Raw genomic sequence first — 288,358 nt, 5'->3', positions numbered from 1 at the left:
TAGCCAGTGGGGCTGTGACAGCAATGAGTCTGACAAGAGGAAATAATCTCCGTCTGTTGGTGGGAGGAAAATAATGAGTCCTCAAATTATTAAAGCATTCTAAAGCCAAGGACTGCTTACGCCTTCACGGATACCAGCAATTACAATGAGGGTGTACAAGAGAACATTGTGGCTAACAAATGGTTGGTTCAGCTTGGGTTGTTCCTCCAACGCACCAGAGATGTGTTTTTTTGTGTTATGAGGGAAATGCAGTGCGAGTCCTTAGAGAGAGAGAGACTGCATGCAGCTGCTGTGGAGGCAATAGTTACGGGTCGAGTGGAGCAGTGTCTGTTTATTTGATTAAACCCATCCAGTCTGCAGCCTGACCAGACAATAACACAGTCAACACCCTGCACTATGACAGACGCACCTCCCCCACCTCAACACACCACCACCGCCTCATCGTCATCATCATTACCGAGCTCGTCTTCCTCCCACTTTATCTGAATCACAGTAACATCCTCTTGACCTCGTCATCGTTATTAATGCCATTTTTGTTTTACCATGGACAGTGTGAGAGCATGCATTTCAATTCAAAGCTACAACCAGAACAAAACTAACTTAGACTGTGCAGTTAGCTTCGTCCCTCCTGCACAATTTGTTAGTCAAGTTCCTCCTCCGATATTTAAATTCTAGGCCAGTAGTTCCCTATCTGGGGAGTCGGCACAGGTGGAAGAAGTATTCACATCATTTACTCAAGTAAAAGTAACAAAACAACAATTCAAAAATGTGTATTTAACTATCACAAGTAGAAGCACTTGTTATGCAGAAAATTGGTCCTTGACTATATCATGAAATATCACATTAATAAATTGTTGATACTGCTTACGCATCAATAAGTAATAGGGTTGTATATTTGCAAAAATACGATACACATCATGATACAGGGGTTAAGATTCAATCTATTGCAATACTGTAGCAAAGAACATATGGTGAATTTTTTACATCTTATTTTAGGAAAATGTTCTCAGTATAAAGAACACACAGCATTATGCATTACATCTTGATAAAAAAGTTTTCTATGTAATTATACGCAAGTTAAATGTGCAATCTGAGCCACTGTCTGCCAAAAACCTTTGCATGTGAACTATTACCTAAGAATCGAGGATCGATGATCCATGAAACACCAAAGGAACGGGGTTTAACTATATTAAATGCTTCAGTATTTATTGCTGGTGCAGGTTCATGATCCTTTTCTCTCTATCTCTCTCTGTATCTCTTTTAAGACAGACAGGCTACTAAATAAGTGATCATGGAATAAATGGTCTATGCCAAGCTAGCTGGCAGGCAGGATGGATGCCTATCCAACTGACTGTTAGGTTTTGTGATCTGAATAGACTTCTGGTCCGTAGTCCTGGAACACATGACACTTTCCCTCCTTCACAAAGGCACAGAGAGGAATGATGGAGCCTGCATGCAACTTCCAATTGTACCCGATATGTGGTTTACTGTTTCATTAGAGCTGCATTTATATGCACTATAATATTTCCAGCATCACAAACGTACAAACAGATGGAAAAGGATAAATGGGGAGATTTCGACAGAACATAGAGAGAAGCTGAATGAGACAGTGCAAAATGAGTTGAAATAGAAACAATGAAAGCAAGCTCCAATTGAGGATGATTGGAGGATAGAGAAAGGAAATAAAAGGCAATAGAGGAAGAGGAGGTCATTTCAATGAGTCAACAGCACAAGAAAAATGCAGAAGAGATGGAGAAAGAGAGTGGGGGCTGTGGATGGTATCGACTGTGTCATTCGTTCGTCGGGGGAGGGAGGGGTGGAGCCCATATCGCTGCATGGAGAGAGGGAGAGATGGGTAGAGAGGCACCAGGGTAGAGAGAGAGAGTGAGCGAGAGAGAGAGAGAGAGAGAGAGAAAGAGAGAGTGAGGGCATTACACTATCAAGGGAGGCATAGCCAGGCAGAAGGAAAGAGGTCAGGAGGGGGGTGGTAGGAGGAGGTGGAGGAGAGGCGAGGGAGAGGGTCATGGCTCGGGGTGGGGGCAGCAGGAGGAGAGAGAGGAAAGGATGAGGGAGGATTGAGATGGGGGATGGGACGGGGAAGGGTGAAGAGAGATTAAGTCAAAGGGATCGGCACATGGGAGAGATTTTTAGATTTTTTTGATTGTATCTTTTCTTTTTTGGTTCTCGTCATTATCATACATATCTTACTTTATCATTTATCTATTTGGATTAGTATATAGTACTATGTTGTCTAGTAAAGAGTATTTCCATCAGTGTCGTAACGTGCAGACTAGATTTGTTGTCTTCCATTCTTTAATATTACACTTCATCTTCAACCCGGCCTGATTTGGCTGTATTAATGATTAATCATGTTCGTGCTAATGAAGCATGAATTTGAAATCGAGAGATAGAGAGTGGAGTACGAACAAAAAGGGAAATGAGAGGTAGTGAGCTATGGGACCTGGAAGTAGCAAAGCATGGCTTGTATTTAAGAGTGTGTAAGGACTATTCATGCGTGGTGGTGAAGGCCAACCTAATTCCTGCCGCATTGACACAAATCCCCCCCCCTCAGCAGCAAGACCGATGTCAATGCTTCTGCATCCCTCAATCCCTCCATGACAGAACCGTGAGGGATCCCTGCTCTCCTCCTCAGCTTCTCTCACCGTCTAGTCTTTCTGTTTTTCTCCTCTCTCTGTACACACCTGCTAAACAGGGAGCCGCCTCTCTCTCTCTCTCTCTCTCTCTCTCTCTCTTTTCATAGTCTCTCTTGCAGCCTTCCTCATCCTTTACCTCTATTCCCCATGGTATTGTTTCCTGCCTCTCTTTCTTTTCTACTCTCACCTATTCTGCCGCTATCACACTACATGATAGCAAAGACACAACAGTCTGATTTGACAGAAGCGGGGTGTTGAGAACGAAAGGCACACCAATTTGTTGTTTAATCCTGTGCAGTGTGTGTTAGTGGAGGACCACTAAATCCTGCACCTGTATGTCCCTTTATGTACCTATATTTTGGTTATTGCACAATCTTGACCTATGAACATAATCTCTGTCCTATCAGCATTTAGCTGAAGGAGATTTTGTGACATGCATTTGCGGATTTGTTTAGCAGGTTGACAGTATTCTAATGGTTGGTTGCAGGTTGAGTGTAGTCTGCGTTGATACTAATACTGAGTAGAAAGTGGTCAAGAGGGAGCACGTAAATGGAAACAAGAACTGGACCGAGCACCGATCCTTGGGGCAGCCCTCAGTGAACACCTGTTGCAGCTGACATGGAATCAGCGATACAAGCGCAGAAACAACTGTCTTTCAGGGAGGAGCTAAACCATTGCAGAGCGGTGCCACTGATACTCACCCAGGTCACAGGACAGTCCGAGAGGATATTTCTATCAATGGTATCAAATGGCATGCGCTTAAATCCAGGTGAATGAATAGTTACGAGCAGCATCAGCTGACATCAATAAGTCATTTGAGACCTTAAGAAGAGCACTTTCAGTACGATGGAATTATCTAAAACCAGATTGGAATTTCTCAAAAATACAGTTTTTTCTGCGACAACCCTTCTTAAAACCTTTGCTAAAGGAGGGAGCTAAGAAATAGGTCTAAAAGCATTAAGATCAGAGGAATCAAGAGATGCTCTTTCTAAAAGTGGTTTAACAAGAAGATTCAGGAAAAGAGCCTGTCGACAGAGAGCCTTTTAACATGGAATAATATCTAAGGACAGGTTGGGAGTTACATTTGCATTACCATATCAGTCCGTGTAGATTTAGAAATTGGATTAAATGAGCAGACGGAAACTGCACAGGGAAAGACGAGAAATGAGATCCTGAAAGTCTGCCTGTTATTCCTCTGCACGTCATGATAATTCTGAAAAACTACAAGCATGATGAGGTTCACGTGTTAACTTCCGAATGTCACAGTTAAATGCTTGCAGTCTACGTTCTCCTCCACTCCACATCTCTATCTGATATTGGAGACAAAAATGTAATACTTTTCTCATTCTTTCTACTTTTATCACATGCTGTCCCCTTCCTCTCCTCTTTTACCGTCATCTCACAAACAACAGTATTGTGTCCTCCTCCCGTGCCTTTCATAATACAGGTAACTGTGGATATCGTTAAAGATTTCCAATTCAGAGTTAATAGTTATTAAATTAGCAATCTAGAAAACAACTACTGATGCATGAATTTAGCTTTGTCAGCTATCTTCATAGCCAGGTAGCTACTAAATATGTTGTGATGAATTGATTTCTTGTGTTACTAAGGTTACAACCAACGCTTACTTTCATTATAAGTATGCATAACAATTTTTTTAATGAACCGCTTTGTCTATAAAATATTTGTGAAAATTGTGAAAAGGTCCATAAACTGTCCTACTATGTCTTGTCTTGTTGTGACCATCAAATCCAAATCCAAAAAACTAAACAAATTCAGTTTGGTTTGAAACAAAAGTAGAAAAGCTGCAGATCCTCACATTTTAGAAGCTGGAACCTGGAAATGTTTGGGGTTTATGCTTAAAACACAACTTAATGATAACCGATTCCCAAAACATTTGCTAATTAATAATTAATAATCTTTTCAGTTCTAGCTATGTGATTTGATGATTAAAAAAATGATTGGTGTTCCAAACACTTCTCCACAACATCGCTTAATATGTTACTTCCATGTTATTCTATTGTCTTTTCAAAGCTCCACTGCTCTGACAGAAGTTGCATCTACTTTAATCTCTACAAGCAGATCCTGCATGTCAATGCAACAATATTTTGGTATCTAAAACGTTCTGGTTTTCATTTGTTGTCCGAGGAGTTTGTGGGCTTTGGTTGCACGGCAATTTATTGGTGAAGCCAATTTCATACATTCTGATCATATGGATCGAGAGTGGTAAAGTGGATTTAGCTGCTGCAATGGCCTGGCATTTTTTTTTTTATGGACATTTTGACACGTCTATGTTGTAATTCTCCTTTAATTGACTACAGCTGCTGTCCTCCTCAAAGGAACAAACTACATCATTTTCATAGCAGCCTTTCAAGCCTTCAGAGTATACTTGGTGGAGTGTTCCTTTTAGTGTGAAGCTTTTACTTTCAGTCTTTCATGACTCAGCAGTTGATGACAAGGATCATTTGTCAAGGACACACCGGAGCAAAGCTAAAGTGGGACCTTTCACTCTCTATACATGACCACCTGTCCCTCTTCACCTGCTGCCATCTTTCCTTCCCCTTCTCTCCCTCCTCTTTTCCAGCGTGTTCATCTCTGTCCTTCTCCACCTCCTTGTCACACCCTTCCTTCACTCCCTCTCTCCTCTCTCACCACTCCCTCATGTCCAGGTCTCTGGGTAGGAGTGCAGTGACTGTGATGCATGGCAGTGTTCAGTGTTTTCCCTGCAGTCTTGACGGATACCAGGTGTGTTTAAGAGGTCAAATGTCTGCTTGCGTCAAGGACACACACACACACACACACACACACACACACACACACACACACACACACACACACACACACACACACACACACACACACACACACACACACACACACACACACACACACACACACACACACAGGGCTAAAAGATGGTGTGTCCCCAAAGAGAAGCAGGACAAGTGGACCACGACTTTGACAGTCAGTCATTGTTCAATCCACAATCCACTGGGAGGAGGATGCTGCATCAGCTAACATGGCAACACACATCTACATCAATGTGTGTGTGTATAAGTCATTGAACGTGGAATATGAGTGTGTGTCCAAGAGCAGGTGTGTCTCTGCATGTTGTGTGTCTCTGTGTTTACGGCGTGCAAACTGTTGTATTAACTATCAAGCTGTTAGCTCAAAGTGGCGCGGGGTGCGTGTAACTGTGCGGGGCCCTTCAGATGTTGTAAATCACGCTTGTCTCTGCCTTTTCAATTCACTTCCCTCTTGCTTTGTCACTCAAGGGTGAAAAAAAACACATCAAGGTTGAAAAGGTACAAAAGTTATCAGCCTGCTGGCATTTAGTTAATTATGTGAACGTGAGGGATGAAGACTAAGCTGCAACCTAGTATATAGCTGGACCGTGTTTGGTCAGTGTGCTGACTGAGGCTGCACCCCATGACAATTATTATTAACATGCCAGCAGTTGGGTACCAAGACAAAGGAACCTTTGGGTCGGGTCTTAAAACGTACACTTTATATTCACTACCACTTAAAAGCTTTACTGCTAATTTCTCTTCTGCTCAGATCCCCAACAGCTGTCTGCTCTGAGCGCATCCACAGTGACTCACATGCACTCGCTCCTACATTACTCTTATAACACACTGGTTCCCAACCTTGGGTCCCAATTTTGAATCCCAACCTTGGGTCCCGAGCCCCACTAGAGGTTGCCGAAGCTTTGAAAAAGACTCCAAAACAAATTGAAGGGTTGGAAAAAAAATTTGGGGAAAAAACAGCATTTCATTCCTTTATGTGGATTATTATTTCAGATATAAATTAAAAAAAGGTCAGAGTTAAAACAACCAAAGAGCTGATCTGCTGCTCGACCTCATTCTGTTCATGCAGGATCTTTGTAAAACGCCGATGTGCGTCCCTGTGTGACTGGTGGCGGCTGCGCAGCCATCGGACACTATCTGAGCCCAGTTCCACTGCTAACGATAGTTTGTAAAATGTCTTATCTGCGGCCTAAATATCGGAAAATATCCAAAATGCACTGATGATACTTTGTCCTTTGGAGCAAAGCATCCACCAAATGGCACATGTAATGTCAACTCGCAGTCATTTCTAATCAGACAGAAGATATACGTCCTTGTGAACTTGAGAGCAACGGCCCTTTAATTAAAAAAGGAGACATATATCACCTGAGTGTAGCTCTGAATGGGAGCAAAGCAGCACATTTCGATCGATGTGATTTAATAATCGTCGCAAGATATTTTACATTTCAGCCATACACAGGGGGGAGAGCAACAAATCAATGTCTCTATTGTAGTGATGGGGGCACTTGTGCATTGATTTACATAGGATAGATTAAAAACCTTGGCATTAATTAAGCAGATTGTTTCTTCAATGCGCTGGCTGTGTAAACAGAAGCCCGGGGGGGGGGGGGGGGTCCTCTGCATTTATTTCTCCTCATCACTTCTCTAACTGAGTTCTTTCACTTCTTTTTTACGCTCAAACTCCTCTTCTTCACTCAGCGGCTTTCTTTATCGCCCTTTTAAAGTCAACCCAAGAAATCACATGGGAGCAAATATGTTTTCCATCAGCACAAGAATCGTAAATAATAACTGAAGGACACAGACCCTCCTTGACTCAGTAGACAGAAGTTTGCCCTGTAGCGAACATTTCATACATTAGCTTTGTGTGCACTTGATTTATTATTGCAAATGTAAAAATTCTTGCCCTCAATACACAACATGACCGTGTGTGTGTTTGCTCCTATTGTGCATGTGAATAGAAAGGTTTGTCTGATTCTGCGTCCGTCACACACGGTCACATTTTATGACCCTGCCGTTTGCTCTGTGGGTATGTGTGTTCGTGTGGGTGTCTGTATGCAATCTGTGCATCACACAGTCACATGGACGAATGGTATAGGATGTAGCAATGACCTCGGGGGGAAGAGATCACCCTGACCTTCGTGAGCTGTGGAACATTGTACTGGACTTGTGTCCTGGATGAAGCCCCAGTCTTTACAGTGTGAAATGTGTTTTTAATCGAATTTCTCTCCGATACCATTACTGCACTGGAGAATTATCTATTTCAGGTTTCACGGTGTTCAATGATAAGTGTCAAACTAACTATTCACACAAATAAATCTAAACATGTGGCTGAAATTTGAAGTTTTTCATTTCACTGTGTATTGATAAGGTCACACCGGGCATCTACGGCTCTCAGGGAGCCAATACGGATAGGTTTCAGGTGAGCGTTGTGGCAGCAGAGATAGCGTGTAACATAACTCAATCATTTTCCTATCTTCACATATTAAAAGATCTGTCGCTGTTTGGAGCCCCTTTAGTTGGGCTCCCAGGACCAGGTTGCCTACCTTGCCTTAAGTCTACCCCTGGTGTTTTATCCCATGAACCAGAGTGTGTTTCACATGTGTTTCTGATCGTGAAAAGCCACGACTTGGGTGTGTAACGCAACTTCTGTATGTCACCGGTATATTGCTGAGGACCAAAGGAGGCACAGAGCGATTATCGACAAAGCACCGTAGGCAAAATACATTTGGCCCGTTCTGACATTTCAACGGGCACTGCACTTGTATCTATAAGTAAGCAGACTGGTAATTATACGTGTATGCTCACAAAAACACTTCTCAACTACACACATCATCACTTGGAAATCAGAGAAATTTTTTTTTTCTGTTATCTGAAGACAACAGGATACCAAAACAAACATACAACTCACCAAATGCCTGATATCGAGAAAAAAACAACAACAGACCTGTGGTGCTTTTTACATTTCTACAATTATCTGTCAGCTATTAAGAGCACTGAATCAATTTCTGTGTCATTAGCAGGCTGGGCATTGCTGAGTAGACTGCAGATGAAGAGGAGGAGGAGAAGGTAGAGGAGAAGCAGGAATGAGAGGAAGAGGAAAGAGACAAGTAAAACTAAGAGGAAGAGGAGGAGAAGGTAGAGGAGAAGCAGGAATGAGAGGAAGAGGAAAGAGACAAGTAAAACTAAGAGGATGAGTAGAGAAGGGCTGCAGGGGAAAGAAGCGGATGGATCTGGGACTGAAGAGAAGTAAACAGGAGAAGAGGAGAGTGGAAACCTGAGGAAGGATGAAAGGGGAGAAATACAAATAAATGAGATGAACATGGCAGAGAGGACAGTAAGAGGGGAAAGACAAAAAGAAAGTATCAACAGAGAAAGAGAAGGGAGAGAAACATTGATTCAGAGAGAGAAGAGGCAGAGAAGTCTGCAGACTGGAGGGTTAGAGGGAAGTACAAGGGGCAGGGAGGAGTGGAGAGGGAGAGATGGAAGGATGGATGGAGGGATATAAAGGGAGGGTTGAGGCTCTAATGGGTCATCCCCTGTCGTTTTTCATTTGTGGCTTCACTATGCAGTGACAGCTAGAGGCTCCCCCACCCCTCTCCTCAAAGGAGCTAACCTGAGCGAGAGTGGTAACAGATGCTAATTCCTTCACTCCCCCTCCTCCCTAACCCCCTATCCCAAGGGATGGAGAGCCAAGGGGAGGTTGTGGCAGAGAAAGAGGGAAGAAGGAGGGGCGGTGGTGGTGGGGAGGAGAAACAAGCCGGTGACTCCCCCATGTGGGATTATAATGGATTATCCCGCTAAGACGCGGCACGAGCTCAGTGCCTGCATGTCGCACCGCCGCCGCATGGTCCGGCCCTGCATCCTCATAGCAACGACCCACCTCTCACACACACAAACACACACACACACACACACACACACACACACACACACACACACACACACACACACACACACACACCATCTTTCCTCTGAAAAAGGCCACTCTGAGCTCTTTTTGTCTCCCTCCTCCACATGGTGGCGACTCCCTCACTGACGGGACCAGCTGGTACTCACATGAACACAAACACACAATCTGGTTCATTGTCACAAGTATTCCTTTCCAAGATTTGTTTTATGAATCTGTATTGTATCTTAAATACATAAAGTGACTTTACCCACTCTCAGAACAACCAGTTTTGATCATTGATTATTCATTCAAACACCAAATATTCTCTGAAGCATCTTAATATGATTATTGGATGTATTTTGTTTTTTATTTTATGATAGTAAACTTAAAAAATGTCTTTGAGTTTTGGACTGTTAGAGGAAGTTAAACTGAAAACAGCCTTGCATTATAAAAATCAGTATTACCACCGCAGATTGTATGCCTCCACCAACCAGTCATCACTCCATCATTGTATCCTATTAAGCATTTGTGTGGAATGGTCATATTGAGCATATGCATTATTGAGTTAAGGCCAAAATTGTGTTTTGTGAGGTCACAGTGACCTTGACCTGTTGATCAACAAATATTCATCAGTTCCTCCTTGAGTCCAGGTGGACGTTGGTGCCAGATTTTAAGAATTCCCCCCCAGACGTTCCTGAGATATCGTATTTACGAGAATAGGAAGAAAGAACAACACACATGCATGAAGATGCTTGTGTTGTGCAGAAGATGCTCCTGAGGATCTCTATAGACAAAACAAGCTATTCGAAGACATCACCTTGGGCTCTGAGAGAGTGCGATGCATATGAGATTTACAGATGATTAATGCAATATTATTGTGAAAGAGAGGAGAAGAGGATGGACATGAAGAGCAGGAGGAAGAGGTGTTATAAGTTGATCTATAAGCATTGTATGCGGGGGGGGCGAGAGAGAAGAAGAGAGGGAGAGTAAAGCTGCCTCCTGCAGTGTGTGTGTGTGTGTCCTCTAATGTCTTTGAGGTGTCCTGCCATCTCCAATGAGTCTCTGTGTTGATAGTCCACCAGCATGGAGCCTACAGAGGGCCATCTGGACAACACACACACACACACACACACACACACACACACACACACGCACGCACACACACACACACACCCGAACCAACCACTAGATTTCACTGGACACACACTTGAAGTGTCGGTAAATCCGACAGATAATCATATATCTATATGGTATATCATATATGGTATAAAGTCGGGTCGTGAAGAACAGACACAACCACAGACACAAAATATCTCCTTCTCTAGAAGCGCCTGCATTAGAAACCCTGGCTCTGTAGCAGATCGATGATATCTCTGCAGAGAGGGCAAGTTTGCAAAGTGATAGCTAAAAGCCTGATCAATTTGAGAGAGCAAGATAGATAGTGAGAGATAAAGACAGAGGCCCGCTCTGATTGCTGTTTTCAAGGCAGCTGTAAACTGCAGCAGAGAACCAGATGTGACAACATATCCTAGAGTGAGAGCAGTAAGTCAGCCAATGCTGCGCCTCGTGTAGCTCATGTGGTGAATTACAGGAAGTGACACCGTCTCCTTTGCCCCTGGAGCATAGATGTATGCATTAGAAAAGTTGCGGAGGCAGAGACAGCGGTGGAAAATGCAAAGGCAAAGGTTTACAGGTTCTAATATAAAAACAACGGTAACAGAGAGAAATACGCTCCATCTGTTGTCCCTCCGTTCTGTATTTGATAATAATAAACTTTTTTTGTAGAGCACGTTCTATATAAGAGATGTAGCACAAAGTGCTTTACAAAAAAAGCAACATATTTAAAGAAATAGACAATAAAATCAAACAATAAAAAACAGTAGATGCTAAAATATGAGAGAAATAAAACAGCAAGAACAATAAAAATGAGTTCCCTCAATTTAACTTCTATATATGTATAACGTCCTCTATTTTTTCATTTTTTTTAATAACTATATTTTTTAGGATATGAGGCACCACTGGACATATAACCCAAGTAAAAAAGAGAAGTAAAGGCATTATACAAGAAGACGAGGAATACATTTTCTTTAAAAAAAAAATCAAATAAATCTGAAACCCCCACATTTTTTACAACAACAGATCATTTGATTATTATCAATACATCACAGAAGGTAAGATGAGGATCAGATAAAGAATGGAGAAGGCGAGCACTACAGATGACCATCCATGACTCTGTCTGGTAGAGCCTGGTACTGTGTGTGTGTGTGTCTGTTACAGCTGGAGCTAACACTGGTGAGGAGGAGGAGCAGGGTGGAGGGGTTCACACCGGGTTGTTACCATCTGCCACTGGCACAAACCACAAATTCTGCAACTCCACTGTTTCCTGAAGTTTCTCAGCTTGTCATTTATACAGAAATAAGCCAGTGTTACTGCAGTTAAACGATGCTGAGGTAGTTTGACAGAAGATCTAACATTGACTGAACTACTTTCTGCTTGACCTGCCCGTCACTGACCCCTTTTAAAGCATACAATTTCCTGCAGCATTATATACCAATCTGTCTAAAAGCGACATGATAGGTGAAGAAATATCACACTTTACCGTATTTCAACAGACGGAGTGAGTCAACACTTTGCTGCTATAAGCTTACTGCAGAAAAAGTCAGAAATTCTCCTTTTTGATAATCTGGGGTGAGCTAAACATTGGCTTGGTGCTTGTGTGTGTGTGTGTGTGTGTGTGTGTGTGTGTGTGTGTGTGTGTGTGTGTAGGAGGGCTCCTCAGTATACAGGGCAGAATACGAGGATGGTACAGTCAGCAGAGGAGCAACAAAGACACTGTTGTCACAGCCTGGTACTGCTTACGCACACGCACACGCACACACACACACGCACACACTGAAACTAAAAAGTTTAAGAATTGACATTCTGCATTGAAGTAGCTGACGTATGCCTGGTGTTAAGTATGTCTGAGTTAGACTGTTTTCTTCTGTGTAAAGCTTCTTAAAGTGAGACGACCACCCACTTTAAGAAACATTGTTCTCTACAAATACATTTCAGCATAGCATCTAGTATTCAAACGCTTGGCAGGTATCCAAAGTTACGTTAAAAACATGTGGATGTACCACCACTGCACTGAGTCAATTACACAAACCCAATGAGCCAAGTGCTACGCTGCGCAACTTGCAGGGGAAGCCCGCGTCAGTGTTTTACGCGATGATGAAATTCATCATCTCAGGTGAGGAGGATAATGAGGTGAGATAATAGCTGTCATGCTGTAATCCAGAGTCAGCGCTCTGTGCAGCAGAGTAATGCAGGATCCGGGCAGTCAGTCAACCAGCTAATAGGATGGGATGAGCACAACGCCAGCCAGCCACGATGCCAACGTGAGACACAGGCTGCCCACAGGGAACACAAACACACACACACACTGCTTGTTTTCTCCTCTGTCATCCCTCTCTCAGAAACCACACTCTCAATTCCCCTCTCTCTCTCTCTCTCTCTCTCTCTCTCTCTCTCTCTCTCTCTCTCCATCCCTGCATGCCCTTTCACCCACTTCTCTCTCTAATTCACTGCTGTCCATCATCCTTGGTGGCTCTGGGCGAGCGGGCTGATGCAGCTCTAAGAGGCTGATGGACGAGGAAGCAGCTCGTGGGTCAGATGGCGAGCAGGCCGGGACGGAAGGATGCCTCTCTCCCAGGACAGAGGGGACAGTGTTTCCCTGTAATCTAAAATATCGTGTTGTTTTTTTCCTGACCCTAATGGACAGCTGACCTCATCTTCAGGCTGGGAAACTACCACCAGCCATGTGCTGGTGAAATACTGGTAGTACACATGCTCACTTCCAGCTCATCAAATAACACAGCTTGGTCAATGGCCCTACGCTTCAAACTATGACGCTCTGGGTAAAACTCTAGAGTCAGTTTTAGAAGTTTCAGGGATGGTGTGTCACTCTCCGCTCGTTTCTTTTCAAAATAAAGTTCTGTTTTCACAGAAACTGTACAATTTCTGCTTGTTACAAGCATTCAGGGTCTTCGAAAAATAAACTTCCAACATAAATTTGCTTAAATTTTAGGTTTACGTGTGCAAAATAAGTTTCAAATAAGACAAAAAGACCTTTAGTAGGACACTTTTAAGGTGATTTTTCATTTAATTTGCCAACCCTCTTTGTATAAGTCTTACATGCCCTGGTTGGATTGTAAAGGGGTAGAGAACTTTTGATCCTATTCATCCGCTTATCCGGGGCCGGGTCATGTAGGCAGCAGGCTAAGTGAAGTATTCTAGACGTCCCTCTCCCCAGCAACGTTTTCTTGTGAGACCCCGAGGCGTTCCCAGGCCAGACGAGATATCATCCCTCCACCGTGTTCTGGGTCTACCCCGTCTGCGCTCCTGTCCCTCACTGAGCCCAGCCACCCTACAACGGAAGCTCATTTCGGCCACTTGTGTCTGCATTCTCATTATTTCAGTCACTACTCAAAGCTCCTGACCATATCTGGGGGATCAGAACTGGAAACAGACTGGTAAATGGAGAGCTTTGTTTCCCGGTTCAGCTTCCTCTTCCGTACAACGGTCCGGTGCAACGCCTGCATCATTGCTAACGCCGCACCAAAACCGCCTGTCCATCTCACGCTCCACTTTACCCTCACCCATGAACAAGACCCCCCCAGATACAAGAACTCCCTCGCTGAGGGCGGTAACTCACTCCCAACTCGGAGAACCATGGCCTCGGACTCGGAGGCACCGACTCTCATATCGACCGCTTCACACTCAGCTGTAAATCGCCCCAGTGCATGCTGGAGGTCACAGTCTGTCACCACCCAAATAAAACATTTGAAGCACTTCTATATACTAATATACAGTCAACATCAAATACACCACCAGTTCTGACATGCCAAAAATCAGTCCCTTCAGACCTGTTTATGGACTGAATTACAGAGTGGACTTACTATGCAGACAAAGAGTGCTATTCAAATTTCCTACAAATGTATTCATTTATTATCATCATTTATTATAGAGCAACAGAAAAGAAAGGGGAGTGGATGAGTCAGGACAAAAGAAAAGAGCTTTACCCTTCTTGAATGGACATTATTGTTTAAGGTTTAATAGGCAGAGACAAAAGCCTATTTAATGGTCTGATGAGAAGAATAATGGATAGAAGGGAGAGAGGAGACAAATATAGAGTCATAGAGAGGAGGAACAGTAAACAAGAGGAATGGAGGAGAGAATCGCAAGCCGTAAAGCCCCCTCACACTGAGAGGGAAGGGACGACAGCAGCAGGAGAAAGAGAGGAAAACGGAACGAGGAAAGGACGGAGAGAGAGACACGATGAACTGAACTGAATGACTTGAATGGCTTGTTTACTCTCAATTGCTCTAAAATCATTCTACTGATTTCAGCCTCGTCAACAAAACACATATGCAAATGTGGAAAGTGCAAAGACTGTAATTATCTATATTAACAGCATCAATTTTCAGCAATTATGATAATGATTAGCATACACATTCCGAGCTGCATTTGTTATTTAAATGTAGGCCTGCGGTTCTCAACACCGTCCTGTTTTCTCCATATCATTCACTGCTGTGGAGTCAGGATGGAAATCCATCAGATATAAGGACAGTACAATGAGTAACATAAGTAAACTCCACAGGATGCCTTTAAACTGTGCTATTACTGTTCTATTATAAAAATGAAATGGACCTGACTATATTTAATACTTGTTTAACAACAATATATGAAATTGCAATGAAAAAAACAATGTGCTAATATGAGAGGTGCCTCTGGTAGTGATGAATTATCAGCTGAATCTGCAGCTCCTCTCGGCTTCACAGAGCTTCATCGTGAGTTTCAGCTCATTGTTTAGTTGTTCGGCCCAAACCTTTACCGTTCTGTTCACTCTCTCTCGGTGCAGGCTCCAAGCCGATTCTAGAAGGTGGAGTTAAAACACTGCAGACCACTGTTTAGTCAATCATCACTAGCGCGACATGGGACATCCTGCACAATCCCGCCATTTTTAAATAGCCAAGCTACCGTCAATAGCGGCCGCAATTTATAATTTGCTCAACCCGGATTTGAGAAATCCGCCGACACTGAGGAGGTACTATCCACATTCAAAACACTGCATAGAGAAAAGGACCTGCTGCCAAATATGAGTCGAGTTGAGCCGCAGGGACGGATTCATTGTCACTCATTATCAGCAGCAGAATTAATCTTGCTGATGGCAATCTCAAGCTGAACAGATCAATCTCATTGCTTAATGATATGTAATCCTCTCCACCAATTCCCTCCTGTCAATCAGAGAAACTGAAAGCAAGACCACACACACAAAAATCCTGTAACACACACACACACACACCCTGCCAGCGGAGGAAAACTTTGCAAAAGAGAGACGGAGACATCTATATTTAAGATTTATTTACATTCGACATAATATTCAGCTTTTCCACAAGTTTTAAGGTAAAATTAAAAAAATCTAAATCGAAACTGTTTGGAGTTTGAAACAACCTCAGCCGGATTTAGATCATCATAAAGGCTCAAAGTGTTGTTGAGGCATACGATCCTGGTCAAATCTAAATGATCAGAGAGAGAGAGATCCTGAGAGCCGAGACATACTGATTTATTTAAAGCAATGATCTGCTGTGGACGGCGTCAGCAGCAAAACATATTTTAGACACCTAAAAAAATCCATATCAATTAAAGTGTAGGTTATATGTAGAATATTTCCACCACTTTACCTTGCTGTCAGACAGCCCTTTCCGACAGGGAACTGAAGCCATTATCTATGCTCTCTTCAAAGCCAGCATACTCCTTTGACAACAACAGTCATTTTACCTGGCAGACCATGGGAACGGCTGGTCGATCGGTTAGTTTGTTTGTGTTTTCGTGTGACTTTTGTGAATCCGAACTAACCCTTTAAAATAAAAAAGGATACAAACGATGTTCGTAAATTGTTATAAGATAGCTGAGGAAATAACATAAAAAAACGAGTTTAATGACCACATGAGTATGACTGAACTCATCTTAATACAGTGCATCTAATTGAATAAATTACACGCATACGAGATAAAACAAAAAACTACAAAAGATCATCATTCTGTCTCCCAGGACAGGAGGAAGAGGCGGGAAGTAAAAGAAAGAATATATGATGAATTGGATATGAGCTCTTTCTTTGTAACACACACACACACACGCACGCACGCACGCACGCACGCACACACACACACACACACACACACACACACACACACACACACACACACACACACACACACACACACACACACACACAGGCAAACACACACACACACACACACACGCACGCACACACACGCACACGGCACTTTCCCTCAATTAATATTGCATCCTGTGGGCAGGAGGGGAGAAGATAGTGTGGGAAATAATCTCAGCCAACACGGCAATACAGCAGCTGGCTTTTCACCTGAAGGCTCTTATCGTTATGTATTGAATGTACTGTAAATCACCAGCTACGGCTCCTTCAGCTGTCACACATATGTTTGTGGTAGAAATGTGGAAATATGGCACAAAAATAAAAATCCGAATTAGCCTGAAGGGATAGGAGAGGCTAAAATATATAGGAATAATAAACTGACTTCCTGAATGTCTAAAAAAACGAGAAGGGTCGAGCTGCAGAGCTCCAGGCTAGGGCCCCCCTCGAAGAGATCGCTAGAAGATCTGGATATTTTCATCTGAATGGTTCATGTGCCACAGAGCAACTTCTGATAGTGATGTATGGTGTGGCGCCTCCAACGCTGTATCCAGTTCTTTTCATACATCCATTGCTTGGATATGTGTATGCTAGTGATTAGCATTAGCGATTCACAGGCTAATTGTAAGGTTAACGGCTAATTAATACTACTCTCTTGCAGTCTGCAGAGTTGGGAGACGTTGGGTTTATAAGAGGGTGCGGGGGGGGGGGGGGGGGGGAAGGGTTCGTGGGAAAGCTGCCTCCATCTACGTCACCTGCCTCCAGATCAGCAAATAGTTCAATTCAGTTGCAATAGCCGGTCTCAACCAGTAGAGGGCAGTTTCTACGCATAATTATAACACAAATTAAGTTAAATAGTAATACTTTGCACTAAAATATCAAGATTAGTACCTGAATCCATCAACAACACTACTAAATACATATATATATATCTATATATATACAGATATATATATTGGTTTTCATTGTTTACAAAAAAAGTTACTGTTTAATTAATAGTTTTTGGACAATGGAGCTCTTGGAGGTCCTTTAATGGGATTTGTTGAAAATATAGAATATCACATGACTTATCCTTTAAATAGCAATACTGTGTACTTTTTGCAGGAGATACTATCACCAGTTAAGTGTTTGGTAACATGTTTTACTACTTCAGCACATACAGCACAGACAGAAACAACTTTTGGAACCACAACAAATGAACAATGCTTCTGATGGGCTGCACCATCTACTAACACACATAAACACGCATTGTGACATGAAGCTGAGCGCAGGGAGAGAGAGAGAGAGAGAGAGAGAGAGAGAGAGAGAGAATCATCTCTGATTCCCTCGCTGCAGAAGTGAAAGAACAGAAGACAAAGAAAAAGAAACAAGACGTATGAGAGATGAGGGAGAGAAAGAGAGAGAGCATGAATGTGAGTGTGTGGGTGAAAGAGATAGAGGCTGGACAAAGGAGGAACTGACAAAATGAAAGCATGCAGGAAAGAGAGAGGGGGGATGGTTGGAGGGGATGAAGCGATGTATGAAGTGATGCAGGCTCAGTGTGTCTGTGTGTGGAGGTATACATTTTCTTTTTCCCAGCTAAAAGCCTTGACTGGTTGTTGTGCACATGGAAACATACTGCCTATTCTCCACTGGCACTCAACACACACACACACACACACACACACACACACACACACACACCATTATGTCTGAGTGGGAGGGACACAAACACATTTAGCAGCATACAGACACAAATATAACAAAAGTATTTGTAGGGGAGGGGTGTCAATTGCTGCTGTTCTCTTCAAAGGTTCTTAATTGGACCCTGATTAGTTTCTATTTTAGTTGGATGAGAGACGACAAAGAGAAAAAGATACAGACTCAAACCCACAATCTGGAAGACAATCAGTGGAGCCCATGTCTCTTAGCCTGCAGGTGTAACACATATAAATAATTCTTCTTTTCGTTATCAAAGCACTGCTACACTAATGTTCAAGGTAATTCTGCATTATGCAGAATGAATGTGAAGGTAACGGAGCAGTTCAGGGTTTTTCCAGATATACTTAGGGTAGGAGCAAGCGTGTAAAACTCCCTTTCCTCTTGCAACATTCCCATTTGTTATGCTTCTCCTGTTTGTGTTTCCTCTGCCCTCTGGCTCTGCTCTTCATTTTCTTCCTCTCTTTCACCCACACTCTCCCTTCTCATTTACTCTCCCTCTTCTTTGCTCTGCCTCGCCCTTCCTCAAGCTCTTCCTTTTTCTACCCCTCCTTCTTTTTTACTGCCTCTCTTCTTCCCTCTCCCTATTTCTGACTCCAGCTCTGCACTCCATCTGTTTCATTCTCATTTCCCACATCCCCTCTTCCCGCTCCATCTCTCTCATCATTTTTATTTTGGCTTCCCTTCAGCTCTGCTCTTTTCTCTCCCAATTTCCTCTCTCGCCCCATCCTCCTCGTTTTCTCTCTCCTCTCACTCTGCCCTCTCTTCTTCTTCTTCTGCACCTGTGCAACCTTGAAGAAAATGGATTATAGATGGAGGGATGAAGCTGAATGCTTTTGTGTTGAAACGCTCTTCCACAATGAGTAAACTGCAAACACGTGCACTCATTTCCATCCTCTAACTTGTGCTGGCCAAAACATGAATATGCTAGCCACTTAGACAGCAGAGGAACAGGCTCTGTGTCAGAAAACCTTTTTACACCAGCGATTAATCACAGGTCAATATTTATTTTAGAAATATTGAAAAAGCGCCGCACATTATTCTTGAGAACAAGGTTGTTTTTTCAACTTTTTCAGCTTTCGCACCGCAAATAAAGGCATCAACCAATGAAGCTGTAAAACAAGAGCAAGGAGGCTCCGTAATCCAGAGCAAGACGAGCAAACCTGAACAAAGGCAGAGCAGACCGGATCCACTCCATTTCTTTCATGCTAATCTGTGATTGGGCAAAACATGTAAAATGATTCTCCCAGGGAGGAGGTACTTCCTTGGTGTCGTTACCAATCAACATTCAGAATACAATATTGTAAATTGAATGTAAAATGATGATTTCCAAATGTCATCTTTAAACCTCTGCCAGATTGTACAAGAGAAACTGCCAATAAAGCGATAGTATCATAAAAGAAAATAAATTGTAACGTACCATACATACCATCAACATTTGAATTACTTATTTTAAGTGGACTCTAGTAAGGCCTTTACAACAGAATCCAATTTTCCTTTTTTCAGATATACGTTACCCTATTTTTATCGAGCAGTAGCTAGCTTCTTCAGTTAGCCAACGCAAAACTTAATGTAGCAGTCCTGCTGAAATCCAGTCCCAGGTGAGCGTAGTGCAGTGGCATGTTGGGCTCAGCTGTCCGGGTTGGATCTACGGCAGGACTACGGCAGGACTACGGCAGGACTACAAGGGATGCGGCAGTCCAACCTGCGGCTGCACTTCGCTCACCCGGGAATGGATCCCATTTTGGCCGACAGACTGCAGCACTGGCAGCAGTTCACTGACAGGTTTCTAGTGATACATTACACACACACACACACACACACACACACACACACACACACACACACACACACCCAGAAGCCGCAGTGATTGTTTTTAAAAGATCTTGTAAACTAAGCTGAACTAAATAAAATATTATGACACTGTGGGTTGGTTTTCCTCCTGTCCTCCTCAATTATTTGATGACCAGCCACCACTGATGCAAACATACAGTACATATATGTCAGCACTAATGTTGTGTTAAGTTATGCATCCTTTGTGATCTCCTGCCTGCTTGACATATGTGTGTGTCTGTGTGTGTGTGTGTGTGTGTGTGTGTGTGTGTCTATTAATAGGGAGTGAGGTAAGCTGCTTGCCAGAGTCAGAGGCTGTAATGGTCAACACCGCCCTCATGACCTACTTTAAACAAACTAGCACCCCACACACGTGTGTGTGAGTGTAGGTGTGAGAGAGAAGGTGAGAGATATTCAGATAAAGTACCATCTGCAGGTCACATCTCAGGTGTCACACTTTGTAAACTCAACTGTTGGTATAACAACACAGACGACACAGGACTGTATTTGCTCTGCTGCAGAAAGTCGCTATAGACGGCGTAGAAAAAACAGCGATGTCTATTTTCTGGTGAGGAAAGCCTCGTCACAGTGTGGCACACTGCAGCATGTTGCACACACATCAAGGCCGGTTTCCTGTACTGAAAAAGGCTGCAATGACCAAAGAGGTTGAATGGCTGATTTTATAGTCGTACTTCGCGGTTTGATTTCATACTTTCTGAATCATCTTGCAAATATGAAACCAAAACACTTTGACCGGATGATAAACTTTATTTCAGACGTTTACTATATTGCTTGAATATAATAAGCATGAACACCGTTTTTTCTGTTGCTTGACAAGAGAAAGTAATTAATTTAAAAAAACCTGGCTCTAAATATCAATACTAGAAACAGTCTATATACTATTAAAAAACACAGCCCGATCACACCACAACAGTGCAGGGACAAAACTAGGGCCTGGGTACGTCGAAAGGTATCGACCAAGTGGTATCAAAACTTCTCCCGTGCCCACTAAACACGTCCTGTAGACGTGAAACGGCTATAACCAACATTATCTTACATTAATTATGTATGGTTTGATAAGAAAATGATATCCACATATCTGTTTATTCGTGTGTACAGTGAAAACACTCACATATATGCACACAATATGGAGAACCTGAAGATATTTCCACGCTTTAATATACTTAATGTGTCTGCATGTGCAAAGTAAATAGTTCCATGTTTGATGCCTCAGGAGGCAACACATGACATTAGTGCGGTGCGTCACTGTTTTTTCTCATCTTTCATGTTGTAGCGACATGAATGAATGAATGCAGCGCTAGTAGGAACAGGAAGTGGTTTGACATTACAAGATCTCCCTTGTTATCAGGTTCAGAGAGGTCAAAAGAAAATCTCAGTGAACAAATTGGGAAAACACTTGGAAATGCTCCAACAGTGTTTCATTGTGCCGTGTTTGTTTGCAGCACCGTCACATTTGGTTGGGTTTGAGATCGAAACAAGTTCTCTGTAACAACCTTTTCTCTCCGACTGCTTGTGGTTGTATTCTCAGTGAAATACTACAGAATCTGTGTCTCCTCACACCAACATTCTGGGTTCATAGTTGGAATCACATTCATATAGGGCAGTGTTTCCCAAACTATTTTTCTGGGGACTCTTTATAAAAAAATGACCATCACAATAGGCCTGATCTATCAATCGTGAGAAGAGCAAATTCCGCATCACCTTAGATTATCTTCTCTTAAAAAAAGTCATCAGAACATCTCTACTTTGTTCTTGCATGCTTAATCTATAATATTACATTTTACATCATTTATTATTAGATTATATTTTGTTTTAATGAACTAAATCTGTAAAGTAACTAAAGTTGTCAAATAAATGTCAAATTTTTGCCGAACAAATGTACTGCAGTAGAAGTATAAAGCAGCAGAAAAAAATTAATGGGAGCGCTTCAAACGTGTACTTAAGTACTGTATTTGTGTAAATGTACCTTGTTATATTACATTCCTGACTGAGAAAAACACTGACTGCTAAACTAGATGAGAACATATTTGTATTTAGTTTGTATCTTGGGAGAAACATGCAACGATAGAGCAGGTCTAAATTACCTCACAAGCTTCTGTTTTGTAGAAACATTCACAGAAACATGGAAACACACCATCTCATTTCTGCACCCAGGGAGGGTGTGTGTGTGTGTGTGTGTGTGTGTGTTAACTCACGGTAAATTAGGTTTGCTCTATATTTTTGGGGGGTTAGCCTTGAAAGATTGATGGGGAGGTGAAGTGTATGTGGGCCAGAGAGAGGGAGCTGCAGTTTTAATGTACTTTAATGTTCTGTACTCTGCTCTGCTGGGGGACAGCAGGGATCCTAGCAGGGATGGAAGATGGTGACATATAGGTTAGCAGTCTTTGTTTTCTCTTTGCTCTCCTACTTCCTCTCTAATTGGGCTTTCTTGTAGCTCAATGATGCACTTGTTTTGTTTTTTTGGAGAGAGGCACAGATCCACTCGGGTGAAATTATTCTCCCTACGGCTTCACTTCTTTTGCTTTCTCTTTGCTCCTCCGCACGTTCATCTGCCCTCTCCCTTGGTATTCAATACATGAGGCTGTACAGTGAGTTTGTATCAATGCTTTATGAAACTTCTGCAATGCAAGACAATTGCTTGCTTACTGACAAGACATGGTCTTGACTCCACAATGAGGCCTTTGTCATCACGATTCTCATTGTCTTTGCGGGGAGTCGTAACTTGCTTGTTTAAGATGGATTCTCTTTACAAAGCAGCAGGAAATACACTGGGCTATGTGAGATTGCACAGATTGTTCATGGTTACAACATGCAAGCCGATTTGCCTTTCTGAAGATTTATTTTTCTTTGTCGTAGCAACAAATGAGAAAAGTTCCAATTAGTGGGGTTGAGTTGTTGGTCTCAAGGCTCCTGCAGCCGCCCTGATGTAAAATCAGAGTAATTCTACATGCTTCAAATGACATTCCTTCATTCCAAGGAAACATACTTCGTACTATACGCCAAAATACCCATGTCTGATCAAAGTCCAAAAACCAAAGATATGCAATTCATATTGAACTGAGGAATGCAGCAGATCTTTACATTAAAGAATCAGAAACCAGTGAATGAACTGATTAAGCTGCCCGTATCTGTAGAGACACACACGTTGAATCCAAAACTGAGCACACTCCTCAAACAAGAGAGGACAGAACCAGAAAACAGAACTGCTGAAATAAAGGAATAGCTGTTCCAGAGGTCAAACAACAAGCTTCACATTACATGATGCAGCAGATCCTGCATGCTTGTATTCATTTCACTACACGCTGACGCCTTGGCATTTGATTTGTCTTTGGTGTACAGTACAGGCTTTCTGTGAGGAAACATGCCACGATGCACATTTTGTCATAAAAAAAAAAAAAGAGTTGAAACTGCTACTTCTTATTCAGATCAGTATGTAAATCAATGGTTTTTCAGCCAGCGGTGGGTGTATTCTTTTCACATCTCTCCCCCTTTTCTCCCCCATTCATCTTCTCTCATCATCATTCTGTCTGTGTTTCTATTCTTCATCCTTGCTGCTTTCACCCTCCCACAATCACGCTTTCTTCTTCTCATCCCGACAAGAGGTCTGTTGTCTATACAGTGGACAGAGTTTGTTAGCATTTAATCTGAGTTTGAATGATGGTTTGGTGCTGAGTGCAGATCTCTTAGTTAAACCACAGAGATGCTTCTGCGCTGAAAGGCTGTAGGGCTCTGTGACATTCGTTAACCCTGTCCTGCAGAAGTAGAAACAACCATGTACAAATTGGTATTCATTGTATTTTGTTAATCAGAAAATATCACCATCATATGTGTACTTAACATAAGGCTAACTTGTTGTTGCACCACAACAGGTAACATAGTAGGACGTAACACCAGCAGTAGGCTGAGAACTTTTCTTTCTCAAATCATCAAAAGTTCTTACTTTAACATTATTGACGGTATTTAAATATATAAGCAAGGGACTTTTTATTCCCTCCTTTCTCATTAGAACTCCTGCAAATATTGCATTTGTTTTGTTGACTTTGGTGAAGTGTATCCACACTGTGGGACATTTAGGTTATGTTCCGACGGTCCACATTGTTAGCATCTGGGTCGCTGAGTTAACGTGTGTTTTTTTCGAGACTGTCCACCCCGTCTGTAAAACAACTCTATGGGTTGTTTGTACAAGCAGCCCATAATGACCCATATTTATATTTATCATAAGGCAGCAACCTTTAGTGGCAGCCGCAAAGGAGGAAGTCAGGTGACGAAGTATAAAGAGCAACAAAGTCTAAGTATGGAGGGGCCGGAGTGGACTGATGGGTCAAACAAACACAGGAGTTTCACCCAGAAGACTCCTTTTGGTGTCCCATGTGGCACCAAAAGTCAAATATTGACATATTTTAACTGACATAACGTCATTGTACAAGTTTAGATTGTAGTCCCAATTTGCTACATAGGAAAGAAAACAAACAAGAAAAATATATATATTAAGGTTAATTAACTAATTTTAACCCAAATCATGATCTTGACCTTAACCTAACCAAGTAGTGTTGTTGCCTAAACCTAAACAAACATTTCACCATTGAAATTGTCACTGAAAGATTAAATGAGGGAACCAGCTATCGGTACCCATCCCTACAGGCGACACTGGATTGCGACAAACACTGTAAAGAACCATCTTATGAAGAATGTTCTCCCCCAGGATTGATCTTGGATTTGAACTTGTTGTCTCTTTCACCCACAATTCTTTGCTCTGCATATTTCTCCCAAAGCCCCAGGAAGAGCGCCGGGCTTCAAAGCTCATTTTTCGTGGCAGCCAAGCAATTTTCCGGGCCCACCACATGATGCCATAAGACCGATAGACTAACATTAAGAAAGAGACGTCCGTAAATGTGTTCAGTAAATCAACTTCCTTGTATGAACCATTGAATATATCTTATTTAAATCATTAAGTCCTAAAAGATGTAAAATGCACTAATAACCGAATTTTCCTTCCTTCGTTTATGTGAATAGGTCCGAGAAAGAGGCTGGACCGAGGCTGGGAGGCAGGTTCAAAGGAAACGCTGGCGCACATTTATATCTGAATTTTATACTCACTAACTAACTTTTTTGCTTCATGTGAGCAACTTTCACAGTCAAGAACACCGTTTAAACATCCATCATTTCTGTGAATCATTTGCTATCCTCCTTTCCGTTTCTTTTCACTCACTCCACCGTGTTTCTCTGTACACCATCTGATCTTTCTCCAAGTCCTCCCCAGCCATGCTAATCATGTATTTTTCCCTCAATCACTTATTTTCATCTTCTCCCCTTTCCATAATCAGACGCCTCAAATTTCCTCCTTCCATCCGTCTTATCACTCCGTCTCACACCTACTCTTCGCCTCCGTCCATCGACTATCCTCTACTTCTCTCACTTATCTCTTTTCAGTCACTTGCTGCAGTGTGTGTGTGTGTGTGTGTGTGTGTGCATCCTGCAGCTTGCGGCTGTGTCTGTGGCCTTGAGAGGTGAAAGACAATGCTAGGAGCCCCTCCCTCGCTTTACTACCTCCCACACACACAGTACATGTGGAACACAAAGACCCAGACTATAATGCTACTCTCCTCCTAGACCTCGCTCTCTGCACCACTCCCACACTTACTAACACCACGATGATCCCTAATCCCCCCCCAACACCGGAAAAGCTCAAAATCAACTCTCGTGTTTCCTCAAGGGTGCAGTATCTACCCCTTACTACCACCCAGAGCCCAATATGTAGCCACGCCTACCCCCCAAGCTCGAGATTACCTGATGTGTTTAGCCCAAAACTCAACCACATTTTATTTTCTTCCCCCATGAGCCTGTATCTATCACTAATGTCCTGTAACCCTGACTGACATATCTGTCACCAACCACCCCACAGTACTCTATATCTATCCATATCTCACCTCAAGGTCCTATATCTCCCCCTGACACCCCTGCACACCCCCAATATCTATAGAGAACTCGCCCTCAAGAGTCCTCAGTATGTTCACTATCAATGCTACAGTGTATCTACCACCTTCCCCAAAACGTCCTGTATCGTTTAAACAGTAAGTTAACTGACAAAAAAATGACTGGCAGCAATTTTCACAAACAAGGAATCATTGATTGCATATTTTTAAGTTTTATAGACTCAACATTTAATAGGGGAAATAAAGGTCCTAGAAATTGATAATAAAATGAATTATTTGCAGGCTTATTTTTTGTTGACCCCGATTAGATAAAGATGAGTAGTTTTAACTTTTAAATGTATCAAGCTCTACATTTTCACAATTTCCAATGTTCAACTTTTCACATGTGTTCAGTGTGTGAAACACAAGATTGAAACAGAGAGACAATCTCTAGTCCCCAATTCTCTCAAATGATCAAATCAACACCCAAATAGTTACTGAACTCTGATGTGTTGGTGTCTTATTAAGTTTTTATTAGGTACATTGATACTGAATATGTAGCAGATGATGTATTGTTAATACAAATCGGATATGGTTGAGTCAGGGCTGTCCACCTCCATTATAATGATGATGATACATTACACATTTACTATTCACCAGATCAATACGAGCAGCAATGTGAAGCCTTTGGCTTCATCACATTTAATGCATGAATCTTTTATTGTAATTATTACACAATAGTCTAAATGCTGCTTCAAAAGCGTTCACATCCTGTGAATAATAAAATCTTGATATATAAGATATGGACAACACAAAATATCAAGCTTCAGCGTACATTATCCGACACACGGTCACAGCGTTGTTACCTGATGGAGTCACTCAGCGGAGAGGGAGGGAGAGGTTTCCCTGACAACCATGGAGAGGCTATAGAGTACATTGTACAGAGTAGTATAAGACATTATATACGGTTTATGTTCTGCCTGGGGAAAAACATCCTTATAGACCTGCTGTATTCATATGTAGTGGTACTGGATCAATACTGTCAATGCTGACGCAAAGAGATTCATCAGAAATACTAGACTGACTTTCTTTCTACCTGTGGATGAAAAATTCTAAATAACTATTCTATACAAATACAAGGAAGATGAATTCAGAAGGACTTCATCCAAACGTTTTCGACAGGAGCCATAAAAACATCACATTTATGAGATATGCAGGCGGCAACCTCCCGTGTTGAAAAGTGAAGCCAAAGCGGAAGTGCCTTAAACTTGCGTTCTTTCTAAGAGCCAGCAGGGGGCGACTCCTCTGAAGTCTGATCGTATAGAAGTCTATGAGAAAATGACCCTACTTCTCACTTCTCACTGGTATTACATCAGTAAACATTGTAAATATGAGTTTATGTTTTCAATCACTAGTTTCAAGTCTTCTTCAACACAGCATTCTGTAAACCATGTGCACGGCTACCTTGTTATAGACGGGTCTTTACCGCGGCGTTGTCCGGTCTGGGAGTTGACGGTGCTTTACTTCTAAGAACTCTTTAACCCTTTCACAGCGTGTTTTCAGTCCATGAAGGTTAATTGGACCATTTTGGTCGCCTAAAAATGTCCTTTACATTGTTCGGTTGTACTTCACTCCACCCTCTTGTGTCACTTCTGGTTGCAAAAAACAAGATAGTGACGACCACTTCTTACCTCTATCTGCTAGTTTTGCATAAACCTCCAAATTTAATCCTAAATAAGAAAATATTCTGAAATGTGATTGGGTGGATTACATCGTTGGAATGTGTTGTATTTATTTACAATAAGTGATGCACTGTTCTGTGGTTTATAACTGACCAGGATTACTTTTGTTGTGAGTCCCGTTACATTGTTAAATGCCACTCTCACAAACCATTAATGGTGGTGCATATTTCCGGGGTAAGTAAGGTAAAGTAACAGTTGAATTATTTTCCTCCCTGACTGTCTGTCTCGTATCGTAGACAAAACGTTTTGGAAACTTATGATGGCTATTTAAAACCTGCAGCCACCCACAACAGTTAGCAAAAGCGTTATATGCTTACAGGCCATTCTTTTGTGTTTGGTTCAGAAGGTTTTGAAAACAGGACGAAACAATTACTTCCAATTCTGAACTATACAAGCAGGTCTGCTCTCTCTGTGTGGGAGAGAGGAGGACGACTTAAGAACTGCACTTACTTTTTCCAAAGATGTATAGATCCGGCACTGAACAAACAACCAGACATTAAAGCAGAAGAGAAAGAGGGTGAAGATCATAAAAATGTGTTTTCTGTCTTGCATTCAGAAAATGACACCGCAGCTCTGTGCAAGACGACGAGCTCTTCTAATTCTCTCTCTTCTCTCAGATATTGAAAGCTCGCCAAGTAAAAAACTAAAGGGAAGAGCAGAGAAAGGGAGAGAAAGGAGGACCCGGATAGAGCGCTGCCTCGGAGAGGGAGGAAGACAAAGATTATTAGAATCTGTGGGCGTGACAGTGACTAAATGCAGAGTCTAATAACGTTTTGTCATTCATCAGCAGGGCTGTGAATCTTTCAGTATCTCACCATTTGTTTCAAAATCGACTGTCGATTCAACACGATTCCCGATTGAAAATCATTTCTCGAGTCAGAACATGAGGGTGCTAATTTCAGGATCTACTCCAGTCCGCTGTGCCCTAATAGAGGCATTGTAGCACATTATGGCATGAAAGCAGAGTCAAGTGTCAAGTTTACACTGTAAAATCATAACTGTGTTATTTTTTAACAAATCACACAATAAAGCTTGACGGAACTCTAACTTGGTTTGTAGGATTACTTTCCATCCGTTTGTTTGTAATAAAAAAAACTTTTCGAATGTTATGAATCATTCAGAATCTTAGAAAATAAGAATCTCTATTCTTATATCAGTCTATTTGTCCCCCAGCCCTATTCATCAGTACCAATCATTCAGAATTAGGACTGAGAAAAAATGAGAAAGCAACCGCTGTGAAGAAGGAAGGAAAGGAAGCTGATAGCAGGGAGAAAATAAACATGCACAAATCAGAGAAAGTCAAATCCCCCACAGCTCTGATTTAAATCAGAGTGAAGACTCACCACAGGAGGCTCATTAAAATATAATCATCTGGTCATTAATAAGAATCAGATTGTTTCAAAAAAATATATATATTTGTAGATATTCATTCAAACTGGATCTTAGTCTGCAGTCTGATGATCGACTACTGCCTTACATTTTACTCCAGAGAATGCTCAACTAAATACTATTTTGTTCTCACTATAATTAAAAAATATATAAATTTATTTCTACTTGTATATGTTTCCCCTTTAGTCTGGTGAAAATGCTAAGATTTACTTCTTAATATGGAATATAATATACATTTGTTTATATTATTGATTAATCTGTTGATTATCTCTGTCTATGTGCACATTACTTGTACAACAGTTTGAAACCAATAATTGTTATCATAAACTTTTAAAGCTAAATTTGAGGATTGGAATCAGTTGTCTTTTATGATTACTTTCATATTCATCACTTTAGAAGTGCATCTGATACCAGAAATCTCAGAATAAGATTGCCACCTAGATACAAACAGAGTGATCCTACAGCATCACACTGAGGTGATTCTGATTGCACACACCTGTTATCCTCTAACGTCCACTGGTTCTCCTCTCAGTGATTGACAGCCGACTCTCTCTGCGTCCTGTGGAGAGTGATTTATAGCCCGGAGGCCAGGCTTTACTGTGGATAATGGAGCGCAAAAGGTCAAGAAAAATTGATTCCCATCCTCTTTTTCAAATTTGAAAAGTTAGCTTTTGGGAGATGAGAAGTTCCCGTGGACATACTGTAAATTGCAACATTCAAGGGATAGTTTCGATTTTTTGAAGTGGCATTTTATGAGGTACTTATTCATAGTCAAGTGTACGGCGGTCAGCATACAAGCATGGGAGCAAATCAATGTACAGCTGTGAACGGGGGCCGCAGCAAACGCTATTTTAGACACTTAAAAAAATCAGTTTCAGTGTACGCTATATTTAGAATATTCTTATAGCTTTCACAATAACACTAACAAACTAACCAATCACGAAAGTGGTAGACCAGCAAACTCCTGTGTTCTGCTAGTTAAAATTACAGCTTCTGGCAATGGAGACTTTGGCGAGAACATAGATAACAGCTTCAGCTCCCTGTGAGAAAGGGCTGTCTGACTGTAAGGTAAAGTGGGGGAAATATTCTAAATAGAGCGTACACTTAAACTGATACCGATTTATTTAAGTGGCTAAAATACGTTTTGCTGCTGCCCCGTCCACAGCAGTACATCGCTTTGCTCCCGTGCTTGTACTCCTGTTTGTTTTTCCAAACTGGGGGCGTGCCGACCGCCTGATCTACTGTAGCAATACACCGACTATGGATAAGTACGTCACACAACCCCACTTCAAAAAAACCTAAACTACAGTATCTCTCTAAAAGATATAATAAAAAAGAACACACTGCATTACACAGTTTACACGTTTGAGTCTGGATAAAGCTAATATCATTAGACAAGGATTTGTCTACTGATGCTGCTAAAACGAACAGATGACGACTGTGTAGGAGGTTTGTGTGTGTGTGTGTGTGTGTGTATGTGTGTGTGCGTGTGATGCAGGGGTAGCTACAGTATCTAAAATGCAGCATGTGCGGATGGTAATACTTCATAAATCTGCATGTGTGTTTGAGTGTTTGTATGTCTGTATTGTACGTCAACATGTATAAAGGATGAAGCGCTTAAATCTGCCCTTAAATCTGTGTGTGTGTGTGTGTGTGTGTAGAATAGCAATGACGATGATGATTATATTCAGGGCTGAATGGGTTTAGCTTGTGTGTGTGTGTGTGTGCGCGCGCGTATACAGTATATTATGTGTGTGTTTAATATTGAGGATTGGGGAAAGGAGGGATCAACGGACGGAGGAGGAGGAGAGAGAGGGGTGGATGGGGCTGAATAGAGAGGGAAAAGAGGAGGAGAACAGATGCTTAAGTTCAGGATGGTAAGGGCTATGATGGATGGATGAATGGAGGGAAAGATGTTGATGTTCAGCGGGCCACAGTCATTTCTAGCTTAAACATCTGGGTGGTTTGGATCGGAGGGTTAGAGCCCCATCAGTCCTCTCTTCTCTGTAACATCTGTCTCATCTCGTCCACCTCAAGGGCAAGCTTCCACTCCTAACCTCCACCCCGTCTCCTCTCACTCTCTCTGTTCGGCCTCTTGGTCTTTAGGCTCACTGCTTTTTCTCCATCATCATTCTCTGTGTACATCTCCGGCAGTATCTCATCACGTCTGCGACTGATTCGGTGTGTATATGTTGTGCGATGGATTGCCATGCTAAGTGACAGTGATCACCAGTGAAGGCACATTCGTTGACTTTGGACTGCTGTCTTCACATCTAACATTAAATACTGCTTTTTCACTTAAAAAGGTATGTGTAACTTTGCATTATAATGTCTAAAAACAACCAGACCCAGAAGAATACATCATTTTTATCAAGATATCGGCCCGTTTAATTTGGCCACTTGTCAAACGTGTTCCTGTTCTTTTGAACACTTCTATGAGGCAGTAATGTTTTCAACAATATGAACACTAAGAATCATTTTCATCCCATTAGAAAGCACCATAAGTTCCAAGTTAATTGCGTCCTAATGGAAGCCCAATGCGTCTTTATCTGCAGTTGAGTGTATACACAGAACAAGTTGTGTAGATGTGTGCTTGTTAGAATCCTCGAAGGTCCGGATTTCCTCTCATGTTAAGCTATTTTTAAGTTATTAACGGAAACATTGATCCCTCTCTGTTCCTCATGCTATCAGCTCTAAGTTGGTTAGGTCCAACTGCAGCTGTCCTGCTGCTGGAGAGTGAGGTAGTCCCTCAGGTGCGTATCTGTCTCTTTATGTTACTGCACTGACTCACAAAGGCACTGCTCATGTGTGTGCATGTCTGAGCGTGTGCGTGGTGCTTTATGTTCCTGCGGAGGGGCCCAGCTGATAACCACAGGTACAAATTTCAGATTGGGACATATTTTATTGAGCCAACCTTTGGCCATCCTCAACCTTGTAAACCATAAAACAATAAGAAAACGCACACCGATACTGTCAAGGCCTTAAAAACACCCCCAACCACACCAACACACACATACACACCTTGAACCTTACAGCGTTTGGTGAACTGGGTGGGGGTGGTTGGCAGGACAAGGGAGGAGAGTGGAGGATATTGGGTGTGTGACATTCTGACACTGTGAAAGCTAAAAACAAGGAACGAGGAGAGGGCCAGTGTTCAGGTTTAGGGAGTCAAAGTGATAGGAAGTGGTTGAGGACATTTCAACTGCTGCTGTAAATTGGCATCAGGTCAAAATACAGTAAAATTGATACAGTTACATTGTAGCCAATTGGCTGATGATATGATGACCAAAAATTGTGGTCCACTTTTTTCTGTGTACTTGCACTACACCAGTGAGCATCTGATGTGCAGTAAAAGGCAGCGTCTGTGTTGATTTGAGAGCTTTTTGAGTTCAGTCAGACACTTGTGTAAAAGGCTGTAGAGGTTTCAGTCTCTCACAGCTCCAGATCTCATTACAGCCAGGCGGGAGGCTACTGCACTCCGCTCCAAGTCGACCGGCTAATTGCACTTACCAGTGGAACACACACACACACACACACACACACACACACACACACACACACACACGCACTCGCACACAGGAGAACGTGAAAGATACACGATACTGCACATCATGGTGCGTGGACAAACAAACACACAAGAGAACCAACACACATGCACGCTGCACAAACATACCAGGACATAAGAGCAGAGGTGTGTGCACGTAAACACACACACACACACGATACAGACAATATAAATATGTCAACAGGTTGTGCTCAATCCCAGCTGGTGCTCACCCCTGTAAGCAAAAATAATTGTTAGGCCAGTTATCAGCCTCACTCCCTCTGTGCGTGTGTGTGTGTGTGTGTGTGTGTGTGTGTGTGTGTGTGTGTAGCCGTTGAGGAGCAGTATAGTGGGTTTGTAATATTAATTGCATAGCTTCTTATTTGAGTTTCAGTCTTGGAGGGGGGTTGTAAATAATTAAACAGCTACTGTACCCCGCTCAGTAGAGAGGACCCCTCGCCAACACACACACACACGCACAGTTGCATAATGTGATGAGAGACTTAAGAGCATATATAAACATACAATGGGCATTCATATGCAGCTGGATGAGATGTAGCCTTGTGTAAAAACAAATGCAAAGAAATGCAAATAATAAGGAATGTGCATAATATCAAACACAGAAATAACAACATCCAGAAGCATTTGGTCCAAACAAGCCCCGAGGAAGAGCGCTGGGGTCAAAGCAAATATTACATCGAGGCCGAGCCGTGGAATTACAACTTCCAGGTCCATCATGTGATGCTATTGGAGCAAAAAATACTTTTTCTCATTGATTTACATTGGGAAAGAGACGTCTGTAACTCAGCAGATCATTTTCTTTTTAGGTAAATCAGCTCCCAAGTGCGAACACATGAATAGCCCGTGTTCAAATCATTCGGTCCTACAAGCTTTAACATGCACTTATAGCTAAATCCAGAGTTATTTTCCTACCTTCGAGGCTGGACCGAGGGCGGGGAGGCAGGGTTAAAAAAAAAATGCTAGCATGTTCAATCCATGGATGTGGAAGGGGTAATTTCATCAAAATGTTATGCTTGGAAGTCAAACGTTTTTTGATTTATGTGCCACTGATCAGCTTTGTTACGAAGAGAAATATCACATGTTAATGCTTCTGTGCATTTTTAATGGTATTTCCATTAAGTTGGCCACTGGCTGACACCACAATGCCCTCAAACCTTGTGTGTGTGTTTGCTTGAGAAACGATGCATCAGGAATTTACATGGGAAATATTCATTATACATACTGCTGTAAATTCACTGGCATGCAGATGCTTTAATCCAAAGAGTCTTGCAAGAGTGTCTCTTTCTGTTCAATGTGTCTCGAAAAAACTCACAAAGACCCTAAAAAATGGATTTAGTCGTGAGTCAATCATACATTGTGCCAAACTCAACACTTTTGCACAATATGCATGTAAGAACAATCAGATTTCACTGACAGTTTCATGAAAGGTGTAAAATACGAGAGTGTGAGTTTTTTTAATTGACTCTCAACTGCTCTCTACATGTCGAAGCCCAAGCCGGTGGCTTGTAACTAACGGTGCTAACAGTACAAACTATGGCAAACGTGCTGACAGAGGTAATAGTGTTTAACTGAAGGGGAACTGGAGGTTGGGTGCTACACTTCCGAGACGTTGTCGGTCAGGGCGGTGTTTTCAGCTGTCCAAAAACTGTTGCCGAGTGGAAAATCCAGGCTAAAACTGTTTTGTGTGAACTCTGGATTAATCAGGTGAGGTCACAGATCCAGATAGCTGCCAACTCAGAGACTGAATATTTTTACTCTTCAATGTACACTGAAGTGACATAACTACAGCATCTGTTTACGTTTCCTTTTCATTTTGTCATTTTCTTAATACTGAAACACAAAAAATAATTGTACCCCTTCAGGCCTGTAAAAAGCTATTCCTATGAAACTATCTGAGAAGAGAACATCACTCTGAGAATCCAAAAAACATGCTGTTTAACAGGCGACAAGAGGTTGTGATTAAAAAGGTTTTGGATCCATTGAACCGGAGGATTAGTATTTTTCTGAACAAATAAACTGACTTTTACTTAAATAACACCACCCAGTTACTATTGACCTACAGTGAGAGGATGATATAAATCAACGCTGCCTCTTTTCTTCTCTTTCTAATTCAGCCTGACCTCTATTCCTCCATCCATCCTGCAGTTCAGACCCTCTCCCTCCTTGATGCCCCTCTTCATCCCATCCTTTCCCCAATCCCCACACACACACACAAACACACACTGCTTTGGGTAGCAGAGGTGAGCGGGGGTTGGGGGAGGATGAGGAAGGGAGGAGGAGGATCAAAGTCATCCTGTCGTTTGTTTCCCATTGCTCTACTTTCCTCTATGCGCCGCTTCAACACATTAGACCATGTGGGCCACTGGCCTACAGCACCAACATACATGTGTGTGTTTACTGTGTATACATGCTGTATAGACACACAGAGTACACATGCATGTGTGTATATGTAGCTGAGAAAGATTTCTAGATGTACAGCTTTCTAGTATGTATGTATGTATGTGTGTGTGTGTGTGTGTGTGTGTGTGTGTGTGTGTGTGTGTGTGTGTGTGTGTGTGTGTGTGTGTGTGGCAGTGGCTCTGTCCCTGAGGGGAGGGTGTTGCATGCTGGGAGGTAAACTCTGCTCTCTCTCTCTGTCTGTCTGTCTGTCTGTCTCTCTCAGCCCTTATTGACTTCAGCCTGGCTTTATTCGCGGCTGTTTGACTGACTGTTCACCTGACGGCATCTCTGCATCGAGCGACAGCAGTGGCAACTGGTGACTTTCAATTAAAAGTGTCCGTGATTGCTGTTATAAATGATGTGGCGCAGTAAATAAACACAGATGGGTATTTGAAAAATAAAAATAATAAAATTAGAGGCTTTTAAGAGGACACTGCTGCTGTCACTACGAGCAACCACAACACATTCGGCTGAGAGTCACCAGTTAAACATGGTGAGCAGGCTCTACGAAACATCCATATCGGCTGCGTATTATCTGCACTGGGATGAAAATGAAATTATTTGTAAAATAATGCTGGTTAAAAGATGTGTATAGAAAATCGAAGGCCCCAAAACTGAGCCTTGAGGAACACCTCACAATGAGCCCGCCTTCTTAATAAAGTGCCTGCTTGACTTTCTTGAGATGGATTCCTGATCATGTTATTCCTGATGAAAGATATGGGGATCAAACATAAAGTGACAGTGTTCCTTTCTTGTGCCGAGTGCATTCATCCTTACAGTGTGGACACCTACGATCCCGGTTTAGGTTTTATTAGGGATTAGATGTGTGCATGTCTCAGTATTCCAGATAATACCTCCAAAGAGAGACATGTGTTGAAAGCTAGCTTGATACATGATGGATGGAGGGAAGGGAATATAGGAGACGAGAGGCAAGCAAAGATGTCAGGAAGAGTCCACTAATATGTTTGACCCACGGTCTCTTTCTCCTTTCATCTCCCCCGTCACTCCTCCATTAGAAAGAAGGAAGTTTTACTGGAACATCTGTAATATCAGTAGTTGCAGACAATGTCGAGCTCAGTATGTCAGCTGATCAATATATTGGCCCATCTATCACCCACCGTTCTGTTCTCGTTTCCATGCACTTCTCTCCTCTCCTCTGTCTCCTTCCTAGACAACATCATCCTTCCGCCCTCTCGTCCTCCCTCTCGTTCTTTTTTCATTTCCCTTCGCCTCTCCACTCGGTTTTCCCTCTCTCTCTTCAGTTTATCCCCTGTGGAGAGGACCTGTAATGTCAGTTCCATCATCTGACAAGCCCTCTCCATCGCGCCCCATTGTCTTCAGAAGGAGAGGCTCCAGGAAAGGAGGTCCGAGACGGAGTGATGTGGAGAAGCGTGGAGTGCACACTCACACACACTTTCTCACACGTAGACCTCTCAGAAAGCTGAAGAACATAAGTGTCGTGAAATGAGTCTATTGAAAGTGCAAGCAGATCTAGAGGCCCGGCTCACCGGCAGGCCAGTATGAGCTTTGTCCAAGGTTGGATCTTATAGCATTTGTGAAATAAATTCAGGGTGACAGCTCGAGTCAAGGTTAGTCTTGCTGCAGCGCACTGGTTTCCAACTAGCACATCATTTTGTAGCTGTCGGATGAAAACCACATATCTTCCAGAGGAGAGGCTTTTAGTAACAAAGAGGGGATGGATCCTTTTCCCAGTAATGCTAAACAACCAGGGCGTCACAAAACTGACCCATCAATCACAATGCAAAAAAAAAAAAACAGGAATCAGAATCGTTTGTAATTCAAAGGTTAAGCTGAATCATTTCTGCCTAGTTCAGGAGCAGATTTATAATTTGGTTTACTCTGACAGAATTCCCTTGAACATCCATTAATCTTCTGCTCACCAGACTGTGAGGCCACGAGCTTCTTTCATGCAACTTTCAACTAAAATTGTTTCCTGGCCGCAAGTCACAAGTTTTCAAACTGCCAGTCACACGTTAGGAGCTTTTGGCTTGAACAATCACTCCTAAGTGGAGGGGAGCAGAGAAGAAGAAAAGTGAGGTGGTGGTCAGGAGCTCATAAATGTGATTGACTACAATCGCTGCTTCTGAGCTGGACATAGGCATGTGTGTGTGTGTGTGTGTGTGTGTGTGTGTGTGTGTGTGTGTGTGTGTGTGTGTGTGTGTGTGTACCATCCGCTCTGTTGAAATTAGCTGCCTATTCAAGTTAAATGCTTTGACAGCTTGCTGGTTGGAAAAACACCCACCTGATATTAACCGTGGGAGTCCTGTCCACCACAAGCTCTTTGGCTGTGTGTTCAAAGCCGAAGCAGCTCCTCGTTGACAGAGGAAAGAGCTGCTGCTGGGGCTGCAAGTTCCCCACAGCGTAAGGGTTTAGTGGGCTTTCAGCAGTTAGTTTTAGAACTAACTGAATACTTGTTTCTTGTTAAATGAATGCAGAACACAGAAGGGCAATGAGGCACGGCTTTCCTCAGGGTGTGAGCTACTTTCAAGGATGTGTTTTCATTTTTTTTTTTTAAATAGCCTTGTTTTAATTCTCACAAATCCACACACACATTTCAAGACCCCTAGAAACACAACACGTTTCCCCCTTTCCTGATAGATCCATCTATCTGGCCAGGCAACCCAAGTGTTGGGTTGGTAATACATTACTAACACTCCTTTACATTAGAGAATAAGTGGAGGCTTTGCTGCCTGCCTTTTTCCTTGGATTGGAGTCTAATTGATCAGGGAAGGCACTCTCAGCTCCTCTGAGTGTTGGCATTTGGACACCTACAACCCTCTTCTGGCTTCCATATGAGGTGTAGGGAACAGAGTGACAAGGCCTTATACACTCTGCCACCTACTGTAGCCTCACACACACACTGAGCTCACTCCCTCAACTTTCCCATGATGCAATCCCCTCAAACTATCTCATGCCACTTAATTTCATTCAATCTGTATCAGTATTATCTCCCCCCCCCCCCCAACGTCATCACCCCCTTTCCTCCCGTTCCTTCTAAACCTCATTAATATGGTTTTTGCATCCGTCATTAAATTTAGCTTCTCTGGAAAGACCAAATTCACCTGATAACCTAACCCTAACCTATTAGTAGTAATCAGCATATTCATTGATATTGAATATAATCGTTAGTTGCAGCTAGGGATGCTGATTTGGACTTTTATTTTCTGACAAATAGATGACCCTCTTTAACGGAGCATTAACCGTTAACTGATGAGATTAGTGCTTTTTATGCTGTGGTTAGTGCCTAATAAGCCGCCCAGCTGCAACGATACATGAAAACACGTGATTCAACAAGCCAATCAGATGTGCTCCCCTTCCTATGTCACTGACAGGCTCATTATATTATATTTTTTTTTTTCTTGTTTATTGTAAATTTGTGTATGTACATCGAGAGCGAAGTGGAAACCGGAGTCAAATTCCATGTATGCATGGCCAATAAATCTGATTCTGATTCTGATTAGAATATAATACTCACAGCTTGAGATGCATCATATTGTTTTCGCAAGCCAATCAGAAGAGGCTGATCTTTTTCTGGAGGGGGACTTAAAGAAACTGAAATGGAGCGTTTCAGACAGAGAGTGAATACAGGTATATTCAGACAGAAAGTATGAGGGAAAAATACTTGTTTTTTAACATTGAAGCTGATCATTTTTGAAAATCTTTTACTACACTCCTGCCGTAATGTCTTTGGTCACAACAAACAAAATTACATGCACACTCAGCACTGGCTAACGTGCATTGCAGTACCATTCAAATATGCATGGGCAAAGTCTCACGTACACACAAATATACACACAGCCCACTTGTTAAAGTAGAAGGTAATTGCTGTATTCTTGCAGCATTATGAACCAATAAGGGTGTCTTCAAAGTGAGCACTCCTCACCATAGGATGCCTTTCAGTGCAGAGAGAGCTGAGTAGTGTGACAGGCAGCAAGAAGCAGAAAGAGGAAAGTAAAAGAGAGGTAATAATAATATTAATGTGTATGTGTGTGTGTGTGTGTGTGTGTGTGTGTGTGTGTGTGTGAGAGTGTGAGTGAGAGAGAGAGACGAAAACAGAGTGGCAGAGAGAAGAAGAGTGGCAGTTCAGTATGAGGCAACAAAAAGAAAGAAGGAAAGAAAGACGTCTCCACCCCGACCTTCCAAAACTACCTCCAACCAGAGATCTTCCATAACAAGAATATTTCAGTCTCTCTTCTGGCTTATTATTGTTGTTTCCTCAAGACTCAAACTTTCTGGTTTCCAGTGCAAAAGGGCTGACAAAACATGTGATAAACTGAATGTGCATACGAATAAGACACATATAATCTACTGCTTGTAATGTATGTTTGTGAAATACAGTGATAATCCAGGAATAGCCTATCAAGTGTGGGCTTGAAACACCGACAGACTAACAATGACGGACTAACAATGACGGAGAGAGAGACAAACTGACAGAAAAGAGAATAAAAGAGAAATGGAAAGCAAAGGAGCAGACAGTTAAAAGATTGTTGTATCCTCATACGATAGTTTGTATGATATCTCACAAAAAGGTATTTCTCATTAGATATGTTCCGATACCATTTTCCACACACACACACACACACACACACACACACACACACACACACACACACACACACACACACACACACACACACACACCATTTTGTAGATATGGCTTGGAAGTCTTATCTCCAAAACAGAACAAAGTTGTTCTAGACTCCGGAAGAACAATGAGCAGCAAAATGAAATCAGCAGATCCTTGCGGAGTTAAAGAGCAACTAAATCCCAGATTTTTGGCTTAAGTGCTTCTACCCAGGAAATGCCTCTCGTATCAACATGTGCAGGGCTGGGAGGGGGGCTGAAGACACGCCCAGTCGATTCTATCTTCGGCTCATTTCCCTGAACCAGTGTAGCACTACAATCTCAGTACAGCACAAGCCTTTTCTCTCTTTGAGACTTGAAAATAAGCACATACATTCACTACATTCGAAAAGCTGGTGAATCAGTGTTAATGCTTCACCCACACACTCTTCTTGTCACAGCTTGGGAAAGCATCACTAAGTTGTTCAATTTTACTAATTTAGCCGCCGGCTAGTTAGCTATCGAACAAGCTAATTCCGCCATGCATCTCATGAACTGCAGTTGGGGGTTCGTTGGTGACGAAACTAACCCCATATACGTCACCCGGCCCCGGATCAGTTTCAACCAGTAGAGGGCAGTCACTATAGATATTATAACACAATATGCACTAAAACGTTAAGATTTGGACCGGAATCCAACAACAACACGACCTTACCGTCGTCCTCCTTGCTGTGTGTGTTCTGGGGACTATGGCGCATCCTCTCTCCTCGGCTGGGCGGGCTCAGGTCAGACGCTGCTCCCAAATCAGCTGCTAGCCACGTGGGCTCGCTCATCTCTGCCTCCTCCTCGCTGCTCAGTGAACCGTCATCCTGACCAGAAGTGGGGGAACAGGAACATTAGACACACATGTTCCCATACTAACCTAGTAATAGTGTAGTATTAGACTGAAGCTGCACAATTAATCAAAATGTTATCGACATAGCAACATGGCCGACTGCAAATTTCAAACCATAGTGGCCCAATATTTGTTAAAGGCAAAATGTGTTTTAAATAAATGAGATGTCTTGTCCTCCACATCTTATTCTACAGAAATCTTTGTTTGGTACAAAATCCCACCACAGTCATTTTAATGTGTTTTTCAATGAAAATGACAATAATGTAAGAACTATCATTCCCTCTAACACCGCAAATAATACAATACAAATGCAATATTATTCAAAATCATCACATTTAGTGATCATTTTGTGATCATCATCATAGGGGTGAAGTATTTTCAAAATACTTCACCCTTATATTAGACAAGCCACATGTGTATAGATTGAGACGTAAAAATAAAATGAGTCCAACAGCATTTCATATTTCAAGCATTGAGCTATTGATCGACAGAGAGATGCTCTCTGTGAAACAGTGAAAGGATCTTTAATCACCAGAATAACACTATGTGGCTCATTAAGTGGCTAAATGAGACTACTAAACATCATCATATCGAAATAGTGTGTGTTTATCCTCCTGGTAGTGACGCGAAGTCATGTGACCTAACAACATTTTCATTTACGCATCAAACAGCAACCTAAAAAGTGGTAAAAAAAAACTGTAAGTATCATAAACGTTTGTTTGCCACAGGGCTCATTTTCTGTGATAATCCAAAAGTCCCATTGATGTTTTGTGTGTAGATGATGACAGAGGAATTCTTTCCTCACTAGGGGTCTATAAAATATACAACAATATCAAACACTAAGAAGAAATCCACATGAGTGGAAGATACCCAAAGAAGAATTCATAGAAAAGGAGGGAAAGCCTAACTTACCAATACTCTCTTTTCTAATAGAAGGTATCTTCTGTAAAGCCACCTAAACTCAGATTATCATGAATGAAGCTGTTTCGAGCCATATTTAATCTCTCTTTTCTCTGCTTTGTCAGAGTCAGCATCCATGGGAGCAGGCATGACAGCTGCTGCGGTTTAACCCAAACATCAGAGGAAACAAGAAACACGAGGCAGAGAAACGGCAGGCAGGCAAATCAAACATTACATGCTGCTCAGTGTGCAGCACCTGCAGGCCGTGCCGGTAGCAGGAACATCACACGGAGTGTTTTTTTCCCCCCACAAAACTCCGTCTTCCTCCCCCCTCACACACTTTTTCATCTGTTCAAAAAATACAACACTACCTTTTTTTTTGCCAGTCACAAGCTACCAAAAGCTGAGCATGAAAGCGGTCATGAAATAGATTTAACCACTGTTTGATCAGCTGGTGACTGACGGAAGGAGAGCAAAGTGAAAAAGCGGTAGACCTTACACATCTCTAAGTGGTGTTTAGACTGTACATGAAGTTAATTTTAGAGGTGATATAAGACAATGGAAAGACCAGGCGACAATGTGGAAGTGCCTTAAACCGGCCTCTTTCTAATGGCCATCCCATTTCAATGAGAAAATGACTCTACTTCTCACTTGATTTATTCCTTAAGGAAACATTAGAAACATGCGTTTATGGTCTCAACTGCTAGTTTCAAGTCTTCTTCAATACAGCATGACATTAATTTCGTAAATTTTGGTCCCATTTAGAGTAAAATAGCTTGACAGGTCACTATCACAGGGATGGGAGTTGTCCATGATTTCGTCTTTACCCTTTAACCCTTTCACAGTCAGTTTTCAATTCATGAAAAATAACTGGAGTTCCTGTAAAGGTCTGAAATCTGACACAACAATAATACTGTGACCTCCAGAAGCTAACAGCTAGGGCAAACATACGTACAGCTGTTCCATTAGTTGTTTGTGGCGAATAAACATGGAGGGATAAAAACACTCCAGTGGTAAAATTTGTCAAATTAAAGCTTCATGTTCAGAACAAGAACAAGAATATTGGATGATTCGGAAGAAGCCTGGATTACATTTAGTTTTTAAATGTCTTTTTTAATATTTTAATCTCTGCCCTCTCATTTGTGCATGCCAACTATGGTATTATCATGGATAGAGAAAGATCATAATTACAGCAAATAAACTATGGTTAAGGCTGACTTGATCTTTTATTATTTATTTCCGTGTCATGCACACTAAGTAGACGTAAAATATGAGACACAGGATTGCCTAATACTGACATAACTCCTGGAATACTTGACCATCAGAACAAACCATGAACACATACAATATATTAGTCAGTAACACGTCGTCAAACTGTCTTCACAAAAATTCAGGAGTTTTCAGTCTTCTTAGAAGACAAAAAAGACTGGATGTCCCCTAACTTTTTAAAATTGAACTTAGACAAGACACAAGTTCTTATCATTGTCCCTGAACACACCTCAAAACAAATACAGACTCCATAACCCTTTCACTCCCAACATGAATCAACAACAACAAAAAATCTGCATGTTATCTTGGACTGTGGCTTGAACCTGAAGTAGCAGTATATGAAAGCACAGACACAGACACACACACACACACACACACACACACACACACACACACACACACACACACACACACACACACACACACACACACACACACACACACACACACACACACACACACACACACACACACACACACACACACCTCTATAGCTGCTATCAGCATCGAAGGAGACCTGCACTCTCAGTAATGAGGTCCTGAGTGCTACAACCGCCTTTTATTACACACACATGTATGCACACAAACAATGAAAAGATTAATGAATGAGCAAAGACCTCTCTGACACTGGAGCTAAGATGCAGTAAAATGCTCTTTTTTTGTTGTTGCTCTAAAAACTCTCAAATAAAATGACAGTTTTACAGACAGGTGGACTGACGGCCTTATTTTAAATACATGCGATGCATAATTCATGTGACAGTGAGATAAATGTTGCAACTAATGAGTGGCTGAGAAACAGAGGTAATGTTAAAGCTAAATAAGAATGTTCCACTTGTCTTTCAGATATAGTCCACATTTATATATACGTATTTACATAGTCTATATACATTTTTACCCATATACTATATAATACCTAATACATTACACAAAGGTTTTGGGTGGTCATTTACATACAAGACAGAGGTGTGTGCTTAACTCTAACTTTCTACTTATGCAAGGTTTTTCCTGTATAGAGACCGACAAGGTGGCCACCTGCGTCAAATTTCGTCCCGCCTCCAACGCGTGACAAAATACTATTTTCTACCAAGCTGGCGCTGTGTGGTAATCAGCACAGTGCACCGGGATAGCCGCTGCCAAAACTGCCAAAGAGGAAGAAAAGAGCAGTCTGTTTTTGACTGAACCCCAACAAAGCAGGAGCCAGCCACTTAAAATCAAAAGTCTGTCGCTGACACTGACCGAGTGAGGGACGAAGCTACACCGTCGGTCTTTGAGTTTTTAAAGCGAAAATGCGCCACAGTGTTTCCGATGGTAGCGTCTTTGCCACGACAACAAAAGAATAAATAAAAAAATCACGAAAGAAAACAAAATATTCTGCAATCAATCATATGAAACATGGAATGCAGATGAGGTCATTGTTGGTCTCCTATCCCAATGTTTGGCATTTGTGAACATGTGTGCCTGATTGTCGTATTGTACTGCAACTACAACACCAGTGGGCATCTGTTTACAAAGGTGAAAAGTAGAGAAATAAAGTAGTTAAAGCCTGTTTAATCCCCCCACACACACACTTAAAACAAATACAATATTTCAAACACACCTATATAAAACAGGATAGTAGTTATATTACAAAACAATTCATCTGAGAACATAGCTGCCACAGTACTGAAAAATGCAAACAATTTAAGTAAGGAAGTGAAATGATAAAAATAAATGAGCAACAGCAGCATCTCTACTCATGTAGCAGTGGGGGTCATGGGAGCAGAGTTTGGTAGGAAGGTGTGCAAGGGACCTCTGGGAGGTCATTAGGTTCATGTAGAGGTTTGGGCTGCGTTAGATAATCTTTTCTCCTTAATACGGCCAGCTTTAAAATAAGAAGCTTTTTTACAATTAAGGTTAGGCATGCAGAGTAGCAACAGTGAGTTGCATTATTTTAACACATAAATTGTTAGCTTTTAAAAATTGCCGATGTGTAAAGACGACATTTCCTAATATTTTTCATTTTTTCTCCTGATCAAGACAAAAGTATTCAGATGATTTTGCAGCCGCCGTATTTTAGTTGTTTAGATGTTTGGTGACACTTTTGTTCAAGTGCAGTTTTTGTCATTTGAACCAGAGTAAAGACACACATCTTATATATTTTCTTTTTATAACATGGAACAGACTCACGATTGAGAGAGTCACAGAAAATAAACATTTCTGCATCTGAATTGATGATAAACTCTCATTCAAAGCTCATATAGATAATCTTGTGTGCCGACTCAGGCAAAAGGTTGGCTGTACAGAAATAAAACCATCTTCCCCACGTTTTGTAGAAGAGGGCTGTTGAGGCAGTTTTCGTGTCAGTCTCGGACAACAATGCCGGGATTTATAGGCACGCATCCTTTCCAGCTCTTACATTTCTGGACTCAGTCTATCACTCTGCCTTGAGATTTACTACCAGTGATGTCTATGGTACTCATCATTATATTATATATCAAAGGGTAGAAGACGAGAGACGTGGAACTCACTCGTATCTTTTTGTTAATAAAAACTACGATATTACCTTTCAGACTTGCTTCATCCTCAGATGGGTTTTACCAGACACGCTCCACTGACTGGCTCTTACTTCAAAATTCTACAAGCTAAGTCTGACAAAAAAGCTTCTCATTTTTAGTGCAACAAAATACAGCACCTAACCCAGCTACGACCTCAGGCGGCTCATTCCTTTCCTTTGTTTTTTGTAATTGCCTTGACGTCATTGTAAATCAGTGCCGCCCCTAAAAGATCTCTCGAGTAAAAATAAAGGGAATGTATGAAAGTTACTGTAAACATCAAAGCCACCCCTCCATGTGCAGCTAAAGAAGACAGGAAGTCAGCTGTCCCAAACTGAAAATGGAAAACAATTCAGTAACTGGAATAACAATCTCTGATGTCTAAATAATAGCTTCATGCTATATCTTCTCTTTAAGCAACATAACCAGCCGCAATGGGATGTTTCTCTTTAAATCAACAGAAAGCCTTTATCCGTGTTCTTATTGTAAGCACATGAAATAAAAAACCTGTCCAACTGCCAGGGATTCCACAGCTTCCTGAAGACAGTTGTGTACATACAGCTCTTGCTGTATCTCCTGTAGTCCATGTGGCAGCACTGACCCATATCTGTCCATTAAAGAGGGCTCTCAGAGGAGGAGTTTCCCTGGGCTCGTCACACTGGATTAGCTTCCTCGTTGCATTCAGGCAGTAAGAGACTACCCACACTGACAATACCTGGTAGGTCTGGGAACAGCCAAGCGATCCAGAGAGCTGTCGTTTGCTCAGAAAGGCTTCAATCCATATTGAACGTCACTGTGTCACCCACCTATTTGTGCATCATCCTGTATTAATGTGAAAAAACCTTCAGCTGCAGGTTCTAATGTGTTATTAGAATGCTTCCATTGAATCAGCCGATATTTAGAGGACACGGAAATTAGAAAAGCTTCCAACAGTTCAGAGTATTTTTCTCTGAAACAACGTTCAGGGACCTAATGTGCCCAAGAAGCAAAGCCGCTCCAGGCAGTCAGACAGTCGCTAATACTTCCTCACAGCTAAATGTAATTCTAGGATGGAAAAAAAAGGGCTCACATTCCGGGCCTATTACAAATGTGCAAGTTTGTGAGCGACTCCGTGAACTTACAGCTCGGCATGTTAATCAGCTTGGAGACTATACTGAGGCTGTTAATTCACCACAGCCGAGCACATGAATCAACTCTGACAAATGATCAAATGAGACCTTATTTTAAACTACTCTTAATTCCTTTTCAATTACTATCATCACCAGCTCACATTACCTAATTTTCAATTACCATATAATCTCAATGCTGTAATCACTGGTTAGCCCTCATCTCTTTGTCGTGGTGCTGGAAGACTGAAGAACAGAAGATTCATATTAGACCCGTGGGCGCTATCTAATGGTAAATCTGTCTGACTTCACTTTTTATAATGACCTTTGGAAAACGAGCGCTGATGAAGTCTTGAGGAGGCTCATCTCCTTCGGTGCGGTGAAAGAGAAAGTGAACTTTTTCTCAGCTCATTTGCTGTGGCCAGAATCCAGCAGGAGATTTCTTTAAGTATAGCAAGCATAACTACTGGAAAATTGTGACAATAGCTGGTAACTAAGTGTAATATAACAATATCAATACCCAGAAGAATGCGCCAAAATGGATAATTCTTATCTATTATAAAAGTCATACACTACAATCAAAAGCTCAAAGTGAAGCATACATATCTATACACATATAAAACACAGAAAATTGCATTACAAAAAGGCACATGCAAGTTTACTGTATGCCTTCATCCTCTCTCTCGCTCACACATAATGCATGCATTTGCACGCTTACACATAGAGAGGGAGAAAGAGAGGGAAAGAAAGTCTATGTAACCAGTGTCAAAGCAGAACCTCCATCTCTTGTGTCAGTTGCCTCTCACTCTTCACTTAGTCAGGAGAAACACATCAAAAAAAAAAAAAAAACACTGTGTGTTCTATTTAGACTTTTTAAGCAAATGACAAATCAGCATTACAACTAAAATATTTAGCAGAATATCACCTATTCAATAAGGCATTACTCTAATATTTTGATTGGTTATCTGCTCTTCCGACCCCCCCCCCCCTCCCCCTCCCTCTCTTTCTTCTCCTCTTCTGCATTTTACCTCAGTCAGCTAAAGTCTCTTTGTGTGTGTGTGTGTGTGTGTGTGTGTGTGTGTGTGTGTGTGTGTGTTGTTTATTAATGGTCTCAGTAATGAGCTGTCCTAATCTGCATACAGATGAACAGCAGTGTTCCTGCCTGACAGATTAACAGGGTTTGGAGCGATCAGACCAACTCAATAACACACGTTTACCTCTGTTTCTCTGCCTCTCAACATTTGTCTGTATCTTAAGAGAATCAATTACAAAACACACTGTATGCACTTCATGTATACAGAGGCCCACTCCTCAAACAGATATCTGGCTTCGTGTAGCACCTGGTGTTCATTTTCTGGTTTTATTTTCATTTTAGTGGTTACCAACATGGCTACCGCTAGCAGACCGGCAGCTGGTTATGTCAAGATGGTTGCAAAATCGTGTGCAAACTATTTTGACTTGCTGTCCCACGACCTATCCTAACCCGAACCATTCGAGGTCAGTGCCTGACGTTGACCATTTGATGTCAATACCGAACATTACCCATTTTAGGTCATTGACTAAAATCAACCATTCCATTCCTTAACTATTCAAGGTCAATGCCTACCATCAACTATCTGGCGAGAGTTTCACAACGTGTGGGTTACCTTCTTGGCACAACCGTGGCTCCTGTCCACTTTGAACTAGAAACCCAAATCTCAGTGCTATAATAAAGCCAGAGTAAAACTAGTAAATAAAATGTAGCCTTCATTCTCCTGGGAGATCGTGATGGACTTGTACTTCTTGTGCTTCTCCTAGTCCTCCGACCATTTATAGCGCCTTAACACTACATGTCATTCAACGCGACCTTATGAAACCATATTACTAGGAATTCCTCGTTCGTGGGAAATAATTGCAATATCCAATCCGTATCACGAGTGGGGTTCAGCGGCGAAGGGTAGACACACGCTGATCCACTCAGTGTGGCGCGCGTGCAGCCCCGGACATCTGCGGGCATCACAGACCTGTTATTGCTCAATCTCGTGTGCCTGAACGTCGCTTGTCCCTCTAAGACGTTGGACGCCGACCGCACGGGGCCGCGTAACTAGTTAGCATGCCGGAGTCTCGTTCGTTATCGGAATTAACCAGACAATATATATATATATATATATATATATATATATATATATATATATGTATATATAGGGAACAGGTCTAAACACTGATGGTCACTATTCTACAGCCATTATATTGTGCAATCAACATTAACATTAACATAATTATAAACGTGTTGCCACTTGTGTAATTCTATAACTGCCACTTAAAGATGACAATTGTAGAAGTACACATACATCTGGTTGGAAATCATTGCTCTACATTATTTACAAAGAGAGAGAGAGCAGTTCAGCTCACTGTAAGGCAGTGCATGTGCATTTTGTACATGTCTGTAACTGAGTATATAGAAGTGCATCGATTGTTGTTTGTGTTTCCAGAGCAGCCGGATCTGGTCCAGTAGCGTTGCTAAGCTAATCAGGTTAGCCACCGGACGGACGGAAGGAAACCGCTCATTCCCTCTTCCATTGACACCTGTACTTCTCCTGACTCCTTCCATCGGTCCTCCATCACCTCCTCTACAGTCACATCCTTCCACCTACTTCTTCTCTCCAAACTCCCATCTTTCCTTTGTTCCACTACTTCTTTTATGCTCTCCTCCCTGATTACCTCCACCTTCTGCTGATTCATTCTCTCTCTGATGTCGTCAACACATTACTAGGAGGATAATTAGGAGAAGAGTGCAGAAGATGAAAAACATAAGGGTCACCCACACACTAAATAGGATATATTCTTAGGCCTACAAGAGCCTCACACTAAGGCATTATGGTAAAGTATCTGCGTCAAACTTTTGTGATATTTTCTTCTATTTTCTGTCAAAAGTAATAAGCTCTCCAACTTGTTCCACCCACTCCTTCAACTCCTGCATCCCCACAGATGGAGCCACTGGAGGGCCATGAAGCCTCTTTGCCAATACAAATTACACACCGAGAGATGATGTTTTAATAGAGAAGCTCAGAGCAGCAGAGAATCACTGTAACGCAACAAATCAGCCAACCGTGGTTATTGGGTATGTGGGGAAACGCAATTATGGAACAAAGGTTCTAAGCTGATGATTAAATACAGTACAGGCTGTTTTCGGTTGTCACTTAAATTAACTTAACTTTATACTCTGGGGACTAATAAAGGTGTTTTTTTTAAATGTTTTTTTGATGTATCGTCTGTAGAATGTGCGAAAGTAGTGAAAAATCACATTTTCTAAGAGCTAAAGGGAATGTTTTGTCCAACAAACAGTCCAAAAAAAAATTCAAATTACAATTGTTTGTCACTTCTGCTAAGCAAATGAGTTTAAAAACAAGTATTAGGTGTCTATTAATTTCTGTTGACTGAAGAATCAACTCATTGTTTCAGCACAAATGTATTTTACGAACAGTGCCATTTACTATAAAAATGACTTACAAAGCAGGAGTGTAATGCATGCTGATACTGAGAATGCTGGAATTTTGATTCATTGTTCACTAAATATTATTATTTTATTTATTCTCAATATATTAGACATTTTGGTGCCAAACTGCTGGGGTGGAGCAGTAGACTATCATTCCTCAAATGGAAAATGTTTGCACCTGAATATTAACTTTGGACTTTCTTTTATTAAAATAGGGAAGCACCTGACTTTCAGACTAATTTCTCTCCTGTAAGAATATAGACATGCGTCACATATTGGTTTTGGTGCCACTTTAGTATTCAAACTCATCTCGATCCTAGTGTGTCCTCAGTGTAAAATGAATATCATTAAGAAAATCAATTAAGGTGGGCATCCCCCCCCCCCCCCCCACACATGAAGGAGTTGGGGGGTTGGTGGTGGTTCTTCCTCTGCTCAGCCTCTTTGTTCTCTTTGTTTTACAGGCCGTGGTGGTGCAGAGCCGGACCCTGAAGCCTCCCTATAGCTGTGAAATTGGCATCCTTCCACCTACCTACCTCCCCCCACCCATCACTCTCCCACACCACCCCACCTCCATATTTATCTCCCTTTATTTCTGCCTCCCTCCCCCCCCCATCCCTTTACCCTGCCAACTACATCCCCGTCTTCTGCTGCCCATTCCTCACTCCATCATCAGCCTGCCACCTCTTCCTCCCCCCCACCCCCCCCCCCCCCCCCCCAAAAACGCCCCCTCCTCTCAGCTCCTCCCCCACCAACGCCTTCTCCCCGCTCCACCCTGCCAGCTCCCTCGCTGCAGCACTCGCAGATGTTTTTATTCTTCACCCAACAGAAATAAGACCCGCTCCCTCCATCCGCCTTTCTTTGATTTTCGCAATCATGTTTGTTGGTTTCCAAGGAAACTCATCCCGGTTGGATGTTCATTATAATGATGTCGTTTCGGTGGAATTCGGATTCCTCGTTTAGATGGAGAAAAAAAAAAAAGACTGGGACTACCGGTCACCATCATCAACCCCATCATCATCACATTCTTCACCATTATCACCATCACACCACGTCTACCCAGAGTGACTCCCTCTGTGAGGTGCTGTGATTGACCAATGTGTGTGTGTGTGTGTGCACGTGTGTGTGTGTGTTGAGAGACCTCATGTGTCTCATACAACAGTCCTGCAATTTTACGTGTTTTGTTTGAAACCTAGAAGTATGTGTGAAGCATAAAACACAGTTTTGACTTGTGAATGAAATGACATATTCACAAATACAGAAATGTATACACTAAATAAATAAACATATATAATACATATATTATGACATCCCTTCCAAACTGGTTTGTCAACCCTTAAAATGTGAGTTGTTGGGAGCAGTTAAACTAAAGAGTAAATTGATCTTCTTAGATTAGAATTTGAAGGATGGCCTTGGGAGGCGACAGTATCCAGTATATACTGTAAAAAAAAGTAAAAAACAAAAGGAACTTGAATTACCTCCTTGCGCCTTAAAGGAAATCGCTCAAAGCATTCCTGAGATATTGCTTTCACGAGAATGGGTCGGACGGAGGACAGACAATCTGAAAACACAATAACTTCAGCCACGGCGTTTGCCGGCCCGGAAAAAAAGACAGAATTTTGTGTGATAGAAATATCTATGTTATTTGTTATCAGATTCATCTTCTGTCTCAAGTGATGTCAGGAGAAATACAATAAACAAACAATAAATATGACTCTATCATCAGATATTTAGTCATCCTTTATACATATTTATCCCTTTACTGTCTCTCTATGTTTTATGCCATTGTGTGCAATATTGCAAATCAATAGGCAGAACTGCTTTATGCCAACAATTTTATGTTTTATTGAAACCATTTTTTTTTGTATTTAATCCATCAAATGTTTCTCAATAAAAATGACATAGAATGGAGGATTTCTTCTATTTTCACCCACTCCTTACAGGCAACCGGTCACACTCACACCTATGTGGTGTCCAATTAACCAAACATACATGTCTATGGTCTGTGGGAGGAAACTGAAACCCACACACACACCAGTAGAACATACAAACCACTAGCACATCAACAAGTCAGTTCAAATGCAGCTTTGTAGTGAGTCACTTGCATGTGTCTGCACTGTGAAAATCCGTTTACCGTGACGACACCATCACTGTTTGGCCACAATTATCACGGGTCAGCACTGTAATCTCCTGCTGTGAGGCAGCAATGAAAATGCAATTGAGCGTAAAGAGGCTAAAGTGGGCTGTGCTGAGCTGCAACATACAACTGGTGACATTCTTGAAACATACATCAATCTGACCTACACACGTTATCCCTGCAGGAAAATTTAAGACGCTAGCTGCCAGTCTGTCCACATGACAAGCCACTCGGCCTTCAGTCCAACAACGTCTTATATCTGATTGCATCCATCTCTCACAGAGATCAATGAGGGCTGGAGGGAAGAGGAGAAGATCATTTCTGAATGGAGAGAGAGGTGAAGATATTGACAAGCAAGCGGGCCAGGGAACACACACACACACACACACACACACACACACACACACACACACACACACACACACACACACATGCTGCAAGGATTAACAGGGTGCAGGCTGAGGAGCTCCACTGCAGAATATCGATCGCTGAGACAACCAGCCATGAGGAGGAGGTCTGTGTCTGTTAAAGGGTGGAGGGTATCGCCACTGAAACACACATATACTAATAATAAGTGATGCTGCACCATCAGTAGGGTACAGACAAAGGCAATGAATCGACAAGAGGATTCGGTTGACTGACAGACACAGGGAGAGTACAAAATGGTGAACGAATACGAAGAAAGAGAACCTGTGCATGCAGGCAGCTATAAAGACTGTCTGTCAGCGTCAGCAGGCTGTGGTCCTGTCTGTCTGTCAGGTTATAAAAAGCCTTGTACAGTATGCAGCACAGAGGAGACGGCTGGCCGCAATCAATAAGCTGCCACTGACCTTCATTGAACAGAGACACGGAGAGGAAGAGCGTTTAGGAGGATAGCCATGACTGGTCACATGACCGGAGGAGTTTTATAAACACTGTTGGTTCCCGTCTCCCTGCTCCACTTCCTGCCTTGTTACCACTCTTCTGGCGATTGAAATGTGCTTTCCTACATTATGACAAGAGTGTATGGATGAAGCATTAACTTGTGAAATTTTACTCATTTACTCTGTTTCTCTGTGCTTCGTAACGTTACTTCTCCACTGCTCATTTTAGTTGGTACTGTAAAACCTCACTTTTGTGAGTCTGCGACTTGTCCTAAGTTGGTTTAGTTTATACGTAAGAAAGCCCGCTACAATGGTCGCAATGGCAACGCTACACATACAAATAGCTGCCGCGTTGAACACCTGCTATGTTGATTTCAATGGCAATGTCCATTCTACTCCGATCCTACCCTCTATGGTTCCCATCGTCAAACAGAACTGATATCATGTCAGTTAGCCAGCCTGCTGCTGACTGTGTGTTATCCTGTACGCACTTTTATTACTCTTCAAATGGTGATTCATGCAAAACCGAGTTCTCCTTCGATTTTGTCTGCATCTGCGGTGTTGGGCTCTCACTGCTGAGGAGTTTTATCACGGCGTTACCCCATGGCAGAGTATGATCAGCTGAATCCACAGCTCCCCTCTGCTTCATAGAGGTTTATAGTCAGTTTCAGATCTTTGTTCATCTGTACGGCTCAAAAATGTACTGTTCTGGTTCACAGTCTTCAACAGAAAGCTGTAAAAAGATATTTCCTACAGAGCTAAAAGAGAGAGAATTTAAGACTAACACTCATCAGGTGGACACAAACACTCCAAATGACGAGACTCCAAATGAACGATCATGTTGCTCTGTAACTGCTGGTTAAGTGTTGGCTAAAAATCACATTGTTTGTTTGTTTGTTTCACAGTAATTAATCAGAGTAGCATGTTAGGATGAAATGGACAAATCGATATCTGAAAACGGATCCAAACGTTAATGACTCAGCAAGATTTACAGGATTCAGCTCCATCTACCACCGACCTGACACAGATTCTGCATGAAATGTGAAAAAGGGAGACCTTTGTTAACCATGTATGTAGGGGAAACCTGGGAAGGAAAACATTTGGTAGCAACGCAAATGATAATAAAAATGAAAATGTGAGTCTCTGTCCTTATTGACAAATAAGGACAGAGACTTTACAAGAAACAACGTAGTTCATGATATCAGGAGATGGATGTTGAAAAGACAATGTGAACAAAATGAACCAAAGTCAAACTAGAGTCTGCACTGAGACGCATGTGTTCATTTCTTCATGTGTTTGGTGTGAACACTACAGAAGAAGAGGACAGACAAGTCCATCATGCTCAGGGTAGGGATCGGATTAATCTTGATTTGATTTAAACTCAACCTGACCAAAACTCTGTCCAATAAACAAGCTACTTAAGTCTCTGGGACTTCAGTCAATACACTGTATCAACCTCAATAAACCACACAATTAAATTCAACAAAGTTAAACTATAGCTCTACACTCTGGATCAGATTAAAGTAAAGCAAAATCCAAACATTCAGATAATCCAATCATTTTAGTGCACTAAATAATAAATGTCTCATTGTAAATTAAATCTCAACTCTAAAGCTACAGAACATCTTATCTGTCCAGACTACTAGGAAGTGCAGGCCAGAAATACAACCACAGACAGCAGGGCACCACTACAGCTACACACAAATATGTACACAGCATAAACAGTCCACCTCTTCTTCTTGTGGTTTCGAATAATCTGCATACGTTCAACCGACTGAGTGTGTGTGTGTGTGTGTGTGTGTGTGTGTGTGTGTGGTCAGTGCTGAGCAGCCAGAAACAAAATGAGCAGGAGGAAAGAAAGCTGATCCATAAATGTCGTGACACCATGTGTATAATCCTGAAACAGAGAGAGAGAGAGAGAGAGAGAGAGAGAGAGAGAGAGAGAGACCCATCTTCCACTAAAATGAATGCGTAATAGCAGGTTTTTTAAACACGCTAATAGATAGAGACAGACTCCTTTCCCATTGCCGGTATACAAGTAGACTTTCTGTATTTTTACTAGTATGTAATGTTGGACGTCATGAACGTGCCAGAAAACAGCGTGAGTAAAACAGTGAAAAGTTGTATTTGTTTTTTTATATCTGTTAATTATTTCAGTCTTACTTTCAAACTCTCAAAACAGAGTTGGTGATTGTTGCAACAGTGGAAAGACTAACAAAGAAAGTGGTGATGAGTTTTATTTTATTTCCGTCGAGTTTAATTGAATATGTTTTAAAATGATCAGCAAGGTAGGTTGAAAGGAGTAATAAAGTCCGTCATCTTGGTTTAGACTACGGAGCCTCTGTGTTGTTGCTTCATGAATATAGGCCCAATTCAAACCTGTTCCACACAATGTGCTGCAAATGGGGCATAAAATAGCGCGTCCACCCTGGGCTCAAGTTTCCATCACTGCCGATTGGAGCTGGAGTACTGTGACTACTGCAGAGAAATTCATCCCGGGAATGAATGCCGGTTGTAACCTTCCCCACTGAGGACAAAAAGCAGATGTTAGTGGGTTTTTGTCCAGTGTGAGACGGGCTTTAGAGAGAGTGTCACGTAGAGAGAAGGATCACTGTTCTATTCATCATACACAGACAGATCCTGACCTTGTCCTGATATTAGATAAGCACTTTGTATTGTGTGTGAGTGCATGTGTGTAGCCGTGGCATCCTAACAATGTACAAGTATATACAAAGACTCTGTGTGTGTGTGTGTGTGTGTGTGTGTGTGTGTGTGTGTGTGTGTGTTGTGATATCTACTGTTAGTCATTGTTTTGTATTGTATTGCAAGAAACTATTTAATAAAGCTGATATTTTGTAAAATGTTGCATACAATTTCAGTATATTCAGGGGGGCAACTTTCTGTGTTAGCATTGAGTCAGACAGAAAATGATTAATTTATACATTTAAATCATGTTTATTATGACAACAGATTGCACAGATTTATGCTGTTCTGCATGAATATTCATTTCACCAGAATCGCAACAACGGAAGTGACAAGTGCAAAGCCACATTTATACGCCAGGCTGAAATATATACGTTATTTTCAACAAAAATTCTTAGTAGTAAAGAAAAAAGAGAGTACACGGACATGTGACTTCCTGTTGATGGCAGTCTGAGTTCACCGATAATCAGAAACAAGACTTTAACAAAAATCTGTTTACATGATTTGATATATTGAGAGCCATATGATCACCGGTAAAAAAGTCCCAGACCCGAGGACATGGAGCTATAAATATCTCTCTCTGTCCTTGCCTTCCTCTTTCTGCTTATTAGCGTGAAATCAAATATCCCCTTGAAGTAACCAAAATCTAATTTTACAGGTCAAACAGTTCATCAGGATGTCAGAGTTTGCGGAGGAGGAGCTAAACATCTATTCAGCCCTGTACAATGTTTCATTGTCAGCCACTAGGATCATGTTCTTTGCTGCTAATACCCATCAATCCATTTACTACTGTATCGGAAGCCTGAGGATTATACACCTTGCTAAAAGGCTCTTGTGCAGCAGTTGAGAGTTGACCTTGTATCTAAGTAAGTAGAGTAAGTATGAAAAGTAGAAGTACTAATTGTACAGTAAAATCTTCTGTGTCAATGTTTCGGCTTTAATATCGATGCTGTATAACAGCGACCCTGTGCAAACCCGCCTAGGAATATGAACGTCTTCCTGCAATACATGTGAGAGCTCAGTTACTCATCTCACAGCCTGTGAGTCTGTGTGTGTGTCCAACAGAGGAAGTGTCTTAAGCATGCATGTGGATCTACGCGCCTGCTGGTCTCTGTCCGTGTGTGTGTTTGTGTATGTTGCTGCAGGCTATGAGTACGCTATCTCTCCACAGAGCTCATTTGGTCAGATCCTGGATGCTCTGTGAGTGAACTCTACTTTTAAAGATCTGACGGTTAGACAGGTGTAACTCCCTCATCGTCCAGCAGCACGAAGATACACACACACACTTTCTCCTAGGTTGGTTGTAGTGTGTTGGTATCCAATACAGCATTGCAAGCCAAGTGCTTGTCTGCACGTCACTTTGTTTCATCGCATCAACAACAAGATGGAAGAGCTTGTTAGCAGCAGAGTGAGAGACAACTAAACATCCGACCGAAAGATGCTGCTGATCGTTTTCCAGGAAGCAGTGAGGTGTTGGTGAGAAGAAGAACAACAGATCTGGCTCGTGAGACTGTGATCGCTGGAGAAATTGAAGCCAAACGTGGCAGTTCTTCGTATTCGCAAACCCACTTATGAGAATCTGCCCAAACTGGGGAAGAGCCAACAGAAGACAAAGCCAACATAATGCTGGAACAAAAGAGTATTTTGAAGCAGACACTTTAGAAAAAGAAAAACGTTTAATCATTGCATGCTGACAAATTATAGTAGGTTACATTTAGGGATGCGCAATATTGGATTTTTGCCAACATCTGCTATGGCGATATCCGCGATATCTGCTATGCTATGCTATGTTGAACAGGTGTATTGATAAAGCGGTGGCTTTTTACTCACAAAGGTATTATTGCACTCACACTAACCAGCATAGTTGTCTTCAACTTGAGTTATCTTCCCTTCACTGTCTCCACCGCGGCCTTTCTGCAGTGCAGCTCGCTGATTTTGCTCCGTGTGTGTGTGTGTGTATGTGTGTGTGTGTGTGTGTGTATTTGAAGGAGGTGAGCCCCGACACGGTCACTGTGTCATTGTAATTTAAATATTGTTGGCTACTGAGCCACCGATCGGGCTCTGGGAAACTGCGCTGGTAATTTTTCACTATCTTCAGACACCACATAGACTTCGGTGTTGGAACAATGCTTGTGTTTAGCCGACTGGCTCATAGTTTGACTCTCTGGCTGCTCAACGGCCTGTTTTTCCATCTGGTTGATGGGATGACACATGCTGAAGTGTTAAGTTGCACTAAAAAACAGAAAACCAAGAGTGAGTGACAGTTAACACAGAGCTGGATTTTATGCAGGCAGACAAACGGCACAAAAAAACTGATGTGCGGCTGTAGAGGAAGCACTGTGAGGTGTGTGTGTGCGAGTGCGTGTGTGTGTCTACCTGGATCGACAACATATTCTGAATTATCACCATGGAAACTGAACTCTCACAGACCAGACAATGTATAGCATAATCCATACAGTGGCAGAGGTCAGATCATTGTGTTACTTCTTAATACTGTGAAAAGAGATTTCTCAGAGTAACTGTTAATAACGACCAATGGGTACATGAACCAACGAGCTGCCATTTTTAAAACAGGAACATAAAGTGTACTATTTTAGATATCAGGGCTCATTTCTCTTCTTAGGAAAAACATAAATTGTTCACAGATTGAGACTATCCAAATCAAGCTGTGTTTTTTGGATCAGTGTTGTAATATAATATACTGTACTTCCTGTCAAAGGACATAATCCTACAGAAAATGTTGTTTCATGTTGTTTTGTTTATGTGACTGAGCTGGGTTGCAATTAATTTAAAGCTAAATAAACACCATGTACATTACATGTAGTACAAAGATAACTAAAGGCTCAATGAGTAGGATTTTCCTAAAAACAATGTAAAGACAAAAACTAGAAAGGTGCACTGAGCAGAGTGCAGATGTCTGTCAGGTCTGTCTGCAAAGACCACTGCTGTATCGTGTGATTGAACTGAACACAACCCTTAATTGACTGGGCGGTGCTATCACTAGTGGCCCCTACTGGCTGGGGTCCAAGTTAAGAGAAGTGAGTGAGGATTCTGTAGGCCGTCAGCAATAATAGGTGTTTTGATAAAGCGTGAATCACTGCAATAACGAGGGGTAATTGAGCATGCAGCCATAACCGGCCAGCCAAAGCATTATGCATCATGCTGCAGGAGAATCAGGAGGAGCTGGAGATCATCTGTCAAAAAGACACAGAGGTGCACACTCAGTCACGGATGCCGGCATGGACACACGCACAAACGCGTGTGATTGCATGATTCTCCTGGAGACAATAATCCCTCTAAACCATCACCTATGATCCACTAGAAGTGTGTACCTGCAGACACCATGCCGGCTAGAGTTGTTCCGAGACCAGTAGTATAAAGATACAGATACTGCCTAAAATACTCTACACGCATCTGATATCATCTTATCATATCATATCATTTATCAGCTAACTTATGCTACACAGGAGCAACAACATGTGGAAACTAGTACCAAACACCTGTGGTTAAATATCGATTTTTGAGCATTGTGTCCATGAAATGTTGTGTTTATAAACTGCAATCGACATATCCTACTCATTGTGCTATTACAACTCCACTGAACAATATTTATAAACTGACATCACATGACTCCGATGGAGGTTGCTGGTACTGCCGATACCACTGAGAACGAGCTGCACTGCCACACAAAAAGCTACTGAGCGGTCTCAGCTAATCATTGACTTACAAAGTGGGACAAGGGAGCGGGAACTGCTGTCAAGTGTTAAATCAACACTAAGCCAACGGTTTCTTCATAAAAAGGCAAGTGTGGAGAACAGAGTGCAACTCCACGCAAAGATTCTATGCTTTCTAATTTGACAGAGTGGGTCAGCTGTCCGTCAGCTGGACATTCCACCACTCCATCATCGTTGGATCAGTCGTTTGCTTGAGCAGTCAGAAAATAAGTCCGTCAGCCAAAGAATAAGTCAGCCAGTCCGGTCTGTCCTTCCCAAGAAGCCAGCAGGGGCATGGATACCAGAGATTAGTGGAGTGTCCAACACTCTGAGCCCCATTTAATCCAGTCAGTCACAAATCTGCCCCAAGCATGACGATTAACCCCTTTCCCCCTCCAGGAAGCAATCCTAGCGATACACAGCCTGGATTAGTACCGGCAAAGGTCATTGCTGGACCAAGCTAGTTTCACCCTGCAAACAGATATGCAACACCGCAGAGCTGCTGTCAGTCACCACAACCTGAAACACTACTTTGAAACCAACAACAACAAGTCAACATGTGCACTAATGTACAGCAATGCTTGATAAAATGGGAACTGGCAAAAAAATTATAATGAAATCTGCATCAAATCGGTGTCCTCACTGCTGTATATTCCCAACATGTTACTGCAGTTTATTAAAACACTTTCTCTTCTCATTACTCGCTCCACACTCGTGTTTCTCAATCTGGCTTTATTTCGACGGTTGAGAGCGTCAGGAGACGTGGCGAGAGAGAAGGGCGTGACATATGACAACGGTCCCCCTGCAGAGAGTGGAACAGTGGATGTTTGACATCTGTAACACTTCAAATAAGTCTGTCTTTATTTTTGAGAAACTGTCTCTAACTTGCATTAAACTAATCTAAGGGCAGAATTTAGTGTGTTGCCCTATTGTGTGTAAATAGGGCAACTGCACTGTTTGCTAACACATTAGCCGTAACAACTTTAGTAAGTGATCAAATGTGAGGCTCGTGTGGCCATCAGCTTGTTTTGGAGTTCCTCTGCACCCCTAAAGTTAATTCATTACATTTAACCAAAAATGTTTTTGTGCTTAATTTGCTTAAAGCACATACAAAACCTGGCCACTGCTTTAGATCATGAAAGTATCAGAGTTCTCTAACTTAAAGGTGCATTCACACGAGGGATGCTTCTCAATCATTTTGACTACTCCTTCAGCTGAAATAATCCTGTTAGTGGCCTGATCCACTTCAGCATGAACAGTTCAAGAGCTCTAGAGGGCAAAACTCTACAAACCTTAAAAGGTTGTTATTGTATCATCACTTTACCAAATCCTCTAGTAAATATTCAACCCATCTCTCTCTGTTGCTGGAGCATCTACCACTCACTTCCACTGTGTGTCGTTTATTGTCCAGGCAACTAGACTGCTTCCAGACTTCAAGATCGGCAATAATCAGCACTCACCAGATTGCGTTGTCCATCTCTACTACAGCCAGGCTCCCTCGTGACCAAGGCGGGCTATCACTTTATACTATTAGAAGGCGGAAGAGGAGAGGGTGAGGAGAGGGTGAGGAGCGGCGGTTCGGAGTTCAGATCCAGCTGTATTGTATATCTGATCTCTGCAGGGACCCTCTGGTTCCAGTGGTTGAGCACTGAGCACACACAGCAGCATGGCCGCCAGGCAGCACGAGTCCACCACAGACAGCCGAGGTAATTACATGGAAATGCTGCATGTGTAACCCACTATAAAATAACATACGCAACGCTGTATGATTGTTGTATGCTGAGGATGTTGTAGTTGGAGAGCTTTAGTTTGGGTTCTCTGGCGGTAGGTGAACACTATCAGGCCGTGAAAAGCAGTTTTCTCTGTCAGCTCTTGACTATGAATGATGTGGCCCAACATGAACACACTGTTTTCTACCAAAGTTCAAACAGTTTTAGTTATTGCACTTTATAGTTTACGCGTTTGTGTTTGGTTTGAGATGGGCGGGGCTTAGCTGGGAAGAACGCGATGCCACGAATAGGGATGTCACGAGAACCGATGCGTCGGCACCAGGACGATGCCGCTATTCTAGAAACAGGACAGAACTATATTCTACCGTACCGCAGGAACCATGGGTACCGGGGATGCGGTTCCGGACCTGATGCAGGAAGCATATATGCCTGCAAGCGTTCCAGTCAGTCATTAAATGACAAAGGTCGAAGGAGAACGCCTACCAGCACAGAGGAACAACAACACAATGAAAATGGCGACAAGTGCAACTGCAGCGACAGAGACATGAAACACTGAAACACTGAAGTCAGTTGAGCAGCGAAATATTCTTCACAGGTTCTTCACACAGAGCTGCTGAATGGTTTTATCCTCTGAGAGTTTGCTGTGAACTCTTAAAATACTTTAACCCTTTGAACACTTAAACAAAACCCCACCTCTTTCAACCCAGCCACCCACGTCTGCCTGAAGGTTCAGGTTTTGTTGAGCGGGGATATAACAAAAATATATAGAAATAAAGTCCTTTGATCCATAACATTTCATTCACAATAGTGATCAAATCCTAACACAAAGTGGATTCGAGCTCTGTTGATCTGCAATCAAGCTAAAAAAGGGTTCACATTCACAAGTGTTTATCTTGACCTCTCCTAGTTTTATGGTTCCAATATAAAAGGTACAGAGAGCTACACATTGCCACAGGCAACACTAATCAAACACTGAGTCTGCACACAACAGGCTGAGCTCATCAAGCACGGAGTACAAGTGAACCACCCGGCAGGCAAAGGCAGACTTTCACAGCAGAAAGGTGTCAAACGTCGTGACATTCTCACCATGATTTATCAAACACAGACTGATAATAACGGTCATAGCGACGACAGGAAGCATTAATGTAAAAATACCTTTGAGAACGAGTTTCAAGAAAATGAGTTTGTCTCATTAATAGCCCAATGTATGCAGCAAGGTAGTCCAACATTTAGAGCACTTCATATCATCTACAATCGCTTTGTATGGTGGACCGTTTCGGATCCACTCTTCTCCGTCATGAGGCTCAATATGCAGTGTTTGTGGCTGAATAGTCAACGATAATATTTAGATTGAGAATAAGGGTCGTCAAGCAGCAATGCAGCTATTAGCTTGACCAAGGGGAAAACTAGTACAATGCTGCATTTTAGTTCTGCTTCGATACAGACTTGTTACAAACAAACCAAGAGGAGTAAACATGAAGGTATGCAGACTGACGGGTAACTCGTTATTTGGACAGTTTTGGCGATTGTCATCCTGCATCATCAGGACAGAAGTTTATGCAGCACTTTAATGGGTCTGATTTATGTTCTTATATATAACTGACTTATGCATTATTAGACTGCAAATCGAGGGCACGTTATGCAGGTAGAGACAGGACTGTACAAAGGCTCCCAGATGACTGGTGAGAATGTCTGCGTCTTGTACAGTAATGATTCGGGGCTTATTACCGTTTGATCGCCATCACACACTTTTTATGGAATTAAATAACTGACAGAGTACACAGAGCTGTATACAAGCACAGATGTTTTAACAGCTTTTGGCCTATTAATCAGGGGAAATACCTGTGCTGACATGCTGATGTGCTGATTTGCATAAATAGTTTATATACATGGCCTTCTACAGATTCTAAGATCGCTTCCTTCCGGATCATCAATGGATTTATTAGTAGTTTAGCTTGTGATATCACGCTTAAATCACATATCTGCTATCATAAAAACCTGCGGTTGGTTTATTTGCTTTCACACCACAAAGGAACAAACCACAGACTCACCTTTTCAGGAGGTCTCGGTTCGGATGTCCGGTCCACACCAGGGTTCAATTGACAGCTTTCACACCAGCCCAAACCAACTATACTAACCTAGCAAACGGACCCAAACCAAACCGGTGAGGTGCTTTTACACCGAACCCTTAGACTGATCAGGATGCTTCAAATGAGACTCGAGACATACCAAACCAAACCAACAACCAAAGCAATGGACAACAGAAACTACACAGCTGTTTTTGGTATCTTAAAGACCACGATAAAGATGAATTCAGCGCTCTGCTCCTGCTTCGTGTGCTGCCATCAGCTCCTGTATAATTACCACCTAAAGAGAGCTCAGGTGAAGTCTGTCGTTTTGCTGGTGACTCATCTGCAGGGGAGTAAAAATATCAACTTTTGATCTTTAGTCTTTATTTGCCTCTTACACACCAGCTTTAGCTTCTACATCGTTGGCCTCTCTGATAAAAAATAAATAAACTGCTCAAATGTGCAGAGGATAAAAAAAATGGGAAATTGAGATAAATGTTGGCATTTATCTCGTCTGATGTTTTTTTTTTTAAGTGTCGAACACACATCAATAGTCTGAAACCAGATAAGAAGCAGTGTGAAATGTACATGCTGTATATATGCAGAGTGACATGTAGAGTCGACCATCTCCCTGTACCGTCTGACAGAACCACTCATTTATCCCTCTACGATGTGCGTCACCATGCACTAATGTCATCATATTAGTCATGAATGTCCCTCTGACAATTTGACAGAGAAGAAGTCTTCCTGCATTTAAAGGTCTTGGAAAGTAGAGTGTTTCTGCTTGTGATCCCATCGTCGCAGGGAAATGTTGACAGAGTGGATTTAAGATGGATATCATACAAATGTCACGTAGTTCAAATGCAAATGCGACAATACTGCAGCCGTCAGTTTTCTGCGGAGGCATTTCACAAAAGGCTACATCAGGAGATATGCTGCCTCTGGAAGCACATCGAGGTGTTTGAATTGAGTGAAAGACAGCATGAACAGACATAGAGAACTACATAAGTGAGAGAAAAAGAAAACACTACGGGTTTATCCAGAAAGAGGCTGAGAGGGCAGAAAGGTAATGATAAAGGCTCACTTCTCATCTAGATATACGCTACTTAAAAGCCAGGCTATTTCTATGGACTAAATGATTCCTCCAATATTCAGAAAAGAAACGGATAGAACTATAGGGCTGAGAATTAGCTGAAGAAACAATGTGTTCAAGTAATCAATGATTCATTAAGGATTCTTTATGCCAAACATCCTTTTGTTTCTGCCTCTCCGAGGTCAGGATGCGCTTCTCATCATTTCTTTATTATTTTTTTCCGCTGTTTGGACAAAACAAGATATTTGAAGACATCACCGTGACTTGGGGAAACTGTGACAGGTTTGCAGAGTTGATAATGTTTGAGAATTAAATAATTGTTAGTTGCAGCCCTAGGTCAAAGGCAGCTGTCTGACCCTCATGAAGTCTGACAAACACACAAACAAAACAGGGATGATATCAACCAAATGGAAATACACAATACAGGAAAAGACGGAACATCTACAGAGAGCCTTCCCAAGGTCCGGCGGACAGAGACTCAAGTAACAGGAGAGACCCAACCCACCCAGAAGGGAGATGAAGAGGTTGAAGAGGGTTAGGGGGATTAGAAGGAAGGCTAACCTTCCTCCTCTGCGCTCCTGTCGTGCTCATGGCCAGGTCAGGGGGAAAACTGGAGTTATTTCGGATCAGAGAGGAGCACGGAGAGGCTCTTATAGTCCTACTGTCCTAGGGGGGGGGGGGAATCTGTGAATACCTTAACCGTTGAGACGCTAGACAATAACAGCAAATGCCTGTCAATATGAGGCCTGTTGAAGCTTCCGATTTCTGTGGTACAATACAAATACAATACGGCTGCGACTAACAATTCATTTCAAAGTCTTTTAATCTATTTTATAATCTACAGCACGCAGAAGAGAAATCCCAATCAATTCAAATCTGATCAATATGTACTGCACATTAAACTGATTCAAAAACTTGAAAACCTGTCAACAAACTGCCACAAGAAAAACTATACTCTTCTTCTGACGGTGACAAATTGTACAGCAACTTTTGAAAACAACCAGGAGCAACTTTTGAAAAACTGCCAGTTTGCCACGGAAACATGAGCTCTGAATAGTGTACTTGATGCTGGAAGCAGATCTGTGCGGTGCTTAAAGAGTCTGTCCTTCAGCTGGAGGACCTCGGCTCGAGCCCCTCCGTTAGAAAGCCTCTGCCCCTGCTGAAGGGCCCTTGTGCAAGGCACTGTATTCTTAGACGCTCCAAGGCTGCTGTTCAGAATCCAGACTCCATCTCTGACCGCTGACCTTCCTGTGGAGGGTCTCTCATTGACATCAGCAGACAATCATGAAACACATTAAGCCGTGTGGACTTCATATTTTCAGCTGTGTGGTGCAGTGCTATGAAAGCAACTGTACTTATCACACAGTGAGAGAAATCTTCATCATGTGCACCAGGATGAGTCCCACGCTGCTGCCTTCTCATTACCTCCAAAATCTGATGCTTTCAGCACAGCTGGGACCCATAAAAACGCTTCCATATCAAACGAACAATACAAAGGGCAACAAACACACGCATGTTTAGTAGCAGCGTGTCAGAACTGTGATCAATTAATAATACTAGAAATGTAATTTAACTGGTTTCACAATCCACTAAAATACACAATGACAGGTTTAGAAATAATCGTGTAATCATGTTAACATGCCCTTGATTTTCTGCCCCTTTAAGTCGATTCGCCAAGTTGGGTTATTTTATTATTTGGTATTCTGTCTTTATGATGAAGGGGCTATTAGGTCCATACTGGACAATAACACACATAAGCACTATGTTACGAGAACCTGAGCCAGACTGCATTCATGGAAGGACAAAAACAGATGATTGGATTCAATCCGAAAAGTTATAAATATAAAGAAATTAAATTAATCAATTGTATTCTTGTTTATCAAAATCTCTGTTTAATAATGTTTTTGTCTCTGATGTGCCATATGCTGCCCTCCACCACCACACGTCATAATGGTCCATTCAAAGAAGAGGCCACTGTTACAATGCTTGGCACGTGCTACCGATTGTTCCTCACTGTGGGCGGGTGCTTGGTCATTCCGCATCAACCACCCACCAACTCCTCCATCCACACACACACACACACACACACACACACACACACAATTAGACGTAAACACACGCGCACGCTCTTTACTCAATCACGCACATCCATACACCGCGCGCGCAGCAACTGAACAATGTGCGTCTGTCAAGAGCACGCTGGCCTACTGCACTCTGCATTACACCAGGAACACGGCCATGAATGATAATGATAATCACATACGTGTCGCAGGACGGACCGACTCACAGCAGCACGAGTGTGAGGAGCAGGTTCGGTGTTTGAACGGAGCCGCATGCGGTGTGGCACGGAGCCCACTGCCCCCCACTAACAGCCGGTGCGAGAGGCAGAGCAATGACAACAACACAATACAACTTACTGACGCGCTCCAGCCGGCGACTAACCGAATGCAAAGTGTGTGACCGAGGCAAAAATAAACAGTTTTTTTGTATTACTGTTATTTCGCTCGCATCGACAGTTGATCAGCGCGCATGTCAATAGAGCATCAAGCAGCTCGATGTGATATGACCGCAGAGCTCTGCAGGCAGCCTCTCACCAGCATACATGAACAACAAAATAAATAATAAAAAACACGCAGAAAACGCCTTCTTACCTTCACTTCTGCAAGATTACAAACATGAAAGTCGACCCACGTCTTGTTTTCGCTGTTTGGTTTAATTGTTTATTCACTCGCCTCCAGTTTTTTTTTCTTTAGTGTTTATGTGACACGGACAATATAACCTGCTATTCGTATGAAGGGAGGGAGTGAGAGCAGAGCACACAACTGGACCCTGAAGACTCGACCGGAGGGGGGCGGTGCCACGGCTGCTTACATCACACACACACACACACACACACAAAGAGAGAGAGAGTCAGAGAGACAGAGATAGACAGCGAGAGAGAGAGAGAGAGACAGAAAGAGAGAGAGGATTACTACTCACCAAGATGCCAATTTATTAGGTACACCTAGTTAAAAGTAATGCAGTCAATAAGCATTAGATATTAGAATAGCATCATTGCACAAATAGTTGAAGTATAACTCTGGCCGTGATACTGCTTGCATTGTAATTTTGATTTATACTTGTATACTCAAACATGTTTTCATGCTTTAATGTTCAATAGGCAGCATTCTTACTCATACTGGCTGTCTGTGTTCACCATAAAATATGGACATCGTCTCCGTGACGTCAACCATAGGTTTCTGAAGAAGCACAAAGTGGGTGGCTATGGCCGTCGCCATCTTGGTTACAATTAACTTCCGTGAGCTAAAAACACACCATGCAAGGGTTAAAATTCTAAATGGATTGAGACCATAAACTCATGTTGACAATGTTTCCTGATAAATCAGGTGAGAAGTAGGGTCATTTTCTCATCGACTTCTGCGTAATCTGACTTATTTTTGCAACCAGAGGAGTCGCCCCCTGCTGGCCATTTGAAAGATGGCTAATTTCAGGCACTTTCGCATTGGCTTCACTTTTCAGACCTGGAGGGGGCTCCCTGGTGTGCCCTCATCCATAAAGTAGCAACAAGCAATGGGAGGCAATCACAAGACCCGGTTAATAACATGACAGATGAAACATATTGAAAATATTGAAAACACGAGATGAGATTGCACCAAAAGGTTTTAGCAACCGGTCATCTCTTTATCCACTTCTAATTATATATTTATTACATTTTTACCTTTCACTGTGTACTTATTTCTTTCCTTGAGCTGCTACAACACCCACATTTACCTTATGACGATCAATAAATGCTTATCTTATTATACTGAGAGATGTTTCTGCTATTTTGTCCACCCTTTATATCAATGACAGTAGGCTAAATAACAGAAAAACCTCTCTGTATATCGCAAGATGATCACACAGTTGAGGCAAAACTCTATAACAGTTTAAACACAACTGAACATAATAACCTTCAGGACTGTTTTATTAGACTGCATTAGTTTTAGGTACAGTAGGTGCATCAAATACATTGGCTGCCATGTTGCTGTTCTATCTATTTAAAACAATAGAAATGGATTCCATCTGCTCCCCTCCCTTAAGTTGTCCGTCATCAGAGAATTCGGGGCAGATTTCATTATTACCCACAATACAAATTAGTCAACTGGATGATTTCAATTCAAATACATAATTGGTAATTAAGTACTGCTGATACTTAATTAACTTAATTCGCTTTAGATCATTTCTAGTTATCTCTCCGACATTTTCAGTGGCCTTGCAGTCAAAAATCCAACGTGTTGCATAAATACAATTACTTTGGTTGAAGACGAGTCAAAACAGAGAGTCTCCAGAACAAACTACGGGGTATTTTTCAGCTGTGACAGATGCTCTCGTCTGTGGTGTTTCTACATTATGTGGAAGTATTACTTTTTTGCAGAGATAATAAAATCCTGGCGGATGTGCACAAAGGTGGCAATTGCGCTGAAACAAAAGCTTTACTGACTCAAAACCAACTTGCAAAAACCGACTAGCAGCCTTGACTTCCGACTAAAATAAAAGCCTCAGTGCATCTCAAATATGAATTCAGTATATTGACTGCTGGAGATGTTGCTGGAGATGTTGCTTTAATATGTTTCTTAAACAAACACAAAGCTGTCACAGACACTTCAGGAACAGACTGGGTATTACATTTTTTTGCACACTGACCTGGATCACTCATATAAAAAGTGTTTAAATACACACCAACCACTATACTCATGAAGCTGCTGGTGTGTGTGTGTGTGTGTGTGTGTGTGTGTGTGTGTGTGTGTGTGTGTGTGTGTGCGTGTGCCAGAGCAGCCCTCTCATACATCTCCATGACGAACCTGCCACCTGTAGGCAGAGAGTGAAACTGCAGCGTAATTAGTCATGCATGCCCATGCACAGGAGGGGGTGCTGAGGGAATTGCAGCGCTGCGTGTGTGTTGATAAGGATGCTCATCACTTCCCGCAACACGGAAAACACTGAGAAGGACGCGCGGCCCGAAAAGAGACTGAAAACTCTCTAAAAGAGCTGAATTTCAACTGGTTTCAACTTTCAATGGACATGTCAAGCTGTCATTAGTTTGTTTGGTAATGCGTTATAATAACCATCATAAAAAATGTTTTACTATTTATTACTAATGCTATAGTTTACATTAGTTTATAACTAGTTTGTGTAATATGAAATAATTCGTTTATAAACGATATATTGTATGTAGACGATAAGAGAAACAATCACATTCCGATTAAATTAGTAAACTATTAATAAACAGTTTGTTGTTTCACACATTGTAACATTTAATATACTATATTGAGTATTTGTTAATGATTACCAAATGATTTGTAAAACTTTAGGAAACAGTTTGTAAAACATCTAAAAATATTTTGTAGAGCATTACTGATGTTTGTTGAAAGATTTAACTCAGTGAAAGTGGGAAATAATATCAATATATAGTAGATTTACAGTATTTTTAAGGGGACCTTTTATCCTCTGAGGTGACAAAAAATTTAAAATCCCCTAGCATTTAATGTATCGTAAATAATTCTGTACTCCACTGTGACATAATGTTAAGAAACAGGGATTTAAAGGGATTTGACAAATGAAATTAAGGCATAATTGGTCGTTGATCAGGAGCGACGGTGGTTAAAAGATTTAACTAAGTGGACAATAATGCGAATACATCATTTTATTTTATCAGTTTTATTTTTTATTTTGACAAGGACATTTTTGTTCTCTTGTTTCAACAGAGATCATTTGAGATTATGTCCCTAGTATAGTTGTCAGTGTTTAAGTTTCAAGGGGCTTTCCATCCCTCTGTACGGTTAGCTCTGTGTTGGTTTCAGTGCACTTTCACCCTCATCCAACAGTTTCGGGGGAAGATTTAAGTCTTATTTAGTCTCCCCTGTGCTGTCTCAGGGGTGCGAGGGAAACCGTGCTGTGATCTTGAGGCTTTCACCATACTTCACATACAATGTGCTGTGCACTTAAAAACCATCAAGGGGATTTTGCTTTCAGGTCTGTTTCCATGGCATTTCTACTTTATTGGACAGTATACACTGGAGAGGGTCGGGGCAGATGGTGAGAGGATAAGACCTGATAAAGGTCATGCCCCTGGTGCAAACCCACTCAGAGGGCTTCAAGACCCACCAGCACTTTGTGTGTGATCTTTGTATCAGCTAAAACCCAATGTATTTAGGGTCTTTAGAATGTATTCATGCAATCACACCGTCATCGTGAGGAACCAACTGTCAAACTCTCACCTGCTTGAAACATTTATCTTTTTGAGCAAGTTTAGACTAGTGTCTATACAGTACTTTAGATTAGGTTCATCATTTACACCCATTGCTAAAACATAATATTTTTGCAATTAAGTATTTCAGTTTAAACCCCTTCTCCTAGAAATTATGTTAATATAGTACAGAAAAATTGCAAGGTTTAGATTAAACATTAATAAACATGTTGTGTCCTAAAGGTGTAAGATCTCGCCAGAATTTTACATTAATAACATTATCTACAGTATGTGAAGAGGTCATGTTAGAGAGCATGCTAACCAGCTGGCCCTAGCCCCTCCTGTCTTGTAATACTACTTGAGAGGCAATACTGAGTCCCTGTAGTGTCCAACATGAGAGGACGAAGAAGTAGAGCTTCCCGTGGACTTGTCAATAATTCACCCATGGTTCGTGTGCGTTTTGATAGTTTGTTTATTCAATTAAATCCAAAGTAATAGAAAGAAAAAGCAACTTGTGTTTTTTCGTTTTGTCCTCCGCCATGGGACTACTTTGCTAGAGGAGAGTGGGCGGCGGCCCCGGGAGATTGGTCTTAAGCAGTAAACTACAGCAAGTAGCATCTAGCGCAAACCAAACAAAAATGGCCAGGAGTCACAGTGGGCTGTGGCAAGCGGCAGCATTGGGTCTCACCTGTGCAACGGCTGCAACAAAAAGTTTTCTGATCCGGAGGGAGTCAGGGCTGTCCCCTGACACTGGGGTTTGCAACGGTTGACTTTGTGTTACTACCGTTAACTCGAGGTCCGTCTCCCAGGTGCTGCAGAACACTCTCAGCAGAGGACGAAATGAAATAATGTACACGTTTCTGTCACTTTGGATGTAATCCAATAATCAAACAATTAAAAACAGTACACTGACCGTGCAGCCCCAGGTAAGTGGCACAGTAAACACAAAGATGGCGAACGCAACCTATAGGCCGACGCCCATGGGAGAATTACCAAGCAGGCCAACCGGACTCATGGGGCCCCCAAAGACAGAGCTTCTGTGTGAAGTCACTGTTATTAACTTTGCATGTCTTGTTGCATCGCCAAAGGGATGCATTTGTTGCCTGTATCTGCCTCTACATCATCATGACACCGGTGGCACAATGCATACATTTCCCCCTATTACCCATAATGATCTAGAAGAGGCTACAGAGCGGCTAAACTTCTCCACTCCATTATTTAAATTTCTTTACAATCTTTACAATCAGGGGTCTTCTTCTCTTCCCTCTCTGTCTGTGACCACAACCTGTGTGTGTACTAATCAAGCTTCAGGACAACCACGGCACTGAAACAGCTCTCATAAAAGTAGTCAATGATTTAAAGATACACAGTGCTGCAAACAAACCTCCCATCTTAGTATTGCTAGAGCTGATTGCAGCCTTTGACGCCGTCGATCATAGAATCTGGCGCTGTCATTACTGGCCCTTGTCATATCAAACAGGAAGGACATTCTTTGTATCTTTTGACAACTTTAAAATATGTTTTAAACTGGAAATTTTAACAATTGCTGTAATGTCCCACAAAGCTGAGTTCTAGGCCCTTTACTGTTCGACCGATATATCTTTCCACTTGGTTCCATCGTACAGACGCACAATATATCTTACCATTCATATGCTGATGATACCCTGTCATATATTTCACTTTCACATGACAACCTCAGCCCTGTTAATGAGCTTGTGAACTGTATCAGTGACACTGGACACAGAGACGGTTGCTGACTTTGTGAATCCCGGCGCTCCTGCACCTTCGTGGCTTTTGTAGTCAATTTGTGGAGCCAAGCAAAAGGGGAGTTTTTCAAATTGAACTATGAATTGGCAGATATGATATATTTGTTAAATGCATATTATATTTTGGGCAGAGATGTTACTTTTGCTTTTGTGTTTTTCCTCTACATGTTTTTATACACAAATACCAGGAGAGTGAAATACAGGCCGTGCAAAGTGAATCATAGAGGTGTTGTGTTGAATTGAGTTGACGCATGTGAGATAGGAGCTATAAAAGGTGTTTAGCACAAACAAACTTTGGTTATTCAAAGCTCATCTGGCTCAAACACGGAATTTAACTATCTGCCACACGGATGTGTTCGTGTGTGAGGCCTCTTGATTTCGAAGGAACTCCCCCGACATCCTGATATAAGAAAAGTCTGAAATATTTCACAGATGGTCAATGAAGTTTCTATGCTTTGCACAGAACGTCACGTTTCCCAACAAATCAGACAGAATTGAGTCCCGGGACCTAACTAAAGTTGACCTATACAGACCCTAATACAGCTGACGTCATCAGAATTTCTACAGGATCATGTCCGTGTTTCAGTTTCCGCCGAATGCATCAGTGGTTGCTCGCAGTAACTTAAGTAAATGGTTGGCATAGATAATAAACACAATGAGACAAGATCAGTATAAGCACATTAGCAAAGAAAATGGTCTATAGAGATTTGAGAAAGAAAACATGATCCCAGGTCAGCTTATATTTTTCAGAACTGTGGACAAAAAGGTTTTGGTCACTTCTTCAAGGCTGCTCCACCGACAAGCCTTTTATCTCCTAATGTATGATTCTTTTCTTCTGCCGTCTTTTATTAATTATAATAGACCAACCCCCAACCTATCTCCCCTCTGTACACACACACACACCCCTCCTCCAAAAAATAATGAAATGTCTTTCCTCCGGAGGTAGCTGAAATAATGGGCAGAGAGAGGGAGAGGGGGAGACCATAAACGATAATGAACCACCTCATTCTCCTTTTTTAATTCCTTCTCTGATTCCTCCCCCCCAACCCCCGCCGCCTCCCCCTTGCATCCCACCATCACCTACAAATTTTCTAATTTTTTATTTTCACCCTGGCCAAAAACATCCACCCACTACTATCCACATTTTCACTCCTCCTCCTCTCCATCTTCCTCCTTCCCTCCGCCAGATAGGGCCACCGCCCTGCCACCTCACTCTCCTCCTCCCCCTCTTGTCTCCTCTCCTCTCAGTCCTCACCCATTTCTACACTGTCTGCAGTCCCCCCCCCCCCCCCCCCCCCCCCAACCACCTCCACCCCCCTGCCAAGCATCCTGGGTAATTTCCTCCTCTTATTGAATTGGGACGGGGGGCGGATGGAGGGAAAGATAAAGGGATGGGCAGATGAACGGAGGCTTGGGATGAGTGCTAATGGAGCCAGTGGAGGATTCACACATTACAAGTATGCAGCACATCCTCCTCTCTTCTTCTTCTTCCTCTTTCCTGTGGTTCATGTTCTCTCTTGAGTAAATGTACAGATGCCCTTCTCTGCCTATTTCTCTTCTCTCTCTCAGACCTTCTTTTCACAGAATGCTATGCTATTGAACTATCCTGCACTCACTCACCCCAACACACTGAACCTAATGCTCCCTCATCCCTTATGTTATTTCTATAGGTGAGTGAGTCATTGTTCCTCTATTCCTCTCTTTACTTTTGCTCCTCTGGGCCGAACGCTATAATCATTATGCTGCACGTCTGTCTCATCCTGACACACACACACACACACACACAAACAAATTAATATACACATTCCCTGCTAAAACTTCCCCCTAACTCGAGTGACAGGATTGGAAAAGACAGTCTGGTCACAAATACATAGTACATGTGAGTATTTTGGTGGAGGTGGAGGTTGGAAGTTGAAAGAACAGCACAAATGATCAACTTCTCTAACGTTTACTTGAGAAATCAGCAGAAACTGAGCACTCTTTTACACATTTACACTTTTTAGTAGAGCTAGGAATCAAACCCTCAACCGATGTAGCAGGCTTTTTTTCTTTGCGCAATTTTATTTATTCTAAAAAGCTCTCATGCTGTTTCAAAAGTGATACCATGACAGACGTGAATCCTCTAAGCGACCTAACGATTTGACCCGAGGTGAAAGATGCTGAATATTGGAACGCAGCCTCGGCCGTTGGAGGAGTCGCATTGATCAAGATCCAACATCAGCCAGTCATCTGTAGGCTGAATACAGCACCAACACATCTTATTTATCATTCGCTGGCTGCTTCTGATGCAAATCAACACAGTAACACGGACATTTACTTCAGCTAAAACATTGAACATGTGAGACACATCTCTGATCCTGGAGCTTTAGTCACTTTATCCTTCAACTACAAGCAACGATTAGTGGGACGTTAAAAGGTCAAATTCACAGCGCTTTGACAAATTTAACTTTCCTTCTCGTCGATGATAATGTCACATGGAGAAAAGTATGGAGGAGACGTGAGAGAAGAAAAGGGTTACAGTTTTCTCTTTAACAATGCTCTGCTTTAAATGAAAACACACATTGCTGGATTCTAACAAGGGTGATAATGAGAACCGTGCCGATATGTCACTGTGAACTAATTGGAACGGCTTTGACGGGGTGTCTCCAAACAAACCGGGACAACTGCAGGTGATGGTGTGTGTGTGTGTCTTGGAGGGAGAGACAGACAGAAAAACAGACAGAGAGACAGACAGACAGAAAGACAGATTGCCATTCCAGTGTAAATTGGCACTTCAGTGTCTCTCTCTCCGTAGCTAATTAACTCGACGCTCAGGGGCCTGGCTTAATTGGAATGAGCTCAACCCTCTGCTCGCCCACCCGTTATCTAGACAGACACACACACACACACAGGGAATATGACTGACAGCTAGTGTGTGGCACTGATTGTCACAATGGTACAGGGTGGAGTGGTGGTGGTGATGGTGTGTGAACAATATGGAATATACCAATCATGACCCCCACCCACACACACATACACACTGAACTGCGTAAGTACCAAGCCAAGAGGAAGACGCTGAGGAAGCTGGTCTTCCTCACCACCTCACAACTCCTCCAGCTTTAGACTTCCAGGCGACGGATGGCAGAAAACATCTGTTTTCCCTCCTCATTTACGACCCGTTATCTCTAGCTGTTCTAGCAATTAAGACTCTTGTCCGTCTGGAGCAAAGGAGGAAGTACTGTGACGTTATTACAGAACCCCAAAGTCCCCTCAGGGGGAGGTCTGGGTGGATGAATGGGTCAACAAAACTAGAGTCAACAAAATCTATCACCAAATATGTTCGTCAATGACATTTTTTCCCATGACTAGAATGAGGCAATGACGAGACGACACCGACGTCATTAAACACTAACTGTGACTAATATCAACATGCAATACTGCTGACTAAACTAAAATGCTGTTTGAAAAATAGAAACATCACCAAAAACTATTTTTTCTTATTTTCTGTTGGTTTTGTCATCCTGTAATATAATGGCTTCATACGAGAAAACACTTCTAAGGACATAAACAAACAACACATATTGCTAGACTTGATATGATGATGCACCTTAACTTGTTAATCTAAGTTAAAACTCGTGGATATTTGGTTTGAACATAATGGCATTGGGGTAGTTGTTTATGATAAATTAAGATAAGTTAATTGTTTGTGTAATGGAGAAAGGGTAAGATCATAGACATGCAAGTGTGTACTTCTTCCGACTCTTTTTTGGATATGTAATATTTATTTGTGTTGTTTATTTAAGCTGTTTATGAGAATTTTTATATTGAGAGTTTACTGTATGTTTCTGATCATTTTCCTTACTTTTTTATTTTACTTATTTTGTATTATTTGTTACATGTTCAAAATTAACATGTAACAAATAAATAAAAATAAAACCAAGTGTTGATAGGGTTAAAAACAATGATCAATAATTTGTCAAAAAAAGTAGTGCAGTCCTTGTAATTCTGTATCAATCAGAAACCTTTTTGATTCTGAGGAATTAAAAAATGTTTTTCCAACAGATCGTCCGACTTTTCAAACCATTTTCTCAGATCATTTGTTCACATCTAGCATAAGCAGAATATACACAAACAACACTGTCTCATATTTAATGAGAAGAAAATGGTTTCGGTCCACTGACCTTCATGACTGGCAGACTGAAAAACCCATCTTTTTTTCTCATTAGTGTTTTAATTGCAAGACTGTGTGTGGGAGTTTTCTTCCCAGCAAGGCATTAGTGGGCCTCCTGGTTTCCTCCTACACGCCTGTACTCAATGCTCGAGTGTACAAAACAACCTGCTGCTTTGTCAAGATTTACTGTATGATCTCACAAGGACGTTCCTGTGGTCTCAGGGTGCACAGAAACAGAAACATTCTGTCTGACAGCACAGACACACACATGAATTCAGAACAACCGTGGCACTGCAGCCTCCCACCGGAGCCCAGAATCAGATCCAGAATCAGATCCAGCGTCTCCGTTGTTTAACATGATGCAGCTATGTCGCAGTGACCTCACGTACCTTGTTGTTGCTCATGCACTGCAGCTTCATGTGCTTCATGTAGGTGGTGGTGAGAGGCATGTTGTAGTCGATCACCTCCAACACCAGAGAGCTCGGCCTGTCGTTCTCTGGAGAGAAGAGGGAGAGGAGGAGCAATCATTGGGCGGAAAACATCAAGCAGTGACAACAACCTGTCCCCTTCTCTACCTGTGATGCCGTATTCATGCTACAGTGGACCGATGAAGCTCTGCTGCGCTTGGGGGGAGTGAAATGTATCACTATAAATGTAATTATGATAACCGTTTATAACAAATGTCAATTGAATTACCATCTAATTGACATTTGTGTATTTAATACATGAATATAAAGTAATGAAACAGACAGCTTTGCCGTTTACTGAGTGTTTCATGGTGGCTTCAACCACAGGTGCTTTTCCCCGTACACGTTTGTTCACATCGTTTGAGCAGACATATATTTCCATATATGTGAAAAAGGCCCCAAATGAACACTGGAAGTGGATTATTTGATTACAGTAAGTGAATTATTCAAACAACATATGTACATGAATAATTCTGTCTCAAGCGTTTTGATCCATAAAGCGGTTAATAATTGTAACTGATCACGGCTGTGTAACTATCATTGTGACGGATATTGCAGCTTCATTTTCTTTTCAAGTCTCACTTAGGAACTGCCTTTGTGTTATTAAGACATCACTCTTTAATTGTGATATTGTATTATTATTATCTGTTCCTTCCTGCAGTCGTTAAGACACAAATGTATTGTATCAGTGAGAATATTACTGTAAGTAGACATGTTTGCTTTCTCAAAGGCGGCGCACCTTTAAAGCAAGCTAGAAATTAAGTAAAAAAGAGAAAATGAAAATTGTAAGCAAATCACAGTATATAAACAAAGTTCTGATGACCAGGCCAGCTTATTATGTAGTTCTAGCGGTCTAATACAACAGTCTTTGAACTGTATTTCGTCTTACTGACTGGTGTTTAACCGATTCATTTACCCCATTTAATCAAAGAAATGTACTTAACAAAACCACCACCTGACCGTGAAATGACCGTGGAGCTAGTTCAAAAGCTTTGACAGCCCCAATAAAACTGGCATTTACTGCAGTGCTGCTGAATTGTAAGATGGCTATTGCATAATCATCTTCTGAATTTCAGCTTTTCATAATGTCCCTGCATGGTTTTTACATTTTAAAACACAGAATGTATAATCTTATCTGGAACAGCTGTTTGGTCTTGTCTTAAACCCACCGACTGTTAATGCTGATGTCTATTATCATGCCACTAGAGGACCCTCTAGAGCTGGAGGTAGAGCAGCACAGACGAACAGAGGCAGTCTGACTTTGTCAAAGCCTTTAAATCCAAACTTAAAACTCATCTCAACTTTCAGTTAGTTGTTTATTCTTTGATTATTTCAAATAAATAAACAACTAACTGCCTGGTTCCAGATGTTTGGATCACGACCTTCGTCCTCCAGTAGATTTACCTCTCCCCTCCCCTCCCCTCCCCTCCTCTCCTCTCCTCTCCTCTCCTCTCCTCTCCTCTCCTCTCCAAATTTGTGATTGTGATATTGGGCTACATGAATAATATTGACAAGACTTTACTGAGTGATGAGATACTGAGTTATAACAAACTGGTTCTCTTTCTCAGGCAAATATGTGAACAACAAAAGCTTCTTTCTGCGTCAACAGGAAATAAAACTACATGACAAACCACTCTATCTCCACCCACACTTCCCTCCTCTGCCTCTCCTTTCAGTCATTTATCTACTGACATCGTAAAGGACGTGTCTAACGTCTGGAGCGTCTACAGAACGGACATGAATACTGGGATCAATATGGCTTAGCAGAGTAGACAGGGCCGTCATCATTGATTGGTGATTGATAGTCTTGTACGAGGACGGGAGAAAGAGAGAGTACGTGTTCTCCAGAGAGGGACAGACTGTGATAACTGATTATGTGACACGAAGCGGCCTCGTGGTCTTCAACATGAGGCCCCGGACCATTGATCGGTCAGGACAATAGATTCTAGATGTTTTGTAAAATGTCTCAAACTGAATGGACACTAAAAAAGTGTCACTTATATAATTTGTGCTGGTCAAAAGAAGATCGTGACATGAAATTAAAGATGTAGAAAAATGTTCCGTTGGTATTGAGCTAATGTCCTTTAACTTTCTTCTGCATCACACACTTTAAGTCTATTTTAATTATAAAGCCTAGAAATCCTGACTTTAGCTTAAAGGGTTTAACAGTCTGTACAGTATACAACACCGTCCATCCTCCTTCTGTGTTCACACTACGAGCAACACAGCATCATCTTCTGCTGTGTTATGGTGCGACGCGCTACAAATCAAAGTTGAGCTAGTCTTAACTTTTTTCAGCGCGCCAATGACACAACAAAGCGTAAACCAATCATTTGTTTTACTTTCAATCTGCTTTGTTCCATCTAAAACATGACATTAGCCAGTCCCCCGTGCTATTTAACCGTTGAACTACGTCAATAAGCTTGTGAGCAACACTTCAACGGCGATTCGGCGACAATGTAGCCACACTTAGCTGTTTTGTTGCTTTTGTCGCTCGTTGTGTGAACAATTAACCCCCAAAAATACTTTTACAGGGGAAAAAAACTCAAGAAAAGCAACAGGAGAGTCTTTCAGGATGGTGCAACATTGTGCTGTAAATCGAGATGCACTCTGGTTTGGCTGGAATTTTGTTCCATTTATCTACATGAACTAGAATTATCGCCTCCTTGTTTAACGCCTCCGCCAACTAGTCCAATCTTCGGTTACATCCATGTCTGTCCAAAATGTCATCACTTCATATCTCTCCGATTACACATTTGTGTGAAATTGTCATAATTAGCATATAAATTATGGAGTTATGGCCATAAATGTGTTTTGTGTGTTAACAGTGACTTTTGACCACGAGATTGTAATCAGTTCACCCTCGAGTGCTAATGGTGTTGTGCCAAATTTGAAGAAATTCCCTCCAGGCGAGATATTGCACTCACGAGAATGGAATGGACGTACGTACCTACAAAGGGTCGGACAACCCAACCCAAAAACCTTATGAAAAAAGAACCAACCCTCCCCCTAACCCCACGCACACACACACACACACACACACACACACACACACACACACACACACACACACACACACACACACACACACACACACACACACACACACACACACACACACACACACACACACACACACACACACACACACACACACACACCCTGCTGCCTGTGTCAATTAAACATGGCCCTGGTCCACGCTGATTAATTGCATTTAATAATTCACAGCTGAACTTTAGTGGGAGTCACTTCACGGTAGCGATAAAGAGGGCTGAGGCTGCGTGTGTTTGTGTGTGTGTAAGTGTCTATATGTGTGTGTCGGGGTGAGGCCGAACCCCCACAGGCAAGGAAGGCAATTAGCTGCTCTCTCTGAGTGGCATACAGTGATGGCACAACACACACACACACACACACACACACACACACTGAGCTGAAGTATCACAGCTGCTGTAATTAGTCTGTGTGTGTGTGTGTGTGTGTGTGTGTGTGTGTGTGTGTGTGTGTGTGTGTGTGTGTGTGTGTGTGTGTGTGTGTGTGAGCAAGTGATTGTTTACTCAGCTTATTTCATCTTCTAATAAATATAATTGACATTAAGTCCTGTGGAAACATCTAGATTTTTACTTTGTAATTTTTTTTAAATCAATGAACAGCTGCTCAAATCAAACATACCACTCTTATGTTTTAATTCACATTTAAATTCACACACAAAAAAAACCACAATGTTTAAAACATAAATAAAATAAACTGAAAGCTTTTACATTTCTCACAGAAAATCACGTCATGTCATAAACAGCATCAATGCTTTTGTCTGGATTTGGTTTTAGATATATGCAAATGTAAAAAATGTGTAACAATGAAGGGGATTTTTCGTCCTCTGTGCTGTCTGTCATTTCATATTTTCATATGTCCCCGCCTCCCTCTCTGCCCCAAATCTGTGGAAAATGAGCTTGTTTCCTGGGCCAGCTAAAAGCTATTAATTAGGCTAATTGGGAAGAGAGACAGGACACTCCAATGACTCCTCTGTTTAATGAGGGACGAGGAGGAAAAAACAGGGGAGGTGGGGGATGTGGGGAGGAAGCGAGTGAGGGAAGGATGGAGACGGGTAGAGGAGGCAGTAAAGGAGGGGAAAGGAGCAAGGGAGCAGTGAGGGATACAGGGATGGGACAGGAAGCTTGGAGCAGGGTAGAGGGGGATAATGGAAGGGAGAACTAGAAGAAGAGCTGGAAGCAGGGATGGTGGGTGGAAAGCCTGGAGGGAAGGATAAAGGAGGAGAGAAAACAGAGAGATGGACAAGCTGGAGGGGGAGGAATGGGAGAGGGATGAGGGAGGGGTGGGAGTGTGCGGGGCCTTCAGGGTGCCAGTAGATGTAGAAAATATATAATGGGAAGTGGGCAGAGAAGAAGATGGGGAGGAATGTAAAATGGATGGCAGCTACAACTGAGGTACTCTGACTCTGATATTTGTTGTTGAATGATTGAGAACATCATTCAATTTCACACTGATACACATTTCATATTCCCCTTATTTCAAAAGATATTTGTAAGTCTGGTAGCTCTTTAAAGGACAGGTTCCCATGTTTTTACAGTTTGTCCTAATACAATACGAACACACACGTAGACATTAGCATTTAATGTTTTTATTCAGAAATCTACTTGCCCAAAGCCAAGTCCTACTTTGTCCGTATAATTTGTTTTATTTATTAGCAGTTATCAGATGACAATGACCAAAGTTAATTGTCGTGTTTAATCTTAATTTAAAGCTAAGGTTGGTAATCTTGAGGAACTAGCAAGAGTCCGCTACATTTTTAAAATCATCAACCACAAAACCCAGCGCAGTGCTGCCAACTCTTTTCCAATGAAAGCAGCTAGCAGCACTAGATCCATAAAGTCGCTAAATCTAGCGAGGAAGTCGCCAAGTCAACAACTTTGACAGTCCATCCCTAAAGCCACTCCCCAAAAAAGTATCCTCATGAACGTTAACATATCATAATGAAAGTAAAAGAAACAGCATGACAATCCTTTTCTAACACGTTCATCCTCGGCCCTCACTCTCACTGTCCAAAAGTATGATCTTAATAAAAAAAAAATGAAAAAGGTGAAGCTACTGTATTGTAAGGCTTTAGCAAGCAAGCATTTATCGTTTTGATCAAACTCTGCTGTGGTTTGTTTGGGCAGTTGTGAACGCCGTAATCGTACTCTGGTGAGGAACAGAACAACTGGTCCGAGACAGCTTTTGAGGGGTGTTCTCGGACCGTTTCCAATCAAACCCTGGTGGGGTATTTGTTGAGCGGTAAACGGCAGGTTAACATGAGTGGGAGAGGACTGACAAGGACTTCTGCAGAAATCTGATGTTTGCTTGACATCTGGGCCGAAGAGAGCATACAGAACACACAAAATAAAGTCCACAAATGTAGTGACACGTATAACGTCATTCGAGATAAACTGGATGAGAAGGGATTTGTGCGCAGAGTAGATCAGTCCCAAGGCAAAGTGCAAAAACGTTGACAGGAATATTTCAAAGTCCGGGATATCCTGCATGGAAGTGGCCAGCTCTCAAGACCATTATTTGGTCTGCTTTAAAGCGAAAGTGAAAGCACCCATAAACTGGAGTCCGGTTATCTCCACAGCCAGTACTTCAGCAAAGAAAAACAGTTTCAAATCTTCATACGGGAATGTTGTTTTAGAAATGAGGAACATCTGGAGGTGTGGAGTTAGAAAGAAGTGAGCTTTTCCAGACTTCTGTAAACCGCAGCTCATCTCTGCTGCGGGCTAGAGGCTCGAGGTTACGTCAGCTGCTACCACCACAACACACGCCAACACTGACAGAACTGTCAGTGGTTGCGTTGCATTGTGGGTAATGTAGGCGCCATGGTTTGACAAAGCAGAAAACTTCATGAAAAGGAAAAAGACAGATATATCTGGATCTGCTGCATTGACTGACTGAGTGCAATAATAAATCAGGGCAGTACTCTTTAAGTATTGTTTGGCTTCTTTAGCGGCAGAGCTACTCATAATGTAGCTCATTAAAGTTCTCCACATTAAGATGATCTTTGTCCCATTGTGACTCAGCCAATTGAGCAAAGATGACTTTAAAGTTTTTAAAGGCGGGAATAAGAGAAGTGAAGCTGAGCATCTAAAACTCGTGATCATCAGTTTTATCTTTAATTATCTCCTTGTTCCGATACTGTGGAGACTTCACAGATGCTGGTCAGCTCGGCCACAGGCTGCTAATCAACATGAGTGACAGGTGTGGTAGCCGGGACTAACCGGGCACGAGGAAGGCGGCTTTTATCTCAGGGAAAAACAATGCATACGATACCGGACATATTTATTATATATAATATATGCTATATTTCACGCATTCTATATTTCCCATTAAATCAAAACCCTGCCTTTTCCCAGATATGAAAGGCATCTCCAGCCTCACAGGAATACAAATGTGTGAACAATCAATATCTTATTTATAAAATTGGAAAATATTCAAATTGACCATTATAATTAATAACTGTTGTTGTAATCTGCCTGAGTGAGGAGGAGGATAAAGGAAGGGGAGATGGAGTTGAAAGACATTTGGAAGGAAATGTGAATGAGAGAGCGTGATGACAAAGAGAATGAGCCGAAAGCTGAAGGAAAGTGAGAGAGGGAGGATTCCTTTGAGCCTTCATGTTTTAATGGAGATGCTGAGGAAGAAAAACAGCGGATGAGGAGGAAGAAGAGGGGGCTTTATATTTTTGTTTGCAAGTTTTGGACTTAAATATCATTGAAATACTGAGCATTAAATTCAATTGAACTGAAGTGAAGAAGAGAGAAGCACCAGTAAAAATACGGACTGAATTCAGCTGTTTTTACAATGTTAAAATCATGAATCTTATTTCATCTGCTTTTGTCTACTTTAACAGCGAGAGAATGATTTTGCTCGTTAGTGAAACGGAGAGAAGATATTTCGCTGAATTTGACAAAAAATGTTTTGGATTAGAATCGCTGACTCCACATATAAAAGAGTACTCAACCAATTGATTAATGATCCCCTTAAACACACTCATGATGACAGTGCATATTCACGCATTTTTAATTTCTAGTTTCTAATTTAATTGTTAATTGTTGAAACGTACAGAAACACTTGACTTATATATAGACATGTTATTTACATTGTTGGCCATTGGTGCCAATATATATTTATAAATATGTATATACATATTTCTGAAGACATTGTACATTGAGAGGAATGCAAAAAAAAAAAGAGTCTAATAATTTGTATGCATTCACCGATAAAGCTGATTCTGATTCAAAAAATATCAAAATCAGAGATATCGTCTTTTTTATTCCACACATTTCTCCTTGTCATGGTATGCTATGGTAATCAACGTTCAAATCAGTATGCAAATTCATAATTTGTTTTTATATATATACATATATTACCTCCAAAATGCCAAATAGCACATGAAATGAGGAATAGCAATTCCACATTATTCAATATCATGCATCAAAATCAATTATTTTGAGTTATTCTGAGACGGACTGTTCTGTTTGTTGTGTGCAGAGGGTGCGTGTGTGTGTGTGTGTGCATGTGTGTGTGTGTGTGTGTGTGTGCATGCGCTGTCTCTGGTACTGAAAGGCACCGGAGGAGATCGATCGACAGATAGTCTCAACAAAGTTAGGTATTTCATTGAAGGCCTGTATGAAGGCAGAGGCCACAGTATATTCATTCATTCTTCTCTTTATAGACCTACATATGAGCAAATTAGTTTTTAAGGGCTTTTGCTGTTATTTTCTTTTTAGATGATTAGTGCACATTTGTAGCCGTTTTCTTTTCAATAACAAATAAAATCCTTAAAGTCATTAAACAATAATTGCAAAGAAAAAAAAACAATACTAGGAAACGTTTGAGGAACGTTTGACAGCTTGTGTTGTCGTCATCCCTGTTTCCAACAGCTGTTTTAATGCTCGGGCCAGCCATGGCTCAAGACAATGCAACAGGATGCTGCTCGTGTAAAGACACAACGGCAGCACGACACAAACTGCCACGAGAGGAACTAGCAGCTGTATATCTGCTTCTCTTACTGGCTGGCTGAGCGACTGGCTGAGTGAAGGGTGAGAGGCGACTAATGCTTGTAAAGGGAAAGAGATTATCCCTCTTCTCTCTCTTTTCCTCGCAGTGTTGTGTTTGTACCTTTGTAGTCCTGTCCTGTGGTGCTGATGTGCATCCTCTTCTGACACTCTCCACAGCTCATCAGGAAACGAGTCACCGCCTCTCTGGGCAGGAAGGCGTACGTCTCGGCTATCTGAGAGAGACACACCAACAGAGACAGAAAGACAGGGACAGGGAGGGACAGGTTGTTCAAACTGTTTTACTACTTTCTGAAAGCTTTAATGACAAAAAGAGTCGAATAATGGTATCTGGACAGAGGCAGAGTGCAGACAGGGCAGCACACATCATCCTTAATTTAACATTTTTAGTCTCCACTATTCATAATCATTGAAATTTGCATTAAATATTGAAACATTCTTAACCTATTCAAAGTCAAATTTTAGACCTTAAGTAATGAAAGTGCATGTTTATTATTGAATAGCTTGTTCCAAAACATACCATATGATTATTGTGAAGTATGATTTATTGATTTATTCCCTTGTGTTCACACTGTGTTCAGTGCATGTTGAGGTGACTTTTTAACAGCTGCGAGCGTCATATGAGTGAGAATCACTGTAATCTGATCTGTCAAATTCCTATAAACAAAAACATTACATTACACTAGTCTGAGGGATTGACACTCAGATATAACGTTTACAGGTGATTATCAAATCAATACAACTTTTTCTGTCATAACTATTTATCATTCACGTCAATAAAATTGGCCCAAAATGGCATGATAGGATTTTGTCTCAGTGTTTAAAAATGTACTTTTTTAAAGAGTCAGTGCACTCCTCAGAGCTGATGCTGAAGATTCAGGGTCTATGTATTAGTGGGTGTGTTTTTAAAAGTATGTATGTATGCATTAATCAAATGTTTATTCTGGAAGAGATGCACAAAGGCACAAAAGAGGAGAGGAGGGGTGGAAAATATCCAGCGTGGGTGATGGGGGTTGCTGTGCAGCATGCGTGTGTGTGTGTGTGTGTGTGCGTGTGCGTGTGTGTGTGTGTGTACAGGAAGGAGGGAGTAAAGCAAAGGCAAATGTCACTCAATGCCTTTGGTGGCACTAAGACCTGAAGCCATGCGGCATGGTGCAGCATCTCTAGGCTTTAACTATACTGTATACATTATATATTATAAATATACTGTAGTAGGACAGAGAGGACAGTCTCACGAATCAAACCCAATTGGTGCAAGAGAATCAATAGTTTGAAAAAAAAGACAAAAAGGAAAATACACAGATTGCTAAAGAAGATAAGAAGGAAAGAGGAAATGTAAGGGAAGTAGAAAAGGAGACAGACAGAGATGTCACAGCTTCATCCCTCTGCAAACAAATGCATCTGTGACCGGTGCACTTCCTCCATTTCACCAAAAGAGGTCAGTGTCATCAGCTGAGACGGCAGAGCAGAAATGTACAGACTTCAACAGCTCAGGTTGATTTATTCCTCTAAACTCCAGATCACACAAAGGAGCTTTCCTAGGTATAAGGACATAAAGGAGGTTCCTGAGCAGTTTCCAGAACAGAAGTGCAATTCTTTCACATCTTTTCACATTCTTTTGATACAAAATCACAAATTAATATTGATATTGTACACCATGTCTATACTTTTGACCTGCTATCTCCCCCTAAAGATCAGCTGTCACCCCTAAAAATGAGGGGTGGAGTGGCGAAGGTTAAAGTAGGGCAGCAGCTAACAATCATTTTTCCTTACCATATGGTATGCCCATTATTTGATCCATTAATTGATTGATTGATTAACTGTCCCCAGCCTTCCAAAACTCAAAGATATGCAATTTATTATCACGCAAATCCTCACAAACAAGATGCTGGAACTACGTGATTTGGTAATTACTAAAGAAGTGACATTTACTAAAGAAAATAGTCAAAACACAAGAAATCGACTTGATGTGTCGGCCAGTTTCTGACTGAAATCCATCTGATCGGAAACTGAAACTATGTCGTCTGTTTCTTTTCTCTTTTTTTGCCAGAGAGTGAAAGAGGAATGAGGCCCAAAGAAGAGGAAGAGCGAGAGAGAGGGGGGGGGGGGGGGGGGGGAGCAGTGTGTTAAGCAACAGACAACACAGGGTATGACAGAGAGAATACACTCTGTAGGGGGGAGCGCGGAGGAGAGACAGAGGCGTGAAAACTTAAAGGAAGAGAGAGACGACAAAGTGAGACTGAAAGATGAAGACCGACAAAAAAAGAAACCACCAAGAAGAATCACATATTTAAATTAGCAACAAAAGTGGAAACTGTCTCTCACAAACCAGAACTTCCTGATATTCTAAACACAAACGGTAGCATGATGTGGTTCTCACAGCTTTGTAGGTCTTCTTCTGGCCGGCGTGTTTCGGGGCTTTGCTGGGGTCGGCGCTGATCTCCACATGCATGGCATAGATGATGTCGAAGAAATCCTCCACCACCGCCACACGCTTCAGGGACGAGTCCACCCCTGAGACTCCATCCACACACTGGACACAGAGGGGGAGAGAGATAGGAGACATGAAGACAGAGTGGCATGCAACAAAGATTCCGAATGAGGTTGGGTGATTGGACAAATGCATCAGCTATCTAGCCATGTATTTTTGCTAATTCAATTTAATAAGTCTGCCTTTCGAAGAATGAGTGAGAGCCACTGCTCAGTGGGCAGCTGGCACAGCACAACAATGGGCAGTGGGTCTTCGGAGCAATGGCCGTTTGTTCGGACAACTTTTTCTGTCCAATGGGACATTTTGGGACCATTGGTGTTTTGGAATAATGGGTGGTCGGAACCACGGGCAGTCTCCTTCTCAGTCACCTTAACATACGAAGAACACTACTGAGAAGGAAAGTTATTGGCCAAACTGCAGCATGGAAACGCAGATAGTCCGCACTGGAACCAGTGTGCGTAGTTGTCAAGTGGAAAACACAAATGCCAATTTTCGGTGTTCCCGCACAGCTTCTTCGCATTGCACCGCTGAGGGACAACTTTTAACGAGGAAATTAAGCCTGTTTTAGCTCAGCGAAGGAGAGAAACCTGAATTCAGAAGGTATACGGTTCTATGTTTCAGTTTAATAACGAATACAAATAAAACATCTAATAAAGAAAGAATTTATAATGAAGAATAATTCCTTTCTTGTGCTTTATGGTCTCGAGATTGTGAGAACTGGAGGCTGGCCGTGCAGGACTCCTCTCTGACAAACGGGGACATTCTTTTCAAATAAAGATTCAGTGACTGTCCCGTCTTTACTCTCTACTATCAAAAGCACAGTTATACCTTTCTGTTTAAGGTATCAGCCTTCTGTAGTTCACATTAAGTCTGTTCATGAAGAGTCGCTGTTGAACTTCATGTCACAATCTGCCTTGATGTACATAATTAGGTTTTTACAGCTTCTTCATTTGAGATAAGAAAACTGATGGATGCAGACCTCATACTGTGATCGTTGAACTTATTATGCTGCACTTTTTTGGCAGCATAATATCACATATTGGAGATGGAACGTTACTGGCTTCAAAGGGAATTTAAACATTAACTTTGTGCTTCCTGTGCGTAAAAAATGGATGTATTATGACATTTGTGTTTGTTTCATGTATTAATGTGAGGAAGTTCACGATGAGGAAACTCGTTGTTTCTTGGGCAGAGCAGAAGCTGGACGTTGAAGTCCCATGTTTCCCTTAAGTTGTCCTTTATTCACTAAATCTGTTTCCATTTTGATTTTATGGAACTTTTGTTTGGCGATTTTGGTGAATTTTTTGCATTTCCACTCAGGGTTTTTATTTTTGGGCGAACATTTAAAATGTCCATAAAAACAGAAGGATGGAAACGCACCTATTTGGTACGTTGGTGACAGTTTTGAAAGTTAAGATTAATAATGGCAACATAAAAAGCCTTTTGGGAGAGAATTTCACGTCATAACGGGCCTTTACATAAACGTCTTGCTCGTCTTTAGTTGCTGTATATATTCAGAGCTTAATGAAATGTTTCCAACATGCCAATTTCCTCTGATGTTTAATGGTGTGGAAAAAAATTCATGATGTATAATTATACTTTAGTGACTATTAGACAAAGACTTGTACACCTGCTGCATGTTAACCAAACTTCCCAGAGAACAGAGCACACTCTCTTCCTCTCTCTGTCTCTCACGCTCACACAAACATGGGAATACCAGGAAGTCTTGGGAGTCCCGCCCTTTTTCCCCACAAAGCTGTGTGAGTGTGTACCACGGAGGAAAGAGGGACTCCAAGGGGTGGGACAAGTGAGTGTGTATTTGTTTTTTAGACAAAGGCATAAAAGATAGAGATAGGGGAGAAAGAGAGGGAGGAGAGACAGGAAGACTAATAGAGGGATGGATGGAGGGAGGAAAAAGACTCAATATGTGTCAGTGGATAGCAACAGGTGGTAGGTCTCTCTCTCTCACACACACACACACACACACACACACACACACACACACACACACACACACACACACACACACACACACACACACACACACACACACACACACACACACACACACACACACACACACACCTCCCCAGCTTCAATCCAGTAGCACATGGTAAAGCCTGCTATTGCCATGGTAACCAATGAGAGCTGTGCCTCACAGGGCAGGTGAGTGTGTGTGTGTGTGTGTGTGTGTGTGTGTTAGTGTGTCCCCACAGCATATTTTCTGCAACAGGTTGTGTGTGTTTGTGCAGAATAATTGAGTTACAGAACAAAGTGTGAGTCTTGTTGCTTCCGTGTGCGCGCACAGACAAACACACACACAGACCAGAGCTCACGGTCACTCACAAGAAAAGAACATGTGGCGCAATTAGGAGGCGCAAACGTTCATGTACAGTCAGTCTCTCTGGTCACACGTGCTTGCAGACAGTATAGAAGAACCTAAAGTGTGTATAGTAGTTGTATAGCGGACCGTATCCCAACGTCTCCACACACTCCTGAGAAAAGGATTGGGCTCCACTACGTTCTTTATCGGTCTGAACCAACTGAACCAAACATTATTGGATTCATAATCGCTCTTTTCTGCCTGCTGCTTGAAACAACGTTGATGGGAGCGCTGAGATCACTGCACTAAAAGCTCTGCAGGGCCACACAGAGATGATGATAATTATCTGCAGGTTTCTCACATTCAATCAAAAGTTCATATAAAAATATTATATGAATATAGGAGCCCTGTTCTGCATCCGCACACAAATGGAGACGCACAGCTGACGCTAGAAAGTGTGGAGACACCAGGAGCCTGAGAGTCCACAGCTGCCTGAGAGAATATTTCATTTCCACGTCAGATGACACAACTTGTTATGTGTGTGAACAGTGTTCAATTTCCAGTCGACAGGAAGCGGGACGCCTGTCTACCTGTGTGTGTGTGTGTGTGTGTGTGTGTGTGTGTGTGTGTGTGTGTGTGTGTGTGTGTGTGTGTGTGTGTGTGTGTGAGGGAGGCCAGGGTGACAGGTGTGTGTGTGTGTCTCATTATTCTGAAGCAGTGTTCCCTGTGCGGCCTTTACCAGATGTAGAGCATCTAATGAAGACCCAATGAACTGAAGCCTTTTCATCGCACACACACACACACACACACACACACACACACATTTGCACATCAATTCATACACACAATCAGGACACTATCTTTTGACCCACCACCCCTCTCTGGCTCTTTCTCTCTCCAACATTCCCTCCCCCTCCTCTCCGTCTCAGGGAGCAGGTACTGTAATAGGGGTTGCTATGGTAACCAGCTGCATCTTATCACAGAAGGGATGTTTCTAATGACACCCACCCCACCCTCACATCCCCGATGCCATTACAATTGCCAGGAAGAGGAGGAGGAGGAGGAGGAGGAGGGTGTGAAAGAGGAAAGAAGACAGGAGGACAGTCGTGTTGTTACAGAGGAGAGAATCAGTTTGTCATCCTGGATCCTTCAAACGCATATTGAAGACTCTTCTGTCTGCCTCTCTCTGAATCCATTTTTTGTTTTTAAATGTATAATATGTATGCACGGAGGACAGTTAGTGGCAGTGTGGGCTCCATGGCAGCTTGATGGAGTAGCTGTGGGGAGTAGGGGCTTAGCAAAGGGTCAATTCGAAATGTAACGTGCTGCATTATTAATGCACTAACCTGCTTAAACAGTAAACAGCTTACGAGTTAAGTCTTTTTCGGAATAAGGGAAAATGTTTTTAAACGTAGACAATGAGACATACAAGAAGAAAGAATGAGCTGGTTTTAAAATCATGTTACATTCAATCATTTCAATCATTCAATCAACCGCCTCTATTTAAAAGAGTTCATAGGAATTGTACCCACAACCCTGACATCTATCTGTCTCCACAGAAGTTATGACTTTTTTTAGGAGAGAAAAAGGTTTAGAGAATAATTGTTACCGCCATAACTACTGTGAGGTACTGTCAAGGTCTGTCGGACGGATTGCTTTAAAAATAAAACCACTGGATATAAAACTGTACCTCTCATCTGAATATACTGCATGAATGAAACTACATGTATAATGACTTTCTAATTTTTACTCACTTAAAAATGTATAATAAGGCGCATCATGTGATCTGTTTTAAGTAGAAGGTTTTGTTCCTCCCACCGTGACCCAGGACCTCGAACGTGATTCAGTTTGTTTCTTTTCTCTGACGTGTGTTTACAGCATGCAGGGCCAGCAGTGGCCTTTCCCTCTCATTGGCACATCACAGGAGGGCCGGGCCACCGTACAACAGAGCTCTAGTGCACACACACACACACACACACAAAAAGAACGGAGAGGACATGTTTGTCCTCAACTGTCTGCTCCCATTCTCGTTGTCCCTGATACCGGGACTGAATGTGACGTAAAACCACCACACACAACTTATCAAGCAATAACACTTCTACATGGAAGGAAAAAGTGTGCACACACACACACACTGGACCTGAGGTTGTAGGGCACATCACTAGCCCGGGACTGTAGCTTATGTGACAGCATGCGCACACACACACACACTATTTGTGGGCCACGGGGCCTGTGTGTGTGTGTGTGTGTGTGTGTGTGTGTGTGTGTTGAGGGAACACCTTAAGGCACAGCACACAGGACAGCACAGCATGCAACCGACCGACCGACGCAAACAGCAACCCCCCACTTTCTACTGGCCGAGCAGAAGGGTCAAAGTCAGAGAGAGAGAGAGAGCTGCAGAGCTGCCTGACTGCAGGACACACTTGAGTGAACATACAAATAAACACACAGGACTGCATGCGTGTCTCAGGAGGCTGCAGGCTGTGTACACACATGTTCCTCCTGTGCAGCAGCCATGACAAAGTATCGTCCACTAAAATACTGAAAACGAGACTACTTTTTTCTCTCTCTCTCTCTCTCTCTCTCTCTCTCTCTCTCTCTCTCTCTCTCTCTCTCTCTCTCTCTCTCTCTCTCTCTCTCTCTCTCTCTCTCTCTCTCTCTCTCTCTCTCTCTCTCTCTCTCTCTCTCTCTCTCTCCAGTTTGACATGGTATTCCCCCATTGTATTTCAGCTCATGAGGACAGGTTGGATGGCTGGACTTTCACCCAGGAGACCGCTGCTGTGTTTCATGTAGAGCCAATTTATAATTGGCTCATTTTACCGTACTTGTTACGTGGCTTACGTACTGAACTGTGTGAGTTGTAGAATTATTGCATTTAAACTAACTTGACTAACTTGATTAATAAAGATCAGCAGATCATGTATATATGGAACATATTTCATTTAATTTTGTGTCATTTCAAAAGCTTGTGTATCTCACCTTATCTCTATCTGACCCTCCATCTCTCTCCTATGACCTGCTACACCTCCACTGCCTCCATCCACACATTATTAGAAACCTCTCTCTCTCTCTCTCTCTCTCTCATTTCCTCTGTTTTATTTGTTGTGTGCACTCTCTCTCCCATTTCCAAACCAGCCTGTTGCTAGGATACACGTGGGGTCCATTCAGTGAAAGCTAACTGCCCCCCCCCTCCCCCATCCCCTCTCCACTAGCACCACCACCATCCTCCTCCTCCCCTCTTCATCCAATAGACTGGGACACACAGCAGGATGAAGCGTGTGCTGAGCCGCGAGCAGCAGCAGCCAACCTGCATCACGACATACACACACATACCCTGACACACATACGTACACACACACACACACACACACACAGTGTGTAGACACACTTCATGTAGAAACACATGCACGCAACGCATATATGCTCACACACACACTGTGACACGAGTGTTCTGACCGTCACATCCTGGTATACACAAATGCTGACTAACACAAACACACAAAAGAGAGTCCAGAAACACACACACACACCACGTCAGCCCTGAGGTACCATAATGCAATGCAGTAGAAAAAGCTCCAGTTCCAACTTCAACAACATAATCAGACCAGAAAGACCCACAGTTAGTCCAGTCTGCATGAATATTTCATCGGTGTGTCGTATCAGGAACATTTTACGCAATAACGCTTGATACAACAGCTCCAACATATTCAAAGTATTCCCCAGTTTGACTTTATACAGATGCAGAATAATACACTGGACAATTACTGCACAGTGTAGACAAAAACATCACCCTTCATGTGGGTCAGCGCTTTCTGAGGTAAACTACTGTATAATGTAATGTTAAGAACGCAATGATTCGATCTGGAAGGGGCTGGCTGAGGAACACAATCACCTCTTGCTAAACAAAATAGAGTGTGTCAACGGTATGAAAATAAGTGTCACTGATGTATTTCTGATGGAGCCCTCTGAGTGTTCTCATTGAAATGAATGGTGTTTTTCATACACTGCTAGTGTCAGTCTGAACACTGCTGAAGCGTGATGAGCAGAGTGTGTTTCGAGGAAGAGACTAAAGCTTCAACAAGCTGTAAAAAAAATGTTTTTAAAAAAGTAGTGACTGTGTGACAGTCAGTGATAATCCTGTTTACAGTCAGCAGACTGGAGAGGCAGCCGCTAAATGGGCCGTGACACAAACCATCCCTCCTTCCGCCGCTCCTCTCTTCCCTCTATCCATCCATCCTGCTCACTGCGACCTGCTTCCATCCCTTTCTCTATATACAGCAGCATCCCATCGCTCTGTCTTACTCTGTCCATCCATCCATCATCCCCATCTCTCTCTGGAGGATTTGATACCACAGCCCAAACACTCCTTCCCAGATGTTGCACATCTACTCTCCTTTAGTGCCCATATAGTCCTGCCTTCCTCTCATTTATCATCCTCTTATCTCACCCCCTTGGTTCGGACAGATCTAAAAGAGAGAGGATCCCACTTCAGATGAAAGAAACAGGCCAAAAGCAACAGCCCTTTCCTTTGTGACAGTGACTATGTTGACATGGAGCAGGCAAAATTGCCAACTAAAGAGCATTTCTGATTACCTTAATTCAGGAGCAGGCAGCCTTAGGCACGTGTGTCACCATTGGTATGGTATACATATTGATCTGGTGTGCCCGACTCATTGATACTTTATCTGACTGAGGTTTGTACAAGAATCTATGGCCCCAACCACGGCTCTGAAATAGACTCCCAGGAGCCTAACTGTGCTGTGAATTGGTATATCCATGGTGCTGTCCGTGGTGCTGAAGTAGCAGGGATTAGATTAGAGGGATTTGTGCAATTTTACTGAGTCCCCCCCCCCCCCCCCCCCCTTCTGTCACTTTTGATATGCTCTTTAATATTCTCTAAACTATAAAGCTTCTGTAATATAGAATCCAAAGAGTCTTGTTGAGAAAAAGATGCTTCGCTAGTTGCTTGTGATCAAAATGATCCGGTGAGTCCTCCCTGTGAAACAAAATGCACAAATTGACAACTGACCATTCAAAGTGTCCAGTGAGGCCAGTTTAACCTCAAGGAATTTTGTACTGGAAAATGCTTCATGTCAACCTTTTACCACCTGAAAGTCACTAAAACGTTCGAAATGCTTGAAAGCACACTCAAAACTTATAATATAAACTATTAAATGTGTAGAAACCTATTACTTATAGATTAAAAGTTGTTCTTAAACAGAAAATGTTGGTGACAAGACATGAGGACATGAGCCATTCAGATCAGAAATATAATAGTGACGATGATACTAATGATTATCATAGTGATAGTGATAATCTAATGATAGTGATAATGATGCTTGCAATAAGGGTGATGTTGATGAAAGTGTTGATTTTGAAGACACCCCCCCCCCCCACACACACACACACACACATACACACGCACGCTCGCTCACACACACACACCTAAGAAGCATTGAGCTAATTATCAAGCAGTGTTGGCAGCAGGGCTGAGAAAGGGACATTGTGGTATAAGAGGAAGGGTTTGGGGGGGATGACAGGGGATGGAGAGAAGCTGAACAGGGAAGAGGGATGGGGGAGACGAGGAGAAAAGGAGGAGAGGGTAGGGTGTCTGTGGGGAGACGGTGAGAATGGAAGAGGAGGGATGCTGGAGGGAGGTGAAATGTGTGTTTTGGAGGAGGGGGGAGGTACAAAAAACGAAGAGGAAAAAGAAGGAGGGGGGAGACGTGATAATGAGAAGCCCGTTGTCCCACAAGAACATCTCCCTCTGCTTCCTCCTCCTCCTCCTCCTCCCTCCAGACACCAGTGTGCAAACCAGCAGGAAAGTGTATTCTTTCTTCCACAAAACTGGATACAGGTGAAAAATATATTCCATTTCACACATCAACTCCATCTCTAGGAAAGATTAGAAAGTGAATGATTTCCATCAATCCATTACTTGTAACCGCTCGTTGCGGCGGGCTGATCCTAGCTGACATTGGGCAAGAGGCGGCAAGAACCTGCATGTTTCTGGACTGTGGGAGGAAATCGGAGGACCGTTCATCTGCTGGGACAGGGACAACGTGCAAACAAGCCAGACGCTGATGAAATGTATATCAAATCAGGTGCACACAAAACAGTTGCAAGGCTCCAGACTCTTTTACGCCTTCATCTGGCAAGCCGCGTAGTAGGAGGTCTGGAGGACGAGCTCATTTGTAATGTCGATTACACCGGGCAAATCGGTCAAGGTGTCTTCTTCATTTTCTAGGGATCACATCCGATATGTTTTTCTATTTTCTGGCGATACCTGCTGCAGGTTCAACCAACCCTTTTATGTATTCACTTTCCTTCATTGCCAATTTGCGCAGTATAGGTTCCTCACTTCCTGCCGTCCATCTGAATTCCGCGCGTCATAATAGTCACGTGATTGCAAACAAGCCATTAGCGTCTCTGCACTGCACTGTAAGTATTTTGTAAATGGCCTAACGCACAATATTGTCACAATATCAATGGAGGTATTTGGTCAAAAATATTGTGATATTTAATTTTCTCCAATTCTCTCCTGTTCTTTGAGTGACCAAAAGGAAAACTCTAGATATTTAACTTTACACTGAACTGCCAACACTTAGCAGCATATTGTGGAGCAAACACCACAGTGAACAGAGTTATAACCCAGACTGACACAAGTACAGAAACCACAGTAGCCACACAGGAGGTGTAAATACGACAGACATATAGTCTAGCACTCACCCTACATACATTAACAGGTGGTGTTCTCACTTCACTAAAGCAGCATGAAGAAAAATCTGCGTTTTGAATCAATGAAAGCATTTAGAAATATGGTTGATTTAGCGTCTGGGTTTTAACGACTTGGGGTCACTGAAGCAGCCTGACTGTAGGTCTAAATGACAGTGTACCAAACATAACAGCCTGGTTACACAGAGCTGAGAGGGAACTTTGGACAGTTCACAGACCTATTACAGGCTCTTCTGCTCACGAGGTCGATTGTATCTGTTGTTACTTCTTTAATTCATCAGGCATGGCTATGCTTCTGCTGCTCCTATTTGTCCTGGTTCCAATGATCCTCTTGTCACTATGTGCGACAAAACAATAAATGACACCGGGAGAATGATGGGAAAACCCCTTGAAAGATGAACTGTCAGCTGAAGAGTGAGAGATGAAAGCAGCTGGAAAAGCAGTTGATTAGAGCAACTATCGTTTCACTTTAATTAAGTGCCAGAGAAAGTGTATCGGGTATCGACGATTGTCGGAGTACTTCATACATACATACATTTTGGTCAATTTTTGAGGATATTCTTTTGCGAATACAATGATCTGCCTCTGTATGGAGATGGTCAGGCACATAAGGGTTTATTTTGAGCAAACCATAGCAGTAACCAATGAACAGTGAAGGACTAACCAAGATGGTTTTTGGTGAGTTTTAATTTGTTACTGTCGAGTTTGAGTACATTTTGTTTTAGAGAGAAGCTTAAATCCAGAAGGTGTACGGTTGTATTTTTCTGTTTAATAAGGAGAATAGGAATATTTCCTTTTATGATATTTTGTGTTTATTTTGTTGATTTATTCGACTAAAGAAAGCTAAGGGAGCTTGTGGAGCGAACACACACGTGCGCCAATACATCGGCAATAGTCAGGAGTTGGGCTGATGGTTGACCAACTACTGGTTGCTTGGAGTAAAGATCAGTTGAAGTGTTCGTTGACATGCTTTATATTCAATACATTAATCTTAAATGTGTAATTTGATTGTTAGGGAAAGACCAATTTAACTAAAATGTAACTTTTCAAACGGACTAATCTCCAAACTGACCAAATCTATCATACTACACTCTGGATTTTAGATTTTTACATAATGTTTCCTGAAGCTGAGCTGTTCATAATCTCAGAGGGCCGACTGTGACTGACTGCTCTCATTAATTATGCCTGGTGGCTGGTGTTAATATGCCAGCCTGCCGTTCAGGTGGGAGAGGGGAGTGATGAGAAGGAGGAGAAGGTCAGGAGGAGGAGGAGGAGGAGGAGGAGGGACGAAAGTGGAAATGGAAGCCTTGCAGTCTAATTAAGACTGGTGTTAATTTCTTTTCACCATCACAGCGACCAAAAGGAGCTGTTCACCATGGCAACGGGAGACCACAGAGGGGGAGGTGAGCCTGGTTTAAATAAAATACCAGCACTGTTACCAACTCAATGTAACGGACTCCAGATCAGCAGCACTCCACGACAAACGCAGGGCTGTACAGAGATTTACCAGCAGCCACAGTAGGTCCTGTGAAATAATTCATTCTCCACTTTTTAGATGTTTTACTACAAAAACCTTCATTACATGACCTTCTACAGCAGTGGTTCCCAAACTTTTTCTGTCAAGACCCCCTTTGATGATATAGGAACATTGGACGACCCCCCCCCCCCCCCGCAACCCGACCCCAAATTTTTCTTGGTTTTTAATGAATTGCATTATAATGCATGAACTGTATAAAATATTTTTATTTCTTTCTAAAATAAGTACATATCACTTCACAGTTTATTCTTCAGTTTGTTTAACTGGGAAAAAAAATAGCAATAATAAAATATATATAAAATAAAAAATATATAAAATAATTAACTCTCTCTCTCCCTCGCTCGTTCGCGCTCTCTCACTCGGGCGCGCGCTCGCTCTCTCGCTCGCGCGCGCTCGCTCGCTCTCGCTCTCGCTGGTTTTGCCACAGTCGGTCTGTGACATGAGCCGCTCTGGTGGCGTGGTTGGAACACAGTGCATGTCACGTCGGTTATTTTATATTGTTTTACCGGTGTATGTGTGCGTCTGTGTGTGTGGGTTGGTGATGAAGCCGCGACCCCCCTGTAGTACCACCGCGCCCCCCCTAGGGGTCGCGACCCCCACTTTGGGAACCACTGTTCTACAGGATGAATACTACAGTATAAAACCCTTTCAGAAGTACAGGACTAATGTAAAAATCTACAATCCAAGAAATGATCAAGATGAAAACAAATCGAAATGTGCGGCGACACGAATAACCAGCAACTATTATAACAACGTAAGCTACAGTTGAAATAGAAAACTAGCACGTCCGAGTGGCATCATTGTCGTCACCGCTGTCGCAATGACAACCGCATCACGAAAAAGAAAGAAATAGATCGGATCGGATCAGGGCTTGGTGATAATTAATTATGCTAATTAATTATGCTATTTTAATTGAATCGTGATGAAATCGAGATCCTACCCGTGGCAGATAAAATTGCAGAGTGAAAGCGAGGCTTAAACGCTAATGGTGTCATTATTCTACGTTGTGCAATAAACATTTACTTCATGTTAAAGCATAATAACCTGTCTATTGCCACTTTAAATGTAATTAAACCAGATTTCTCGACACAGAAGTGTGATTAAGTCACAATCCTCACAAAGATGTGGAGGTAATGAATGAAATTACAGTTGCGTTCAACTTGAACACTGCTTTACAGCTGAGGCTTTACACTAAATGGTATTTATGTATTTATGTTTTTGTAATGAAATCCTTTTTAATCTATTGTATCAGTTGACAATTTAACATCCAACCATAGCGTTGTCACGCCACTTCATAACACAAGCATCGTATTTTACTCCACTCCGCATAAAAATGCAAAACTACAAGTGAAAGAAGTGAAAAATATGTATTTATATAGAAATGTCAAAGTTTTAATTAGTTTTAAGTGAGAAAACGAGTGACTGAGTTCATGATGTTAAACACTGTGGAGCTCAGACTATTTACAGAGCAGAGAGGGAGTTGTGTTTATTGTGTTTATTACTGCTAAGTCTTTGAAGGCATGGCAACCGTCTAAATTCAGCAAAACCAATTAAGAGTTCAAGCACAATCTGTAGAAGTAATCAAGCTCTGTGTTTTTTATCCTTTCCAACCAATTAAAAGAGAAAACTTTGTTTCTGTTTTTACATATTTTGTTAGCTGGAGTTTGAGAAAGACGGAGGCGTCTCAGGCTGATGTCTCACCTTTAATGTCACAGTACAGTCGGTGTGAATGTCAAGTTTCTAAAAGTTTTAAATGCGTTCGATTAAACAGCGATTAAACAGTGAGAATGAGAGACCGCTACCGCTCATTATAAGACATCAGCTCGTCTTTCGTGTATTTAAAGTAGATACGCATGAAACAATACGGACACTCAGACAGAGAAAGAAAGGAGGAAGATTTGAAAGACCAACAAGAAGCTAATATGAATATCATACAAACTACAAGAAAGATTTACCATCAATGTCGAGTCATAGTTAAATACAACAAGACTACGTTTACATGTCCACTAATATCCCACTGATATCCAGAATATGTCAATATTGTGCATTTGGTACGCGTGTAAACAGCATATTCCGTTTGGATATTCTAAAGTAGGCCTTATGCCAACGGAAGCATTTTTCGATTAACACATGTGGGATGTGTAGATATTATTCTGGTTTTAGGAGCATTCTTAGGACGTGTACGCGTGCGTCTCAATGGAAGTTTTTACAGCAGTTTGTGAAAACACAGCCTCTTTCCCTGTTTACGGCCAGCTCTGTGCGTTGTACACAAACCGACCAGCCAACCGTTTGCAAGGCTGGAGTAGAGCTGAACGCCCAAAAGACATTTCTGGACTACGATATCAACATGTTTTTGGACATTGAGTGTGAACAGCTATATGCAAAGAGCAATATAGGACAATTCATTTTCATAAAACAGCTTCGTAGGAATATGTCTTTTTTTAATCACTTTGTGCGCGTAAACGTAGTTACTGATGGAAAAATCTCTTCCAACATGTTTATTCCTCTTCAGTCACGAAGACAGCAGGATGCCGAGAGTAGAGAATGATATTGCACACGAGCACTAATACCAGTGATAACCGTGAAAGATTTGTTCTTCCTTCAAACACATCCGTTATGGCTGAGAAGCTAAACAGAGCATTCTTTGGGCATTAGACACATTTAAATAACATCTCAGTTTGATCCATCATGTCCAAAATATTGGAAAATGGTTTTAGAAATGTAGTTTTAGGAAGTTTACGGAGTCTCATTTCACTACACCAGTCAACAAGCGATTCTGCTCCGATTCTGCTTTCTAAAAGAGCAAATCTCTTTTCTCTGTCTGCTTGTGTGTGTGTGTGTGTGTGTGTGTGTGTGTGTGTGTGTGTGTGTGTGTGTGTGTGCGTCCAATACATTCATGTAGGTGAGAAGTCAGCCATGCTCATCCCAGACAGACTCTAACAGACAAGAGGATTATCGGAAGACAAAGAGAGGTATTTTGGTGTATGTACATGAGATTTAATGGAATGGATGGGTCGCCATATTTGAATACTTCATCTCGTATAAAATCCAGTGAAGGATACATGCGAGGATTCACCTGTGACATCTGGATTTCACTTCATATTCAACCACGGTTTCAGCTACCATATTATTTAGTGGTGTGACCCTTTAATGGAGTCTCTTGCTTCACTAACAATCCCCACCACACACACACACACACACACTCTCTCTGGCCTCTCAGTAACATAATTACACCAGTCAACAGCATACAGCTGCACAGCAAGAGTTTATCTGTGCACAACACAAACACACACACAAACCCAGACACACACTCCATCACCCCTTCTGTCTTTGAGCAGTGACACACACACTCTCAAACAGTGGGGGTTTGCCTCCATTGTGCTCCAAGACATCTGACACTTGCACTGATCCACCATACAAAGACAACGGCTAGGTGTGTGCGAGTGTGTTTCACTTTGAGTTGCGCACACACACACACACACTCAGAAGTGCAAATAAATCAGCAGCATTCACTTTCCTGGAACTCCCTGCTGCTGACACAAAGAGGGAATAATCCTCTACGACCACTGAATGTCACAAGGATAGCGAGTTTCTATGCACTACAGTTGATTATCTCCGCTTTATGTTTTGTGTGTTTCGGTGCCACCGAGGAAACAAATGCCAAACAAGTAAAAGCTGGAGGGAAGTGCAGGCATGGACATGACATAATCACCTTTCAAGAGGCCAAAGAAACACAGCGTCACACTTCTCAAGCTGGACAACAGTCGTCGACAATCTGTCCAATCCAGGACAGCGCGTGTGTGTGTGTGTGTGAGAGAGAGTCCACGTTAGCTGGTAGTGAACGTGTGTATTCTCATGCTCCCAGAAATGTAAGCAGCTATAAACCAAGATGATGGGAGTCAAAGCATGAGAGTACATTAGGTAAGTTAGCTGAAGTTCTCAATTGATTTTCAGCCAAGCACGCAGTGTGCATACATAGGCTTAATTAATTTAATTTAATTTAAATTAAACATAATTTGCAATGAAATATTGTAGATTTAAAAATCTAAATACTACGCTGCATTAGTCAGAATATTGTTCAGCCTATATTTAGGGTTAGAATCACAGTTGAATGAGGGCTCAAACTAATTATTTTCATTATCGATTAATCTGCTGCTTATTTTTAACAGTTGGTCTGTAAAATGTCAAGTCTGAGGGGACATCTTCAAATAGATCAGACCAACACTCCAAAACCTTAAGATATTAAGCTCAGTTAATCAGTTATGAAAATAAGTTGAATTATTTTTCAGCCAATCAAATAACTGTCTAATCATTTCAGCTCTGAGCTGAATCAGCGATAAAATCTGCAGTTTAAGGCGTCTCTCCTGCTGCCACCAGCCATCTTTCAGCCAAGAGACCGCTGAACACGAGAAGTTAATGTTGATTTATTTAGTTACGCACATCCGTGTTTATTTCAACCGAAACAATGATCTTTTCCAAAACCGAACCAAGTAGTTGTGTTGCCTAAACCCAACTGAGCAGTTTCCCGTGAAGACTGAAGTATATTTTGAAAAGACCGTATGCATGTGACGAGTGGAAATTGACATGCGTTGTTGGCTTACGTAGGAAAACGCACAAACAATGAGGAGTAACTTTTCGTAAGATGTCATACGAACGTTGTATGAGGATACGTTGCTCAAAGACTTCACAGAGTTGATTTTGGGGTCTCTATTGTGTTCCAGCAGTGTGCCCGCTGCTTCACCCGCTGCTTGGCCCTCACATAACCTCTGGCACAGATGAACAGTTGCTTACTCACACATACACACATGTGTATGATAGGTTAGGGTCAAAGGGAGGGTAAAACACACACACACACACACACACACAAGAGTCCAACCAATTCCTGTCAATTTAGGGTTTTTATAATGACAGAATAAGGGGCTCTTTGAAATAGCAGAGATCACTGAGGCCTGATAGAGGAGGCCACCCCAATTAAGCTGTCCCTCCTTCAACAGACACACACAGACCGTCAGACCCCCAGATGCACAGGAAAGTCCCTCCTCCTCCTCTCATGGTTCTACATTGGGACAAATTGTCTCTGTTGCTGCTAATAGGACACACACACACACACACACACACACGTACACAAACAGAGGTTTCATTCATCCATCTGTTTACCTAAACATACCATTTCCCATCCCCACCGCGGTGCTGATAAGAGTGCAGGCAAGCCTGGTTTAACGGAGTCATATCCAAGTCCAGACAGCTCTGTGTATGTGACAGCAGCCGTTTGGGTATTGTCCCCATGGGGCAAATCTAATCATGTCGCATGGGAATAGTGTAAGCATCAATTTGTGGCTACTCATGTACGCAGTGAGTGCATATTTAAGACCGTTTTATAATGTCTTGTTTTAAAACTAGTCAGCTGTGAGCAGTGTTTATAACTCCTTACCTAGCGTGCTGGAGCTGAGGCGGTCCGCAAAGACACAGTTGTTTACACTTTTCCAAGGCCAACATGGGGGTTGGACGTTCCAAATGAGTGAAAAAAACAAAAACAAAAAAAAGGTATAACAAGAAATAAAACTATTTTGTTTGTATGTCTGTATTGTCTGAACACCCACAGCTTTATCCTCCACTTAAATATTTCAGTATGTGGACGGAGAAATGCGAGTCTAATAATCAGACAGGAATTGCGACTTAATTACATTTTCCCTGTATTATTCAGTCTGCAGTCATGTTGATGTCAGCTGTTTTCTGTTTGGGAGTCATTCTTCGCGAACCAATCAGAGGTGATGAATCTTACCAGCCAGCATCATCTTCAGAAGTAGCTGTTGCTTGTTGTTATTTGACTTACAACAACCTGAAGCGCTGTGTTTATTTTATTGACATTTCTTTGTTTGTTTTTGTTGTTTCTCACCATTTTACTGATACAGGACAATTACGACCCTATTCATAATAACACACCAATGATCCACGGAGCAACTGATACAACTCTTTGCACATAAGGCTCTGTTCAAACTGTCAAAGCCTCTGTCTACAACTCTGGTGGAGGCCAGTGAAGGGAAGGGGAAGCTGTCATCACATGTACTCGACACCACTGTCTAGATAGGAACTATTATTAGCCCCAACAAACCACTCAGTGCTTCCTTCTCTAGCTGGAGCGTCAGACTCCATTGGCACCAGAGAAACTGATGCCCTCTCTTTCACTGGATCCTATAGAAACCTTTAAATCTTCAGACATTACTGTAATAACCATAACAGCTGGGACCACCGCTGCAAAGTTGCCTTTATGTTGCAGCTCACGTCATTGTATCAGACTTGGATAGATTTCCTCACATCACACATGAAAACCAGTTTACTGTCCTCAGTGAAGACGACAGGAAGACAAAAAGGCAGCAGACTGATAGGAACGTCCTCTCACAGAGCAGAAGGGTTCATGGGACATGTGGTTTAGGAACCTGGCCCAAACAATAAGTGGACTATTTCATTCTCAATAACATACAATGGAACAGAGCTCATTAATAAACAAAGACTCATCGCTCACGCTATGCTGCACATAAGTATGATTATGCTTCCACGATGACCTTACTTTGATTAAGATAAAAGTTACATCCTGTTTACGTGTTTACTTCACATTTTAAGTATTGTCTTATGCTACTTTATACTTCTACTCACGATATCCACCCATTATCTGTAACCGCGTATCCTATACAGCTTTTCATCCTCTTCCTGTCCAGTGAAAACCACGTATCTCCAGATGTCCAGATGTACATGAAGGCAGAAGTAATATTAATCCAGAAACATCATTCATATAGAAACAGCCAATCTTCTTGTTGATGGCACCGTTTACTTATGTAGGTCATATAGTCATCAGTATTAAATTGGGAACAAAAGTTCCTCACAGTAACTTAAAGTAAGGTTTTGAATGCAGTACTTTGAGTGTATTCAGTGTGGTATTAGAACTTTGACTTCAGTAAAGGATCTGAGTACTTCTTCCACCGCTGTCTTTCACAAAAACATGAGATACAGACTACACATCAGCTTGAATATGGTTGTTTGTTAATATTTCTTTCTTCTAAAGCATCACTTTTAATGTTTATATGCTATCAAATCTGGCTCTAATATATCCCCTGCTGGCAGTCATCAACACCAGATATGAGAAGCCTGTTCTGACCAGAGCTCCTAATGTGAAGATGAGGAGCTGAAGGTATCAAGTGTTTTATCTACATTGTGTATTTGATATTTGTATTTTGTGACATGGGACTCCATGTGAGCGATACCAGATTATTTTAAAGAAAAGAGCCACACAATTATGATTACAATTACCTGTATTCATTGTGTGTTTAAGGGGCCAAATGTATTAGCAGGATATTCTTTTTCATTTTCTAACAGCTTTTGATTGCAAGGGACATTCAGGATAAAAGCTTAATATCACTGATGATATATAACTAACAAAAACCATGATAGGTAGCGCTTTAACAGACATGGATAGTCCCAACGCGCACATGCACACACACACATATAAATATACATACACAGTATTTTACATTAATGAGGACTGTACATGTACCTCGTGGCCAGATTCTCTTCCAAGTCTTAAACCAAAGACCCCCGCAAGCAAAATGGGCGGTTTAACTTCTAATTAAGCTAATTAAAAAGTGCCGTCTTGAATTAACCGAAGGATCGTTTTTCCTCCACACCCTCATTTTGATTAACTTACACTTTCTGTTAGTGACAAAAGGACAGAACTGCACTGGCGAGGATGATGAAATGTAGCACAAGTCCCCTGCTGGATTTGAAAAAAAACAAAAAAAAAAACACAACAGAACAAAATCCTGTTCCCTGAGGTGGACTCCATCACGCTTCTGTGATCTTCTAAAAAAAAAAAAAAATGTGTAGAAGTGTCAAGACATTAGCGCAACTGGGAAGCCACGATTGACTCATGAGTCCAACAGTTCAACACTGCGGAGACCAACAGTCACGTGACAAAAACACAAAAACTCAATGAAACTTCAACTGAGCTGTAGGCTGCTGAACGTAGTACAGAGATGAATGCAAACAAATGGAAAGGAATCAGTGTCTTTGTCACTTTAACTTTAACTAGAGTAATATTCCATGGGAGTCATATCAAATGGTCCCTCTAGCAGTTCTGATTACTTGCATGCTGTCACGTGTCTCACCTGTGAGTGTAACCTCTGTAAGTCTTCCATTCCAACATCGTTTCATACCTCAGAGATCAGCTGAGCAATATCATCTCTTTGTCTCGCACACACAAACACACAACACTATCTGTGTATCAGTGTCAGTGTATAAACACACTTTCTGTCTGATCAGCCGTTGCTGCAGTCAGGTCATACCCCTCTCAGCACGACGCAGACAGCAAACAAGCAGGATGCTGTTTTGAGCTATAAACACAGCATTTAGATGCTGTGTAACACATCCAGGCTTGTGTTTCTCACAAAGACATAGTGCTGGGTATCGGTACTCGATACCTTTTAGGTGCCAATCAAAATAACCCAGTACCAAGTAGTTTCGATACTACCGACATCCGATCCTTTTTAAACAAAAATACTCAAAAGAAATACTACCTGTATGGTTTTGCTTGCAACCAATTACAGCAAGCATTCTTCAATTTAATGCAACATGTGATTGGCACATTTACCGCAGCAGCTACACTCATACAGAAGCATGCACACGGGAGCTAGTGGCTAGCAGCCAGCTAACGGTACTGACAGCAGCAACAGAACTGGTATCGTAATTCTTCTGAACAATAACCAGCCTTACAAAGACAGGACTAAAGGTTCGATCTGCACAGGGAGAAAAATGACATGCTGACAGTTCTGAAAGACACCATATGACACAGTTATTCTTTCCTGTTGTTGCTATCATTTCCCACCATTTTCTGTCTTTTCATGTTTATAATATTTTTTTTTTTTTCTTAGTTATGTCGTATATTTTGTTCTTATTATAAATGCTTCTATTGTTTCTGTTTTTAACATGTAAAGTGTCTTTGAGTGCCTTTTAAAGCGCTATATAAATAAAATGTATTATAATTAATATTACCATCTAATGTTTACTTCCTGTATTTCTCTAGACATAGATAACCTAAACTGTTTTATTGTGCTGCATAGTCACCTAAGTTAATATTGGACCAATTTTTCATGAGCTACATATCCCGGCCGTGGAACAGTGGACCAGCTCTTTACCCTCGCAAGACTACTGGAGGGGTTCTGGGAGTTTGCCCAACCAGTCTACATGTGCTTTGTGGACTTGGAGAAGGCTTTCGACCGGGTCCCTCGGGGGTTCTTGTGGGGGGTGCTGTGGGAGTATGGGGTGCCGGACCCGTTACAACGGGCGATCCGGTCTCTGTACGACTGAAGTAGGAGCTGTGTCCGCATTCTCGGCAATAAGTCAGACACGTTCCCGGTGGGTGTTGGCCTCCGCCAGGGCTGCCCTTAGTCACCGGTCCTGTTCGTGATTTTCATGGACAGGATATCTAGGCGCAGCCTGGGGGCGGAGAACGTCAGGTTCGGGGGTCTCGGGATCGCCTCTCTGCTATTTGCAGATGATGTGGTCCTGCCTCCTCGGATCATGACCTTCAGCATTCACTGGGGCGGTTTGCAGCAGAGTGTGAAGCGGCGGGGATGAGAGTTAGCACCTCCAAATCTGAGGCCATGGTTCTCTGCCAAAAACCGGTGGTTTGCTCCCTCCAGGTGGGGACGGAGTGCCTACCTCAAGCGAAGGAGTTTAAGTATCTCGGGGTCTTGTTCACGAGTGAGGGTAAGATGGAGCGGGAGATCGACAGGCGGATCGGTGCGGCTGCAGCAGTAAAGCAGGCTCTGCACCGGACCGTCTTGGTGAAGAGGGAGCTGAGCCGGAAGGCAAAGCTCTCAATTTACCACTCGGTCTACGTTCCTACTCTCACCTATGGTCACGAACTCTGGGTCGTGACCGAAAGGACAAGGTCGCGGCTACAAGCGGCCAATATGAGTTTCCTCCGTAGGGTGGCCGGGCTCAGCCTTAGAGATAGGGTAAGGAGCTCGGTCATCGGGAGGGAACTTGGAGTCGAGCCGCTACTCCTTCGCGTCGAAAGGAGTCAGCTGAGGTGGTTCGGGCATCTAATTAGGATGCCTCCTGGACGCCTCCCACTGGAGGTTTTCCAGGCACGTCCAACTGGGAAGAGACCCCGGGGGAGACCCAGAACATGCTGGAAAGATTACATCTCCCAGCTGGCCTGGGAACACCTCGGGATCCCCCAGAATGAGCTGGAAGATGTTGCCGGTGAGAGGGAGGTCTGGGTCAGCCTGCTTGGCCTGCTGCCACCGCGACCCGACCCCGGATAAGTGGAGGAAAATGGATGGATGGATGGTTGTATCATTTATTTTTCTAATTAGCAATGAATCCCATTAAAAAGACCCAAACTAACAGTGAATGTATCTACAAACAAGTATTGTAACTGCAGTAGTGGAATAAATGAACAACTGCCAAATATAAATACATGTTTCACATATGTTGGATAAGTCAGAACATAGGGGGCAACAAAAATTACATTTTTGTTTTTCTCAACTGATCATAATCAAAAATACTGGCCTGTTTTACTGTTGGTTGTAAAACCATCACTGATGTAAACAAACATCACACTAGACCGTCTGTTTTAATATCATATGGTTTTGAAGATCTGCTCAATCGTCCCAGTATGACATGACGTGCTGCTGGCGCTGATTGAGCCAGCATGCAAACATAGCTGCCTAACACATCCAGTCAGAGACAGGCAGGTGGCAAAAGAACTAGTCGCTGCTGAGTAATACACACGCACATATTTAAACACTTGTATCAGTTTATCAAGGACACCCTTCACTTACCATATTTATTCTCTGGATCCCTGATCTTAAAGTCACAGACTATAATAAAGTTTTACTGACATCGTTATCCGCCACTATTTAGTAAAACATGCGATCAGGACATCGGCATTTATGCTTTTCTAGTCGCCGATCTCTGATAATGTTACATTGTAAACAACCAATCCGTGTTTAAATTGGCCGAAGGAGAGCTGGTAGCGATGGCAGCACCGATAATGGCCAACCAACGAAAGTTCCGTTCCGTTACTTTATGATGCGTTCAGGCTCTGTATTGGGCAAAGGTACATTCTGATGTTATCCTAATGTGTTCACATGTAATCTGGTAATATGTAGTGTGTTGGTGAGAAACCATTGCTAGATAAAGCCAGCGCGATACAGAGATGTGGAGGTATACGGAGCTGCACTTAGCTATGGAGTTGTGGAAGATCACTTGATCACATTGTTAGATCAGAATGAGAAATTAATAAACAAAAAAAACTAAGTTGTTGCCAACTGAGATCCAAACACACACCTCTTAACATGATGTTGCTCTGCTAGCCACTACGACCCACAAGCTAACAGTCAAGTGTGGTTTTATATGACTGACGATGTTCGCTTGTCACTCTAAATCCCGCCTCCAAGTTCAAGATGGGTCTTCAAAAATATGAAACAATTTGCTAATATATATTTGGCACATTTTAAACCAAGAGACACACAATTAGAACTTGGAAAATGTCACAACTCCTGGGCATTCCTGAATAAAAGCTGGGGGCCAAAACAAAGGGTTGAAAATGACTTAACAGCAACCGACCTTTTTAAAACAAATGTTCTCGTTACACAGAACAATTCCCAGACCTTCAAGACAATCACCAGACCGTGCTATGTCGTCTACAGTGAGTTTTCATTGGAACTGTGCAAATTGTCCAACCAGAAAATGCTTTCCCTCCTTTCCAGCTGCCCCAACTGGGGGATGGATGGAAGACTGTTTTATTCTCAACCCTTATCAAGAGTGCTTTGTCTCAAGGATATATAACATCATTCAAAACATCTCTTGCCCCTCTCGTAACCATCTGAAAAGTGCCTGGGAAGAAGAATTGGGGATATATAGATATATATATCTATATAGATATATCTATATCTATATAGATATAGATATAGATATATTCCCAAAAAGTTGTTGCAGCTGTTACTGTTATTTTGAACTTTACTTGTTTGTATCTCTGTATTTTTCTGCATACTCGCGTGCCTTGGTCTATCTGTCATTATGAAACTTTTAAACTACTGCGTTGTTCCTGTAAAATGATTTTGCAATTTAGTTGTTTTTTTAAATGTAACCAGAGATCAAATCACATTCACCTCCATTGTATTGGTCTGGGGTCGGAAACTAACTGCTAGATACCGTTCGAGGCGAAGTGAAAATTATGTTTTTTGTGATTTGGGTGACCCAACGTAGTTATACTAATCTAACTGAGGACTGACTAAAACGACCTCATCTTTCCACCATCAGTCCAGCTATGTTTAGAAATAACACACAGATCTCTCTCTCTCTCTCTCTCTCTCTCTGCAGTCTAAACAGCCGATCCTCAGATACTAAACAGACTCAACAGACCTGCTGCTGCCAAGAGGGAGACACACACACACACACAGAGGGATTTACACAAGATAAACTCAGAGAGGATCCCCAGTCCTGACTGCAATACTCCTGATGTTAATCTGAATGTGATATTATATAGGACAGGGTTAAATTAGCCAAACGGTAACCATGCCAACCAGCCTCTCAAACCCTTCTCATCTCCACAGCGATCCTGCATCACATTGACCCGTCTGCTCAGCCATTTGAACAACCTGTGATTTGAGTCCTAAGACACAAAAAGAGAATCATTCAGGCGTAGTTTTCCACAGATGATTGAGATAACACATGTTGATTATATTAATAATCCATTATGTAGAGTTCTGCCACATCCTTAGCAAGTACAATTGAGGAGCTGCTTTTTAATGTTGTTCAGAGGAATCTCTGTGGATTTAGACTTGAGTACGAAATGTTGACTGTAAATAATAAGATGATTGAACAAGTCTCAAATTATAAATATCTGTCTTTTTGAACATCATATCGAGTATAAACGCAGGGTGAAAAAAGGTTTCCACGATAGAAATCTTTCCTTCCCCGTTAAAGGGTTCTTTGGGAGTTTGTCCTGTTCCGATGTGAGGGTCCTGGGACAGAGGATGTCGTACGCTGTACAGATTGTAAAGCCCTCTGAGGCAAAGTTGTGATTTTGGCCGATACAAATAAATTGAATTGAGTAGAAACAAATTAAAATTAAAAAAAAATATTCAAGCAATGCTTCAATCAGCAATTGATTATGGTGATATTATATATATGCAAGTTCATCTTCGTTGAAAATGTTAAATTCAGTCATTTGTCTCTGATTCAGGTTTCCGCACACATCGTTGCAGTTTTACTGAGAAAGTCAGTTTGAAAGGAGACGTACTACATGAACTGCCTCCTTATTTCTGCTTTCTACTGTCGCCGACAAGTAGCTGTAACATCAGATCATGTGGACAAATAAAGTACGTCGGTCCCAGGTTAGGGTGAAGGCAAATTGAAAAGAATTCTAGGTGTTAGCTAAAGAGACATTTTAAACTATATTATCTTATAAGCAAACAATATTATACAAACAGTATTAAGGATCATTTGAGTGCTAAATGTACTTGTCCTGACACTGAATGACAATTCTTTGGTTCAAGCAAGTCTGTCGTCTCTTTCATGAGATTTTTTTTTTTTTAATTATATTGTTTTTAACTTTTTGCTGTTTTGTTTTTAAGTCTGTTATTTGTGTTTTCATGAAGTGCATGTGTGGAACTGTTACGCTGCCATCTTGGCCAGGACCCCCTTTGGATATGATGATCCTGGCTAAATATATACAATAAATAAAGAATACAGACCTACTGGACTGAATCATTTCTAAATACATTACAGTGTTTTGCAATCACAGAAACAAGCCCATTCTTCTTTCCTCTCATTCATATCTTTGTGCCATCCGACTCACACTGCACTCCACTTTCAACAAGTGCTCTACGGTATGAAAATACCAACATGTGCGCTCCCACAAACAAAAACAAAGACAACAGAAAAATGAGAACACATTTCACAGCTCACATTTGGAAAATACAGACGATTCTGCTTCGAAACACAGCAGAAGTTATGATGTGGGAACTTACAGCTGACCAGACAGAAAGGAGGACAACACACTGAACGACAGGGACGCTACACCATTTTACTTTACTGTACCTTGACATCAGTGGACACAAAACAATAAGTATTGATCACTGATGCTGTGGATAAGAAATTGATTATTTTAAAAAAGCAAAATCGGGGTGAAATGGTGGATGATGAGCAACATGGGCAACTGGGACTGTACATTCATTCTTCAGTCGTGACTCTCAAATCTACCGCTGCAACAAACCATTTTTACATTACTCAATAATCGTTCAGTCGATAAAGTGTCAGAATATGGTCAAAAAAACAATCACACATTGCTTATCTTCTCCACTCGACAGTCGAAAAACCTGAAGATCTTTAATTTCCAAAAGATATAAAAAAGACGCAGCCAAGACAAGCACATCCTCACATCTGAGAGGCTGGAACCCGAAAATATTTGTCATTCTCGCATGAAACATAATGTGATCGGTTAACTGACAAAATTGTAGACGATTAATGTCCCGTTCATCCACTAATAAATGAATTGACTAAATGTTTCAGCACTACCACGAATGTAAACATCACACATTAGCATCTGTAAATTTGGCCTAAATTCACCAAAAGTAATCTGCATATTTAAATATACAAACAAAACAATGTAACTAATCAATTGGGGAAGTTTCATGGCGATATCTTTTAGTTCAAAATGTTTATCCTGTTCAGCCATAGTGTCTTACTAAATGTATGGAATTTTACAATAAATATCTTTAAAAGCCTTTTTGTCAGAATTAGTATTTTCTCAGATTCTGAATATTTGTTGAAGAGGGATTTGTTCGTATATGATTCATAACCTGAGACATTTTATACCTAAAAAATGGATTTTATTTTGTATTGCTGTTGACAGTATTTTCTGATACAAAGAGATAAGTAAAATCCCCTCTGTGAAAACTGTTGACTCTAAAAATGTGAACCTGGCTTTATCCAATGTTCAGATTTCTGTTCTGGAGGCGTATGCAAATGACCATTTACTTCATAAGATAATGACTCATTTGCATATTCAAACATACATTTTCTGAAAACTTAACACAAAAAAACCCATTTGTCTTAATATAATGAATCAATTGGGGACGTTTCATAGTGATATCTAGTGTTATTTTTTTACTTTATTCACCTGGGCTGTTTCCTTTTTAAAATATGAAATGAGCAAAAGATAAAGTATGCAAAATGCTATACTAATACTAATACTAAGAGGAATACAAGGAACATTTGAGGTATACTTGTACATGACTTGTATCCAGACCAATGTGTGACCATACTCTCTTTGATATATAGTTTCTAAAAATGAAAACAAACTTTAACTGGAGAGTTTTGAATAATTCAAATTGGGATAATGTGGAAAAAAAAGTACAACTCCGGGTCAAAGGTCATTGCCAAACTGACAGGAGGGCAAAGATAAAAGTGAGACAGATAAACTGGACGGTTCACATTCAGTCATGTAGCTTAATTATTGTTGAAAAAAATCTGTCAATTAGCCATTTGACAGAAAATGACTCAATTCCAGTTGTGATACCCAGCAGTGCTAAACCAAACTGTACACCAAAGTGTACTTGTGTACTACACTAAACTGTACTACAGACACAAAAACTGCAAGTTTCTTCTGATGACTGGGTGAATTGTTGCTGTCATTCATATTCAGCAGTAACAGCGGCAACCATTTTTAGTCATTTGTAGATTTACTGGTTGCAGCATGTGAAATGCCAATAGTTGTTTACTTTTTTAAATATTGGTGTCACAAACTGAATTAACAACATAATTTGGGGCTTCGGTTAACTGTGTTATGGCAGCCTACATCTCTGTGTGCAGCTTTTTCCCACCATATTGCCTGACAGTCAACTGGGACATGCTGGTAAAATAAAGATTGTGGGTATAAAAAAAAAAAGTACCAATGCAAAACCACTAACAGGCTCAGCTCTGTATTGGAACAGGTGTTTGCTGTATAGCCATGGCACCGAGCCAGGGAAAGTTATGCATTACAGTTTAAGGCTGCACGCACACGCACACACACACACACACACACACACACACACACACACACACACACCTTATTTCTTTCGACAAATAAGGGGTAGCCCAAAAAGTGACGGACACGCACGCATCATGAACGCGGGACACACACACACGCACGCACGCACACAGCCTGGAGTGAAAGAGGAAGACGCACTAACCGTCGCCTTGATGGGGACGTACAGCACCGGTCTGTCCGACGACCCGTTCTTGCTGTCCTGCAGCGTCCCGACCTGGAAGCCCTTGGACTTGACCCAGAATTTAAATTTGGCGTTGATGTGGTTGTTGCTTTTCTCGTGCACGAACGCCCCGTTGCTTTTCTCCTCGTCCCCCTGGATCAGGGTCTGGAGGATTTTGTGGTATTTGCGCCGGGTCACGGTCTTGGTCTTGCCGGAGTCCCCGTACGTCCGCAAGCACCAGTCCTGAAATTCAGCGAACATCTCGGCCCCTCCTCCGCCCGCCGCCTCAACGCCGCTGTTGGGACTCCCGCTCCTCGACTGGTTCTGGTTCTGGTGCTGGTTGGTGGTGGAGGAGGTGGTCACCGTGTCCGCCACACTGCTGGCTTTTCTCGTTGTCATTGTTAAACAAGATAGAGAGAGTCCAATTTGTTGTCCCGTGAAATTGGTAAGAATTTGGGTCCAGTTTGGCTAGCGAACGTCACTGACACCACAGCACCAACAGCTGCCTCTTCACCACGGGGCGAAATCAGTCCAAACCTCCCAGTCTGGTGGAAGAAAAAAAATAAAAAATCAAACAAAATCTTCAAATCTTCAGCTCTGAAACGACAACCTCTCTAAACTGTCTCCATTCCTACGGGAACACACGGAGCACGCTACAAAGTCCCACTCGTTGTTTCTTTTGTTTTTTTTAAATGAACGTCTGAAAATTAGCCGTTTGGATATTCACCTCCTCCTCTCTGCTGTTACGCACCAACGGGTAGCTGCGAGGAGAACCGAAATGAGAAAAGAATAAGCGCTCACTGGGATGCCAAAACAGCCAAATTTAACTCCAAAAAAACCAGCTCCCCCTGTTTGGATGCAATTTCTCCAGGAACAATGACACACGACAGGAGAGGCAGGGAGGCAGGGTTAGGACCGACCGGATGAACGGGCGGTGCAGATTGGAGCGCTGTGCCCTCTTCAGACACACCTGTTAGAAGCGTGGATCGGTCGGCCTGTCCCGCGGGGGACGTCAGTCACCGCCTCCCCTCTTCTACCGCCCCCTCTTTCTCCGCAGAGAGAGAACGACAGGAGGTGAATGGCTGGTTATCTCTCTCTCTCTTCTTCTTCTTTTTTAACAATATATATATTTCCGATGTTAAAAGCCGCGTTTCTCCTGGTTTCGATGTCGCGTCTCCGTCGCCGTTGAACCAAAGAAGAAACGACACGTCCTCAAATTAGCGGACTGATTTGCTCATTGACAGCGCTTTTTTCTTGGTAAATAAAAACAATACTCCCCCCCCTCTCCTCCGTTTTGTCACCTTTTCTCTCCCTTCCTTCTGCGGTCTCGGGCTGATAGGAGACAACCGGACACCTGTTTGAATCCGGGTTGTCTTTCCTCTCTCTTTGCACCCTTAAAGCGCAACACTACGCCTCGTTTCCTCCTTCCTCAAATAAACGAGAAGGTATACAGCGCGGGGGATAACAGCATACGATGTTATCCTTCCTAAAAGCAGCTGTATTCCTAAATATACACGGTTACACTGGTGCGAGACACCACCTGCCCGGCCTGTTAACCCGGGTTGAGTCCACGGGACATGCACGTTGCAGCTCGTGCTCAAAAAACAGGAAGTGCCCAAAAACCACCAAAAAAGCGCAGCGCACTGAACCAGACGGTCCCGAGATGTCAAAGGGGGTGTAACACAGAGCCAAGTGAGCACGAGAGAGTACAACCCCCAAAATGTGAAGAAAAAAACTGTTTCGAGATCTTCTGTTAAAAAAATGAAACAAACAAACACATCAACATTAAATAAGTTAAACATGCCTATTTAGGTTCCTGAAGGTCTTTTTCACATTTTCCAAAATAACATCGGAGAACAAGTGTTGGATGAAAACTCACTTTTATTTGTTTGTTTGAATATTTTTGGGAAATTGATGTTTGGTGCCACAGACTAGTGGTCAGTGTTCAGCTTTAGGCACATGTTCTACTTATTGTCATGAAACGTCCCTAAAGCTGATCATTTACATTAAGACATTTTTTGCATTACAAGTTTTTTTAACAATGTATCTGTAAATATGCAAATGAGGCATCTTTTCTTTTTTTTCTTTTTTTTTAATATGTGCACATTTGCATAACTGCCCAGAACAGAAATCTGAGCATGTGATAAAGCCAGCTTTAAACCTTTTGTCTGCTGAGTATTCATTCACCTCTCAAGCTGTATTTGTTTAATCTTCCGTTGTTATCATTATTCAGCTGTGGTGTATTTTGATCTCCTTTTTGTATTGTATTCTTTTAAAATCCTATTTATATGTGTCTTTTGCCATTTACTGTCTTTACGTAACACTTTTTGAACAAAGTGTTGTTGCTAAAAGATGCTTATCATTTTATAAAACACACACAATCAAGGCGATGACAGATTAACACACTAGACATTTCAGTAGTTTAGACATTTAATGGGAGGTTTGAAGCACCATGCGCTCTTTTTAACAATTCAACTTTTAATATTTATCTGTGTCCTGCTCAACCCAAAGAGTTATACATACAGTGCATGAGCACATTTTATTAGTAATCTGCTTTTAAGTTTATATGAATCATTCTATTTGGAAGACAACCAACCCAAATTTCATCCTATAGGATCCAAACTGACAAAACGTGTTGCACAGCTCTTGGTGAGGCCAGTTTGTATATCGTCCTCCATTTGGTCTTGATCACTTTGTGTTTTTAGCAACAACAAAAACAACAACAACAAAACGTAACTCCTACTAGAATAGATGATCAGAATATAGCAACGCTTTTTTTGAGGGTGATTCCCAGCTGAGGTGTCTAACCGTCATCCAGCCTCCATCCGACAGTCAGATGCAACCTTGAGATCACTGGAGCAAGCAGAGACACAAACAACACAAACAGGCCAGTAACCCGCTGCAGAAACAGCTTCAGTACTCACATCAACACACGGAAGCTGGCACCAAACCAGGCGGCTGAAAACACACAGCGTCCTCTAGCAGCCTTGAACTGACGGTTCACATCATGTACGTTCAGCCTGATACTTATTGATGGAAGGAAGTTTATTCTCTTCACAGTGCACATCCCAGCATGCATTGGAAGATGAGTGGAAGTTTAAGTGCTTAGCACGTTTAAAGCAACATAAAAAAAAAAACATTTTTCTCCCATAAGCTGGACATTGTAATCATATATGAGAGCACTATGTGAGAAGGCTGCCATCCGTAGGAAAACATCCACATCGGAGTTGAACCTAATGTACCACTGTTGGTATATAAAGCTCTTAATGGTTTAAAACCTAAATACATTTCTGATCTGCTTCTAGGTTATGAAGCATCCAGACCAAATCTGGAACAAACTCCACGAAAACTTGAGGTCTGCTCCGACTCAGTTCTTTTCAATCAGGGCTCAAGTGTTTGCAACTGCCTTCTATTGAAATAACTTTGGGACTAATCATTCATGTCTTGCACTTTTTATGCGTTTCATTCTTACTCTTCTATTTTCTTTCACTCTATGGGGTCATATCACTGTCAAAATCCGCGAGCACAAATTGAGATCCACTCCATCTCAAGAGGTAAATATTGTACTTTTTACTCCACTAGCGCCCAGCGGACGCCCCTCGCGCTCAAAGCATGCTTTTCTCCTCGCAGCAGCAGAGATATTCTGCGCGGAGTGATGTGAAAGCGCTCGTGTGCGGCTGTTTGAGTTGCGCAAGCGTGGATCTCATTTGTGCTCAGATATTGACAGTGATTTGACCCCATGCATTCTTTTAAATCTTACTTAAATGTGTCGTTGTATTTGTTCATGTGCTTCTTTTCTTTATGCATTTTATGGCTCTTATAAAGAACCTTAAATGGGCTTGTTGAAAGGTGCAATACAAATACATTTGCCTTGCCTTCAGCATTAAGTGAAAGTACCTTTTCAAATGGACATTTTCTTGAAGAAATTCATGAAACTATAATGGCATTACCTTTGGCACCTTTTGTCCAAAGTGACTTACATTTCATAGAACACACAAAAAACATTTGGGAGCAATCTGAGATCCAGTGTCATGCTTTGAAACACTGATCCAATATGTGGATGGAAGGAGCCACTAGCTCTCTGATTGCTGGCTCCTGGAGTTGCATTTACACTGTGTTTGTGCTCGTGAATACATAAGCCTACATCTCTGTATCAGTGTGTATGTGTAAACATGTTCACTAACCTTGATTATGTGCAGGCAGGGGAGTACAGGAGCTTCTAGAGCTCTTCTCCCAGAGCAGAACGGAAACTGGCACAAATAATAACAATGATTATTTTAGCAGAGTGCTGTAGCTTAACTCAAATCTTCAGTCAGAACTGTCTGATGGAGAAGCTCATTTAACCCCATCCACCAAAATAAGCCACCATTAAAGCACCATAAATGCGGAATACTGGCATGCAAATTGGCATCAAAACTATTCATACCTGCAGAGATGCAAATTTGAGTCATTTGCAACACTTTTTCAATAAAATATTCAAATAGATTTCTGCAGACAGTGTACCAAATGCCGGGATCCTATTGACCCAGAGTAGCGTCTGTCAGTCTGTCTGAGGTAAATTGTTGTGTAGCCTAAATCACTGCATGCTATTTTATTGAGTGAATTTGGGTTCCCTCTGGTAACCAGCTATACGCAGTGTATATGTCTAAAGCTTTTATTGTGAAAGGTAGCCTACAATTTGAATTGCAGAGTCAATTAGGATAATTCTAAGTGTCAACATAATAAGGAAGTGTAATTTATAAAAGGGTTATTTACAATCCATTAGTGAAAAACTTAAATCATTGGTACAAGCCACTTAAGAATGAATCTGTTCGCACGACTGGTTCTTGCATGGGGCCCATTGTTCGAAACGAAGTGGGTGTAAAAAAAAGATTTGGTACTTTTGCTACATGGAGACCAACCGGAGACAAGCGAGCTTCCCGTGTCGGACTGACAGACCCTGCAGTGAATCGGCACCGTGACGACACGCAGTGACAACCACCTGAAACGGTCAACGGTTCCGTTTGTCTCCTCTTGTCAGCGTGAGCCTTTAGCTGCAGAGCAGTGTTCATCTCTGCTCATCTCTGCTCATCTCTGCTCATCTCTGTTCATCTCTGCTCATCTCTGCTCATCCAGCAGCCCTGAACTGCAGCAGCAGCTGAAAAAGGAGACACTTGTAAGGTTATCGTTAGCACAACGTGACACCAACCTGTTCGAACTTCATTCCTTGATTGGAAGATTTATTGGAATTACACAGCAGGATACTCAACTGATACTGATACTGCTTTTATCTCTGAATCATCTTTGTAAGAAAGTAGAAAGTGAGTTAGAAGGTATCTTTTAGGAGTGAAAGAGAAAGTCTGCAAGCCAACCTTTAACGAATTGAGAAAGGCACTGATGTGTTTTATGCAGCAATGTTAGTTTGCGATAGGGTTTGAAGAGTCGAGGTTATATAATAATTCAAAATTAAAGAACTATTAAAGACCTAAGATCAGAGACATGCAGCTTTCAAAATGTGCATGAATATGGGACGCATAGCCTCCATTTCCCCTGAGATACCAGCAGCTGCTACCAAAGTTTGATAATTCATGTTCAAACATTTTACCTCTCATTAAGACATTTATCATTATATATTTTTACATTAGTCCACAAAAGTGAAATATCCGATAAAGATTGGCGTAAGAATTCAGAGAATAAAAGTCAGAATTTATAAAAGCGTGAGCGTGTGTGTGCGTGTGTGTGTGTGTGCGTGTGTGTGTGTGTGTGTGTGTGTGTGTGTGTGTGTGTGTGCATGCTTTTAAGGTGGGCTGGGACTCTTTGTTCTTAGCTAGTCCCGTCTTTTATGGGTGTTTCTGTGTCCACATTTATCAAGGTGGGTTGGTGACTTCATGAGGTCTGGTTGGAGAAAATGTGGTGTTAACACACACACACACACACACACATAGAGCAGCTAAAACACAAAAGTCCCTGTTGGTCTCTATAAGTGCTATATAGAGACCAACAGAACAACAGTAAACTGCAGACCTATCATGATTTACAGATATACAGGGGGTGGACATAATAACATGAACACCGCTATAATATAATGACTCTATTAGAACACAGGCTCGTAGAGGGATCTCTGGAGAAAACAGTTTTAGTGTTAATTACACATTAAGGACTTTGAGAGACATTTGTACAGTAAGTGGACTCAGATCAGCGCTGAGCAACTTCAGCCCAAAAACTGAAATAACTATTTGGAAAAAGTTTAACATCAATATTTACTCTATTTCATAATGAAAGATTTTTAGAATTTATACAAAAATCACAAACGCTCAATCAAACAAGATTACAAAAACATTTTTTTTTTTTTTTACATAAAAGTTGAAATTTGGGGTAAATAAGATTTCCAGCAAACATTGTGACTCATCAGTGGACACTCTTTGTGGTTCAAACTGACGGGATAAGCCTTTACAGCAGACATATAGACCTGTACTTTTCTAAAAAAAGAGGCCTATTGCAGGATATTTCAGTTAAAATCTTTACATTACTTGTTTTCATTTTGAACTATCAGTCTTCTGAGATAGATTCTTGATTTATAATGTCCTCCTCAAATATGTTTTTGCTATACGATTGCAACTAGGATTTTATTCTGAAATACACAGAGGTCAGGATATATGTTGACAGATATTTCCTAAAACCGTAACGAGAGAAAATATTGAGGTTTGTCTGTTTTTTTTAAAGACAACTGAAGTTGATTTGAGTCCAAAATGGGCCGTTATGTTTGTGTCTGTGTGTGTTATCTGAAAGCCCCGGCTTTTCCCCGTAGGAATAAGAAGAAGAGAAGAAAAAAAAGAGAAACTCGACCAAGAGGATGAAAATAACCTTCCACCATGGGAAGTGAAAGTGTGTTTCAAAACACTCTAGTTTCTCCTCCCGCACCCCCTTCGCTTTCTCTGTGCCGTTGTCCAGGAGGCCAACGTGCTGGTGCTGGTGGAAAACCAACTGTTGATTGAGGGGAATTATACTGAATACAACGATTTAAGAAGTTACTGAGTTTTTACAAATCAGGAGTTAATAAGTTTAAAGTCTTAGGAATTCAAAAAAAAAGAGACTAATACAGCTGAGCAGAAAAAATGCCCCGTAGTAAAAAGGTCGCTAATTTTATCTTGTGCAACAGCATCCGTGAATCAATTGTCCTAAATTCTGTGTTTGATACAATATACTGAACCTGTTCACTTCGGTCAGCAGAGAAACAGCACTTAGCATTCTTTCAGATGTCCTTAGAGCTATACAATATGACATTTAATATGATTTCTACTGTTTATTGGCAATACAGTACATTAAAACTGAAGTGAGTAGTATCTGCCAAAAAAAAGAGACATACACATTATTACATAATGTATGTATTTAAGTAAAATACTGTATGTTTCCACTGAATGAGGGAGAGTTCACTATGAGACCAGGAAGTCTTCATGCTCTTAAGACCTCACATCGCAGGATTGATTCTTCGGTTCCACAATCATCCAAGTTTTGTCTTCAGGTAGAAGGACGTAGAGTCTGTTTGTTGAATATCGTGAATGTCACTGTGTAGTTGTTCTTTCTCTCCATCCAGCCATGTCTGAGGCCATCCTGGGTTGGACCTTTTGGATTTCCTTCTCTGTGAAACTGTCCTTTTCTCCTTTTTCTTCCTCTTTCTCCTCGACTGTTTGACACGCACACACACACACACACACACACACACAACCTATAAGTGTTGAAATCTCCACTGTCAGTTTGCTGAGGCCCTAAACAGGGCGGGGAACTGTCCCAAACCAGGATGACACTGAAGAGTGGTTTGAAACCTGCAGGCTTCTTCTTTCAGCCGTCGAGTGGTTTCACAGGAGCAGCTGCAAAGATGTGCGCCTTGCACAAGAACATTTCCTCTATTATAAGAAGGATGAAGAAGATGGAAGGTTTTTCACTCCCATTCCTCACCCTTGACCTGGGATTCAAACCATTAACCTCCTTTAGCTAAAGCCAGGATAGTTGTATCTGGTCATTAGGCCGGGTTTCTGCAGGGTTCACAAAGTTATATCCAAGACTTTTTAAGACCTTTTTAAATACCAGATCAAATTCAATGTATTCAACGTACTGGAAAACCAGTTGGGACAATAGACCGAAGCACTGTGACGGCGCGCCAACAACAACAATCACTTCCGGGTAGAACACTAGCGTTTTGAATTGCGGAGATATGAAATATTGTCATTTTCAGCCGTAACTGTAACAAAGACCACGCTAATAAAGATATGGGTTTCAAATGGTTTATTGCATGTTGAAGTGAGAGGGATGGACTTCGGAACTGGAAGGTGGACGAGGGAGGAAGGAACCACTTGCAGATGGAGGGGGCTGCATGTCTTCTGGCTCGGCGATATAAAAGAAGTAGATGCCATTCCACGGGGAGACAAACTGGTGCCAGTTTCAGCTCCGTTTTGGGTGTTTCGTCAAGTGTGACCCGGTCGTGGAGATTCGGATCGGAGGCGGCAACTAAAAGGAGGTGTGACAAGAAGGATTGACCTGGGGGGGATGATACGGATGGCGTAGTTTAGGCGGCCAGCAGAGTGTTTGGTGCATTTGAGGGCAAGGAGGAAATTTAAGATGAGTAATGAGATCCAACATATTTTCTCGGTAGGTCGGGATGCTTGGAGTGAGTCGGAGTCAGGGGTGATGCCAAGGAATTCCAAGGACGTGCTAGGACCCACGTTATTTTTGTTTTTTTCTGATGAAAGAGGGACGGCGAGTTCCTGGAATGCAGAAGTCAGAGTGTTTAGGCCGTGTGCTGGGGGTGAGGAAGTTGTCTAAGAGATGTACGACGTACAGGAGTTTATGGACGATTGTCAGGATCCAGCAGAGTGCTTCGGAAAAGCAATCGGAAATTGACATCTACTAAAATCAACACGTTTGTTGCAGGTGTAAAGGTGCTGACTGAAACGCCACAAACACAGGATGGAACAGCCTAAAATCACTGCCTATACTATTTTACTATTATATTTGTATTGATCTTTATTTGTGCGCTATTATTGGATTGTTTTAGTTATCGCTGTCAAGGCCAATGGACAGGTTGGGCCACACACACACACACACACACACTGGACACGTTGGCGGCGGGGGTCTGGAAGTTAGAAGCCCGGAAATCAGTTTTCCATGTCTACATGTCAACACTGAAAACAGAATTACTGAAAATCTTCACCCTGGCTGCAGTTTTACAAAAGCTGCATTTTCAGTGAGCTAAAATGCTGTTTGACTTCTGTTGGTGACGTATTTACTCTTTGGTACAGTCAGAGAGAGTTGTGTTGCCCTCCGCTCATAAAGAGATGAGGAGAGCCTCTCGCAGCCCGGATCCCTTTCCAGCTGCATCCCTGGAAAATTACACTTCTAATTCTGACCCAGCAACGGCCAAACAATACACACACAAACAAACACACACACACAGAGCTATGCAGCAATATGCCTGCATGCCTAAATGAACATTCAGCATGCACACAAATGCATATGTGCTCACTCTCATTCAAATAAACATATGTACGCATGCATGAGCTAACACATGTACAACGTAGCTGGGAATGAATGCACACATATCTAAATGTGCACACACAGAATACACAAACAAAAACAGAGGAGACAAAACAATAAGACACACCGTGACACACAGAAATGGTCACAAGAGTGTGGACGCACACACGCGCACACACATGCACACACACAAACACACACACACAGGGCCCTGGCCTGTTCGGCTGGCTGGATCTCTCGGTTGCCATGGTGCCAGTCAGCTGGAGGGAGTGTGAGTGGGCGTCGAGGACGAGGTCTGTTGCTGACTCCTGGCTGGGACACACACACAGAGTGGCACAGTAATGTATGCAGATATATGAACAAACATGGATGTACAAGCATTCATACAAACATAGGAGCTGCCACATAGGAACACACACATAGAGACACACACACAGACACAAAAGGAAGCAGAAGACTGTGCGACTAACCTGCACAAACACACAGATACTGTATGTGCACACATGCTGGCATTCACCAAACCATACACACAAGAAGTGACAAAAGGATGCACACACGCATATATCCCAGGATTTCCAAAGAGGAATAACAGAAATAATGGAAACATTCCTCACAGTGAACAAAGCTGCCGCTGTGCTGCAAGTCAAAGCCACCAGATATTTTACAATGTTGGTCCTGCTGTACTTGTGAGGACATTTCAACGTATTAAGGATCATTTATTGTCATTCTGCAGAACAGGGTTTGCACAGAAAAATGGAGTTGCAGTTCATTTATGCTACACAACAAAACAGCAGTGCATCCCTGTAGTGCATTTCTGTCATTTGCATCAGAAGTAGAGTTGTTCTGACGTAGCCTAAAATACTGGACTGATTATCTGCAAATGTGAGAGAGTCATTGCACAGATATCACATTATTCATCAGCTCATAACACTACACAGGAACAACAACTCTTTACCCAGTTCATACATCCTGTCACATGCACAAACTAGTACTACACACATGGTTAAACACTCTTGTGCACCCTACGTTATCCACAATGATACAGAGAACTACAGATATGGGGTGAATTCATGAGGAGCGCTAGTTAAGGTTAGTTATTAACTATTAGAAGGATAGATCATATGTTTATCGCAGCCGGCAAATTCACCAAAATCCATCCCTATGCCGAAACCCGGGATCGAACCAGGGACCTTTAGATCTTCAGTCTAACGCTCTCCCAACTGAGCTATTTCGGCACTGACTGCACAGGTCAACGATCAGTGTGATAGTATGTCTGACTCTGCATCTTTGTTCTGTACTAGCAGAGTTGACTGCTCTTCATTGTCAGCTCAGTTCAGACAGAGAAAGAGGAGACAGACGACACACTGATGCCAGTCAACAGTTACAAAGTTACATGTTTCTCTCCACTGGACAAATCATTTTTGGTTAACAATTTCTATTTATAATCGGTGAAAACATAAATAAAACTTTAGATAAATACTAGACAGAGATAGGGACTCGAGTCTGCGACTTGGACTCGGGTTGCACTTAAGTCGCACACAAAGTGCCTTGAGAATTGAATTAAGGCTCGTCCTCAAAAGACTTGAGACTTGACTCGGACTTGACATTTGGGAGTCAAGAACAATCCGTCATCGTTACATCTGTACAACATTTTACGCACTATTGATACAACGATACCAGCTGCCATTTCTGACTCTCCTCTCCGAACGCCTGCTGACACAGACAGCCGTACACACAGCCGTACACACAGCGCTGCCGTGCCCACTTGGCCCCGCCTCCTGGCACTCGCTCACATATATACATATAGAAGAGGGTCACACTGTATGGTAATACATACAAGAGATAGAAAATGCGAAAGAGATTAATGCAATTTAATTAAACGTGACACACTTCAACACGCGAGCAGGAGAAATGTTAATTATTCAATTAAATAGCACTCGACCGCTCAACTGGAATAAAATAATGTATGTGTAAAGACAATTACTGTATTATTCTAAAGTCATGCTTTAATTGTTTAGTCTATAAAATGTGACACAATTATCATGACAGGTTTTCACAGATCAAGAAGATTTACAAAGATATAAAACTGAGAAAAGCAGCAACCGGAGAGTTTTTAATCATTTAGCTTGAAAAATGATTGTTGCAATTATGTTTCTGCCAATCAGCAACTTCAATGTCAGCTCTAAATCAATGCAAGACTCACTACTATCAGTGTCTCTTCGACATCAGCGTTTGTTTTTGCTCATTATGTTATTCCTTCACGGTCATGTGACATTCAAAGAGCACTGGTAAAGGTATGATTCTTTCATTGATGTCAGTCTTGTGTCTCTTTCCTCCTCTACATGAACACGTCAGAGAACAGACAAACCACAAGCATCTGGTTGTGTTGAGATAAGCGCTGTAGATGTGGAGCTGTGGTCCACAGCTTGAACTACACATTCAGTCGACTCGCAAAGCCTAAACATATACGACAGAAAATAGAACAGCTCTCAAGCAAAAACGTCAAATCCCCAGAAAGGAGTCGGCCTCTGATGAATGAAGAGGAGACATGTTTGGTTTTTCACATGAATCATGGTGCACAGAAAACATGCAATATGTGAACACAAAAAGAGAAGCTTTCAAATACTGAGCTGTATCTCCTTTGGTACTATATCTATTTATATATATATATATATATATATATATATATACATATATCCGTCCATCCGTCCACTATCCATAACCGTTTATCCCATTCAGGGTGGCATGGTCGCTGGAGCCGATCCCAGCTGACTCATGAATTTTGAAGCTCTTATGTGTCGGTTGCTAACAAGTGGCTAAATGAGACTACTAAAGCTCATCACGCCAAAACCTAGCTGCCTTTAGCTTCGTGTTCATGACGTAACGTCATGCGGCGGTGGTGTGGTTTGTTTACAGGCAAAGTTAGATTTCTACTTCTGCCGATTGCATTTATGCTTCAAAAAATCATGAAAGTTGTGTTCATTCGTGAAGGTTATCTTGCTGAACAAAACGTAAGTATCATAAACGTTTGTTTGTCACAGAGCTTATTTTCTGCATGTTTAATCCACTGGAAACTGTTGTGTCCACAAAACGCAGCCTGCTGTCAACATACAAGTAGCTCAATGAATCATATACAGAGATTTCACCAAATCATACACTTTGACATATTAATAACTCCTATATCACAAGTTTCCTTCAGTAAACTGAGCTCTCTCTGCTGTCCTTCTGTCATATTTGAGTGCACACACACACTTACAAATACCTTCACACAGATCTCAATGCACATACAGTACACACTCCCTCCCACACACATGCATGCACACACATATATGTTAAGCATCTTTATTCACACTATGGAGCCCGCATTGCGTTCATGAATGCAGCCCGCTGGTTAAGTGTGACCTGCAAGGATTCCCTGCCAGCTGTCAACACACGCGACATGCAGAAGGCCCACAAACACACATGAAACAGGAGCTACATGTCTACAGTACAAAGCATTGTTAGTCTCATCTTTTCTATGTTTTGTCCTCATTCATCTAGATATATTATATTACTTTTAATTCCAACACATCTAGGGAGAAGGTAGTATTAGATAAAATAAGATAAAACTTTATTCATCCCGAGAGGAATTGCTGTACAGCAGTTGCAATACAAAGTAGGAAGAGTACGGAAAGTCAAAGATAACAATAACAATACATTGCAAATCCAAAATATATACAATATATACAATGCCAAAATGAAGTTGGCAGTATGAGTATGATTAGGGTAAATGTTTATAAAATACTTAAGAAAACTAGACAGGATTCAAAATGAATTCCAACTTTAATCATATTTATTCAGACTACTTATTTGGAAGTGACAATTCAGGTGAATGTGCCCAAAATACTGGCTGGTTGTCAGTTGCACCGATCAGATTGCATGCAATTCAATTACAGGTGTGACAGGTCACAGTTGAACCATGAGGTGGAACCAAAGACTGTAAAGAATTTTAACGATCCCCTAAAAAGTGTTTATCACGAATTTCTGACATCTTATAAACCAAACATCCAACCAATTATTGAAAATGTCCTGCGGATTTAGAGTGAAAGTAAAAGCCCCGAGAATATTACTAATAAAACACAAACTCCTTCTTTTTGTGGCTGAGACTGTTATCTTACACATTTTACCAAACATTTAGGAGCGATTACATTTCAGTGGCACATCACTACTGTGAGGTTAGTTGTTTTTTTTAGAAAGACAAATTGACTCGTCATAAAATTGACCAACGTGCCAATTCTGACCGTTCTAAATGGGGTTAAGAAGATCTGAAACATTAATAGTGAACATAATTAAAACATATTTTAACCTGAAAACACTGTTCCTTTATACAACTTTAACCAGCTTAACCTGTTATTGTTTTAACATTTAATGATTATAATGTTGTTGTTTTATTACTCTTCTATTACTCTTCAGTCTGTCTGAAAACAGCATATTCCTAAATTTGACAACTGTATATTTGGCCTTTATAGATTACTTAAAAAGAGCATTACAATCGTATTCACCGAAAATATACAGTACATTGTTGGCTACAGTGTTAATTGTTGCTAGATATTTACTGTGATGTTTTTACAGTAAGTTACTTGTGAATTGCTGCCAGTTAATTATAAGTATGTTAATTGTAAACATACTGTGTCACTATTTTTCCTTTCAGGTTAGTTCCAGTGTCCCTGCCGCGACTGTATATCTGAATGTTTCTCATTGATCAACACCACCATCTAGAGGCGAGAGGCATGAAGTGACTCCACTTAAAACCTATTGAGCCTGTTTTCACTCATCTCAGTCTGTGACATTCATGTTATCTCACTGGGAAGTTCGGATGATTTAGTTCAAATCATGTGTAAAGTATTAATTTTGCTTCTATCTCTTCAAAGCTCTCTGTTTTTAAAGGATCAATGCTTGAATGAAGATCGACTCGCCTCTACTTAATGACATTGTCTAATCCCTCTCTGTTTACCTCGTGCAGACCAGTGTTTACATTCACATCAACATCGATGATTATTCATTCTGAGTTTGTACAAACAGTATGTGGTTCTGACTGAAAGAGTGTTAGTGTTTATGTTAGCGGGTTGTCTGTGAATACATTATCACCGTAGCTGACAGCATGACACACACACACACACACACGCACATATCCTGAATCACAGCAGTATTTCTTCAGCTACTGATTGCACTTTTGTCCCTATTGAGTGTTTTGTTTTTTACAAATGAGTAACAGAAAAAATACAGAGAGGGAGGATTGGGAGACAGATTAAAACAAGCGTCGTGGGTGAGTTAGAAACAGGTTTGATTATTAATGAGGTATTAATCCCTCTCTCTCACTCACACACACACGCACACACAAACACACACACACACACACACACACAGCAGGATTCTATACAGGTGAAGGAAAGGCTTTGTTGTCAAAAAACAACAACCTAAAGCTGTTAACAGGTGTGCGTGGTTGCTAACTTGCTGTTAGTATGATACAACTTCTGTATGATAAACAAGATGTGAGTGTTTATAATATGTCCACAAATGTAGAATTAGACCAATGGTACACAAATTGTATACTATTTCCTTTGAAATATTACAGTATGCAAACACAGGACACTGCACCAACATTAATATCCCACAATGCAATGTGTACTGAGTGTGTGAGTGTGTGTGTGTGTGTGTGTTGGGGAGGCATGTGGCGTTAGACACTGGAGACGGGGGGGGGCTGCATTGAGAGAACGTTATCCGTGTGTGTGTGCGTGTGGGAGTGTGTGTGTGTATATGTGTATGCCTGTGTGTGTGTGTGTGTGTGTTTGTGTATGTGTGTGTCCTTGGGACAGGCCCACTGTGGCTGGAGTGCCACACAATGGGATAGGTATGGTTGCCAAGGTAACTACTTCAGCCCAAGCAACCGTGGCAACTGGTAGCTAAGTAACAGAAGCCAAGCAACAAAATGGAGAGGGGGTGGGGGGGGGGGGGGGGGGGGGGGAATAGATAGGTAGCTATATCTGAAGGGGTGAAATTATGGGCTGCCAAGTGTGTGTGTTTGAGTGAAATGGAAGAGAGACGGTTATTAGACTCAGGTTACATTCAGTCTGGATGATGAAAACAGGGAGAGGCTGTCCGACTTTACGACACAAGATTCAATTTTTATTCATTTAGAAGAAGCTTTTGTCCAAAGTTGTCACAGCTCTGTCCCTTCTCTCCTGTCTCTTTATTGCTATCAGCTTATTCAGTGCACCTGTCTGCCTCCCTCATCATCAGCCTAACTCCCCTCACCTGCCACTATCCAGCCACTATATAAACCCCTGCCTCTCAGTCACTCACTGCCAGATCATTTTCATGTCTACCCGCCCGTTTGGCTCGTCTTGTTCCCGGTCTTCCCCCGTCTTGTTCCCGGTCTTCCCCCGTCTTGTTCCCGGTCTTCCCCCGTCTTGTTCCCGGTCTTCCCCCGTCTTGTTCGTCTCTTGTCTCGTCCGTGGATTCCCTGTTATGTTCCTGTAAGTTTTCTGTTCTGTTTTCACGTTTCATTAAATACCTGCTTCACTCTACGCCTGGCCTGCATTTGAATCCTCCACCACACCCTGTGACAAAAGTGATGTACACATGTGGTACAAGCCAAGTCACAGCAGTACAAGGAGAAGTCTCTAGTTGATAATAAGTGTCTCAACACTTCCTTCCTTGTTTCACCTCAGACAAGTGTCACATACAGTAGGTGTATCCAAAATTAATCTCTTCTTTAAGGGGGGGAGAGAGAGAGAAAATGAGAAAAAGAAGTGAACTACAATATTGTCCCATTATGAAAAGTTCTTATAAATATTCTGGTTTCAGGGGGTGACATTATTTTGTTTCATGATTTTTACGAAGTATTTGTTATGCTTTCACCATTGTTGCATGACCTAGGAGTCCACTGGTTAATAGGCATGTGACTATAGAGCCAGCACAAGATAATTCAATCTGTATTTTAGTGCAACAACTGAAATCGGCACAAATAGCTGGATAGGGTGTCAGTGACAATGAGGCCGATATATTCAAGTGTTTCTATGTTTACCTCCTATTATAACTGTAATTCCTCTTAATTTTGAAGACTTTTTTAGGAAGTTGCTTGTGCACAATTTATTATTTTAATAATAAATTACAATTCAGTGAATTTATATCAATTCACTGAATTTGAATCCTCCACCACACCCTGTGACAAAAGGGTGGGGAATCCCCCACACACACACACACAGTCAGAGTCTGTTACAGTGTGCGTCGGTGTTTGTGTGACAGTTTCCCTTTTTTCTCACAGTTTTGGGCAGGAAGACATTAATTACCACCGACAGAGAGAGAGAGAGAGAGAGAGAGAGAGAAAAAAGTTTTCTCAGTAAATCCACGTGACGAAGAACTGTATGAGACAAGGGTACTCTTATCACAAAATGCACACATGTACGGACCCCCCCCCCCCCACACACACACACACACACACACACACTTGACAATGCTACTTCCTGCCTTTCACTCTGTACAGGCCAGTGGTTCATCTCCCGTACAGCAGAGGGTGGTCTAACTCAGGTGCTGCCCACTACCAGAGCCTGGCTGATGTTTGAATTGAAAAAAATATGGATGTTTTTCTCCTGTAATATGGCATTAATCTGTGATCTTCGCTGTGCCACAAAATAAGGGGTGGACTGGGTATACTCTAAAAGGTCATGATATGTTTATAAAGTGGCTGTCATGTGAGAATCACATATCTCAAAAAATTTAAAATTGTATCAGTCATTTTACAGATGATCCAAGAGGCTTTTTAAATAGTTTATTTAGCTTATGAAGTAGGATCATTCCCCCAATCCATAAAGGAAACATGTCATCCTTCAGTTTATCACAAATGTTCAAAATCAACACATCCAGAGTTTTCACTGGACAGGAAGGGGATCAAGAACAGTAATCTGAAGTAACTAAAACCGTCAGATAAATGTAGTAAAATGTACAATATTTGCCTCTGAAGTAGAAGTATATAAAAGCAGAAAATGGAAATACTCAAGTAAAGTAGAAGTACTAAGTCACCTTATAGAGTAACCAAAACGTACATGTTGAAGCTAATTGGCTACTACATGACAATATGGACGGACAACTCATCTTATATTGATATAAATTGTAAAGTTCTTACATGTATTCCTCTTTTACGCAGTAACGTTGGAGCTTTGAGCTGATTGGTTCACAGCAGAGCCGTTTAATTAGAGGCACGTCATCTCCGCTCACTCCATTGGACCATTTATTTTACAGCAATGGCGGCTCATAGAGCCTCTCTAGCAGCGTGTACTATCTTTGTGATGGACTAAACTAGCAGATTACGAGACGGTTAACCAATACCAGCATTAAGCTAACGAACCATACCGGATACAATTAGCAACACATAGCAGTAAACATGGCAAGAACAGCCTATGGATTGTAAATTCTGTTTTGTTAAGGCCATTTTATCAAACATTGTGTAATTAGAGGGATAAAGGCTTCTAAACTGGATTTTTTTGTGGGATGGGGGAGTTAAATATTAATATTTAATATCAGATTTTATTAGCTAAATATAACATTGGGCGAGTGATTGCAGAGTTGTGGATGTAGGTGATGGAATGAGCTTATTCATTTTGGAGTAGGTGCCATTGTAATAAAGTTAATGGCACAAAATAATAACAAAGAGAGATATTTTTTTTTATCGCTACTGGTATGAATTTAGAGCGCATATTTGAGACTTCTAAACATAATGTTAATGTAGGGTTGAGTTATTTTAGGCTTTGTGACTCTGTTGACCATTACCTGACTATATTATGTTGCAGCTCAGCGGATTTTTGATTGATGGATATGGGAGGTGGAAAACACAAGGTAAACTAAGAATTGTTAGCTTTCATTTTGTTAATTTTTTGTTCGCTTAGAAAAAGCCATTTCTATCTACATAGGGAGCGGGTCCACTTCCATGGAGTCCGCCATTTCGCACCGCAATGTTTCTACAGCAGACCAGAACGAACACTGGTACTTTTAATTGTTTTGGTGTAATTTATTATCACTCTGCAGCGAGTATATCTTATCGGCCCTCTATGTTGGGGCTGAGCTCCTCCAACTACACACACATAAATACACACAAGTACACACACACGGCAATAAATCAGCACACAAAGCTAATGCAAAAAGGCTGCGGTGGAGACACTGAAGTGAACCAGGTGAAATTAAATTATTCCAGTTGATGACAACTTTGTTTGTTACTGTTAGTGCAATAAAACAATTACGAGTAAAAAGCCAATATCATTACGTCTGTTCAACCAGCATAAACATGTAAACGACAGCAACCCTTAATTCAATTGGCTCTGTCTGCAGTCTCTCCTCCACCACCGCTATGTTTACACAAGCACCAAATCTCAGCCAAAAGCTTTTATTTTAACAACATATACAAACCAAAACCAATTGCATCAAGACGAAAAATAATAGCCACCACCCTGAGGTGTAGCCAAGTCTTACAAACGATGCCCTGAGGTGACATTATTCATAGTTTACCTCACAGCGAGTTGTAAGCTTATCGTCATAAAATTCCACAATGTTACAATTCAGATTCTCATCATGTACTTTGTAAGGATTTTTAAAAGCCTGACAACAATCCAAAGAGATATTTAGCAGCATCTATCCCCTGTCAGTCAGGAAAAGCTTCTCGGTTTTCCTCTACTTCTCATACACTTTCTGTGAACCAGCTCCAGGGCTTTTGCCTTGTGATGCTGATAAAAACTCCTTCCTCCGGTTTACAGCTGTGGGAAAGAGATCAGGTTCAGGTACATAGATAAGAAAAACATTTATGTCTAAAAGGATTTGGGTCGACCGGTAGATTGGAAGCAATGTGTATGAGCATGTAGATACAGAACAGGTATAACCAAGTTTCACCAACCGTTCTGAAGAAGACATTTATTCTTAAAACCCACTGACTTCTTTTCACAAAGATTCTGACATTCACTCATGTTTTCTTCTATGCACACTCAAGAGCACCCTGACACAAATTTGAGTGCTGTGACATGTTTGAGCAAAATGATTGGTTATTGTGTTTTGTTCAATTCTAAAGGTGTAAAACAAATGATTCAAATTACATTTATATATGCTGGCTTTTTGTCTGGACGTCCATCCTCAGCAGTGTTACATATAAAGTTACATATACATGGCTTATTTAAACAAATTAGGGTGTTTTTATGGTGTTTTTAATGGATGCTTGTGACTACTTAAAAAACTAATACTTCTGCTTTACTACTTTAACTTGTAAAACATGCCCAGGCATAGTCCTTTACCATGGGGCAAATATGTAGTCCCTTGACCCCAAAGCCTGTGATAAACTCCACTGACAACAATAGACCCATCACTCTGTCATTTTCCCTCTCTGGGTTTTGTCATTCTGCACCTGGACTGAAGACACACACACACACACACACACACACACACACACACACACACACACACACACACAAACAAACACACTTTCATTTGACAGCTGTGAGCTATTGGAATTAATTCGCATAAACTTCCTCTTCCCACTGTAGGTCCAACGGTAATACACACACACACACTCACACACACACACACACACACACACACACACTCACACACACTTCTCCTTTAATTTCAAACTCTATTTGACTAAACAGTCTTTCCTTGAAAAGCCTGTGGTTATTCCCCACTGGGAAAATACAGACACATAGACACAAAAGAAAAAACACAAATGGGTTTGGAAGCCATTTAACTTTTATTTAACAGGGCAGTGTCAACATAAATATCGATAGTGTACAAAATAATAATAACCAAAATAAAATACTTGGACGACCCAGCTTGTTTGGCAGCGAAACAAGCCAAAGAGATTTTTTAGTAGCAAATTAAAAACTGCCGTGTCTGCCCGAAACAATGGCAATACATTTGAATTCCTAAATTGCATGTCAACGACTTGAAAACAATTGAGACATAAGTTTTAAATTAAATAGTCGGGCTGAATACCAAGGTAACTAATACAAAAGAAAACCTATAAAGAATAATTTGAGATACGTTGATGTTCTCTCAAAAAGTAGTTTCAAATAGTGACAATATCTAAATGTACTGCAATGTATTCTCTACTAAAATATAAAAATCATATACATCAGTAAGAACATTTCGAAGATATGCATAATCAGCAACATTTGTAAACTATACTAACTATACTATGAACAACATTTTAAAAGTTTAATCAGTAAGAACATTTTGAAAATTTGCATTAAGACCATTTTGAAAATGTGCATCAATATCAACATGTTGAAAAAAATAAAGTGAAGGTAGGCTTGTGCTTTACCTCTTAAGAGTCCTGTGAGGTAGGTGCATGAGGAAAAGTCTGGGTGGTTGTGGACAGTCCTTATTTATAGAGGAATCTTCTGGGTCAGGTAGAAATGGCCATCACCTTGCTGGTGGTTGTTCGTCTCCATAGATACATTCTAGTGTTGCCACTGTGAAACAACAACAAACAAAATAATTAATCAAAAGAACTCTAGAGTCAGGAATGTACAATAACAACGTCCAATCAATGCTTATGTAGCTGATAATACCAAAGTGTCTTGTCGCTTAATGTGGCAACGTCAGTATGTCAAAACAACATATGGAGTAAGAGAGTGAGAACGTGACAGAGTTCACTGACCTATATGAAGTCCCATTCAAAGTCCAGGAGGTTCTTCAGTAGTGAGGAGACGTGTGTATTGACGGTGGTAGACGTCTTCTGGACGATCACACCCGTCTTCTTGGAGACAACCTTGCCCCGTATGGCCTTTGTTCCTCTCTCTGGATTAATACCAATGAAGTGCCTAAAATCACAATAGTCTAAGATCAGAGACTGAATGAAAACTGGCAGTATTACTTCGCACTGGAGCCAGTTCACATATTACGCCTCTAATAGAGCTCATAGGCAGCGTGATATGAGAATTGGCTCCACTGCATAGTAATAATCTGACGTAATTCAACAAAGAAAATATTTTTAAGATACAGAGAGATCGGACGGGAGCATCAAGCAGCAGAATTATCTTAATATATGTATGAATGCTTCATGTTTTTTTTGTGTGTGTTGGTGGCTTGAAATATTTTTGTTACCTGACCAATCTTCTGCTGAGTTAATGTCTGTGTAAATACCGGTAAGTAACTCATACCATCTTCTGCTAAAGAATCCAAACTATCCTTTTAACTGTGCAAAGTAATGATTTGTGGTTATTAAGGTTTCAAGAATAGTAATTGTCCAAAGAAATACTATAATGACGACAAGGAAATTAAATGATTCTTACCTCGGAATGAATTCTAGAGTACAGGCCGCCTCTTCTTGGTATTGGAGGTTGAATATATAGTAGATCACAAACACAGCAGCAAGTCCCGTCAAGAAATTTGGTGTGATGCCCTTAGCTATAACACGGCCCTCAAGGGTGATCATCCAGCGTCCAGTATTGACTTGCCCTGTTCCACCTGAAACTTCAAGTAATAGCAACATCAGAATGCCTCTCACCTTGAGTAAACATCTGTAAATTCAAAAAACAATGGCCAATCTGATGTGTAATATGTCAACCAATGACATGCATACCAGGCAGTATCAGGCAAGGACTTGCAGGTAGAGTGAGCTGTGGTGGCAGACACCTGTAGGGAACAGACAAAGACACCCATATTATGAATACCATATGGTTTTTAAGGAGGAAAATAAACAATGGTCAATAATCAGAAAGCACTGGGTGAGAGTAACCTAGAGCTAAAAGGATTGGGTTTAGGGTTAGGGTTAAGGTAAGGTTAGGCCTGAGGTATTCTCAGTCAACCTGCTTTGAAAAATAAATTGAAAAGATTTGAAAAGTCTGACTGCAATCTGGCATAACACACTTCAAAGTTAAATTAGGTGTATTTTTATGAATTCTCATGTGCCTTATATAAGCCAATATCGAGGCACAGTTATGACCACAGATCATGCAGATTTCCAAAAAATACTGTAGTGTACTGTAATTTAAAACATTAGGATACTGTTTAGGGCCTCTGTGCAGTTACTTCAAATGGGCCAGCCCACAATGCATTGCAAACTACAGTACAAAACCGTATTACATTAATACAGTAGATTACTGTTAGAAATTGGCTGTAAATTAACAGCAATTGGTTACAGTGTGGGACAACGACACTGATTCACCAGAATTTGTATAGCGTTGATGGCTTAAAGGGATAGTTCACCCCAAAATGAAAATATAGCCTATATTTTCTCTTACCTGTAGTGCTACCTATCAATCTAGAGTGTTTTGGTGTCAGTTGCCTAGTTTTGGATATACCGGCACTCGGCTTGTGCTCCTCAAAGCGCCAAACATTTGAAAAACTCAACAGCAATGTCTCTTTCCAGAAATCATGGTCTGTGGATTATCCTGAATCATGATTTCATGTTGTAACATGTTGGGCCACATGATGAGAGGAAGGAGAGGCAGCATGAACACAGAGAGAGAGGGAGGGGGGGGGGGGGGGGAGAGAAGTGATAGTCCAGGAGAAAGTGAAAGAATGTGAAGGTTAAGATAAGAATGAGACAACAAGGGGGGATCCCTGAGAGAGGGGAGTCAGAGAGCAACCAAGAATTTAGTGGTTTCAGTATAAAAGGGAACATGAAGTGGACAAGTATTTACAAACAGTCTTGTTGCACCCAATAATGTAATGATTTACTGAAAATGTAATAAAATGTGCACTTAACCTAATCGAAAACGTAACAACAAAACCCAATGATGTAATAACTTGACCAATGATCTAATGCTCTAATGATCTAATGCTTTTGAAGATAAACTAGCATATGGCTTGAGCATATTTCTAATGAATTGCACTTTATGAACATTGCACATCGTAGTTAAAACGCAAGATTTATTTAGTGAAATTATCTCTGTCTCAACCTCTTGGCACAGAAACCAATATTTTACCATTTCTGCCTGTTCTGTTTGGTATTCCTTAAAGGTGCTGTATAGCCTTCGAGATTGGGAGCATCTCAAAATGGCAACGGCTGAGGTTGCTGCTCGCAGCTAACGGTGCCAACAGGGCAAACACTGCAAACTACGGCAAAAGTGCCGACAGAGCAAACAGTGTTTACCTGGAGGGGAACCGGAGGGTGGGCGCTACGCTACTGCGACGACAACGTCGGTCAGGACGGGTTTATCAGCTGTAACTGTTGTATGAGCGCAGTGCAGAGCGGCGGCCATGAGCGAGCCAATGGGGCATCATGGGTAAAAGAAACTTGAAGCTTAGCATCAAAATGTGTGCAGATTTTAAATTGGAACAGGTTCCAAATATTGCAGCCTATAGTGCTGCAGGAGTCTCAAACCCTGGAAATAAGAAAAGCCTTTTTGCACTTCTGGTTTCTTTGTCTCAAATAATATTTATTTTTAATGGAGTTTTGGTTGAATGCCTGAAATAACGTCTGTGATTGACAGAAGCTTAAATGGTCAGTTCACCCCCTAAATAGTTCCTGCATAAAACTACTCACAACAAGGTCTGTGTATTATTTTGAATAACTGGGTCATGATTTCTGGAAAGTCAAATTTATAATTTGTTGGCGCTTTGAGCCCCACAAGCCGAGTGCCATATGGTGTGGTGTGTTTGTAGCCTTAACCTTTTTCTTCTGGTTTGCATTTACTCTTCAAAAATCACAAAAGTGATTTTATGACTGCCATGAAGTAAGAACAAGTTGAACAAGGAAAGGCACTTTTTAATGGGAGCACAATTATCAGTCTGTCTGGATACTAAACATCTGATGGATGTGTTAATAAATACTATGGCTATGTAGGCAGTATGTGTTTAATACTACATATTTTCAGGGGAACAGCTGTTGGCGAAGTGAAGTCTGGAGATAATCATACGCCACATGAAAGAGTAATCTTACGCCTGAACAATTATGATGAAATGCGTATTTGAGGTAATATGATGGTCGTTCTGGAAGAGAGAGACACATCACCCCTCATATCACAAAACATCGAGCACTAAATAAAGACTATCTAAGGCAAGCTGATGGAAGCAAATTGTATGTGGTATTCCCTCCACAATATAACATTGTATGGACAACCTCTTGAAAATTACACATTAGGTGAGATTAAGAACATAATTGACTATATTTCTGCAAATGTTGTCTTGTAATAATACACTGATACCATATGATACACAAATCGCATGTCATATTTTGTTTTACAAGAAGAAAAGATGATTGGATTTTGACATAAAAATATGAAGACATTTATTTTTTGTACAATTTGTGGCATATGTTTTGACATATATTGTTAAATAGGTGCACAATATGACCGATGATGTGATTTAAAATGGTTAAAAATGCATTTTTCATTTGATCTTGTTTAATCTATACGTATATATTTATTAGTTGATGTATATTTTGTATCAATAATCTCAATCTGAAAAGTAACTCAAGCTGTGAAATAAATGTAATGAAATAAAAAGTACACCAATACCTCAAAACTGTACTTGAGTACAGTTCTCGAGTACTTGAATGTACTCGGTTACATTCCACCACTGCCGGCATCGAGTCCTACTTAGCAGCACACTATTTATTTACATTTGTAGTCTCAATAATGAACCTCCAAAATTGTGCTCTTCAGTAATATGAGGCCAAAATGTCAACTTCCCAGACAGAATCTACTTTCATTCATTTGGCAGACAATTGTGTTCAAAGCAGCGTACAAATGAGGGGCAATAAAAGCAAAAGTAGGTCAAGGAGAGACATGTTGTGACCTTGTAGGCGGACGAACATGAAATGTGCTGAGTAAGTCAGACAGACGAATGTTACTTTACCGTCAACAGCCATGTAGAAAATATCCCACTGGGCCAATAACCCTCAGATAAGAGCTGAGCTCATGACTGTAAATATCAGAGAAGAAAACAAATGCTGATGCTGACTAGTAGACACACGTACGACCGAGTCACTCACTCCTCTGAAATCTGCCACGAGGTTCAGGAGTATCGGTGTGGTATTTATCGCTTTTCAGGCTTTCATCGCCACTTATCTTCAGCGGTAGAATGTAACGCAGTATATTTTGAATTGTATTATTTTCTATACAGTATATTTTTGTGTATACGGAGTATTTTCACACTGTGGTGTAAGTACTAATACTAAAGTAAAGGCTCTGAATACTTCTCACATCAATTTTTTAATCTACCTTCCATCTATTATTGCTGCTAATAAACATTTTGTTTTATTCTCTTTTTTTTAAAAGGGGAAATTTGGGTGGAAAATGTCAATAATTATTCATGCAAAGAAACAACAACAGCACTGAACTTGATCAAACAGGTCTGGGTGAAGTTGAATTAATCTTCTCTCTTCCTTTTACACTACAAGTTTTTTTTGGGGATCGAGATGCCTAACTTTCCCCACAGGGCACGTTCAAGTTTTATCTGAGAGAGAGATAAAGAGGAAGTATCGATGAAACCGTAGACTTAATTCTCACCTCAGTTCTCAAAAAAACTTCCTCTGCTGACACCAGAAAAAGAAACCCAATGACAGGAATGTCCCACATCAATCATTTGAGAGAACAGCTCAGAGTGCGACTGTTTTTTTATTCATGTTTATTTGAGTAGAAATGTCTGACAGTAAATAACATGTGTTGAGCTTCAGTCAGTGTCACTCACACACACACACACACACACACACACACACACACACACACACACACACACACACACACACACACTCAGCTAAAACACTCCATGCTGGCCTTGGCTCTCTCCATCTCGTGTAGGAAGTTGTAAAACTGTGGGAGCGTCAATTCTGGAAGAGATGAGGGAAGAACACAGGAAACAGTTAGTGGATAACACAGACTGACTGAGTACTACTCTATTACACTACAAACAAAGATAGTAGTTAGTTTTACTACTCCCTGTCACACTTTGGTATAAACTATCTTAATCCTGCTTCAAGACAGTTTTTTTTCATTTGCTGTTGTAGAAGCTGGTCTGGTATCTCTTTAAAGGGAATAATTCTCTGGACATGAAATTTCTGCATTCAAAATAAAATAAACCGTTGCAGTCCATGCATCTGCCGTGTGTCTCGATTCAAATGTTCATTCATGCTGCTTCACGCATCTGGCTCTGACATTTTGAGATCCAGTTAGGCAGGAGGTTATAGCCAATACAATAAATGAAGTGAACAAACGTCTTCAGAGCTGTTTTTGGTCAGTAACAGCACACAGTCGCTCACCCATGTAGACGTTTTCAGTGGAAATCCCCTTTCTGACCACCAGCTTCAACTGCAGGAGAGAAAGAAAACTGTGTTCAACAAAACTGAACAAAGAGCTGTGTAACTGTGTGTGTGTAACTGTGTGTGTCTGTGTGTGTGTGTGTGTGTGTGTGTACAGAGCTTTCAAACCTGCAGAAAGATGTTGCCTACTTTCTGTACTTCACTGGTGCCCACAGTCACTGTGAGGGTCAGAAAACACATCATGTTACTTAGATTCATACAAATCGATCAATAAAAAAAATCACAAACAAGAATACGTTATGGTTTTTTCAACGTTATAGGGAAATTGAAAGTTGATTTTGTAGTATATTGATACTTTTGGCCAAGGATTTCTCCCGTACTTTCCTGTAATTTCTCAGCTGTTGGGTGTCAAATGTAGGTATAAAATATCCCCAAAGGTAATATTGAATCAGACTATGTGTAACGTGAAATGTGACAAACCCACAGATAACCATCGACTCTGTAGCTCTGCAGAATTTGTTTGCGTATTTTAGCAGATTGTTTTGGTTTTAAGGTACTAAAGAGTTCATGAAGAAGCTCTGATAAAGCGGCACTCTGCCTGCTCAGCAGCACACAGCAGCCGGACACAGTTAGAGACTAACTGCTGATGAAAGTGGAGCATGAAGCAGCTACAGAGCCAGATGTTTTTCTCAGGAGGCCAAACATGATAACAAATTGACTAGTGTTCATCAAAGACACACAAACCCTTAAAAGGGATGAGTGTGTTGCGTAATGTGTCAATAGGCAGCTACTTGCTAATACATTAGTCGTAACACCTTTATGGTGTGATAACGTCTCAGCCTGGTTGTTAATCTTCCCTGTAGTGGCCAAACATTTGTTTCCTTTTTTAACTAGGGCCACTTTACCTTTATTTCACACTCCTTTCATTCTATGTTTGCTTCACTTTGGTTATGGTGTTGTGATGCATCACAAACTTTACTTTCTCCTTAATTCAGAGGTTGCATTACAGTTACTAAGCGATATTTTCTGAACTTGACTTTGATCATCAACTGTGCATTACTTATGATGGTTTCTTAAACACATATACTGTGTGTGTGTAAATGTCGTTTGAATGCAACAACTATCATCCAAAAAACAGAGTCATGGATTATGAAGCCGTTTGGTATTTTGTAGCGAGGCCACAACTAAATATGCGAGAACTCGAAAGGTCCTGGACTCTTTCTAATGCACTTTATGCACATTCAGCATTGTACAAGACTGTCTGTTTGAGTAGCAGCCGGTGAGAAAAGCAGTGTAAACATCAGACTTGTCAAGTCTCCACAGATTTCCCGACTGTTCACAGCCGACTCGTTGGCGACATGCAGAGACACAGTCTGCTTGCCTGGCTGAAGGTTTTGCATGTCAATAACAGCACAGTCAAGTAAACTACAGATGAGTGCAGCATGAACTGCCACTCCCTGTTCACTCCCCTCATAAACTAGAGCACTGTGTCTTTTAACATGAAGATCAGCTTAACAATAGCTCAACATAATGCGAATGACTCTCCGGCTCAGCGTATTAGCATCTCCATTGCCTGTGAGTCTTATAGGTTGTCTGCATAAACAATGGTGCCTGGTAGAGACCCATCAGCTGTACACATCAGAGGTGTTTAAAGGAGACATAAGCTATGCTAATAGCTGTTAGACGAGAGCCTCCGTGTTCATGAATATCTGCTGGAAGTCTGAGAGGAGAGAAGACAGCAGTGCTCAGAAATAGACTTAAAGTGAAACTATACATTTTGTCGAGAGCTAAATTTGATGGGCTGTCTAGTTTTGCTTCGTTTTACCTCCAAACTTCCACTCCATGTCAACCAGCTGGTTGACCATCAGAGTCTGTCCCACAGCGAGCCTGGACAGCGCTGCATAGTGCTCCCCCCACTGCAAAACACAGAAAGAAAGACTCCTGTGATCATAGAATTATAACTGGTTTGATAAGGCCTTTTATTGACTTTTAAAAGGACAGAAGGCAACAAGATTAATGTGACTCAAGATGATTCATGTACTGGATTACTGGTTAGTTAGTTTGTGTTTTTGTCAATGTGGTGTTTTAAAGGGTTAGTTTGAATTCACCAAAGTCAAAGGAGCGTTGTGGCTTTGAAGAGAGCACAGATGGATATAATGGCTTCAGGTCATCGTCAGAAAGGGGCCAACTGATGGCAAGGTGAAGCAGTGAAAAATATTCTAAATATAGCGTACACGTGAATAGATTTCTTCAGGTGGCTCAAATATATTTGTCCACAGCAGTACACTGCTTTTTCCCTGTGCTTGTACTCTGGTCTGTTTCTCCAAACTGGGGACGTGTCGACCGCCATCTACTGCAGGTAATACACCGACTATGAATAACTACCTCATACAAAATCTGAACCATCTCTTTAACCCTTTTATTCTGTTTTCAAATAGAGGTGAAAGTTACCTGCTGTGAAAAGTGAGCCGCCTTGTCTTCGCTCAGTCCTGAGGAATCAACAGATAAAGCAGATTTGTTTTTTTTAAATGAACCCTCTTTGTAAGCGACTCCTGTGAGAAAGGATTTGGATGTGTACCTAATGTCACGAGGTCTTCTTTGATCTGCTCAGCTGTCAGGTTTTTCTTCAAGGCGCCTGAGGAGAGAACAGACACAATCACCGTCGATGAGAGAGAAACTTAAAGCTGAACATTCATTAGTATCAAGTTGAGTGTTGTGGTAAAATTCTAAACTGCATGCATTCATGTCTGTATTGTCTTAAAAACAGATAATACTATAGGTGGCATGGTTGCACAATTAATTACTTAGAGTTTTGACTACTAGAAGAAAAGGAAAATCCACGTTTATACAACTACTACTACCAGTACTACACTAAAACATTGTAGATTGTGGATTAAACCATATCTTGTCAAGACTTTTACTGATTACTGGACTTCTAAAAGAAAGGAAATTATTGGAAAGGAGACACATAGACCAATTTCTATCCCAACAAGAGAGGGAGAACAGACTATGCTGCAGTAAAAGAATAGTTTGGCATTTAAGGAAAGTGATTTACAAGGGTTTACGTGCTGAAACTTGTCCTCCTTGTATTTTGGTTTTTATACAGATTAAATTAGCTATAAGTGTCATTTAGTGAGCTTTAAAAGTATTTATAGGCTTAAGTTACATATTTAGCATAGAGACATGAGAGTGGTATTTATCGTCTCATCTAACTTTAAGAGATAGTTTGCACCTTTTGGAGTAGAATATTATGAGGCAATTATCCTTATTACCTACCAGACTCCTTTGACAAAAACATTCAATGTACCTCACAGAACACGGGAGTTGCTGCTGCGTCGCTGGGTTAGTTTGTATGCGTTATTATGGTGAATCCAAACTAACCCTTTAAAACACCAAAGTCACACAATAACACTAACTAAGGCCCTGTCCACATTACTCCGTTTTTACTCCGTATTTGCTACGTTTACACTGAGCGGCCACACTACGCCGGAGTTTTGGAGCACCCTAAACGGAGGAATCTGAAAACTCCGGCGAGGTTGGAGGTGTTTGAGAACTCCGGGGTTGCGTTTGCGTGTGGACGGTCGGATACGGATGTGCTTAGAAAAAATTACGCCCACACCCGTGTTCGCTACTGGATTGGTTCTTGGCAACCATGACGTCTCCGTCCCTGATTCGTCACACTCACTATCACGTGACCCGTACCCGGAAGAAAACAAACTGGGCTACCAGCGATTCATTTCAACATGGATAACTAATTGCAAGCGTTGCTGCTAGCACAACAGCTAGCAGCAGCTAGCAGCTGTTGTGCAGTAAAAGTCTGCATTTCTGTGGAGGTAGCAGCTGTTATTGGAGTGATTAGCGAGCGGCGTGACCGTCATCAGCCCTATGGAGCAGCTCGTTGTTTTTAGATTCTAATGACAAGACACGCTGCACTAACGTTTTACTTCTTCCGTTTGGTAGCCTTGAGAGACCTTAGTCTGTAAGTATGTATTTATGAAGCATGAAAAGATGTACGTAGATATATTCTATTCGCGTGTTTAGTATAACATTTGTGTTGTATTAAATGCTAATCGCGGTTAGCATTTCTCCATTGGCAGTAATGTTAAAATTAGCTTAGAAGCTAGCTAGGCGGACATGTTACATGCTGGCTATATCATGGATTGTTGTTTTGTATTCATGTAATGTGTATAGGGACAGTTTGTAAAGCCATATTTCATATTGTGTTTCCACAGTTTTACAAATAAGAAAGATTCACACTAAAGTCTTGAAACTCTTCTATGGATTCCATGGTCTTTATTTCACGGATCTACTGTTAGCGATCTGCTAAGCTTTCCTGCACGAAGCAAGAGCAGAATAGAGTGAGAGACGTGTGTTGACTACATTGATGGACCCATATTCTAGTAAACGTTTACGTGTAAGTGTTGATTTTAAAGTAAATTTGATGTGAGAGAGAGATAGACCCGCACCGCTGTAATGCTAATCGCGGTTAGCATTTCTCCATTGGCGGTAATGTTAAAATTAGCTTAGAAGCTAGCTAGGCGGACATGATGTTCAGAGCTACTAGTGAGAACAGACATCAACAACACGGAGGAAACGAATGAGAGACCACATTGATGGACCCATAATCTAGTAAACGTTTATGTGTAAGTGTTGATGTTAAAGTAAATTTGATGTGAGAGAGAGAGCGAGAGACCCGCAGCTCTGTAACTACGTCTGAAAAATAAAACTTCTAAAACTTTCCACGAACTGTGTCTGTTTGAGTTTATAGAGGGAGATTTTAGAGGAAGATCTTAAGTATCAAATACAACCTTTCATTATTAAAGACTACTTTATTACTCTGTCGTATTATTTTTTTTTAACTAAGCAAGCAATCCACTGTTTACACCGTCACGCGCATGCCCAGTATACGTTAATGGTCACGTGCTGTCCGCCTTCGAAGGCTGCCATGTGGACGCAGATCAACTCGAGAATGATGCTGAAACTCCAGTGTGGACGGAGATCGTTTCTATTTGACAAATCTGCATCCAAGGAGAAACGGAGTAATGTGGACAGGGTCTAACTAACCGATCAATGCTGTGGTACTCCAGCAACGCCCGTGTTCTGTGAGGTCAAAGAAGTCTGGTGACTTTGAAGAGAGAGAATAGATAAGGGATCCAGTTCCTCATCCGAAAGTGCTGTCTGACGGTTCTCTGTTTAACTTAATGGTAAATGGGCTGTACTTGTATCGCGCTTTAGTCTTCCAACCCATATATGCATCCTGGGTAATGTAGGTTATCACTAACAGAAGTAGAAATTTATAAGGCAGGCAGAAAACTAAATTCTCTCCATTTAATCTCAGTGTGACACCTGTGAATAAGTGGATTTATTATGTTTGTATGGATGTGTGTGTGTTCCCCACCCTGTGGCACCAAGAGGACGCTCTTCATCAGGTTCTTCAGAGGACCGGCACTCATCCCATGTTCCCCTGCAAACTCACTGAGCAGCTGCATGAACCTCTCCGTCTACACACACACACACACACAGAGAGAAATACACGCATTCATTTGCACACACTTACAATAGGACAGGCAATGTTTTTCCTCGGTTCGGTTACCATGGCTAATCACGGAGTCCATAGTCCCATTAACATCAGAGTTGTGTGAGCGTGCGTGCGTGCTCACCTCTTTAGGCTCCAGCAGGAACTGGAACAGAATTTCAATCAGACGAAGAAATTGCTGCACAAAAGGAAAACATGAAAGTCGTTGTTAATGTCTGAATCCGTGTTTGGTTTGTTGGAGAAAATAAACTTTGAGCAGCTCTTTGTGTGAAAAAATGCAAAAACAAGAATCACACGTGGGGACATTCCGTCCATAGCTGTGAGGTGATTTTTTTGTGTATTTGGTATATATATATATATATATATATAAAAGACTCTTAAATGATGTGCATGACATCTAATGAAACTGTGTGTGCATATAGAAAATGTTGACTCATTCCAAATCATTCCAAAAATGCAGTCTGAAAGTCCCTCTCTACATTTCTACACCTACAGTACACACACACTTTTTTCCGGACTATTTCTGCAGTTTCATATAACACGACTTTCACAAACTGCTAAGATAATGTGTTTTGTCTGAAGATCACAGCAGAGTCGTTTGACTTCAGTCTACTGAGTGCTGTCTTACGATTACATTACTGATGTTGAATGCACTTATTTTAAGTTATTTTAGGACTGTTAAGTAACACAGAAATTGCAGTACAAAAAGTAGTCTTGAGGTCATTTAGAAACAGTGTCACTGTTTGAGTGTTTATCTTTTGTTAAAAAACCAAATCTAGGGAATCTGTATCAAGATTGTTCTTTATGTAAAAAAACAAAACAATTACCATCGATGTTTTAATATCCTCATTGTTGGTATTAGTATCGGTCTCAAGAATCCAGTATTGGTCGGGCTACGTTAAACTTTGATGGGCACTTGGAGCTTGATAAGCATTTTCATTCTAGTATTCTGTGGACTACAACAATGGTGGAATGCAACTAAGTACATTTACTAAAGTACTGTACAATTCTGAGGTACTTGTAATTTGCTTAAGTATTTTAATTTTATGCTACTATATACCTCTGCTGCACTACATTTATTTGATAATACTAGTTACTTTGCAGATTTTGATTATTGATACAAACTATAAATTAACTAATACATGATGATGTATTATTATAGGTTAAGCTAACCAGCAGTATAAAGTAATTAAGAGTGTCTTCACCTTTAGCAGGTGCAATATAAAAGTGATAAACACATACCATGCATTACAATTTATAATCCAGAAATAAAATGTATATTATTCTGAAACGGCCCTCCTGCATAATGAGTACTTTTATATTTGGCAGCCTACATTTTGTACTTTTACTTATAACTGAGTATTTTCACACTGTGGTATTACTACTTTTACTGAAGTAAATGATCTGTATACTTCTTCCACCACTGACACAGTATGTTGTCACGTGATTCACACGCGCTATCGATTGGTGTGTTTACTGACAGCGATGGATAACGAGATAAATCCCGCAAATTAACAACCACGCATCCTTTTTTATTAATCTTTGAAGCCTCAGAAACTATGACAGCTATTCACAAATACGGTCTAAGGAGAATGAAACCTCAGAAACGAGCTGAGCTCAGAAATACAGCTCAGTTAGCAAACATTAAGATGAACTAAACTGATGGTTTATCCCTGTCGGTAAAACAAAACACTGCAGTATTTACCTGCTCGTTGAGTTTGTTAAGGTTCTGGAAGTCGGTGCTGACAGAATCCGGTAAAACGTCTTTAGTGAAGTGAAGCTGCATCTTTTTATTCTGTAAAACCGTCAGTGCTGCTCGGCTGTTCCTTCTCCACTTCCTGGTTCACTTGTGCGCATGCGTGGCCAAGTGCTCTGTATTTACTAAAAGCGAATTTGAGAGAAATTAAATAAAGTTATTTTATTCATCATACAAAGGTGGTATGAACGGTAAAGACTCAATTAAAACTGTGAGTATAAGAATAGTAGATTAAGTTTTTTTCAGTATTTTTGATAATACTATAGTACTTTTTCTTAACATTTTGAATGCAGGACTTTTACTTGAAACATAGTATATTTTACTACGGTGGTATTACTAGTTTTACATGAGTAAAGGATCCGAGTACTTCTGCCACTACTGGTCTCAAATAATGTACTAATGTAGAATTTAAGGGATTTTACACTACATCTCAGAGGCAAATATTGTACTTTTTACTACTTATTTGTAGACTGTGTTGTTCTACTTTTAGTATTTTAATACTTCTTCCCTCACTGGTTGTAGTTCAGTAGTAGTACAAACTTTGTATTACTTTGTACTACAAAGTACTATAAAAGGGAAACTATTTAAGCAAATATACAAGTAATTTGTAAATAGTACTTAAGTGCAGTTGAGAATATGTCTGTAGTTACTTTCCACCATTGCTTTTGGCAGACAATCGCTATCCTTTGAAGTGATCGAATATAAAGTACAATTTTGAGTTACATGTACTTTGAGTATTTTCCTTTTGTACTACGTTATTCTTCTAATATTGCACTTTTTACACCACTGCATTTATCTGACAGCTAGTCCCTTTGCAGACTCAGATCATCACTACAAAATATAAATGAAACAATAAATGATCATATATTATTATAGATTAAACTACCTAGCAGCATAAAGTAATTACTTCTTCACTGATTATTCATCCTCATTTGGAAATGTGTAAAGCATATAAAAAATAAATAATAAAGTGTAGTTTTCTGTTCAGCAACAGTTTGGCCGCACTGGGGAAAGTCTCTAGGGTAATCAGGTGAAGCGAGGTTTACTGAGCCCACACAGAGGCAGCGAGAGTGATGGAGGTGGTGAGTGGAGTTGTTTAATAAAATAAAAAAAATAAAGTTCCTGTTCTCATGTAACCTGCGGGAACAGAAAATGGGAGTTGACATTCTCACCTGAGGAAAGCCTCGATCGGCGGCCAATCTGATGTCACCTCTCCTCCCTGCGGGTCGGCTATAATAACATGAGCCGTGAGCACGAGAGAGAGAGAGAGAGAGAGAGAGAGAGAGAGAGAGAGAGAGAGAGCGAGAGAGAGAGTCCCATTTTTCTGCAGCAGCATGCTTCAACAGAGTGAACAACTCATGCAAGAGGACTGACCGACTCCTAATCTGTGCTTTAAATCCAAGGTGGTTGTTTTTTAATTCCCACTTTTCACAACTTTAACTCTACAGACAGCAACACCTTCCGTGTCATTCCAGCCGTGGATACGTGTAAGAAGCGTGGATGGTAAGTTTCTCACCCGGGAGGGCGTTTTTTTTGCAAGAATTTACCGAGCAAATAGTTTACCACATTTTAAATTTGTTAACCTTATTTGGCACATTTCCGACGCTGTTTGCGGAGGCTGGCTCGCTGTAGATGGTGTGCTTTCCCTTTATCTCCTCGTGCACTTGCAAAAGTTTGTAGCTCGGTAGTCTTGTTGCCCATGTGCGGATAACAGGGCTGCATACATGTTGAACCCGATGCAGTTCAACCAAATATCTTTAAAATGACCATGTCGACGCTCGTGATGCGTTTATAACGCATTTATTAGAACATTCCTATAATAATCTTTGATTAATTGAATGCATCTGTAGTGCACATTCTGTCTATCGCTTTTTATTTCAGTAATAGTGCATCTCTCCTCCCATTATATAGTTTAAGGTAACTTTGTGTTTTACTTCACAGTATCTATTTTTATCATATAGTTTGTATCTCTGTAAGATTTTAACGTTGCTGCTGGTTCTGAGTGGGGCGTTTGAAGCGATTTGTCGTGCTTAATATGTTGTTATAGTGCTGTTATAACGACTAAACCGTGTGTGTTGGTGCAGAATAGTGAACTTACACGAACCCTGTGTGTTGTCCCTGCAGGGTTAACTGCGGACTTGTGTTACACCTGGTTTAGTTGCATGTCTTTTAAGGAATTGCACGATGGGAATTTTACTGTGTTTCCTGGTTTTGAACGCGCTCCGGTGTTTGAACATGTTCTGACGGTGCAGGTTTACCGGATGGATTTTCTTGTTCTAGGATTACTGCTCTCTTGTCCCTCGGTGATTTAATAGTAGAGTTTGCAGCATATTGTTACACTGGCAGGGACACATGTATGTGCAGACAAATACAAAAGTATTCTCATTCATGTTGGAGTCACTTTAAAATGCAGAAAGAAGCCACGAGGTGGAAAGTAAAGGGGAGGAGTCACTCAGAGGCTAATGATAAAGTTAATCCAAGGGAATATTGACATCATTTAGGGCAAATATATATATATATATATATATATATATATTAGTGCATTTATTTTAGCATACATTGACAAGACTTCAACTAATACTATTTGTTTACAGTCAAAAGAAACACAACTGTAAGAGTTTAACTGGCCTCAGATTTAGCATTCAAAACATTTCTAATGTTCAAAGAATAGCTGCCAAACTAGATACATCTTTATTATTATTGTGCTGAAAACAATGACAATCTGTTAAGCAACTCTTAACAAGTAAATGAGTAAAGTAGGTCAAAAAAGTTCCACTAAATATTAAACTGAATGAAAGCTAAATATATACCAAGACAAGGAAATGTTTATTTTCATTGTCAGTTAATCACAATTAATCGTTTAGTGTATAAATAGACAGAAGGTAGTAGAAAAAAGCCACCCGTTACATTTCCCTAGAGTCACAAGTATATAACTTATATATACATAGAATATAACGTGGCTCGTTAAATCAGTGTGACGTTAATATTTGCTTTGCTTTCCTTGCTGCATGCTGGAGTTTTTGTCCCATTTTCTTAACCATTCATCACTGCAGTGCTTAGAAATAAAGTGTGTTTTAAATGATTATGAATACATTCTTTGGATAGCCTTTTGTATGGTTCAAATCTTATTTCAAACAAAAAGTCTTTAATAATCTAAATAGACTCTATTCAGTTTCTGATGAGTTTTTTTTACTGATTAATGTCGTAGATTATTATTGTGCTTTGATTAACTAAGACCTGATGTGTCTGGGTCTTGAAAAGCAGTTCACTACAGTTACTTTGCTGCAGGGGTTTCAAATGTCTGACAGTTAAGTTCTATAGCTGAGGTGTGTTTCACACTGTGATCCTCTGATTATCCTCAATTGTCATATTAACATTGTATGTGGTTTTCAGGAGAAGATGACATTTTTAAATCATATTAAACCACCAGAGCTGTCTATGGCTTCTCTCTAGTGTTGGGATACATTTTCACGTTCACAAATTATCTAGGATTTATCGTCAAGCATCAGGAGAAATGAGCTTGTGAGAAAGGACATTTGAGGCAGAATGTACTGCAGGGACTATAACAGTAGTATGGATGGAGGGTTGGTGCATGATGGGTGGCTTCTAGCAGGCTTGTAAAAGATAGATGTCAGCTTAGTAAATGGAAGGTAGGAGAGTTCTTCTTTGGCAAACTTGTTGTCTGTTAGTTATAGAGAGAAATGCAATAGACTGGATTTAGTCCCCCATCACATTTGAATGGGATCTCTTCAGGACCAGTATGCCCAGGAGGAGCTCTTGCAGCAACCAGTAAGTCATTAAATGTACATATAGGCAAGTGACCATAGAAAGCAAACGTAAATGTGTCCCATAGACCGTATAGAAGAAGTGGACATAGTCACAGTGAGGTCACCCACTGGTTTATCGACTACGGGTTTGAAGCCTTGAGTTTGCCGTTTTGTATGTCGCCATCTTGGTTTCTGGCTATCGCCATCTTGTTTTTTTGGAACCAGAATTGATACGAGAGGGTGACGCTGAGTACAACCCAATGCAGAATACATCATTTTTAGGTGCCCAAAATGTTACAATTAACTTTCATGAACTGAAAACTTAAGTGAAAGAGGTAAAGTTCTAAGAAGAAAATACAGACAACTCCCAGATCAGACAAACGATCACCTGGTATCAGGTTATAGGTATGAATCAATTGAACCTTTTCTCTCCATTAATCTTCCAATTTCGATAGCCTGGTCCGCTTCCTGTGCTCTTTTTTTCCTTAAATTTAAAATGTTTAGAGTTGACGGCCCGCCATGAATCAATGGAACCGAACCACTGAAGTTTTATAATTACATCGGCAAAGAAACCGTGTCTAACGTGCTGATACGTGACCTACTTAAAGGGGTCAGGATGAGCTCCGATACGGATCAGTGCATCCCAATACACTTAGGCCAGTTAGCTGTCTTTAGCTGTAGTGCACTGAAGAGGTCATGTCTGTTAACAAAAGGGCATCGTTAGCTTGGTAAGAAAATATATACAAATATTTTACTAGTAATTTAATCTCTAATCTAGTAATGTTTATGCTTTTGGTGTTGCAATTTAAAATGTGTGCTTCTGATCCAGGCTTATGAGTGAGTGGATGATATACTGTATGAATGCAGTCTGTACAATAGGAAACAAAGTAGACAATGTATAAACTGTAGGACTGGATCTGAGCCTGAAGGGGCCATAAAATACATGACAGACAAGGAATGCAGCCCCCGGCGAGAGACCCTGAGGAGCATAGCCTTTGGGGAGTGAACAATCCCCTCTTGCAATGCGGTCCCTAATCTCTCGCCACCAGACACAACTTTGATGTGAAGCCCCCCCCCCCCCTCGTAGTTTTTGTCCCCTTTTCCTGGGCCCCTCACTCTCTGCCCCTCAGTCTTTCCTCAGTTCTTCTAATTCATTCTCACTTCTCCGTTTCTCAAAGTTGAAACATGTTTCTGCAAAGATACAGTAAATAAACACTGAAATATAAAGGTTCAGAGCAGTATCGACACACACATTGTTACTTAATCGTCATTTTCAAGCAAAAAGCTGATTGGATGAGCAAGAAGGGAAAACAGCAAACAACCACAGACACATTCAGTAAACAGTAACGCTACAAGATGTTAAGATGGCAAAAGCATTCATTCAGACATATGCGGTTGGGTGTATTCTATTTACTTTTTGTAATTTAACGTTTATGGTTTTAGGGAGAACTATACATTCATACCAAAGCAATCTGAGAACTGGTACTGCAGTACCTACAATTGATATACAGTCCTCTATCACAGTATATGTCATTTTATATCCCAATATTGATATTGTGTCTCTAAAATCTATTTAGAAACTCTTTATGGATAAAATAACTTTTTGAGGATAAATAATGAATTAAATACGTGACGAATACAGACACATCATGCAAAACATGCTGCAAAAAATCATATAAGTACAGGTGGCAACCAGTTATGAAAGGTGAGTCCAATGTGGAAGCGCCTTTATCTTGCATTCTTTCAAATAGCCAGCAGGGGGCGACTCCTCTGGTTGCAAAAACTAGTCTTGTACAGAAGTCAATAATAGAATGACCCTACTTCCCACTTGATTTATTACATCAGTAAACATGAGTTCATGGTCTCAATCACTAGTTTCAAGACTTCTTCCATACGGCATCATGTTCATCTCGTAGATTATGGTCCCATTTAGATGAAAATAGACGATAAAGCAGGGTATGCATTTCCACCTGGTCCGAGAGTTGTGATTGTTTTCGTCTAACTTTAACCCTTTCACAGTGCATTTTCAGTTCATGAAAGTTCATTGAAACATTTTGGTTGCCTAAAAATGTCCTATTCAGTGTTCGGTTGTACTTAGCTCTTGTGTCACTTCTGGTCGACAACGATCAAAATGTTGAACTCGAGGCTTCAAAACCATAAAATGTGCATTTTTTGCACTTCCGGTTTGTCTCACAGTAAATATTTTTTTTTTTTTTGAATGGGTTTTTGATTAGATGCCTGAAAAAAGGTCTGTGGTCAAACAAAAGCTTAGGGGATCTTTATCATTTTGTTCTACAAAATAGCTGATGGCTTATGGTTAAATGAGAATACTAAACATCATCATGCCAAACACTAGTCTTCTCTCAGCTCAGTGGTGGTGACGTGTAGTCATGCGACCTTGGTGTAGTTAGTTTATAGCCTAACATTAGGCTTTTACTCGCTCAATTATGTCGATGAGGCATGCAGACCTCACCAGGGTGGTCGTCCCATAATGTTTTGTTTCCCTCTCCATAAGTAAGTGCTCGCAAAGGTAACTTTACCAAATCTGCAAATGTCCCCTGCAGAAACAAATCCAGATCTGAATGATAGTTAGCAGCAGGCACCTGTTTGGTCTGCTTTTTGTGTGCAGGTCAAAGGTCAAAGGCGGGAAGAGAAGGAGTGGGTGTTGACATCCCTTTGAGTCATGAACTCCTTCACCTCTCTGCAGCCAGGTGAAGGGGAGAGTCCCTGAGCTCAGATTATTAATATGTAGCCTATTGATGTCAGAGACGGTTTGTGTCAGTCAGAGGGCACCAACCTCTGCACACAGAACAACGTGACTTCCCCCTGCCAGCTACTACAGACTGTGTGTGTGAACACACATTACTCATGCTGTGGGGACATAAATCTGTTCAGACAAGTCACATTTTAGGAACTCACCTTCCTTTTCGGGGACAAAAAGCTCACAACATAGAAACATTACATTTAGCGGCAAGAGTCGATATAATGTCAAGCAAGTTGCATGTTGCTGCAATCGCTCCTCCTGTCCTGTCCAAACACGCCATGAAGAGGTAACCAAGCATCATTTAGAGCAGGGGTCTCCAACTGGCGGACCGCGGTCCGGATCCGGACCTAGGCAGCGAGTTTGTACTTTAACCGGCGCATCTTATTCAGCCGTTACGGCACTTGTTCAGCGGTGCAGGACACACCGACCAATGCTTTGTAAATCACATCACATGATACAGCTCAGCCAATCAAATATGAGGATTGAGGTTTACACACACCGTGACACACGGGGGAGAGACGAGGAAATAGAAAGAAGAGCAGGAAAATTGCGCTAATCAGAGAAGTTATCTCACATGACGTTCTCCAAAAAGAGAAACGTGTTCAGAGAGAACAGAATTTATAAGCATGAATGAACAGACTCTTCTATGTTAATTCTTCCCACAGGCAGTTAAAACCAGCATGTCTCATATGTTCAGAACCCGTAACTATTGATAAAAGCGGCAAATGAAGCGCACTACGAGGCAATGCACAACTCTTTAGAGCCCAAAATGATCAGAATCCTAACACAGTAATTCACTGTCCAATGATGTTAACAGAGAGAATAGAGCAGAAACAAGTGTTAATAACCACAGATAAAGTCCCTGAACACTGATTTATCTTTTTAGATGACAAAAATATAATATTGTGAAATTAATTTTTCTAAAATGAATTACTTTATTTTAAGATGCACATTCTTCAAAAGCTTTCTGTTATGTCAGAAAGTTAATCGAGCTATTAACTAAATAGCTCGAGTTAGATATTATTGTAATGTTTCGGACCTTTGCCCGAGGAGATTTTCTCAATCTGGACCTTTTGGAATTTTAGTTGAAGACCCCTGATTTAGAGCCTCCTAGTGAATATAATCAGTGGTTGAAATGTTGAATGCTGAGGGCTTTGAGTTTGTCTTTAGGACTGCAGCTAATTCACAACTTATTTTTATTCGATTTAGTGTAGAAAATACTACAATATCCCAATGTCCTAGAGTCCAAAATCATTTTTGAGGCTGTACACTGCAAAAAAAAAATGAGTGAGATAATATTTTGAATTGGATTAACTTGTGCTGACTACACAAGAATGAATTGAACATACAGGTGGTTGTACTTATTTTCTCCTGCACAATCACTTTCTCTTTCCCCTCTAAGAGTTTTCTTTTTTTTGTTTTTACATTTGAATTTTTCCTTGTTATTGTGGGATTCGTTTCTATGGATTTCCAGGCAGATTAACGTGAGTAAAACTAAAACTGACAGTCGGCTGGCTACCTGAGGTCTGCAGGTCTCTCTGTCCAGGCTTGTTTGACAAAGCTATTGACACTGTCACCTCCTTGAAATTTAAACTATAACACACACACACACACACACACACACACACACTTACATTCAAATCAAAATATGCATTCCTGTACAGCAGCGTGGAGGCTCCAAATAATATGCAGTCACACAATGAAAAGAAGAATGCAGAAGTACTGCATACATAATGCATGTGCAAACGCATACACTGTCACTTATTTTGTTCACTTACACACACACACACACACACACACACATTCAGACAGGCTTGTGTATCTGTTTATCTCAGGATTGTATGGGCATGTCAGATCTGCTGCAACTCACTCACGGAGAACAGGAGTTTAACTGTCTCGCTGTGACTGTTGATGATCCACAACACCAGGTCATTAGTCCTGTTTTATTTTCTGACTGTTTCCTTGTTTTGTGTTTCGTCCAGGTTTGAAAAAGAGTCAGCACAGCCTCTGGACCAGTCGACTGCAACAGCGATGCCTTCCAACAAATACTCTGCTGCTATCATGGATGATATCAACAACATGACAGCCACGGTGAGTCTCACACACACACACACACATACAGGTTACAGCCATGAGAGGTCACAGTGTGCTCTTACCGTTGTCTGTATGGAAAAAGAAAGTTAAAGCCATTTACAAAAACCACAGTCCCTCGCATTAACACCCACGTACACGTACACACACACACACACTTGCGACCACTCCCTGAACCTTTCTCTGTGCCAGCTGTTGTTTTAAACGAGTGTGTGTGTCGATGCCAAGGCAGATGCCCAGACAAGAGTGCCAGCATGTTATATGGGCCTAATTGAGAATGCATGTTGGCTGTGATGCTGTGTGCACATGCCACACACACACACACACACACACACATACACATCACAGCTGCATCTACACAAAGAGGATATGTGGTATTGATAGAAGGATGGAGGCAGTAAACAGGGGAGGGAGGAAGGAAGGAGGCAAGAAAAAGGATTTATGGAAGGATTGAGGACAATTGCTTCTTTATATGGGTTCACGCACAAACACACACATGCGTATGTTTACTGATTCACATGCTGCCCTCAAGTCGTGTTTACCGTGCTAACGAGAAGAGTCCATATGAACACTCTCCTCTTGTCAGATTCACAACCTCGTAAGTGGAAATTTTCTGAAAGCTCGGTTTTCTCCAGACGTGTTGGCTGACATCAGGACTGGTCCTTGGAAGCTCATTTTTTGAAGGAGGGTTAGTTAATGTATTGTAGTGCTGCAACGGAGCATAAAACTCACGGTTCGGATCGGAGTCATGGATCGGATCACAGATTCGATCAGCACAAAAGAAAAAAAGGATTTTATCAACTGTGTTTTATATTCCATCTTATTTTCACTGCTGCATTTCTTCTGAAATGTATTTTACTTGATTTGATGCACGCTGGCTTGCTAAATAGTTAGCTTCTGTGGCTTCCATACGGTGACAGTACACACTCACAAGCGTCCACGTTGTCGTCGCCTAGCAGCCGTGTTTTCACGACTTAACCACTTGAACGCCAATCAGTTCGTTTACACGAGCTCACAAGTTCCATGTAAGAGCCAGAAGTGTATATATTAGTTCATTGGAATTTCGGGCTTGTTAACCATTTAATTTCTCATTTATGCTCATTGTGCAGGAACTAAAGATATGTAAAACATATTGAAAAGCATTTATGTTAATGATTGACACTCCCTTTTTTCCTGATTTAATGACGTCATGACGGCAGCCGGTGCAAAACCCGAAGAGCTGCATTAGACACGGGAGCATATAGTTTTTCTACCGTGTGACAGTATATATTATTTGTGTATATTTAGTTAACGCTTTGTTGCGTAAAATAAAGACAAAACGAAAAGAATCAAACGATCTCCTGTCATTCGCGTAAGGAAATGCAGTCACTGTGTCTGCAGCTCATTTGCGGCTTAATAACGAACAACACCGACGGAACGCCGCTACATTCCATTTGAAGGCAGCAACACAGAAACTTTCACAATCTGTACACGCTCTTTTACTCTCTGTTTCATATGTACCCGTGCACACACACATGCGTATGTGCACACACACTTACAACCACAGACACACACACACACACACACTTAATGAGGCTCCTGTTGTACGTTACTGCTGGTTCCTCTTTTTCAGTCTCATATATCACTCCGTGTCTGAGAGGGACACTTCCTTCTCTCCGCCATCTGCCTTCCCCTTCTTTCCTTCTCTCTTTGCTCTCCATCTGTCCTTTTTTTCTTCTTAACATCACAACTTTAATCCCTCTCTTCTGTGTATTGTTTGCCCATCTCTAAGTTAACCGGCTTAGCGGCACATCTTCACATGTGTGATATGAGGACTGAAGGCATTTCAAGTTTAGACAGCTTGACAGCAGGCGTGTCATGTTTAACCCAACATGGAGGACAAATCCTAAAAGAGTAACTAAACCCCAAACCAAAACAATGATTAAGGATATCAAGTGACTTGCTGATGGATTCAGGTCTTAATCTTTACATTTAAGTGCAAAGCTAATGAATTCTACATATTGTGTTAACATATGCATAGTGACTTCTCTCTACTGGTAGAAACCTGGCTATTGCATATGTTTTTTGCTATTAGCTGATCCAGAGGCAGGTGACGAGTATGCAGGCAGCTTTGTCACCAACAAACACCCCTTACCTGCCCGCTCCTATTAAACCAGTGTCTCCCCTGCGTCTAGGAAGGAAGCGTTCATCTACACGCGATACTGCCCGCTCATCTTACCACCACTTAGCTAGCTAACGTCACAGCTCAGCCGAGGAGGACGGCGTTAATGTTTTAATGATGTTTAACAAGTAGTACTTGTGAGATGGAATCTCATCCACGAGTAGATGCACGCTTTCAGTAGAAGGAAAGTAGTTCCAACACGATGATCATGATTTGTGGTAAAGAGACACTCCTGTTGAGTATTTAAAATGTATTTTTTGGCACATTTCTACAGCCACAAACTCACATCACAACAGTCTAGATTGATAAATAGCACAGATAAGAGGACAAATACGGATTTTGGGGTTAACTGTCCCTTTAAGGAAAACAAACTTCTGCACTAATTTCACTGTAGAAAAAAAGTTAATTTTGTGCATCTTGGAGTTGTGTAACTGTCTGGAAAGTATTGAGGAGGACGGGAGATGCTGCCCTTCATTCCACTCTCTACTTGTTGTCAATTTTGCAAGCTTGCATCGTTGAAGAGGTTTACAGCCTCACAGACAAAAAAAAAGCTTAAAACAAGCTGTATTTTCTTTGCCAACAAAAGATGACACTCTCAGAGCCTTGACAGTTTTTGGGGCAGTCCTGTCCAAGTGTTAGCCGCGTGCCGCTTCTAATCATTTAGGCCTCGCTAAGATGTTTTGACAGGCCGTTGCCGGAGCGCCGCGGGGCAGACTGTTGTTCGGTGTGGAATGTGTGCTTGACGTAGGTTGGTGAAATCTGCACAATGCAAGACTTAATATAATGCTTTAGCAAACACACACTGAGTCATGGAGAGTGCAGGATGCATGAGACACATGTTCCACACACTTGACACTACAGTAGTGGTGACTGAAATAGTTGTACGCACATTATTTGTACTATAACAGAGAGAAAAGAGGGAGGCAGAGGGGGGAGAAGAGGGTGACTTGTGTTACTTTAATGCGTCATTGGGCATGTTCATGTCTGCTAGCAGCACAGGGGAGGAGGAGTGATGGATACCAAGGAAGGCAGGTTAATGGAGGATAATGATGATGGTAATAGTCGCAAAGACGCCTGGCCCACATCAAATCACATTTTCTGTTCAGGTCCTAAACTACAGGATTTGGAATGAGCAGTTAACCATTTCACACAACACTGATGTAACTGACGCTCTCACCCAGAGAAAGGAGAGGAGAGACAACTTGTGACCGAAAGATGTCATGAAACAAACTTATCCTAGCAGGTTTATGTCATCTTTTTTTAGCTTTTACTCTCCAATAATTTGCAGCTGCACATCTGCCGTCTCTGCTTCTTTTCACTGTGTATTTACAGAAGTTTTTCCCCCCTCATCTTTTACTAAAGCAGACCTGGTCTGGTTTAGTCCAGAGAGAGAGGGAGAGAGGGAGGGGGGGAGAGAGAGAGAGGGAGGGGGAGGGGGAGAGGGAGAGAGAGAGAGAGAGAGATTGGGGGGGGGGGGGGCAGTAAAGATTTAAACAAAATGAGTTGAAAATAGAAAATAAGAGAGGAATGAAAGTTGGGACGATATAGAAAGAGAAAAGGAACAAGAGGGTCCAATTTTTGATTTTAAGTACATTTTCTATTGTCGCAAAGAGTAAATCTCAGTCTGGTTGGAGCAAATAAAATAAAACTTTATGTGAGAAATAGTTGCTGCAGTTCTTTGCTAATCATTAAATGACTGAGAGAGAAACGGATCAATTTGATTCGCTTTCTTGCCGAGAGTTAGAAGAGAAGATCGACACCACTGTAATGTGTGTGTGCTACACGTGTTGTGTCAAAACAAGATTCACAGTTTTACAATCTTTTATTTTCTCATCATTGAATTGTGTGTTTTTATGCACCTCTATAGATGACAATAACAAAGTCAATTTTTGACGGTTTACACTGACTTTGGGGCGGTTGAAATTATTTTTCGGGATGTTCCGTGATGGTGGCGAAAAAAGAAAATCTGAATCGGCAGGTCAGACTTTTGGAATCAGCCAAGAAGATTGCAATCGGTGTTTCTCTACTGGCAAATGTGTCATCATCATTTTTCTATATACATTTTATAGTGCAGCTAAATATGGAAGCATACATTTATGTGGTGCTGAAAAGAGGAAGGTTACATTCCTTAATAGAAGCAGAAGCAGGTCATCTTGTCTGTCTGTCTGTGCTCAGAGGAGGGTGAGTTATATGTCGAGTAAAAACGTAAAGACACAAATTAAGCCAGAAAATCGCTGCAAATAGCTTTTCAGCAGGTGTGTTCATCCTTTAGCTGCTGCAACTGCTGTCACTGTAAACAAAGAAAATTTATATAACAACGTTTTCGCAGAGACTTGCAGCCTGTAACATAATGTCTCACACCTTTATTGGTTGGCTCTATTAGTCATTATGTGAGACAAAACATCGCTCGAAGCACTTTTCTACCTGGAGCCAACAATGAAGAGCTCAGTCTTGCTGTGGAGGTTCACTCTCGCTGCGGCTTTGTGTCTTGGCTTTCTTTCTGCTGCAGCTGAGGAGTCGCCTCTTTCACTGGGTTGCCATTGGTTGGATTAAATGTCTTCAAGGGGCTATGCCTTAGAACAAAAGGTCTGAAATTTGAAACAGTCACAAAGAGAAAATGACCCAACCAATCAAAATCAAATGTTCAGGCGGGAAAATGTGACACTTGTCCAACTTTTATCCACTGAAAAGTTGCCTCAATTACAGCAAAATGTGAAGATTTTAAAAGCTGAGTGAATGAATGGGCTGAAAGCAACACACAGACTTCACCGATTTTCACCGGGATTGTTTCTTTTTTCTACAAATGAAAATCACATAAAAAACAAAACATAGTGAGCTACATCTGGCCTGAAAACCACTGCTTACCATTCAAACCCATAGACCTGGACACTCTGCATTGTTCTCTGCACTCTGCAATTGTCTGGGCAGATGGACAGACTACGACTCTACACAGTAGTCAATGCAGTATAAACATGTGATGGCTTCTTCAAACAAATGTTTCTATCCCGTCCCTCTTAAGCCCGAAGTGCTGCTCTACCTTCTTTCATCACTTGTTCCTCCCAAACTGTCTTCCTGCTCGCTCGGCGGTCACTCCCCTCCTCCATTCACCTCCAGAACCCAGAAAAGTCTCTTGCCTCTCTCTTCTGCGGTCGATCCTCAAGTGCTGAGATATGACAAGATGACACACTTTCACATACAGTGGTCAATTTCAATAGTTTGATCCTCTACAAAAATCCTCTGATTTCAGCTTTTCACATGTTAGGATTTACTGCATTTCTCTGTTTTGTACCAAAGTAAATTGAATTTGATACAATTCAATTGTGGCATGTAATATATGAGGTACAATTCCAGGGGTATTTATTGCTAGAGGTATTTATGGTCTTCGGGAGATGATCCCAAATTATTTTTTTGACTCTCTGACCTTTCTCTAGAGCAGCCATCAGATCAGACTTTCTCCTTGACCAATGCTTGTATCTACAACAAGGCGCTGCATCGATTTCTGTACATGTTCATGTCCCTAAAGAATTATTCAGAATGGTTTTTTGGTGACCCTGCTGACCTTTTCCCTCTCTCTTTCATTTTGTCAGTCTCTCTCCCTCTTATTCCTGCCAGCAGTTCTCACTCTCAACCATCTGCAGCACACACTTTACGCACAGCTTCACTGGGTTCATTTATTATTGGGCAGATTTGGCATCACAACCACTCTCACACACCACATGCATTCTATTACAACGTTTAACGATCACAAACAGCCTCAGATACGCGTAGCTGGGAATTTTCCTTAACAAGTCAGCAGGATCTCACAGTTTGTCCATTTGTTGAACAGCTGCTCCGTCTCTCCTCCTCCTCTCTCTCTCTCTGCGTTGTTCCATCTTTGTCTCTTTTGCACTAAATCAACAGTATTTTGTAAATTAAAGACTCATTGTGTATAAAACTAAAGTCCTGTTTGATTTGTTTTGTTTTTACAGTTTACAGTTACAACTGTGACCAAGAGTTTAATGTGACCAACCACAAAATGTACTCGTTTGCAGCGGCCAAATGGCTCGTGAATGGTTTAATTTTACCTGATTTCTGTGAGATAAAAAGAATAATCTTTTACCTAAATTGTCAGACCTTTCCATAAAGAATGTTTAACATTTAGCTCAGAGCTGTCACTTGTTCTTATTCTTTTCATGGTGAAGAAATGTTTTGTGTCAAAGCGTACAGGCAGCGATTATGAACACCCCAGTGATTCAACTTACTAAAAAGTAGCAATGCACACTCTACGGAAACAGCACGTTCATGGCTAGAAGGAGACAGAACTCAAACATGTCTTTTGTGCAGTATAACACAGTTATGGCATAAAACATAAGAAAAGAAGAAAAGCAAGATTAATTACTTTGATGATTTATTTTACATTTGTTTTGGGGTCCGGAGGGTTAACAATAGTTTCCATAATTTATTCTTATTAATTCTTATAACCCAATGTTTTGTTACTAGTGCTGTGCATCCCTAGTTTTCTCTTTCACACACACACACACACACACACACACACACACACACACACACACACACATACATACATAAGCGAACACATACACATATTTAGAGACACGTGTGTCTAAATCTTCCCAGCTGTTACCTTAATACATCAGTATCTGTACATCTTTTATCCTCCGCCCTCCTCTAATCTGAGTGGGCAAAGTCGGTACTTTTAAGTGTATCAAGCACAAGTCCAAACAAGGCTGCCACGGATATGCGCCTCGAAGGTTCACTCCTTCACCGCTGTCGAGGTGAGAGATGAAGTGATGCAGAGAAAAAAACGCTTTTCTGCTCACTTTCAGGCCACCTGTGCTGATCTCTCTCTCTAAAGTAATGGCTCACTGTCACTGGTAGTTAATGCCTCTCACAGATTCATAATCCTCTGTGTTATTCTTCTACGGATAATGTTGTTTGTGTTGAGTCAGACGGATAACCTCGGGTTTACATGCGGGCACGCCTGACAGTCTCTGACATCTCAATTGTCAAAATATATTGGCTCCATTGCAGCGGTAGTGTTTGGTTTTCACAACAAAAAAAGCATTTCAGTGCTTGTGATATTCCTTGCAAGACGTAGCTTGAACAAAATGTTTTGTGTCATTTCATGTGCAAAAACCTTAAAATATTAGTGAATATTACTGGTCATAAACAGCAGACAATAAACAATACAAGCTGGTACAATAAGCCGGTAACGTGGCTAGTGGGAATGCTCCTAAAGAGGTTTTTAGAAACAAGTGACCCAGGTGGAAAGCCATCAAAAGTGTCTGGCAAAGGGACCGTCCATTGTGCTTCGAGGATTAGAAGATCTGGGACGTTCAGCACCCCGAGCTATGACTCGACTTGTATGTGTTGTGGACGTATTGCATCCTGCCAGTCTTTGTCGATGTCAGCCAGCACATTAAACATACTGTCATCATCATCCTCAGCTGTGGGTGGGTTGGCAGGTGAAGGCTATGCGGAGGTCTGTTGTCACAGGCAACACTCTCTGTTTGTTTCTGAGTCTTTCTTTATTCTTCGTTAGCTTCTATATAGTAGTGAGTACTTATAGAAGGCTTCATATGAAATACAAAATACAGTGGAAATTACTGCTAGTGATCACGTTTGTCTGGGTCAAATTGATCACAATAAGCTGATGATTATCATAACCATCTAATTGACAGTTATGAAATACAAAGCTTCCCTTTTTACAGGCTTGCTGCCAATTCCTTTGTCTTTTCTAAGGGCTCGCATGAGGCATGAGGCTTTGCCGTTTTTTGGCTGGCTCTGTGTCACTGCAGTGCCGGCGGTACATGCAGGTGAACGGCCAGTTGAGGATTGGCAGAGTTTCATTCTGTGACCAGGAAGTTTCAATCTACTTGACAAGGGTGGCTTCAACCACAGGTGCTTTCCCACTGCGCATTAGTTTGTCATTGAGAGAAAGTAATTTTCCTTTTCCCCGTCATGATTTCAATGTGCACGGAGCTCCAGCTTCAGGTGGCCAGTCGCAAAGCAGTCTGGTTACCACGAGGCAAAGTATCGTGGGAGTGAAATCAAGTTTAAAAAAACAAAACAAAAATTGAATGACGACGACAAAACATGACGACAGACAGAAAAATCAATTGAAGCTTTAAATGTAAAAAAGAAAAAGAAAAAATGGCATTCGCTCCAGCTTTAATTTCAGCTGTGTTCCCTGAGAAATCATATTTTTTTCGTCAGTTTAAATATTAAAATACTCGACAAGCGTACCTGTTAATTAGATGCATCAGATGGATCATTAATCCAAAATTAACCCAGAATCCAGAAGATCATTTAAGATGTATATTTAAAAATGATGTTTTCCCAACAGCATAGTCTTTGAAACAAAACTTAAAGCATGTAATTTGGATGTTTCTCTCTGAAATGCACCCTGGGAGTAGTAGTTATTCTCCTCCTCTCATCACTTTTCTCCACATATTGTTTTCACTCTTCACATCTTTGCCTAACTTTAGTGTCTTTCTCTTCCTCACTTCAATCAGTGAATCAATAAATCTAATAATCTGAGCATCTTTTCAGTAAAAGTCGATCAGGTTAAAGTCTATGAGTCACCTTCCCTCTGTCTCTATCCTCAGGCGCCGGTGAACGGAGACAAGCCTCCCGCTAAAGGCCTATCAGAGAACGACAGTGGCGTGGAGCTGACCAATGAGAACAGCCCTCTGACCGCGGCTGAACCGCCCTCCCCCTTCAGCCCCAAGCAGAACGGAGACGCCGCCTCACCTCAAGGTAACACACACACACACACACACACACACACATACACGACAGTGACACGTGTTTTATGTTGTTTCTGTATCACAGCACATTGTATTTGAAATCCTTTAATCTATAGTTGGTAAAACTTTAATATTTTAAAGGTCCAATAGTTTCCTGTAATTTACGAGAAAGGAACTGATATGAACTGTAGATTTAGAGGTTTAATGGAAAAGACAATATAAACATTATTAAAGTTCACTTTTATTATAAAGGAATTTCATATTCCTCCACTAGAAATGTATTTCTGGAGAAGTGACTGTCCTGCTACTTGCACATTATCTCTTGAACATATTGAGTTACTTTTCGAGCCATCTGTCGAGCCTTCTGTTGATCGCCTGCTGTTTCTCCTCTCAGATGGTAACCAAGGTTCAGGGGGAAGTAGGAAGAGGAGCAGGAAGAAGTCTGAGGAGGAGGAAACTACCTGGGACTCCGACAGCGAGGTATGACCACAGGCGTGCAAACTTTAATTTATTGAAGCTTCTTTTGGAAGACGTGAAATTCAATCCTCTGAGTGTGTGTTTATGTGTGTTTGTTTACAGGACAAAACTTCAGGAGCGTCTCAGCTGGGTTTGAGACAGACGCCTCGACCCAGAACCATCTTTCAGGCCGGTCTGATACCGCGCACACACAACAAACCTCGCAGACAGAACCGCAAACCGGATCACAGCATGTTACTGGTAAACACACACACACATCACTGGTTTTTCTTACCCCATGTTAAACCACATGATATTTTCCATTTACAAATACAGTTTTGTAACGCAGTGGAACAGTTCAGTCAGTTCAGCATTTTTTTTACTCCCCAACATCCTGACGTTTCCATAAAAAGCCTGTGGGTAAGAGAAATGATGTCCACATTTATGACAATGTGGTCGTAAAACAAACACATTTTGATGCAGGTTTAACCTGTTGAAAACGTCAGAGAATAAGAAGGATTCATTTATTCTTTCTTGTTTACCTCTCTGGTGTCCATCCAATTGCCGTGAAAACCGAAAGCAATTTTCCAAAAGATTCTGCAAAATAAATGCTAAATAGTGTTTTTTGTCCCTTCATCGACTGTTAAACAATTAAGCTTCTTTCTCTCTCTTTTGCTTCCCACACAAATATTCCTTTGAGTCTAATAAACCTCCATCTTTATCTTCACCCCTGTCTCTCTCCATCAGTGTGCTGGTCGCGGTGGTCCTCGGGTGGCTGCGGTTCTGTCCGGCGGAGTCCCAGAGGCTCCCCGTCCCGAGCTGATGGAACAAGACTCCAAGGACTCGGCCCAGAGTATCAGCACCTCATCCAGCTCTGAGATCCAGCCGGAGTACAATGTAAGATGTGTGTTTGGAGGAGGAAGGATGGAGGGGTGTGAATCACATATCAGGACTAGAGACTAGACCGCCATCCACTCATGGGGGCAGGTTGATGGAAGTTGGGAGATGAATGAAAAAGAAACAAAAACAGTATGTCTGCAGATGCTGAACATAATATTCTGATTGTTTAATCTGGACTCGCATATGTGGGACTTTTTTAGTTTGTTGTGTTTTTGTATCATTGTGGCATTCATTTAAAATGTTGAAAGATTCAGTGACAGGATCACAATCAACGACATTATCACAGTTGATATTCATGTTGGTTTTTAACACTGCTTTTCAAGTTACCGAACATTACAACCAAACAAATTTCCCTATTTAAAAAAAAATATAGCCCTACAAGGTAACAAAACACCAAACCAAATTACATTCCCCAATGTAATTATTTAAAGCCTATTTAAATATTTATCAGTTCTTTTTCCAAATCTGCATAAATTAGATCCGCCACACAGCATTTATTTAAAAAGAAAATATGTTACTTTTAAAGCAGGTTCGCTGTTACTTATGATATTTCCTCCTTCTGAAACAGCGGGGAAGAAAGCCAGGAGAAAATGTCAGGAGTTGAGTTTTCATTAAAACAACATTATGACTGTTGTGTTAACTGCATGCTAAATTAATCAGAGCCCACAAGGCCACATTCCTCCTGATTTATCACATGACTGGTTGTTGACAAACAATGTGGCATTTAAAATGCTATTTTTTAAACAGAGTCCGTTGCAGTGCTCATCTACATGAAAAGGCTGCATTACATCCCTACCAGCGAACATCACGGAGAGGGCAAAACAGCACCACTGATCTGTTTTAACTGATTATTCTCTGGTCCAGCTCAGCTAAAAACACAAAAACACTGATTCCGTCAGCATGTTAGCGTGACGTTTGTGGGTAACCGGTACCGACAACGCTATCTTCACTTCACCTCTGTCTTCCGCTCCATTAACCTAAACGGTGGCAATGTCTTGGGGTGTCTGATCTATCATCCTCGCTTGTCCCCGACTCTGGCAGCTTAATGTAGCGATAGCAAGTTTATTGCGTTTGGGGGGATTTTTTTTATATGTTCATATGTTACCATTTTGCAGCGGTGTTGCTCCGCTGTTCGCAGGCGAAACACCGGAGCCATAGAAGCGATACATAGCACGATACTAACGATCTCTCTTTAAAGGCAGATTGCAGAGGCATTTTAAGTATTTACAAACCAAAATTGTCCTATCGCACACCCTGACCCTTAAAGAAATCTTGGAAAAGGGTTGAGGACGTGCAAAGGGAACGAAAAAGAGAGAGACAGCTGTGTCGATGCAGGAGAGGCAGCTTATTTCAAAAAGGGGAAGTGAAGGTTTGGCAGTGATAGAAAGAGGAGGAGGGTACTCCCTTCATAGACCACAGAACCTCCCCCACCTGGCCTTGTGTTAGTGCAGGTGGCCACAAACACACGCACACACACACTCACTGTGTTTGCTCTGTATCAATAGTTCAATTCAAGTCGTGACGACCACCAGTCTGCACAGCAGGGCCTATGTGTGTGTGTGTGTGTGTGGTGCATGCTTATAAAGATCTGCATGTCTCAGGTCTGTGTGCACAGAATCTCACAGTACACTTGCTTTTTTTGTGCATGCTGATGCGTCTCATTGTGTTGCCGTGTGTGTTTTCACTCGACCCAGGCTGAAGTCAGTGGAGCGTATCATCCTTTCAAAGCCTGATGGGTTTTCTCTCTCAAGGCGGACTGAAGGATCACATAGCCTGGGCTCAACTGGGATTTGTTTGCAAGCATAGAATTCACACCTGCTCAAAAACTAGCACACATAATTTGCAAAAGAAAGAAAGAAAAATGGGTCAATTATGGTTTTATCAGGGATGTTTGATGTCTTCTTTAAATTGCAAAGCTAACAGCAGAAATAAAGGAAACATTCCTGAGCAAATGAGGAAATCAGGCTGCAATGTGTTTTCATACAGGTGTAGAGTGATGTCAAGGTGGACAAACACGATTCAGTTTATGTTGTGATGCTTTAAAGATATGGACATTTCATCTTAAAAAATGTCCGTTTTATTGATCCGTGCAGGGCAATCTCTGTTTTAATACTGTCATACTTAAAGGACACTACCTTTTTTAATTAAAAACAGGGTAAACGATTTGTTTCTTTACTCAAATGTCAGCTAAACCTTCTCCTCTACATTCTCTGTCCTCTCTCCAACAAAACATTTGGTTTTGTAATCTGGTACAGGGAAGAAGAGGATTTTATTTTCTCATCCTTTCCCCGAGGAAACAAAAGTTTTTTGCACAATTTGTGTTTATTACTCTGTTCTCTTCCTGACACCTTTCATCCTTTGCTTTTATCTTTTATCTTTAACACTGTTAAACTAGTCTTGAAGAAGCAATACGTTCTTCTCTATCTTCTACTCTATGCACAGAGTTTTAGTTATAGTTTTAGGAGAAAGTTGAGATGTTTCTCCCAAAATATGAACGCTTATTTCCTCTTTCTTTAGTTTTCCCTTTCTACGTCTTCGTCCAAGACCATAAAGGTTTTAGGAATTGGCAAACTAAAATGTGCAGGGAGATTTTCAGCTTTACATATATACATATATCTCTACAGCTTTTTGTCAAACCATCAGTCTAACTCTCTTTCCATTATCTTCATTCTTCCTCTCTTCTGCCACCCAATTTTTCCATCAGTAAAGTGGTACAAAGTACAAGATGCTAACCTTATTCATGTACACTCTGCCTCCTCCATCCAGGACAACAAGGGTTTTGGCATTGGCCAGCTGGTGTGGGGAAAGATCAAGGGCTTTTCCTGGTGGCCCGGCATCGTGGTGACGTGGCGCGCCACTGGCAAACGGCAGGCCAGCAACGGCATGAGGTGGCTGCAGTGGTTTGGAGATGGAAAGTTCTCTGAGGTGAGGAGGGAAGAAGCAAATCAGACAGACTGAAGGAGGAAGGGGGGGAGGGAAATCATATAATAGTTGCACACGTCGTACTTTGTTTGATGCCACGTTTTCTTCCCCTCTAGGTTTCAGCAGACAAACTGGACTCCATCACTGCCTTCCCCAAGTTCTTCAGCCAGGCCTCCTACACCAAACTGGCCTCCTACCGCAGAGCTATCTTCCAAGCACTGGAGGTAAGCGTAGATGTGGATTAGGTGCCACTTTTGGAAATGAACCACCTTTGTTCTTAGTTGCTGGGCAGAGTTAATCTGCCGTCTTCCTCTTCTTCTTCTTCTTCTTCTTCTTCTTCTTCTTCTTCTTCTTCGGTGCAGGTGTCTCCAATTACATTGGCTGTGTGTAGGAGTGTGTTTGTGTGTGTGTCGGGGGAGGTGTCAGTGGCTGACAATATTTCAGATCTGAGGTCTGCTGTAAAAACGCACTGGTGTGGTTTCCCTGGCGAGAACGCCGGTTCACTGGAAGTGCATTTATGCATGTTTAGACAGCACCGTATGTGTGTGTGTGTGTGTTTATATTAGTGCTGGGCAAGTTAACGCGTTAATTTCACGTTAACGCATTCTTAATTAACGCCGACAATTATTTAATCGCGTGTTAGCGCATTTTTTTAATTTATTATAATTTTTTTATTTTTATTGAAAGACAAGAGACAATACATATACATAACAACAAGAGGATGACAAGAACAGTGGGATAAAAGCCAGCAAACATCCTATAGTCAGTAATTGTAGTGCACCTATATGCTGAAATTCACGGTAAACGCATTTAAACGGCACAGATCGGGAGCGAGCGAAGGACTTTGAAAGTTAGCGGAAAGATTAACGTGAGACAACATCCGGTTTCTTCAGACGAACATCCGATTTTCAGAATAAGATGCCAACAATGTATGAATTATATTCACATTAAGTATAAAACATGCTACCTGCATCTCGTGAACCAAATGTTATTACCCTTTTGTTCATATAGCAGTACTTTTAAAATAAAAGTGCGCAATACACTACTTTTGAATTCATTATTAAACTTTGCCATAACAATGCGATTAATCGCGATTAAATATTTTAATCGTTGCCCAGCACTAGTTTATATGTATATGGTGTGTGCATCAGATACCAAGTAAAACAAACGGATGCATGTCTGAAAGGGATTCCTCCTCACTATCACTGTCTGGTCCTGTCCATAAAAAAGACTGTAATGAGAGAGGCCTGCCGGGTTGTCTCTCTCTCTCTTTTACACTGCCTGCCCTCTCAGCTCACTCGCACAATCTGTCTCTTTCTTTTTTTAAATGAGCCGGGAAGCCGAGAGCAAAGCCTTATGTTTGATGCTTTTAAATATCTTTAAATATATATCTTTAAACAGTTTTTATCTCTTTATCACAGATGTCCAGTGTCCGGGCGGAGAAGAAGTTTCCTCCCTGCGAGTCGGACATTCTAGATGACCAGGTCATACCCATGCTGGAGTGGGCCAACGGCGGCTTCCTGCCCAAAGGAGAGGAGGGGCTCAAACCTACACACACTGCCGGTGAGCAAGGCAGCAGCACCAGACCAGTCGCATACTGTTCATCACAAAACAAAGTGCCTCCAAATGTGCCATTCAGTGAGGAAATTATAGTAAAGTCTGACTGTTCTTGTGTCTCCCTGCAGACAGTAACTCTCTGGACCACCAGGTCCTCGATGTTTCCCTGCCAGAATATTTCCCCAGTGCCAAGCGGCCCAGAGTCAGCCTCTGTAAGAACAAGGCCGCCCCCGAGGAGTCCTACAGCAGAGGTACATTTCATTGTTTGGAGCTTGAACTTTTTAGTTTCCCTGCTTTTTGTCTGTTAAAGGTTTAAAAGGGAAATGAAATGCGACGTTTGGTATTTTTTTTGTGGTCCAGATTAGCTTATGTTTCTTGCGTTATTATTTTTGCATCAGTTTTATTTGGCTGAGTGTACTGTCGTGTAGAGTAGGGTATTTATTAGAGATTGGCTGCACATTGAAAAAAAAAACCTGCGTTACAAATTGTGCAGGAAAATGTGAAGCTAATAAAGGGCTTAAGACTAAAAGAGTCCCATTGTCCCTGGCAGGATAGTACACGTGTTTGAGACATCCCTAAATGAAAATGTGTTACTTTATAACATTGTCCTTCTTTTCCTCTCAGAACAAATGGTGAATGAAGTTCTGAAGAATAAAAGAAGTATAGAAGGTAGAGACTCAAACTTTCACATTGTGTGTTTCTGTGTGTATTCATTTGTGAATTATTAACCGTGTTGTTTAATTTTTTACAGATTTCTGTCTCTCTTGTGGAAAGATGAGAGCAGCAACCTTCCACCCACTGTTTGAAGGAGGCCTGTGCCAAACATGCAAGGTAGAGCAACAACACAATTTACTATTTTCCACAATCAGTAGCTTAACCCATTGAATTAGTCAGCGTGACGTTTTCATGGGTTCCTGAAGGAGGCGCTTTCTGCTCAGCCATGTTGGTCATGTTTGTGTTGCATTCAGGGGTCCTTGTCAATAGACTTTCTCCATGGCACACATGTTGACTTGTCATACCAGTAAAAATGATGACTGGCTGCATTTCATTTGAGTGCTCCAGTCCCATGGCTCTGGCACTGGGACACCGACTGTAAATGAAATAGAGCCATCTTTAAGGTGTCTCGCTATAAGTAGTCAAGATGTCCTAAAATACTTATTTGAAGCTTGAGATAATTGAGCATGCAGTAGTTGCACTCGAACATGTTAAAAAGCTCCCCTGAGATCCACAAACCGAAGCCTCCAAAATGATCCTGCAGCTGAATCCACCCAACACAAACTGCACATTATAACCTTCGTGAAGGGAGGCTCTATTACAGGAATGTTGTATTAGACTGCATTATTTTAAAATATACTTAATAAATTGGCAACGGAGTGCATGTTTGAAGATGATTTTCTTGAAATTGTTGCAGATGTGCTGCAATGTCAGTGTAACTAAAGCCAGATGTATTTTTGTGATTTTTTTTCTGTGTGTGTGTGTGTGTGTGTTCAGGACGTGTACCTGGAGATGTCCTACATGTATGACGATGACGGTTACCAGTCCTACTGCACCGTTTGCTGCGGAGGTCGAGAGGTCTTGCTCTGCGGCAACGCCAACTGCTGCAGGTCCGACACACAAACACACACACACACACACAAAGTAACAGTACACACAATGCATGACCTACTAACTTCCCCACCAATGTGTCTATCTGTCCGTTCACCTCGTCTCCTCTCTTCCTTCCAGGTGTTTCTGTGTGGACTGTCTGGACATCCTGGTGGATCCCGGAGCGTCTAACAGCGCTCGCTATCTGGACCCGTGGCGATGCTACATGTGCCAGCCGCTGCTGCAGTACGGCGTCCTGAAGCGACGGCACGACTGGAGCATCAAGCTGCAGGTTTTCTTCACCAGCGACAGTGGACAGGAGTTTGTGAGTGACTTTGTAGTTTTTTTCACAGATGTTTGACAAAAGTTTAATTTTTGTGAACAAATGTATATTTTTCTTTGTCTGTAAATATTTCTGCGTGTACTTAATATCAGTGTTTCCCAACCAAGATGAATCTGTGGGGTAGCAAAATGATGAACAAGATTTTTCTATATTTTCTGCCTTTTTTCAAGTCTCTGCTTTTTACTATGAAATACTGCAAGGTTTTACCTCTTCGGATCGCTAAAGATTATCCAGATAAAACAATGTAAAAAGACTTATGTGAGAGTAGAAGGTATTACTTCCGTTTAAAAAGTGTCACAAACCAAAAAGGTCGAAACTCACTGCTCTATGTTTGTCTTCTCTTATGTTTCATCTCTTCTTCTCGCCACATTTCTGAAATACCGCAAACTGAAATTAACTGAAGTGAAATTCAGTAGCCAGACCTGCAAGGACAAGCGTGATCAGATTAGATCAGCAGCGAACAGGAAGTCAGCTAAATACAAACAATTGAACAACCTAATGTGCAATGCAGTCCAACGACCCTGCAAAAAAACTAATCTATGAGTTTCAAAGTTCAACATTTGTAGAAAAGTGTATCAAAGAGCAAATGAGAAAGTTTGAATGGAATCAGCAGAGCAGATGTCGTATCTTGCATGCGACAGTTCTGTTGAAGTGATGAGGAAGGATGCTCCGTGGACACTGTTCTTGCTGGTATAATAAAGTTTATTACAGACAAGCAACACATGCCATTACGGACGTCTAGATCGTCCGGAGGTCTCAAGTCGAATCCGAAAGTCCTGCCTTTAGGGCTCTCGCTTCATCTTCATATAGGGTACATGTCATGCAACATCTGGGCGGAACATAAGAGAATGTATGTGGCCTCCTCATTCTACACATCCCCCCTTCTGCCCCTGGTCTCCTGCCCATCTGGTTTTCATCTAAGACAACTACACTTGGGGTCTTCGCTGTACTGTGTAAGACCTGAAAATATACCACACAGATCATCAGCTTATCAGAAATGAAGATAAGAGCATGTTTTAGTAATGCAGTGAAATGTATTTGTCACTGTTGAAGAATCTTTAACTCCTGTAATATTGACAGCCATTTAAAATGACTTAACTTATGAAAACATTATCTTTTGACATATTTAGCTGCCCAGATAAGAATTAGCCTCAAATACGATTTGTCTTCATTTTTCTCTTCCAGGAGAAACCAAAGATTTTCCCAGCAATCCCTGCAGAGCAGAGACGACCAATCAGAGTCCTCTCCCTGTTTGACGGCATTGCCACTGGTGAGGACGAGTGTTTGGATGACAAGAGACAGACAGCGAATGAATGTATTTGCACTGATGTCTTGGCCATTTGATGTTTAATTCACCTAAAACGCAGCAGGTCATCATGCAAACTGTCTGTGCTTCCAGGCTACCTGGTTTTAAGGGACCTGGGTTTTAAGGTGGACCAGTATGTGGCGTCAGAAGTGTGCGAGGAATCCATCTCAGTGGGTGTTGTCAGACATGAAGGAAAGATCCATTACGTCCATGATGTCAGGAACATCACCAAGAAAAACGTAAGAAAGAAATAGTTTCAAGTGTCAGGAACATACCTGGAACATACCTGTTGAAAATGATCAATTGTATCTACTTAGTGGCAGTTTAAAGCTCCCCCCAACAAATGTTGTTTAAAACATCACCGAGACGCGTCATTAGAAACGCAATGCCAGCAAACCCATGGTTTGCCTATGGTACTTATAGGATGATACGTATTTCATGTGGTGGCCTGGCTTGCACTCTCTTGTGCTGCACTTTGTGTTTCTCTAGCAGTTTTTATAGGCGCATAAAAGTTAAAATATTAATACTTCCTTCCTGTTTTGATAACGGCAGATGTGGTAGTAACAGTGGGACAAAAGCAAATGATTGCGATATTTAATTATGATGAATATATATGCTATCTATTAGCATTAGCACTAGAGATTGAAACCCTAGTTGAAAGGGTAACAGCTGCTCTTCACTAATACTCCTCCTTCTGCAGTCTGAAGAGTCCGGGTTGGTGTGTTTATAACACAATATGTAGAATTCAAATTATTTGCACTAAAATATCAAGATTTGGACCAGAATCCTGAATCCATCAACAACTCTCTCAATACCCATATACATTATATTTCAGCTGAAAAAAGTGGTTTGAGTGTTAAGTATTAGTTGCTGAAAATGCATGAAAAATTGGGGATATTTTACTGAGTGAGTTCTATTTTTGTTCCGTTGATGTTTTGTTGTTTTATTCATGCAGTAGCTGCCACTTCCTCAGTCTAACACTCGGTGGTGCTGTTGTCTCTCTCAGCTTCTCGACTGGGGTCCATTTGACCTGGTGATAGGAGGAAGTCCCTGCAACGACCTGTCAATCGTCAATCCTGCCAGGAAAGGGCTCTACGGTAGGTACCTGCCAGAGGAAGTCACGTCGGAGAATTTCTTTCAGTAAAATTTGTTTTGCACCAATGTTAACAAGAATTTGAGCAGTAAATGGCTGTGGTGGTTAATCTCTGTTAGTCATTTAATTTAAATTTGTATGAGTTTAGCTGAATGCCTTTAGTTTTTATTAATTGACAAAAGGCTGTTTCTGATACCCCCCCAAAAAATGGCCAACCTCAAATATACTGAGTGTTTCATCTTTAAAATATTATCTGGAGTGGCCACTGGGAGGGGCCTATATCCCTAAATCTCATTAAGGAGAAGGTCAGTCTGTACTGACGGTGCTTTGTTTCTACAGAAGGCACAGGGAGGCTGTTCTTCGAGTTTTACCGTCTGCTGAGCGAGGCCAAACCCAAAGAAGGAGAGGACAGGCCGTTCTTCTGGATGTTCGAGAACGTGGTCGCCATGGGCGTCAATGACAGGAGGGACATCTCACGATTCCTAGAGGTGAGTTATATGGACTGTAGAGTGTAAACAGCTGCAAAATATCAAAAACATAAACCAAAGACGTCCAACAACGACGGATAATTATTAAATTTTGTTCATGTGTAGCGAAAGAAGTAGTTCAAGACCTCGACCTGAAGCCTAATGTTAGACCTAACCCTGAGGTGGGGGACATGACAAAGAAATATCATATCATAATTCTTTTTAGGCAGGAACACGATGTTATCACTATTCTTTTCATGCTTATTTTTAAGACTATTTTGCAAGTTACTGAACAGACTACCAGACTAATTTCCCTATTTAAAGAAATATAGGACAAGGTAACAAAACATCACACCAAACTCCATTCTCAAATGTAACACTTAAAAGTCTGTTTAAAGTTTCTTTGAATCATTATTTAAATGTATTCACTTTTACAAATACATTTGAAACACCACAAGGTATTTATTTAAAAAGATAATATGTCACTTTTGAAACAAGCAAGATAGCTATTTAAGTTTATTTTTAAATAGCAGCGGAGCTAATCCAGCAGTGCTGCGCTGCTTTATTACCATGAGTTTGATTGAGTAATCAATGTGTGTTTTGGTGTGTGTTTTTTTTTTTGCAGTGTAACCCTGTGATGATCGATGCTATTGAGGTCTCTGCTGCTCACCGGGCCCGATACTTCTGGGGAAACCTGCCGGGCATGAACAGGTAGGAAAAACAACTCGTCATCATCAGAAACACTTTGAGGTCCAACTTCTCAAAGAAAAGACATTGGTACGTTTTTAGTTGTGATTAATATGTTGCCAGAGCTGCAACGAATATTCAACTTATCGATTCGTGAAATTGACCAAAAAATAATGACAGTTAAAGTAATCTTCCATACAAAAATGACAGAAACTCCATTATATCATATTTCATTTAATATTTTTGGGTTTTGGACTGACAAAACATGACCTTTAAGACATGACCTTTGAGAAACTGGGATGGACATTTTTTCTGAAATTGTATTTTTCAGACCAAACAATTAATCAGTTAATTAATAAGTTGCGGCCCTACATGTTACACCACGGTATCTACTGTAATCCTAAAAGTGTTACTGTAATCTACACAGAGATGTTTTGCTTATGATATATACAATATATATATGTGTGTGATTATACCTCTACGTTTCAGGCGTCTGTGTGCCTCTGGGATGGACAAGCTGGAGCTGCAGGACTGTCTGGATCACGGCAGAGTTGCAAAGGTTTGATACGTCTACAGAATACTGAACAAAGTCACTCTTCACAGTTTACACTTTTATAATGTGCTACTTGGTCTCTTATTTGACCATGTTTTTGTTGTTTCATAGTTTGGGAAGGTGCGCACCATCACTACCCGCTCCAACTCCATCAAACAAGGGAAGGATCAACACTTCCCTGTGCTGATGAACGGGAAAGAGGACATACTTTGGTGCACTGAGCTGGAGAGGTTAGCAGGAAACACACACATACACACACACACACACACACACACACAGAAAGACCCTTCAGAAGATCAAATATATAAGTAATTTAGTTGGATCTAACACTTAAGCTGATGGTACAAATCTTGAGTGTCATACCCATATAAATTGAATAGCACTAGAACGGACATTGAACTGTTGTCCATAGTCATTTCAATAGTACCAATGAAAATGGCAATTGATGTCAGTTGCTATGGTGGTCGCAATGGCATCGGTACACATAAAAATGGCCGCCTGCTACGTTGATTTGAATGGGAATGTCCATTCTGCTCCTATTCTTTTTCTATGGTCACAGTGCTTAAGCACCATGGTGACATTGATTGTAATAGTGGTTGTGTGTTTGTTACCCTGCAGGATCTTTGGCTTCCCTGTCCACTACACAGACGTGTCCAACATGGGTCGCGGTGCCAGACAGAGGCTCCTGGGCCGGTCCTGGAGCGTCCCCGTCATCAGGCATCTGTTCGCTCCACTGAAAGACTACTTCGCTTGTGAATAGACGCCAGCCATCACCAGCAAAGAGAAGCCATTTACACACACCAGCTTTTCCATCGTGATACTAACTCCGAGGAACATCGGCCGCCCGCCACATTTTGTGAAGAGCCGGAAATTTCTCTCCACTCTTGCAGGAGAATAACAAGTTTCATTTCAAATCAGTGTAGCTGGAAAATAGCGAGAATAGCTGTTTTTGTGTCCAGCCCTCCTGGTGATAATGCACTGCAGCCTTAAACACACATAACACACTAACACAGAGATAAACAAATAAAGCATAGGCTGTGATTCTGCCCATAGTATCACTGATTATATCATCCATAACCGAGGCCAGGAGAGTGCTTCGCCTCTCTGGAGGTTCAGCTGAGTTTAAAGGGAAAGATGGCGAAACCTGACTCACCTGTTTTGTTGATTAAGATTAGACCGTACAGGGATCTTAACAGGATTTTCTTTCTTTTGAAATGCCCTTAGAAGGTATTGTTTTTAAGTTGACAACACTTAGTAGTTGTAGAAAAGAGAGAACAACACAGCACCAAAGGTACAGCTTTTTACTGCGCTGTATCAAACTTTTTTTGTAGGATGTGTCAAAATTTCAGAGGATGTTTATGCCTCCATTTAGCTGATGATTAAAATGTGTGACAACAGGCTGGTAATAAGAAAAACAAAAGAAACACTTGAACCAAAGTCATTAGATGGACATTTTTGGGCCTACATGCTGTTCCACTAGAATCCGGCCTGAATGTATTTTCTCAAAAAAGGGGTTTGTCTAGAAATTATATTGAGGGTATCTGTCCAAATTCTAAGATAATAAATATCCACAACTGTACTGAATTATTAAAAATAAATTGATAAATAAAACAGAAACAGCATTCAACAAAAACATATCCTGTTAGTCTAAGCCACACAGGTACTGTGAAAGCATTGTGGTTGTTCAATGCTAAGAAAATAATCTTTTTAACTTTGTTAAAATTACAACATATTTAGATTTCAATATGGAAAGAAAAAAAGTGCTCCGTAGGAAAATACATTCAGCAATGGAAGCTCGTGCACTGCAGGCTAACCTGGAGATGAAGCAGGGTTTGTCTTTATATTTAGTTCATATTCATAGTTTTGTTGTTGTTAATTGTTGTAAAGAAAAATACTATAGTTTAGCTTGTTGTATTTTACTTTGAGATGACTTCATATGAGCAAAAAAAAAAAAGAAAAAAAAACTTTTATCAAAGATTATATTAAAATGTTTTTGTATAGATGGTGTAAAACTTGAAACAAGCCGATGCAAAAACACAGATCTAGAGATTGTCTTTTGGGAACCATTCCAGACAGCTAAGAATTAACGAGTGATGCCGTTTATCCTGCTGCAGAAGTTTAGATTTTATCGTGACAAAAAAATACCATTGTTTTAGCTCACTGTAATGGCTGGATGTCAGTGATGTCAGCTACATGTGAGTGAACCTGGTTCAAAGACGTTAACTTGAATCCAGGAAAGAACGAGTGTCACTGTGCGTAAATGTGGTTTTAAAAAGCAAAAAGGTGGGAAACACTGGCCAACACGCAATATTTCTTGTAAACTACCACTGACTAATCTTGTTTTATATGCGTTTTTTTAAGTTTCCCAAACATTTGACAAGATCAAAAATCATCTCTATAATGCTGGTTGATGCTCTGCTTTGTTCTGTGTGGTGCACATGCTTTGGTATACAGTGTGTATCAGTAATTACAAGTAGCCTAACTGTCTGATGTGCCGCACATTTGTTGCCAGAAGAACTGTTTTCCTGTGAGACTTCAAACACAGTTATTGCAATAATGTTTTTTAATGCTACTTAATAATTTTACACATTGCCATTTTTTGCCTGAAATGACATGTCATTCTGTATGCTTAAGCTTTAGCATGTTCACCAGACAGAGGGATTTACTGAACAGTTTATTTTGGTGCCAATTCTCTTGATGTGAACTAACTAAACTCACAAAAAATTGGTATATTCCTTTGAACTATCTTTTTGTTTTGTTTTGATAACTGGAGGAATATTTCGATGTTGTCGACTGTCACCAAATCCTACTAAATGGGCATTACCTCAGACAAAGGGGCAACTGTACATCACTCCTCCTGTAGGACCTCTTTTCTGTGAATATACACTGTAGCTTTATGCTCCCATATGCCCTGTCTATATATAGCTTGTATTTTTTCACTGGAACTTTAATTTTTACACAATGTTTTGAGTACTGTATTGATAGAAAGGTTTACAAGTGTTTTAACTCTCTTGTTTGACCAACAACTACATTTTTTTTAACACAAAATGCACAAGCCTTCTTTTTTTTCTTCCATGTTTAAATGGCCAGTTCATTAAGAAATGTATAACTCTTCTATGGTGCTCAAAATGCCCCTTAAAGTGCCACCAGGAGCCTCTTTAGTCTGATTTTTGAGTCCTTTAAAAAAACCAAAAAGTAATTGTTTACATTCTTAATTAATACTGCTGAGTTTGTTGAATGTTTTGCTTGAGAGCAGTACGCAAAAAAAAAAAAATAGCTTTTTGTTTTATTTTTGTAACTGTCACATACAGTATATATTAACAGTACAAAGCTTTCTTTAAATGTGTAATGTCTTAGCACATTATAGAGCATTTTGATCAATAGGTTTTTGATATGTGCTATGTTAGATGTAAAACAATTTGAGTACATTTGTAGGCTTGCGTGTGAATATCAGAAGTTTCTAATTTTTTATACTACAACCTTTTAGTGCGATATATTTTATCAGGATTCCATTTGAGGATTTTTTTTTATTTTGCTGAAAGCTTTTTTTATGGATCTAAAGTGCAAAAGCATTTCAAAAGAACAGATTCTGTGTTATTTTTATACTTCTTTTGATTAGTGGAAAAGCGTTGATGCATTTTGTTATGTTTATGTACTTCCTACAGCAACCTTTATATCATTTTTACTCAATAAAAAGCTAAAAAAAACACTTCCATGGGTCCTGTGTGAAATCTTCAATAAGTTTTTGTACATTCATCTTTTTTTTTTTAATATTTACTCTCGGGACCGAAATGTCTGTAAATGTCAATAAAGTTGCAAGAAAAGACATTTTATTATTTTAAAATCCTCTAATTATTTTTTAGTGACCCCATTAATTATTCAGGATATAAAATCACAACATTCATGACAAATTGGTTGAAAAATGTAATTGCTTGTCTGATCCCCAAAAGTATTTAAAAGACTTGACAATGGTTTAGATTTTACACCATAATTAAATGATTTATCACTTCTCAACTAATCAATGAATTGTTTTAGGAGTAGTTTAATCATGAGAGAACTTGTGCTGTAATGGATATGAATATGATTCAAACACTTCTTAGAACACAGCCTGTTATTCATTCATTTGAATGAGAGTGAACCTAGAAAGGTTTTTACTCTTTAAAATCTCAATATCTGCTTGTGTAATCTGGAAGATTGAAGAGTTATGCCAGAGAAGAAGGTGCTTCTATATGTTTATATGTAATAAAGCAACAATTTTACAGTCTGACTTGAATCAAACAGGGAACCTTGGGGTGAGAACAGAATCTGTGTTATGTGCTCAAATGTTTGAGTTCAGTTCCAAAATTCTGGTGGCTGCAATTTGGACCAGTGTTTTTTAATGCTGTGATGCGGAAGACCTGAGATCAGAATGGTACAGTGGTCTCGTCTGGATGAAATGAATGCATGAATGAGAAGTTCTTCGTCTGATTGTGTTAGAAACAGAAACATTTGGGTAGTGTGGTGGCGATTGAAGAAACCTCCTTTAGTGATGTGAAAGCAACTGTAAAAAAAACACACTGGTCCTGATACAGAACCCTGTGGTACCCCACAAGAACAAAATGTGCAAATCAGAGATTTGTGTTCTGCCAAACAATTATGAATACAATCATATGAATACAATATTAGTAATACCAACATATTGCCAGATAGTGTTGTTGTGGCAAAACCAGAATGAAGAGGCTGTAGTTAAGAAACTAGCCTGATAGTTCAAATTTGGATTGGAACAATTGGCACTGAGGAAGTCTGTCAGCTGACTGCAACTTCTCTCTCTCTCTCTCTCTCTCTCTCTCTCTCTCTCTCTCTCTCTCTCTCTCTAGTGTAATGTAAGATTGGAAATTGTTGTATTCCGTTATTATCTACATCCTGGGGAAGTATTGAAAGTATGAAGTAAGATCTCAGATAAGTTTAATTGGTATAGAGGTTGATGGGGAGGAGTGAAGCCTCGGTTGACAGAAACAAACCAAATTCATTATGTCATCTGAGTCTTGATGACAGAATGAATGTATTGTAAATTACAATAAACGAATTCACCAACTTTCACCATGAATGAAAATTATCATTCACTGTCGTCATTTACAAACTAGTATTTGATTTACTACACCAACCCCCCTTTTCCTTCAGTGTATCGTGTGTAGTCACGTTTGACGTCCAATGTCTGTGAGGACAGGGCGGTGTTTGTTGGGTTACAGGCTACAGCATTTGTTACGTTTTCGCTTTGGTGTTGCAGAAATGTTTAACTCATCATTGCCGCCCGTACGGCGCGGGTTATCTTTGCTAAAAGGCAAATGTGTAAAACTTAACCTCCTAAATACAGGACGGGCAAGATGTGAAGCAACAGTTGGGCACGCTATGAAACCTAACGTTAAATTACTTAAGAAGTCTTGCTAACCAAAGCCTACTTAGCTCCGAATGCTAACACTGAGTCTAAAGTGTCTTTTACGCTGTGTTGTAGCTAGCAAAGCATAGCATTTAGCTTTATGTGGCGTCATTTTCGGATCACTGTCAGATTCATGAAAGTTGGCTCGTAGTTGTGTTGTATTTCCTATTTATACCAAAAAATATATAGTTAGGACTCTTTGATTGCATTGCCAATCAACCATTTTGGAAACATTTAGCGTAAACTAGCAGCGCATTGTTTGCGAGGGGCGGGTTTAGGTTTTAGGGGTTGGGGCTAAACTGGTAGTTTAAACACCCACCAGGGACGAAGCAGAGGGGGTAAGTAGACAACGTTTATACCGCACTGTGAATGCGTTTTCCAAAGATTTAAGCTTAACGTTATACAACAAACTCATAGTTCTTTATAGAAAACAAAGTTCGTGAACGCAACTGTAACGTTACGTCAAAACAAGTCACGCGCTACATACGTTACCGTTACAGTGCCGTAACGTTATTTTAGCTCACGTTTTAGCTCGCGCTGTTAAACCGCAACGGCTAACGTCTTCGCTTGTTTCACCAGTTGGATGTTTAGCTAAATTCGTTCCCACAATAAACTCATCTAGCGTTAGTTAAATCGCGGGGATTTAAAATATACCAGCTTTTCTCTTCGTTTGATTAGTTTTAGACTGGTTTTGTTAACAGTGAACGTTATCGAAGTTGCAAACTGATTTAACTCCAGGTATTTGCGTGGCTGCTAAGCTAACAGTTGTATCGATAAACTATCATATGGCCAACGTTTAGAACATTATGAAAGTAATTCGGTACATGTTATGTTGTATGGCTATTGTACTGTAGCTGTCAACACTATCGGATGGTTTGGGAATGTAGGCTCTTGGTTCATTGTTTATCTGAAGTGGTAACATAAAGCTATTGTTTCGACCCGACATCGTCCCATCGCCCGGTTTCGTAGTTTCCCCCCAAGTTAAACGTCACATCCATAGACTAATGCTCCTCCGTCAGTCAATACTGTACGGCCTGTAGACTTTACTGTAAACAGCTGACCTGAGCGCCGAATTTTTTTTTAAAACATAATGTTGCATTGGGGAATTTTTTGGGAAATGCATTAAGGGAAGTACACAATCTCCTAATGAATTACCTAGAAGCAACAGGAATATTAGAGAAAATGTAGTTGTTTTTCCCCTGTCACACTCCAGTCCAGTAGGTGGCGGTAATGCGCCTCTAAGCTTGTTTGCCAACCGCCAACAATCGCCGAAGAAGAATAACTGTTTGTTGTGGAAAAGTGATACAAGGCTAGTTCTGTTTTTACGCGTTCAGAGAGAGAGAGAGTCCGATGTGCGAGTTTAACTGGTGTTTGAATTAACTGCTATCACGTTCTTTTGTCGATTATAAACGGAACGGTTTACTAGAAAATGAGTTGCACGTGGTTGTGATGCTGAGGATGCTTAGCGAGGACAAGAGTGAATGACAAAGTAGGTGGTAGTTGTGGATGCCTGTTCAAGACTTTTACGTTATTAAATCCTTCACAAAATGCTGTTTTTTGTCTGTCTTATATTTGAGACTTGTCTATACTTTCATACAACCTGTAAGGGAAATATTACAATGAATATACCTTTGGTCCGCTCAGATTAACCTGTTAACTTCTACTACTCCTACTACTACTCCTACTACTACTACTCCTACTAAAAAAGCTGGTTTTAGATTACTAATAATCATCATTGCTGTCTTGCCGTCTGTCACAGTGACAGAGTAACGTTAAGTCTAGCTACTATGTAACACAGAGCTTGCATTGGATATTAGAACTTGAATTTGGGCTCTTTTTGAATATAAATATGTAAGGGAGTCACGTTCTTGTAAATGCACAGTGTAATTTTACGTTGTGTTTGTGCAGGTCCCTTTAGAAGATAGACATGGAAGTGGCAGTGAATGTATATTCGTTGAACCCTAAACAACCGATCTGTCACGAGCTACTGGTTTGGCTCAATGAAACTTTACAGACAAGCTTCACTGAGGTGGAGCAGATATGCACAGGTGGGTCATTGCATGTTTGTAACGTGTAAATGGAACCTCAACAAACAGTCATGAGCTATGCTGTTATAGTGTATATTTTGTAAATACTCTAGTCCCCTGACTGCATATTATTGATAACTTTTGTGTGTTTGTATGAATACCCAGGTGCAGCCTATTGCCAGATGATGGACTGGTTGTTTCCCAAGTCCATGGACCTCTCCAGGGTCCAATTCCAGAGCAACAACGCGATGGACACGATCCACAACTACAGTTTACTGCATGCTGCATTCAGAAAAGTTGGAGTTGTGCGAGTGAGTATTGTGACAAAAGTGGTGAACGGATGACCCGTAATTATGAAATATTTCAAATTTGCTCAGTACAATTTAGAACAAGGCTAATAAATCAGCCAGATATTATTTAGCTCATCGCTGATATATTGCTAGCAGTGTTTATGCTGATAAGTAATTAAAAAAGTGTGAAAGACTCTCGCTAAAACCACTTCTTGGTTTGTCTGATCTGGGTTACTGAAACATGGCGGTGCAACACGGAGGACTCCGTGAAGAGGACCTGCTCTCTGGCTGCGGTCGAAAAGCCTTTTTTAGCTTAGGAAGGTTCTCAGCTGGGTGAAATGAGCTGGAAGTATCTAAGTGGGCCGCCATGATAAGAGCTGGTCGAATTCTCTTAATGCTCAGGAAAGGTGCTTCAATGCTTCCTTTCTTATCAGTACAGTGGACCATCCTTTACGGAAGGAGAGGAGATAATGCCGGCCCACAATTTCTTGCGGCAGCAACATTTAAAACAAAGTAATGTCCTCCGTTGCATCATAATTAAGTAACATACTGAAAGTGCAGACAGATTCTCTGAGCACCGCCACTGGCTTTTCCTAAATCCTTATGAGTTCTCCAACACATCTTTCCTTGACATCATGACGTTTTCTTAATTTCCGGTGATTATACACTGATGAAAACGTAGATAAGAATATTATATTCTATTTCTGCGAATAGATCCTTGTGATCCTACACACTGTACCTTTTACATTTTTGTTTACTGATAGATTTGATCACAAGTATGAGACTTTAACTGACCTCTTTCCTCTCTCTTAAGTGCATCCCCACCGGGCCCCTGATAAAGAAGGACGCTGCAGTGGCTCTGACCTTCCTGCACTGGTTTAAGACATTCTTTGACAGGAACATCAACCGGGACAGGAAGTACAATCCCTTGGAGGCCAGAGGTGGACGGAGTATGGTTCCTGACTCGGGTATGAACAGTGTGGGTCAGTGGATGTAACAGTTGTTACACAGATAGCCTACATAGCAAAGGTGTGGTTAATTAAAATCTATAAAAAATTGTCTATTTTGTCACTCTTGCATAGCATTAGCGAGCAAACTGTGAGGTGCAGACTGGGTGAGGCAAATACTTTTCCTTATACGATGAAGTGCCACCGAAATGTCCCCAAAGCCATTCACAGTCGCTCTGACTAGTTATGATATATTTGCAGAGTCAATATTTGACCATTTACAACCTCTTTCTGACATGCAGTGCACTACGTAACTGTGATGCCAGTTTTACATGTTGAACTTGAACAAGCACCTTTTACATAGAAGTCACAATAACAATCTTTAAACGTCAGATCTAACATTTCTACAACATTTTGAATTAAAATGCATATTTGCATTTAAAAAAAGCATAAAGACCTTAAGAGTACTGTGATAAATGTACCATTTAACTATCTCTATAATTATCATCTCTTGTGCACAAAGACAATACAATCAATGATATTGTTTAAGCATTGTAGTGCTTTCTGTAACACTCTTTTAATGTCTGATTAAAGCCAAAATTAACTTTTATGTAACAGAGACCTATTTCTGAATGACAAAAAATGTGTCTTTACTTTAACAGAGATATTAAGCCGGCAATATTGCGTGTTCCATGTATGAAAAGTACTCATACTGTCTTTTCCCTCCCATTGTAGATGATCATTCCTCCCAGGCCCCTCCTCAGAAACAGCAGATTAGTGTGAAGGCGGATGGCAACACAGCAGAAGAACCAACAACAGAAAAACCCACAGAACATTTGAACAAGAATGCAGATGTGATAGTATTGATATCTGATGATGACGACGATGACGTGACAGATGTGACGGTGGAGCTGGAAACAAAGAAAATGGAGACGACGGTGGAAGAAGAGCCACAGGAGAAAAAGGGTGAACAAGCAGCAGCAGCAGTGGACAAAATAAATGAAGGTAGCACTGATACTTTGTCGTGTTTCATCAGAAGATACTGTAGTGACAATGGACACACACACTTAAATACAAGTACAGACACTCAGGTTTCTGGCCCTTCAGTTTCTGCCATCTTGGGTCCAATCCACCCCACCGACATCCTTGTGGCGTGCTCTCTCACGCCGTTCTGCCTCTACCTGTATGTGGGCGTGGAGCTGGACGGAGTGCAGAACACGAGTGTCATCCTGGTCGGCTACTTCGACCAGAGCTCAGGGGTCAGTGTGGTGAGGCCGCTGCTCATACTGCAGATGAGTGTCGATGCTGTTGACCCACAAACCTTAGCGCACACGGACACCGACACTATCGCATCCACTGCAGATGCTGACGCATGCCTGCTGATTGAGACGCTGAAGAAAAGTGGCCTTCTTCTGTCCAAAGTTGTTGCGTTTTACTGTAACGCTCCACACCCCGCGGTGAGCCGGGTGTTTGTTTCCATGCTCCAGGCTTACAACCCGAAGTTAGTATCACTCTGCGGCCTCCCCGGCATGGCAGCAAGAGCCTGCCAGGCCGGACTCTTGGCTTCCTTTAGTTGCGTGGTTGACCTGGTTAGAGACATCCACTATCACTACCACACCAACCCACCTGTTAGTGGCGATCTGAAAGGGCTATTTTCTGAGCCTTATGACCCATCCCAGCTGATCTCCGCGCAGTGTTTGTTTATCATACAAGCTGTGCAGGGGATTGTATGCAGCTGGAGGCCTTTAGTGGAGTATTTTAAGTCACTGAAGCAAGTGGAGGATGCTGACCGGATCAGAACCCAGCTGCTGGATCATGAAGTGAAACTTCGCTTCATTTTCCTCTCCCACATGTTGGAGCCCCTCCAAGCTCTCCAACAATTGCAGCAAAGCGGCACTGCCGTGGCCGCGGAGCTCCAGCTGACCGCCACGCTGGTTCACTCCTACGCATCCAATGTCCTCCGGCCCATTACCGCCCAGCACTTTTTCAGCAAGCGAGACCTGAGTGTCTTCCAAAAGTGGACGGAGCTGCTCCCGATAACGGAGGTGCACGTAGGTGCTCGTGCCAGAGAATTCCTGTGGGCCACCGCTGTCGTAGATCTGGGAGAAAAGGAGAGGTGTGACTTCATGAAGGACGCCGCGGCTTTCTATAAAGCAGCACTCAAGTGCTTAGCGGAGAGTCTTCCTGAGAATCTTGGAGAAGTTGCACTGACGAATATCAACACGGTGCTGAAACATTCTGAAAATATCAGCGTAAGAATATTTTTCTTCTCTTATACTTAGTATACTAGTTACTTAATGTATTCGTTTGTTAAACCTGCATTGGGCTGAGTTTAATGTAATATTTTAATGCTTTGTTTCAGAACATACACTTCAGTGTCTCTATGCTCGACTTAATGTAATCTCTATATTGCTTTTTGTGATCTCTGTGTTTTCCCTTTAGGGTAATAGATTGTCCAGTTATGTGCTGTCAGAGTTGGGCACTGAGCTGGCTCTGTTTAAATATGGGCTCTCAGAGACGCATCAACTGGCAGAGGACTACCGCAAATTCATCAAGACGGTGAAAGTGGAGCATTGCTGGGCAAAGGTACAGTATACTGATAACACAATGGATCACGGGTTGCCTAAAAGCTATCGAATCAAATTTGTAACTGGTTACAGGAATTAACTGAATGAGTAACAGATGTTGTGCACTAGCTCATGAACATTTACAATAATAGAAATGTAGCCACACACCCATTCTCTGACCTTGAGTGCTAACACATTTCATCATCTGTTTTAATATTTTCCTGTGTTACTCCCATTATACTTTTTTAAAAGTGCTAAATGTCCTTACAAGAGTTGCCTGTGTTGTCTTTACAGATGTTGAATGCCACCAGACCGTACTCTGCTCTGCGTCGACTCCTCCTGACCGCCCTGGCCCTGCCAAGCTCTCTGGACAGGACGCAGGTGTTTGCTAAAGTGAGTGTGAAAAGCTAAATCTGAAACTGACTGGATGGTTTACCAATAACATAATTCAAAAAGGATCCTATTTCACTACTAGAAGTCCTCCTCGACGAATCATCAAACTTCAATGTAATAACAGTTGGTGACTTTTTATCAGTGACCGAAGAGCACAGCTCTGGTTTGATGAATAATTCATGACAAACATCTGCGGCTGAGATCATCAGGGCCACAAACTGTGTTTTACTGGTGTCCAAGTAGCATCTCCGTCGGCAGAAGATCCGGCCACAGCTGCCTGTGCTTCCTGTTTCCCGTCTCCCGAGCATTAGAATAGAAGACGACCTCACCAAACAAAAAACAATCTCACCAATTTTACTTTAAATTGTGTTTTCAGTCAACTTAAATCAAATACAACATAATTTCACAACAACAACATTGTGGGATGTGAATACATAAGCCAGCCTTTTCACGCTATGTTCCCCGACATTTTGGTTAAGATATACTTTAAAATATAAAGTGACATCTTGAGCCCCTATATGTGGAGATAAAGAGATTTCTCTGTGTTTGCTCCTTTCTCAAGGTGTTCAACAAGGCTCTTCCTCCCACTAAGGAAACCCCCGAAGCCTCACCTCAACTATGCAGTTTGGCAGAAATTCCCTGCATCAGTAAACTAAGGCAATTTGTCCAGCCCAGTAATGGTGACAAGAAGGACAAAGAGACTTCATCAGAGGATGATGACAGGGTTGAGGCCAGACCCGGTCTCCGTCTTCTTTCCAAATGCTCCAGCAGTATGGAGGACTCCGACTGCACAGACAATTCCTCTGGTAAGACTGTCAGCCAGGTGTGCACTGTGAGAGTACAGCACCAGCTTCATCAACATCAACATTTCAGTAGTGAAAATCTAATAGCAATTCCAAGTACTGTGGATGATAATAACTAATGTGACTGTTTTCCATTTTCGTCAGATGTGGTTGATGTCACAGAAGACTCTAAAATGAGTCGGAGCAGAAGACTACTACAAACAGAAAGTAAGAAATGTAGAATATTGTTTAAAATCTACTTAAAAATTGAGGAAAGGGCCAGTTGTGATATTTTCTTAACACTTATTTGAGGCTCACATTCGTCGTTTTCGGACCAAACTGTTCTGGGAACGGCATTGGCTCATGTGTTCAACCAATAACCGTGAACGTCATGTCCCTCATGGTTCCTCTTGTGCTGGGAGAGCACCTACTCTGAAATAGGAGCTAAAAAAAGTCCCTCAAAACGGCGTTCTAAGAACTACAATCGTTTTTTAGTTCTTGTGGTGTGGACACAATACAAAGGGGGTTCTTACAACTATGAAACAGTTCCTCTAGTCCGAAAACCCCTACGGTTGTGAACAGTACCTGAGTCCTCATTAAACGCACTTCATCCACAACAGCTGCCTTCTTCGAGGGATAGTTCATATTTGACTTGGTATCCTTCATCAGTGCGTTACTACCTGCAGCAGATGGCAGTCGACACACCCCCAGTTCTGAGAAACAGACAGGAGTACCAGTGTAGGAGCAAAGCAGTGTACTGCTGTGGACGAGGGCTGCAGTAAAACATATTTTAGACACAGTTTAGTTCCCTTTCTGACGAGGAACTCTCCCTTAAAGCTGCATTAAAGCAGGTGCTGTAGATGCTGCAACCCGAAATACCATCCTTCAAAGTACTCGCGAATTAAACGTTGTATGAAATCGACGCATGGTCTTTATTCATTTGGGAATAGTCATGCCTAGAGTTGCTTCAAGATGAACAGGAGAGCCTTCATTTTACCTATTGAATCTGATCATTTGTGAATGAAGTGATTGTCACTGTTTTGCAGGTGAAAGAACTCCACAGTCTGCATTCGTTGAGATCTGTGATGATGACGACGACCGCTGCGTGATTTCAACAAGCAGACCACCAAACTCTGTAGAATTGCTGGTAAAAACAGATTATTCAGATGTACATCATTAATAATCAGTATTTTTTTTAGTACAAATAGCCTACGTCATACATACAGTATATGTATTATATTTTGAGCATAATGTTTTATTCTCATGTTTTGCCAGTTAGAACATGTTTCTGCTAATGTTTAAAAAACATTGTCGCAGGTTTCAGCAGCTAACTTTGTTACTTTGTATCTGTAACTTGTCCGTGCTGGTGTGTGTTATACAGGATGTGATGGGGGAGCTGGTCTGGGGTCAAGTGGAGGGTTTCTCTCCCTGGCCAGCCGTCATCATACCCTGCAGGGAAGGGATTCAACTTCCAGAGTGTAGGATGGTGGAGTGGTACGGACAAAACATGTCCTCTCAGGTGAGAAGATGTGAGAGTGGAGTACGGTACATAATCATGGACATAAATTGAAGGCCTGAAGCAACGTTAAAAACATGATCAGCATGACAGAGCTTTAATTTGACAGCTTTTTAAATCACTAACATCTTTCTGATACAATTTGTCATTATACCGTTGTGAAATATCTTGTTGAAATTTGTCCAACACCTACACATTGCCATCCATCATTTTAAGTCCCTGAAATATATCATTACTTATGTCCATTTCCATTCTCTGCTCTGATTCCAGGTCAGTTTACAGGATCTGAAACCATTCGTTGCCTTCACCCAGCACTTCTGTACCAACTCCTTCACCATCCTCGTCACCTACCGAGAAGCCCTCTTCTTGTCTCTGCAGGTCTGAGTGTTTCTCTGTGTGTTTACTCATAAATATAAACAGGACTTGATAGAAAAGTGGGTGTTGTGGTAACTGCTTAGACAGCATTCAGTGTCTGTGGGTACAAAATCACAACCTGAACTAAAAAAGTGTTCATATTGCGATGAATGATTTGTGCTCCTGTTGACATGTTTGTATCCGTGGATTATCAGGAGGCAGCTCTACGTTGTAAGAAGGATTTTTCTGAATGCGTTGGGGACCAAGATGAGCTGCTGAAACAGATGTTGGACTGGGCTTTTGGAGGATTTCAACCAACAGGACCAGACAAACTCAAACCAACAGCTGCCACAAATGGTATGAACATCTGATTTATGGAGAGCCTGAATAGATTTACTCATTACTTTCAGACTGCGGTGGGTAAAATGAGTCTTTGTCAGAGGTAAACTCAGAGGCACTTAACAGAATTATATAGAGATGCAAATTTTTTTATTTATTTCTGACTGATGGCAGACCCTCGTTAACTGAACATTAACCATTATCCGACAAGATTACGGTCTTACATGCAGGGGGGCTGCGGTTGAAGTTCCCAGGAAGTCCCCCACGACATCAGTTAGTTTAGCTGCGAGGTTGTCAGCTCCGTGTCTGCCTGGAATACTGTGTCAGGGTTTCTGCTTGAACGATGTTCCAGTCGAGAGACAAGTTTGCGTGTGATGATGAGTATGAAGTTTACAGTGACGTTATAGCTGTGAACGTAGCAGTGCAGTGTGCGTACAGTTTACAGATCCGATAACAGTGTCTGATTAATACGCTGTATGCCTCGGATCCTTTTTATGCGTAAGGCAACATCAGGCTTGACTTAAACATTGCTTTCCTAACTTGAAAAACAAAATGTTACAGTTAAATAAATAAATAGATATAAATGTACTGAATTTTTATTTATTAAAATAATGGTATCCGATATCAGAACGGCCCATTGACACCGACATCCGTTCCAGCTATCGGTGTCAGTGCATCTCTAATTGAAGCATTCGTATGTATCTATTTCCGACAGCTAAAGGCTAGCCTCTCGGTTCTCAGGAACCGCTCATCCGTTTGACATTACACTCCCTTAGGTCCTCAGCAATACAACCACCAAGTGTGATGTTGATTGGATGGACGCTTTTTAAGATATGTTTTATCCAAACATAGGAAGTTGAGCTAAAATGCTAAGGGGAATGGTAAAGTTTAAGGAGCGTGCAAGCACAGCCAGCCCTTCACAATCAAAACCCAGTTTATTGCCAAGAAGGTTTTTACATTCAAATAATGTGTTTTGGTGCACAACAATAACCATAGAAAGCCCAAATAAAAGCCTGTGTGCCCGGGGTCGGAGGGGTCGGCCGCAATCTTTCCTGCCTCTGTCCCGTCTTTGGCAGGTTGACACAACACAGAGAAAACAAAAATTTAGAATGAAGCCAGATAATGTGTCATCTTCTGGATACTAGTAAGACAGTAGGTGATCTGACACGCATTGTACATATCATGTAAAATATCTTTGCTTTTGTGTGAAATACCTGATGGTCACGTGTATGATTGTCTTTCGTCCAGATGTTACTAAAACGAACAGACCAAAGGTGAAGCTGAAATCTTTCCTGAAGCCCAACTCCTATCGTCCTCCCCTCGGCTCCTCCAGCCCAACGAGCAGAAACAGCAACACTGTCGACACGGAGCCGGAGGAGCAGTCGACCTCCATTAGCAAACTGTCGCGCAACTCCACAGAGAAGTTGTCTCACCGGGGTGGAGATGGAAAAAGTGCATTAGAGGACGGATTTGATTCTGCGAAAAAAAGCACTAAAGGAGTCATGAAGGAGAAGCAATCCAGGGGAGAGATGGGGAAACAAGCGAAGAGAGGGTGGGAGGGAGAGGGAGAGAACTGGGGAGCACGGTGGGAGAAGGCGAAAGGGAAGGTTAAGGGAGGGAAGGCTCAGAAGAAGAAAATCAGTCCGTTTGATGGATCCGATAACGACATGTCACCTGACTTTGTGCCGAACAAGAAGAGGATCATCGCCAAATCTTACAATAAGGTCAACCAGGCGACCAGCAATTACACCCAGCCGGACCAGAAACTCAGAGGTACCAAAAACTTCAAATCACTAGATTGTTAACAAGGTGTGCAAATGTACGTAATGGACCAGATTGGCATTCTTTGTGTGGAAAGTCTTTTCTTAAAGGGAAACCAGCACTGGTACCAGCACTGGAGCAAAGCAATGCACTTCTGTTGATGAGGGCAGCAAAATGTATTTTATAAACATTGTTTAAGTGTGCACTATATTTAGAATATTTTCGCCGATTTACCTCACCATCAGACAGCCCTTCCTACGGGCAACAGAAGCTGTTAATGCTCTCTTCAAAGACACAAGACTCCTTTGACAAGAACAGTCATTTTATCTTGCAGAACGCGGGTGTTGATGGTCTGCTGTTGATGGTCTGCTGCTGCTTCGATCAGTTAGTTTGTTTGTGTGACTCTGGTGAAGTCAAACTAACCCTTTAAAACACCAAAGTCGGAAAGGGCCGAGTAACGAGCTGTAACATGACTTCAGAAAAATACGAGTTTTTGGAGCCAAACATATTGAACTGACTTGTTTTATTTGCACATGCATACGGTGCCTTGCAACAGTATTCACTCCACTCGGCCTGTTTCATATTCAATGTTTGCAATAGACCTTCACAAAATAGTCATTAAGGTGAAATTTAAAAAATCGGAAGAATACAAAACAGAAAAGCGGTGCGTATGTATTCACCCCCTTCCCTCTGAAGCCCCTCAATAAGATCTACCAATTACCTTCAGAAGTCACATAATTAGTTGGAGAACGTCCACCTGTGTGCAAGTGTCACATGATCTAACGGCGCACCATTAAATATGTTATTTACAAAATGGGAAGAATATGGCACCACAACAAACCTGCTAAAAGACCAAAGCTCACGGACCAGACAAACAGAACGTTAATCAGAGAGGCAACAAGCTGAACTCAAAACCAGCTTGTGCAACTGGCTGGATTTTATTGCCAGCTTGGATTTTGTGCAAAGTAAAATGTTCCACTGAAAATTCACAATGTCAAGTCAGAAATAATTTGCAATACTAATCTACTCAAATTTGTAAAGAACACCTCCTGCATTAAATGCAGCTCAAAGTACTTGACATAAAGAAGTAGTCTGTTATTGTTTTCTTTCCTTGCAGAGGTTACCGTCTGTAGAATCGTGAACATGAAGCTGGACATCGACGGTGAGTCTTTAGGCATATTGTATATATTTTCAGTTATAAATTCCCTTTTTGTGCACAAATAATCAATTTCTTTAGGTTAAAGTATTGTAAGAATCGCTAATCCTCCAGTGAATCTCTAATTCAGCTTTTAAATGTTTAAATAACATTTTAGTTACTGAGAGGAACTTACAACTGGTTATGAAACAGTCTCAATTGAATACTGATGCTTTTATATGACCTACATAAGAAAACAAGCCCATCAGCAAGACGATTGACTATTTCTAAATAATTATTCCTTGATGCTTTTTATCGGTGCGCCCGGGTCGGGTTCGTTAGGAATTCGGATTTAATCATCAGCAGGCTCACCAGAAACTCTGTCAGCTCAGACTCCAGCGGCCGGCCCACTGCAGACAGACCCAGTTCCGGCATCGCTGTCGCCTTTGACCTGCAGTCAGAAGCTCTGCACAGGAGGAGGAGAACTCGGCACAATCTGCAGCAAAGTCTCCTCCTCTGGTCAGGAGCAGAGCTGCAGGAGACCCATGCCGTATTGCTGGGCCAGCTGGAGGGAAGGGTGGCTCTGAAGAACCAGGACTGTACAGAGCAGACTGTCAGACCAGGGTGCAGTAAAATGAGTTTATCTGACGGGAATCTGGTGATCGGAAACACTACTACTTTCGTTCACAGGGACTGCTGAAATTAACACAAAATGACAGTTCCTTGCAGTACTTTAAGTACTTCACAATTATGGTAAAACATAATAAGTATGCTGTTTTATGTAACTACACCACTATGGATAATTTCACTTCCTCTCTCACTCATTTGTATCCGTGTTTGTATTTTGTTGGCAGGCTTCTGTTTGTGTTGTGGAACCGAAGACGTTGAGATATTCCACCCTCTGTTTAAAGGCAGCCTCTGCACCGAGTGTAAAGTAAGCAATCATCAGCTTCTCTTCATGTTACAGTGCAGTTACCAACAGTAAGTGTTCCTCCGTGGACTGTGACTGTGAGTTACTCCATTCTTTGACGTAATCAACGTTTGATTTAAAAAGAATACGTTCATTTGCATGACCTGCTTCGGCACATCGCAAGAATGGTTGCGTCCGGTCACAGCATGTGTTCCCCCGGAGAACAAGCTGCAGCTAACAGACCTGCATGTTGCTCCAGTGATGAAACGCATCCATAGCATAACCACTTTACCTTTTGAGTCAGTTACTGAGGTAAAAATACTGATTCTCCATTTCAGGGAAAGGTTTGCAATGCCGTACAATGATTATGTGTTACAGCATTTTTCTGATTTTTAAGGTATATTAATCGGGAATTTTGGAAAATAATGTTTAAAGAAATCAATACATTAGTTATTAGTTATAAATCAACTAATCTAAAAAAGAACCGCTGGATTAATCTATAAGAACATGATGGCAGCCCACACTGTGTTTCCTCCTGTGGTGTAAGTCTGTTGATCTGTCCCTAACCCCTGGCTGTGATGCTGTTTGTGTCTTTGTAGGATAACTTAACAGAAACTCTGTATCGTTACGATGACGATGGATATCAGTCCTATTGTACCATCTGCTGCTATGGACTGGAGGTCATAATGTGTGGCAATGACAGCTGCTGCAGGTTGTTCATCTTTTCCTCTACGTTTCAATCTCGCTTGAGAGCCCAGTTTTTTTTCCTTTGTTTAATTGCTTTTCTACCTCCATCCTCTTCTACTTAGATCTTATTGCACAGACTGTCTGAGCATCCTTGTTGGTCCAAGGACGTTTGAGTCATTGAAGCTTCTGGACCCGTGGATCTGCTACTTGTGTCAGCCTCATCGACCCCACCGTGCTCTGATTCCCAGAGAGGACTGGAGCATTCGTGTTCAGGAGTTATTCGCCAACAACAGTGCCATGGAGTTTGTGAGTGATCGGCATTTTAACTTTGCAAACTAAGTCTGCACCCTACATTTTTTCAGCGCAGACACGGCGTCTTCTCAATGGGCTGGGTCCAAACGGTCTGCTCTTTGTGTCCAGAAATCATAAGCATGTGGTTTTACCAGCATTCATAATACATTATACTATTGCATTTTTCATAGGACATGAATGGGGTAAATTTCAGATAAATATATGAAAAAATATAATTGGCTTTTTATTTTTTTATTATATATTTAAAGATGAACTTAACTGATTCACTGCAGGCAAATTAAATGCATCGTATAGTATTAAATAACTAGAATACTACATTACAGAGCATCCTGTGTTCTACAACGGAACAAGCATTTAACCACAGAGTGGATTTAAACAACAGGTCAAAAAATAAGGGACGAAATTTGGAAGTTGCAAAAAATTCACACATTGCACAAACAATGATCTGTCGTATTATTACAAATTTAAGTCATATGGAATTTATTTTCCTTCTAAAATACAGGTTTACATCAATAAGGAATCACACTGACTTTCTTTTGCTTCATAGGAGCCTCACCGTGTTTACCCGTCTATTCCTGCAAACCTGCGCAGACCGGTCCGAGTTCTCTCACTGTTCGATGGCATAGCAACTGGTGAGTGCTGGGGCTGTTAAAAAACACATGCGTTCAAACTATTCAAAATGACGTTGTGTCCTAACTGGCCGCGAGTGACGCAGCAGTGCGCCGTTGAGAGCTGAGCTGTTTCTAGTTATTCCTGGCGCTCGCTTACGAGATGTGGTTGTGGGAAATTGGCGTTACAGATTTCCCTGAATAACGATCCGTGCTCGACTCAATCAGAGTTTGATGATCAGATTGGTTGATTTTTAAATTATAATCACACTTTATTGTTGTTTTAAAGAGTGTTTTCCTCCTGATTCGTTCCCGTTGTCTATCGGAGGCTTACAGCATGTATATACGTGTCTGTATGTATTATTTTCAGGCTACCTGGTGCTGAAGGATCTCGGCTTCAAAGTAGAGAAATATGTCGCGTCGGAGGTCTGCGAAGATTCGCTTGCCGTGTCGGCCGTCAACCACGATGGGAAGGTCATCGACATTGGTGACGCCCGGTTCATCACCCAGGAACATGTAAGTTCTCTTTTTATATTTTTATATATATATATAAATAAAAAATAATGTTTATTCACATCCTTCCACACAGTTGACATTGTTTATGTTCGTCCTCCTTCCTGCCATATTCTCTGAAGCTGTGCCTTTGGCTGACAATAATATCTGACCCATTTGAATCTTAACTTCTATTTGAAAATGTAATTTTGTTGTTTTGAGTCATTTAGAGCTCAACTGATGTTGCTGAAATGACAGTTGGTTCAATATTGAACTAATCCAGCTCCTCGTTCCTCTTTGATGAACCAGATCGATCAGTGGGGTCCGTTTGATTTGCTGATCGGTGGCAGCCCCTGTAACGACCTCTCTATCGTCAACCCAGTCAGAAAAGGCATTTATGGTGCGTAAGTCCTGTAGCATGCATGTCAGCTTTAAATACATTGATTTTCAAAAATTAAGAATGAAAATGTCAAATTGTCAGTTCAGTGCTACTTCCACATATTTCTGTAGTTCAGACATAGTGGGTATTTTCGGCTCTTGGAACTTGATGCATTTGTCATTATTGTTTGATTGTTTGAAGACAATTGACAATTACTCAGTTGATCAAATAAAATAACTAAAAAGAGGTAATCGGTAGTTGCAGACCTGATTATTCACAAACAGATGACAAAAATAAAGAATATTTTCAGCCTCTGCAATGATTTCATCATATCCAAATCTAACGCAATGCGTTACATTAACGAACATGTCTGCAAATATTGGGTTGTCATCATTTTCCACATTTTAAAACTGACATTTTAACTTTTTTACTGTTAATTTCTATTTTATATTCATGACTTTGACCTTTGCATTACATGTTGTTTCTTATTTTATTTTACTTTATTTATTGTTAATTATGCTTTCAACCTTTATTTATACTTAAGAGATTATTGAGAGGCAACCCTCATTTACAATGACATCACTTAAATCACAGGAACAAAGAAAAGTGAAAACAAAACAACAAAGAGATATTAGAGCAGAAAAGAGGCAATATAAAATAATGATATAGATAAAAACAGATAGTGAAACACCAAAGCCAGATCCCTGTATGTAAAAACCTACTTGGCAAAACAACTATTTATGCTCCTGATGATATTGATCATTTTTTCGTCACTTTTGTTTTGCAGATGCCGTTTATTATTATTATTATTATGACATTTCTTCGCTGTAACTCTCTTCTCTCTCCATCAGAGGGCACTGGCAGGCTGTTCTTTGATTACTACCGCATCCTTCAGCTGCTGAAGCCCAAAGAGGAAGACCCCAGGCCGTTCTTCTGGCTGTTTGAGAACGTGGTCTGCATGAACACGCATGACAAAGTCAACATCTGCCGCTTCCTCGAGGTTCGCCCCGTCCAGTTGTGTTTGGTGTCCGGTGGATCCTTTTATTTCTTAAGCGCTCTCCTCTTCTTCTTCCTCCATCTGTCCCTTCATTCCTTCTTTCCTTAATCCTTGCACTGCTGTTTTTCTCTATCTAACATGTTTCACACTCAGTGAGAGTGACTGTTGCTGGTATCTGATTCTTCCACAGTGCAACCCTGTGCTGGTGAATGCAGTCAAAGTCAGCCCTGCTCACAGAGCGCGTTGCTTCTGGGGAAACATCCCGGGGATGAGCAGGTGAGACGTCCAACTCAGAACCATGAATCATAGGGGTTCAATTACTGTAAACTACCGGTTTCAAACGATGTCTTTGACTGGATTAATATGGTGTTGTTATCAAGGATTATTGTTGTAAGTATTGTATAATTTTTGCTCATTACCTGTGTCTTTTTTTCCCCGCTGTAATAGTATAATTTCCCACTAGGATTGATAAAGTGCTCTATCTGAGACTAGCAGTAATGGTGCATTCTAGCTTTTCCATATGGTCTTTTCTCTTTTTTATTTCCATATTTTCTTATTTCTTTATCTGGTAAAGCATTTTGTTACTTCTGTTTTTATTAGAAAATAAGATTTCTGGTTTGCTGCTTATTTCCCATCAGGCCCATTATAGCGTCCCAGAACGACAAGCTGAATCTCCAGGACTGTTTGGAGATCGGTAGAGAAGCCAGGGTCAGTGACTGAACCTGCAGATTCAATTTCATTCAATTATCTTCAGTCCCTCTATTTTAAGTACCGAACGTGTTTTTTATTATTATGATTACGATGTTCATTTAGGTATCGATTATCTGTCCATTTATGTTGTTTTTGTTCCAGGTCTCTAAGGTGAGGACGATCACCACCAATTCAAACTCTCTGAGGCAGGGCAAAGGGGACTCTTCTCTGCTGCCTGTCCTCCACAACGGCAAAGAGGACATCCTCTGGATCACTGAGCTAGAAAAGTAGGCATCACAATAGTTCTGTTTAAGAGTGTGTGGGTCTGTGTAGTATCCACATACAGATGTTGGTTCATGATCCTGGTCAGATCCCCTGTGACCATCCTACTGACCAGGATGGAATAACTGAAGTATCACCGACAGTGGTTATTGCTACTGAACTATTTGTCATTTCCTGTTCATCTAAGTTCAGTTTCATCTATGAACTTCTCTAGCATCAGCTCCCAACTCGCTGTACTGGAACTAGCTCACAATGACCGGATTCACACTATGGAGGAGCTGCGGGACATCAACTCATCAAAAACACTAAAAACAATATGAACTCTTTAAGAGACAAATCTGTATTTCTTTTTAAAAAGTGTAACAGCAAACTGCATGAGAGCAGTTCAACAAAGGGAAGACAAATGTCCCACCTCACCTTATCTTTTAATAATCCCTAGAGCTGCAACTGTTTTAATTATCAATTAATCCGCCAGTCTGTGAAACATCAGAAAACAATGTCCAAGAGTTTGAGGCGATGTCTTCAAATGTGTGGTTGGACCAACAGTCAAAAACCTGACGATGAGCTAAAATGTCTGCCTAGTCTATTTTTGACAGAGACGCAGGGAGTTGCACAGAGCAGATTGAGGGCAGGAAGTGGAACAGTTAGAGCATCTATCAATCTTCCAAATAAACACCCTTTGCAGACTCCTGATCACTGCCGCCACAAATCTTTGATCCATGTTGTTCATAATTGGGCGTTTAACGGTATTCACTTTGTCTGTAGGCTACAGCACAACAAAGTAGGAAATAACCATAAACACAATTAAAATAGACACAAAATGAAACTATTTAACTACATAGGCTACTGGTAGAAGCACAAATATCCAGGAAATGTGAAAGTAGCGCAGGCAAAACGCTCCGCTTGTGAAACACTCCAGGTGTGGTTTGAAGCCGTGCTGTGCAAAACCGTGGCCCAGCCAGAACGTGGCACAGCCTCGCCCAGTGGAATCCCGGCGTAAGTTTACCAACCTGAGACTCCAGCTAACACATACTGCATGACCTTCCCCTTTCTTTTTCACCAGGATTTTTGGGTTCCCCAAACATTATACCGACGTGAGAAACATGAACCGGCAGCAGAGGCAGAAGGTGCTGGGGAAGGCCTGGAGCGTGCCGGTCATCCGTCACCTCTTTGCGCCCCTGAAGGACTATTTTGCCTGTGAGGAGCTGCTTCCATTGACCACCTCCAACCCTGCACCCTCTCCGCCCTCGCCTGCATCTCAAGAACTGCAGCAGCTGAGATAGAGGGGAGTTTGGTAATGTTTTGTATATTATTGTGTGTTTGTGTGGAGGTTTTTTTCCCCCCACCACATGTAAACACATGTGAAGTCGGTGGAGCATTAATGAACTATGCAGTCCCTCTACTACTTTGAGCTCACAGACAGGCTTGTGTGGATCACTGCCACAGGGACAGAATGGCTAAACACCTAAGTCTCTTGCATCTGGTCACACATGCAGTTTGTGTGCACAGCCAACAGTCACTTTGGCTTCCAACGCTGCTGAAAATGACAGATCCTGCTCCCTCCAGCTCGTGCCTCAACTCTGTTCATTTTCCTCCCAAACCTCTCCACCTACTGGAGTTTTAAAGACACTGTCATTGTTTACACTTTCATCTGGTATTTCTGTGCAGGAGGAGTTGGTGCTGTCTGCCTATGAAATATCATCACGAGCATAAATGTACTCATCTAAATTATTTGTTTGTATCGTCAGTATTTACCATGAATATTGATCACATATCCTCAGGGCATACATGCTTCCACATACGGCATAAACGCTTGAGCTTTTTATACATTTTTTTTAAATAGATAAGACCGCCTCTACATTTTAATTATAAATGAATTATAATTTAAAAGTGTGAATCATGTTCAACTGAGAGCTGCCTCCCAACTTTACTGTGATATTTGAATTTGATTTGACATTCATAATTTGAGCGGCATTCTATGTTTTTGTTATTATATTTGTCAGTAAATGCCATAAAAAGGTGTGTGTGTGTGTGTGTGTGTGTGTGTGTGTGTGTGTGTGTGTGTGTGTGTGTGTGTGTGTGTGTGTGTGTGTGTGTGTGTGTGTGTGTGTGTGTGTGTGTGTGTGTGTGTGTGTGTGTGTGTGTGTGTGTGTGTGTGTGTGTGTGTGTGTGTGTGTGTGTGTGTGTGTGTGTGCGCGTGTCGCGCTGCCACTTTTACACGAACAAAACTGATGGACGGAAGAGCCGTTGTGGTGCTAATACAATAACAAAGAAGCCACACTGATGATTACAGGTAGCTGCTGCCTACAAATAGTCATCTGTATCAACTTGAATGTTATGTCATAAACAGAGACACACAACCTCATTACACTTTACCCAAAGTTGATCGTTCTGTGTTTTCACGCCAAAGAAGATCCGGCCGACAAATTATCGTTTTTTTTCTTTTTCTTCTACGGGCATCTTATTTGTTGTTAAAAAGTAGTGTTTGGTTGTTATTTTTTCTTTGTCAGGGGAACTGAAATAGTTTCAACAGAATCCTTATGTATGTATGTATGTATAGAATACTAATACAGAGTGCTGAGATCTATTTTGATTGATAATTACATCATGAATGTGGGTTTTTGACAACTTTTCTTTTCAGTGAAGGGTGTAAGTGAGCTGAACAGTATGTTTGCACATAAGACCAGGAGGATGGATTCAGAGGTATGAAGGTGTGAATCTTCAATCTGTAACGGTCCATATCATCTCTGTACCAGATACAGTTTTTTAATGTTTGAGGGACACACTGTGTATTTTAAGTGAATGTGTGAATGAAAATAAGTGTGAATCAAATAAAGATCTTTTTTTTTTTACTTAAGAATGTTGACAAGTCAAATAAAATGAAAACATCTAAAAAAAAAAATCCCAGGGATGGCCTCTTTATTCAGTTTTGTTATTCATTTTTAACTTAACTTTTTGCTTTGGCTACAGGGCTAAACGGTGTGATTGTGCAGTGAGTTTAAGACTCACGGTTATATAGTTCTATTATTAATTCATAATGCGTCATTTCATCCACAGGCAATACGAATTGATATACAGGCAATGAGGAGAAAAAAATATTTTCAAAGCCAAAAATTAAGGAGAAAGTACCAAATGTAGTCTGACTTTTTTTTTCATTTTGATTAATTCATAGTCCATTTATTTTATCGCTATGAAGAAAGCGACATAATGTAACTATATACATCCAGAGAGAGGTAAAGGAAAAAAATAAATAGAAATGCTTGAACACAAACCAATACAATAAGGGGAAAATAAATAACTAAAATGATGGATGCTCCTTCAATTCAATATTATGAAGATGTCCATCTTTAAGTCAGTAGCAGTCAAAACCACACCCATTAATGCATTGCTGGTGGAATCCAGGGAACTGCCATTACATCTGAGGAGAACTAAGTTAGCACTATAATACTCGATTAGAATTCAGGGTGGACTTATTAAAAATATATAATATAATTCAGACGTCCGTCAGAGTGAGAAGTGATAGAAGTAAAAGTAGAAAAGATGGTACTTTCAGTAGATTAAGGTTAAGACATACAGGACTCAATGACACGTTATACATCATGAAAAAGACTGTTGGATAAATGTGAGCTATGCAACGGTAAAGAAACTGTTGAACATGTGCTGATAGAGTGTAGGAAGTTCAGTGTGGAAAGAGAGAATGAAGGGCAGGGTGGTAGCTTTAGGAAGGGAGTGGAGCATCAGAGGACTGTTGGAGACAGAGGACAAACAAGTTAAGGTTAAAAGGGCTTTATTTAAATTTGTGAATGGAACAGGTTTAATATCCTGAATATAACTTCTATATGAAGTTTTTTCTGTGTTGGTTTGTTTCATTGCTTTTTATTTTATTTATAAATAACATTGTTTTTAATTAAATGATAACTGTCATAAAATCATGATGTTACTCCGGTACAGTAGGTGGCGGCGTGCACCTTAAACGGTGGTTTGTAGTCCTCCAATAAAGAAGAGGAAGAAGAAGAAGAAGAATCCCTTTAGGCGTTACCCCCTGGTTACCCCGTTCCGTCCTGACGTCAAATTGGTTCTTCCGCTGCCGGTAGAGAGAACTCGAGCTGCCAAGAAGAAGAAAAAGCAGAAGTAGGTGTACCATCGAAACAATTACAGATAACGTTAGACCTATTTTTGACACAGAGTTACAGCCGTGAAAAATAACACCATCGTGTCCAAGATCTGTGAAAGCCAATCCACTCCAGGTAGGTTTAACTGCGCTGAAACACGGCGTCATTTAGCGTTATTAGCCGGCATGTGAGACGGCGGCTAGTGTTGAGGCAGCTAAGCTCTGGTAGCAACGATGCTAGCTTGTGACTAGCAGGGACATAGCTAATCGTTTGACTACAAGTAAAGCAGCTAGGGCGAGGCTTCCTATTTATATAGCTCCTATATGTAACTGTTTGATGAAGCGATGACAAAGCCAGCGCCTTCGAGCTCCCATACTGAAAGTTCACCGCATTAACAGTGACGAGCTAACTGAAGCTAGCGGGGGGCTTGGTGAGTTCAGGGCGGGGAAAACGTCTCAATGTCCGGTTCACAATAGCCGGTGGTCGAGTTTAGCCGGTGACAGAAACTAAATTATAGCTACATATTGGTCGCCAATACAAGCAAAAAGGCAAATAATTGAATCAATTTTCTGTAAGAGCAGTTAACTAAAAATATACTACCAGTCTGTTGGTTAGCCGCATAGCTAAGCTAGCTATTTAGGACGCTAGCTAAGTTATCTGGTCAGTTGGCTAAATGCCGCTACCGTTAGCTCACAAGTTTCTCGCCGGGGGCCCTGTTGCGTTTAGCTAATGGTTATTTGATATTAGCCGGAAATAGTTGAACTACATCAACGGTTATTTTATTGTTACACATTAAATTGGCCGTCATGTCATTAAACCTATGGCATTTTAAAATGCGTCACATTTAGTCCAAAATCTAAATTCAGTGGTGAATTTAGATTTTTTTTATTTTATTTTTTTAACTACAATAACCACAGAGCGAAAATACTCTGTTACAAGTAATATTCCTGCATTCAACAAGTTTTAAGTTGATTTATATTTTGTATTAATGATCTAACAAAATTGCAAAGTAACTAAAGCAAAAATGTAATGCAGATCAGAAGTATGAAGTAGCATAAAATGGAAATACTAATGTAAAGCACAAGTACCTCAACATTGTATTTAAATACAGTAGTTGAGTGAATGTACTTGGTTACATATTAATCAGAGAAAATTATCCATTTGAGAAGCTGGAAGCAGAGAATGTTTGTTAATTCTACACAAACTGAATGTCTACTTCCTTGTTGTTTTAGCGCTAGTACATTAATAGTGTTAGCCTAGTTCATTTAGCTGCACCATATTCTGCTTTGAATCCATTCAATCCATTTTGAATAAAAGTGTTGGGTGTTTTTGTTTCTCAACATCTGACAACTCTATGCTTAATGTAGATGCCATTATTTGGCCATTAAATATGTCCAAATTTTTCTGAGAATTTGTCTCTTCACAAATAATTTCAGAAGTAATAACCACCGTTGCTTTGTGTGTAAATGTGCATTCGGCAGTTCTTAATCATGCTATTTACAAACCAGTTTATAGTGAAACATTCCTCATAATGATGACATGGCATCAAGGATGCATATTAACTCTCCGTTCACCAGCTTTGTGCCGGTACATTTGTATGTGACCAGTTAGTTTGTCTGCTCTACCTTCCACTCTGACAGATAAAGCAGTCGTCATGTAAATCTTTCTCACTCTTGTTCTCCTCTCTCCGTCAGCAGGTGACCGACAATGGCTGTGAACGTGTACTCGACCTCAGTGACCAGCGACAACTTAAGTCGTCATGACATGTTGGTCTGGATCAATGACTCTCTACAAATGAACCTCACCAAGATAGAAATGTTGTGTTCAGGTAAGAAATGTATTCGTTAAAATCTTTCTCTTATTATGGGAGTCACAGACGTGTTTCATTAACCGATTAGTCGTCAGACCTCTTAAAACAGTTCCGGGTGAGTGTCTGCATGCGTGATGTTTTGCGTCACCGTGTTGTACTGGTGTTGTACTGGTGTTGTACTGGTGTTTTGGTGCACAGTGCCAGTTGCCGCTGATGCTGAATAAGTTAACAATACAATGCAAAACACTGAAGCTTCTGCTTTTATCACACGAGCCAACAAAACATGTTCTCGTATGTTGAGGCTTTGTTTCATCAAAGATACACAAGAACATTTAATTTTCACAGTGTGCTTATGTTTACTGTCTTAGAATGTCTAATTCTTTATACCAAATAAAACCCCACTGCACAGCCGTTGCTACCAGATACATTGGCTGATGCTGGTTTAAAGGGCGATTGAGGCCAGCTGAAAAATGTTGTCCTATTGCTTTAAACCTTCTTTTCACACCCATCTGCCTGTGTATACATGTGTTGTACTCTGCAGATTGTCTGTAAATTTGACTGTAAATATCCAAACCATCAGCTCTAGTGTGCAATAAAAAGACATGTCAGAACAGCATATGCAGTTTGCTTTAATCACAGGTGGACAGATGCATTAATCAGCTGGCTTTTTCATCTGCTGAGTTCATATCAAAATAAGAGATTCTATCGTTTTGGAAAGAAACTACAAAAACACTATAATAACTATAAACAATATGGAATCTCTGTATTTTAAATCATCAGAGTAGTAAATGAGTTTTGGGATGAAGTGAGTGTTAAGATGTCTCCTGTTTGTAAATTCCCGTCATGTGCCCTTGAGCCAGGTAGTCAGCCCTGAGCGCTAGTTCATTGACTAACAGTACAGAAGAAATGTTTAAAAAGAGCTAAAGAGATGTTGTGTGAGTGTGCCATACCTGTTTTAAATATGGAAATGTCTGTTCTCACTTGAAAGGAAATTGAGCTTTATTATCATTTTACTCTGCATGTTGTTCTTGTTTTTAGGCGTCCTCTCATTTTGAATAATCGGCGCACACTGAGTCATTTTTTTATTTTTCTGTATTGTGCACTAAGTGGACTTGTGATGTAACTTTTCTGTTGATCATTTTAATTGTTAAGGTGCTGCTTATTGCCAGTTCATGGACATGCTGTTTCCCAACTCTTTGCCTCTGAAGAAAGTCAAATTTGTTGCCAAGCTGGAGCATGAATACATCCACAACTACAAGCTTCTGCAGGTTTCCTTCAAAAAGATGGGAGTCGACAAAGTAAGTGACATCACACACTGTTTCAAATTACATGACGCGTCCTGCATGAGTGCACAAGATCTGAAAATATATGAAAGAATTTCTGAAATTGGAGGGCATGTTTTTAGTTGTTGGTTGACTTCCTTTTTGAGGGCTTTGGGGCAAAAAGAGAACTTTTAAACAAATATTATCTTAATGTAGTTCATAATATGCAGCCCTCATATGTGAAATGTTCATACAGTCTGAAACTTGTGTCGATGCCATGAGCAACGTAGATAAGAGCCTGTGATGCAGGCTCTACACGTGGTTTTCAATACATCAGGATCTGTCTAGTTTTGTTCACTTTGACAACAGCTCACTGTGGCGGCATTTATTACCATTTCCCCCTTTAAAATATTTTAAAGGGATCCAAACTTAATACAATATGTTGTGACTCTAAAAAGTCAAGTTTATACAAAAGGGTTCTCGGGGACAAAATAAATTCTGGAGGCAGTGGTTTAACAAAACTGGCCTTTAGTTTGTCATATTTGCATTTCATATTTGATTGCTGAAAAGATTATGAGAAGTATTTTGAATAGAAGTTTATTGCTCTTTCGTTCCATTATTCCTGAGCAAAATACTTCCTTAAAATAACTGTTGTCTGCTAGCATGAAAGCCATGACATGGAAATGGATGCAGGACAACTGGCCTCCAGCTGTGAATGACAATAACATAACCCATTACATGTCATTTAAAGACCCTGTTCAAACTATGCTTTTTGCCAAAAATGTCAGTGGACGTAATGTTACAATCCAATCTATGAGGAATCTGCTTACAGAAATGTCCCAATTTGGCTACGGTTGCATCTTCTGGTGCTCTTCTGGGGATCACATGAATAATAACTTATTTACAGCCGTCATCAGTAGCCCTGAAAATGAGCGAACATGAATTATGTTGCCTGATACCCATCAGTCGTCCCTTACTGCTATGAAACGCCTGTCGTCCTCTCCCAACCAGCTGAGCTGATCATGAGTCGTTTTGTTTTTCCTGAGCGCTTTGTTAGTCTCACTCTTTGGTGTGTGTGCGTGTGCGTGCATGTACTCTACATTTTCATCCGTCAAAAGAAATGTATCAGAAATGACCCGATACAACATCATTATACTTCAGTTCAACACATTGTTCAGCTGCTGCCTTGTAAAAAGGCATGCCTGTTTCCTTTTGTATACTACAAGTTGAAATATCTGTCTTAATGTTATTCTTCACTATCGGAATAGAAAGTGAACTGATTAATTTCTTTGAGAACACATCTGGACACTTCATAATGCTTTTGACATTGCCAACAAAGAATGAAATGGGCAGGGCCGATCCATCTTAGTCATCATTTGTTTTGAACATGCAGCAGCCTGCAGGAATATTGACAAAGCTGCCATAATTAATTCATGTTTCAACGTCCTTTCTTCCTGCCTTCCATTTGTTTTTAAGTTGTTATTCTGTCTGTGCTGTGGTTTAAATGCCTGGACGGTGTTGACTCATGGATAAGTGTAACAGAAGCTTGAGCACGTAGAGCACATCAGTGTATTCATAGCTGTTCAGGGTTATAATCCCCGGCATTGTAGCTGCATCGTGGACTTTTCCCTCGTCCATGCTTGGTATATTGTCTCATGATGAGCAATTCTTCCATTGCTGAGTAAGGGATTTACTGCTGACATTATTTATTTAGCTGCCGCTCTCTTGTCCTCACTGTGGCTTTGATCCCGGCACGCCTTGATTTTAATGTGTGTGCCAGTACTGAAGACATTATTTTGGGCCTTGAGTCTGACTCAGTCCATTTTATCAAGAATGTCAGTAGAAGCTCTCAGTCAGTGAAGGATGTCCCCGTGCAGCTGTTAGTTTTCCCTTCCTGATACTGACACTTGAGATGAACTATTTAAGTATCGTTTGTATGTCTGTAATGAGTGACATGAAGTGATTTTTTTAATCTGTAGTCTTGAGTAGTAAGTATTTTTAGTACAGTACAAGATAAAACCACAGTATGTTTTTTGTACACACTAACTTGTGTCCACAGCACCAAATTAGTGTGCTTAATTCTTGGTCATAATGTCTATTTTTACTATTGAAATATTAAATATTGCGTGATTTGGATTGTAATTATCTATAATGTATTTGACGTGTTTTACTGTGTAATATACCCTTTTACATTCATATAATGTATAACACAACATACATTTGATGTATTGACACAGAGCAAAAATACAGAAAAAACAAGACTAAAATAGAATATGTGAAACGAAATGGATGCAAAATATAACAAAAAACAATTAAAATTCGACAAGCTTGGCAACTGCATTATCCGTAGAAATGAGGCATTCACTTGATTAGCTGTTGAATCTTAATCCTTGAAATTAAATCGAATCTAGCTTGAAGCAACCTGTCCAAACCTCGTGGTCCTGATTCTCTCCTTGTGCTTCCAGATCATTCCAGTAGACAAACTGGTGAAGGGGAAGTTCCAGGACAACTTTGAGTTCGTGCAGTGGTTTAAGAAGTTCTTCGACGCGAACTACGATGGGAAGGAGTACGACCCAGTTGAGGCGAGGCAGGGCCAGGAGGCCATGCCCATACCCAACACTGCCCAGTCAGCTCTCACCAAAACCCCCAAAAAGGCCCTCGGTCAAGGTCAGAGCGCTGGCTGGTTTGAAATCAAACGGAGTAATACTGGTAAGTACTTCTCTTGCTCATCGACTTCTTTTTCTCGCCTCTTCAGCTCCTCAGAGGCCACCTGTCGCCAAGGTAGCGCCCAAGTTGTCTCTCGTCAGCGCACGGAAGCCGAGGGTGGGAGGAGGCGACGAGGAGAGGGCGGAGCTCATGAATGAGGTCAGCACTGCAGCATGAAAACAAAAACCTGCACCGTACAATTAATATGGAAAAGTGAAATAATGTGTTCCTTCTCCAACAAGCCAACACACTAAAATGAGCTTTATTTGTGTCTTCAAAGAGGACGTATCACTGGAGTCACCTGATGAGTAGAAACAAAACTTTAATGTTGTTTTGGCCTTTTTTCCCCCCGACAGGTGGAGGTCCTGAAATCTACCATTCAGGACATGGAGAAGGAGAGAGACTTTTATTTTGGTAAGCTGCGGAACATTGAGCTGATTTGCCAGGAGAAGGAAGGAGAAGGCGACCCCACGCTGCAGAAAATCATCGACATCCTCTACGCCACAGATGTGAGTTCTCATCCGCGTGTATGAAATGAAGTTTAGTCATGTGACTCATTCTGAAGCCCAAGAAGTCGATTGATATAAGAGTTTCAAGTAATTTAATTACTCAACAGAATTCTGTGATTTGACATTCATAATTTGAGCGGCATTCTATGTTTTTGTTATTATATTTGTCAGTAAATGCCATAAAAAGGTGTGTGTTTGTGTGTGTGTGTGTGTAAATATATTCAATACATGGGAGTTCAACTCCAGATTAAAGCCCATTTGCTCTGCTGGTAACAACTGCTGCTGTCGCTGTAAATTCCTGCAGAGGAATGGCATGCAGCTCGCTCACTGAGGCTGAATGTTTTCAGTGGTACTCGACTGACTATTTACCACTCTATTATGTCACCTCAGTTCTGCACTTATGGTTGTGTGTGTACTCTATGTATCTTACTTCCTTTGTAATTTTGACTTTCATTGCTTTTTTGTTATATTTCTATTCAAATTGTTAAACTTTTTGTTCCACATACAAGGACTATTCCTTGGTGTTCTGATGCATGGGGGTCACAATATACGTTGTAGGAGAAGAAAAAACTATTCCTGCCAAAATGAAGAAACATGAATATAAAATGGAAATTGACATTTAGAAGTACATAAAACATACCTATACTGTGTTTTAACAGAAGATGATGGAAGGAGGTGAAATATTGACTTAATGTGCAAATCACAGGAGGAAAAATATGCCAAAATAACCCAAGATTTGCAACAATGTGCATTAAATGGGCAAATTTGCCACGTTTTATGTGGATGTTCAATCATTATTGATGGTAGATGTAGTCTGTTGAAGCACATGCTCGCTCAGCCATTCTGGAAGTGCCTAAATGTAGCGGAATGCCTTGAGACCAAGTTCCTGATGCCCCAAGTGACCCCACCATAGCCTCTCGCATAGCTAACGCAGCCGTGGCCTCTCTCTGCTGCATTTCTTCGGCTGTATACTCGGACTCGAATAGATATGGAGGAATATCAAAGTCAGCCAAAACACTGTAAAATGTGTCGTCTTCAACAACATCCTGAACAGAACAAGGAAGTTATTCCACGTTCAGCTTGACCTAACGTTGCATTCAATTTCTCTCTCTCTCTCCTTCTCTCTAGGATGGTTTTGTGATACCGGATGCTGAAGAGCAGGAGGAGTTTTAATCAAAACTGCAAGCAACTTTTCAATTAGATGCTGTGGTATACAAACCCACCTCAAGATCTTCAAGCCAAGACAGCCAGTTTGGTTTTATATCCAATACCAAACCTGATCTCGACTTGTGCCCCACCCCAAACACCTAACATCCCCTGAACCTGCCGGACTTCTTCTTCTAGCATTCAGCTGCCGTACAGCTCGGCTCCTTTTTCCCCGGAAACATCCTTTACCAATAATCAACAACGCCTCGGTCACGGCCTCTTCTTCCTCGAACCCGTCAGTCTGCGAGAGTTTCAGGCCCCCACCCCTCACCTGTAATCCCATCCTTCCCAAAACCAGATTGTGCCGTACATATCTGGTTTTTGTAATAGACTTGAGTGTGAAAAACACGGTGATGTTCTCTCTGTGTGTGTGTGTGTGAGTGTGTGTGTGTGTGTGTATATGTGTGTGTGGTTGTATGTGTTTAAATATCAATTTGAAAGAACCTCCTCTGAAGGACCCGGCTGTCGGAACACCAATCACTTTGTCCCAAACTAACCCAGATTGTTTGTTTGTTGTTTGATGGCACTGCAGCCATTTGTGCCTCTCCTGTTGACACTGCAATTCATTCATTTGGAGGAAGATGCTTGAACAGAAGTGAGGAAAAAGGGAAAAAAAAGTTCCATCTAAAACATTAAGTTTTGCATAATTATGAACCGGATCTGAGGTGTATTTTTACTAGCTGGTCCCAATTTTAGTCATGAAATGGTGAAAAAAAAAAAATGAGACTTCATCGAGCCAGCAGGCTTCCTGAAACATCATTTGGCAGTTTGATTGAGGCAGGCGGTACGTTCTAAGCTAAATGAAAAGAGGACAAAGCATCTTGTGGGCGGCACATGTCTCCTCTGAAGGGCTCAGGGTTTAGTGTGGGACAAGGCAGCAGTCGGGTCTCCTCTTGGCCTTCTTTTCCACAAAGGATGCATCCGGATTTTGTCGCGTTGGGCTTCAGAAGAGCTTTTGTAAATGTATGCTACTGTTTCATCACATTTCTCCCCCTCACTCCATTCTCCTTTTTTTTTGTTGGTCTTGTTTTCTGTTTGTTTTGAAAAGGTTTTTGGGAACCTGTCAGTTATGATCTCAACTTTATCCATTTGTTTTCTATTTAGTTTTTTTCCCCCACGCTCACTAAACCGTTGCTCTGTTGGAGAGATCCGACTTGTATCGGATATAGAGAAGCGTTGCTATTTTTTGTAGCAGATAAGTCTTTTTTTGCTTCCACTCGACCTCGCTGTTCACGTTTCAGGCTCTTTAAATGTGCAATTCTTAACTCCAGGAAAGTGGCTTTCTCTTCGTGTGGATGTGAGATGGCAGCCTTTTGATCAATATGCCAATATTTAGTAAAAAAGTACGACCACAAAAAAATTAACAATGATTGTTTTGAATGTTTCGACTTTTCGGAGAGTCTGTTTTGTAAGTCCATGCACTGTTTTTTATTTTATTTTTTTGTTTTGTTTTTATACCAGTGGTCCTTACTCAGGCTCCAGCCAATAAGAATAATTTGTGGTCCAGAGCAGCCACATTACAAACACTGAGCTCTGACTGTGGCTGATCAGTGTGTTCACTACATGTAGCCGGCCATGAAAGTGGCTCATATGCTTCTTACAGGCTCTGAAGTGATAGATCTGCTCTTAACTACTCATGTTGGATTTAGTTTTTTCCAAAGTGGTTTAAGAAAATGTGCTATCAATGAGTTGCCGCATTGAAAGCATATTCCTTTCTGGGAAAACCAGACCGGTATCTTTCTGTCCCATTTCCACTCCCCGAATGACCAATATTAATATTGTACATTGTGGATCTGATTTTTTTTCCACTGTATATTTGTACCTAACTTGAAACACAGTTATGTTGATTCCACACGAACTGTTAACAGCACAGGTGTTATTGGAATACATAACTTTATCAATGGCCTTATTCCTAGCATTTTTCTTTTCATAAGAAAACATTTTTCATAACAGTTTTTTGTTATTATTTTACATTAATGTAAGTCTGCTGTTTTGGGCAAATGTTTGTAATGTTAGTCCTATTTTAATGTGTTCTAAAAAATAAACAACATTGGAGGTATTTTGGACAATAGCTGAGATGTGTCAGGGTGCAGCAGACCGCTTGTCTTCCATCTAATGCCCACGAAGCAAACAAAAAAGATATATTCCTGGTGTTTCAGTTGCATTTAATTCAAGGATTTCTGTTGAATTATTTGTTTTTCTTGCCACAAGTTGAGGTGAAAAGTTCAAATGTGTCACCCCAGTGATGTACATGAAATCAAAGATCGATCAGGGTGGAGTTCAGCATATTCCTCTTTGGACAAACGTATCAGGTGATGGAGCTTCTCTCCATCAGCGACTCAGACGTGCAGTTATTTAGTGTTTCAGCGACATGATTCAAAACGGTGCCAGGGTTGAATGTTTCACACAATCAGAGGGTGCCTGAAGTTTTTTTTCTGGTAATTGCCTTCAGTAAGACCACATCTAAAAATACAAATCAATACTTTGACCTTTTACAAATTATTTTCAAATCTTATTTTTTTTTTCAGAATGTATGCTTTTCCTTGGCAGTCCAAAGAATTGTTTGAAGAATAATCTTGTTTCTGAGCCTTAAACTATGGTGATGTGCAGTAACTTTTTTTTTTTTTTGTCTCGGCACCTGCAGCTCAAAGGGGTTCAAACCAGCAATGAACTTTCGGTTAAAGGTCTACGTGAGTTTCAGCTTTAATTTCAGAGGTTTCACATTCATTTTGGGTGAACACTGAAGGACAAGTAGCCTGTTTTACTCGCAGCCACCCAGTGTTTTGAGAATGCAGGAGGGCAATGATCAGACGGACGAAGTTTTCTCCACATTGGTTATCTCATCAGCCATATGCTTCAACTTCTGAAGGCAAAAAAACCTCTAAATAAGCTGGAAGTGAATCTGGCTGAAGGCCTGATACACAGCAATGTGTCTGTTGATGCCTGAGGGACTTCAGCGTCTTAAGACTGAATGTGATTGTATTATGACACATTTTGGTCACCTAAAACTGGGGTTCTGTGAATAAAACAACCTCCCTTTCCTCTGCTGTTCATCTGAACGTGGAAGTAACATTTAAGTATACATTTAAGCTGAAACGGCAAATCTTAAATGTCAAATCCAATGTGCTGAAGTACAGAGATGACACAACACACATTGCTGCTGAGGACAGTGTGCAGGGTTTCCCAAAATGCTTCTTGCCGTCAGGATCTTTTGCCCTCATTAAAGCTTGTGAAAAGACAAGTTACTTTAACTTAAAAGCTACAATTGTGATTATTAGTTAATTTAATGAGTTTCCTGCAACTAATGAACATTGTCATCGTCAATTAATCTGCTGATTTTCTCAAGTAATCGAGTGTTTCATCTAATTTTCAGGATTCAGATGTAAGCACTTAAACTCCTTAACCGTTTTTTTTAAAGGTATCCTGGTAGTAAAACCGTTCATGTTTGTTAGGTAACTTAATGCCAAGACAAATCGTAGCACACTGAGGACAAAACGCACTGCACGACATGAACATTTCCCCCTCTCTGCATACTGTGAGCCCTCTCAATGCAGGAAAACTTTAACCTGTCAACAGAACAGCAGCTTTCTGGAGCTTCGAGCAGTTCTGACAAGTGTGTGTTGTCGAGCCTTAGCGAAGAAGTGCTTTTTGTTATGCAACGTTAAAGAGGGAGCAGATGTCCTCTACATAGTGGCCTCTGTTCTGAACCCAGTGCCAATGTATCCTCCTCCCTCTAACAGTCTGTGTTTAATACAACTCATCACTTCAGTCACCTGTCAGGTGTGATTTGTAACATAATGAGGTCTTGGTTTTTGTCAATTGTCTGGTTTAATGATGGTAGTAACATGTGTTGTATTGAGTGTTACTGAGGATTTGGTGGGGTGTTTGATATCAAAGTTTCTTTGGACGTTTTCAGTCACTCACGCCTCAAAGAATTCATGCTCAGCAGGTTTTGGCCTCTCTGGGGATTCATAACTATTATCTATCAAGTACTCATGACTGGTTTAAATCAACATGTTTCCTTAAGTAATAAAGCTTCATACGGTGTTTTTGTTTTACGAAAAAAAGGCTGAGCAAAGTGAAATAATGACTTTTAAAGGTAACAGTGGTGCTTGTGTGACCTCTAACCTTTTCCCCATCAACAGTTAGTGCTGATAAGTGTGTACACTGTGAGTCTCTCGCCTCTGTTTCCTGTTTCTGCTGGACTTTAATGTGTTTGTTATACTCCGGAAAACCTGGTTTTCTTCAATCAAGTTTGGTACAGACAATAAAAACATTATTTCCACGTCAACACTGGACTGTTCCTTGTTTTTTTTGTAGAGATCAGCAGTGTGTCATGAACTTATTGTTCAAACAGATGAGGTTTCAAGTTCCCAGTAGATATCCAATCAATATTTCATGACTTAAGAGTACACAGCCATGCAGTGATTATAGAAGTATTCTGATCCTTTGGTTAAAGTACTAATACCACACTGAAAATACAAGTACAAGTCCTGCATTCAAAACCTTACTTAACCTGAAGTATGTATCAGAAAAGTGCAGTCAAAAGTACTTAAATGTTCATGCTATGTTGTATTATTTACTGTTTGGTTGATGGTTATCCCCGTTTTTATAGTTTCTTCACTGTCCCTTCTAAACATGCAGCAATAGAGTGGAAACATGATCGCATGAAGGAAACGGCAAAGACGAGGAAAACAAAGCATTCTTTGTAAATCACACGTGAGCCTTCAGTCCAGGCCTGAGGTTGACCTCCAACCCTCAGCGCTCCAGAGCTGTGACATCAGAACAGGCCAGAGGGGGCTTTCATTGTGTCACAACTTAGAAGAAGTACTCGGATCCTTTACTGAAGTAAAAGCACCAATACCACATTTTTCACATGGCATATATGGGGGAATACAAGTAAATTTGTACAGGAACCTTCAAATGGTACTAGAGTACATTACTGTAAGTGTACTGAGCTACATTCCACACAGGAGGAGTATTCAAAAGAGATGCTGAAGCTGTGGTCAAACCCTCAGAGATCGGCAGTCAACAGCAGCAGAAGTTGAACATGGTCGCCACCTGCTGTTTGTCAGATAAACTGTACTGGTTAAAACTCAAATCAATCGAGTGCACACGATCTGGCCCATGGAGGACAGTGTTTGACAAGGCAGAGCTGAGTCTGTAAGAACAACTGTCAGTTTTCTTAAGACGTAGATTAAATGTATTTAAAATGTGTGTATTTATTTTTAACTGAACAAACAGCAGCATAGATGATTAGGTCCAGCTCTTCAAAAATGAAACAACAATATAACATCATGCTCTTTGTGTACATAACGCACTCAATAAATAAGCAATTTAAATATACCAGTCAACAGTTGCATGTGAAAGTACTGTCTTTATTCATTTGCCATTATTTGGTAGATTTTGTTTATATATATATATATATATATATATATATATATATATATATATATATATATATATATATATATATATATATATATATATATATATATATATATATATATATATATATATTTAGTGTGTTACTGCATCTTACTGCAATACACACGCACACACTATAATTAAGTAACATTACTGCAAAAGTAGGGAGGAAATCTCCACATTTATAACAACAGAAACAACTATAATAATAACGATATTAGTAATAATAATAATGAAATAAAAAAAATCTAATAATTGAAATATATTTGCTGCACACAACATTATTGAAAATATTAAAACTTCCGCCACTAGAAAACCCCACTTATTAATTATATTTATTTATCTATTTATTGTTTTACATTTAACCTTTCACAATACCCGTACCCACTTGAACGCAACGAGGGGTATCATTTACCGCTGTATTTAATTAGTCGTGTCGGAGCTTTCAAGGAGTACGTGAAGGCGCCGTGAGCTCTGATTGGCTGCTGGTCAGACAAAACGAGCCAAACAGAGTTCAGCGTTCTCCTTGTCAAAAGAAGAAGAAGAAGCAGAAGAAGAAGCAGCAGACTGTCACCGCTGGGACAAAAACAGTTCACCTCCAGCCTCCCGAACAGCGTGAAACACACTTTGCTGACTGAAAGCAAGCTTTCAATTCAATATAATTAAAGAATTTAAAAAAACATTAAGTCTTTACAGCTAAAACAGATGCGCATCGTCTCAGCTCGTCTTTCTCTTATATTGGCGTGAGTTAGCTTAGCCTGTTAGCTTAGCAGTTAGCAAGACACCCACTCGCCCGTGCATGCAGGATAAGACACCCACTCGCCCGTGCGTGCAGGATTTAACACCATCAGGAGCGGACATATCCACCCGGAGCTGCACCGAAACACACCCGGACATTACTTTACAACCGAAGCTGCTCGCGTTGGGTCCAAACGCGGCTTTTTAACGTACATTTTTTTTTACAAAACAGCAACAACAACAATCCTGCAAAACAAGGAAGTGTGAATGAACTTTGCTGCAAAGCTAGCACAAAGCTAGCCCTGCAGCTGCATCGCTTCATTGTGCTGCTTGCTCCTGCAGCTGAAACAGGGTCCTTGCAGCCTCCTCTCCAGTCCTGCAGTGCTGATATCGATTATTTGTTGAAAGCAAGTCGATACAACCATCGCTATCTAACGAAGCCAGTCGGTCAGCTTGTTCTGCTGCAACGTCTTTCAGTTCAGATTCATAACTTTGCAAAGAGTCCAACAAACGTTTCAGAGATGATTCCCGACAAAGTGCCGAAAGAAGACGTCTTCCACGGGTCTGAGGACTTGAAGAAGAAGGCTCACATCCCCAGCTTCGACAAATATAAAGAGCTCTATTTGAAATCCATAGAGCATCCTGATGGTAAGCACACGTTCTCGTATTTTAATCCAGTGGTTGAAAGGAACTATGTACATTTACTCAAGCACAACTATGAGGTACTTGTAGGATATTTAATGAAGTATTTCCATTTTCTGCTGCTTTTTACTACTCCAGTACATTTATTTGATAACTCTAGTTACTTTGTAGATTAATACTACGAAATATAAATCAACTAATACAATGTGATGCATTTTTTTTATTATTTTTTTATTTTTTTATAATAATACAGACACATTTTTACGATTGAGAAAAGTATACATGTGTGACCGAAATACACAAGCACAACCTTGTAAAAATGTTTAAGTGAAATAAGAAAATGTCACTTTTTTGGAGATCCTTTGAACCCACAAACATCCACCTTCAGTTTGCTTGATAGGTGTTCAACATGGGCCTTAAAGTCCCAAGATAAGAGGGGGGAATTATAAAGCTGGACTATATGAAGTAATTGCAATGAGCTCCACCTTTATCGTCTGCAAGTGATCAATAATATTACCCAATAATCTATATTATTCTGAAATGGGCGATTCTGCATAATGAGCACTTTTACTTTTTTAACCTTAAGTTATATTTTGATGCTGAATAAACGCAGGGCAGAGTACCGGTACACTTTTACTTCTTCCACCACTGTCTTAATCAATCAATCTTCAATGAGGAGTACGCCTGCCACATGCAATTTAAAGGCAGCATCTGACTCCATAATAATGCGTTAAAGCTTTAATGCATTTAGTTTATAAAGTGATGGTGCAAATATGTTTCAGAGCTGCAGTAACCACGACAGTAAACACAGAAACCGCCGACAGCTTCCACATAAGTTCTTTCTGCTGTGTGTTTTTGTTTTTTTCCAGAAAAGTTGATTTTGATTTTTCTGCAGAAGATCAGACACGTTAAAGCCGATCTAATGCTTATTTCTGTGCTCAACACCTGACGATGCATGCTGCCCTTTGTTCTTTAGAAAAAGCCTCTTCTCTGTTTACCTGTAGGGACAATTCCAATGGAAAACTAAAATATAAACAATGAAAACGGTGAATAATGACCATCAGAAATTCCCAGCGGCCAAGTTGATGTTTGTTTAAGTTTTTGTCCGACTAACAGTCCAAAACCCACCGATATTCAATCTCCACTTATATAAAAAAGAGATTTTCCCGAATCCGTTCAGGCATTTAAACCCTAGTTAAAATAACAATTAGTCGATTAACGGAAGATTAGCCGTTGACTGTTCCATTGATTACTTGTTTGAGATGTTTGTCGAGCTAAAGTGGTTACACTTACAATAGTAAACTGAATATATTCTGCTTTTGAACTGTTGGTGGATTAAAAACTGCAAATTGAGTAAATCTCCTTGAGCTGAAGGAAATAATGTTTTTTTGGTATTTATTAGACATAAATATGACTTGGTAATTGTAAGGCGGGTTTATTTAGGGCATTCTGGTGACACAGAAGCGACGTGGCCTTTGGGTGTGACGTGTTTCTACTAAACATAGCAGGCAGGAGGATGGGGGGGAGATTCTTCATCTATTGTTATTCAAACAGCTGCTCGTATAATTTCCTTGAACGTTTGTAGGCTGTGTGAAGAACCGGAGATGCAACCAAACAGCTTTTCTTCTGCGTGTGGAATCTGGCTTTAGGGTGCATCCGTCTGACGCTGGACTCAGGAGTTTGATTTATTACACACACCAGAGTTGTATCATAGGGAAGTCATGGTGTTGGATGATTGTGATTTGCAGTAATGTAGGTTAATGAAGCACAGGAAATGCTGGCCTCAATAAAAGTCTCACAAAAGGAACTTTAACGGGAAATTACAGCAAGAGGACAATGTGACCTTTTATAATCACCATCATTAAGTGGTAAACTGGTATTGTGACAGTTTAATAGTGTAGTTTAACTGTCTCGCTGTGACTGCGTGGTTACTGCATGGTGCCCGTTTTACCTGATGCATCTTGTAACTGTGATTTGCAGAATTTCCACTCCTGTTCAATATAAAACATACAGTACTGATGCATGAACATGATTTCATGCACGAGTATTGTCCCTGTCAGACTTCACAAACATATCTGAGATGAGCATCTTCCAAGTGGGATTCAGGAATATATTCATTATTTCTTGTCGGTCTCTTTAATCCGTTTTCTTCGTGTCCTGCAGAGTTCTGGGGCGACATTGCCAAAGATTTTTTTTGGAAGACCAAACACACGGGTCAGTTCCTCGACTACAACTTCGATGTGACCAAAGGTGAAATATTCATCAAGTTTATGGAAGGAGCTTCCACCAACATCTGCTACAACGTCCTCGACCGCAACGTCCACGAGAGGCAGCTCGGCGACAAGGTGGCCTTCTACTGGTTAGTGTGTGTGTGTGTGTGTGTGACAAAATGCCTTCTCCATAGACTAATGCAAATGTTTCAGATTTTCTTTATTTTCAAGCTGCTTTTGTGGATTTCGAGCCATCAAGGACTTACGTTTCTAAACTGTTGTGTTTCTACATAAAAACGTACTTTAGCACATCATTAACTAGTGTTAGCACTTCAATGCTACGCTAGCTACTGAAGGTACACTGAATGCACACACTTTGCAATGCTGCTTTCGACTGATGAATTGGCTTTCAAAAAAGTTGCCAATCAACTAATCGTTGCAATCCTAATATTGTGTGTGAATGAGCCAGTACAAGAGAAACTGTGTCTAAAGGGTGTCGTTGATCTGTGTGTGCGTGTGTGTTCTTTGTGAGAGTGTCGCCTCTCCGAACACAATAAGAGGATTGAATACCAACAGATCGAATGAATGGAGCTTCTTTGTCTATCTCTCTCTCTCACATTCTTCTGTCTCTCTCGTCTGTAATATAAGACTACATATACGCAGCACTGCACTTGTTCCTGTTCGTCCTGAAAGGCCACTCTTCTCTGTCTGCAGCATTACTTCTTTTCATTTGTTCCTCTCAAGCCCTGTCATCCTCTTTTTGCTCTCCTCTCCCTCATTGTGTCACTTGCCTCCGGTCTGTGATGTGTCCTGATGCGAATGGGGAAGCAACAGAGAGGAATACAGTTGGACCACACGGGGCTTCATAAAGCAGCGTTGTCCAGGGAGAGGATGAGGCAAAAAGTAGCAGCGATGCCAGAAAACGTGTCCTTTCTCTGACTTCTATCTGCAGGGAAATCTCTGAAAGTTAGGGCTGCAACAATTATAATAACTATAAAAGAAATGTCTCTATAAGATGGCAGATATGAGTGTGAAATGTTTCTCCGAGCACAAGGTGACGTCTTCAAAATGCTTGAACCATAAGCTAAAACCAGTGAATTTAGACTTTTAATGATTAACTGATTATCGCTGCCGATAGTATTGTAACATGCGCTCGCTAACATACGATCGTCATTTCAACTATCAGCTGCCCCCCTGGTAGACGTAGGGTGCAAAAATAATCATCTGACATGCTGCAGTCTAACTTTTGCTTAGCTAGCTACAGCCATTCTGTCAGCGTTTCCGCTCTTGGTTTCATATTGTGGTGTCAATTGTTTTTCCCTACGGTGGGCCTGATTTTCACAGCATGAAGCGTAGCGGTCTGCCTCTATGCTCGACTCAGTGCGCGAAGCCCCGCCCCCGTCGCGCCAGCGTGTTTATTTAAAGTTTATTAATATTGAAAGTGTTGTTACGTATGGTTCTATGTCCTGCTGTGAATGTTTGTTCTTGGGTGTGTGTGTATGTGTGTGCATGTATTCTGTGTCTTTTGACTTCTAGGTGCAGCTCCCTAACGAGTGATTGAGGGCACCTGGATGAAGATGTGGGTTACCTATATAAGCGCCTCCTTGCTCCGCGCTCGCTCTCTCTCTCATCTGCCTGGCACCAGACCCTGGTCTGCAGTTTGATTTGCGCGTGACAGTTTATTTGTGTCCTGTAAATAAACTCACAGCGGTGGTTGTTGAATCTAACTTGATGTGGTGTCCGTCCTTATGTTGCGACTCCCGAGCCGGTCGTAACAGTGTTGGCGGTCTAAATTGCACCCACCACGTCACTCCACGTTCTTGGCAGTGGCTCGGGGCGAGAGCAGGTCATCCACGAATTGGAAGTGAACTTACACGATTTATTTGCAAGTCCAAGTTTATCAATACACCCTTGAAGTGGGAAGTACGAACGGTTCTTGAGATATGCGAAGGACTCACACGGTCGGACAGACGAATTGATTCCTTGCTTTATAGTTGGGTAATCAACGGAGCCTCTTTGTCTCAAACACAAAGTTGATACTGTTTTGAATGAGGATGTTCAATAGAAACTGAAACCTTCCAAGTGAGAGGATAACATCAACAGTACCATCATAGAGTTAATTACTTGTTCCTTTGAGAGAAATTAAAACGCAGCTTTCTCCGCTCTTGTTTTCTCACTTAATGTTCCTTTTCTTTCCTGAACAAACTCCCCACATTTAGCCGAGGGGAAACAAGCGGCTTCTCATATGTCCCTTTAGTTTGATCGTCTAACAGGCTGCTCTCTCTTTATTTTTAGTGATGTCCTCATACCACAGACGATGTGTTTGTCCTCATTGGTCCCTGACATTTAAACCCTCTGTGTTGAAAACAGGTTTTACTGTTGTGTAATTATAGGTGTGTTCTCTGTGAGTGGTGTGTGTTCTCTGTGAGTACTGTGTGTGTTTATTAATCTTGTGTATGTGCTATTATCGCTCTTAACATTTCCAGATAGGATAGCTGGGCAAAGAAACATGTCTGATGACCTTCATTGAAGTGTTCCCAGCATGCAAAACGTGTTTCACCAGCATGTGTAATAGTCAGGGATAGAATAATGATTGTACCTCAACTCCAGAAACCCAAAATAAAAACACCAACTTATTTATTTATTGTGTAAAGCTGGAAACGCATAATTGGCTTGAAAAACAGCTGAAACAATGAATAGATTCAATCACTATCTATTGCAGCTCAACAAAGGAGCATGAGACGATATTGATTTCTTACATCTGATCGACAAATTCAGGCTGATATCTCAAATTCAGAGCATCTTAAACTAACGTGAATGATAATCAAACATTTTTAAGGCCACAAATGTATTAAAAATGGCAAAAAAGTGACATATCTCCTTTTTTCTTTATAAAATGAATCTGGCTATTTAGACTTCATTTTCTTGTTGACCTTTTTCGATAGTTTCACAATATTCCTAAAGAGGGCTGCTGTCGCCAGGTCTGTAACTAATGTTGCTTTAAAACCTGTTTTCTCTTGAGTGCATGCGTCTGTGTGCGATCGCTGAGAGAAACGACCTTGTTTGTTCTTATCAGCTGATCAGCTAATTGGCCGACGTTGTGTGCGCTTCGTCTGCGGTGATGACGGAGTACAGAAGCCACTTGGTCCTTACAGTTTATTTTCAGATGATTTTCATAGTGTGTCTGCGGTAGAGGATGAGTAATCGTGACAGAAAGGAGGGAGAGATTAAATCCTCTGATCACACCAGGATACGTCTTGCTTTCCCTGCTTCAGTCTTCTCACAGTCAGACGTTGAATATTGGTCTCAATATTAATATATGAGCTGTGAAGTAATGTGGTCATGAAAATTCCTGTTATTTTGAGGCCATGTGTGGACGTACTGCGATTGAATTTCAAACAAGACAAAAATATATAATTTATCGGCATGTTAGCCCCCATCTTAAAGCTGTGATGTTGACTCACCAGTAAAAGTGTTTGATCTTTACTAGTAGTGGGAAAAGAGGTATGCTTGGTCAGAGGGTGGTGTCAAAGAAAAAGTGATTTTGTTCAGCAAATCAAAGGGGGGGGGGTATACATATACACACACACACACACGCACACACACGCACACCCTGTGAATGCAACTCCCATCAGCTGTCGGTGCCAAGCGGGTCAGAGAGACCTTTCAGCTATGCAAGCTCCCCTTCCACCAACACACGCACACACACACACACACACACACACACACACACACACACACACACACACACACACACACACACACACACACACTATACTGGAAAACATACACAGATACAATGTACACTATTGATAAACTCCACTGAGGCCGCAGTGTGTTGGCTGCTGTTCCTGGATAGCTTTATAACTTCAGCTCGAGCTGTAAGAAATCTGCTCTCATTGCTGCTGCAAGAGATATTTTGCAACCTGTATTCAGCCACAACCGGTTGTGGCAATAAAGGAGAGAGACGGTGCAGAAATCCTAAAAGTTATGCGACTCTTGCGTCAAACAAGTCACCATAAAAAAAAAGTCTTATTTTTCCTGTGATTGCTTCATTGTGCTGTAATCTGCACACCCTTTGAATTAGTTTTCTTTACACTTTATGGTCCACAAGTAGAAATGTGCCTTTTAGTTTAATAACAGAGAACATGTAAATGCAACACAGTCAAACTCTACTTAGAACAATATCGGAGACTTTTCAGTATTTAAAGAATGCTGCACATAATTCATGTTCCCATGTGTTCATCTCTAATGCTCGCACGTGTTCTGCTGTTGGTCGAGTTTTGCAGGCGACACATCGACGTTTATCTAATATTGCTTGATACGTGAGCTTTGTCTTTTTCCTCACGGCACGTTTGAAGCTCGACTCATTGCTCTCCATTACTTGCACTCCTTTTCCCCCCTAAGCACTCTTTGTTAAAGCACTCTCACTCTCTTACTCTGTGTCGTCTCTTCCTTGTTGTTGGCCTTTCCCTCGGGTTCACTTTCCCTTTCAGCCGTGTCCTAGTTCCATCGTCAATTTAAATGTTTCAGATTTCTTCGGAAAATGTGTTTCTTAACTAAATGTAAGGTGAAGCGATTGCTGTATGCTTTAGTGCCCTTTAAGAGTTTTAAGCATGTTTAATATTTATATAGTAAACGTAATCAGTTCCGTGCCCAATACTGTATCACTGTAGTCATTTCGCCTAAATTAAATGTTTGATTCGTTTACTTTTAAAGCTGTTAAATCTGTCTGATACTATATATATACTCATGATATCACTAAATTATACATTGATATAATTTCATATATTTAATAGGAGTACAGAGTCGGTGCACAGCTCTTTCCTCCCATCTCTAACTGTCCTGTTTTTCAGTTTGTAGTCTGATGACCGTTGATGCTGAGAGACGAGATTCACGAACACGGCTGTAATTTAATAATCTGGAGAGGCAGAGCTGTCACAACTCATTCATCTCTCTGTCTGTCCACCAAACAATGCTGTTAATCTAAAAGTCTTACTGTGTGTGTGTGTGTGTGTGTGTGTGTGTGTGTGTGTGTGTGTGTGTGTGTGTGTGTGTGTGTGTGTGTGTGTGTGTGTGTGTGTGTGTGTGTGTGTGTGTGTGTGTGTGTGTGTGTGTGTGTGTGTGTGTGTGTGTGTGTGTGGAGATACGTGACCTTAAATGATGCTTTTGCAAGCATGCCGTTCCTTAACACCCGGGATGATACTCTGTTGCGAAAAGGGGGGAAGTTGAGATGTTTCACAACTGGGCTGAAGTGCTTTGAATAAAAGATGGCTGGAGGAGGAGTTTAGATTATGAGCTTTTTTTTTTTTTTTTTTGAAACTGCTCTTTTGTGTAAGTAAGATGTGGTTAAAGTGACACGACGGACCCAGCTGCTTTGCATGTTTACATTCTTCGATGCTACATTGATATTGTATCGTGATATGAGACTAGATATTATCTTAGATTTTAGATATCGTAATATAGCGTAAGTGTTTTGATGGTTTTAAAGGCTGCATTACAGTGAAGTGATGTCATTTTCCTAACTTACCAGCTTTTCTATTACTCGCCTTTAACACTGAACACGTCATTATGTCCACATCAATCGAGATTATTTACCAAAATTGTCATTGTGTAGAAGCAACAATGGTCGACCGTACGATCTCGTCACAACATCAATATCGAGGTATTTGGTCAAAAATATCGTGATCTTTTTTCCCCATCTTGCCCAGCCCGAGAAGTAGTAATATTATTATTGACATTGAAATATATGAACATGCATCATGTCAATACAGAACTAAATCAGGACGTAGATTTGAACACATGGACCCTCGAGTACAGCTGAAGCAATCAGTCGAGAATGGATTGGAATATGTTTGTTTGTTTGCTCATTGCTCTGTATGTTTGAATGTTTGTTTTAGGGAAGGCAATGAGCCCGGGGATGAGCTGACGGTGACCTACAGAGAGCTGCTGCAGAGGGTCTGCCGGTTTGCCAACGTCCTGAAGTCTCAGGGTACGTTAAAATCAACCTGATCTATAATAAGACAGCGAAGACTCGTCTAGTCGTCCAGTAAAATCCTTTTATTTCCTTTATTGATATTTACATCATCGCATGATGAGCTTGTGTCCGTGTGTCTGCAGGAGTGAAGAAGGGCGACAGAGTGTCCATCTACATGCCGATGGTGGTGGAGCTGGTTGTAGCTATGTTGGCGTGTGCGCGCATCGGAGCTGTTCACTCCATCGTGGTGAGTTACAATTATTTGATAATAATGTCAACATGGTAAATTATGGGTGGTTTGAGATACAGATATGGATGTTAATACCGTGTGCGTTGTTGTTTCCAGTTTGCAGGTTTCTCTGCAGAGTCTCTGTGTGAGAGGATCGTTGACTCACAGTGTTCGCTGCTCATCACTGCAGGTGGGTTTCAGGCTAAGAAAACCAATTCACGCCGCATGTTCCCTTTTTAAAAATGTATCTTCATCAAACTGCTACTGGATGATTGGGGTTCAAACCTCACTAACACAGAGCTTATTCCCTTATTATCCAGTGTATTACGACAGTAGATGGCGGCCGACACGCCCCCAATTTGGAGAAAACAGACAAGAGTATCAGCACGGGAGCAAAGCAATGTACTGCTGTGAACGGGAGCAGCAGCAAAACGTAATTTAGACACCCCATAAAAATCGATATCAGTTCAATTGTGCGCTATAAATAGAATATTTTCACCGCGTTACGTTGCTGTCAGACAGCCACTTCCTACAGGGAACTGAAGCTGTTATCTACGCTCTCTTCAAAAACAGAACACAGGAGTCGCTGGTCTACCGCTGCCTCGTTATTGCGTGACTTTTGGATCAGAACTAACCTGGTGTTCACAGCAGTACATTGCAGCTTTGAGAGATGACTGTTGAGACTGACCTGTGACTGAGCAGGGAGAGTTTCAGTGTCTTTCTCTAAGACATCTCAGCAGAGCTTGTTACTCTCGGTGGCTAGTTCGGCTCCTGCGGGACACGGAAGCCTCACTCTGGCTCCTCGGCTTGTGAAGCTAAGTGGCTGAAACAAGTGGCCGAAGGGGCTGCTGGCTGAAACGAGGTGCTGGGCTGTGACCAGTAATCATAGTCGTCTTTGCTGGATTAGAGTCGTGGGATATAAACTTGTTAATCTGCTGAGTTAATGGCCTGTGGTTCATAGAAGTCCTGTAGGCGGTGTAGTCAGAGTTTTATTACCTCGTAAAGAAAGTAATGATAGCATGAATGGTGAAACGGAGCTCAACTATCCAATGAATGGCATTGAGTTTTACTACCGTAGTTGATACATTTTAATTTTTAACTACCCATGATCCTACAGGGGGCAAGGATCAACCTTTGCCTCGCTGCTCCGCCGACACTCCGCTGCTGGAGGCCCAGGCCGTACCGCATTATAAGCAAAATGTACTTAAAGCTGCAGTTGGTAACTTTTACAAAATAACTTGTTGTCATATTTGCTCAAACTGTCATTATATCAGTAGTACAGTGAGACAGATAATCCACAGAAAAGTCTGGTTCCACTGCCTCCTCTTAGTGCGCAACTGGGCCTGAAGGACAACAACCAATCAGAGGCGAAGAGTCTTTAACGCAACTGTCAATCACTGCTCGTAAACTCCGATCAAACTGTCAGACTAGGCGCCGCCGATCAAATATGAATCACGGTTCTGATACTTTATTGCCCATTCGATAGCTGTAACATGAGCGAGTTTGCTCCGGTTGGTTGGCGGTGCTTGGTTTTGCCTCAACGGTTTTCAACATGCTGGCCGGGTCATAAACCTTCATCTTGTGGAATGCTAATGTTAGTCTGCTCGCCATGCAAACTTTAACATGAATAATAACCCTGTCCACATTGTTTCCAGTCCTGCTTGCTGCGGAACAGAACATTTTTGTCTTGCTGAGACTGGACAGACTGCAGAATAAACCTTTGTTTTCTCTCTCGCTCCGTGTCTCTCGTCATCATCCGTCACTCTCTTTGTTCATCTCGTGTTTTTATGTCTCATTGGTTCAGATGGTTTCTATCGAGGAGATAAGCTGATCAACCTGAAGCTCTTAGCTGACGAAGCGCTGCAGAAATGCAGAGACAAGTAAGCTGTCGAGAGAAACACACACACACACACACACACGACCATACACACACACACACACCCTCATTGACATAAATCATTCCCTAGCCTCAAACCCAAACCATCACAACTTCATGTTTTACTCCAACTCTTACTGTAAATTGTTACACAGACAGATTGTTTTGTTATTGTCATTTGTTATTGTTTATTTGTATCAAAAATTATGATTTTAATGGTTTTAAGGAGCTGAGTTTCTGAATTTTAGCTACATTTTTATTATAGGTGGATCTTCCTAATAAATAAAACTCACACCCATGCCAAAATGTATGCAATATGCATTAGCACAGCCAAAATGATCGAAAAATGAAAAAGCCCAAAAATGACTATAGTGCTGCTGAAGTGTTAGGACCCATGGAGGAGTGCCAGAGAGCACGCTGAACATTGAGAGAAACATCTTGGTTATGTGCTCACTTGGTATGAGATGGTAATGATTACCATGTCCGTGTTTCTGTGCAGAGGTTTCTCTATACAGAGGTGTATAATGCTGAAACATCTGTCCAAAGAAGCAGAAGAGACTCCTCTGGGCTCTCAGTCTCCTCCCGCCAAACGGTCCTGCCCTGATCTGCAGGTAAACAACAAACTTAAAAATGTTCCAGACCCGGCCAAAGAGTCCCTGCAACAATAGTTTGACCGTCTATGGTTATACTGAATCATTATATCATGCTGTGTCTTTTTATTTGTGTTATTGTAGTTCATATTCTCTCCAACAACACATCATTGCTTTGCTTCTCCCATGTTTGAGACGTGGGAAAAGCAAAGCAGATAAAATACAGAGGGGTTGGTTTTACTAACGTGTAAATAATACTCCTTTGACACACTATTGGATTTGGGCTTTTCATGGGATTTGTCAACAATAAGACGGACGCAGAGTAAAGCCAGTTTTCTTTCCTTTCCTTAAAGTCATGTTTCATTTCTATTTCTGTTCACCAGTTATGTTAAAGTTAGAGACTGCTATGTACCTCTGACTTCTGTTGTATGTTCTGAAGATGGAAGGACTGTGACCGACTTCTCCTCAACTGTTTCTATGTTTTGTTGTTGTGGAGCTCTTAAAACTTCTCCATTACTCAACTTGAGGTGATGTCGTGGACCCTATTTTTCTTTCAGTTTTGTGTGGTTTAATTTGGGTTTTTAAAGTAACCACTCTCCCTCATTAATTCTCCTTCCTCCTCCTCCTCCTGCTCTTGCTCCTTTCATTCCCTCCCGTCCAGCAGGAGAAACAGACAGGGAGAGTAAAGAAAACACATCCTGTACCGCAGGTATTTTCATTCCCTCCTCCCTCCACTAAACCCCCATAACACCTTTTTTGGTTTTTGCTTTTTAAACGGATATTTCACCCACAAGTAGAATTTTCATATAACTGCTGCAGGGTAAAAACCATAAACAAAGTAAGAAGAACAATTCTTACTACAGTTAACAAGTCCTCTATGACTCTATGATAAATCTATGATTCTATGTATATTTATAAGATCTAAATTAAGAAACCGTTCTTGCTGATTTGTTGTTTTTACCCAGCAACAGCAGTTCGTTGTTCCTGTGATTTCAGACAATTCAGATTACATTTGTGAACATGAAAACAAGTATTTTATATTTTCTAATTTAGAAACAAATTAACTTGTACTTTAAACATGTCCTCTAATGACTTGTCAGCTTTAGAAATTACATTTTAGATTTGTACAATCTGATGATGCAAACTGTAGCAGAATTACAGTTAAGACCAATATTGAGACTTATCTATTACATATTTATAGAAATATGGAAATAAGAATAATAAGTTTAGAGACAATATTGCTCTATAAATGATGGGACATGTTACTTGTGTTTTCTGGACTGTCTAAATGAAGTGGAATAAAGTGAAAATCCTCTCTAAGCTTGGGATTTGTATTAACACTGTTCTTCTCTTGTTGTATCTCTTGTGAACTTTCCCTTCATGTTTCGGTCGTAGACCGTTTCACTTATTTGTACACAGCCCAAAGTCACCTGCTGTCTTTGAAGGGTGGTGCTTTTCTTACTAATGTAACTCCTGTAACACTTGTCTCCTTTACGTACAAATCAGGAAGAATCGGGGGTCCGTAGTTTTAATCAATTCACTTTTTGCCTCAGCCATTTTTAAACCCCTACTGAAGGCCCCATTTTAGTGCCGGCAGTATTTTAAACGTTCACTGTGGTGCGATGATGCCGTCCTTTTCTTTTTTTTTACCGGTAAATCACTCGCTGCTGTGAAAGGCTTAAGGATATCGATAACATATCCGTCTCTGTAGCTGTTAAATGCTCCGCGCTACAAATACGCTAAGCGAGCGGTGAGAGTGAACAAGAACAGGATGAAGTAAAACTATTTAAAGTCTTTTTTTAATGCAAAGATTTGTTAATTAGCAGGAATGTAGCACAACGTGGAAGTCAAAGCAGTGCTCTGTGGATTTCATTACAATTTAATTATGCTTCTAGGAAATACACTGTGAATGTTTTTATTTTTTAAATGTATAAACACAGCACATATATTTTAATGTAGTGGCCTTGGCATGAACAGGATAATCCACTTTAGATGATATAACGCGCTCCACTGAGTTATCAAGGTTCAGTGTTGTATCTGGGTGATGTGGTGTTATTGTTTTACAAAATACTCTTTTTAATAATTCATTATTCTAAACAAATTGCATTGAAAACCATCCGTTTCATTAATTTATGCACTTTTTTCAATATATTCGTCGCATTATGATCAGTTTCAGAATAAAATGTTGTTTTTAACATCATATTATACGATATAGATAACATCATATCTATATCGTGCGTTAGTTTCAGATAACTGCCCAGCTTATCTTTTGAGTATTACGCTTTAATTAATCCACTATATTCACACTTTATTTTTTTTTGTGGAATCATTTTTTATGTCTAAATACACACTTTCATTTAAAAAACGTTTACCGTCTTCCTTGTATTTTGTCCAGATGCGGATACAAACAGAGCCCTGGTTCCTTCTCAGTAACTTAGTTGAATATAAATATATAAATACTTTGTCTCAGGGATCAGAGGTAGTCGTGTGTTTTCTCCATTTCTTTATCTCTTTGTGCACAAACTGTTTCGCCCATAAAGATTTAAAGATAAAACCAGAACTTTGTTTTCTCTGGTTAATACTCAAAAACGAATTATTACAAATCTGAACATGTAGAGAAAACATGTTGGTTGTACTTGAAAACACAAAGCCTGCCAACATGATATTATCTTTAAAATGATGTGTGCTGTGTGTTAATTCCTCTTTAACATAGAAAACAGCATTATGAGGCATGTGTTTCTGTGTGAGTGACGAGTGGACGTCAGATCTGGCTCGATTATCTGCTTGAAAGGAGCTCGCCTGATTCTAAAACCTTTCAAGTATTTGGAAAGATTTGAGTCTTTATATCAGAAGGTAAGTGACCCAGTAACAAGAATAAGTTACAAGACAGCGTCCATGTTTGTAACTTTTCTAATGACTCTTTGTTGCTTTATTCACTGTAACTCAGATCTACAGCTTTCCATGTTTTGCACTCTTCTCCCAACTAGTTTGTCAAACTAACGTTCTTTCACTTTTGTTCAGTGTTTTAGATTGTAGGTTGTTTTTAATGTTTAACTGATTTCATTGATAACCGGTGTTGACTTGTCCTGTTTATATCTGTGTGTGTGTGTGTGTGTGTGTGTGTTACCAGGTCCCGTGGAACCCCGAGGTGGACTTGTGCTGGCACACTCTGGTCCGTGGAGCTTCAGACGAGTGTGAACCAGAGTGGTGCGATTCTGAAGATCCTCTCTTCATCCTCTACACTAGCGGCTCAACCGGTAAACCAAAGGTGAGGGTGAGGGAACTAGGGTCGGGGCGGTGTGTAGAAGAGACGGTATTATTTTATATTGCCTGTCTGTAACCGTAACCTCTGTGCAGACAGAAACTATTTTACATAATTAACAAACCTCTGTGAGTGAAACCTTTTGGTGTAGTGTGAAGAGAGCCCGGACCAGACCTGTAAGAGGTCACACTTAATTAACCTTAATTAACTTGACTCAGCAGCTGGTCCCAAGACATAATGAGACTTTTAGACTAACTCCCATGTCTCGACCCGTCACCCCAAATAGTACTACTGTGTAGAAAACAAACACAACGTGCGCCGTACGTGAATACAGATACAATGTGTTCAGATGTCAGTCATTCAGTTTTAAAGAGAACAGTCAGACTCTCATTTATAATAATAATAATGGTGTCTATCTGATTTAGTTTGATCTTATTATGGTCCAAGTAGTTTTAACATGCCTTAAAGGTGAATTATCCGTGTCAGTAAGGGCTAAAACATGCAGGTAATGATCCTTATGAGTACAGAAATGTCATGTTGAAAAGATGGTCTTTGTCTAATTGCCTCTTTAAATCTCACATTTTTTTTAAATCCTCAAACTTGCTTCAAGCTTTACTTCTCTTGTCTGCAGGGAGTTCTCCACACAGTCAGCGGCTACATGCTCTACACTGCCATCACCTTCAAACTGGTGTTTGACTACCAGCCCGATGACGTGTACTGGTGCACGGCAGACATCGGTTGGATCACCGGACACTCCTACATCACCTACGGCCCGCTGGCTAACGGGGCCACCACCGTCCTGGTGAGTGCCGACAGACGGGCGGTGGGATTACTCAACTTCCTGTTTTTACAAACTTCAGCCAACTTGGCTGACGGTCGCTCTATTGTGACTGACAGCAGGTGATGTCTTGATTTGATCTGCCGCCAAAGAAAGTTCACCAATACAGTCATTTAAATACATCTGTCCTATGATCTGTATTTTGTAGTAATATGTATTGAACATTTAATAATTATAAAGAGCTGGAAAACACGATTTTTGTTCTATTTGTTATTTAATTCAAGGTAACTGTGGATAGCTACACATTTGCATAAATACCATACAGTCATATGTTTTTTTTAATTTTTGTATTTCTTTTACTGTGAACTGTGGTGATCAGTGTCATCGTGGAGAAGAGAACACACTTATTTAATTTATTGATTAGTCAGCTGACAGAATATAGAAATTGCAATGTCAACTGTTTTGATTATCGATGAATCTTTTATCATATTATGAAAATTATAAACCTGCTCTGAAAAATCAAAATCTCTGTTTTACTGTTTTTGTTGATTTAGGTTTTTGTATATAAGGTCCTGTTTGTGTTTCAGTTTGAGGGCCTGCCTACGTACCCAGATGTAAGCCGTATGTGGGAGATTGTGGACAAATATCATGTGACCAAGTTCTACACAGCTCCGACCGCCATCAGACTGCTGATGAAGTACGGCAGAGAGCCGGTGCAGAAGTGAGTCGTGACCACCACGGGCTGACTTGCTAGTGATGCTCCCCATTACTGTTTTATGCAAGGGCGGCATTTTTTATCGGTTTCTGTAGTAAATCGCGTTCTCTCTGCAGGTATAAGCGAGAGTCTCTGAAGATTTTGGGGACGGTGGGAGAGCCCATCAACCCTGAGGCCTGGCATTGGTACTACACGGTGGTGGGAGAGAAGAGATGTCCTATTGTTGACACCTTCTGGCAGACGGAAACTGTAAGTTATTACTTTTTGGCGTAAGATTTATATATAATCAATGACTGTTTTGGACGGAACTGAACTGAACTGCTGCTGAAACGTGATCCTAAATAAGAGAAAACACTTTTAACCTTTTTTTTAACAGTGATTGCAGACTTCTTCAGCTTCCAGCAGGCGGCAGCACATCCAACAGTTTACTCACACCATGTGGGATAAAAACAAACAAACATTTCTCACTGGATGTTTTCTGGCCTTTCAGGGTGGACATGTGTTGACTCCTCTGCCTGCTGCAACACCCATGAAACCTGGATCTGCTGTGAGTGATGTACAAAATAAACACAATATATATACACAACTCAACAATACTCTACTTCACTTCAACATTGAGACGCAAGGCAAATGTGTTAACACAGCACAATACATACATGAGGCGGGTTTCAAAGCGCTTTACAGATAATTTAACTTTAAAGGGGATTAGAATCGGAAAACGTTTCCTAACAGAAAGTAGTAAAACAAAAAGCAACAGTCTAAGGACAGCAGGTGGTGTATGCTGCACAGACGGTAAAGCCCCAATCTCTTGAGCGCTATAAATACAATTGACTTCACTTTTTCTGTTCTCCAGACGTTCCCGTTCTTCGGAGTGGTGCCGGCCATCTTGAATGAGTCGGGAGAGGAGCTGGAGGGGCCGAGTAACGGATACCTGGTTCGGACGATTGTCACCGCGTTTTGAAATGATCTTTCACTCTTTGACTCATCATGCGTGTTCATCCGTTTCTGCTTCTTCTGCCTTCAAACAGGTATTCAAACAGCCGTGGCCCGGAGTGATGAGGACGGTGTACGGAAACCAGCAGAGGTTTGAAACCACCTACTTCAAGAAGTTCCCCGGATACTACGTCACAGGGGACGGTGAGAGACCAGGGGCCTCATGACAGAACAAGATCCTGCTTGTCCTATCTGTACTTAGGTTTTAGACGTTATATTCCTATTACTGAAGCCGCTTCTAAAGTCACGGCTGTGTCCTGTCCTTTCTTAGACCTCCTATCTTATCTTAACTTTATAAAAATAGATTCTTCAATCAGCACTCGTCCTGTCCTGCTGTATCTTTGATTAGAATGTACCGGTAAGCTTTTGTGATCTGCGCGACCACTGGCAGAGCCCTAAGTCTGCTTGTCGGCGTCTCAAGAGCTGGACTTAGCAGGTTGATCAAATTCAAAATGAATCTCTTCTTCGTCTTTGCAGTCGATATTCCCGGTTAATACACTTTACATTTCCCGGTTTGAGCAGCCTTACCATCATTATACTGTGGCGATCATGTTGTTTCCCTTCTTCACGAGCCATACAGATCTAACAGTGCTGCTGCCATTATTGCCATTGTTTTGAATTATGGACGGTCTATGCCATCCTAACTTTAGGATTTTCCACGTTGGGAATCTTAAGTTAAATTCCTATCAAGTTTATTTATAGAGCTCAAGAGATTGGGGCTTTACCGTCTGTGCAGCATACAACACCTGCTGTCCTTAAACTGTTTTTTTTATTTTTACTAATTGCTGTATTTTGTTGTGTTAATTATTTTAAATCTTTGTCTGTTTCCTACACCTTTAGTACTGCTGCCACGTTTTAATTTATATTAAATCTATATTATCTCATACTATCAAGTATTATAGTTTACTTTATTACCTTTATCTGTTTCTTCCATTAAATATTTCTATGTTTTTATCCTTTATTTTCTAACTACAGTAACAAACCCAGTGTGTTGCTGCTAGATTGTGTCTGAAGCTTTGAGTTTACGACACCTGTTTAAAACTTTACATTTTTAATGTACAGGTTGCCGTAGAGACAAGGATGGCTACTACTGGATAACGGGGAGGATCGACGACATGCTGAATGTCTCTGGTAAGACTCCGCCCTGAGCTCATTTCATTTACCTGAATGAGGTGTTTGTGTCTGTTAGTAAACTGTCTTTATATTGCTGGCTTCTTTACTTTTTTTTGATTATTAATCCAAAAACAAAATAAGCATTAAAGGAGATTTATACTTTATCAAACAGAGCGCGTTTCTCGCTAGTTTAGGCAACTTACATTCTGAGATCAGTTAACCAAAAACTCCCTTTTGTCTTTTTTGCCTACAGGTCACTTGTTGAGTACAGCGGAGGTGGAGTCGGCTCTGTTGCAGCACGAGGCCGTTGCAGAGGCTGCTGTTGTGGGCCGACCTCATCCCGTCAAAGGGGAGAGCCTCTACTGCTTCGTAACTCTCACAGATGGAGTGACGTACAACCGAACGATCGAGGCCGAGCTCAAAAAACAAGGTTGGTAAACACGGCCCACGACGTATTTTTTAGTGACATATTCTTGCGCCTGGAAGAGCTTCATGGGACACCAGAAGTCTCCACTGAAACTCCCAAAACCTTTTTGGTGTAAAGAAAAAGGAGGAAATGTATACAATCAACCCACAGATATGAATGAAGAAAAGTGCTTCATTTACTGCCAAAGATTATGTCGTTACATTCTGCATAACATCTGTAGAAACCTGGTTTTCAGTGACACTTTATGGAAGTCAGATTCTGATGTGATTTTTATTTTTTATCTTCGGGGTTCGCAGTGCGGGAGAAGATCGGTGCCATCGCAACACCAGACTACATCCAGAATGCTCCAGGACTCCCCAAGACCAGATCTGGTAAAGTTACAGAAAATAAATAAAGAAGTCCCTTTTAAAGTAAACCTCCCGACACTGAAACACTGTTTATTGTAATGACATATTTTATACTCTTTATTGATCCAGTCTGTAGTGGGCATTCCAACAGTTGCTATTACTATTTTTTCAGAGAAAATAAAGTAAACTACTCTAAAAGCTACTTAAAAGTGTACACACTTTATTTCTTTTTTAAATTTAAAAATATCTCTTCATCACCTCTCCGCTACTCGCAGGTAAGATCATGCGACGGGTGCTCCGCAAAATCGCCTGTGACGAACGAGACCTGGGCGACATCTCCACGCTGGCCGACTCCTCCGTGGTCGAGCAGCTCTTCCAGAACAGATGCCGCACGGGCATCTGACGGCCTCCAGGATCCTCGCAGGGAGGCTTCCGCTGCAGCCGCACAACCAGCGGCCACAAACGAAATCATGGGAGGAGAGGAGGAGGAGGAGAAATCCCATGAACTTGGTCTTGTCCAACAAACAACCTTTAGCTCCTGATGAGTATGGCGGTTGTGCAGCAGAGCCTGTATTTAAAATGGCCCCACTGTCTTTTAATGTAAGAAAAATCAGCAGCAGGGAGAGACACACAACATCTGTCTGGTTACTGGTAGGTGCTTCCCACTTCTGTAGAAGCAGCAATCATTTTAGCAGCAGCAAACAGAGTTAGGCATTGGTATGACAGCGAGAAGCCAGAGGTTGTTTTCTGTGAAAGACCGTCCTGAAGTCCAACTCTGTTGAAGAGGAAGAACAGGGTAACACTTCCTTTGGTTGTATCCTAGTGTTTCAGCCAATAATACACAGCAATACCTGCTACTTACCAGCTCAGTAAACGTGTAGATCCAGTGTTTGTACTGATGCACTACAGTGAGTTGTGTCATTGCGATAGTTCAGTAGACATTAGTGTCTCCACACTGGAATGAGGCTAATGTGAAGTGCTACCTGTAACTTCCCAGAATAATTCAACAAGCTGTCTTCTCCCCTAACTCGCTGCCACAGTACTGTTATGTACACTGATGATTACGCTCAATATTTCTACTACTTTTCATTTCTACTATCATTTTCTAAAATACATGTTGATTTGTCTTTTTTTTCCTCTTTTAATCCAGCTGATTCTAAATGTAGGATTTCTTTATGTCTGCTTCTATGTTCTTGCTCTTCTTTGTGTTTAAGTTACAAGTTGCTCTGAAAGTTGCTGTGAAAGTTGCTCTTTAAGTCTGGTGGGCACTGGGTAAAGTGTGCTCAGCGTCACGTAGCTCAGGACATGTCGCACGATCGATTCCGCTCACAAAAGCCCCGAAGCAGCTGCAGCTCTGATGTTAAAAATAGAGGAGAAAAGTTTTTAATTCTACATCTTCTCATATTTAAATTGAGAGTTCACCCAAAATCCTCTTACCAATCTAGATTGTTTTGGTGTGAGTTGCCTAGTTTTGGAGATATTGGCTGTGGAGATGTCTGCCTTCACTTGAATATAATAGAACTAGATGGCAATCGGCTTGTTGAACTGTGTCACTGCACAGGAGGAAACGGGCATCTACTGATGGACAAGAGGCTCGTGCTTGTGACAGCGATGTGGTGCTGGCTGAGCTAGCGGTATCGGTTAGCTGCAAACATAAGCACAGGCCCCGTGTGTCTGGACTCCATGTTTCATTGTTGAATCAGACTCTCCTTTGTTTATAATAATAAGGTACCAAAGGGAATCAAACTGCTGTCATTATGCAAGTATGAGTTTAATTTTGTAAAATAATCGCCAAGAGTCATAATCATGATGCGGTACTATAATTAAAAATAAAAACACACATTGAAGTTTGTTAAATCAGAGCTAAGGCTTAGTTAAGATTAAGACATCTCTGGTGTTCTCCAGAACACCAGAGTATTTAGGCTAAGAAGCTAAGAAAGGTTTATTTTGAAGGATAAGGCTGGTGGTATTCTATGTTTTTATTGTCTGTCAACATATTCCATGAAAAGACCAAAACCAACAATGTGTTCATCCTTGTCTCAATATGTTCCCACTTCCTGTCTGTGGCTCTCAGCTTCAAGCCCTCATTGTTGTTTTGGATCTTTTTATGGGATTCATTGGCAATTGGAAAAATATATATAATACCGCTCGACTTCCTCCATCGTTTTACTTTTTTTTAAGATATTGAGGGAGGAAAAAGTTCATGATTTTCTAAACAAAAGTCCACATCTTTAACTTCATTCTTCCTGTGCTAAGAGACTGAAGTCGAGATTAAAGAAACATTCACGACATACAAATGTCAAAATGGACTTAATATCTGAACGCTGAGCTCATTTGGGGCTTTAAAGGGTTCACCTCATAGTTTTCCTCTGTAAAAGACAGCTGTGATTTGTGAGAATAATTTAATTTGAGCGCAATGAACCAGAAGCAGGACCTCCTACTGATCTCATCAGCTTTCTGAATTTGTTGCCGTTTGTGTTTTCAATGTGCCAACATGAGTAAGAGTGCGGCCGGGTGTATAAAGCTAAGAATTGTATCTAATGCCGCTGCTTGTTTGATTTAGAAGATTTTTATTTTTGCTTGTACGATAACTCTGGTGAAGTAAAGAGACTTTGGCTGTTTCATTTTGTTTTCTCTCTGTTCATCCTCAGTTTGTTTTAATTTCTCTGTATCAAAGTGTATACAATGACAGTAAATGGACATGACTACTGCCGCTCATCCTCTGTCACTGGCTGATCCTTATTATTTGATGTATTTCTGCAGAAATGTTTATCCCTGAAGGTTAATGAGGATTCACTCCAATCATCTCCAAACTTCATGGAGTTCTGTCGCTGTAAACGTTTTTGTTTTGTTATATAATTTAAAGATTGTTGTGCTTGTGTGTCTTTAGTTGACAGAGTGTTAAAGGAAACGTAATCTAATAACCTTTATTTATCCACAGTTTCTTTTTAGTTTAGCATTGTATTATGTCGTGAGAAGAGGGATGAGTTTCTAGATTTGACATCGTCACAACTGTTCGTGGAGTACTCGATATTAAATGAGATTTGAGGCGATACTGGTGAGAACATTTGGTTCATTGGAAAATAGAAACTATACAATAATGAACTGTTTTCCAGCAGAGCACCATGGCTTCAGACTTGGTGGTACTGACTCTCATCATGACTTCTTCCCCTCTCTTTACAGAGCAGTTATTTCCTTATGACTAATTTATAGAGAGCTGTTAATAATTTCTATTATCCAAAACCTTTGCCCTTGTTGACGTAGTCATAAACTGACAGTAGCAATTACAGCATGATGTAGATGACTCCAGTTCAGCACTAATTATCTAACTTTTGCTCTATTTAGCAGGACTGTAACGGCTGTTTTTCAAACCGCCACAACGTGCCATACATGTTACAAGAGAAAAAAATGCTGACATGTCTCGGCAGGTTGGGTAAAATGTGAAAGCAGGGAAAAGGCACTAATACTACTGTATGCTATATTATATTCATAACACCAATTGTAGAACTTTGGAATTTTCTCAACAGAAGCCTTAATAGCTCAGTCGGGCCTGCTTTTACAAAGCACAGGGTGGGTTAATTGATACATAGTTAATAGGTTGTCTCTGTGGTTTTGTTCGTTTGTTGTTTTGTTGGTGTTTCAAAAAGCCTCCTCTGTGAAAGACATTTTGGCACAGTCAGAAAAGCTCAGGTGTAAATAATGATTGATTTCAGTCTCGGGGTCCTGGTGTTGTGCATGCTGGCTGTCACACTGTCATGGCGTACCGGGACACTTGGAAATCAGAGCCATTGTTATTAGTTTAAACCTGTGCTTTTCCTGCTGTGACAAGTCAAAATGTCCAAATCTGGAGAGGATACTTGATAACTCGTCTTTCATCATTTATTTGCACTGCTCTTCGTACAGTACATTGCTGCCTTTGTTTGGATACAATGAAATACTTTGCATCTGTATCAATATCAAAGCCATTTGACCTGACCAGAATAAAATAATCATTTTTCAGCCAGAGTTGGACGTGGACACGGGGTTTCTACATCGTTTTATTAGACTGAAACGTTCCGTCTCCCCTCGTTCCCATTCCTTGAACTTGAATACCAACACACAATACTGATTCTGCAGTTTATTGACTAATTATGGATTACCTCCTACAATAATTACTGAAAATATGATTGATATGTCAACTCGGATAAAAAGAAAGCAAGCAAATCCCAAGAATGTTCTTCTTCCCGGACAATTTAAATCCTCTACGGAAACAGCAGAAAAATGAAACTCACTGTTGGAGAGTTTTAGGAGAGTTCGTGCAGATCATGAAGTCGGCGAATGGTCACTGCATCCACAGTTCATGAGCGGTCGTGGAGGTTACGCAACATTATGATCGAGATGTGATGTTATGTAACTTGCAGGAAACGCCCTCCCCATTATTAAGAGATCTCCCTGCTTTACGCAGCTTTCTGTCTCAAGGCATCACATGTATCACCTGCATTAACTTGTCACCTTTTTTTTTTCTGGCTGGTTTCAGTGAAGTTTCTTCATGTGTGAGTCCACAAAGATTTGAGACTTGAGATGAATCCTCATATGTTGAGTTCAACTTTTACTATTTCGTTTGGATACAACTTGTATTTGTTATTTCAATCACAAGATGGTGCCATCATATGTAAAGCACAAACAGGTGACAAGTTTGTAAAGTGGGAGGGCCAACTCTGCTCAGGTACATGTCACACAGGTGAGCATGATGCAACTTTTCCTAAAGCTTTCTCACAGGTTTGACAGACAATTTAATTTAATTTAGCCTAGGTAATTAGGCCACATTAAATAATGACATGGCATCAAATGTCGGTGTTTCTGCCAGGGCTCTGGCATACAACAGTATGCCCAACAGTGTTAGCAGTTACTCCTGTGGGTGTTTGTGACACATGTGCATAAGGCTACTTTGTGCAAACAATGTGTAAAACCCTTTTAGTAAAGCCACTCAAATGAACAAAATCAGTCTCCTCCCAAATGTAGAATAAGCCTATCAGATTTGGCATTATTTAATATGGAAATACACCTGTTATGCGCTTATTTATTTCCATAGATACAATTATTCTAATTTCTTTAATTTTCACAATGAAGTTACAATGTATGTTCAACACTGTTTTATTTAGATACTATAAAAAACAACAACATGAGCAGCTTAGATGCACAACAATAACATCAACAAGCACTGCTGGTCCATCAGCTGTATCATTTGCCATGCATGTGCTTTGACTGTGTTAGCGTCAGGTTCCCACGGAGGGCTGGGTCTGGCTCTTCACACCGCCAAGGGTCACGGTGCATCGGTTATTGGAGATATGGCTGGAGCGGACGCAGTGGTGTGTGCGCGTGTCGCAGCGCCTGCAGCTGCAACGTTGGGCAGCAGGATAATACAGGTATGGGTTGACGTCCTGGGGGCAGCCCGGCACATATGCGGCTCGGTACACCAGGGAGCGAGGCACACAGCTGCGCTGGATGACGAAATTCCTCCCAAAACGTCCCCTGAAGTTTACCAAAATTCATCTCGAAACCATACTGAAGTTTGGACATGATGCTTGCAAAGAAACAGCGAGTCACGCCATCACCAATTGCTGGATCTCCTGAAAAAGCAAAATACACAGTACAGACATCAGTTAAATGAATATATGATCGTTTTTTATCTTTATTTTTGCGTGTGTAACCAATTTACCCTTGAGTGTGTTTGTCAAGGGGCAAGCCCACTCAACATTAGCCCGCTTATGAAAAGAAAGGACTGTCCTCTGCACTGTCTCCAAGATCCATGGCAAGATAGAATGATTTTCCAGTTGCATGCCGGCTTAAAATGTTTTCTTTGAATCTCTTTGCTGCTTCACTGGGATTTGAAAGAATTTTCCAATCTAAAAAGAGTTTTTAAATGATTCCAATTAATACTGGATGAATTGATATGTAGAGAGCAACAATTTATTGCAATAAATGATGTAATGTTTAAATGATGTAACACACCTGGGAAGCCTCTCTCCTCAGTGGGATCTAGGTCAACTATCTCAGGAGCAGCTACATGTCCCTGAGAGGTGGCACGCAGTCGTTTGTGTTGCTGGCCCTTGTTGTCTCACTTGTAGCCTTGTCAACATGCTCACAAATCTACCTTCACTTTGGGAGGCACTTGTCTGTTGTCACCACAATTTCTACCTCACCACTGTTCTGTGATGGTCTTGAGTAAAGAGAAGCACGTTTTGTTATTGGGGCCAGTATATTTTATAGTACATTACACATTCACAAAAACACTGCAACTAGAAAAGAATGGTCATATAAATAGAATAGAATAAATCCATTCAAATTAAACTTTCCCTCAAGACCAATATTCAGGATCATCCACATTCAAAATGCTTTACATCTTTTGGCAGACTCCAGAGCCTAATGCTTAATGTCTGATGTACGACTACTTGAGTGCTTGACAAATGTGACGTTTTAGTTCTGTAGAGCAATACCTCACGCATTCATCACTGGGAGCCTTGATTCTTGTAAAAGGGAACTCCTCTCCACACGTCACACATTTCTGAGGTGGTCCAACGAGCTCATTACTGCATTCTGGTTGACATGCCTGACAAGATCATTTTAAAATGTAACACGAGCTATACTTTATGTAAATGTTCATACTCTTGCCATTTTCATATGGGAACACCAATTTAAAAGTGAGGATCTTACAGCGTTCCAGATTCAGCTTTCTTTGGAGTGGTCGGATGAAAATTGTAGCATGACCAATCTGTGTTTGTGGATCTTTTGAATGTCTCACATGGTAACCCTCATTGGGACATGGTATGATGATCAGTTGACGACCATGTTGTTCCAGAGATTTTGAGCAACTCAAATCCTCCCCCTTGTCTGAGTTTTGGATATGCCTCTAAAATAAATTCTCTAAAGTCATCTGGATCTGTATGACTACCTGAAAATAGAAGATAATAATCCAAACAACCGATCTAACTTGAAATATAATAACGTTTGATGTTTTTGAAAGGTAACTTAATTCAAGAAAGATACGTCTGTCCATCATGATGCCTGACTTACCTTGGAATGTAAGACGTTTTCCCCTAGTCCTGCAGCAGCAAGTCTATCTTTGGCGTATCGATTGGGGACTAAGGCCGCATTTTTATCCTCAATACAACAGAAAGAGTGAGTGTACGAATGAAGTTGTGCGGGCGCAGCAACAGTTCGCCTCCTTGTAGTCCTTCTCCCTCCAAAGTATGGACCAGTCTTGAAACCTCGGCTAGAATCAAGTGAAGAGGATAAGCTATAATCAGTACAAGAACATAAGAACGTTGCAGACGAAACATGTTGGCTAACGATATCATCGCACACTTTACAGGAATCTGATCTGACGCACATCATGAATAAATAAATCACTCATCACCGGCGATAGTGATTTAGTCTACACGAGGGATTTAGCATGGAAAAGTGTTCCCTGCAGAAACCTACCGTCCACTGGGTGCCTGGGTGTTACGTTATGTGGCGGCCGCGGAGGTGAACTTAGCTCGTTTGCGGTCCTCGGTGCTGCACAAAAAAATAACAAAGCAGTGAACGCCACATGGCTGCCTAGTTCAGTTTAATAGAGTATATTGGCACTTTGACCAACAGTATTTAGCTAAACAACTGCTGTTGTTATGCTGCTTATACGTTTAAACAGAAGAAACTCACAGTTCTCAAGCTGGTCAGCCACATCCCGCAGGTCTGCCAGCGGCCGCCCGGTCGAAGCCACGAGTGCTGCTAGCTAGTTTTTTGACGTCGTCCACAGGGATGATTTGCTCGGAATCGGTTGCTTCTGTCTTGCTCCCCTACTCGACCAATCCTGCTTAAGAATGAGGTTCGGACCGCCTACCTCACTAACATACGGACACAGAAATAAATAAATGAAGGAATACAGAAATGTATTTATTTATTTACGTCCCGTTTAGGTATTGTAACCGAGCGTCTTGGGTTCGTGTATAAGGGCACTTATCATACAGTAATAACTGGAGTCGGGAGACCAGATATCTTGTGTCAGCCCACGGCTACTCTCTTTATTATTGTTTTCTCCTTTGGCCAGAGGCGGGAGTTGCGCCTTCGCTACGGCAACCCTCAAGGGACATATCATCGTCAACACCAGAACGATAAACATGAGACAGTCTGTTACAGTATCAACTTTCATTTATTCATCTCAGCATTTATTTACTATTATATTTATTTATTTCAGCATTTAAATATGTCTGTATTCATGGGACAGCCTCGTCGCAGCCGCGCATGCGCGGTAACGCATTCGGTCTCCAAACGGCCACAGCTGGCGCATAGAACGATAGTCAAGATCAAAGGCAAAACGCCAGTTCAGAAACAGACTCTATAGAACGGCATGACGTCACAAAGAGATGAGAGATCAAAGGCAAAGAAACTATATAGCCTACCTACCCCAGACTACTTCTCCACACTACTTATTGAGGACGTTCAAGAGACACCAGTACTACAGTGGGACGAAGAAAGATAAATCAGAGGCAAAGAAACTCTATACCCCAGACTTTAATTCTCCAAACTAGTTATTGAGGACTTTAAAGAGACACCAATGGAAGGAAGAAAGATAAATATGTATAACCTAAACATGAAAAACTTTTGGAAGGGTCTAAGGAAGTCAAAGCATTGCAATGATGTCAAGTCGGCTCGAGTCAATGACATTGAACAGCAGCCAAAGGTGGCTGAGCATGATAATGTCAAGTCGGTCCCACTTTCAAGAGACACCAGTACAGTGGAAGGAAGAAAGATAAATATGTATAACCGAAACATGAAAAAGTTTTGGAAGGGTCTAAGGAAGTCAAAGCATTGCAATGATGTCAAGTTGGCCCGAGTCAATGACATTGAACAGCAGCCAAAGGTGGCTGAGCATGATAATGTCAAGTCGGTCCCACTTTCAAGAGACACCAGTACAGTGGAAGGAAGAAAGATAAATATGTATAACCGAAACATGAAAAAGTTTTGGAAGGGTCTAAGGAAGTCAAAGCATTGCAATGATGTCAAGTTGGCCCGAGTCAATGACATTGAACAGCAGCCAAAGGTGGCTGAGCATGATAATGTCAAGTCGGTCCCACTTTCAAGAGACACCAGTACAGTGGAAGGAAGAAAGATAAATATGTATAACCGAAACATGAAAAAGTTTTGGAAGGGTCTAAGGAAGTCAAAGCATTGCAATGATGTCAAGTTGGCCCGAGTCAATGACATTGAACAGCAGCCAAAGGTGGCTGAGCATGATAATGTCAAGTCGGTCCCACTTTCAAGAGACACCAGTACAGTGGAAGGAAGAAAGATAAATATGTATAACCGAAACATGAAAAAGTTTTGGAAGGGTCTAAGGAAGTCAAAGCATTGCAATGATGTCAAGTTGGCCCGAGTCAATGACATTGAACAGCAGCCAAAGGTGGCTGAGCATGATAATGTCAAGTCGGTCCCACTTTCAAGAGACACCAGTACAGTGGAAGGAAGAAAGATAAATATGGATGAGCTAAAAATCAAAGACCATGGGAAGCGTCTAAAGAAGTTAAAGCATTGCAATGATGTCAAGTCGGTCCAACTTAATGACCTTGAACAGCAGCCAAAGGTGGCTGAGCATGATAATGTCAAGTCGGTCGAACTTTCAAGAGACACCAGTACAGTGGAAGGAAGAAAGATAAATATGGATGAGCTAAAAATCAAAGACCATGGGAAGCGTCTAAAGAAGTTAAAGCATTGCAATGATGTCAAGTCGGTCCAACTTAATGACCTTGAACAGCAGCCAAAGGTGGCTGAGCATGATAATGTCAAGTCGGTCGAACTTTCAAGAGACACCAGTACAGTGGAAGGAAGAAAGATAAATATGGATGAGCTAAAAATCAAAGACCATGGGAAGCGTCTAAAGAAGTTAAAGCATTGCAATGATGTCAAGTCGGTCCAACTTAATGACCTTGAACAGCAGCCAAAGGTGGCTGAGCATGACAAAGATGTCATGTTGGCCCGAATTAATGACCTTGAACAGCAGCTAAAGGTGGCTGAGCATGACAAAGATGTCATGTTGGCCCGAATTAATGACCTTGAAAAGCAGCCAAAGGTGGCTGAGCATGATAATGTCAAGTCGGTCGAACTTTCAAGAGACACCAGTACAGTGGAAGGAAGAAAGATAAATATGGATGAGCTAAAAATCAAAGACCATGGGAAGCGTCTAAAGAAGTTAAAGCATTGCAATGATGTCAAGTCGGTCCAACTTAATGACCTTGAACAGCAGCCAAAGGTGGCTGAGCATGACAAAGATGTCATGTTGGCCCGAATTAATGACCTTGAACAGCAGCTAAAGGTGGCTGAGCATGACAAAGATGTCATGTTGGCCCGAATTAATGACCTTGAAAAGCAGCCAAAGGTGGCTGAGCATGATAATGTCAAGTCGGTCGAACTTTCAAGAGACACCAGTACAGTGGAAGGAAGAAAGATAAATATGGATGAGCTAAAAATCAAAGACCATGGGAAGCGTCTAAAGAAGTTAAAGCATTGCAATGATGTCAAGTCGGTCCAACTTAATGACCTTGAACAGCAGCCAAAGGTGGCTGAGCATGACAAAGATGTCATGTTGGCCCGAATTAATGACCTTGAACAGCAGCTAAAGGTGGCTGAGCATGACAAAGATGTCATGTTGGCCCGAATTAATGACCTTGAAAAGCAGCCAAAGGTGGCTGAGCATGATAATGTCAAGTCGGTCGAACTTTCAAGAGACACCAGTACAGTGGAAGGAAGAAAGATAAATATGGATGAGCTAAAAATCAAAGACCATGGGAAGCGTCTAAAGAAGTTAAAGCATTGCAATGATGTCAAGTCGGTCCAACTTAATGACCTTGAACAGCAGCCAAAGGTGGCTGAGCATGACAAAGATGTCATGTTGGCCCGAATTAATGACCTTGAACAGCAGCTAAAGGTGGCTGAGCATGACAAAGATGTCATGTTGGCCCGAATTAATGACCTTGAACAGCAGCCAAAGGTGGCTGAGCATGACAAAGATGTCAAGCTGGCCCGAATTAATGACCTTGAACAGCAGCTAAAGGTGGCTGAGCATGACAAAGATGTCATGTTGGCCCGAATTAATGACCTTGAACAGCAGCCAAAGGTGGCTGAGCATGACAAAGATGTCAAGCTGGCCCGAATTAATGACCTTGAACAGCAGCTAAAGGTGGCTGAGCATGACAAAGATGTCATGTTGGCCCGAATTAATGACCTTGAACAGCAGCCAAAGGTGGCTGAGCATGACAAAGATGTCAAGCTGGCCCGAATTAATGACCTTGAACAGCAGCTAAAGGTGGCTGAGCATGACAAAGATGTCATGTTGGCCCGAATTAATGACCTTGAACAGCAGCCAAAGGTGGCTGAGCATGACAAAGATGTCAAGCTGGCCCGAATTAATGACCTTGAACAGCAGCTAAAGGTGGCTGAGCATGACAAAGATGTCATGTTGGCCCGAATTAATGACCTTGAACAGCAGCCAAAGGTGGCTGAGCATGACAAAGATGTCAAACTGGCCCGAATTAATGACCTTGAACAGCAGCTAAAGGTGGCTGAGCATGACAAAGATGTCATGTTGGCCCGAATTAATGACCTTGAACAGCAGCCAAAGGTGGCTGAGCATGACAAAGATGTCAAGCTGGCCCGAATGAATGACCTTGAACAGCAGCTAAAGGTGGCTGAGCATGACAAAGATGTCATGTTGGCCCGAATTAATGACCTTGAACAGCAGCCAAAGGTGGCTGAGCATGACAAAGATGTCAAGCTGGCCCGAATTAATGACCTTGAACAGCAGCTAAAGGTGGCTGAGCATGACAAAGATGTCATGTTGGCCCGAATGAATGACCTTGAACAGCAGCTAAAGGTGGCTGAGCATGACAAAGATGTCATGTTGGCCCGAATGAATGACCTTGAACAGCAGCTAAAGGTGGCTGAGCATGACAAAGATGTCATGTTGGCCCGAATGAATGACCTTGAACAGCAGCTAAAGGTGATTGATGTCAAGTTGGCCCAAATTAATGACGTTGGGCAGCTTGATGAGGCTCCAGCTGCTGAGACTCAGACCAGAGGTTGGTGGTTTCTACTGACAGCAGGAGCGTTTCTTGGCACCGCCGCTGTCGTTGGAGTGGGAATAGCGAGAATTTTAATGTATGAGACTGATATAGCCTACTCGCACAACCGCCCATGGTGATTAGCACAAAGATAACATGTTGTGAGTGTGATGCCCACCAATGTGTTAGCGGGACGTGAAGAGCAAAGCAGGATGTGAAATCCTTCTTTTCGAGTGACTAAGCGTTCAGGAGAGAACTGCAAGGCTAATAATGTTTAGCATTTTAAGACAATCCTACAGTTATAGATTATGTTATCCTTCATGTTCGAGAACATTTAATGTGCATGTACTGTACCGAAAATAATGTTTATTTTCGTTGTTTAGTGCTGTATGGAATTGGTGTCCGTCTGCGCTACATGTGCATTTGAACTCGCACAAAGATAACATGTTGTGAGTGTGATGCCCACCAATGTGTTGTCACATGTGTGTTATGCATTTTGTTTTCATGCACAGCCAATATGTTTTAAAGTGAGCACACTTGTTTATTCCAGCAATAGTTTTAGCAAACATTTAGCATTTTAAGACCATCCTACAATTATAGATTCTGTTATCCTTCATGTTCGAGACTTTCTATCTATCTTTAACTTTTTATCTCATAACTTTCTGTCTCATAGTCTCATAACTTTCTGTCTCATTTAATGTGTTGTAATTCTGTTATGCTGTTCTACACATGACATCTATTGCACTTCTGTCCATCATGGGAGAGGGATCCCTCCTCTGTTGCTCTCCCACAGGTCTCCTTCTTTTACCCCGTTAAAAGGTTTTTTTGGGGGATGTTTTCCTGTTCTGATGTGAGGGTTCCGGGACAAGAGGATGTCAAATGTGTACATATTGTAAAGCCCTCTGAGGCAAATTTGTAATTTGTGATTTTGGGCTATACAAAAATAAATTGAATTGAATATCCATCTGTTTTACACCACTGGCATCACTCCTCAGTGTGTTTTTTAATTTGGAAATATTGGCAGACACAGAATACAGTACAGTAAGCATGTACTTCGACAAATATTTCCATTGTTTTTCAGCTTTTTGTTAACATATACAAACAAACAACAAACCTGTCCCACCCACTGGTACACCCATCTCGAAGAACAGAAAAGTAAATAAATAAAAAGATCACCTCATTTTGCCGTGCTAGACGTCATTATATATATGTACATAAACACACACATACATGGTAAATCTGTAGACACGCCTGCATCACTCTACAAAGTAAATACATAATCATCACATCATACAAGCACAATATGCTCAAAAATCAAATGACAATAGGATTGGCCAGTAGGTAGAAACCAGAGTGCCCAAATTATTACTTGTCCAACAGAAAGAGAGTCAAATGAATCAAAAAAATAAATAAATCTGTTTTATACCACTGGCATCACTCTTCAGTGTGTTTTGCTGCAATCTTCTGATTGCCTTGCCATGTTAATGACTTTTTCCAGGTCTAGATCTTTTTCCATGCATTCCGAGTATGGAGGACAGAAATGACTTAAGTATAAATAAATAAATGCATTAATAAATGTTTGAATACAGAAATAAAAGAATAATTAAATGCTGAAATAAATACTGAAATAAATAAATATTTTTGTGTCTGTATGCTATTGAGGTGGGCGGTCCTAACCTCTACGCAGGATTGGTCACAGGAGTGTGATCACTTCTGGTCCACTACTTCTGTCTTACACAGTAACGTTGAAGTTGGCTAGCCCGCAGACAGCTGCCATCTTAATCTCCACCTACAGGCTCTACCAACAACCATCACTGCTGCCTCCACCTGCAGATCCTCGCAGACACCTGCCGCCTGAACCTTCACCTGCAGCCATCAACCTCGGCCTCCACCTGAAGATGCTGCCAGATGACTCTAGCTCCACCTGAAGCCTCCTCCATCAACCTGCACTGCTGCCTCCTCTCCTATCGCCATGTGAAGACCATAGCGGAACAGCAAGGACCAGAGACACACTCGTAAATATCACCTCTCAGATAACAAACAGAAACATAGCTGTGTCATAATAACATGTCTGGGCTGATGAAGTAAAGCTGCCTTTCTGTTTACATCCTTCTTCTCCTCACAGCTATTTCCACACATTGACTGACTGTGATGCTGAACTTCATGGAACAGAGAGAGCTCTTCTTCCTCCCACTCAACTCAAGGTAGAGTAGATCAGCCGGATGTTCAGCAGTGTGAGATATGTCTCAGTGTGTAGCTGTGCTTCTTCAGCTCATCTGATTTTTTTAATGGAGGGTTGGTGATGCGTGTTATTTCAATACAACACATGTTCTTTGTGGTTTCCTCCAGACCCTGTTGGACTTCACATCCAGATCCACCAGGAGCTGATAGAGAGCCGATGAGGACGATCCCTTCTTCCAGAGCTGCGTACCAGAGATGCTCCGTCCTCCTCCACATCCTGCACATTCGCCACCGACTCCTGCTGCTCCTCTCCCAAACTGAGAGCGCCCCTCCCTGTCTCAGTTCCACCACCGCCAGATTAGTGGAGGTCTGAAGAATGCAGAGACGGCCAGTTAGCTCACTCTGTTACTGTGCACGTGTAAACCTTTTCACTGTTGCTCAATAAATGTCCATCATTCTCTGCAGTCATCAGATCAGTCGTTTGTGTCCACAAGAGTTAACATAAAACAGACACGTTCATATTAGAGATCAGTCAGTTTTTTTATGTTTTTTACTTCAGTTTACCAGCAGATATTTTTATTTACTTTTTACTTTTTGATAAATGAGTTGATACAAATTATTTATTGGTTAAAAATGCTTACGTAGGTTTATCACTGTAAAATAATAAATCATCATCTCTTTCATCATCACCATGTCTTTCATATATGAAATTCATGTCTTTAATGCTTTATAAGCACAATCATAAGACATTATAATGTATCTGGCGGGCCGTGCATTTTATACCTGGGCCTTCACTGCTGTCTTACCACCTAATAGCCTCATGATGGCGCCACAGCTACGGTTATTTGTTTCTAGGTGTGCAACATCACGTATTCGTATTAAACCGTTCGGTACGAGGCTTATAAACCGAACAATAATACTAGTGCGTTTGGAAAATGCAGAAGCTTAAATTATGGTAAATATAATGTTTTCGGTGGAGACACCGGTCTGTCTGTCTGTTTAGTTTCCGGGGTCAGCGTCTGACCCCGGAAGCAAAACAAAACACAGCTGAGGCACGTATGTTCTGCGAGGCTATGCTAAACTAGCTTAGTAAGGAAAACAACACGGACAAACTCACGCCACATTCTCCCCGCAGCGTTTAGGCAGCTGTTCCCAACTGATTCAAACAGGGCTAAGCAATCGCCACACAATCCCCATTTCTCCAGACCATAATTATTGTTTGTAAAAGAAAACAGCCCAAAATGATTCAATTATCCAGACCCTAAACCCACGCAGGATGTATGCTTCGTAATTAACGGACAATGCATATGGTCAAAATCGATGTAATTAACACAATGACAAGAGCGAACTCACAAGAACCAGTCACATATTTACAACAAAGCATGACAAAACAATCCAGCAACACTCACACTAAAGAGCAAGGGCCATTCAAATAGTATTTACATCAGGGAACACTATCCATAAACGACACGATAGGCAAAATTAACACACTGCAGATGTAAAGAAAACAAAAGCAGTTTCACTTACCAAATGCTGTTCTATTTGTCCAGACAATCGTAGAATCGTAACATAAAGCCTTATAACAAAGCGTACTATAGGATAATCTCATCACTGGTAATCAAGGTTCGGTAAAGTTAGAAAGATATTGACAGATTCGGACTTCCTGTATTTTAGCAACGTTTCGTTAACGATTTATTGAACCGGGAAGTCCGAATCTGTCAATATCTTTCTAACTTTACCCAAGTTCAACGGTTAAAGAGACCGTCTAATCAACAGGAGTCCGACCTGGAACAAAGTTGGGCTTTTTCCCCGAGTTTTCCATCGAGACCTGGACTTTAATAGTGTTTGTCATCACTCTGATCACAGTGTAAGTAGCCTCTGTGGTGTTGTTTACCTCTGTCTTTTAAAACCCCAGAGACAGAGTTTGTACGCAACACGAGACAACTCCACATAACAAGCGGAAATAATTAATTTAGCTGTTTCGTTACAGTCAGTAGGCGTTCAGAGTAGTTTCAAACAACTGGTTTGTCAGGCGGAGTTGCTACGCAGACGGAAAAACAATCAGGCAGCAGGAAGTGAATAGATGTGATTGTAGCCTGTTCTCACTGGTGGAGGTACTGCCCAATGGTTAGATTTAATTAAAAATATATATACTTTTTTAGTAACAAAACTAGTTTTTTTTATAACTAAATGCGCTCAATAATTCACATAGCATATTACATAAAACAATGAATATATGAAATCTGGATTCATTGGCAGTTGGCGATGTGTGACAGTAATTGCAGCTGATATGTGGCAACACACTCTTTTGTCATTTATTTGGGAAGGTGGTCCTCGAGGCTGAAGTTAAAAAAAATGCTGAGAGCCCCATGGCCCCTGGGTCTACTTCCTGTTTCTATACGGAATATATATATACAAATGTTTATCTTAAATCATTTTGATGCATGTTCTAATACATCTTTAGGCCTCTAACGTTTGCTCTATTTAGCAGCACTGTGAAACAGCTGTTTTTCAAACCACAACATAAAAAAAAAAAAGATTATGAAGCTGTAATTTGTCCCAACAGAGCTAAAAAGCCCCATGTGTGCAGTCCCACACAGTGAAGAGGTCTTATCAGCCAACATAATTAAAATCACCCGTGTGAGTCAAGCACAGAACCACATAATAGGCCCCTTTAACAGCAGCCATTTTGCCATGTCATTGTAGAGTAAAGGCAGGTGTAATTACACCTGTGTTTACTCTGCTATGACATGGCAAAATGGCTGCTGTGAAACGCTGCATTATATTTCAATAGACCATTTTCGGGGCCGATACTTGGACGTGTCATGGCAGGAAAAACACAGGTGTAATTAATAACATTAACGATGGCTGTGTTTCATTTAAGTGAGCCAGTTTCGGAAGGCCTTGACTATTGGGACAGATATTGAACCAAGCTATCATTAACAAAATTCATTACATCATTACATACAAGAAAGTTGATTATGTAGCAGGACCGGTTTGTTTTATAACTGCTACTTTTATATGTAAAGAATGAAACTGCTTACTTTTAAAAGCCACCTCTCAATTTATGATTACTGAAGAAGGGTTATGCCCAAAAAACCAACGCAATAAAATAGGCCAATGACATTTTTTTCAAAAATGTCTTTCTTTAAACTTGCCCATTTTCTTTTCACTTATGATGAAAACAATTGACAATATGAAAGGAGATCCTTTCGGAGAATGCATGAAAGAAATAAAGTCTGGAAGAATTCATAAAAGAAGGGTAGATCAACGGAGGGATTTGGTCTCTGTTTTCTAATCCTGCTTTTAATCCTCAGGTATGGATATGCACCATATGGATTTTTCAAGAAAATAGGCATCCCTGGACCCAAACCCATGCCCTTTATTGGGACATTTTTGGAGTACAGAAAGGTGAGACACATTTTTTAAATTAGAACAGTGGTCGCTGACGCTTTGATACCTTGTTCACACTGCTCTCATTTCGTTCCCTATAGGGCATATACAATTTTGACACAGAATGCTATCAGAAATACGGAAAGGTGTGGGGGTAAGTGTGCACGCAAAAATATTCCCTACTGTACATTTTTCCTGCTGTGCTCCAAGATACGACTGACACAATATCTGCTGTCGCATTACAAGGTTGTACGATGGCAGGCAGCCTTTACTGGCAACAGTGGACACAGCTATGATCAAAACCATCTTGGTCAAGGAGTGTTATTCAATCTTCACCAACAGACGGGTAAGGAAAAATACATTGTCGGGGAAATTTCCCAAATTATTACCTCAATACTAATCGAAGAACATAACGTAAAGAAGACATCCTCTGTGTGTGTGTGTGTGTGTGTGTATGTGGGGGTTAGGATTTTGGTCTAAATGGACCCTTAAGAGACGCCGTATCAATAGTGGAAGATGAGAAATGGAAGAGGATTCGCAGTGTACTCTCTCCGTCATTCACCAGTGGAAGCCTGAAAGAGGTTAAAAAGCACACTGCAGCTTTAACATATTTGTAATGAGAAATATTGATTCACATGTGCACTAAAACCAGTTGGTCCATGATTCCGGTATGTACATATTTCATGATTTTAATGTTTTTGTTATTTACTTTTGGGCAGATGTACTCTATAATGTTGCACCACTCAAGTAATCTGTTAAAGACCCTTCGCAAGAATGTAGAGGCGGATGAAGTCATAGATGTTAAAGAGTGAGTAATGTGTTTGTGATGAGATTTGGACACAGACTCTTCACCTGTACTTTTCAGTTCTAGAGATGATTTTCTTATTTCTTAACACAAAACTTTGGATGGTTTCACGTCTTAGTTTTTCCTACATTACACTTTACCCCATTTTTTGCAGAGTGTTTGGACCCTACAGCATGGATGTTGTGACCAGCACTGCCTTCAGTGTGGACATTGATTCCATCAACCATCCATCCGATCCTTTTGTAGCAAACATTAAGAGAATGGTGAAGTTCAACATCCTGAATCCCCTGCTTGTGCTTGTGGGTATGTCAAACATTACGCCGTTTAATCAGATTGTTCAACTTGTCCCTTTGAGCCTTGAATTAACTATATATTTTGAATTCTTTTTCATTTCAGTTCTGTTTCCATTCTTGTCGCCAATTTTTGCGAAGATGGATGTGACATTGTTCCCTTCTGAAGTATTAAAGTTATTCTACAACTTTCTAAAGACGATCAAATTAGACCGGAATAAGAATGAACACAAGGTAATATTTATACAGTCCATTAGCTACAATGGATTTGATGTTGGTTTTTATATGTTGTGTTCATAACCTCTCCCTTGAACACAAACTGAAAAATCAAATAAGGATATCCACTTGTTTTTGTCCTCTAGAACCGAGTGGACTTCATGCAGTTGATGGTGGACTCTCAGACGGCGATGACCGACGAAGAGAATACGAGCTCTGACAAAGGTAGAGAAAGAAACCAGAGGGAGGAAGTGACGTTCAGGATTTTCTCTGTAGTCATGGCTGAATAGTTAAAATTCAGGATATCAAGGGTCACTTTCTTAAGAAAAAGCCATTGCTTTTTATTATGCTCAAGTTGAATGTTAACGTCATTTTGCGTTCTGTCAATCACTGACGAGTAAATAGGAAGTTTGCAAGGAAGGAAGAGAGCATCTTTGTGACTGTTGAAGTCAAACAAAGAATCGGGTTAAAAATATCTGGTAAAACTATGAAGACATTATGACATGATTTGCAGAACCTTGTAAACAACAATTTCAAGTTGTTTTAAAAGGCTTCATATTCATCCAGAGCTCTGATGTACAGTCACCGTCTGTTTCCAGTTCTAGAATCAGAGTCAAAGACCAGTGACAACCCACTGAGTTCCATAATTATCCAGTCAGACGTTAAAAAGGTTCATGTTAACAATATGAGTCTTTCCAGACCGCAGAGTTACAATGCATTTGTGTTGCAGGACTGACTGACAACGAGATCCTGTCTCAGGCTCTGATATTCATCTTTGCTGGCTATGAAACAAGTAGCACCACAATGGGATTTTTAGCCTACAACCTGGCAACTCACCCTCAAATCCAAAAGACCCTGCAAGAGGAGATTGATGAAACCTTCCCAGAAAAGGTTTATTTTTTATTTTTTTTATACTGTAATTCAATTTTGTTTTTATCAGCAACTAATCCTCTTCTACCAACTAATGACTACTTTATACTCCAGGGTCAGCCAACCTATGAAGCTTTGATGCAAATGGAATACCTGGACATGGTGTTGAATGAGTCAATGAGGCTGTACCCTATTGCTAATCGATTAGAGAGAGTGTCAAAGTCTTCTGTGGACATTGACGGTGTGACCATCCCTAAAGGAACTGTTGTCATCATACCAATTTACACTCTCCATCGTGACCCTACGTTGTGGCCTGAGCCTGAATCCTTCAAACCTGAAAGGTACTGCATAAATGGCAGGCTACGGCTACAGATTTGACCCAATTCTAGTCATTTGGCTAATCAATTTAAAATATGTGTTCATTTTTCAGGTTCAGCAAAGAGAACAAAGACAGCATTGATCCTTATTCCTACCTACCATTTGGAGCAGGGCCAAGGAACTGTATCGGCATGCGATTTGCTCTCGTAATGATGAAGTTGGCCCTGGTGGAGATCCTCCAGAACTTCAGCTTTGTCACATGCAAGGAGACACAAGTGAGAGGACTTTCAGTATCTGTGGTCTTTAAGCAGTGACAGATGTTGGGTGAGATTGTATTTGAGCTTCCGAAGGGCTTCATTTGTGACACGTGTCTTGTTTTTCTAGATTCCAATGGAGCTGTCAAATTATGGATTCACCACACCCAAGGTTCCCATCGAACTGAAGCTGGAGCCCAGAACCGCCACTGCAGATCCTCCCTCAAGCTAACTGCGGTCAGGACACAACTTCAAATGACCGACCATCTTGTGACACTTTCAAAAAGGAATTCAATAACAACATTGACTATGCATTACATAATTACAATAACAAAACTTGCCCAGCCAACAGCCTGGCTCCAAAAGCATCTTCTGATGTTTTGTTTTGTTTCTATGTATTCTAACTGAATATATGAATTTGTGTAATCTCTTTAATATAAAAGAGCGTGCTTTATGATAAATCACCATTGCTGTTCTTGCTTTTACTATCCTTGTATAAGTGCTTTTTAACAGGATCAAACTCTACATAACTGTTGAAATATACGGTTAACAATTTAAAAAAAACAAATACTATTATATTATATGGATGAGCCTGCAGAGAGTTTAATATGCGCAGGTATAGTTATCCAGCTTTGCTTGTTTCCATGTTGTTAGTGATTTGTTTTGTCCTCTTCACTCCTTATTTCACAAGTTTGAGAGGGTGGAGCTAAGAGCTCATTCCAAAGTGCACCCGAGTGGGCCTGGCTCAGGAAACTATGTCAACAGGCCTCGTACACAACATTTTGACATTACTGATATTCTTGCAATCCCATTTGTGACTTTGTTTTCTATTTGCCTAATAAAAGTGCTCACACTTTGGTCTGTGTGGTCTCGCTGCTTTGTCACATTTTTGAAAAGGGTAATCCTTAAAATGTATCTAATTTATTAATCTGTAATTTTAGGCAAACAAGTTTTCCTTAGTTTGAAAATGTAATAGCAGTTTTGAAAAGTAGCTAAACTACTTGTACTACTTGTCAAGGTACATAGTTTCTTTCGACAGTTTAGCAGAATAACACTTTTACTTCAGTAACATTTTGAATTCAGGACTTTCAGTCTGGTGTGTACAGAGGTGAGAACGACATGCAGGCTTGTATGGTGATACAATCTTTGTCTTTCAGCAACAATAGGAACAGATCTTCTAACTAAAACGCCTCAAAGATCATGTTTCTGTTCCTGCTTTTCAATAAGACTGAGTCTAAAAGAAAAGGTAGAGAAACAAAAGAAGGGGATGTAAAGAACAAGATTAGACTATTCAATGCCAACCCTCTATTCCACTGAATCACTTTTAAATGTTATGCCATTGCTTCAAGGTGCTGAATGGCACCATGACCTCACACACCCATATTATGTGACAAAACCAGCACTTCCTGCTCTGCTATTTTAAATCATGATCTCCAAATGTGGCAGGTTTGAAATAAGGCACATTATGTTGCGATACTGCTAATTGGCCGTTAGGGGGCGATGCAACACAGTGAGAGACGATGCAAGCCCTCTCCCCCACGAGGCGTTAATTCTCTAGGGGGATTTTTGAGAAATAACCTGCTCTATGAGTTCTCGTGGTAAATGTACGGATTGTCTGTGCAGGAGCAAACTTTGCAATCATTTAAATCGAATTCAAAATGCATGTGTGTTCTAGGTTAGGCTACAAATAATCCACAGTTGAAGTGCACTCACTTCAAGTTTAGATGCTAGTATTGTAACGTGAAGTAAACATGCAACTATAGTGTGTGTGCCATCATTTTGCCAAATCTGTTATCAATTCAAACAATTCACGCTGCCTGACAATAATGGGTGGAAATCAACACTGGACGTCCGAAACAAAGAGGTTTATCCCACAGAGCCCGGAACGCCCTAATCTCCGCCCCCTAGCGGAAAGCCTGCGAGCCATTGGCCAGATTGTAACACTACGCCCCTTTGATTGGCTGGCGGCGTCGTCACTGACCGTCTGTTGTTCGCCCTCGTTCATGACAGTGAACCGCTTTGATTCATGCTGTTGGGGAGCCTCCTTTTTGGATTTGGAGAACAATTAATGCGGGCTGAGCGGTGCGCATGAAGGTATGTTTTACACGGAGGGTTGTGGGAATATTTGGCTACATGGCTTCCAGAAGTTAAGCCTCCAACTTAGTCAGGCTTTTTAGTAAGAAAAGGCAAAAGTCCATAGACGGGTTTCTGACCCGACTTGCTCGTTCTGGATGGGGCTTTGCCCTTTCACATTAGCCTAAGTGAAACTTTACAGCCGCAAACCAGGAAGGACTTTGTGCTTAATAATAATGCTGAAATAGTATTTAGAAAGATATTAAATAGAGTAACAGTCGCTGAGGACCAGGGGTCTTATGTTGAGTTAGTGTTCGGGCTAATGGGTGTGTTTACTTCAGCGATATTGATGCACTATTGATTTTGCCATTATCACTCCAGGCAATCTATATATGATGGCTAGTTTGGTGTTTGTGTGATGTCCGTGACACTTGAGCAATTGAAGTGAATGTTGCCAACACGGAAAATAATGACATAGTCCCTTGTGTCAGACAAAAGGCCCACGGGGCAGGTGGATCCTGAGCAACCGCTGCCATCATGTAGTGCTTTGAACACACTGAGCGGTCCCAGCACAGACCCTGCCTGGTTACTCAGCTAGGATGAGTAAAGTTTAACCCAGGCTTTGCTTGAGAGATTATTGTAAAGCCGTGAACTGCAGTGTGTGAACGCATGAGACTGTTGTCCACTGTTCTGCCTTTTATATTGACTTGTAGATGTGCCTCCATCATCATTGGCTGATCTGCATGGATGTACCATCTCGTGACAACACTGGTACATTGGCAGGGTGTCCATATTAAAGTCAAACTGCAACTCTACAGAGTGGGATTCAAGGATTGACTCTGGAGTGATGCTTCCTGTGGTGTGGGCATCCCTGGAATGTTGGAAGGATTTTCCATGGAAGATAATTTACAGATATCGGGTGACACATTTAGAGAGAGAGAGAGAGAGAGAGAGAGAGAGAGAGAGAGAGAGAGAGAGAGAGAGAGAGAGAGAGAGAGAGAGAGAGAGAGAGAGAGAGAGAGAGAGAGAGAGAGAGAGAGAGAGAGAGAGAGAGAGAGAGAGAGAGAGAGAGAGAGAGAGAGAGAGAGAGAGAGAGATTTGCCTACATTTACAGCCAACAGCTCAAACACACTAATATCCAAGCTAACTTACATCAGTGTGTGTGTGTGTGTGTGTGAGACTATAAGTGAGTAGCCAGTGCTGCACACACACTTTGTTGCTTTGCTGTGAATGTGTGGTGAGCCGCAGAATGCACCCAAGAATTTGGGCGCTGCCGCAAGAAAGTAAACAGTTGCCTTCACTTGAGATTCAACCTTTGCTGTCAGAGAAGAGGAGAGGTTAGTTTAAAGTGAAGATGAGGACAGTTGCTTTTAGTATTAATACAGACGGGTGACAAGTACATAAAGAAATGTGAGGAACAACATGACAAATGTAGATTCTTTAGAACACGAGGTGTCACTGAATGCTTTGGCGAGCAGGAAAATGATAAGAATCAGATTCACCTATACTGTATATTTGGGACCCTTGTGATTCGCAGCATCACCCTGTGGTTGTTCCGGCAGCCCAACACCTTACCAAGACACTTTAATGTGGATTTGAATCTTGCACAGGCTATGCCGTCAACCTTCAAAGCATCCTGCGTCTGTTTTATTTATTCATGGTGTGTGTGTGTGTGTGACAAAGAGAGAACAACATCAGGTGTAAGAGACAGGCTGATCATTACAGCTGCTGTTATCTGACCTCCCAGCTTGCACATATCCTCGTCACACACATAATGAGCGGCACTGTAAATAACATGAAAGCGACGTTACCCAAGATGAAGTCAGCTGTGTTTTGTCTTTCTCTTGATTTTTAAGGATGATGTCTGCTGTGTGAAGTGTGTTATGTCTGGACCCTGTGACTATGACTGGACCTAGCGGATGAATCACAGGATGGAGTGCGGGATGGCTAATACCTTAAAAGTGTGTGCCAAATAACACGTTTCATTCAATCACACTTGTCTAACGCTGTTGGTATTTGGAAACCCACTGAATCTTCGCAGTGGGAACGGAATAGAGATAACAACTGTCCTCAGTCCCTTCAGCAACTTAACATGCAGATATGCTAATGACTTCCTGTTTATAACCCTGAGCACAACCCAGTGAGAGGCCACAGATGGGACCCCGAGTGCCATAAATGCACTCTGATAATCTGCTACTAAGTGCTAATATGCTACACGAAAGAACACAAGTTCTCACACCTGGACCGTTTTTTATTTATTGATTCGCTAAATACTTCTGATTGCATTTTGTGTTTATTTGCTTCTTGTATCTCTTTAACGCTCCCTCTGTCTCCTCAGGATGAGAAGATGAATGTGGAGGCTCTAAGCAGAGCAGAGCTGCTGACTCTCCTCAGTGTCCTGGAAGGAGAGCTGGAGGCCCAGGATGTGGTCATACATGCCCTCAGGGTGAGTTATAGGATTATAGCCATCACAGCTACCTATTAAATACAACTCTTTTCTCTGTCTTTACTGAAGACATCCTTGGACACTAAAATAGACCGGTTTCAGCATGACACCCCCCAAAAAGAATGTGAGCTAGCAGGGAGGGGATGTGTAAACAGGAAGCTAAGGAAACAGAGCTAGTAAAGACAATGGCGCAGGAGTCATTCTGGTTTCCCAGGCCTTTTATTCCACCAGAGCAGACGTTATTGCTGGTCAGACCAGTTGAAATCCGTGTTTATTTCCATTCAGGCACTATTCAGACCTGGATACGTCCACATTGTGTCCTGGCGTTAGTTCAGACTTACTCCAGTTCATACCTGATTTGTGTCAAATGTGTCTTAAGTAACTATTTGTTTTGATCTGGGAAAACTCCCGTTGTCGCTGAATCGAAACAAAAATTTGCCCTCGGCCAAAGTGAAGGCTTTGGTGGCTGTTTGGCACCTTGCCTCGGGTGCATACCGCAAACCTTTTGAGAGTTGTTTGGCACTCGCAAATCGGCTGTATCCAACTGAGTTTCGAACCCTAAACACAGACTACGGAGATGACAAGGCAGTCTTTCAAGGCATCTGTGCATCTCAGACCACTTCTGAATGTTTTGAGGGACATTGTCCACAGTTTGAGTGCACATTGTCCACAGCACCTCAGGCATTATGCAGCAACAACCTTACATCCTCAGTTTTGTCTGTCTCAGTCGTTCATATTCAAGTGAAAGAGCTGAGCTTACCTTCGGCTACAATGCCTGGCAATGTTTTAGTCGAGACTCATGGCCGCAGCAGCTGCTCCATGCTTAGGTGAAGCTGCTTTGGCCCCGAACGCTTGACTCATTGTCTGAAATAGTGATTGAAGTTGTGATAAGCACAAGTAGCAACCACCACTGCCTTGTTCTAATGAACAGGCCTTGATAATGAAGTTTATCTTGCATGCAAACGAGGCTGTCATCATGGGAGAATTTCATTGCCAGGGCCTGAGGGGAAACTGATCTAACCGCACCGGCTCAGAAGCATCTGTCACCGCAGTTTTTAAAGATCTGATGAAAGGCAGGGTTTGCCGAAAAACTCAACGCACACGTCATTCCCCTCAGGACAAATGTACAGTCGCCTGGCTGTCTGTACTGATTTCTCTTTCCGTATCTTTAACCGCTATTCCCCCTCCTTTCCTCCTTCTCTCGTCCTAACACACACAGCAACATTACGGGGGGGGGGTCTTTAATGTTTGACCACGACCCATGTCCTATCTGCCCACACACACACACACACGATGGTCTCTGGTGGGCCAGTTAGAGGCTGCAGTGTTTATTGTGGAGAGGATGTACAGAGTTGTAGGCTCAAATCACAGATTTCCCTTGTTACCACTCGGGGCCTGTGCACCATTTTTCACTGACTGGTTCACGTTAGGGCAGATTGTGTGTAGACACGTGACCGCAGAGGGGGGGGGGGGTGTTAGGGTTTGATGGCAGGCTAATGTGTCCTTAATCGAGCTCTGTGTCTGTGCATTGATTTTGCACCCGAGAGGTCTGTTTGTACACTCTGTCTTTTCTGTTTTTCATTTCCCCTCCGGGATTTCTTCCTGGATCGTGACATGCCACCGTGTTTTCTCTCTAACTAGAGCTCTCCCCTCGGTGTTGTCAGGCTGAGTAAGGCAGAAGAGGCTCTCAAATCCCCAACAATCTTTTCCAACTTCAAATGTTTTCACCTCTCAGCTGCAAGTACTTGGGTTGCTTGTAGATTGCTTGGGACATTCGCATCCAGGGGCCTTTTTAACCCTTCCTTCACCCGAAACCCCCCCCCCCCCCCCCCCCCCAGAAACTTGGAACTGTCTCAGTGCTTGCTTACTAATAAGATGGCGTCACCCTTGGGACTTGTCTCTACAGAGTCTTCACTTTGCTGTTTTTAGTTCTCATCACTAGGGAGACAGAGAAGCAGATTTATTAGCGCTGAAGATTCCTGAGAACACGACACCCGGAACAGGTTCTGCATTCCAACAGGAGTGGCGTATCTTTTCAGTTGATGATTGTCTATATCTATACTGGAACTAATGCCACTATTATCTTCTCTCTGTCAGGCATACATGGCATAAATCCAGCGGAGAGCAAGTTCTCAGTCTTGAAAGTCAGTCCTTCCTCAATTGTTGTTGCGCTGCTTTCGAGACACCAAGTAAAGGAGTGAACACAGTGGGAAACACACGTCCGACACTGATGTATAAATATGTCTCAGGTCTGCTTTGAACCTGTTGTTTTTGTGACGCAAATATCGCTGCTTGGCAATGGGTTGAACTTTGCTCACCCAGAACATCAGATGGTTGCTGTGGATAAAATGTTGCAGTCATGCTCAGCAGGTCCTGTTTGTGTGTTCCGTATGATGTCATATCCTGTAATCCTAAAAGGCTATGTCTATTTTTGCAGGCTGACGTGTTTTCCCGATTCCCTAAAACAATAGGGCCCGGCTAGAATGGGCTGTTCAGATAAGATTGTATATTGTGTTCCTCCTACAAGAATCACTGCCCAATTTGGACATGAGGGTGCCCTTAAAAGCAAGGAAATACCTAATGGAACAGTGTAATGCACACTGGTCTATGATGTCAGTGAAGCGCTTCGATAATAACATCCTGAGCCCGAGGCCTGAGAGAGAGTAAAGCTCGCTGACCGGACAATTCTGAGATGACATCAAAGTACCCAACTCACAGCAATGATTAGTCCATGTGAGCGACACGGGTCGGGTACTGTTTTCCTCAGGATGTCCTTATACGGCAGCCTCTCTTATCCCGAGACCCAGCTCGAAAATAATGGATCGTATCTGTAGTGGTAATAAGTTCCACCCTTCGCTGGTATTTGCACTGAACAGCAGAGTATTTGCCTGCTACAAATAGATTAGTGATACAGGAGGTCAGTCTGAGATAAGAAAAAATAAATGCTCTTTCAATGCAGTTTGTGCCTGTGACATCAGTGACAAATCTCATTTTTGACTCCGGAGCACTTCCTTGTTCCACCTAATGATATGTCATGCTTCTCCAAAAGCATTGCCTGACCAAAGATGAGATCACCTGCTCCCATGTTTCCTCACTGACCACTGATGATAGCGACCGAGGCAGTTAAACATTACTTGGACGTTGTCTCGTTGCGCGGCCGCTAAAGTTAGGTGAGGTTTTGTTTGCCGTCATTTTATTGCCATCTTTAATGTGTGGGTGAGAGGTGTGGAGGACACAGCTTAATCCTCAAGCACACACACCTTAGCTTACACTTCAAAAAGGTCTGCACTTACAATCTCATGTGGCTCTCTTGCTCACTCTTTCTCACTCTCTTCTATTTTCTTTTCTCTGCATGAGACTGGTATGGCTCTGCCACGTAATTTAAAACCAGTGTTCGCTTTTTGTGAACTTCCCGGACGGTATTTTAAATGAACACATTTGAGAAATGAATGATGCAGAACGTGCACAAATGGCATGTACTCACCGGTTATTCATTTCCCAATTTTTTTAAGATACTGATTCAGTACAATCTCAGTGAGTTCTCAGTGAATGCAGATGAGGGCCTAAACCAGCTGCTGCTATATTGTCAGTACGATGGTACACCTGGCCCGTTAAGGACCAAAGTAACTGCTCTCATCCTGGATGTCGGTCAATGAGAGTACATGTTTATCTGAAGAGATGTCAGGACACAAGCCTCCACTATCTATTACTTTTAAATGATGTAATTTGTAGTGTCGGAACCACAGAGTATTATGATGATCCAACTCTATAGCACTACAGAGCTTCTCTTTAATCGTCCAGCCTCCTTTAGATGATTATTTTGATTTTTACAGCCGACCATTGTCACACATTTGTCTTTTAGCTTCTTGGACAGTTTGCCAAAAATCAACAAATGCAGCTTAAAGAGGGTACAATCGCAATGTTGGCTCTCCCAAGTAAACGCTACACAATCGTATCCTGTAAGTTGTGTAGATAATGATGATAACTATCCCTCGTGGCTGGTTAGCTAGTCATTAGTCCCCAGCACCAGACTGTCACCACAACCTCCCTATCTAGTGCTCAACCAAACTAAGGCGTGTGTACTGTTGGGTCGGTAACGCACCAGAAGCAGAGGCGTTTCTTCTTTTTGCAGTCGAAGACATTGTCTCACTTTCTCATTTCCCATTTGCTACGAGTTTCCCCAGAAGACTGTTCTGTAATGACCAACAAAATGGGTCAGAGCCCTTTGTGTCTGTTTGAGTTTGCAGCCTCACCAGCTCTGTTCAATCAGATGTGACAGCCGGTGGATTGATACTTCTCAACTGCCAAGGCCGGTTATTCAGGCTGACGGGCGGTCCGTTGACTATTTGTTCTTTTCTACTATTAAGTAGAGCAGAGTAGTTGTGTCCACTCCCCGGGAAGAAAAACGGCACTACTGACTTCCTCATCCAAGGAAACCCTGAAGCCAGAGGCATCAATCTGAAGAGGATGGTCTGCAGCTGACCGACTGTCTTCTGTTGTTCTTTGCTTCACATTGTAGCCCGTCTCCTATTCCACGCTTAGAGCATTACCCGCCACTGTGCTTCTCTTGCGCGGCAGGTTTATGATCAAAAGTCTCGATTTATAAACTCCTGTTTTTGGTTTGAAATGACTGAATGGAACTACAACCTCATCTACTCGTTTATTCTGCATTGTCCTCTGTCCTCTTGTTGCAAAGGCGCTTGCGCGGTACTCCTTAAGTTCCACGAAAGAAGCTTTTCATATCTGACAGGTCTGGTCCTGCTGTGTCCCTTTGTCTCTGTGTGTCTTAACTGTTCTTCTGACTAGTAGACTAATTCACCAGGAACGCATTCTTTTCCCATAACCCCCCACTGCAAAGCTGCTGGATTTGAGATGTTACCCCGGAAACAGACGGTTATGCTAAGAACCTCGTGCAGCACGGTGTGCAAACACATGCCAGCTCATGCACACGCATATATATATGTGCATGCATTCCTGCTCATTTTGATAGCAATTCTGTTTTTTTCTTTCATCCACAGTACTATTTAGCAGTTAGCTTAAAGGCTAAACTGTTCATGTGTAACAGGAGATGTGCACCCGATAGCAGTCAGAGCTGCTGACTTCATTGTGTGACAGTCATCGCAGAGGCTCTCTCAGGAAACAGGACTCCCTGGCTCTCTTCAGCTCACACAAGGGCATGATTGTGCCCTGAGGCTGTAGGGAACTGACTGACAGAATCTTCCCAGGTGAAAAGCATCAGATTGTCTTTCACACCTCGGCACAGCTGCGGGAACGCATTAGAGGATAGAAGCTGTTGGAGAAGGCAATGCTAGAACAAGCTGTAGCACACGTGTTTATAGCTGCAACACTGCGCGGAATCGTAGAGGAATTCTTTTATACTTGATGCAAATTCAAAAACAGAATTCTTGATAATGAAACGGTGGATGAATAGCATATAATATATTCTCTCTTGTAGAGACATTTGTCATCAGTAGCTGGGCAGAAATGAGAGCTTTGCAGCAGAGAGGGTTTGCTTGTTGTGCCCTCTTATAGAAGAAAGCACACTCTGTCATTATGATCAGAAATATCCCAAGAAAACTACGGGAGACCAGACTCTAGGCTAGGACTGCTACACACACACACACACACACACACAATCCAATCACAGCCCGACCCTTAATGGTGTATTTAAGCAGTTATTTAACTCATTAAGCTGCAGTAGATGAAGAAGCTTTACAGCTTTAGTCCAAAGCCCAGCACAAAAACACAGCCACAGGTAAACGTGCAAATGGCTTACACACACACACACACACACACACACACACACTTATAATCACAAAAAAGGGGGAAAAAAGATACACACACACACACACACACACACACATACACACTCATACCCTTTCAGACATGGAGACAATGCGTAAAACTGAAGGCATTGAGACAGTGTCTTTGTCCAAGTCCTGTAATCTCTTCACTGAGGGTCACATTCTTTGTTCAGCCTCAAATACTGCCTCTTTACTGATGTCCTCAGGGTGTGTGTGTGTGTGTGTGTGTGTGTGTGTGTGTGTGTGTGTGTGTGTGTGTGTGTGTGTGTGTGTGTGTGTGTGTGTGTGTGTGTGTGTGTGTGTGTGTGTGTGTGTGTGTGTGTGTGTGTGTGTGTGTGTGCTGCCCCAGTCTGAGAGCGTGTGAGAAAAACGACGCTAGTAGAGAGAGGCATTTTCTGAGAAATGAACAAGCAGAGGAATTCAGTGCAATGCGTGTTTGGGCAGGGAGAGGAAGGGGGCCGGAGGACCGGGGGTGTCTGATGAGGACTGTGTGGGGAGACAGCGACGGGTGTCCCGAAGGCACGTGGATTGAACTCTGTGGCTTGTGCTTACGTCACTAGCCCCGCCAGCTGACGCTGCAGGCCTCCAGAACTCAAACCTACTCACTGTATGTAGTAAATGAGACATCCGGATGATATATCATTGTGTCCCGCTGTGAGGTCAACGAGGCCCTATCACGTGTCACTTCATTTTGTCATTCCAGCCTGCTTCTCTCAAACACGCCTGAGTAGGGTATGATAAATGGAAAGTAGTTGATTGCGCTCAGGATTTCATTTTTACCCTAAACAAGTGTGCTATCTGTTTCTTTATTAAATTATTTAGTTTTTCGCTGAGGTATGATGTAGCTTCTTCATTAGAAACAGCTCTGCGTTTTGTGTCTGATCTCATGGACCCGGTCCTTCACCCCTGCATCCCTGGGGAGGAGTTAACATCTGCCCCTGGTGGGGGTTGGACAGCCGCGCTTCACCTCTTTGTGTTTGGGTTGAGAGGAACGACCGTCTGCTTTGCTCACACTGACAATAACATCATTCCACACAGATTTCCTGCACACACTTACTCACGAGTCTTATGTTGGATAGTGATATGATACATAAAGTTATTACCTAAGAGTCAGTCTTCTGTTCTGTTTGCGATGCGTTAGCTTACGTGGTGTTTTCTTGGCACTGACAGTTGGGCCTCTTGTTATCTCACAACACATTTTTTCTGTGCTGCAGTGTGGAAAGAAAACCTCATCCTGAACATTTACATGGACAGATTCGTTTTTTTCCTCCTGTAGGCCACAGGTACATGTACCTGCTGTTAAAGGAACAGCCAAACGGCACAATTACATGTGTGTGCTGTATGTTTGTGTGTCTCTAGGCTCAGCACAGAGATGCTTTCGTCCAGGAGCGTTATGGCGAGTACGACCTCAGCGATCCCTTCCTGGCCCTGCAGCGGGACAGCGAGTCCTCAGAGCGCCAGAACACGCTCACCCAGTCTCGCACACACCAGCAGGGCCGGGCGGTGGGACCGAACCCTCTGGCGGTGCTTAAACTGGTCATGTCTCACTGCAAGAAGATGCAGGAGAGGATGATGGGACAGCTGGCTGCTGCTGAGAGCAGACACGGGAGGGTAAGTAATGCAGTCGTGAACACACACACAGAGAGTTCTAGAGCTCACTCCTCTTCACTTCAGTGTCTGGACAATGTTGCAACAACCCAAATATCCAGCCAGGGTCACACTTTGCACAATAGGCTGGGTTGAGAATGTTTTCAAATGAATGCACTGAATCCTGTAACAAGAACCCTGTCTGCATGTCAAGTGATTTCATTGTTTCATTGTGTGATAGATGATAGCTGATCTGGAGGAGGAGAAACGACGGCGTGCTCAGGAGTCTGCGCAGAGTGATGATTTCACCTTCATGCTGCAGACAGAAAGGGACAAACTGCTGCAACAGGTACGGCTGATGTACTGTTGCAATATGCGTGTATGTATTTGTATGTTTTGTAAAGATAGACGATGCCTCTCCTCCGCCTGTCCGCACCGTGTCCGTCTTCGGTGTGGCAGCTGTGATTTAAAACCAAGCGACTGAGCAGGGAAGCATCGTTGCAGTTCTATTGTGTAACCCAGTAGGGTGGACAGGGCTTGGCCTGTTCAAGTACAGACAAACACAAGCACTCGTATGCACAAGCACCGGGCTGTTCCACAGGAAACGGAGGAGGAAGAGGCCATTGTTTAGTTGTCCAGCAGCCATGTGGCTTTACGGCCTCAGGAAACCTGAGATAATGAATGTCCATGTCTGATGCAAGATCATCTGGCGCACACACACTGTGAGCACACAATCAGTCACTATACAATCTTTAGACAACGTCCTTATGGCTTAGGGAGGTTTCCTGAGTGTCTCCCAGTCCTCCTCAGGCTTTCCTGCCTGTGTTGTTTTTGTACAGTAATCGTATACACTAGGTTGTACTTCATCACCTCCCATTTCCTTCTTTAACTCATCAAAGGTTGTGAGTTGCCTAGTCAGCAAGTAATGATGTAATGGCAATCTGAACTTTCCGCAAACAAGCAAATTATTATTTAAAGGGCAAAACATGAACAGCAGCTTCTTTCTCTGTCTCGCCTGACCCTGTAACGACACATACAGACATGTCTTCATCCCCTTTCCTCATTCTGCGTCATTCAAGTGGACCTTATTTAAATGTAGTTCATTTAGCTGACCGGCAAAGATGGAGACACTCTGTGAACACTGGGAGAAAAACAGGAATTGAGCGAATTTAATGAAATGACAGCGTCACGAGTGTCATGAATGCTATTGGCAAACATTTTTTTAAATAAACAATAGGATACAACATATCACTTAAAAAAATACAGTTGCAGGTTATAATGGGTTTAGTGCAAAAATACATATCCCAAAAAAAAAAAACATTTTGAACCAAAACAACAATTATATTTTCTATGGTGCTGTTTCTCATCCTGTAATGGATCTAATGTAAGCAGTGTTCTTTTGCCTCCTTGTGGTCAAACGTGGAAATGCTGCCTCGCCTTGACGCTTATCTTGTATCTCTCTCCCTCCCTTTTTAGTTGGAAGTGGAGCGTGCAACAGTGCGGAAGTTAGAGAAGGAGCAAGCGCAGGCAGTGAGCCAGGTGGAGGAGTCACTGACCCAGCAGCAACAGCTCTCATCAAACCTGACTCTGGAGCTCCAGAAAGCCAGCAGCCAGGCGCAAGAGGAGGCTCACAAGGTCTCCCAACTCCGCACTCTGCTCCAAGAGGAGACCAGTGCCCTGGAGAAGCTCCGGGGGGTTCTTGAAGACGAGAAGAGCAGGGCGGCCCAGCTAGAGGTGAGGTCTGAAAGGGAGCTGGCTGAGTTTGACACAGAAAGAGAGCAGATGAAAGCCAGGCTCAGCAAAGAGGAGGAGAGGAGTAGGGAGCTTGAGAGGCAGCTGGAGGAGCTGAGGAAGAGGCTGGCTGAAACTGGAGGGGGTAAAGAAGTGGTAAAGGAGGCTGTGACAGCGGGGAAAGAATCACTTTCCGTGGTGGGGTCCACCTCTGTGCAGACTGAGCCAGATGGAAAGATAACTGTCGCCCCTAAATCCTCCTCACTACCAAAGGTCAATGGCCATCACACTCATAAAGAGTCAGAACCAACACAGGAGGGGAGAGGACCAGAAAATGGAGGGGTGGTAGAGAATGGGGGAGGAGCACTTTTGCATTCCCCTCTTCACCCTCACCCTCATCCGCACCCTCACTCTCCCTCCAGCACGGCCTCCTCTTCCCTCTCCTCTTCGCCCATTTCCTCGCCCGTTCTTGCCAAGCGTCTGGGCAGCCCGGGCTTCCATCAGTTCTCCTACCAGGCCGGTGTCAACCAGCGATTCCATGCTGCCAGGCACAAGTTCCAGAGCCAGGCTGAGCTGGAGCAGCAGCTTGGTGGCCCTCTTTCCCCGAGAGACCTCTCCCCCACCGCCTCCTCCGTCCTTCCCCCACTAGAGCACAGCTCAGCTAAGCAGCTGGCCCGCAACACTGTCACTCAGGTGCTGTCCCGCTTCACCAGCCAGCAGGCGGGCGTCAAGCTGGCACCAATCAGCAGCTCTCCGTTCGGTACAGACTACCGCAACATAGCAGCAACTCCTCCCGGGGGGCGGTCGCCTTCTTCAGGGCCTCTATCACCGGGCATCCGCTCCCCCCTCACTCCTCGCTCAGAGAGGGCCCATCCTCCTCCCATCCCTGCCAAGAAGCCCAGCATGAGTCCGACTCCGGGCTCCCCAAGTCACTCTGCTCGGATCAGCCTCTTCCCAGAGCTGACGGGGAACTGTGGACACAGCAACAGTGGGCAGGAAGGAGCCAAGGAGCCAGACCTGGTTTTATCTTCCAGCAGCTAACGGCCAGATTATACAAACTAACTAGTCAGGCCTGAATCAACAGTTACTGTAATCACCATCGTTGCCGGCCCTTAAACCCACTTCACAGCACTCATAATCAGTAGGACAGACACTTCACAGCTGGACTAAGATTTTTGTCTCCTCGATACCACAAACTGAGAAACAATCAGAAAAGAACTATTTGAAATAAAATATAGTATATTGTGATTTAGAAAAAAAAAAATCAGATTTAAATATTTCTATTAACATTCCTGTCTTTACTCTTTTATATAGATTTATTTTTTTGTAAGTTTAAAGTTTTAGAATGAAAATATCTCTGTTATTTTCCACTTTAACGTCATATTAAGGGTGTTTAGAAATCATATCCATAAAGACCTGTTTGGTTTTGAAGAAAGACATTTGAACAAGATTTCACAGAGTACAGCACTCCTTTTCTTTCCCCTTAATGCTCAAATGATGCATCATGTTAGAATCAAAAGAAGACTTTAGTCAGAAGCAACACTGTATAGCAAGTAGAAGGGCTGAAATATGTGGATGTAGAGTATAGCAAATGTGTAGCTATCACCATTTCACAAAAAACTAGTGAGTAGTTTTTAAATGTTTTTCCAATAAATCCGTATGCACTTCCTGTTGAGATAGTCTATGAAAACACTATTATACTGTAAATAGTTTGAAGAATTCACAGTTGATTCTCTGTGAATGGACATCACACACGCGTGTGCTGTTTTTTCTTTTACACTTGTCATGAATACACTGAATCTTGTCCCTAAATGGGGGGGGGGGGGGGGGGGGCACACTTTGTACAACATTACTGTAAGATACTGTATGTCAACAATTTATATTATTTTGATTCAGGGAAGTTTAACTTCTGCTTTACCCAAACCAAGAAGGACTAAGTCATGATTATGTGACAACTCTTTGGGGGATATTCCATCAATGGACATCATGGGGACGAAAAGGTTTGAATCTTGCTACTGTAACCGTTTCTATAGTATCTGTCAAATAATTTACATAGTGTTGTGTCTTGTCCTAACAGTGCTACACCTGTTTGTTTTAGGTTTAACATGATTTTTTTTTTTTTTTAATCTTTAAACTCAAGAATTGATGGAAACTAATTGTTGTAGCTAATCAATTTAAATCTGTAGATTTATACACTGTCTGTGAGGGGCAACGTCCATCAGTCTCTTGTAATAAATATGCATATCAAGAACACCTGCATTATCTCGTGTTTTATTACTTCTAGATATAAATTCAATAGGTAATAAAAACAGTCTCAGGGACAAAAGGTTATTCATTTATTAATAGGCTATAACCGTGAATGTAAAGTCCCATAATAATAAAAGTCTTGTGAAACAAGTTAAAACATAAATATACGATGTTAACAAGGTTAAAAACTATCAGAATATCTACCTGCTTAGTTAATCTATTATCTATTTGTTAGAGATGACACTTGTGATTGATTGTTCATGCCTGCAGAGGTCAGAGGTCAGAGATGCCGGTGTTGTGCTGTGCCATGTTGTATGCCAAGAGGAAGCTTCCCGTCCCAGCATTGTTAATGAGTAACGTTACATATGGTCTTTAACTTGTGTTGTGGCAGCATTCATTTGATTTTAGACCGTTAATTGATAATAATACTGTTAATAATTCCTTTTTCACATTGCCTGATATCAGACATAAATGTCTATTTGTTACACTCGACTCAAACTCGGAGTAGTGGGCGGATGAATTGTATAAAACACTCAACGAAGGTCCAGAGGGTCCGAAACGTTGGTATGACAAGAGCAGTGTGCAGGATCTTCTTTTCTCAAGACTCAAGTGATACTTTCCAACGCACCGGCATCTGAGACAGTGCAAACATGTTTTCCTTGAACTCTTTTGAATGTAAAAACAATCTAGCCAAGATGTTCAATCCATTTATTTTACAACAGAATGGGGCAGTAGTCGTAAACTTTATAACCGATCGGCACACAGTTGTAGTATAGTGTGAGGGTTGAACACAGCACATTGTATCGCTAACAAGTAACTGATCCAGAGTCAGCCTACTTAGACATTATGTAACACAACCAGTATGATATGGCCTTACAGACGTCATGTAACGTATATAGTCTCTTGCCTTACATGGCAACTGCTTTGCATTCACTTGGCATTGACCAATACAGTTCATTACAGTTAAGAGTGATATATTCTAAGACTCAACAAAAACCAGCATATTAAAATAGAAATTTGCATACATGGGAGGATGGAGCTCTTTACCATAGGAAAGACATTTTGGCAAATAAATCTTGGTTAATATGAGTATGTTTTCCTTTCACAAAGGAAAAGCTGTACAGCAATGGAGGTGGTGTTGCTTTATCTTAATTCAGTCGTCATTGCTTGCATGGGTGGAGACACACACAGAAAACAACACTCCCTCAGCCCCGACAGACACACAGGTTTACAGTGCAGGAACAGAGCTATGCTGAGGATCATGCCACTCATAAATGTTAACAGGTCGAAATGCTGTCAATTTCATTAGCAACATATAACTTAACTATAAGTTGTCAGTTCAGGATTACTCTAAGCTTGGTACCAGTTACAATGTCAGATGACCGCTATTCATTTTCCTGTCAATGTCCCGATTTTACAATTCTACCATGCACGACAACTACAGTGGAACAAAAAAAATCTTATTTCCCTGTACTAAATCAAACCCTGATATGTGACGGTGTGCTTAATTTCTCTCATCAGATGCCTTGTGCCTTCCTGGTCCTTTACTATAAGTGCTGAGATCTCCACTGTGACATGATCTCAGTCCTGCATGAGTCTAATTAAGGAAAAGTGTTGACACCTGAATCTCGGGAGGTCTAAGATTACTTATACAGCAGAAGGGAGATTTACTTTTATGTAGCGGTCCTGAGCACAGCCCTGCACACTGACCCAACACAACTCTTTCACAACACACACCTAGAAGGAACCACTTTCTCCAAACCACGATTATCTTCATAACCGCAACTTCCTCACAGCAGACGGATATCGGTGCCTTATAGTCTGCGGATCTTCAGTTATACTTTTTTGTTTGTTTTTATTACTTCCTTGCCCCATACTGATATAGCTTTGCTTTGGTTAGTCCTTGCGCATGTATATGCGGGTTCTTGGGCCCAGTGGAGTGTGCGACTCTCTGGTAAGTCCCTGGCCTTCCACTAGACATTCTGCATCTCCTTGCCAATTTTGTAACTGAGGATCTTATTCCAGTCGATCTTAGTGCGTGTGACGGGCAGCTGGCGACGCAGGGCCTTGAAGGTGGTGTCAGACATGGTCTGGTAGTTCTCACTGATTGCAGTCTGAAGGCAAAAAAAAGGGGGAAAATAAAGTAAAATATTTTTACATTTTCTAATCTCAAAATGTTTCTTTATGCACATTTTGGTCAAAGTAACGCCTGATGTTATACAGTATATACACGTGTAGTCAATAAGAGGTTGCTTACCTGGTAATCATTTTCTGCATTCTCAATAATGTCGACAAATTCCTTGGTTGTCTGGCTTTCATTCTGTTTCAAAAACACATAATCATCACTTTTTATCCTTCTTACAGAGCTGGAGGACCTCTTCTATATACTCAGAGATGACACAGCCAGTCTCAAACTTTGTGAGCAACAGAAGGTTTAATATGAGCAGTTTCAAAGACTGCAGGAGAGCTCATGTACAACATGTTCTACTTACAGTCACTGGTATTGATTCCTCTACCTCCTTGTGGCTGACCAGCTGCACATTCCCATCTTCATAATAGTGCACCTGGAGGCAGAGGAAAAACTTTGTTAATAAGCTGGAGTTTTTTTATTATTATTCATCATTTCTGCAGATGAGCGCACTGAATTAAATTCACCTGGATTTTCAACACTCCCACCACCTGAGCGGTGGACTGACCGATGGTGAGCTTCCACTCTGACCTACAGCGACCATTCCTGTGTTAGAGAACAGCAGAGGAGCCCAACATTACAAACAGACAGCAGCATCAGGATACGCAAAACTGGTCATTTATAACCTTTGTGATGAAGCTATGTTAAAACATATATTCAGATATGCTTTTAAACTGTTGTTTGCAGGCAGGTGACTGTACCAGAAGTTCTTGGGTTGAAACTGATGTCCTTCAATGCAGGCTATGATTGTTTGCTGACCATCAACTGTTTTCCCATAAACCTGCAACACACAGACAGTAGAGGTCAAATGTAGTCCATTGCTTAGGACTATTTTGTCACAGTTGTCGTGCAGCTTACCGTGCAGACTCCAGTCGGGTAGTGCTCTTTGACGTAGGCACTGAGGGAAGTATCGCAGGCATCTCTCCAGCTTCTCAGGGCCGTCTCTCCGTCAAACAGCTGCACGTCGCTCACCTCTTTTCTGAGGTGGTCAAAGCGGAATGCCAAATTGTTGCGGGGGTCCAGGAAACGTCCCTGGCCTAAGTCCCCATGCTCTGTGATCAGGACCTATCAATAAGGGAGAGGAAAGACTGAAAAGGGTCTGGCTTTGACACTTGCTCTTCTGGGATGAACAGAAGAGACTTAAGCATGAAACATACCGGCTCATCGTAGCCCTCTAGTTTGGCAGGAGTGAACTGATCCATGTTGTACTGGGCAAAGGAGCTAGACAGATAGAATGGGCCAAATGGTACAGTGGGCATTTATAACATCACAAAAGAATGCTTTCAAAAAATGTTTCTAATATATTAACCACACATTTTTGTTTTTAGTTGTGTAAAGAATGAGTATTTGAATTTGTGATGTTTATCTTAAACTGAGTGTTACTTACTGTGAGGCCCCCTCCCTGAGCAGATTGTCATTGTTGAGAAGAAGCCGCACATCTAGCAAGACAAAAAGAAACTATGCATTGTATTGCTCTTAAAAGATGAATTATTATCATGTGCATCTTGTCATACTCTTGGCTACTTCTTACCATTGAAGACCTCGTTGAACTCTCCCGGGGGGGCATGAGTCACAAAGTTGGCCGCTATGCGAACCTATGGAAGCAAATTAAATGCAACAAATGAATTACGTTATCGTGATACTATGACTTGCTGTATAATCAATTCAAAGAGAGATGCTACAAATAATTAACTCCTCAAGTATAAAAACAAACATGTACTCAAACAGGTCTAGCATCAAAAAAGTAAAACATTTACTACCAATTGTGTTTTTTTTAAATTTGGCATCCAGTTGTAGCCTTATCATATTGCCATAGCTGATACTAAGATGCATTTTCAGTGAGCCTTTTTCCTATGATGAACCCAGCTTAATATTGTGGGTTTACTAGGAATGACTATAGTATCTTGATTACAAAATTAAAGTCATTTGACAATAACAAAAAATAGCAGCAAGCATGTTTTAGGAAATAGTTAACTTCAGAGAGTATAATTGACATACGTAATATAATAAGAGCTCTTGTAATTTGCAAGGAAATAAGAGGAATACTGATCAATACACTGCTTTGTGAACACAGAATGGGCACTGCATTAGAAACGACTGATCTAGACTCATGTGTCATGTCGCTGTAAAATCATGCCATCAATGTGCCCTCAATTTTCCAGTTAAACGCCAACAGACCTTAATCTCAAACATCTCTCGATTCTATCGGGAGAGTGTCGCCACTCTGGTTTCTGGCTTTGAAACCTCCCTGTGTGTTGGTATTACGGTTGTTGTGTTAAATGGTACCGTTACACGTAAAATGTAATTCTGCCATTCATAATAATTAGTGCTTTGCCTCCAACTGATTATGTGCCACTGGTAGGGTGTCACTATCAGGCTCCATCTAGATTATATAGGAACCCTTATTCTGCCCTCGAGCGCGTGTGTGGTTAGCAAGTATTTGAGCTGCAATTGAATCTGTTTGACCCAGAAATCCAAAGTAACGGTAGCCGCCACTGCTAGCTAACATGAGAAGACTGCGGAGCACACATTGTACTTACTGCAGACTAAGATGGACATTGCAACCCGACTTTTTGAAAATGTGCGTCGATACTTATATTTATATTAATCTAGGTAACGTTACAACCATTAAAGAGTTTTCAGTGGCTAAACACTCTTGCAGCTTCTGATTTCGCGGCGAGCTCAACTGTGAGCTTTAAATAGCATTGGCTAGTTAGCTAGTGGTAGCTTTAAAAACACTAGTTCATCACTTTGATACGTAAACAAAAACTGGCACTCCTTCCAAAACTTAGCCGGGAATTCCGTGTGCACATTTAACACGCGTAGCTCTCTACAAATGAGAGTAAACAGCGTTTAGCAAAGAATAAAATAGTCTTCAAACCTTCTCGTCATCTGACAGCGGCTCCTCAAAGTCAGCCATCTTGGCTCTTTGTGACCCCACCTACTCCAGCTGACTGACACCAGCGGCGCTCGTTGTCATTTACACATACGAAAATGTAATGAACACAAACCAGAAAGTAATTTTAAATCACGTCTCGTAAAACGCTTTTTATTACCGTGCTTCGACAGTGAATGCCACACACTAAATTCAATAACTTTGCACACGGCATAAACTCAATGTGAAACACTCTCAAGATTACGGTTTTGCAACGCAAGAGGGCGTATAAATTCAGTTATTTAATTAGTATATTGCTTCCTGTTGGGTGTTGTAGCGGTGACGTTCCTACGAAATAAACGTATTGGCACGTGTGACTATTATGAATAAACTGTTCTAATATGATGAACTATGTTCCTAGTTGACTGTCTTATTTTCTAGATTACTACGTGTCATTTATTTATAATTGTTTTTTTATATTCGTTCCTGAATTACGGTGTTTTTGTTCATCCAGGAACTGTTCAAACGGGATTTTATCTTATTTTCTAAGTTGAAACCGGAAGCTGAAACAGTAACGTTTATTTTTAGTTAACTTTGTACGAGAGCACCTTAACTACTCTATTGTGCTCTCAACTGCTCTGCAGACCGACGACACACACACACAGTCGTTATCATGACGTCACAGGTATGTTTCCACTTTACTGACTACTTATTCTTTGCTTCTGAACACATCCTACAAAAAAATAAGCCTCACATTGGTGCTTATATAGCTATAGCTGGCGTTAATTACGCTGTCATTGTGTTTGATAATAGCTCAGTTAGCCAGTTTTTAAATCAAACTAGCCAACTGACACTTGGTCCGGTTGTTTTCCGTCAGCTCGCACAGGAAGTTCCTGGTCAAACACTGCTAAAAACAAACCAGCCTGTTCACTTGGTTTGTTTTCCACGCAGCGATCGTTTGACTTGTTAGCATAACGGATTCGCCTAATGTTTATGAACTGACCTCTGTTTTTTGACGATAAACTGTGTTAACTTTACAAACTTATGTGTGACTGGTTAGCTTCCTAGCTAACTAGGACATGAGGAAGGCGTTGTTCGCTGCAGGACAGTTAGTATCATTGAGACGTAACGTCAGTGCGATGAGTTATTCTGTGGCTTCCCGTCAGGTGATGACCAACCCTGAGGACATTGCCAGGCTCTACAGGGAACTCAGTCTCTTCCCTTCTCTGAGCAGAGCAGACGTGGGACCTGTCGTCACCTCTCAGTATGGAGGCAAATACAGCAACATCTACACAGGTACTCGCATACGCACATGCTAAGATCATCAGATCTCTGCAGGATCATTGATGACATTTTGTTAAAATGCTTTCTTTTTTTGCAGAATGGAGCCAGCGTGATCTGGACAGGAATGAGAATGTCAAGTTTTGCCGACAATACATTGTATTCCACGATGACAAGTCGGTGGTCTACTCTGGAGCCTCAGGAAACTGCACTGAAATCAAAGGAGAGTATGTAAACATTTCGTTATTTTTGTTTGGAGTGGGCTTGAATATGTTCGTCATACATCTAACCCCGAGCAAACTGAACAATGTCTCATCAATATGTTTGCCCTGTCAGGGTGCTAAGTAAGGATTCCCCCTCAGGTGAGATGAAGGCCGTTGTCAGAGAGTGCACGATCAAAGGAGAGGACAAACAGTTTCTGGAGGTGTGTGGCTGTCCCTCACCCACTGTACCAAAACTTTGCTTTTTTTAATGGCCCCCTTTTATGGTGCTCACCTGTATTTCTGTACATTTCTGTATTCCACCATGAGGTTTAACACCTCATGTAACTTTGCACTTCGATATCCAAGATCTTTGACTTTCCTCCCCGGACCTCTTTGTGACCCTTCAGATCTGGAGTAAAAACATAAAGATGAAAAGCATCAATCTAACAGCCTTAAAGAAGCATGGCAAAGTCTATGAAGATGGTGAGTTAACTGCACTGTTGACTACCTATCTGACTATTTTCTTTTGTTAACCAATTTCTTTGAACCAGTCGAGGTGTTAATCACGCTGTGTTTTGTGTTTTTTTTCAGATCAGTTTGGCTGCTTGGTTTGGTCCCACTCTGAGACCCACCTATTGTACGTAGCAGAGAAGAAGAGACCGAAGGCAGAATCCTTCTTCCAGGTCTGTCAGCAAATCTATATTTGAGGGTAAATCAGTACCGAATCACATGGGGCAGAGAACTGCTGCTCTGATTTCTAAAGGTTGCAAATAAAGCATTTAGTTTCACCCCGAGGTCACTGCTGGGGTTGTGTTCAATACTGCCCAGAGCATAGCAAACAGTCAAGACAATTCTATCTACATACATAAGCCAATATCACAAATTTGCCTCGAGGGGATTTACAATCTGCACAGCATACGACACCCTCTATCCTAAGATCATCAATTCACATACACTCCTAAAAAACAACCTTTTAAGAAGCTGCATGGTGCATAAATTGCCTTGTTGTTGGTTCAAGTTGCTAACTATTCTGTGGTTATCTGTAAAGAATTTGATAAAAAGCTTTTTAATACATGCTGGATGATACAAAATGACCTCGTTTGTGGACTAATGGCCTCAGCAGATGCACACTCAGCAAACCTGATCAAATATATTTCAAAGGTTATTGCACAACATTTGTTTTAAGCTTATTGCTCAATCATAAAAGCATTTTGAATGCACCCCAGGTATTTTCCATCGCCTTTCAAAAGCAAAATTCCCCCGACAACACTGATTGGGATGTGGCCATATCAGCAGTTAAGCAAGTTGTCTACCCATATGTGATTGGTGTAATAGATCGGTCAGACTAGTCGGCAAAAACTCGTTACTCTATGTTTCATTATCTGTTTTCTAGAGTGAGTCACCAGAGTTGTCTTCTATCGGGGACGAGGACGAAACCATGAGTGTGGAGAAAAAAGAGGCCGTAAAGGTGAATGCAAATAATTATTTTGAAACGCAAGGGATTTTTGTTAATCAAAGGTTTATTCAACATTCTTAGGTTACATTCCACTCTAGTTGAACTTGTGTCCTTGCTTCCTTACCCCTGCAGGGGGAGCAGTTCGTCTTCTATGAGGACTGGGGAGAGGCTCTGGTTAGTAAGAGCCGCCCAGTGCTTTGTGTTTTGGACATCGAGGGTGACAACGTCTCTGTGTTGGAGGGGGTGCCTGAAGACATCTCACCTGGACAGGTTGGTACAGCAGTTTGTGCAATGATGCATGTTTGTTTGTGCACGTATAGTGTGCTCATACCCTCATACTCCTGCTGTTGCTTTCTCTGTCCGTTAATTTGTCTCTGCAGGCATTTTGGGCTCCAGGAGACACGGGTGTGCTGTTTGTGGGCTGGTGGCATGAGCCTTTCAGAATTGGCCTCAAGTACTGCCCCAACAGGAGGTGATTACTGATCAAAGAGAAGAACTGAAGCTGGCCTATCAGAAGTTACTTCAAGTTATTCATGTCTTCCTTTTCTCTGTCAGATCATCTTTGTTCTATGTGGATCTTACTGGTGGGGGATGTGGTAAGTGAATGTTTGTCTTATTATATTTTAAAAAGATATAGCTCAATTCTGTTAGTATTACTGCAGATGTTCATGTGTATTGTATTTGTCGTGTCCCTCAGAACAGCTAACATCAGGCACAAGTGCAGTGTGCTCCCCCAGGCTGAGCCCAGACCAGTGTCGGATCGTCTACCTGGAATGTTCTGTCTTTGGACCACACATGCAGTGCAGCAGGCTCTGTATGGTAAGACAGGATGGGGCCTCTTTTCCACATGAGACACAATAACGTTCCATTCTTGCACTGTACTCAGCGAAAGGAATAATTAGGAAGGAATGTTTCTTGACACAATGCACCATCTGCTGTTTTCTGTTATGTAGACATGTAGCAGAAATATATTTATGAGTTATGCATTTGTTTTCATGCGACGCTTTCCTCTGTGATTGCACATTTTATTTTTAGTACGACTGGTATACGAAGAAGACTTCAGTGGTGGTGGACGTGGTGAAGAGACCTGGAGAGGGTAAGGAATACTTGATGGTCACATGAGTGCACCCTTTTCATGCCTCTGGCTGGAGGCCTTATGTTTTCATGTTGTCCGTCCATCCGTCCGTACCGAACACGAAATTATGACATTTTGGGCAGACATGAATGTAAACTGAAACTTGATATAGGCATACAACTGTGAGGTGGTAAATCTAGTTTAATTATATATCAAACTTGTCTGTGTGGCTTTACAGATGGCTTTACTGGTATCTACAGCTCTCAGTTGTCCCCTCAGTGCTGGTCAGCTGATAGTCAGCGTGTTATTGTTGCTTGCCCTCAGCGCAGCCGCAAGGTACAGTCAACTCCTGGGAAGTTTCTTGTTATTCTGATACAAATCAAACAATATTGATATTTTTTGCTGACAACTGTATGTTTTACACAAAGTATTTAGACTGAGGAAATTGTATTATTTCTTAACCTGAAAAAAAGTATTATTTTCTCTTGTAGGATCTGTTGATGGTGGATATGAGCACAGGGAGCGTCACCTCTCTGACTTCAGGTGAGTGGCTAGACACATTGATCAGCCTTGGTGTTACTCATGCTCATGTCTTGACGGTCTTGTTTATTGTTGTTTGGTGTTTACGGTCTCTAATAGGTCATTTGCTTACTGCATCAGTGTTCTGGGAAGCTTGGAAATGTTTATTTCAACCTTTTGTGTCTGATGACGTTCTTTGTTTGTCTGTAGAGACCGATGTCGGTAACTGGTGTCTGCTGAACATACAGAGAGATTTGATGGTGGTCAGCTGCTCCTCTCCAAACTGCCCTCCTAGTCTGGTAGGATAAGTGGTCTTTATTTGATTCTTCACATTTTTCTCTAGTATATACCTAATATATTATTGCAGGAATTTAATTTTTGGGATGGGGTTGGGGGGGGGGGGGGGGGCTTTATTTGTCAAAAACTTATGTCTTATTCACCTATTGCAATTTAATTTCTTTGTCCAGAGGGTGGGTTTCCTTCCGGCCAGGGATTCTCAGGAGGAAGTGGTCTGGGTTACTTTGGAAGACTCTCAGACGATGCCAGAAATTGATTGGCAGATCTTGACTTTCACTCCTCCACCAGAGCAAGACAACAGTCAACACCGTAAGAATGTTTTATTAGTATCTCGACGGGATTCCTCACAGAAGGACCTGAAATACATTGCTTTTCTCTGTTTTCGTCGAATGGTCTGAAGGGATGCCGTTAGGTTTGTCCACACTCCATTTTGTTTCACATACATGAAGTGTACAGAATATGTAAGAAACTCCTTCACATACTCTGCAGTCCAGAGAGTTGAACCACCACCTTTCGAAAAGTGATAATTATAAGGTCTCAAAGTTAAGATGTTTTGCAAAGCTATCTCTTGGACAGGTTTACGTAATAAACTAGTCAGGAGGAATATATAATATTTGGGGTTAGAGGTATAGTTAACAGCCACCTGGCTTTTTAAAGAATAAACATAGACTTAATGTAGTCGTGGCTGGGTTTAATAAGTTTGTACAAAATGATGCGATAGTAATCATTATGATAAAGCAGCAGGCAGTCCTGTTTACTGGAGATGGAGTAAAGCAGTTTGCAGGATGAAACAATGAATAATTATGTCCTCTAGTTTATGGAGGGTTGAAACGATTTAGTTGTCTTTGGGAGACATGAAGAACAGCCGCTGTAATCTTATAGGACTAACTATTTCTTTCTATATTCCAGCCGGCCTTGATTTTGAAGCTTTGCTGATCAAACCAAAGGAGGTTCAAGATGGAGTGAAGCTGCCTCTTGTTGTCATTCCTCATGGTTGGTTACTCTCATTATGGTTCTGGAGTCATTATTATTTTTCTAGTGCAAACAAAATCAACACTTAGGTAGTGGTACATAATTGTTAATCGTTGTACAGTTTTAACCTAATGTAGTATCTACAAAAAGCTAAATTAATATAGAAATGTTGCTTCCATTTGAATTCATGCTGAAGTGGAAATTGGATTTGTGTTGGGATTGGTTTCTGTCGAGTGCTACTGCTACAGATAATGGTTGTAAGATGTTGTATATCAATTTGATTCTACATGCAATGTTATCTGTTGTCATTTTGATACAACATTTGAATCTGTATTTTACATGAACTTGTTTCTTTTACTTAGGCGGTCCTCACTCAGTGTTTGTAGCTGATTGGCTTCTGTCCTCCTCTGTGCTGTGCAGGATGGGCTTTGCTACATTACTGGGTATGTTCATATGTTAATGTGGAGTGCTTTTATGTTAATGTGGAGTGCTTTTATGTTAATGTGGAGTGCTTTTATGTGAGACACCTGCTCAGAGGTTGCTCATTCACCCATAGAATATGTACTCGTGTGTGAAAAGGGGATGAGGAAGGTTCACATGCTGTCTCAGAAAACAGAATAGGTTCGGCTCGGCTTTCGGACTACAAAAAGTATTTATTTCCTGAGTCACTTCCCTTCACTGCGCTTAGCTTAGTTTTTCCTATCTTGTGAACATCTTAAGAGTACTCATGTACTTCACAGGCTTAACCAATCATAACTTTCCTGGTATATTTTCCAGAGAAATATGACTCGATGCAAAACTATAATATCTAGGACTGATACATTGATGGAAATGTGTTTATGTTTTTGGGGTTGTCGTCCATTCCTTCATCTGTCTTTGCCATATGTACGTATGTGCGTCCCATTCTTGTGAACACGATATCTCAGGAACGTCTAGAGGGAATCTCATTACATCTGGCACAAACATCCACCTGGACTCAATGGTGAAATGATTAGAATTTGATGTTCAAAGACCACTGTGACCTCACAAAACACGTTGCAGCTTGACTTGGTGGAGACAAGTGGTAATTCTATTTTTGTTTGTTGTTTCTTTGCTCAGTGAACTATCGTGGTTCTCTTGGGTACGGCCAGGACAGTATCCTCTCATTACCTGGCAATATTGGCACCCAGGACGTCAAAGATGTTCAAGTAAGAATAAACCGTGTAGGACAGAGCACCAATGCTGCTTAAACCGATTAGCACGCTCTTCATGTCATGAAATAGATCTATGAAGGTATCTTTTACTCCTTCTGGTAAAAATGGCTTCCATCGTTGCTCTTTGTTTAGACTTTGTTGATTTTAGTTGCTATTTCTATATTTAGTGGAGGTTAGTTGCCATAGTTTCTGTTTAAGGCTCATCAGCTATAGTTTTATTGATTTTTCTTCTCTTTGTTCTTGTCCCCCGACTTCTGATTTTCATCTGTCTTCCTTTTTTTTCTTCACCACAAATGATCTCTCACAGTTTCCTGTGTTTTTCTTCCTACCAGTTTGCTGTTGAAAGTGTTCTGAAAGGGGACCTGTTCGACATGCAGAAGGTGGCAGTTTCTGGGGGCTCCCATGGTGGTTTCCTGGCCTGTCATCTGATTGGCCAGTACCCAGGGTTCTACAAGGCCTGTGTGGCTCGCAACCCCGTCATCAATTTGGCGTCTATGATTGGCAGCACAGACATCCCGGACTGGTACATCCTGGCATGCACGTTCCCACACCCTTGCCCACCCGTGTTTACCCATTTTGTGACTGTGCCAGTTGTGCACAACTTTTCGTCTTTGTTGTTTTGTATCATTTGAACCCTTGACATTCCACTCTGACAGCTGTGAGCCAGATAAAGGGCATGCGTCTGCCTCACTGTCAGGAAGGAAGTGTTCAATAATGCATGAACAAAAGACCTCAAAGCCATTCTGGTTTTTTTTGTTTGTTTTTTTCCTTCCGGTTGATGTTTGGATGATATTTTTCAGGTGCATGGTTGAGGCTGGCTACGACTACAGTACAGACTGTCTACCTGACCCTGCTGTTTGGGAACAGATGCTGAACAAGTCCCCCATTAAACACGTCACACAGGTATAAGTATTTCTGTGTATGTCTGTGCATGTGGCTTCATTGGTGCTGTTACACAATGTAGTAACCTAAGGTGATCTCTCATCTAGGTACAGACCCCTGTATTGCTTACCATAGGGGAAGATGACAAGCGTGTACCCAACAAGCAAGGAATTGAATATTACAGAGCTCTGAAAGCAAAGCAGGTCCCAGTCCGGTAAGCAGCTTGTCTGAGTAACATGTTTTGTTGGTTGTGTCAGATATGCACTGCACAAAGGGCTTCTATTGGTCATTCACTAATGCTCTGGTGTGTGTTATTTAGGATACTGTGGTACCCAGGGAACAATCACTCTCTCTCCAAGGTTGATGCCGAGTCTGATGGCTTTATGAACATCGCTCTGTGGATAATTCAACACATGTGTCAGTGATGGTAAATATCAGATAAATACATAGTGGCGTGCCAATACTGTTGTTGTTGCTGCAGGGAAAAGACACTATTGTGTATAAGGGATGTTCTGCTCCTGTTTCCAGGACAGTATGATGTCCAATCCAAAGCCAAAGCATTGAACTTGCTCTCCAACCAGAACACACTTTGTATTTCTGTCCTTTACTTGTTATCTATCTTTGGCTACGGCGATTGCAGCCATAACTTCCAATACGTGGATGCTAAAATATATTTTAACACAGCACTTGAATAAAAGCAGGTTTTATGCAGCTTTGATTAACCAGAAATACATTTTATTGGTACAGTTTTTCCTTTTTTCTTTTGCAGTCTTTACACACAGAAAATACTTCTCAGTGTGTTAGTTGTGTTTCAAAGTTATATTAGCAAAGGAAAATCATTTCATAATCAATCTTTTCATTGCTCATTGTTACAGTTTGTTATAAAAAATAAAATGCTCTTTTGATTTAATGGATTTCATGATACAGTGCACTTAATAAATTGATTGTAAAAATACTACCTGTGTCGAATGAATAAATGAATGAATGAATGAATACATCAGCATTTATTCAGATTGAAAATGAGTTTTGAAGCAGGTGATGAAGTGGTTCCTTATAACTTTTATTTGGAAGTACTGAATTGAGGAAGTCACACAATAGACAATAGACAATATTTTGTCCACCAATAGAAAAAAACATCTCTCTGTCCTTTCTTTGGTCCATCTGTACACTCAGATAAACAAAGCATTGAGTAATTTTCACTCTTCAAATACTCTTAAGTGGTTATTATGCTGTTTACGGATATATATTTTTAATCAGTTTACATAATTTCTGTATCTGGTGCCCTACATGAATTTGACCTGTGCCACATGATTTGCATCGTGCTGTCGTGTCTATATGCTCACAGGCTTTCACTTCTGCATACATGTACCCAGTTTCTTGCAACTGCAGTGACAGTTGGATACAGTTATTTAATCTTTCCTCTGCCCACCTGGACCAAAGATTGCTTCATCTTGCTCCCGATGTGAATGTTAAGATACATGCTATACCTGTCATGGTAAGTAAGATAACATTTTGTTTTGCGATCAAAAATGTAATGCATCTGACTGTAAGAAAATGTTATATCTCAATTGTTAAATTTTATGGACAAACATGGCCGATTGACAAGGCTTAAAAAAAGCTAACAGGATTCATTTACAGTTGT

The 288,358-nt window shown here is 41.3% G+C and overlaps 10 protein-coding genes, 4 long non-coding RNA genes and 1 other non-coding gene across 25 annotated transcripts in view; 9 read left to right on the top strand and 6 right to left on the bottom strand.

Moving 5' to 3' along the window:
- Positions 1-115,905, bottom strand: part of LOC142955482 (nucleolar protein 4-like) — a 131,608-nt gene extending 15,703 nt beyond the window's left edge. The window contains exons 1-6 of one of the 3 annotated variants that reach the window (XM_076097015.1): positions 115,552-115,904; positions 114,233-114,795; positions 87,286-87,438; positions 85,009-85,120; positions 76,762-76,868; positions 40,465-40,618 (exon numbers count right to left, since the gene is read on the bottom strand). In XM_076097015.1, coding sequence (XP_075953130.1) covers positions 40,465-40,618; positions 76,762-76,868; positions 85,009-85,120; positions 87,286-87,438; positions 114,233-114,649 — 943 coding nt within the window. In that variant the 5' untranslated portion in view covers positions 114,650-114,795; positions 115,552-115,904. Of the gene's footprint in view, positions 1-40,464; positions 40,619-66,881; positions 67,129-76,761; positions 76,869-85,008; positions 85,121-87,285; positions 87,439-114,232 lie in introns of those variants that run through there. The other 2 variants (XM_076097022.1, XM_076097030.1) reach the window with 2 other exon arrangements.
- LOC142955506 (uncharacterized) lies at positions 26,136-28,819 on the top strand. The gene is made up of 2 exons (XR_012955863.1): positions 26,136-26,189; positions 28,390-28,819. It is a non-coding gene; the product is annotated as an uncharacterized LOC142955506 (long non-coding RNA).
- A 9,017-nt stretch (positions 115,906-124,922) lies between the features above and the next one.
- On the bottom strand, positions 124,923-124,995 carry trnaf-gaa (transfer RNA phenylalanine (anticodon GAA)). The gene has a single exon. It is a non-coding gene; the product is annotated as a tRNA-Phe (tRNA).
- Positions 124,996-135,028: 10,033 nt separating this feature from the next.
- LOC142950877 (uncharacterized) lies at positions 135,029-136,203 on the bottom strand. Its single transcript, XR_012954530.1, has 3 exons — positions 136,072-136,203; positions 135,438-135,600; positions 135,029-135,249 (listed from the first exon to the last, which is right to left on the bottom strand). It is a non-coding gene; the product is annotated as an uncharacterized LOC142950877 (long non-coding RNA).
- Positions 136,204-140,324: 4,121 nt separating this feature from the next.
- Positions 140,325-149,606, bottom strand: commd7 (COMM domain containing 7). Of its 2 annotated transcripts, XM_076096992.1 has the most exons (10): positions 149,449-149,606; positions 148,226-148,401; positions 146,645-146,698; positions 146,383-146,485; positions 143,563-143,619; positions 143,436-143,473; positions 142,810-142,900; positions 141,153-141,202; positions 140,985-141,033; positions 140,325-140,555 (listed from the first exon to the last, which is right to left on the bottom strand). In XM_076096992.1, the coding sequence occupies exons 2-10, from the start codon at positions 148,304-148,306 to the stop codon at positions 140,479-140,481; spliced, it is 600 nt and encodes a 199-aa protein (XP_075953107.1). In that variant the 5' UTR covers positions 148,307-148,401; positions 149,449-149,606; the 3' UTR covers positions 140,325-140,478. The 2 variants fall into 2 exon arrangements, with proteins under 2 accessions (XP_075953107.1, XP_075953114.1); XM_076096999.1 differs by lacking the exon at positions 148,226-148,401 and having other exon boundaries at positions 149,449-149,522.
- On the top strand, positions 149,558-181,382 carry LOC142955453 (DNA (cytosine-5)-methyltransferase 3B-like). 2 transcript variants are annotated; one of them, XM_076096981.1, is made up of 22 exons: positions 149,558-149,779; positions 156,790-156,898; positions 165,665-165,815; positions 166,200-166,285; positions 166,385-166,522; positions 167,009-167,158; positions 169,928-170,086; positions 170,200-170,307; positions 171,505-171,646; positions 171,769-171,891; positions 172,265-172,309; positions 172,392-172,471; positions 173,132-173,244; positions 173,366-173,549; positions 174,753-174,837; positions 174,967-175,112; positions 175,880-175,970; positions 176,306-176,454; positions 177,059-177,144; positions 177,610-177,679; positions 177,785-177,903; positions 178,292-181,382. In XM_076096981.1, exons 2-22 carry the CDS (start codon positions 156,839-156,841, stop codon positions 178,431-178,433), a joined length of 2,427 nt encoding a protein of 808 aa, XP_075953096.1. In that variant the 5' UTR covers positions 149,558-149,779; positions 156,790-156,838; the 3' UTR covers positions 178,434-181,382. The 2 variants fall into 2 exon arrangements, with proteins under 2 accessions (XP_075953096.1, XP_075953087.1); XM_076096972.1 differs by lacking the exon at positions 149,558-149,779 and adding an exon at positions 151,628-152,065.
- Positions 181,383-184,308: 2,926 nt separating this feature from the next.
- On the top strand, positions 184,309-203,521 carry LOC142955443 (uncharacterized). Its single transcript, XM_076096961.1, has 26 exons — positions 184,309-184,578; positions 184,998-185,137; positions 185,282-185,427; positions 186,221-186,374; positions 187,089-188,605; positions 188,796-188,939; positions 189,215-189,313; positions 189,876-190,119; positions 190,261-190,323; positions 191,142-191,242; positions 191,477-191,614; positions 191,882-191,989; positions 192,181-192,322; positions 193,553-194,077; positions 195,183-195,227; positions 196,055-196,134; positions 196,710-196,822; positions 196,920-197,103; positions 197,657-197,741; positions 198,088-198,233; positions 198,519-198,609; positions 199,440-199,588; positions 199,776-199,861; positions 200,224-200,293; positions 200,438-200,562; positions 201,621-203,521. Exons 2-26 carry the CDS (start codon positions 185,017-185,019, stop codon positions 201,838-201,840), a joined length of 4,896 nt encoding a protein of 1,631 aa, XP_075953076.1. The 5' UTR covers positions 184,309-184,578; positions 184,998-185,016; the 3' UTR covers positions 201,841-203,521.
- A 1,037-nt stretch (positions 203,522-204,558) lies between these two features.
- Positions 204,559-216,453, top strand: LOC142955418 (microtubule-associated protein RP/EB family member 1-like). Of its 4 annotated transcripts, none has more exons than XM_076096951.1 (7): positions 204,559-204,688; positions 206,367-206,497; positions 207,632-207,777; positions 210,207-210,408; positions 210,497-210,606; positions 210,804-210,956; positions 212,085-216,453. In XM_076096951.1, the coding sequence occupies exons 2-7, from the start codon at positions 206,377-206,379 to the stop codon at positions 212,127-212,129; spliced, it is 777 nt and encodes a 258-aa protein (XP_075953066.1). In that variant the 5' UTR covers positions 204,559-204,688; positions 206,367-206,376; the 3' UTR covers positions 212,130-216,453. The 4 variants fall into 4 exon arrangements, with proteins under 4 accessions (XP_075953066.1, XP_075953059.1, XP_075953051.1 ...); XM_076096944.1 differs by having other exon boundaries at positions 204,560-204,688; positions 206,364-206,497; XM_076096936.1 differs by having other exon boundaries at positions 204,622-204,804.
- Positions 216,454-217,983: 1,530 nt separating this feature from the next.
- Positions 217,984-240,204, top strand: acss2 (acyl-CoA synthetase short chain family member 2). Its single transcript, XM_076096858.1, has 19 exons — positions 217,984-218,975; positions 221,133-221,328; positions 227,080-227,171; positions 227,300-227,403; positions 227,503-227,575; positions 229,190-229,265; positions 229,761-229,872; positions 230,513-230,560; positions 232,982-233,119; positions 233,745-233,915; positions 234,479-234,612; positions 234,723-234,855; positions 235,097-235,153; positions 235,460-235,540; positions 235,635-235,743; positions 236,662-236,730; positions 236,966-237,142; positions 237,436-237,510; positions 237,762-240,204. Exons 1-19 carry the CDS (start codon positions 218,849-218,851, stop codon positions 237,887-237,889), a joined length of 2,100 nt encoding a protein of 699 aa, XP_075952973.1. The 5' UTR covers positions 217,984-218,848; the 3' UTR covers positions 237,890-240,204.
- A 2,280-nt stretch (positions 240,205-242,484) lies between these two features.
- On the bottom strand, positions 242,485-253,419 carry LOC142955403 (uncharacterized). The gene is made up of 9 exons (XR_012955849.1): positions 253,269-253,419; positions 245,167-245,351; positions 244,948-245,022; positions 244,540-244,738; positions 244,180-244,417; positions 243,963-244,075; positions 243,478-243,685; positions 243,185-243,371; positions 242,485-243,095 (listed from the first exon to the last, which is right to left on the bottom strand). It is a non-coding gene; the product is annotated as an uncharacterized LOC142955403 (long non-coding RNA).
- LOC142955410 (uncharacterized) lies at positions 249,394-252,197 on the top strand. The gene is made up of 3 exons (XR_012955851.1): positions 249,394-251,575; positions 251,686-251,764; positions 251,910-252,197. It is a non-coding gene; the product is annotated as an uncharacterized LOC142955410 (long non-coding RNA).
- Positions 253,420-253,456: 37 nt separating the features above from the next.
- LOC142955376 (cytochrome P450 3A40-like) lies at positions 253,457-258,744 on the top strand. Its single transcript, XM_076096879.1, has 13 exons — positions 253,457-253,608; positions 255,059-255,152; positions 255,236-255,288; positions 255,381-255,480; positions 255,602-255,715; positions 255,854-255,942; positions 256,094-256,242; positions 256,336-256,463; positions 256,592-256,670; positions 257,176-257,336; positions 257,430-257,656; positions 257,746-257,908; positions 258,018-258,744. The coding sequence occupies exons 2-13, from the start codon at positions 255,117-255,119 to the stop codon at positions 258,117-258,119; spliced, it is 1,401 nt and encodes a 466-aa protein (XP_075952994.1). The 5' UTR covers positions 253,457-253,608; positions 255,059-255,116; the 3' UTR covers positions 258,120-258,744.
- Positions 258,745-261,888: 3,144 nt separating this feature from the next.
- On the top strand, positions 261,889-273,358 carry LOC142955365 (CTTNBP2 N-terminal-like protein). Its single transcript, XM_076096870.1, has 5 exons — positions 261,889-261,921; positions 262,299-262,406; positions 269,570-269,821; positions 270,039-270,146; positions 271,274-273,358. The coding sequence occupies exons 1-5, from the start codon at positions 261,892-261,894 to the stop codon at positions 272,567-272,569; spliced, it is 1,794 nt and encodes a 597-aa protein (XP_075952985.1). The 5' UTR covers positions 261,889-261,891; the 3' UTR covers positions 272,570-273,358.
- Positions 273,359-274,469: 1,111 nt separating this feature from the next.
- Positions 274,470-279,075, bottom strand: LOC142955386 (F-actin-capping protein subunit alpha-1-like). The gene is made up of 10 exons (XM_076096890.1): positions 278,845-279,075; positions 277,495-277,558; positions 277,351-277,402; positions 277,121-277,184; positions 276,822-277,028; positions 276,665-276,744; positions 276,431-276,509; positions 276,268-276,339; positions 276,033-276,095; positions 274,470-275,889 (listed from the first exon to the last, which is right to left on the bottom strand). The coding sequence occupies exons 1-10, from the start codon at positions 278,881-278,883 to the stop codon at positions 275,749-275,751; spliced, it is 861 nt and encodes a 286-aa protein (XP_075953005.1). The 5' UTR covers positions 278,884-279,075; the 3' UTR covers positions 274,470-275,748.
- Positions 279,076-279,365: 290 nt separating this feature from the next.
- LOC142955332 (acylamino-acid-releasing enzyme) lies at positions 279,366-287,671 on the top strand. 4 transcript variants are annotated; one of them, XM_076096839.1, is made up of 23 exons: positions 279,367-279,523; positions 280,005-280,134; positions 280,220-280,346; positions 280,456-280,543; positions 280,730-280,805; positions 280,914-281,005; positions 281,716-281,790; positions 281,911-282,048; positions 282,159-282,250; positions 282,334-282,374; positions 282,476-282,597; positions 282,814-282,874; positions 283,092-283,189; positions 283,345-283,396; positions 283,583-283,671; positions 283,840-283,978; positions 284,579-284,662; positions 285,004-285,084; positions 285,740-285,828; positions 286,167-286,357; positions 286,635-286,737; positions 286,824-286,930; positions 287,036-287,671. In XM_076096839.1, exons 1-23 carry the CDS (start codon positions 279,512-279,514, stop codon positions 287,139-287,141), a joined length of 2,193 nt encoding a protein of 730 aa, XP_075952954.1. In that variant the 5' UTR covers positions 279,367-279,511; the 3' UTR covers positions 287,142-287,671. The 4 variants fall into 4 exon arrangements, with proteins under 4 accessions (XP_075952960.1, XP_075952954.1, XP_075952948.1 ...); XM_076096833.1 differs by lacking the exon at positions 279,367-279,523 and having other exon boundaries at positions 279,739-280,134; positions 287,036-287,143; positions 287,245-287,671; XM_076096845.1 differs by lacking the exon at positions 287,036-287,671 and having other exon boundaries at positions 279,366-279,523; positions 286,167-286,371; positions 286,824-286,935.
- Positions 287,672-288,358: the final 687 nt, after the last annotated feature.

The sequence above is a fragment of the Anarhichas minor genome, unplaced genomic scaffold (genome assembly GCF_050575085.1).
Source record: "Anarhichas minor isolate MPS153535 unplaced genomic scaffold, ASM5057508v1 ptg000003l, whole genome shotgun sequence".
Classification (NCBI taxonomy): Eukaryota; Metazoa; Chordata; class Actinopteri; order Perciformes; family Anarhichadidae; genus Anarhichas; species Anarhichas minor.
The sequence above is the reverse complement of the archived record's forward strand: the minus strand, read 5'-3'. Positions and strand labels throughout refer to the sequence as shown.

What these genes read in the sequence shown, in the direction of transcription:
- commd7 (XM_076096992.1), bottom strand. Translation starts at nt 148,306, where the DNA reads ATGCAGCTTCACTTCACTAAAGACGTTTTACCGGATTCTGTCAGCACC. An exon ending in TTAACAAACTCAACGAGCAG is followed by an intron (nt 146,699 to 148,225) that starts GTAAATACTGCA and finishes CCTTTTGTGCAG; the next exon opens with CAATTTCTTCGTCTGATTGA. An exon ending in TCCTGCTGGAGCCTAAAGAG is followed by an intron (nt 146,486 to 146,644) that starts GTGAGCACGCAC and finishes GTGTGTGTGTAG; the next exon opens with ACGGAGAGGTTCATGCAGCT.
- LOC142955453 (XM_076096972.1), top strand. Translation starts at nt 152,037, where the DNA reads ATGCCCAGGAGGAGCTCTTGCAGCAACCA. An exon ending in GTTTGACGGCATTGCCACTG is followed by an intron (nt 174,838 to 174,966) that starts GTGAGGACGAGT and finishes CTGTGCTTCCAG; the next exon opens with GCTACCTGGTTTTAAGGGAC. An exon ending in GGAACATCACCAAGAAAAAC is followed by an intron (nt 175,113 to 175,879) that starts GTAAGAAAGAAA and finishes TGTCTCTCTCAG; the next exon opens with CTTCTCGACTGGGGTCCATT.
- LOC142955443 (XM_076096961.1), top strand. Translation starts at nt 185,017, where the DNA reads ATGGAAGTGGCAGTGAATGTATATTCGTTGAACCCTAAACAACCGATC. An exon ending in GGACGCAGGTGTTTGCTAAA is followed by an intron (nt 189,314 to 189,875) that starts GTGAGTGTGAAA and finishes TCCTTTCTCAAG; the next exon opens with GTGTTCAACAAGGCTCTTCC. An exon ending in AAGACTACTACAAACAGAAA is followed by an intron (nt 190,324 to 191,141) that starts GTAAGAAATGTA and finishes ACTGTTTTGCAG; the next exon opens with GTGAAAGAACTCCACAGTCT.
- LOC142955418 (XM_076096951.1), top strand. Translation starts at nt 206,377, where the DNA reads ATGGCTGTGAACGTGTACTCGACCTCAGTGACCAGCGACAACTTAAGT. An exon ending in CAAAAAGGCCCTCGGTCAAG is followed by an intron (nt 210,409 to 210,496) that starts GTCAGAGCGCTG and finishes TCGCCTCTTCAG; the next exon opens with CTCCTCAGAGGCCACCTGTC. An exon ending in ACATCCTCTACGCCACAGAT is followed by an intron (nt 210,957 to 212,084) that starts GTGAGTTCTCAT and finishes CCTTCTCTCTAG; the next exon opens with GATGGTTTTGTGATACCGGA.
- acss2 (XM_076096858.1), top strand. Translation starts at nt 218,849, where the DNA reads ATGATTCCCGACAAAGTGCCGAAAGAAGACGTCTTCCACGGGTCTGAG. An exon ending in GAGCTGTTCACTCCATCGTG is followed by an intron (nt 227,404 to 227,502) that starts GTGAGTTACAAT and finishes TGTTGTTTCCAG; the next exon opens with TTTGCAGGTTTCTCTGCAGA. An exon ending in GGCCGAGTAACGGATACCTG is followed by an intron (nt 235,541 to 235,634) that starts GTTCGGACGATT and finishes GCCTTCAAACAG; the next exon opens with GTATTCAAACAGCCGTGGCC.
- LOC142955376 (XM_076096879.1), top strand. Translation starts at nt 255,117, where the DNA reads ATGCCCTTTATTGGGACATTTTTGGAGTACAGAAAG. An exon ending in CAATCTTCACCAACAGACGG is followed by an intron (nt 255,481 to 255,601) that starts GTAAGGAAAAAT and finishes TGTGGGGGTTAG; the next exon opens with GATTTTGGTCTAAATGGACC. An exon ending in CCAGTGGAAGCCTGAAAGAG is followed by an intron (nt 255,716 to 255,853) that starts GTTAAAAAGCAC and finishes ACTTTTGGGCAG; the next exon opens with ATGTACTCTATAATGTTGCA.
- LOC142955365 (XM_076096870.1), top strand. Translation starts at nt 261,892, where the DNA reads ATGGAGTGCGGGATGGCTAATACCTTAAAA. An exon ending in GGATGGCTAATACCTTAAAA is followed by an intron (nt 261,922 to 262,298) that starts GTGTGTGCCAAA and finishes CTGTCTCCTCAG; the next exon opens with GATGAGAAGATGAATGTGGA. An exon ending in GGGACAAACTGCTGCAACAG is followed by an intron (nt 270,147 to 271,273) that starts GTACGGCTGATG and finishes CTCCCTTTTTAG; the next exon opens with TTGGAAGTGGAGCGTGCAAC.
- LOC142955386 (XM_076096890.1), bottom strand. Translation starts at nt 278,883, where the DNA reads ATGGCTGACTTTGAGGAGCCGCTGTCAGATGACGAGAAG. An exon ending in TAGAGGGCTACGATGAGCCG is followed by an intron (nt 277,029 to 277,120) that starts GTATGTTTCATG and finishes CCTTATTGATAG; the next exon opens with GTCCTGATCACAGAGCATGG. An exon ending in ACCCGACTGGAGTCTGCACG is followed by an intron (nt 276,745 to 276,821) that starts GTAAGCTGCACG and finishes TGTGTGTTGCAG; the next exon opens with GTTTATGGGAAAACAGTTGA.
- LOC142955332 (XM_076096833.1), top strand. Translation starts at nt 279,918, where the DNA reads ATGAGGAAGGCGTTGTTCGCTGCAGGACAGTTAGTATCATTGAGACGT. An exon ending in AAGACATCTCACCTGGACAG is followed by an intron (nt 282,049 to 282,158) that starts GTTGGTACAGCA and finishes TTGTCTCTGCAG; the next exon opens with GCATTTTGGGCTCCAGGAGA. An exon ending in GGTGAAGAGACCTGGAGAGG is followed by an intron (nt 282,875 to 283,091) that starts GTAAGGAATACT and finishes GTGGCTTTACAG; the next exon opens with ATGGCTTTACTGGTATCTAC.